The sequence below is a fragment of the Tenrec ecaudatus genome, chromosome 1 (assembly GCF_050624435.1).
Source record: "Tenrec ecaudatus isolate mTenEca1 chromosome 1, mTenEca1.hap1, whole genome shotgun sequence".
NCBI classification, from domain to species: Eukaryota; Metazoa; Chordata; class Mammalia; order Afrosoricida; family Tenrecidae; genus Tenrec; species Tenrec ecaudatus.
In genome coordinates, this window is record NC_134530.1 from 59,108,558 (window position 1) to 59,351,369 (window position 242,812).

The following is a 242,812-nucleotide window of genomic DNA, read 5'->3' on the forward strand; positions in this document are numbered from 1 at the left end:
CCGCTCCCCCCTCCCTCATGTGCCCTTGGTAATTTATACATCGTTATTTTGTCATATCTTGCCCTATCCGGAGTCTCCTCCCCCCCCCCCTTCTCTGCAGTCCATCTCCCAGGGAGGAGGTCACATGTGGATCCTCGTAATCAGTTCCCCCTTTCCAACCCACTCACCCTCCACTCTCCCAGCATCGCCCCTCACACCCTTGGTCCTGAAGGTATCATCCACCCTGGAATCCCTGTGCCTCCAGCCCTCATATGTACCAGTGTACAACCTCTGCCCTATCTAGCCCTGCAAGGTAGAATTCGGATCATGGTAGTTGGGGGAGGAAGCATCCAGGATCTGGGGGAAAGCTGTGTTCTTCATCGGTACTACCTCGCACCCTAATTAACCCATCTCCTCTCCTAAACCCCTCTATGAGGGGATCTCCATTGGCCGACACTTGGGCCTTGGGTCTCCACTCTGCACTTCCCCCTTCATTCAATATGGTGTGTGTGTATATATATATATATATATATATACATACACACATATATACATATATATACACACATACATATATATACACATACACACATATATCTCTTCTTTTTTTTTTTTTTGCATGATGCCTTATACCTGGTCCCTTGGGCACCTCGTGATCGCACTGGCCGGTGTGCTTCTTCCATGTGGGCTTTTTTGCTTCTGAGCTAGATGGCCATTTGTTTACCTTCAAGGCTTTAAGACCCCAGACACTATCTCTTTTGATAGCCGGGCACCATCAGCTTTCTTCACCACATTTGCTTATGCACCCATTTGTCTTCAGCGATCCTATCATGGAGGTGTGCAGCCAATGATATGCTTTTTTGTTCTTTGATGCCTGATAACTGATCCCTTCGGGGCCACGTGATCACACAGGCTGGTGTGTTCTTCCATGTGGACTTTGTTGCTTCTCAGCTAGATGGCCGCTTGTTTATCTTCAAGACTTTAAGACCCCAGTCACTATCTCTTTTGATAGCCGGACACCATCAGTTTTCTTCACCACCACATTTACTTGTTCACCCACTTTGGGTCCAGCAGTTGTGTCGGGAGAGTGAGCATCATAGAGTTCCAATTTAATAAAAGAAAGTATTCATGCATTGAGGGAGTGTTTGAGTAGAGGCCCAAGGTCCTTCCGCCACCTTAATACTTAACCTATAATTATAGACACATAGATCTATTTCCCCATCCTCCTATATATATTTGCATGTACATGTCTTTGTCTAGACCTCCATAAATGCCCTTTGACTCCTAGCTCTTTCCTCCATCTCCCTTGACCTTCCTCCTGCCCAACTACCATGCTTCGTCGCCACCTGGGCTAGAGTATACCTCTTCTCTAAGCAACCTTACCCTTGATCATTTCCCACCAGGCCTGCCACTCCCCCCTCTCTACCATTTGGGGTCCCATGTTGTTCCCTTGTCCCTGGGTTTGTTAACACCACTTCCTTACCCCCCTAACCCCCACCCCAAGTCCCCCCGGAACTGTCGGTCCCGTTGTTTTTCCACCAGATAGTTCATCCAGCCTGTCCTATTCAGACAGACCTACATTTCACCTTTTTTGAAATGAGAAAAATCACTCATACACTTGAGTTTTCCCTATAGTGCTGTCCTTGTAAGCTATGTTCAACACCACAGCAGTTTCTGTGGCATTTTCCCCAAGCAAACAAAATTTCACAAAAGCTGAGGTTTGAGTAAAACTGCTTTTACAAAAAGATTCACTATGACCAGAGAGAACCTTCCCAGGTATGACCAAGGTACTCTAACTCAGAGGAAATTACTTGATGCTTGCCTAGTAGGGAAAAATGTATACTACTCCACCCAGCACAATTCTGTTTTTTGGGGGTATCCTTTGGAATACTGTACTTTGTCTTTGAAAATTAGCTTATGGCAACCCTAGGGATCACAACAGTCTGATCGACAACTGATCGTGGGGGAACCTGGGGCAGGGCTGGATTTCCTTCTGTTGTACACTGGGGCATCATGGGAAGGGGACTGATTTTTAATAAACAGCTTCCCAAACCATTTCCTACCCCTGCCCACTCCCTTCCTCTCCAACCTCCCATCTCACTGACTTATCTTTTAGGGTTTACAATTCAACATTCTCTCAAGTGACTTAATCTGTTCCAGAACCCCCCTCTCCCCTACCCCTCCTCTTTTTTTTTTTTTGGCCAGCTCATATGCATCTTTCAGGACTTAGCTCAGGCATGCTTTATTCGGAAGGTTTTCTGTAACTCCAGACCAAATTGCTTCCCTTTACTAGCATCCTAGGATTTCAGGCTCACAATTCACTTCCCACTTTACTGGGATTGGTGTTGCTAGTGACCATGCAATCCGTTCCGGCTCTTGGTGAGCCTGTGTGTGCAGAGTAGAACTTTTCTATCGGGTTTTCATGGCCGTGGCCTGTCTTCTGAGGTGCCTCTGGAGGGGTTCAGACTGTCAGTATTTTGGCTCGTAATCCAGCACTTAGCAATTTCATCCATCATAGACTTCTTTTTTAGAGACTTGTTAAATTGTCCCCTCTAGACTCTACTATCGTGGAACCAATACCTGAGATTCTTTTTAAACATTGAATCCCTAGAGCCCAGTGCTCTAAAGAGACAGATGAATGAATCCATGAATTTTATCTTTTCTGAACCACTGAAGAATAGCTTGGTCACAAAATAACTAATTTCAGATATAAATACAATGCCATAGTTTGCGTGTGCATGAAATTAACATGCTGGATGGCATGTAGAACAATCATCACCTGCTAATACTCTGAATGTAGATGTCTATACAATGCAAACACTATAATTACAATCAATGAAAAGCATAATTATCCTCAGGTTGAGTTTTTACAAGGCCTAGAAGGGTACAAGATGGAAAGGATGTGGTTGATGAAATATATTGCTGATCCCTAATGAATGTTAATTGAACTGACTAAATTTACATCTTCAACTCTACCCCAGGGCTTGAAAATCTGTGTTGGTCAGCATGTGTAAATTTAGCTTCATAGTTCTTTCTTCCAACTTTCCAGAGGCTATTCAGCTTATTGCTCTATCAACTCTTATTTCTGTGGCTTCATATGCAAAATACAGACCTCAAATTGATCTGGGGGAGTGAAAAAAGGGGGTGTAGAAAGGAGGGCAGCTAAGCTCCCCAAATGCACACGCCTCTCAGTAAGGTTCTTACGTGGGCAGTAAAGATGCTGACCACTAGGTGTCTCAATGGCCAAGCCACTTCCTTAATCTCCTAAAAGCAGCTCCCTGGCAAGAACTCCACGCTCCATTCCTCTATTGTTACTGTGCCTTTAAACCTAACACTCTTGGAAGCGTTGGTTTCAATTCCTCAGCAACATTTCCAGAAAATCCTATCAGTATCTCCATCGCCTCTTTCAATAACAAAAACATCGGATTAATTGAAATGCCCCACCTCATGATTGCTTTCCTTTGTTTAACATGCTGACTCCTACATTTATTTAATTATTTCTCTATTTTACTGAGCGTCTTAGCCTAGAGTGATCAGGCTCTCCTACCCAATCTTGACCCTACTTCAATGTACAGAGCACTTCAACCCTTTCAGACTTCCTCTACAAAGGTACTTTAGTCTTTAAGCCACTCAACACTATTTAATTGAAGCTAAATTGAGCACTTGAACTGATTTTAAAGATTAAATAAGTTAGAACTTCAAAAAAAAATCAAGTGGAAGACGATTGCTCAGAGAAAGATACTTTTACACATGTCAGTTTTTACCATAAGGCAACATCAGAAATAAATAGGAAAACAAAAACCCCAAATGGCATTAGAATAACTGGCTTTTAAAAGAATATTATTAAATAAATTCCAGAGCAATTGATGAGATAACTATATTTTTACACTTGATCTTAACCAAAAGGCTGAGGAACAGTATATTTGTTTTAAGATCAAATCATACAAGAACAAGAAGAAGATAGAAGTGGAGATCACTTTTATCGGGAAGAGGAATCTTAGAATGGTAAAATGAATTACAAAATAAAATATAAGTACATTTCTCTGCATTCAGTTTAGAAATCACCATGTAAAAAATAATAACAAAAATTAAAATCAAAATGAAAATATAATTTTAAGGTAAAAAATGTTTTAATCATTTTATTGGGGACTTGTGCAACTCTTATCACAATCCATACATTCATCCATTGTGTCGAGCATATTTGTACATTTGTTGCCACCATCATTTTCAAAACATTTTCTTTCTATCAAGGTAAAATTTCTAAGTGGTTAGTATCTTTAAGAAATAGCTTTGGGAGAGCAAAAGCTTTGAAAATGATTAGGGCAAAGGATGTACAGATGTGCTCTACACAATTGATGTATGTATATGTATGGATTGTGATAAGAGTTGTATGAGTCACTAATAAAATGATTAAAAATTTAAATAAATAAAAATTAAAAAAAGAAAAGAAATAGCTTTGTTCCTTTTGCCTTGGAGCGAGCCTGGAAACAAGATGGGTCCCCAGCAGCTCTACTCGGCCGGGGTTCCCCTTCTTGTTGCATGTGCTCAAACCAGTGTCTGATCCAGAAATACGGCCTCAATGTGTGCTGTCAGTGTTACCGTCAGTACCCCAAGGACGTCGGCTTCATCAAGCTGGACTACGTGATCTCTTGATGGACAATCCAAGACTACAATCCCAAACAGTGCCAACTATTTGTACATAAAATTTTAAAAATTCAAGTCTGAAAAAAAGTAATAAAATACTGTATATATTATAAGAAAAATCACCAGGATCCCATTTAATAAGCAGTTAAGTTATGAACAAATATATAGCAAATACTAATCATCACTGATAATTACAGAGATGTAGATTGAAAAGAGGTGCCATTTTCCATTGCTAACAGAGATGGCAATGACCACTATTGAATTAAGCCATTTGGAAAATACGTTAATATGCTCTTTAGCAAACCCATTCTTTTTCTTTTTTTTAATAAAAAAATTTGTATTTACTTAGACGCATTCAGAATGTCAACAAAACAGTTGCAACTTTTTTTGTTTTTGCAATTATAGAGTGGTATTCAGTTAACAGAACAACAATTATTTCGTATAAGCTGCATCATAGACAACTGAAGACGGAAAAAAATGAAACAAAAAAGAACTACCATCCCCATATATAACTAATTTGTGCTGTGCACCACCAAGAACCAGTTTTAAATTTCCATGCCAATTTACAACCCCCGTACTGTACTAGGAGGCCAGGTTAGTGGCTATTGAAAAGGCCACCAGGACAGGGCTATCTAGAGACACATTCCGTAGTGTGTTAACTATACAAAAAAAAGACACTCTACAGTTTAAAAACAAATCTTCCACAGCCTTACATTTCAATTGTTTTTCTTTAAAAGGAGTCGTGTACAGGGGGGTTAAATGCTTTATAGACAAGAAAACAAAACTGCGCTAGAGCCAACTTATCATCATCTTCGTCTTTTTCCTCCCCCTCCTCCTTTGTCTTGCTTTTCTCGGCCTCGACGACCCCCCCTTTGGCAGCGTGGGGCTTCCCTTTAGGCCGGCACGCAGCGCTAAGCTTTTCATGTTTCTCCTTCAGCTCCGCGGCCCCAGTGTGACTCCACATCTCTCCCAACTCCTTCGCAACGTCCCGATGGACAGGCCGGGTGCTCGCCTTTGATTTGGGGGCGACACTCAGAGCAAAACAAGAAACAGGCCGAAGGAGGCCTCTTGGATGCACTGGGATCTCTGAATTTCTTTTTTGTGTCCCCTTTCGGAGGGGATGGACATAAGCTGTCATTTCGCTCTCGTCGCGGGCCTGGTCCGCTTGGCCGTGTCTTCAGATGCCCTGCTCTCTAGCAGACGTGCTCTGCCACCTCTCTGAGCACTCCTGAGAAACGCCGAGAAGCTGACACCGGGTGCAGCTTCGATGCTCCTCCCGGCAGGTCTGCACAACAAATGCACAGGATGACATTTGCCTCTCGGCTTCTCAGGACCGCCTTTGCCCATGTTGTTATGTTTTTATTTCGTCTGCGAGGCAGAGTCGCCCAGTGCCATCCAGCTCTGCCTGGCCCGGTGCTGTCTTTATGGAGCTCAAGGTACTGCAATGGCTGTCAAACCCATTCTTTTTCCATTTTACTCATTTATTCAATGAACAACTCTCCTTGTGCCTGCTAGGTACTGGAATCTAGTCAAAGTTCCCAGGAAAATACAAGGAAGACTTTATGTACAAATTGGCTCATCTTAACACGATCACTAACAGCTTCAAATTGAAAACTTCCTATACTGTCATCCACAGACATGATCAAACATCCAGCTTTTTTTCAGTATGATCTCAATTTATACCTGATATCTCTGTGTAATTATTAAATGGTGTCACTTATAAAAAATTATAAAACATTTCTTATACACAACCAAACACCTTGAAAGAATGAGGGCTCAGGGAACCACAAGATGGCCTGCCATCACATAGTCCCTGAAGAAAAGATTCTACTTTCTACGTCAGTGAGAAGCGACTAGCTACTGAAAAGCTCACGAACTGCCATCTACAGTGACACTATTGGTCTTTCCCGGCCAGAAAAAGAGAGAAAGATGAAAATCAGAAGACATGGAAACAACTGCTCAGTGGAGCAATGGACCACACAAACATCAGCCTCCACGACCCTGAGACTGGAAGAACTAACCGATGCTGGGCTACTTCTTCCAATTGCCATGTGGAACAGAAGGCGCCATCATTAGAGACCAGCCTTATTGGCCAGATAGTGACTGGTGGGACCCCCAAGACTCTGGGCCTGAGTCATCCCTTAGGTCTGGAACTGAACTCATCTGTTCAAATCTTCAACCATTTAAGATCAAAAGGGTGCCATTAACCAAGGACAGAGGGTTAGGAAAGGAGAAGAGAGAGAGACAGGAAACACAGGGGGCAGTGGGATAAGCAATGTTACTTTAAGGGACTGATATGGATGAGTTGAAATAAAATGTATATAAACGGTTGAACATTAAACTGATGATTTGCTCTGTAAGCCTTCGCCTAATTCACAATAAAAAGTTTAAAATAAACAAATGACACCTCCTTTTAGGCCAACTTTCTGGCTGATGGCAGGCAAGTAACTGAAGATGGGCCAGCTTTTTCTAATTTGAACAAAATTGCCATTTTATTAGCTGCTGTCCTTGGAGTTCCTGGGGTTGGCTGATTTCTGGTTTTCTTTTTTTTCTGTGATTTCCAGACTTTTCAAATGGACTGTGTTAGGGTTCTCTAGAGAAACAAAATCAGAACGCTAATTTTTAAATTCATTTTATTAGGGGCTCATACGACTCATCACAATCCACACATACATCCATTGTGTAAAGCACATTTGTACATTCGTTGCCCTCATCATTCTCAAAACATTTGCTCTCCACTTAAGCGCCTGGCATCTGCTCCTCATTTCCCCCCGCCCTTCCTGCTCCCCACTCTGTCATGAACCCTTGATAATTTATAAATTATTATTTTGTCATAGCATCTCTGTTTTAAGGGCTAAACAGGACCTGGTGGGGAAAGAGCTAGCCCAGGACCTGGCCAAGGTTAGGTGCTCAGCAAATGAGGATTCTTTCCCCTTTAGGAGCTTACACTAATATACTGAAGAAATGTAAACCCAAATCTGGAATCAGAATTTCTGCTCTCATGTGTAAAATTCCTTTAGAGTAAGAATACATGAGGTAAAAGCAAAACACTATCAAGTCTTTAGTCAAGCAGTGGTTCTGTTAGCTGAAGGAGCCCTTTTGGGGTGGTGGATTATGCGTTGGACTGCTAACGGCAAGGTCAGCAGTTCAAAATTAGTTGTTCCTCTACAGAGAGCTAGAGGTTCTTTGCTCCTGTAAAGAGCTACAGTCTGGGAAAACCACAGCATAGTTCTACTCGGTCCAAGAAGGTCGCTGTGAGTTGGCATGGCCTCTACAGCAAGTGAGTATGCTAGCTGAAGAATAATGTTAGGGGGCTTCAAATGAAGCCCTCTCTGTATCCTACCATAATGGAGGACAAAACGTCGTCCTGGGGGTTAAGCCGCGTTACTCACAAGAGGGAGCCTCTAGGGAAGTTGTGCTCAAGGTGGAGGGCTACCCTCCACCCCTCACTTCAAGCAGGAGACTCTTCTTCCCAGCTCTCTGCACAGGCATTCATAGGCATGGCTAAGTAAATCCTCCCCTGCCCCTGGGGCTTCTTTGTGCATCGCCCCCCCCCCCCCCCCCAGACCAAGCCTGGAAACAGGACTCTGGATTATCAGGCTTGGTGGATGGCTGACAGCAGGGGCTGAGTCTGGCAGAAGGGGTTGGATTTTAAATAAAGACAACTCTGATTGGACAGAGGGTAAAAGAAAATGAGAAAGGGGGGTGAGCCAGAGGGCTGCGTGGAGAGATTTTCCTGTGAATACTATGATAAGAAGAGCCAGGCTCTGAGGTGTCGCTGTGCCTCCCCCTCCCCAGGCCTGCGCCCCTCTCCCCTCTGCCTCGTATACTGCGGCCTGAATCTAGAGGGAGCCACTGTCCCGCCGACCCTCAGAACCCTCCTGCTTCCGAAGCAACCCAGTGATCCAGGATGCACAATCAGCCTCCACCTCCTGCGGCTCTCCACTGTCGGCCCAATTGTTTGAAAGAAGAAAGATGTAAGCCCCCACATAAAGGGTGACTCCAGTAGCCAATATTCTAAATCTCTGAAAAGCACATATTCAAGACATCCATCGCCTGCCACCACCACTCCTGCCATGTCAGCACTCACCCACCACCACTGCCCCCTTCCCTGTAAAATGGCTTCTGACATTTCTACTTTCTATTCTCCATGCCCCACCCCCAAGTTGAAATATTCAGGAAATTACCTCATGCTTATGAACCTGAAACCATTAATTCCGAAAAAGCTCAAAATTCTAAACAAGGCTCCAAACCGGTTCATACCTGAGCATGAGTCTTTCCACCCCAGCCACCGGGAAGCAATCGATATTTTAACAAGGTCTCCAGGGAATTTTTAAGCATCACCTGGAGATCTATAGGAATCACCTGGGAGTCTTGTTAAAATATGATTCTGATTCAGTGTATCTGGGGCGGAAAGGGCAAATTCTTAGCAAAGGTTTGAACTTAGAGGTCTTAGTTGTAAAACATGAGCACCTCTAACCTCTTTGGAGCACCTCTAACCACCTCGAGCAGAAAGTCACCTGCATTTCTCATCCTCTCCAGAAGGTCAAGAAATGGTCTACCCCTTCAAAAACTCAACTGCCGCCGAGTCCATTTGACTCCCAGTGACCCTAGAAGACAGAGAAGAACTGCCGCGTTGGATTTCCCAAGCTGGCAAGATTTCAGGGGTTCCACCCGCTGACCCAGCAATTAGCAGCAGCATCCAATACAGCGCCCCGACTCCTGGAAGCCTCTTATTAGTTATATGGCTTCAGTTTCCTCATCGCTTATATTAAATCAAGTATAGATTGCCACCAAGTTGATTCCAACTCATAACAAGGCAATAGAATAGAGCTGCCCCATCGGATTTTCAAGGCTATAAATCTTTACAGAAACAGATTGCCACATCTTTCCACTGAGGAATAGCCAGTGGACTCAAACTGCTGATTTTTTTTTTTTTAATCAAAAACAGAGACCTTACACCATGGGACCACGAGGGCTTCTTGTGACAATAATAGTTCTTAGCTTTTAGCATTAGGAGAATTGAATAAATGTTGAAAGTATGTAGGATAACATCTTGCTCATGAGATGTTCTCATGTTGTATAGTATTGTTTATGTATTATAGTATTATTCTGGAGTAGATTTATACTCCAATATATGGAATTTATATACCAGATTGTGGTTGTTACATAATCTAGTGTCAACTTTAGACCATTAAGAGGGAAGTGGTGGAGGTTAGCCTGTCAATCAGGTCGCAGTTTGATGGTCTCATTTGGAGGTGCGATAGAGATCATAGCTCACTGGAAGCAGCACACTCCCTCCCTCCCTACGAGATGTGACATTCCTGTTGACAAGGCACATGGATGGAGCTACCCTGATGGAGCCCGAATCCTAGAGCTGGAGGAGACATGCGGAGATCCATGCCAGCACTTAGATGAGATGCTGCCACCACCACTGGACCCACAAGACTTACCACCCACTGGCCTGTGAGCTTGTACTCAGAGTCATTGCATGTTTTGCGTGAGTCTGAAGAGGAATTTATAGACTGGTATCTGACACATGGACTAATAATATTAGACTTATGGACTTGATCTGAACTGGGCTGGGATGTTTTCTTAATACACAATTGCTCTTTGATATAAAGTTCTCTATTACACACATATGAGTGTCTATGAATTTGTTTCTCTAGTCAAACACAGACTAACACACAGGTGGTTAACCAACTGCTCAACTGTTCTAATATATAATGGACAACTCACCATTCCCAGTCCATCCAAACCCCGCTTTACCCTTGTACCTTTCTTCTATTTAGCCATCTTAATGCTTGCTCTTACAGAATGAGGTTTATGTGTTGGGTTCTTAACTTCTAACCAAGTGGTTCAAACCCCCCGGCCGCTCTGTGGGAGAAAGACACGACTGTCCACTGTCTGCCCCTAAGAAGCTTTAGGGTCTTGGAAATCCTAGGTAGGGCCACTATGGCTCCAGGGCAGTGGTTGGTTAGTTCTTTAATCATTTTATTGGGGGCTCTTACAGATCTTACAACGTTCCATACATCAATTGTATCAAGCATATTTGTACAGATGTTGCCGTCATCATTTCCAAAACATTTTCTACTTCAACTCTTGTTATAAGCTTCTCTTTTTTCCCCGCCCTCCTACCCTTGTGGACCCTTGCTCATTTATATATTATTATTGTTATTATTTCATATCTTACACTGTCTGTTGTCTCCCTTCACCCACAGGGTTGGGTTTTTGTTTTTTTAAGATTTAGCAGAGAAGAAATGAAACCAACTGGTCAAAACCTCCTTTGGTGGCTCAATTTCTATGTTTGAAGAGATTTCAACTCATGGAAAGGAGATTTTTGTTTGTTTGTTTGCAGATTGGAATAGAGGAAGGAAAAATTGTGGTCCTCCATTTCTTTAATTCCATCACTGGCCAGAACCTAGGGACACTGCCACAACTAGACACAAGGGAGGGTGGGAAATGGGACCTTTAATAGGATGCAGTTCGTGCCTTCAGCTATTACCTGAAAGGTTGGTGGTTCAAGTCCACCCAGTTGACTCCTTTAAGGAACCCTGGTGGCACTCCTTGAACTGGGTAACAGTTCAAGCCTGCCCACTACTGCTTGGAGGAGAAAGTGTATCTGCTTCTGTAAAGATTCGCAGCCTCAGAAATCAAAAGGGTAGTTACAGCTTGTTCCACAGGGTCACTGTGAGACACTCGGTGGCGGTGAGTAGCTTATCCACCCTTTAGGGTTTCGTCTTTTACTTCCAGATAACCTCCCAAAGTGAGACATTTCTTCCCTTAGAAAACCTGTTGTGAAGAACTTCAGATCCCGTATATTAAGATCTTTCCCGCCTGCAGACGAGATAACCCTTTTGTTAATATGTCAAAAAGCATGAGCACAGGCTGAAAATCTTTGTTCACAGTAGGCCCCCTCATCCTATGTAAAACTGTAACATTGGGACATTTACCCTCAACTGCCCTCATTTTTTCCCTTAGCCCCTTACTTCCCCCTTCAGTCTCTCCCCTTCTCCCTTCCTCATTACGGCGGATGTAACAAGTTGAGCCCAGATGGGACTGATTTCCCAAATCTTCACCGTGATAATTTGCCTACAGAAAAGAAATAAGAGATTGTTACAATCTCCAGGAATCCAACTTTTTCTGGAACTAAACTCCAGACAGAACGACGTGAATTAGCAGCTTGGGTTGGGGCTCTGAGAGCAACTTCTATACCCAGCCAAAAGCCTTTCCTTTTGTCATGGTTCTCAAAACCTTGCCTACATCAAAATCACCTGGGGATCTGAATATTATGTATTCCCAAGTCCCTCTCCAGACTACTGAATCCGACGTCTGGGGACCTGGCCCCGGAATCTGCACCGTAAGCACGATGCTAAAGCATACTGCGTTAGTTTTCTAGGACGGTAGTGAATGAGCATACATTTGGAATGCTGAGAACAAAAGCCATTTATTCTCTCACAGTTATATAGGTTAGAAATCCAAAATAAAGGTGTCAGTTCTGAAGCCTCTCGTTAGTAGGGAGGATTCTTCCTTCCTCCGGCTTCGTAACCTCTGATGTTCCAAGGCTTTGGTAGCATTCCTCCAGCCGCTGCCCTGGAGCAAAAGAAGCTGTCTGCACCTGGAAAGATATGCAGCCTCAGAAAGCCTGGATAGGGCACTGTGCTTCAAACGGACTCAGTGGCAATGGGCTTTGGTTTTAGTTTGGACTTCAGCAATAGATTTGGGCTTTTTTATTTGGGTTCTACTCCGATAGAAGTCCTTGATGGTGTATTAGAGCTTAAATTCTGAGCGCCCTGTTTTGCAGAAGGCTGTTGTTGGCAGTGACAGCCTAAAATCTATGTGCAGAGTCCCCATATAGAGCAATTCCTTCTGATTGAATTACTTCTCATCAATAACCACGGATGTATATAATCTTGCCCTCAGGAGTGAGTGCTTTGCTAAGTAGAATACCTCCACTGTGGGATGCAAAAGGGGTTTTCCTCAGGTGTCTCCCCCAAATAGAGGCCAAACCTAGGACGCTGCTTGCAACACATAGTAAATGACTGTACACTTGGAGGTCAACGCAAGCTGCTTAGAGGTTACTACCCATATAATGGCCTTCTAGAGCAGGGGTGCTCAATACGTCGATTGTGAACTACTAGTCAATTGCAAATGTAGTGTGGGTAGATTGCAAGGCATTAAAAAAATAGACCTAAGCCTATCATCAGTCCTGTCACTTAATTGATATACAGCGCAGCCAATCAGATGCAATTTTAGGTGTCAAACGTATGAACCAACTTCTGTGATAAATGCAGCAAAACTGACGAGCTAAATTAGCTCCAATTTTTAGACCTTGTTTGTTTGTTTTTTCTCTTAAACGTAAGAAAGGGTATTAAAGTGAGTGGGGGAGCTGGACCAAGTAAGAAGACAAAAACGTATCACTTTCATGTGGAATGCGAGATTCTGACACTACAAGCCGACATTCAGCTGAAGTCCAGCACGTGTGAACAGTTCTGGAACTTCCTCGCAGAGGGAAAGCCCCCGAGCATGAGAAAACGTGCTACCTCCGTGACGGGGTGGGTCAGCTCTACTTACTTATGGGAGTCAGCCTTTTACCACGGAAAGATCAGTAAGTTCAAGGACGGTGCCACCAGGCCTGATGACTATTTGTGCTTGAGGCTGGCTGTCAGCAGCTACTGTCCGGACTGCGCGTCTCTGGCTCATTCCATTCAGTGCAAGTCATCAGAGTCAACTCAGGTCATGACAGAAAATGTACATGGTTAATTGTGTTATGTTGTGCAATATGGACTCATGAGGTTATGCAAGGTACATAAATATACATTGTACAAATAAGAATTCTCAATACATTTATGAATAAATGTAATAAATAAAAAATATGTTTTGCATTTTTGTAGTTGGTAGATCATTTTGACTTGATCATTTTATAAGAAAGTGTGAGCACACATGATCTAGAGCAATCAGACTCTATAGTCTGTCTTACCCTAAGTAGGGCCCACTCCTTGCTGATAAGGATAGTGGATTGCATCCCTGAAGAAGAGCCCAGAGACAAGGTCAAGCCGACTCAAGGATGACCAAGGTTAGGCCACCATCTTGGATCTCGGATCCACCTATCTTGTCACAAGTGTACCCCTAGCCCCTCCCCTTTCTATTACGTGTACCCCCTAGCTCATCCCCTTCCTGTATGCATATTGTATAGCCCTAAATGTATTTATTTAGTTTTATTTATTTATATTTAGTTTTATTGGCACTTAATCCACACATCTCTGAGTGTCTCCTTGATGGACAGTGCTAGGAGGTCACATCATCATGAGTGATGCCCTGTTAGTCATGCCCTGTCAGTCATGCCCTGACTGCCTTGGTCAGAAGGCTTCAACCAATTTTATAAGCTCTTGATCCCTGGTGGGGGTAGCAGTTACCCGCTGATCTGAGATCCGAATAATTGGCAGTTCAAAACCACCAGCAACTTCGAGGGAGAATGACTGGGCTTTCTATTCCCATAAATAGTTGCAGTCTCAGAAACCCACAGGGATTGGCTATGAGTTAGCATTGACTGGATGGCAGTGAGTTTGAGTTTCTTGATCTCTAACCATGTAGTGTCCCAAGTATGGCCCCATTCCTGCTTCTGTAGTCCCACCTGTAACTCTGATGTATTGATCTGCCACCAATCATGAATTTGTAACAATTCCCTTTGCTCCATGTCTTATTTAACTAGCATCCTTCTAGTGAAACCTCCGATGTGGATATGATCATGTCCTTGTGCTAATGGCCTCCCTCACCCAGAAGATGTGTCTGGGCCTTTGTGTTGTCTTTATATCCCTTTAAAGACTTAATATGTATTCTTCTCAAGTTATATTTCAGATTGGGGCTTCTTTTGTATCCTAAAACAGTGGCACAAATGGTTACATGCTCTAATACTAGCAAAAGGGTTGACTGAATTGTCCTAGAGAAAAAGACTCTCCGACTATGTTATAATAAAGTTAAAAGGTTTATTGAAAGTGGATGAACATTCTAATGGCGAATCATTCCTTATGGAAACCATAATCTAAGGGACATTATGTGAGGTCTCATTATGGAAGAGGCCTTATGACCAAATTACTGGCCCAGCTAGGATGCTGGCTGAGCCAAATTGACACAAAACCTAATTATCACAGGCATCTCACAACAACAACTTTTAATTTCATGCTTCCTGAGGGCAAGTCACCTTTGTTTACCTACCAACAGTCCTGGGTCACTATTCTATTGCCAGAAGTAGAAGCACAGCCTGGGACAAAATGGAGTCTGAATCAGACCTCATGTAAATAAACCATTGTAGCTATGGCAAGCAGGCCCAAATTTGGAATGCCCTTACACATTCCCTAAGAGCATCTTATACAATGAACGGTGATAGCAATCTCCATTTAAAAAGCTCTAATGGAACATGGTGTCCATCTACTGGCACCTTCTCTCCGAACTAAGCATAGGGCAAATATTCTTCAGTTATAAGCTAGAAACTGTAAGATGAAGAGGTTAAGAAGGATCAGACTGGGCCCTGGAACAGCTTTTTCTTTGGTCAAATGTTCTCTAATTTGGACTCCATTACTGAACCTACCCAAAGTGCTTCAGAAGACAGGCCAGGGGAATCTGCCTTTGGAAGGTTGCAGTCTTGAAAACACTACAGAAGTCTTACTCTGCACACTGCACACATGAAGTTGCCATTGAGTGGAATCAACTCCAGAGTAAGAAACACCTAGAATTTCAGCATGAGCTTCTCTTATTTGATAACATTTACAAAGAACTTCATTTTAAGTTCTTATTTTTAAATAAAGGCACATTTAAACTTGTTTTTAAATAAGGTCACATTCAGATGTGTGTGGATGGGGTGTAGTGGGGGTGGGGGTTAGGACATGAATGTGTCTTTTGGGTGACACAATACAACTCAAAATTCGCATCAAGTTTGAGAATCATAAACTCAGTGAATCAACAGAAAAGAACTGACATCTTCATTCCTACAATTGCCCATATTTTTATAATTTTATAGCTTGTTAGCACTCTGTCAGAGCCTGGGCACCAGGAAGCCTAAGATTCCTGCTTGTAAATTACTCATTGAACAAGTATTTACTGCATGTCTTCAAATGTGCCAGCTTCCTGGAAGCAAATACATTGCCTTGAAAATATTTTGGAAGGGAAGGGCAATGTGGTAATTACATAATCTGGTGTCAATTTGGGACTTGAGAGGATTCAGAATGAAGGGGTGGAGTCTAATCTGTCAATCAGATCATAGCCAATGAGGCCTCTGTGTGGGCATGGCTTTCTCCTGAGAATTCTGGGAAATCTGATTTTTCCTCCTTGGTGGTGGAAAACAGTTTCTCTCTGCTCGCTCCCTGAGAGATGCTCTACTGACAAAACACATGGCACTATGCCCTGGGAGCTGGAAACACCACATGGACCCACACTGATGCAAGCAGACCTCTGAAGCCAGAGAAGACACCTAGAGACCCCTATCAGCGCTGAAATGCTGACAATGCCACCGGATCTACAAGACTTCCAACCCACTGGCCTGTGATCCTCCTGCATTCGGCATCAATGCATGTATTTCGTGAGTCTGAAAAGGACTTTATAGATTGAGATCAGATATATGGGCTAATATTGGACATATGGTCTTGATAAGGACTGGGTTGGGACGTTTTCTCAATATTCAGTTGCTCTTGTATATAAACCTCTTTTTACATACATATGAGTGTCTATGAATTTGTTTCTCTAATTCACCTGGACTAATACAGGCAAAGGAAAGGGGAGAAGCCAATTTCAACTTGAAGGCAATGGTCAAGAAGCCGGGGAGTTGTCTATCACGCATATGGATGCAATCAGCTCTGAGAATGCAGGCGTGGCTGTTACATGTGTGCTATTGTAGTACAAGGCCAGAGCATGCCTGTTTGGGCATGCAGGGCAAAGATGGAGAAGCTGGCAAGAGTGAAGCTACCAGCAGAGAAGCCAGACCTCTAGCTTTTGTCTCCCTGGGAAGAGCTGTATTTTGCAAGCTCTGAAGGGGAGAGGACGTAGATCCAGGTTCTGTTGGGCCTAAATGGACATAATTCTGGAGGTCCTCTAGAAGGAAAACTACCAACATTATGAAGAATAAAATGAATTAGTTTTCTTTTTTAAATCATTTTACTGGGGGCTCATACAGCTCTTATCACAATCCATCTATCCATCGTGTCACGCACATTTTTGTACATACATATGTTCCCATCATCATTTTGAAAACATTTTCTTTCTATATGAGCCCTTGAGATCAGCTCCTCATTCCCTCCCCCCGTCCCCAAGAATATTTCTTCAGAATGAGAAAATAAATTGAAATGAATTATTGAGGATCCAGATGCTTTTTCCAGAGGTCTCGAGGAATTTCCAAGAAATGTTCTTAATGCCTCTCCTCATCTAGAGCAAGCCAAGAGGATGCCACTCCCAGCGGCTCTCAGTTCTCAAAGTAATCTTGCAAGTGAAGGGCCCTGAAGCTTAAGCTTTATTAACATTACAGTAAGTGCTCCTTCCTCTCTCTGCTTACAGAGCACCAATCTAATCTTTGCTCCAGGGTGCTTCCAATTGGCTGGCTCCAGTAGATAGGCATAAAGCCAGTTGTTAAACTTATTTAGCTGGGGAACAATCTGGACTGCATAAACTTTGATAGTGGGGGCAGGGACAAGTAATGGAGAGATAGAACAGATGATTGGATCTGAAAGAGTTATTCTACCCTCCTTGCTGTGGGGAAACTGAAAGCAGCAAAGAAGCCTGTTTATTCACATACTTGCCGACAGCCAGGTTGTGCAAACTGGGTGAGAGCTTTTTTTCTAACTTATTAATTCAGTTAAATTACAAGGAGTATCTCTCCTCTCCTCTTTAGAAGTTCTCCCTGGCAGTCACACACCAGAAGAGCGAAGAAATCATTTCTTTCTTTTTTCAGTTTAAAAACAAAATTAATTTTATTTATTTATTTTTATTAGTGACAAGATACACAGCAAAAGCATCCCCAATTCAGGTTTTTACCTGCACATTTCAGTGACCTGGAGTGCGCTCTTTAAATTGTACAACCATCCTGACCCTCTGTTTCCTCTACTGAACATAAACTCATCGCCTCCTAAGATTCTTGTTTAATCTTCTGAGTTGTTATTGTTAATTAAGACGAAGTTAGGAGATGTTTTTGATTAAAGGTGTAAAGTGTATCTCAGGGCACTGGTTTGAAGGGTTCATCCAAATCCCATGGATCCAGGAATACTGGATTCTAGGAGAATTTGAAATTCTGTTCTGCATCCCTCCTCCCAACCCCACCCTGGCCCCGCCCCCTTTTCATAGGGGTTGTTCTATAGAATCTTTGATCAAAATGTTCAGTAATTGTAGCCAGCAACTCTTTAGTTCTGGTCTCATGGCAAAGGAGGCAGTTGTTCATGGAGGTAATTAACTACATATTCCATTTTTACCTCCTATTTATGACTTTCCTTCCACTGTTGCTCTTGATGAATAGAGACTGATTGCGCCTTGGACGGCTGCTTATAAGATTTTAAGCCCTTAGGTACAAAGCAATGAACTAGGAGGGAGAACAGGAGGGCTAAACACATCATTATCCCTATTATTTGGGATGTCCCATGAAACCATAACTCTATACCTCCAAGCCTGGGAACCAAGCTAGATCTTTTTTTTTTTACTCATTTTATTAGGGGCTCATACAACTCTTATCACAATCAATACATACATCAATTGTGTAAAGCACATTTGTACATTCATTGTCCTCATCATTCTCGAAACATTTGCTCTCCACTTAAGCCCCTGGCATCAGTTCCTCATTTTTTCCCCTCTCTCCCCACTCCCTCTTCCCTCATGAACCCTTGATAATTTATAAATTATTATTTTGTCATATCTTGCCCTGTCTGACATCTCACCTCACCTACTCTTCTGTTGCCCATCCCCCAGGGAGGAGGTCACATGTTCCATATTTCGCCCATAGAATTTTTCAATAGTTCAAATCGCGGCTTGAATATTTTCTTGAGTTTTTTCACTTTAAGATATGCTGAGCGTGTTCTTCCTTTTTGGTTTTCTAACTTTAGATTTTTGCACATTTCATTATTATACTTTACTTGGTCTTCTTAAGCTGCCCTTTGAATGTTTCTGTTTAGCTTAGTGTCAGTCCGGGTGGACTAGAGAAACAAATCCATAGACACTCAGATGTGTATAAGAAAGAGCTTTATCTACAAGAGCAATTGAATATTGAGGAAACATCCCAGCCCAGTCCAGATCAAGTCCATAAGCCCAGTATTAGCCCATATGTCCAATACTAGTCCATAAATTCCTCTTTAGACTCACGCAGCACATGCAATAATGCTGAATGCAGGAAGATCACAGGCCAGTGGGTGGAAAGTCTTGTGGATCCAGTGGCAGTAGAAGCATCTCAGCACTGGCAGGGTCTCCACGTGGCTCCTGCAGCTCCCAGGGCTCTAGCTGCATCAGCGTAGCTCCATCAGACTTGTGGTCAGCAATGTCTCACAGGGAGGGAGTGTGTGTCCTGCCTCCAGGGAGCTGTTTATCTCCTTAGCACCTCCAAATAAGGTCATCAAGCTTCGACTTGATTGACAGGCTAGACTCCTCCTCTTCACTCTTCAGTTTCAAATTGACAGCAGATTATATAACTTCCATAAGCTCTTTGACTTCATCATTTCTTCCATCTGCTGTAGCCACTCTACGACTAAGAGCAAGTTTTAAGTATCTTCTGACATTTACCTTGATTTTTTCTTTCTTTCCTGTAGTTTAAGTGACCTTTGCTTTCCTCATGAATGATGTTATGGTGTCATTCCACATGTCACGAGTCTTCTGTCATTACTGTTGAATGTAGCAAGTCAGTTTCTGAGATGTTTCCAAAAGTTCAGGTAGGATCTACTCCAAGTAATATTTTGGCTCCTGTGGACTTGCTTTCATTTTCTTCAACTTTACTTGAACTTACATATGAGCAATTGATGGTCTGCTGCACAGTGGACCCTGGGGCTGATTTGAGCGGCTGATATTGAGCTTGTCCATCGTGTCTTCCAACAGATGTAGTCAATTATACTTCTACATACTCGTATCCATCTGGAGATCTACACCTGTACAGTCACCTTTTGTGTTATTGAAAAAGGTATTTGCTATGAACAAGTCGTTGGTCTTAAAAATTCTATCATACAGTCTCCAGCTTAGTTTCTATTACCAAGACCATATTTCCCAGCTACTGTGCATTTCTCTCTGCTTCCAACTTTTGCACTTCAATCCCCATTATCAATGCATCTTGATTGTCTGATCAACTTCCAACTGAAGACATTGGCAAAATTCTTCAATTCCTGTATCATTAGCTTCGGTGCTTGGTGTTTACAGTATAGACTCCAGTATAAGCTGACCTGAATATCAGCCAAGGCACCTAATTTTACCACAAAAACTGCACAAAAATGTGCTGAACAACTTGGCTTATACTCAAGTATATATGGTAATCTTGATTTATGATTGTAGTGACTGGGGTTTCTTTAAACGGGGATAGGCATTTTCCTATCCAAACAGCATGGTACTTTGACAATGAATGCAAAGCCATTTCTCTTGATTGTGCCATTTGGTAGAGATGAAAAAATCTATAAATATTGTATTATAATTTACTGTAGTATTTGTTTTCTGATAATGACAATTTCTTTATCACATCTTTTCATTTGTCCACTTATAATTATAGCATTTATTATAAAACCAGAATTAACATTGAAACTTGAACCAATTAAAGCAAAATGAGTGAAAACTAGTTTTTTATTGTGGGAGATCAACAGAATTATATATTGATGGCTGAAACAACTAGGTCCATTGACTCATATTCATTGCTGTACAATATGTGGAATATTCTTTTTATAGGAATTGTGGCCTGTAGTAAAAATCTTAGTACCCCACATCCACTAACAATTTAATAACCCAGTTCATCTCATCCTGATTAAATGACATATGTCAGTTTTGTGTTCAATTGCTAATATTATAGTCACATTTAAAAAGAAGTCACATTAAAAAGAGGACCTGATGCAAAGGGCTTAAGTGGAGAGCAAATGCTTTGAAAATGATTAGGGCAGAGAATGTACAGATGTGCTTTATGCAATTGATGTATATATATGTATGGATTGTGATAAGAGTTGTATGAGCCCCTAATAAAATGTTAAAATAAAAAAAAGAAGTCACATTAAGGATAGATAAAAAGCACACACAGACATATATGCACTCTCATATCCCATTCAAATGTGAGGAATCAGATGGGGAACCATGGGTTTTCATATTCCTTAATCTGACCCTATTTTTTGTGTTGACTTAATTCACTCAACATGTCTTTAATTAAACAATAAATATTATAATATGTATAGGAGAATACATTATCTTAGTGAATGTAATTTGTTTAGTAGACAAAAACATAGGAGGGTGACCATGGTGGTAAAAAATGTTGAAAAATATTGTTCTTATCTAAGGCCTTTGCTATAAAGTTACTAAACTAATGCTAGAGAAAGAAGGATATATGCAAAAACAAAATTAGGCTGCAACAGAGCCAGAATAATTGGTTCAGACTTCTTGTTTTACCCTATAGCCATCCCAGTTTACAATAAAACACAGAGGATTGACCAAGGAAGCAAAAAAAAAAAAAAAAAGACGCAACTTTTTGTCAAAATGTGTTTGGATTTGTAAAAACTCTTCCTGAAGAGGTGATAGGCGAGACTAGTCCTTAGCTTAGAGGAGAATGAATTAGTCTACCACTGCCAAAAAAGTATTGGGCAGCAGTATCAAAAGGCTTGAACATACACATTCCCTCACCCTGAAAATTCGATGTCTCAGAATTTATAGTGAGGACATATTTGTAAATTAATACATAGATAAACAAGGGGACAAACAAAAAAAGGCTCCGCTGGGCAGAGCTTTCATAGTACACATTGTCCCACTAGGTGCGCACCGAGGCACTCACTCTGAGTTACTGCACTCAGAGGTGTCACCTGGGCAGATTCTCTGTGATCACAGGGAACTTTTTCGTTAAAAGAGCAGTTTTGCTCAAACCTTGTTTTTTGTGGTGGCCAATTTAAGAGAACAGCTTGCAGCTGTGAAATTTTGTTTCCCGCTCAGCAAAAGTGCCACAGAAACTGCTGTGATGTTGAACATAGCTTACGAGGACAGTGCTATGGGAAAACCTCACATGGTTTTCTTTTCTTTCTTTCTTTAAAAAAAATCATTTTATTGGGGCTCGTAAAACGCTTCTCACAATCCATCCATTGTGTCAAGCACATTTGTTGCCATCATCATTCTCACAACTGGTTTTCTTGTTTCAAAAGATGAAATGTTGACTGATGACAAACCTCGTTCTGTATGTCCGTCAACTTCCCAAACAGATGAAAATGTCAACTCGTAGTGCATTTGGAGGTCATTCCACCAGGTCAGATTGTTAATTAAGCTTTCTATTTAGAGATTATGGAAAGATTATGTAACAGTGTGAGACAAAAAGGACTGATTTGTGGCAAACAGGACAGGTTTTGCCACCACGACAATGCACCTGCTCAAGCAGCCATCTCAGTGCACCATTTTTTGGCAGAAAACAGCATGCCTCTTTTGCCCCGCACACCTGACTCACCTGATCTCACTTTGTGTGACTTCTTTTTGTTTCCATGAATGCAGAGGGACATGAAAGAACAGCAAATTGGCCATGTAGAAGAGGTGAAGAAAAAAATGAGGGAGGTACTGTCAGCCATCCAAACAGTTGAGTTTGAAAACTGTTTTCCAAGAATGGAATTGCAGATTTGACAAACGTACCCGTGCACATGCTCTGGTCTAGTCAGATTGTAAGGTGGAATTTAACTCATGATAGTGGAGGGGAGGAAGCATTAAAGAACTAGAGGAAAGTTGTATGTTTCATTGTTGCTACCCTGCAACTTGACTGGCTGGTCTACTTCCCAGGACCCTTCCGTAAGAGGGTGTTCAGTTGCCTAAAGATGGACTTTGGGTCTCCACTCCGCACTCACCCTCATTTACAATGATATGATTTTTTTGTTCTTTGATGTCTGATACCTCATCCCTTAGACACCTCGTGATCACACAGGCTGGTGTGCTTCGTCCATGTGGGCTTTGTTGCTTCTGAGCTAGATGGCATGATTTTGGATTCTTGTACTTACAAAGTAAAATATCTTTCTACTTACTTCTGAATGTCCTGGATCTCTGGCAGAGCCTCAAGAGCATCATGAAACCAAACTGAATGAGAGAGCCAAATGACCAGAGAAGAACAGTTCTGCTTTCAAGCAAAGACTTTGTACCAGATCTTCTAACAACACTAACAAGGGAGGAGATGAGCGAGTCAGGGTACAATGTAGCAACAATGAAACATACAACTTTCCTCTAGTTCTTTAATGCTTCCTCACCCCCACAACCATGATCCCAAGTCTACTTTACAAATCTGGCTAGCCCAGAGGATGTACACTGGTACAGATAGTAACTGGAAATATGGGGAACCCAGGACAGATGATCCCCTCGGTACCAGTGGTGAGAATGGCAATATGGGGAGGGTGGAGGAAAGGTGGGACATAAAGGGGGAACCAATCACAGGAATCTACATATAACCACCTCCCTGGGGGGTGGACAACAGAAAAGTGGGTGAAGGGACATGTTGGACAGTGTAAGACATGACAAAATAATAGTAATCTGTAAATTATCAAGGGTTCATGAGAGAAGGAGGGCAGGGAGGGAAGGGAAAAAATAAATAGCTGATATTAAGTGCTCAAGTAGAAAGCAAATGTTTTGAGAATGATGAGGGCAACAGATGTACAAATGTGCTTGACACAATGGATGGATGTGTGGATTATGATAAGAGTGATACGAGCCCCCCAATTAAATGATTAAAAAAATAAAAGCTATAAGAGCCCCCAATAAAGTGATCTTTAAAAAAATTCCAATGCTATTTATTAATAAACAATTCAGAGAACTTCAACTCACTGCCATTGATTTGATTCTGACTCAGAGTGACCCTGTAACCAACAATGCTCTCCAACAGCAAGAGACAAATAAAGCCCACATGGAAGAAGCACACCAGCCTGTGCGATCACGAGGTGCAAAAGGGACCAAGTATAAGGCATCATGAAACAAAAAAAAGAATATGTGTGTGTGTGTGTGTGTGTGTGTGTGTAGTGAATGAAGGGGGAACTGCAGAATGGAGACCCAAGGCCCATTTGTCGGCCACTGGAGATCCCCTCATAGAGGGGTTTAGGAGAGGAGATGGGTCAGTCAGGGTGCGATGTAGTACCGATGAAGAACACAGCTTTCCCCCAGATCCTGGATGCTTCCTCCCCACAACTACCACGATCCGAATTCTACCTTGCAGGGCTGGATAGGGCAGAGGTTGTACACTGGTGCATATGGGAGCTGGAGGCACAGGGAATCCAAGGGTGGACGATACCTTCAGGACCAGGGGTGTGAGGGGCGATGCTGGGAGAGTAGAGGGTGAATGGGTTGGAAAGGGGAACTGATTACAAGGACCCACATGTGACCTCCTCCCTGGGAGATGGAGGGCAGAGAAGGGGGGGAAGGGAGACTCCGGATAGGGCAAGATATGACAAAATAACAATCTATAAATTATCAAGGGCTCATGAGGGAGGGGGGAGCTGGGAGGGAGGGGAAAAAAAAGAGGACCTGATGCAAAGGGCTTAAGTGAAGAGCAAATGCTTTGAAAATGATTAAGGCAAAGAATGTACGGATGTGCTTTATACAATTGATGTATGTATATGTATGGATTGTGATGAGAGTTGTATGAGCCCCTAATAAAATGTTAAAAAAAAAAAGAATGGAGAGACTGTGGCTCCCTTACTCTGCATATGTCATGAGGAAATACCAATAGCTAGAAAAAGAGATCATACTTGATGATAAAGATGATCAGTAAAAATGAGAAAAACCTTCAATTAGATGGATTGACACAATAGTTATGATGTAGCCCAGTGATGATGAAGATGGCACAGGACCAGGAGCAGTTTGGTCTGTTAGCTATACAGTCACTGTAACTTGGAGCCAACTCGGTGACAACTAACAATGGATTAGAATCTGAAAGAATAAACGAATCCTCCAGTGAACTTTATAATGCCTCCTTATTCATTATGAGTTCGAATCGATGCAATGGCAGCAAACAACAATAATTTTAAAAATCTGTTGATTCATCTATTTATCCAACTCACACTACCATGTGCATAAGGAGCCCTGGTGGCTGCAGTGTTTATGAATTGGGCTGCGATCCACAAGGTCTTTCAAACCCAGTGGTCTTTCTGCAGGAGAAAGACAAATCTTTTTACTCCCGTAAACAGTTACAGTCTCAGAAACTCACAGGGGGTGGCTATGAGTCAGCATTGACTCGATAGCATTGAGTTTTGAGAATCTCCCCAGGAATCTTGGAAGATTATCCATTTTTTATCTTTTGAATGAAGGAGCTTAAATTCAGAGGATCATTTATATGTCAATGTTCACTCAAGAAAGCACTCTTCTAAGTATGCTCTTTGAGCAGTTGGTTTGTATCTCGAAGTTTTGTTATTCAATGACATGACAGGCACATGCATGACTTTAAAATAAAACAAAAGGGAGTAAGTGTGAAGGTAACAGGGGATGTATTAAATCCAGGGACCTTACGGTAATGGGAATTTTGTCCTGACTGCTACATGTGGATAGGTGTTGGGCTGAGTTCTGAAGAATGCACAGGATTTGAAGTAGTTTAGCAAGGGAATTCCTACAATGTTGCTTGAGAAACAGCCCCAGAAGCATAAAAGTGCATCTTGTGTTTGGAGAACAACAAATTTTTACACAGCTGCAACACAGAGAAGATAGAGCCAGAGAATAGAAATGAAGCCAGATTAGGAATAATCTTCAAGGATCACATCTGGATTCAATTCTGAAGGAAGTGAGGAGCCAAGGTATAGCTCATGGTTTCTAGGGAGGTACTGAGGATCTGCATTCAAAACTATTTTTTATAATGACAAACAGAATGATATTAATAATGTTACTTGCTTTTCAGTATGTTGAGACCTGCATTGATGAATCTATAGTCATTGCACACACCCAGTAAAATAATTGGCTGGGATGATTGGAATTATGGCAACTAGACACTCCTGGGTAAAAGTAGGGGCAAAGCCAAACCTATCAATTGGGTCACAGCTTGATGACACCTTCTTTGTGTCATAAGGCTTTTATGTAAGGGGGAGACTGAGCAGAATTGAATTCTTTTCCACCCTTTGCCATCTGCTGGAGCTGGTTATGCATCTGGTTCCTTGGTCTCCTGTTGCACTGCCTGCCATCCTAGGAGCCATCTGCCGAAGACCAATGGTGGATTCTTTCCACCAACTTCCGACCTGCATCCACCAGCCTGTACCACCTGCTGACTCTGCGTCCCCGGACTGCTTCGTGTTCAGGAACTTCCATGAATCAGAAGTCTGACTTGAACCAGACTGGACTTACCTATTTCTCCAACTGTGTCAGTCATGTCTTCATATAAGTCTCTTTCTCTAGACAACACATATGAGACTCACTGATTTTGCTTCTCTAAAGAATCTAGCCCAGCAAAATCTCCAACTGAAGCAGGAAAAATTGGTAGTTTTATTAAATCTAGACCTTGGAGTTTAAATCCTTTAATATTCTGTGTGATGAAATGGAAGGTATCCATGAAGCACTTCAGCTATTATCAAAGTATGGTGGTTACTTCAAGAGAACGTGCTCGTGTGGGATTGCTTGCGTTGGGAACAGAACTAGCTGCTTTTTCATGGAATACTCTCTACTTGTAAGAATACCTGACAAACTATACTTGTGTAAGTTTTGTGTTTGTATACCTTTTTTTTCCCAAAATTGAATGAAATGAGATTGTCACTTTTAGAAAAGCAAGTGACAGTATTTGTTGCCTGTAATTACATTCAAATTTTCAAATAAAATTCAAATGCATCAATTCTTTTTAATTTTCCTTATTCAATGACCAACTTTCACAAGCAAATGAGGCGATTGAAAGTACCATCGCTTGGGTAAGGTGCACCTTAGTCCTCAAAGTATTTCAACACTTTAACGAGGTCTGTGCAGCAGATTTATTCGATGCAAAGTGTCATTTGATCTCTTGACTGCAGCTTCCATGAGTATTGACTGTGGACCCAAGAAAGTTAAAATCCTTGACAACGTTAATATTTTCTCCATTTCTCATGATGTTACTTACTGGTCCAGTTGTAAGGATGAGAAATGGTAATGTACGAGACCACCATTTGTCTGCCAGTTTGTCATACTGTGGTGGCTTGTGTGTTGCTGTGAAGCTGGAGGCTATGTCACTGGGATTTCAAATGCCAGCAGGGTCACTCAAAGTGAACAGGTTTCAGCACTAAGACTAGATAACAAAGAAGTACCAGTTGCACTCTGCAAAGGAATCAGCCACTGGCAAGTTTAAACATTGCTTTGAAACACTGTCAGATATTGAAGGCCTAATGAATGGAAGCGGAGCCCTGATAGACATGGTGCTGGAGGATGACCCCTGCCCGATAGGGCACTCTAAGCGTGACACAATCGCATTTAGAAAAGAAGCTGCTTTCTAGGTGTGGAATGACACATTCAAGAGGAATGGTGTAGCATTCATCACCAAAAAAGGACGCCTCAGGATCCATCTTTTTCATTTTTTTGGTGGTGATGATTGTACAGCTCTCTTTATTTTAATTAAAAGATCATTTTATTGGGGACCCTTACAACTCTTGTCACAGTCCATACATCGCTTGCATCAGGTGAATTTATATATATGTTGCCTTCATTCTTTTCTAGACATTTACTTTCTATTGAGTCCTTGATATCAGCGACTCTTTTCCCCCCTCTCCCTCCCCCACCCCAAAACCCCTTGATAGATTGTACAATGTTATTATTTTTGTATCTCACACCAACAACTGTCTCCCTTCCCCCATGTTTTCTGTTGCTCTTCCCCCTGGATAGGGGTGTATGGTTATTTGTTGATCATTGGGATCAGTTCCCTCTTTCTGCCTTCCACTCTCCCTTCCCCCTACCCTTCTGGTATCAGTATTCCCACTCCTGTTCCTGGATTCTGTGTGTCCTGAGCTCCCATCTCTTATCTATACCTGTGTATAGGTTCTGGTTTGGTCTGATTGAGAAGCAGCACTGGGGTCGTGGTAGTGGGGGGTGGGGTGAGAAAGCCTCAAGGAACCAGAAGAACATTGTGTGTTTTATTGATGCTTTCCTGCACCCTGCTTGACTCATCCCTTCCCTGTGGCCACTCTGTGGGGGGATTGTTCCATTGCCTACAGATGGATTTTGGATCTCTGCTCCAATCCCCCTCGTTCAACATGTTTTTGTTTGTTTGTTATGTGTCTGTTGATGCCTATTACCCGGTCCCCATGCCTCCTCATGATCGCACCAGCAGTGTGCTTCTTCCATGTGGGCTTGTTGCTTCTCTGCTGAATGGCAGCTTGTGTAACTTCAAGCCTTTAAGACCCCAGACACTGTATCTTTTAATAGCCGGGCAACATCCACCTTCTTCACCACATTTGCTTATGCACCCATTTTGTCTTCAGCAATTGTGTTGGGAGGGTGAGCATCTCAGAGTGCCAATTTGTTAGAACAAAGTGTCTTGTATTGAGGAAGGGTATGAGCAGAAGCCCAAAATCCCTCTACTACCTCAGTGTATTGCCGTATAAATATATGTACATAGGCTAATGACTCTATTTTTGTGGATTAATGTATTTACAAATGTACACCTCTATGTTTATACCTCTATCCATTGCTTTGCTTCCTAGGTCCTTCCTCTGTTTCCTTTTACCTTCTGCCTGCCCCACTGTCACTTTCTCTTTATTTCCGCCTCTTGGTACCTCCTCTTAGCTCGTTTGCTGTTGCTCTGACGCCCTCTCCCCCCTCCCGATCCCTAGCTCCTTCCTGTTACTGACGCTAATACACTAGTTGTTCCCCTGTCTATGGCCCTGCCTGCTCACCACCCCCTTCTCCCACTGCCCTTCCCCCCCAAGTCTCCCTGGGACTGTTGGTCCCATTGCCTTCTCCTAAGGTATGCTTCCCATGCCTATCTTATATAGGTAGGCACACGGACTATGACATAGGTCAAACTGATATATAGACACACATACACACATGCATATATATTATATTGAAAAGAGAAAAGGAGAAGAAAAAGGGAGAAAAGGAAAAAACAAAAAGAAAAGAAATATACAAAACCCCAGGTCTGTTTGCTGGCCTTCATGACTGTCCAGAGCTGCCCCTCCCGACCTGGAGTCCCTTATTAGGGGTTCCTCAGGGACTTCAGAGCTTTGCTTTTCTCCATCTGCTGGTCTGGTGTGTTGCTTTCAAGATCTGTCTTAAAGTATAGGATATATCTGTGATAGGATATATCTATATCCAATGCTGTCTGTGATAGGATATATCTATATCCCGGCAATGAACTCCAATCACTACAATTATTATTCAAATTTATTCACCAACCACTAAAGCTAGTGATAAAGATATTGAAGAATTCTACCAATGTCTTCAGTCTGAACTTGATCAAACATGCACTCAAGATGCACTGATAATTATTGTCTATTGGAAGGCAAAAATAAGAAACAGAGGAACAGTCATTGGAAAATATGGTCTTAGTGATAGAAACTAAGCTGAAGATCTCTTGATAGAATTTTGCAAGATTAACGACTTGTTCAAAGCAAATACTTTTTTCAACAACACAAAACATGACTATACACATGGACTTCTCCAGATGAAATACACAGAAATCAATTTCACCGCATCTGTGGGAAGCGGCAGTGGAGAAGCTCAATTACCAGCAAATAAAACCAGGCCAAGGGCTGACTGGGGAACAGACCCTCAGGTGCTCATAGGTTAGTTCAGGTTGAAGCTGAAGAAAATCAAATTAAGTCAATGGAAGTCAAAATACAACCTTGAGTTTATCCCACCTGAATTTTGACAACATCTCAAGAAGAGATTTGCTGCATTGAAAACATAACAGTAACCAGGCGAGATGTGGGAGGACATAAAGAACATCATTAAGAAGCAATAAGTCCATTAAAAGATGGGAAAAAATCAAATCAAAGTGGATGTCAGAAGAATCTCTGAAACTTGTTCTGAATCTAGCAGCTAAGACGTATGGAAGAAATAATGTAGTCAAAGAGTTGAATAGAAAACTTCAAAGGGCAGCTCGAGAAGATGAAGCCAAATATAACAAAATGTGCAAGACCTAGATGTAGAAAGCCAAAAGGGAAGAACATGCTGAACATATCTTAAACTGTAAGATCTCAAGAAAAAAACTCAAACCTGGAGTTGAAATATTGAAAGATTTTATAGGCAAAATGTTGAATGATGCAGGAAGCATCCAAAGAAGATGGAAGGAATACACAGAGTCACTGCGCCAAGAAGAACTCGTAGCCATCATTTCAGGGTTAGGGTATTAGGAAGAACCAATGATACCGAAGGAAGAAGTCCAAGTTACAGTGCAAGTATTAGCCAAAAGCAAGGCTTCAGGAATTGATGGAATACCCACAGAAATATTTTAGCAAGTTGAAAATATTCAACAAATATTTCATGAAGCTTCATCCTTTAATGCTTATGTCAGAAGATTTTTTATGATAACTACTTGACCAACTGGAACGGGGAGATCCATATTTGTACCCATTCCAAAGAAAGGAAACCCAAGAGAATTCTCAAATTATAGAACAATATTGTTGATATCAAATGTAAATAAACTTTTGCTTAAGATTATGCAATAATGGCTGCAGCAGTACATTGACAGCTGCTAGAGGTTCAGGCTGGATTCAGAAGAGGACACGGACCAGGGAATATCATTGTTGATGTCAATTGGATCAAAGAAGAGAATACCAGTAAGATGTTCACACGTGTTTTATTGAATATGCCTGGACTGTGTGTATCATAACAAACTAGAAAACGTCGGGAAGAATGGGAATTCCAGAGCACTTCCTTGTGCTCATGAGGAACTTGCACATGGATTAAGAGGCAGTTGTGTCTATAGAATAAGGGAATATTGTATGGTTTAAAACTCTCAAAGGTGTGCTTTGGGGTTGGGTCCTCATACCATATTTATTCGGTCTGTATGCCGAGCAAATCATCATAGAAGATGGAATATGTGAAGAATTCAGCATCAGGATTGGAGGAAAGCTTATTAACAATCTGCGATATGCAGATGACACAAACTTATTTGCTGAAACCAAGGAGGACTTGAAGTACTTGCTGATGAAGACCAAGGATTGAAGGTTTTAGTATGAATTATGACTGTGGTAGTTAATTTGGGATTTGAGAGAATTAAGAGTGAAGCGGTGGAGTCTAGTCTGTCAATCGGGTCATAGCCAATGAGACCTCTGTGTGGGCATGACCTTCTCCTGAGAATTCTGGGAACTCTGGTATTATTCCCTGGGAGACGTTGCCACTGACAAGACACATGGAACTATGCTAGTGCCCTGACCTGAAGGAACCACGTGGAGACCCTGACCAATGCTGAGATGCCTCTACTGCCACTGGATCCACAAGACTTTGCACCCACTGGCCTGTGATCTTCCTGCATTTGGCGTCATTGCATGTGTTTCATGAATAATCTGAAGAGGAATTTATACATTAGTATGAGACATATGGACTAATATTGGGCTTGATCTGGACTGGGCTGGGATGTTTTCTCAATATTCAATTGCTCTTGTATATAAACCTCTTTCTTATACACATATGAGTTTCTATGGATTTGTTTCTCTAGTCTACCCGGAATAACACAATGACTCAATGTCATGAGGATCAAAATTCTCACAACTAGACCAAGAGGTGACATCATAATAAATGGAGAAGAATTTCACCTTGTCAAGAATTCTGTTTTATTTGGATCCACAATCAGTGTTCATTCATGGAAGCAGCAGTCAAGAGATCAAAAGTAGCATTGCCTTGGGTAAATCTGCTGCAAAAGACTTCTTCAGAGTAAACAAGGAAAACAAGGATACTACTTTGCCGACAGGACTAAGGTATACCTGACCCAAGCCATGATACTTTCAATTGCCTTGTATGCATGTGAAATTTGGGCATTGACTAAGGAAGACTGAAAAAAATTGATGCATTTTAAATGTGCTGAAGAAGAATATTCAAAGTACCATGGACTGTTAAATGGACAAACTGATCTGTCTTGGAAGAAGTATTATCAGAGTGTGTGTGCTTTAGAGCCAAGCATTGGAAGACTTTGTCTTAAATACTTTGGACATATTATCAAAGGAGACTTGTCCCTGGGGAAGGACATCAGGATGAGTAAAGCAGAGGGGCAGCAAAGGATGTGCATGCCCTCAATGAGATGCATTGTCACAGTGGCAGCAACAATGGGCTCAACTATACAAACAACTGTGAGGACAGTGCAGGACTAGACAGTGGTTTGTTCTGTTGCACATAGGGTAGCTATGGGTTGGAACAGACTCAAACACCACCCAACAACCACAACAAAACAACAGCAATGGGAGAGAGAGGCTCAGCTGGGGTGCTAAATACATGGTTGAAACCATCTTGTACATTGAGTCCCCTTTCAAGCTTCCAACTGAATTCAGCCATATGAGTCATACTATCTGACCCCATCAGGAAAAACTGCCCAGCTATATTATGTTAACCCATAGAATATGAGGGGAAATTGTTATTTTAAATCATTAAGTTTTGAGGTATTTGGTTCCATAGCAATGTCTCACTAAATCAATATCTTATATTGCAAGAATCCCAATAATAGAGCGGGTTTTGACATTAGTTGGTTCATCTGCTCAACCAGTCCATATTCACCTTAGCTTTCTTTGGCTTTACCATAGGCTGGTCAAGATGTGTGTATTTATAGCAATCAAGGATATACATGCTTCTTTGTTCCCGCTGGGTGGGATCTTCTAACTATAAAATCATTTCCTTCGTCTGATTGGGTAAATCTAGGTCATGTGCTAACCTCTGGGTTATTTGATTTATTTCCACAATACTGACATGCACTCATTGATATAAACCTGAGCCCTCAAACGTCACTTCATTGTAAAAGGCTGCTCTCTGAGCAGTCACAGAACTTGCAGAGGTAGCCCAAGCAGCATACATTAAAGATGCATTCTTAACTTTTGTATTGTTTGAGAAGAGGGTATAAGTTATGAAATATGGCTTTAACTTACAAAGGTGTACAGGGTATTCCTGGAATTATGAATTCTATCTGTGGACTCCTGATAAAGAACCCCCACTGTATAGAGATAACAAGAGACCAAGGACAGAATCCCAGAGAATGCCAGAGGGCAAGCATAGAGCTATTGATGTGGATGAATCACTGAATATAGCCGCAGAAATGCCAGGAGAGGGAAGAAGTTAAAGGAAAAATAGCTAGCAGCATTGAAAGTTACTGAGGGGAAGAAAATTATTGGATTAAGAAATAATTGCATTTGATAATAGAGAAGTGTAATATGGTATGGTTCTAGTGGATAAAAGTACGTGTCCCTAGGCTACTAATATTTGTGTTAAATTTCAAACACTAATTGTATGACCTTGGGCAAGTTGCTTATTGTCTCAGCTTTAGTTTCATCATCTATAAAAACAAAATTACCTATCTCCTAGGGTTGTGGAGATTACATTAAATATCCATTATACACCTGGCATACAATGCAATAATTAAATATTACTTTAATATTATTATATTGAAAGTAGTTTCAATGAAGTGATGAGGGTGAAAATCAAGTGAGAGATTGGAAAAAGAATGCAGAAATTTTCAGTGAATTTTCTTCCCTACAAATAAATTAGACTAGCCTAGGAAGAGTCACCGATAGCTTTCTAAAGGAAGAGGCAGATTAGAGGGATAGGCTCTATTAAGAGAATAACCAACATTACTTGAGTGATTTCTATAATCTAGATCAGGGCTGGCAAACTACAGATTTCAAGCCATATGCAAATCTTACAGTACATATACGTGGCTCTGAAGTAAAATTGAAAATGAGATAAAATCACCATGTTGGAATGAAGGGGGAAGTGCAGAGTGAAGATCCAGGGCCCAAGTGTCGGCCACTGGAGATCCCCTCATAGAGGGGTTTAGGAGAGGAGATGGGTCAGTCAGGGTGCGATGTAGTACCGATGAAGAACACAGCTTTCCCCCAGATCCTGGATGCTTCCTCCCCACAACTAGCATGATCCGAATTCTACCTTGCAGGGCTGGATAGGGCAGAGGTTGTACACTGGTACATATGGGGGCTGGAGGCACAGGGAATCCAGGGTGGATGGTACCTTCAGGACCAAGGGTGTGAGGGACGATGCTGGGAGAGTGGAGGGTGAGTGGGTTGGAAAGAGGGAACTGATTACAAGGATCCACATGTGACCTCCTCCCTGGGAGAGAGACAGCAGAGAAGGGGGGGAGGGAGACTCCGGATAGGGCAAGATATGACAAAATAACAATCTATAAGTTATCAAGGGCTCATGAGGGAGGGGGGAGCAGGGAGGGAGGGGAAAAAAAAGAGGACCTGATGCAAAGGGCTTAAGTGAAGAGTAAATGCTTTGAAAATGGTTAGGGCAAAGAATGTACGGATGTGCTTTATACAATTGATGTATGTATATGTATGAACTGTGATAAGAGTTGTATGAGCCCCAATAAATTGTTAAAAAAAAAAAAAAGAAATACCTTGTTAAATCACTGAAAAAAAAAAGAAGAAGTTTGGAAATCCCTGTTAACATCTGATGCAACCTGATGTCCTGAGTTACGTTTATAAAGAAATTGAACTGGAAAAAAAAAAAAAGAAAATACCATCTTCGGGGTCAGGTGCATCTTCGTACTCCGAGTGGTAGCTTTGCTTTTTAACATTTTAAAGTTTTACAGCAGATTTATCAATAAATCCTTTGATTTCATGAAAAAAAAAGCACCGTGTTGTTAGGTGCCATCCAGTCAGTTCTGATCCACATCTACACTATGTTCAACAGAACGAAATGCAGCACGGTCCTGGGCCATCCTCACAACTGTTCCTATTCCCGAGCACATTGATGCAACGACTGCGCCACGCTACCTCTTTGAGGACCTCCCCTTCCTTCGCTGCCTTTGCCAAACATGATAACCTAGCCCAAGGTCCGGTCTCTGCTGACAACATGTCCAAAGTACAAAGACAAAGTTTGTCATCCCTGTCTCTAAGGAGCACTCTGGCCTTACTTCTCCCAACACAGATGGGTTCGTTTGCCCTTTGAACAGTCCGCGGTACTTTGAATGTTCTTCTCCAGCGCCACAATTCAAATGCATTGATTCTTCTCCAGGCTTCTTTTCAATGTCTAGCTTTCATATGCTCATGACGCAGTGGAGAACACCAAGGCTTGGTTCAGGTGCTCCTTAGTGCTCCACTTGCTTTTCAATTCTCTGAAGAGGTCCCGAGCAGCAGATTTACCCAATACAATATGTCTTTTGATCTCTTGACTCCTGCTCCCAGGAGCATTGATTGTGGATCTAAGAAAGACAAAATCCTTGAAAACAACCTTTTCTCCATCTATCATGATGTTATCTATTGATCCAGTTGTGAGGACTTTTGTCTTTCTTGTAATCCATACTGCAGGCTGCGATCCTTGATCTTCATCAGCATGTGCTTCAATCCCTCCTCACTTTCAGCAAGCAGGGTGTGTCATGTGCATAAAGCAGGTTGTTAATCTCCCTCCAATCCTGATGTGTCTTTCTTTTTTATATAATTCAGCTTCTCTGGTGATTTGCTCAGCATACTCACCTGAGTAAGTATGGTGAGAAGCTACAACCCTGATGCATGCCTTTTCTGATTTTTAAACCATGCAGTAAAAGTATTCCCTCGTTTTGTTCAGACAACTATCTCTTGATCCATGTTTAAGTTCCAAATGAGTACAATGAAGTGATCCCAAATTCCTACACTCCTCAAGGTTTTCCAAAGTTTATTATAGTCCACCTAGTCAAATACCCTTGTGCAGCCAATAAAACACAAGTAAACATCTTTCTGGTATTCTCTGCTTTGAGCCAAGATCCATGTGGTATCAGCAATGAGATCCCTTGTTCCACATCCTCTTTTACATCCAGCCCGAACTCTGGCAGTTCCCTGTCAAGGTACGCTGCAATCGTTGGATGGTCTTCAGTCAAATTTTACTTGCATGCAATTTCAATCATACTGTTCTATAATTTGAGCATTCTGTTAGGTCACTTTTCTTTGGAATGAGCACAAATATAGATCTCTTCCAGTTAGTTGGCCAAGTAGCTGTCTTCCGAATTTCCTGGCAGAGCAGAGTGAGTACTTTCAGTGCTTCTTCGACTTGCTGAAATATTTCAGTGGGTGTTCCATCCATTCCTGGAGCCTTGTTTTGGGCTAATGTACTCAGTGCAGTTTGAACTTCTTCCTTCAACACCGTTAATTCTTGCTCATATGCTACCTCTTTTTGTTAGTTCTTTTGGTTACAGTAACTGCGTATTCTTTCCATCTTCTCTTGATGTGTCCTATAGTATTCAATATTTTGATAATGAATGTCCTATAGTATTCAATATTTTGATAATGAAATCTTTCAAGATTGCAACTGGAGGGTTGATTTTTTTTTCTTGAGTTCTTTCAGTTTCAGATCTACTGAGCATGTTCTCCCATTTTTTCTAAGTCTTTGCACATTTCGTGATAACACTTTACTCTGTCTTGACAAGCTTCGCTCTGAAATTCCTACTGAGCTCTTTGACTTCATCCTTTCTTCCATTTGCTTTACTCTGTGATTAAGAGCAAGTTTCAGAGTCTCTTCTGACATCACTTTGATCTTTTCTCTATTTCCTGTCTTCTTAATGACCTTGTTCATTCATCATAAATGATGGTGTTGATGTCCTCCTACAGCTCACTGTGTCTTCTGTCATTCGTGTTCAATGTGTAAATCTGTTCTTGAGATGTTCTTAAATTCAGGTGGGATAGATTAAAGGTCATATTTTGGTTAATATTGACTTGTTTTCATCTTCTTCAGCTTTATCCTGAACCACAGTCAGTCCCTGATCTGGTTTCAGCTGCTTATATCGAGCTTTTCCATCGTGTCTATCATAAGCATACCATCATAATTTCATTTAAAAAGTATTATTCAGATAATGGTGATTTCATTTATTTGTAAAAGTATATTTATGGCTTTTGAATAATTTTAAAATTGTTGGGAGGACAGGATTGGGCCTTCTGTCTCTAAAGATTGTTGACCCTTCATCTATGATTTTAAAGTAGTAAGTCATTTAGTTTAGGGCTGTCCTCTCTAAAATGGTAGCCAACAGTCACAAGGTTATTTGACCACTTGAAATGTGACTGATCTCAATTGAGATTTGCTGTAAACATAAAATAACACCCAATTTTCAAAGACTTGGTATAAATAAAAGAATGTCAAATATGAGTTAATAATTTTATATTAATTACACATCAAAATGTGATATATCAAATTACTCCAAAACATAGTGCCTTGAAGCAATAACCAATTCATTATGGTTCATGATTTCTTAGTCAAGAATCTGGGCAGAGCTCAGCAATTCTGTTTGATGTGGATTTGACTGTGGTCACTTAGTGGTATTCAGCAGGTAGAGGGGCCATTCTGGATAAACTAAGGTGGCTTCTTTCACAATGGGGCATGACTAGGAGGTTAGACTCAGAAGGGATCATAGACTTAAGGTCCTATATGTGATCTCTTCAGCATGGTGGCTTCAGGTTTCATGATAATATGAGGCTCCCAGAGAGACTATTTCAAGAAACAAGAAGTGCGTAGAAACTGACTGTGATAGCAATTGCACAATACTGCTTAATGTGATTGAAGTGTAGAATGATATGATATATGTATTAACTAATAAAATAAAGGAGAATAAAAAGAACCAAGAAGGGAAAGCTTTACATCTTTAAGACCTGGGTTTGTACACTGGGACCGTGTTAGTTCTCCCACATCCAGTTGGTAAGAGCAATCACAGAAGAAATCCAAATTAACAAGGTAAAACTAAGTAGGAGGTCTTCTAAGTCTTGATTTCAAAAGTATATTACACAGCTACTGTAATCAAAACAGTCTGGTATTAGTTTAAAGATAAACACAGAGACCAATGGAATAGAATTAGAAATCCAGAAATAATCTATAGTCAATTAGTTTTCAACAAAGGAACAAAATCCACTTAATGGAGAAAGAATTGTTTCTTCAACAATGGAAACGACAAAATTATTTTCAAATGCATAAAATTAAAAAGGAACCACACCTTACACCACACACAAACACTAGTTAAAAATGGATCGAGGACCAAAATGTAAAATCTTGAAGTATAAAGTTATTGCAAGAAAATATAGGAACAATTGTCCTGCTGCCTGGCCCTGGTCAGGGTTTAATCCTAGGGGGTGGGGGGTGGGGGGGCTGAGGAGGAACAGCAGGAGGTGGGGGGAAGAAAGTGGGACCAAAGGATAGACATTTTGTCACCTTTTTCCCTTTGAATAAATGTCACTTTTTCAGACAAAAGAAGGAAAAAAAGAAAATATAGGAACAAAACTTTGGGATTAAATTTTTTTAAATAATAGGCTACCCAAAACAACATGGAATGCATGAGCAACAGAAAACAAAATAAAGGTGTCTTCATTAAACTTTCATCAGAAGACATATCAAGAGATTAAAGAGACAACCTTTGGGAATGATATCATTGTTATGGGTCAAACATAAAAATATATTAGTTTCTACAACAAAAAGATAAAGAATCCAATGGACTTGCTGTCATGCACAGTGCGTTGAAAAGGGAATTATAACAGATGTACTTGAGGTTAAAATTTAACACTTTATCACTTGATATCCCTTTTGACCAGTTTTTAATTTGTTCTAGTTTTTAATTTTCTGCCTTCTTTTTAATTGAGGTTTCTTTCTGTTTTAATTTGTAATTGCTATTGTTTTGGGGGTTTGTTTCTCTGCATATGAAATCCTGGAGAGGTAAATCTATAGAGAAAGTAACTGGTATAATGGTTTCTTGGGGATACGGCAAGGGAGGTTGGGGCAGATGGGGAGATAATAACAAGTACAAGAAGGAAGAAATTGTTTTAAATAGATTTTAATATGATGTAAGTATTGAATTGTGTGACATGTGAATTATATGCCAATAAAACTTTTAAAAATAAATAAATAAGGACTTTCCTATTAAAAACAAAAATAAAGGACATGAGTAGATACGTTCTCAAAAAGAATATTCAAGTAGCCAACAGAAACATAGGAAGATGCTTAATGTCATTAACCACCAGAGAAATTTAAATCAAAACCGTAATGAGATGCTATTTCCCTCCCATCAGATTGGTCAAAAAAGGAGGTCATGCTCAGCATTTCTCAAACTTTAAAAAGAAGTGGAGAAAAATTCAAGCCGGGCAAATATTGAACACAGCAGGAGGCATCAAAGGAAGATGTATGCCAAGATATTGGAAGTTGGCTGCCTGATCAACTGACCGGAAGAGTCCATATTTGCACCAATCCCAAAGAAAGGTGACCCCAAAGCATGCAGAAATTATAGAACTATGTAATTAATATCACATGTAAGTAATTTTTTAATTGGAGCGTTTTTAATCTATTATTCATTTATTCACTTCTTGTTAAACCTTCCATTTTAGTCTGCGCCCCTGTCCCTCCTTGACCTTCTGGTAGCCATCAAAGCTTCTCTACATTTCTTCTTCTTTGTTTTCCCTTATAACAATTATGATATCAAATATTTATATTTGTAAGATTGACACATTGCTAAGCATAATGTTCTCTAAATCTATCTATGTCCTTTGGTGTTGAAGAGAGTTATTGGTTTTTATCAATGCATAAAACTTCCTAGTATGAATTGACCAGAACTTATTTATCCATTCCTCTATAGTTAGGGTTTTTGGTTGTTTTGATGATTTTGCTATTGTGGAAATGACTGCACTAACTTTAGTGTACATATGTCTGTGTGTGTTATACTCAATTTCTTTAGGGCATACACCCAGATGAGAGACAGCTGAATCATAAGGTACTTGCATTTGCATTTAAGGAAGTGCCATACTAATTTCTATAACGGTTGTACAAGTTTGCAGTCTTGCCAGCAATGTAAAAATGTTCCGATCTCTCCACATCCTCTCCAGTATTGTTATTTTTTGCTTTATTGAATTTTGCCCAAAGTGTCAGTGTGAAGTGATATATCATTGTTGTTTTATTTTGTATTTCTCTTCTTGTTAATATTGCAAATATTTCTTCATATGGTTGTTGGTCACCTTTATGTCATCTTTTGTAAGTTATCTATTCATGTCTTGTGCCCTTTAAAAAAAGTTGGATCATTTGAATTTTTCTTATTAACATGTTATAGTTTTCTACAGATTTTGAAGGTCATCCACTTATATGATGTATTATTACTGAATATTTTTTCCAAATCTGTGAGTTCTCTGTCGACTCTTTGATAAAGTCTTCTGTTGTGCATAAATGTTATATTTTTATTAGGTCCCAGTTCTTTATTTTATTTCTATAGTGTGGATATTTTTTGTTGTTTGATAGTGTGTTTATGTCTTATATTAGGGTTCTTAAGTTTATGCTTACTTTTCATTGATGATCTTAATAATTGTGTGATTTATATTTAGGTCTTTGCTCCATCTTGTGTTTGTTTTTGTATGTGGTGTGAGGTATGGGTCTTGTTTCAGTCTTTTGCAGAAGACCTAGTTTTCTAGCATCATATGTTGAAGAGGCTATCTCGTGTCCATTTAATGTGTCTTAGTTCTTTATTAAGAATTAGGTGTAGCCCAGCGGTTGTCAGCTGTCCAGGCCAGCACAATGCCTGGACAGTGTTGCACTGTTGGAAGAGCAAGTGCTGCCCAGTGAGGTCTGGCTCCATGCACTGTTTTAGTGTTGTGGTCGCATTACCTCTGGGCAGCATTTTGCACCTTTGAGAGTGGAGCGACTCCTCCTGTGGAGTTGGTCCTAGTCTGGATGCAAACTTTATAAAAAAAAAAAGAATTAGGTGTATACATGCTGACGATAATTTTAAAATGTTAGCAGTAACACATCAATAAAGAACTTCCAGTAATTCAAGCTGCACTTAGAAGAGGATGTGAAATGAAGAAGATCATTGCTGACCACAGATGAATATTGGCTGAAAGCAGAGAATATATAAAAAATATTGAATTTTATTGACTATGCAAAGTCTTTGTACTGTGTGGATTATACCCAACTACGGATAACATTGCAAAGAACAGAGATTCCATAACCCTTGACTGTGCTCATGGGAACCTGTATGCAGGCAACCATTCAAACAGAACAAGGGAATATTGCACGGTTTAACATCAGGAAAGACGTGCATCAGGATTGTATCCTTTGACTGACTTTATTTAATCTCTAAAGTGAGGAAATAACCTGAGCAGCTGGACTATTTGAAGAATGTGGCATCAGGATTTAATGAAGGCACATTAATCACCTGCGACATACAGGTGAGCCATCCTTGCCCGCTGAAAGGGCAAAGGACTGTAGGTGCTGGTGAAGAATATCAGAGTGTAGCCTTCAGAATGGATTGCAGTCTAACGAGCACAAAACTCACTAACAGACCATGAGCCAACATCACGCTAACTGGAGAAATTATTGAAGCTGTCAAGAATTTTCTTTTATTTGGATCCATAATCAGTCTCATTGAAGCAGCAGTCAAGAAATCACATGCTACATTGCACAAAGCTGCGGCGCAGATCCCTTTAAAGTGCTAAAGAGAACTGAGGGCACTGAGTACTGAAGTGCAGCTGACTGAAGCCACGGTGTTTCCATAGCCTCAAAGTCCCTATGAAAACCAGAGAGTGAAAGGGAGACAGAGACTGATGCATTTGAATTATGATGTTAGCCAAGAATATTGAAAGTACCATAGATCTCCAGAAGAACAAACCAATCGGTCTTGGAAGAATTATAGCCAGAATGCTCCTCAGAAGTGAAGATGGCAATGTTATAGAGGGTCTCAAAAACACACAAACAAAACAACAAGGCAACTCACTGCTGTCAAGTCTATACAGACTCCTAACGAATCTGTAGGGCAGAATAGACCTAGCCTGTGGGTTTCCTAGACTGTAACTCTTTACGGGAGTAGAAAGCCTCATCTTTCTCCCTCAGACTGGCTGGTGGCTTGGAACTGCCAACCACTAACCTCTCTGTTAGCAGTCCGAGGCTAACCCACTACGCCACCAGGGGAGACTAGTCCCTGGAAAAACACGTGTTGTTTGATAAAGTGTAGGATCATCAAAAGAGAAAAGACTCTCGAGGAGATGAATAGACACCGTGGTCCTCGAGGACAGCGTTTTCTTCTGTTTTCATAGGGTGCAATGAGGCAGAGCAAACTCAATGGCACCTGACAATCAAGCGAAAAATAACAAATGTTGGCGGGGATGTGGAGAAATGGGAGCCCTCATCCACTGCTGATGAAAACAAAGACAAGAGACAGTCATTATGAAAAACAATCTGACAGTTCCTTGGAAACTAGAGGTACAGTTGTTACATGACCTAGTAATTGCTAAGTATACAATAACAAAGTGGATGGAGCATAAGCCCACCCCTACCTTCTGGTGGGAGTGACGTCAAAAATTTCAAGTTGCTGTAAAATAATTTAAGTGGTCTTCTTTAATTGGCAACATCCTACAACACAGCAATATAAACACAAATTTATATGTATATGTACATATATAATAATACATTTTTACAAAATAATACTTACCCTTCCTATATAAGATGCATTTTGATATTTTCCTATTCTCTTAAATTGTACTATAATTATAACTTGCAATTTGAAAAACATTGTTTTTAAGAAAATGAAAATAAAAGAAAATGAAAAGGTAGACATAAATTGGAAACAAAATTTTTGCAATTCATAAGTTTGATATTGAATTTGTATGTAGAGTGCTCGCTTCGGCAGCACATATATTAAAATTGGAATGAATTTGTATGTAGAATATATATGTGTACACACATACACATACATAGGGGGTTTAAAATTCATGGAAAATGGAATTAGAGATAGTGGATTTTCCACAAGTTTTTTGAAGTGCATTCATATATATATATCACACATATGTTAAATTACATATATTATTTAAACTAGTATATTAGTCTTTGCATTATTGATTTCAGGGGAGATATACATAACAATATACATAAATCAATAACACAAAGACTAACAAACTAGTTTAAATAATGAGCAAAGGAAAAATTAAACATAATTAAAAACAAACAAAAATAATGGACAAAGGAGGCGAACACTAAAAAAGGTAAACGAAATATTTAAAAATTCTCAAAAATGTTAGTCATCATAAAAATGAAGTGAGAAAGCACAATAAGAAAACCCTATGCCCCCCCACTATCATGATCCAAATTCTCCCTTGCAAGTCTGAATAGAGCAGAGGATGTACACTGGTACAGATAGGAACTGGAAACACAGGGAATCCAGGGCAGATGATCCCTTCAGGACCAGTGTTGTGAGTGGCAATACTAGGAGTGTAGAGGGAGAGTGGGTTGGAAAGGGGAAACTGATTACAAGGATCTGCGTGTGATTTCCTCCCTGGGGGATGGACAACAGAGTAGTGGGTGAAGGGAGACGTCGGACAGGGCAAGATATGACAAAATAATAATTTATAAATTATCAAGGGTTCATGAGGGAGGTGGGAACAGGTAGGGAGGGGCAAAAATGAGGACCTGATGCCAGGGGCTTAAGTGGAGAGCAAATGTTTTGAGAATGATGAGGGCAATGAATGTACAACTGTGCTTTACACAATTGACGTATGTATGGATTGTGATAAGGGTTGGATGAGCCCCTAATCAAATTATTTTTAAAAAGAACGTAAAAATAAGATAGCAAATATACAATTTTAAAAATCTATAAATAAATAAATGCATTATTAAAAGCAGATCTTATCAGAAAAAAACAAAAAAGAAAGAAAACCTTTTCCTGTCCATTAAAGCTAAAATTAAGCGGGAAAGACGTTCAGTGAGACAACATCAAACATTGACATGAGTAAAGAGAGTCTGGACCTCTCAGACATAGCTGCTGTTTATGTAAAAGGTACAACCACAACTGAGTCAAAGGGCTACAGATTGCATGATTCCAGTTACACCAAATGTCCACAAAAGGCATGTCTCCCAAGTAGATTGTAGATTGGTAGTTGCCTGAGACTGGGGCTTAGGAAGGGGATTAGCTGTAAACACGCACTAGTGATCTGATTGGAATGTTGGAAATGTTCTACGGCTTTATGGTAATGATTATATACTTAGTAAATTTATTGGCTATCATTTGATTTTATGAATCATTTACATACTGTATATATTCGTGTATAAACCGAGTTTTTCAGCCCATTTTTTATGCAGTTTTTGTGGTAAAATTAGGTGCCTCGGCTGATAGTCAGGTCAGCTTATACTCGAGTATATATTGGAAATGATACCTCAATAAAGTGAAAAAAAAAGTTACATGGAAAAATAGCACACCAAAATTGTAACAGTGGTTCTTTCTCATCAGTAATACTATATGTGAACTTTATTCTTATATTGTTTAGTGAGATAATTAGAATAAAAACCATTATTAGACTGCCAAAAAATTGATCAGCACGTCTTGCTATTGTTTTCGTTAGGTGCCAGTGAGTGGGCCTCAAGTCCTAGGCACCCTCCGTACGACAAAGCAAAGTAAAGCACTGATGCTGCACCCGCCCCACCCTCTTCGCTATGGTCGAGTCCATTGTTGCAGTTCTGTGTCAACCCACCTCCTTGAGGATCTTCCTCTTTGGCGGACCCTCTACTTCATCAGGCATGCTGTCCCCCTCCAGGGACTGGTTCCTCTGATCATATTTCCAAAGTACAGGAGAGGACATAAAGTCTAGCTATCCTCATTCCCAGCAGCATGCTGCCTACACTTCTTTGAAGACATATTTGGTCATTCTTGTGTCAATCCATGGTGTTTAACATTTTTCACCAACATCATAATTCAAATGGATTGCTTCTTATTGGTCTTCTTTATTCACTGTCCCGCTTTTGCATGCATAGGAGGCGATTGAAAACAGCATGGCTGGGTTCGCTGCACCTTAGTCCTCAAAGGGACCTCTTCCCTCTTTCACACTTCAAAGAGGTCGTGTGGAGATCTGCCCCGTGCAATACAGTGTATGATTTCTTGACCGGTGTTTCCAAGAATGTTGATTGTGGATCCAAGTAAACACAATTTCAACCATTCCTCTGTTTATCCCAAAGTTCCAAGTCTTGTCCTATTTCCTTACCCAGAAGAAATGAAAATATACCCATACACAAGAACATGTGTAGAAAATGTTCATAGTTATTCTACTCTTAACAACTGGACCAACACTAACAACAACTGGAAACATGCTAAATGTCTGACGAGAGAAGGAACCAACAAACGGTAGCATATTCAAAATGGAATATTATTCAATAACAAAAAAGAATGGATGTATCTAAAATATTATGATGAATAAAAGAAATCAGACACAAGGAGTACATATAACAAAGCTAGCCTATGGCCCTAGACATGAGGCTGATGGCTGCTTATAGGGAACAGAGATGGTGTGGAAGGGGTTCTGGGAAGACTTTCTGGGCTCATGATGATGTGCTTAATTTTGAATAGGTGGTTTCATGAATATGTAAATTTGTCAAAACTTAATAAATTTTTCTTTTACTATAATATTTTGAAGAGTTAATTTAAAAAATTTTTTTCAAAGAAGTCTATCTAGATAAGACAGGTGGGATAAACAATCTGGAGGAGAAAGCAATGGAACCGAGGGTTCTGGGGGGACATAGGAGAAGGGGAGGTGAGGGAAAGGAAGTGGGTGTTAACAAAACCAGGGATAAGGGAACAACAAATGATCCAAAATCGATGATGAAGAGGGTGTAGGAGGCCTGGTAGGGCTTGATCAAGGGCAATGTAACCAAGAGGAATTACTGAAGCCCAAATGAAGGCTGAGCATGATAGTGGGACAAGAGGAAAGTAAAAGGAAATAGAGGAAAGAACTAGGAGGCAAAGGGCACACATAGAGGCCCAAATATAGGCATGTACATATATAAATATATTTTTATATGATGATGGGGAAATAGATCTATGTGCATATATTTATGGGTTTATTATTAAGGTAGCAGGTGGACATTGGGTCTCTCTCTACTGAAGCACTCCCTCAATGCAAGAACACTTGATTCTATGAAACTGGCATTCCATGATGCTCACTTTCCAGACACGATCGCGGAAGACCAATATGTGCATAAGCAAATGTGGTGAAGAAAGCTGATGGTGCCTGGCAATCAAAAGATATAGCATTTGGGGTCTTAAAGGCTTGAAAATAAGCAAATGGCCATCTAGCTGAGAAGAAACAAAGCCCACATGGAAGAAGCACACCAGCCTGTGTGATCACAAGGTGTTGATAGGATTAGGTATCAAGCATCAAAGAACAAAATATCATATCTTTGTGAATGAGGGGGAGTGCAGAGTGGGGACCCAAAGCACATCTGCAGGCAATTGGACATCCCCTTATAGAAGGGTCTCGGGGAGGATACGAACCAGTCAGGGTGCAGTATAGCACCAATGAAACATACAACTTTCCTTTAGTTCTTTAATGCTTCCTCGCCCTCACTATCATGAACCCAATTCTACCTTACAAATCTAGCTCGACCAGAGGATGTACACTGGCACAAGCAAGGGCTGAAAACACAGGGAATCCAAGACAGACAAACCCCTTAGGACCAATAATAGGAGTAGCGATATGGAGGGTAAGGGTAAGTTGGAGTAGAAAGGGGGAACTGATCACAAGGATCTACATATAACCACCTCCCTGGGAGACGGACAACAGAAAAGTGGGTGAAGGGAGATGTTGGACAGTATAATATATGGCAAAATAATAATTTATAAATTATCCAGTGTTCATGAAGGAGGCGGGTGGGGAGGGAGGGAAAAAATAAGGAGCTGATACCAAGTGCTCAAGTAGAAACAAAATGTTTTGATAATGATGATGGCAACAAACGTACAAATGTGTTTGACACGATGGGTGTATGTCTGGATTGTGATAAAAGTTGTATGAGCCCCCAATAAAATGATTTACAACTTTTTTCAAAGAAATTAAATCAACAGTAGTATGTCATTGTTTCATCATTTGGCAGTGTTATAAATAGAACCAAGTTAGAAATTCTAAGAGTGGTTATCCTTGTGTGACGAGATAGTTGTGGGAATGGAATACTTAGGACTTCTGGAAAGTTGGTCATAGTTTATTTCTTGATCTGAGAGTTTCATATTTTCAAATCCATTGACTTGTGCAATTTGCTGTACTTATTTATATTTTAATTTTGGAACCCAGTGATGGCAGGCCTGCAGTAAGCAGACAAATCAGGTGAAAGTGTATATTAAGCTATAAAAGTCTGTAGGTTAATAACATGAAAATATGTTCATGCTACACTTATTGAAAAGAGCAAGATATAAATATTAGAGATTCAAAAACCCAAAAAAAAAAAAATTGCCAGCAGCCATCTATGTTGAGCTGTGAGAATGTACTGACTCTTTTTAATTTTTTTCCTGGTGAAAATATACATAGCAAAATATGAGGAATACCCCCAAACTGGAATTGTGTTGCGTGTAGCAGAGCCTTCTTAGTATGAATTTTTCCCACCAGGCAAACATTGGACAACACGCTCTAACTTAGTCCACCCAGGGCTGTGCTCTGGAAAGGTTCTCTCTGGTCATGGTGAAATTTTTTGTAAAAGCTGTTTTCCTCAAACTTTGCTTTCTGTGATGGCTGAATTAAGAGAACAACGTTCAGCTGGGAAATTCTGTTTCCTGCTCAGGAAAAATGCCACAGAAACTGTTTAGATGTTGAACACAGCTTACAAGGACAGCACTATGGGAAAAACTCAAGTTTACAAATGGTTTTCTCATTTCAAAAAAGGTGAAATGTTGACTGATGACAAATCTCATTTTGGATGTCCATCAACTTCCTAAATGGACGAGAATATTGACTCGTAGTGCATTTGGAGTTCATTCCACCAGGTCAGACTGTTAATCAAACTTTCTATTTAGAGGTTCTGAAAAGATTGCATAACAGTGTGTGACAAAAAAGGCCTGACTTGTGGCAAACAGGGAACTGGTTTTATCACCACAACAATGTACCTGCTTACGCAGTCATCTCAGTGCACCAGTTTTTGGTAAAAAACAACATACCTTTCTTGCCTCACACACCTGACTCACCTGACCTCACTCTGTGCAACTTCTTTTTGTTTCCGAGAATGCAGAGGGACATGGAAGGACGGTGATGACATAGAAGACGTGAAGGAAAAAATGAAGGCGGTGCTGTCAGCCATCCAAACAGATGAGCTTGAAAAATGTTTCCAAGAATGGAACTGCAGATTTGACAAATGTATTAAGTGTAATGGAGAGTGCTTTGGAGGTGATAAACTTGTTTTGTAACAATATTTAAACACAGAGCTTTGAAAAAAAATTTTGTTTGGGGGAGGTACCCCTTTATATATTATAATAATTTCTACATGTATAATTCAGTGACATTGGTTACGGTCTTAAACTTATGCCTACATTCTTGCTGTTCTGCATGAGTTGTACATCTAGACATTGTTGAAATGATGTTTTGCTGTGTATATTTTTTGCAAAAAAAAAAGCACCAACATATGAACCCAAATTCACTGTCTCCTTGGCAGCTTATCTGGGAGAGAGATGAGGCTTTCTGCTCCCATAAAGAGTTACAAAACACACACACACACACACACACACAAAGAGTTACAGCCTCTGAAACCTACACTGTCACTAAGAATCATAATCAACTCGATGGTAGTGAGTTTGTTGTTGCTAGTTTCAGGCAACAAGTTGAGGTGGGGATGGGTGGTGGGCTAAACATCCAACCTGAATGACTTCTGAAAATCTAGAGTCTATAAACTTTTGAAAATATATTCCACGTTTACCCCCTTTTGTTCAATCTTCTCCTACAGAATCTTTGATCAAGACATCTATTAATGGAGTGAAAATGGTGTGTTGGCTACATTTGATCTCCCTTGGCTACGCAAGGGAGGAGACTCCAACTCCACACCAATTAAGGCCAATTGCTACAAGTCAGAGGTCAAACACGTTTCCATCCGCCATCCTTCTTGTACCCAATTGTGACAGTTTCCACTACACTCTCCTGGGTTTGCTAATTCACTGCAATGACCACACAGAACTCATAGACAATCCTCACAATTAGAGGGGTTTACTAGGGACATTGCCAGGTTACCTCAAGTCAGGATCAGAAAACATGGATATCGCCAACAATAGCGCCTCTTCTCAGCCAGCTGCCAAGTGTCCTTAGCCTCTCACCTGTATGGTCCCTTGGTATCTGCCTTGTTCTGTGGCCTGGGATGCTCCTCTGCTGTTCTGCCCCTCATGATCTGTGCTCTTAGTGCTCCGGCTCCTATGCTTTGGTGCTTCCAGTCTTGGGGTGACATGGTCTCTGAAACATCTGCCACTATAGGGAGGGACCTCAAATGTCCTCTGCTGATGACTTTTCTTCCTTGATAGTCCTGGGAATTCTCTCACTGTCCTGAGAGGACTCCTTACAGCCAGGGGAATAGCAAAACTGACCAATATCCAGGTTAGCGTCTGCAACACTTTATTTGTGCGGTCCCACCTGATCGTTTGGTGTGAGTTACAGCGAAATGGATAGAAAAGTCGTAAGTAGTTCATTTCACTTCCCCACAGATGGTCTTGTTGCGGGCTGTCCAGGAGTCTGGGAGAGGCTGTCACTGTTTTACCCAAAGACTGAGACCAAGTTGATTCAAGAAATCAGAAGTTTTATTCCTGCAAGTGGTGACAGAAAGAAAGAGTGGGCTTTCTGCTTCCAAACTGCTTTGAGATTCTGTCCAGATCAAGCAAGCTATCTACCTTAAACTGCGTGACAAGGAATTGGCTTTGCAAGAGTCCCAGGAGGGGATGGACAGGTTTACAATGGTCAGGAGATTTTCTAACAATGAGACAAAAGGCGGCAAGATTCACAAGAAAAAAGTTTACCTTTCTTCAAGTGACTACCAAACCATCAATTGATTATCACTCCAGGGGATGGTAGATCAGATCCCCCGTAGGGTTTCAGCCTCCACACTTATCTAAATGGCTTTACTTCCACTTTCCTAAACTAGAGCATCCTTGAATAATTTAACAGGCTTAAAAGGAATTGTTTAATATAGGGAATTTTTTATTTTAGAAAAGGAGGCTGTTACTTCCTGGATCCTTTTTAACAAACTAAATCTCAACAGATAAATCCCAAATTATGTTATATTTTTAGTGTTTGATTAACAGCAGGATATCTCTTCCACCCCCTCTATCAGTCTCATAGTGGAAGAAAGATGAGGCTTTCTACTCCCTTAAAAATGTGCGGTCTCAGAAACCCACAGTAGCAGTCTCCTCTGTCCTCTGGGGCCACTGCGAGGCACATGGAACGCAGTGGCAGTGAGTTCGGTGTTTAAGTATTCTTTTTTTTTTCTTTCTGATATATGGTCTCATAGAAAAGTCGCACTTGTTCATGGAGGCAGTTAGACACACTTTCAGCTCTACCTTGAGTGTTGACTTTCCTTCTATTGCTCGAAGCTGACAGAGACCAATCGTACCTTGGATGGCCACACACAAGCCTTTAAGAGCCAGGCACTACACAGTGCAGGAAGAAGTAGACTAGAAACATTGAAACCGTCTACGGCCATACACCCTGAAATGCGCCCGATCTCGTCTGATCCCAGAAGCTAAGCAGCATCGGGCCTGGTTAGTACTTGGATGGGAAACATTGAAACCAATATTAGGTCAATAGACTGGAATGTCTCACAAAACCATGACCCTAAATCTCCAAATCAAGAAAATAGATTAAAAAAACAAAGAAAAGAAATCCCATGAAGTGTTTGTACATGACAGTATCAACAACTGCTCTCTGTCTCGCTTGCAGTTGTAAATACATATATAACACATCATTTGACAATTCAACCACTCTTAAGTGTACAGTTCAGTGACACGTGCAAGCTCGCTCTTAACCTGTGTAAACGTCCCCATCTCTGCCACCAGAAACACACTGCCTCCCAAACGGTGACTCCCTCTCACCTCTGACCTTCTGCCCCTGGTAACCAGCACATTTTGTTAGTTGCTATGCACTTGCCTATTCTTGTCCGTTTGTGAACATGAGCTCACACAACATTTGTCCTTCGTGAATTATATGCTTTACTCAGTGTAATGTTCTTAAGGTTCCTGATGTTGTTTTGTGTGTCAGAACTTTATTTCTCCTGATGACTGAGAAAAGGAACTTGTTCACTCCAATTTCCCCCATTGTAATGCAAATGGCCACCAGGACGCTTTTGACACTGATACAATGTGTGTGAGATATCATGGTTGACCGATGAGGAGGGATTTTACCCAGGATGAAATTTACACTTGGGGTTGATTGCAAACTTTTGGGTTGATACCACAGAGGGAAAGTGTTTTTGCAGGGAACTGATATCAGGAGCTCAAGTGGGAAGAGAATGCTTTGAAAATGATGATGGAGGCATATGTGCAAATGTGCTTGACACACGGGATGAATGTACGGATTGTGATAAGAGATGTAAGAGCCCCCAATAAAAGTATTTAATAAATAAAAAGAAAGTGTATATGCATAAAGCAAGGACATGACTTTTGGGAGACTAAAGGGTAGGTGAACGTGTCCCCTACAAAGATGTGTTTGTTACATTGGCTCAGCTGTGATTATCAATTATTTCTTAGTTATGCAAGGATGGAATTCTCCCTCATTAGCTGTAAAGCTATTTGCGTAGACTGCAACACCATGACAGCCCTAATCTGCTGGAGGGAGTTCCTCAGGCGACCGCATCACTTTTTATCTGATGGGAGCTAGAGGACGGAGGAGCAGTGGAACGGGAGAAACCTGACTGCACTAAGAACAACCACTTGGGAGTGGAGCACTAATTCTTGCTGCTGGGGTCTCTCTGCTGAGAATCTCCTAGACCAGGGGTGTCACACTGGCGGCCCATGGGCCACCTATGGCCACAAGGTCCGTGATGCTCTGAAATAAAATGAAAATAGAAAAATTGTTATGAAGAAAATAGCGCTTAGAGGAGATCAAGGCAATACGGTAAGCACAATTCCCTTGTTAACCCTTTAACTACTGAAGACGAGTACACACGTGTTCCAGGGCCTCTCCCGGGGGCCTGTGGACGTGTCTAAACGCGCTCACTCAGTTTCAGTGACGTTTGGAAGCGATAGGTCCCCGGCTCTCAGTGTCACATAATGTAACCGGATCCCAATAGCGAAAAGGTTAGAAAGAGCCCGTTGGGCGGTGCTGTTATGAATCATCCCTAGCGGCAGCCTAGTTCACATTTTAGAGGGAAGCCATTACCATTGTGCATCATGTTTGTCAGCTGTCCAACATTTTGTTTTTTATTAGTTACTTTGTTATGTCTTCCGGTCACAACACAAGAGGGAAGTGAAAACTAGGAGGAGGAAAGCGCTGGTAAGTTTCGGGTGAAAAAAAGAATAATTTTAGTTTTATAAATACATTAATAAAATCAATGTTTAAATAAAAGCAATTATATAGCGTTTTAATTGTCTTATTCCATATTCCTGAATCCTCACTTCAAAATAGAAATTTAACAAAATTTGTAAATGTGATGTGGCCCACGCGAATCTAGCCTGTTGCACCAAATGGCCCGCGTTTTAATTGAGTCTGACCCCCCTGCACTAGACTTATTGATGCCAACACACATGTAGATCTCTATGGAATGGCAGAATCTAAGGAATGGCAGACCTCCAGAAAGGAGTCGAAATGGGACAAGGACATTTCCCAGGCTGGACAGAGAAAGAAAGCCTTCCCCTCGAATTAAAGCCTGCATTTGGAAATCTAGCCTCAAACTATGAGAGAATAAAATTCCATTTGTAAAGCTACTCAGCAGAATCCGAGAGTATTTCTGTGGTAGCAGCCCTAGATAACTACGGCAGAATTTTGGCAAAGCTGCTGCTAGAAACTTCTTTAAAGTATTCAAAGGCAGAGATGTCACCTTGAGGTCTAAGATTCACCAGACCCAAGCCATGGTGCTTTTAATCACCTCATATCATGAAAAAGTTGGACAATGAATAAAATCGATATTTTAATATCATAGTGCCAGCAAAGAATATTGACTATACCATGGACTGCCAGAAGAATAAACAAATCTGTCTTGGAATAAGAACAGGAAGAACACTCCTTAGAAGAGAGGATGGCAAGACCCCCAATAAAAGCATTTAAGAAGAAACAAACCACCTTTGCCGGGATCCACAGCTTAGTGGAAATAGGGATATGCAAACTCCAAATGCCCTGTCTTGGTGGGGTTAGGCGAGAAAGTAAAGTGATTTCATTTTTTAAAAAAAGAGAGAAGAGAGGATGGTAAGATGTTTGTTTCATTTTGTGCATTTTGGAGTCACCAAAAGGAAGAAGGACATTATGCTGGGAAGAGGGTCAGGTGAAAAGAGAAAGATCCTTCACAAGCTGACATCGTGATTGCAACAGTCTACAGAAGTAGAAAGACTCGGTTTTCTCTTGTGGAGCCACTGGTGGTTTTGAACTGCTGATCTTGCAGTTTAATAGCCCAACAAGTAATCCCCGATGCCACCAGAGCTCTTTTTCTGGCACACAATAGATTTGCAAAAATTTTAGTGTCTGTTCCTTCCTTTAGAATAAAAAAAGGACTGTCCTTGAGAGGATTTGGCTGTGGACATCTTGTGAGAGGTAGGAGAAGAAAGAGAACCTGGCTCTCTAGGCCAAAGGAATATTTCCAGAAGACAGGTGAAGTAGGTACATATTTTGGCGTCAACTTGAAGATATGAAAGTGTAGGGGTGGAGCCTTGCCTGTCAATCAGGTCACAGTCTGATGTTGTCTCCTTGTGGGCATGACCTTCTCATGAGGAGGGTCCTGGGAACCTCCCCCTGTCTCTGTGCCTTCACCTTTCTACTGTGAGCCACATGGAGATTTGCCAGAACCTTGTGAAGCGTCCACCACCATTGGATCCACAAGGCATTCACTGGCCTGTGACTTACCTGCATTTTGGATCATTGCATGTGGCTGCAGGAGTCTGAAGAGCAATTGATGGACTAGTATTGGACTTATGGGCTTGATCTGGACTGGGCTGGGATGTTTGCCTGACATAGAATTACTTCTTGATATAAAGCTCTTTCTTATCCACATGTGAGTGTCTCTGGATTTCTTTCTGTAGTCAACCTGGCCTAATACAAAAGGGCTTCTGAGAGAGGCCAGCATGCCCACAAACTCAATGCACACTAGTTAAGGTTTTTGCCAACTATATATAATCTGACTGCTTCCCTCACTCTAGGAAATGGTCTCTATAGGTTTGGTCACACATACAGGTGCCAAGTTTAAAGTAATTGAAATGGAAGGAGACAGACATCTAGTGTCTAAGACACAATAAATGTTCTTTTCCTTGTGATTTCCTTGTTTCAGCCCAGAAGTTGAAGGTTGCTGTGTTTACAGTGTTCTGTTGTTCCTACGCAGTTACAAAGGGAGGGGAACATGATTATCTGTCTAGGTCTATGTCTTCCCGCCCCGCCCCCATCCCATTGGCCTAAATGTTTTCTCTTATTGCTGTCTGTTATTATTTTTTTCATTAAAAATTATTATGGAGTTTCGGTGAAAGTTTATGAAGTAAATTAGTTTCTCATTCAGCAATACATAGATGCTTTGATATTCTTTGATATTGATTGTCATCCACAAATCTCCCCACGGGCACCTTGGGTTCTCTGTTTCTGTTTTGGCAGTTTTCCTGCCCCTCTCTGCTTCTTTAGCATTGTTTCTGGGATAATACTGGCCAAAGCCATGGTTTTGAAAGGTCTAAATGGAACAGTGCAGAATTCTTCAGGGAAGAATAGACCTAGATGAAGGATAAGTCAAGAAACAAAAGCTTCACAGTTTGATATTTTTGTTTATTAAAGGTTTCTATGATTCTGTAGTAGCATTTTAAATTTATTCTCATGTCTATACAATGGAATATTCATCCCTCCAAATTATTGATACATGAGTAAACATAGAGCACATGCTAAGTGAAAAAAAATTACAAAAGGCAGCAAAAGGCCACAAACTATGTATATGATTTAATTTAATTCATATGTAAGTTACAGAAAAGGGAAATTTACAAAGATAGGTTAGTGGGCATTTAGGGGTGAGGGAGCAGTGACGGGTTTATTCTGGGGTTGTCAATAGAGTCCCTATGAGTTGGAATCAACTTGATGGCAAGGAGTTTGCATTTTTGAGTTTTGGGAAGGTGTTTTAAAATAGGCTGTGGTTAAAAGAGACGAGGTTTGGTTGGATAGGGACAGGTTGGACCCTCAGAATTTCCAGGTCTGGAAATGGTAGAATAATCAACCACCACCAGCAGCAGGCTTTTTACACAGTTACAGTCTCATCTACACTCACAATGGCAGTTATACTCTGGGCTATTGGGTCACTATGAGTCAATATTGACTCGATAGTTGTGAGGGTTTTTTAGAGAAGTTCAAAAGGACAGAATTTCCTCAGAGACAAAGTTCAGAGGGTTAGGAAAAAAGGGAGAATGGAAGTGGGAAACACAGGGAGGAAGTGGGATAAGTGATGGTACACATTGAAGGGATTGCAATGAATGAATGGAAACAAAGTGTGTCTGAATTGTTGAATGTAAAACCATGACCTTTTCTTTAAATCGTCACCAATTTCATACTAGAAAGATTAGAAAATGACAAAAGAAATAAATGTGACTTTGGTGATGGTTGCAAATATTTGGAATAGTCAACAGTCCATTGAATTGTACATTTTAAATGGATGAATTATATATTAGATCAAGTATCCCTCAATATAATCCCCCTCTTTAAACAAGCAAACTTATCATGAATTTTCAAAGAAAATTCCAAGACCTAAGCTAACTATTTCAATGTTCAGCAACTCCCAGCTGGCATCCCCTCTGTGAAAACATCTGAGTTGACCAGTGGTTGACCCCCTTGTCATGGATTGACATGACATGACTTGTGTACTCATTTATGCTACCTACTAACTTTCGCAAGTGTCTTCATTCTGAACCCAGGTCCAGGAGTTATGTCTTCTCTGTGTTCTCTACCACACCACAACATGAACTTGTTGAACCTTGGAGTCAGTCAGTTCAGATGGTCTGACTTTCTTTTATTAGCTATGTGGGCTTTGAGCGAGCCACTGAACCACTACAAGCACTTCCTCCTCTATAAAATCCAAAACCAAATTTACTGCCAGTAAGTTGATTTTGACTCATAGGTACCCTATAGAACAGAGTAAAACTGCTCCTGTGGGTTTCCAAGACTGTACCTCTATGGGAGAAGAAAGCTTCATCTTTTTCCCTTGTAGCAGCTGATGGTTTCGTGCTGCCAACCTTGCGGTTAGCAGCCCAGCACCTAACCACGGCTCCACCAGGGCTCTTCCTCTGTGCAATCATGCAGACAGATGGTCTCTCTCAGGCCAGAGGAGTACGTATGACAGTCTTGGTAAGCAACGAGTTGCTGTTCATATGCAAAGTATGTCAGACGATATTTGCTTCAAACCTCTTGTTTGAGGTATGCTTCATTTTTGATTTATTGAAACATATCTCATTTATTTTATTATTTTAATTGAGAGCCTGAGGAAATTCATTTTTTAAAGGATTTAATTTTTTAAAAAGTGCAATGCCCTTGCATAGTTCAGAAGTTAAAAAGGTACAGAGTGGAGTATCTCCCCTTGTCTTCTTTCATCTAGCCCCAAATATGTTCATTTCCTGTGTAGTTTTACAGACTTTTCAAATGCATACATAGCCAACTATATCGTTGCTGCTGTTGTTTTTAGGGGGATTATTTTGTCAACTTTAAAAGTTCATTTTGTAATATAATTTCTGTATTACTGAAAGAAATATTATTATTATTGTAATTATAGGAAATTTCAAGAGTCTCTTGACCAGCTGCCCTACAACAATTACTATTACTTGCCATCCTTGGCCTTTTCACCAGCATATTCCAAACTACCTAATTCATTAGTATCCAACATACTCATCTTTACTGCATTTTCATTAGTCCCGGGTCTTTATCCATTAGAATCTTAAGAACAAAGTTCATGGGAAGAATGACGTTTTCCTTCCTCAGTGGAAAGCAATCTAGAAGGATGACGATTCTACAGATTGCATTTTCCAAGGATGAAACCTGAATGGAACACTGGCTTCAAAAACTGGCTTGACTCATGATATATGATTTCTTCTTTTTGACTCATCTTGCCATTCACATCTTGGTTTTCTCCACTGTCTCATGGTTTGTGCGAGCTTGGAGGGAGGCCTTTGATGTCGTACCATTCATTCTACCTTCCTAATGTATTTGGTAACGATTTACTATTTTTAATATACTTTAATGGTTCCATCTTTAAAAGATAAATTCTGTTTTGACAAACATCCCCCTCCAACCACCACTCTGTTTCTCTAATATTCGTCACAAAACTTCTTTTTAAATTTATTATTATTTTTTTAATTTTCAAAAACTTCTTGAAGAAAATTTTCTTCCTCATTGTCTCTTCTTCTTCACTTCTCATTCTCTCTTCAGCCCACTTCATGCTCTTGTGGATATCAATCCACTCTATTCCGGATCAACAAATACTTTCTAACCTTATAAGCATCTCTTGGGCCTCATCTTTCTTGCCCTTTCAGTGGCATTTGACAAACTGGCAATTGATCCCCTTTATTAAAATCCTATTTACTTGCCTTCTGAGATGGCACATTTTCTTGATTTTCCTTCTACTTTATTGATCATCTTTCTGTTTCTGAGTTATCATGTTGGACTGTCTCAGAGCTAGTACAATTTATACTCTTTGGGTAATGTTATCTAATCTATGTCTTATACAGACAATTCCTATATTTTTTCCTGTATCTGTAATCTCTTTCTCTTGAACGCCAGACTTAAATGACGAACTGCCCATTTGGCATTCTACCTGGACATTTAAAAGGAATCTCAAATGAACATTGAAGACATTACCATGGTTCCTTATCTGGCCCATTCCCCCAAATCATCTCTAGTCTTCTTTTCAATAAGGAAGTGCACCAGTCACCTACATACTCAGGCAAAAATTCTGAGTTATCTTTGACTCATCTTTTTTCTCACTCTCAGGATCCAATTTATGAGCAATTCTAAAATAAGAGGCAAGCGCCTAAAATCAGATTTACTTTTGCTTGTAGGCTATGTTAAGAGAGTTTCACATCACTCCCTTAATTGGTTGTTGTTCTTCGTAGGTGCCACTGAGTCTGTTCCGACTTGTAGTGACCCTATAGACAACAGAATGAAACACTGCCCAGGCTGTGGCATCCTCCCAACTGTTCTTATGTCTGAGCCCATCGATGTCGCCACAGTGTCAATCCATCTTGATGAATGTCTTCTTCTACGTTCCCAAGCATGAGGCCCCTTCCCAGGGATTACTCTCTCCTGATAGCATGTCCAAAGTACATGAGATGTGGTCGCACCATCCTTGCCTTGAAGGAGCATTCTGGATGTACTCTTCCAAGGGAAGATATGTTTGTATATCAAAAGACTTCATCAAAAGGCTAAAAGGAGAACCCACATATTGGAATTTCTTTTTACCAATGACCCAATGGACCAGAGTCTAATTACCAAAACTACAGAACTCTTGCCATCCTAAGGAACACTCTGGCCTTACTTCTTCCAATACAGATCAGTTTGTCCTTTTAGCAGTCCATAGTACTTTGCACATTCTTCTCCAGCAACACAAGTCAAATGCATCGATTATTCTACAGTCTTCCTTATCAATGTCCAACTTTTACATGCACATGATGCGATGGAGAATACTATGGCTCAGGTCAGGCACACCTTAGTCTTCAAAGTACCAACTCTGCTCTTTTATACTCTAAAGAGGTCTTGTGCAGCAGATTGACCTAACGCAAGGTCTTTTGATCTCTCTTTTTCGCTCTCTTTTTTTGATCTTTTGACTACGCATCCATGAGTATTGATTGTGGATCCAAATAAGCTAAAATCCTTAACAACTTCAAGCTTTTCTTCACTTATCATTATCCTGAAGCTACCGATTGGTCCAGTTGTGAGGAATTTGGTCTTCCTTACGTTGAGTCAACTCCTCCTCACTTTCAGCAAGCAAGGTTGGGTCATCTGCATACCGTGGGTTGTTAATAAGCCTTTCCCTAATCCTGATGCCCCACTGTTCATCATGTGATCTAGCATCTCGGATGATTTGCTCAACATATAGATTGAACAAATATAGTGAGAGAATAAAACCCTGTCACGCACCTTTTCTGATTGCAAACCATGCCGTATTCCCTTGTTCTGTTCATACAACTGCCTCTTGATCCATTTACAAGTTCCTTATGAGCACGATGAAGTGTTCTGGAATCCCCGTTCTTCTCAACGTTATCCACAGTTTATTATGGTCCACAGTTGAATGTCTTTGTATAGTCAGTGAAACACAAGTAAACATATTTTTGGTATTCTATGCTTTAAGCCTAAATCCATCTTACATCAACAATAGTAGCCATTGTTCTATGTCCTCTTCTGAATCAAGCGTGGACTTCTGGCAGTTCCTTGTCAATGTACTGCTGCAATCACTGTTGAATGATTTTAAGCAGAATTTTACTTGTGTGCATTATCAATGATATTATTCTATATTTGAGCATTTTGTTGGGTCACCTTACTTTGGAATGGGCACAAATATGGATTTCTTCCAGTCAGTTGACCAGGTAGCTGTTTTCCGAATTTCCTGGTGTAGTGAGTGAATGCTTCCAATGATTCTTCAGCTATCTGAAACATTTCATTTGGTATTCTGACAATTCCTGAAACCTTGTTTTTGGTTAATGCATTCAGTGCACTTTGAACTTCTTCCTTCAGCACCCCGGTTCTTCCTCAGATACTACCTCTTGAAATGATGGACTGTCAACTAGGTCTTTTTGGAACAACGACTCTGTGTATTCTTTCTATCTTTTCTTGACACTTCCTGAATCAGTCAATATTTTGCCTATAGGATCTTTCAAAATTGCAATCCAAGGCTTAAGGTTTTCTTCACGTTTTCACTTTTGATATGCTAAGTTTGTTCTTCCCTTTTAGTTTTCTACTTCCAGGTCCATTTACATGTAGTTATAATATTTGGCATTGTCTTCTCGATCTGCCCTCTGAAAATTTCTGCTCAGCTATTTGGCTTCATGTTTTCTTCTACATGCTTTAGCTGTTCTACGACTTAGAGCAAGTTTCAGAGTCTTTTCTGACATTCACTTTGATCTTTTCTCTCTTTCAAGTGACCTTTTGCTTTCCTCTTGAATGATGATCTTGGTGTCTTCCCACAGCTCATTAAGTGTTTTGTCATGAGTGTTCAGTGCATCAAATCTGTTCTTGAGATGGTCTCAAAATGCAGATGGGGGAGACTTAAGGTCATATTTGACTCTAGTGGGATACTATGCATCCCTAAAAAACAGCGACAAAAGCACAAAACACCTCATGACATGGAAGGACCTGAGTGAAGTTAGTCCATCACAAAACAAGCCACTATTGTATGAGCCCACTACGATAAGGAAAAACACCAAGATGCTCTCAAGTTGCATAAACTTCTAATCCAGCCTCCCAAACAAAGAAGTGGAGATCCTACCTAGAGTCCATAAACTATACATCACTCCTCTGATACAAGGGGATACCCCCCAAAAAACAGGGATTTCCCCCCCAATCTATGTATTTAAGGTTTTTTTTTTTTTAACAAAACAACCTCATCACTCATAAGTGCTCTCCGTTACACTTAATACATTTGTCAAATTTGCAATTCCATTCTTGAAAACATTTTTAAAACTCATCTGATTGGGTGGCTGTGTTAGTCTGGGTTGACTAGAGAAACAAATCCAGGGCACTCATATATATGTAAGAGAAAGCTTTATATCAAACAGTAATTGCATATTAAGAAACATCCCAGACCAGTTCAGATCAAGTCCATAAGTCTGATATTAGCCCATATGTCTATAAATTCCTCTTCATATTCACGAAACACATGCAATGACACTGAGTGCAGGAAGTTCACAGGCCAGTGGGTGAAAAATCTTGTGGATCTAGTGGCAGTGGAAGTATCTCAGCACTGGCATGGGTTTCCATGTGGCTTCTCCAGATCCAAGGCTCTGGCTGCCGTCAGCATAGCTCCATGTGACTTGTCAACAGGGATGTATAGGAGAGAGAGAATGTGTCTGGCCTCCAGTGACCTATTTATTTCTTTTATGCCTCCAAATGAGGTCATCAAGCTGCTGACAGCACCTCCTTCGTTTTTTTCCTTCACCTTTTCTGTCATATCACTGTTCTTTCATGTCCCTCTTCATTCACAGAAACAAAAAGAAGTTGCATGGAGCAAGGTTAGGTGAGTCAGATGTGGGGAGCAAGACAGGCATGTAGTTTTTTGTTTGCCAAAAACTGGTGTACTGAAATGGCTGCATGAGCAGGTGCATTGTCGTGGTATAAAACCAGTCCCCCATCTGCCACACATCAGGCCTTTTTTGTTGTACACCATTACATATTCTGTTCAGAACCTCTAACTAGAATGCTCGATTAACAGTCTGACCTGATCAAACAAACTCCAAACATACTATCCCCTCTCATGAAAAAAACAATATGCGTCAGATTTGTTTGTTTGTTTTTTGGTGGTGGTGGTGGGGTACCCCTAGTATAAGTTAAAGTGACACACAGAAGTTTTCTCTTATTGTCTTGTGACCTAAGAAGGGAATGACCTTCAGGTTGTTGCTTTTTGTGTTTCTCACTTATAACAGGGAAAGTCAAAAAGTATTGCTACAAAATTATAGACACTTCATTAAACAAAAATATCAAAATGTGATGTAGTTATCTTTTCTGGACATATTCCCCATCTAGGCATATACACTCTTTGAAGGCATTGTTTCCATTTTTCTAACCCTTCTTAGATGAATTCTGTGTTGTTCAACTTACTCTCCAGTAAGACGACCTTTTGGCTGAACTTGTGTTCCTTTTCAATGTTCCTTGAGTTTGGGGAACAAAAATAAATCTACAGAGGCAAGATTAGGGTTGTAGCATGGATAAGGTAAGTTTTCCCTCCACAATTCTTATAGGACAGCCCTTGCTACCCTGGAAGAGCAGGTATACTGCCATGATGGAGCAAATTTCCTCAGTGCAATATTCCTCATCTTTTCTTACTAATGTGTTTTAAATCTGCTTCCTAATAAGCCTGCATGATCCTCACGTGTCCTAAGAGAATATTAAGATGACTTCTTTGGAATCACCAAAAATAGTCATCTAAAGTTCTGAGCTGGTCTCTCTACTTTGACTGTAACAGGTACAGCAGATCTCCTTGGGGTCACTCTTTTGTTGGGCCTTCATTTTCAATCACCCTAACAAGACCAATATATTACTGAGACAATTTGTTGGCTGCCATCCAATGATCACAGAAACACATTTTTCTGCAGGTGTGACATGGAGGAGCCCCGGTACACAGTCACATAAGCATTGAACTATTAACATTAACTGTAAAGTTGGCAGTGCAACCCACTATCTGCTCTTTGGGAGAAAGATAGGCTGATTGCTCCCTTCAAGATATGTAGTCTTGGAAGCCCTATGCAGAGTTGCTATGAGTCAGAATTCAATTGATGACAGTGGCTTTTTTTTCCTTTTCCTGCACTGGAACTCTAAAAGCAACACTCTTTCGACTTACCCCCTATGTCTTCCTATTGCCCCATAGCTATTATTTTGTATTCCATATGGCAATTTTTTCCAGCTCAGGCTTCAGGGATGAAAATGAATGGAAGAGGAATGAATCATGCCTTCACAAGTTTTTCAACCATCTTCAGTTGAGTTTTTAGGGAAAGGTAGACCCAAATCTACTTTGAGGTTTCCTGTTTGGAAATATTGCTCGTGCTTTATCTTGAAATTTCAAGCTCCTTCAATTGAGAGCATGTAACATCAGCAAATATCTGTACCTATCTTCAAAGAAGAATTACAATATTCTTGAAATAGCACGAAACTTTCATTTTTAAATCTTCTACAGTTAGTAGATAAAAATTAATTGATCTAAGTCAGCTTTGGTGCGTTGAAAATCCAAGAGAAGTGTGGTTAAATCCGCAGTCTAATTCCAAGCCAACTAGCTGCCATGTGGGCACATGACTTTTGTGACTAGGTTGTTGCTACTGGAAGCAATGAAATAGATGGCTTCTAAGATGCTTCCCTGTTTTGAGATTCTAAGGACAAATTATTGTTGAGGAAATGATGTCTAGTTCTTGGTCAGTCTTCAAGACCATCAAAGGAGACTGGTCTTTAATAAGTCAATAGTGCTTCAAATCAAGTTGTCTGAAGCCGGAAAAGTCGGGTCTTCTTGAGATTACTAATTGGGTCCTACATTGATTTCTCCATGCTCAAGCGTCCATTGGGAAATTTAGCTCATCATTGTATTTCCTTTACAGTAGCATCTTCAGTAGTCAGGTGTAAGACAGCGATGTGTACCCCTCATTGAAATTTTACCCAATTATCCAGATTGTCCTATCACGAATTTCTTTCAACCCTCTTTCATTACGAAGTCATGGCCCCTTTAAAGCAGCGGCCATAGTAGAGTGGTGGGAGCAGCTGCTGGCAGAAAAGAAACTTGCAGGATTTGGCCTACCCTGGGCCACTCACCGCGCACGCTCAGGACTGGAGGGTTGGTGGGAAAGGAAGGCGGGGCTTAAGGTGCGCCTGCGCACCCGGGGCGCGCGCAAGGGGCTGGTTTAGTGATCTCTTTAAGAACCCGCAGGCGGAGGAATTTCTCTCAGAGAAAATAATCCTACTCACCGGGCCCCTTGGAGGCCATTAACCCCCCGAGTCCCGGCCCCCCTTCCCAGGGCAGGCCCTCCACCCGCGCGCGCACCCTGGGGAGCCCAGGATCTCCGGCCGGGCGCGCGGTATCCGCCCCCTCCCCACTCTCAGCGCCAGGCCCGGCCAGGTCTGGGGGAGCTGCTTCGCGGCGGCAGTGCCTGCAGTGTGGGCGGGGGCCGGGGGCCTGAGAGGTGCCGCCGCCACCGCGCCGGGAGCCGCAGAGGTTCAGAGCGGGGCCCAACATGGCGGAGAGAGAGGTGGAGTCTGCCCCCCGAAAGAGGGTAGGTGAGGTGAGGCAGCCCTCCGGCGGCGGGCGCGGGGGGCGGGGCGGGGGCCGCGGGCAGCGGCCGGGCCGGGCATGGCCGTGCGCTAGCTCTTGGAGGGCTTGCCGAGGCCCGGTTGGCACAGGTTGCTGGCAGGTCCGAATCCACAGTGGGTCTGGAACGCGCAGGCGAATGGTCCTTGGGCAGGTGGGACAAAGATTTGCTCCTGGTTCAGGGGGAGGGGCGGGGGCTGTTGTTTGCTTTTTTTTTTTCCTGCCCCCTTCCCGCCCCCTAGTACTCTGGTGGGTTTTGAGGATCAGGAACGGAAAAGGTCTCAGATTCCTAAGTGCATCTTTAGTAGATTAAGAGTCTGGAAGTTTAACTGGGGGAGAAGATAAGTGCAGGGGGTGGGGCGGGAGTAAGTCCAGGAGGGGGGGGGGGCTCATGAGAAATAGCCAGAAGGGTTCTCCAGTAAGACTAATGCAAATTCATATTCCTCCCCTTGCCCCCTCCCCCTATAACCTTTATCAAGACCAATGTACAGGTGGTGCTTTTGCCTGTGAAGTGGGGTCCTTGGCTTGCTCTGAGTTAGGGGGAAGAGTTGTGCAGCCATAAAATACAGTGTCCTAGGCTAGCCTCTAGCTGCAGTTAGGAACGTGGAAGAGTATGACAGAACTTGTACCCAACCAACCTGCTGAGGTGAAATTCTGCCTATGAGTTATTGAGTGCCTTTAAACTTTGTCTTGAAAGTTTCATGTTTAATTCCGAATGGTTTTCCCAGCTAGAGAACAATACTACCAATTACAAACAATAATGTTTTTATTCTTTTATTCTTTTCTTTAATTCCCCTCACTCTTGCTCTCAAATAGCAGTAAGTTTCTTATCAGGAATCTATCTTATTTTAGGATAAGCCCCAAAATGATCAAACTGCCCCAAAATGATCACCCTTTAAGTTAAGCATAGAATTAGCAAGTTCATACTGGCATTAATCTTAACATTTTGAGCACTTACTATATACCAGTCATTGCAAAACTCATTTAGGCTTAGAAGAGGTTGACTAACATACTCGAGGTCTGACAGTTAGAGACAGAACTTGGATTTTAATACAGACTTGTTTCAACTACAGTGCCTGTGTTAGATGCCACATAGGAGTTAAATTGTATTTCCCTTCTAAAAGTTTAAATTACACATAGCCGAAGAAGTATCAAGTGGTATTCAATCCCAGCCCCTTTCCTCTACCAAGTCATTTGAAAAAAATGGTCATTTGCACAGTAAAGTTAAAAAAAATCACAGGAAACATTATAAACCCACTAGCTAGATTCTGTCATTATTTTACTATTTTTTTTACTATTTTATCATACAGTTCTTCCACCTGTCCACCTCTTGATTTCTTCATCAATTAACATATTTTTTTCTTTTATTGGGGCTCTTAAATCTCTTACCACAATCCATATATTCATCCAGTGTGTCAAACACATTTGCACATATGCCACCATCATAATGTTCAAAGCATTCTCTTCCCACTTGAGCCCCTGATATCAGCTTCCCATTTCTTCCCCCTCCCTTCCCCACCCGCCCTCTCTCATAAACCCTTATAGATTATTATTTTCATATCTTACATCATCCTCTGTCACTCCTCACCTACTTTTCTGTTATTCATCCCCCTGGGAGGGGGTTCTAGATTGATCCTGTGATTGATTCTCCCTTTTCTCCCCACACCGTCCCCTAATCCTCTTGGTATCTCTACTCTCATTGGCCCTGAGTGGTTTATCTATCCTGGATTCCCAGTGTTACGCGCTCTTTTCTGTAGCAGTATGCATGTTCTGGTCTAATTCGATTTGTAAGGTAGAAGAATTGAGGTCATGATAGTGCAGTGAAGAAAACACCAAAGAACCAGAGGAAAGTTGTGTGTTTCATCAGTGATATACTGCACCCTAACTGGCTCATCTCTTCCCTGTGACCCCTCTGTGAGGGGATGTCCAATTGTCTACAGATGTGCATTGGGTCTCCACACCATCCCCTGCCCCCCAATTCACATTGGGTATGATTTTGTTCAGGGTCTTTTTTTTTTAACATTTTATTAGGGGCTCATACAACTCTTATCACAATCCATACATATACATACATCAATTGTATAAAGCACATCTGTACATTCTTTGCCCTAATCATTTTCTTTTTTTTTCCTTTTCTTTTTTTACATTTTATTAGGAGCTCATACAACTCTTATCACAATCCATACATATACATACATCAATTGTATAAAGCACATCCGCACATTCTGTTCAGGGTCTTAGATGCCTGATACCTGATCCCATCCACACCTCATGATCACACAGTCTGGTGTAATTAGCTAATCTTAATGTGATAGTTTTAATGATTAAAATTCAATGATGATAATTTTAGTTACACAAAATTGTGATATAATTAGTTACTGATAGAGCAAGCTAAGTTGTATGATAGTATGTCCAAGTTGTTCGTTTAGTATAACTCTAGGATATGGGATGCACGTATTTTGAAATTTTAGATTATTCTTCAAGGTGGGCGGGTCAGTTTTAAACTGGAAGCACATTTGTTTTGCGTGAAGGTTCACCAACTTAAGATGTAAATGATCTTAAATCGTGTAATCTTTCAAAGTGATCCTAGCATTCAGTGGACACTAATGCTATTATCTTTCATCTTACAACTGTTCTAGAAACCATTTAAGTACTTTGTCAACAAATTTGGTTATTTGAAATATATTCTCCCTTCTCTGTAATACATTAAATGGTTCCATGCTGGTAGCAATAGAAGCTATTTTGTAACAACATGTAATGCACACTAAACTTATGTAGGCTTTCCCCATTTTGTATGATGTATGCGCCATAGTCCTTTTTCTGTCTAATACTTGGTTAGTGGTGGCATAGTGGGTTACATTGTTGGGCGGCCAGTCACAAGGTCAGCAGTCCGCAGGAGAAAGATGAGTTACAGTCTTGGAAACCTGCAAGGACACTTAGACCCTGCCCTATGGAGTTGCTTTGAGTCAGAATTGACTTGATCTCAGTGAGTTTTATGGTTTTTGCAGTTGTTCTAAATGATACCAAGTGCTTTTATTCATGTTTTTGTGTCATCCTCCATGTGAATTGCATATGCATACTTTAAGCAGATTAGTGGGGACTATACAGATCAATTAAAAAATAGTTTGCTTCCCTTGAGGCTGTTCAAAGGAACTGCATAGATATAAATAATAGCTTTAGGTTATTTACTCTAAAACTGCAGTGGTGTAAAGCTATTAAGTGTATTATGGTTGCTGTCTGCACTGTATAACCATAAGCCACAGAAGAGGCGTTGAGCACCTGTGTGTTAGGCGCTATGCTGTGGGAGTTCTGGACTTCGAGGATGATATATTCTGCCTCTCCTGCTAAATGGTGAACTCTTAGGGCAGGACCTATTTTAATGCTTTTTCCATCCTTCTCTGAAAAATCAAACTCTGCCATCAAGTCAGTGCTGACTCAGCACCCCTTTGTGGGATTCTGTGACTGCAGCAGTTTACTGGAGTTGGAAGCCCAGTCTTTCTCCTTGGAGCTGCTGGTCATTTCCAACTGCCGACCATGTGGATTGCAGCCCACCTTCACAATAGGAACGCAAAAGACTTGTTGATTTTTTGTTCAGTGTTAAGAAAAGTTTCCTTATTACAGACAATGACTTGGGTATCGAATTATCTGCTTTATTTTGGAGGAGCTTCTGTGAATCTTTTATGCCATGTTTTATACTCCCACATTCTCTCCTGATGCAAAATTTTCAAACTTCAGATGGTCCTGGATTATAATTAGGTGCCTGTGTTTTGAGGCGAGTGGGGTAACAATCCTACATTACAGATGTGCTTGCCTGGTGTTCTATATTTTTGCTTGTAGGCATTGAGAATAAAAACCCCAAACCAAACCCATTGCCATTAAGTTTATACTGACACTTGTGATCCTATAAGACAAGAGTAGATGTAGCAACGATGAAACATACAACTTTCCTCTAGTTCCTAAATGCTTCCTCCTCCCCAACTATCATGATCCCAATTCTACCTTACAAATATGGCTAGACCAGAGATGTACACTGGTACAGATAGGAACTGGAAACACAGGGAATCCAGGACAGGTGATCCCTTCAGGACTAGTGGTGTGAGTGGCGATACTAGGAAGGTGGAGGGAGGATGGGTTAGAAAGGGGAAACCAATTACAAGGATCTACATGTGAGCTCCTCCCTGGGGGACAACAGAAAATTGGGTGAAGGGAGATGTCGGACAGTGCAAGACATGACAAAATAATAATTTCGGACAGTGCAGGACATGACAAAATAATAATTTATAAATTATCAAGGGTATATAAGGGAAGGGAAAGCGGGGAGGGAGGGGAAAAATGAGTGGATACCAGGGGCTTAAGAGGAGAGCAAATGTTTTGAGAATGATGAGGGCAATGAAAATACAAATGTGCTTTACACAATTGATGTATATATGGATTGTGATAAGAGTTGTATGAGTCCCTAATAAAATGATTAAAAAAAAAAAGACAGACTAGAACTGCCCTTTTGGGTTTCTGAGGATGCAAATCTTTTACCAGAGCAGAAAGCCTTATTTCTTTTCGCTAGCAGAGCAGTTGGTGTGCTTGAACTGCTGACCTTGTGTTTAGTAACCCAACTTGTAACCTAGTGTACCACCAGGTTCCCAGGCAACTAGACAAAGTTGGTTTGATTGTATTCAGTAAACATGGATTTTGCAATCATGCCAGTTTCTTAATTTGTTAACATAGGGTAACAGTATATGAGTGAATCAGCACCATGTCCAGTAATCATCTCTCAAGTAGAAAAGAACTGAGTTTAGGAGCGGGGTGTGGGGAGGGAGGGGAAAACAAGGAGCTAATGTCAGGGGCTAAAGTGGAGAGCAAATGTTTTGAGAATGATGAGGGCAATGAATGTACAAATGTGCTTGACACAATGGATGTATGTGTGGATTGTGATAAGAGTTGTACGAGCCCCCAATAAAATGATTTAAAAAAACACAAAAACTGAAGTCATTACTTATACAGACACATAAGCTATAGTTAGGTAATTTGGGGGCTATTACTGTGAATTTTTTTATTTAAAAGATCATTTTGTTGGGGGCTCTTACAACAATTGATGTTTGGATCAAGCATATCTGTACATGTGTCGCATCATTATTTCTCAAACATTTACTTTCTATTGAGCCCTTATTACCAGCTCCTTTCCCTCCCACCCTCGTGACCCTTGATAAATTATAAATTATTATTATTTTCATATCTTACCCTGACCACTGTCGCATTTCTCCCATGGTTTCTGTTGTTTGTCCTCCTAGGGTGGGGGATGGAATGGTGGTTATGTGTCGATCATTGCAATTGGTACCCACTGTGAGTTCTTAAAGGGTAAAATTTTTATTAGATAGGTTTATTTCATTAGATAGGCTTATTGATAAGAGTGGAATTATCCATACATAGCTGTAGCATGGCTAAGGAACCTAAAAACATCAACATTAGAGTGTGTTATAAAGCATATGATCTTAATTCCTGTATCTTTCAAAAGCTCATAATTAAAAAATTTTTGTAAATTTATGTACTAGTCTAGTAAGTTATTTTCTTATTTATTTTATCTATTTTCATAAATTTCTGTGTATATTGTTGGAGGCATATTTCATATGTTTAAAAGAGAAAAAGCATATGTATAAGTAGTTTGTTTTTATTTTTGTAAAAGCATAAAGACTTTCTCCCTTCTTTTATGTCTGTGTATTATTTGTATGTGGTATAAACTTGAAAAGTGGTTAGGTACCTGTCAGTTTGCAACCTTTAAAGGGGCCTGGGAAAGGAAAGATAAGGCGAAAATCCAGCAGAATGGAATAATGAAGTGAATATGTAGAACATAAAGTGTTATCTTAATATAGCTCTGTAAAGATTGAATATGTATTTTGACTTTGATTTTACTTTGGTATTGTGGAGAATTTTTGTTTTGGATTTTTGTTATTTTAATATTCCAAAAGGTTGCTCAATTCTTTACTGTATTCTTTTCTTTGTTAAATGTTACTTAAAATATGGAGTTACACATATCATTAAAAATATATGCTGTTCATAGCTTGCTTTAAGGATTGTGCTCATTTACAAACTACCTATATGGGATCAAATTGACAACAGCCACTTCAAAGATAGGAAACTTAGGGCCCGTGAGTTCATAATAATGGGGATGTAGGGTGATAGTGGTTAGCAACAATTCAGAAAAGGAGAGTCAGAATGGTTGCACAACTTGAATGTAATCACTGTCACTGAAGTGCAAATTTTACATGTAAAATTGTTGAACTATGTTTTGCTATGTGTGTATATATTTTCAACAACATAAGAAAGACAAAAATGCAATTCAAAAACATGCAACTGATATGTACACAGTATAAATAATCAACTTTAAGAATGGATTGGCTCACTGTATAGAGATCATTTAAAGAGATCATTTGCGTATTGACATTGATTCTGAATTCTTTTCATATAACACCTGTAAATAGTGGTGATAATACTTGATATTAAAAAAAATTTTTTATTCAAAAACTTAAAAAATCATTTTATTGGGGGCTCTTTCAGCTGATACAAACTTTTAAGTGCCTGTCATTAAAAACATTTTTTTTGTGCCTGTCATTTAAAAATATTTGATATGTTAATATCTCTTTAAATCCTTTCATTTCATTTGTATCCCATTTTTCCAGGGAAAGGAGGCACAGAGATTTCTCAAGATCATGTTAAGTGGCTTAAACCAAGGGTTACTTTCAAGTGTTCCTGTTTAATGTCTATTCTAGGTTAGAACTTGAGTTGTCCAGAAATTTTTATCGTTAGTCTTTATATTTATATATATTTATATTCTCATTGGTTAAAAGCATAGAATTCTTTATTAGAAATTTATGAACCTTAAAATAATTTGAGCTATATTTAAATTATAATGGTGCAAATTCTCGGGAAAAAGCAAATTTGCTCCTTTGCCCCAAAGATGTATTCTTGTTTGCATATTGTTTAATCATCTTAAAACATCTTCACAATGAACTATTGTTTAGAAAATATAAACTAAATGTTTTAAAGCCATGTTTTTATTTTAAAGATTGTACCTTTGAAAGCGGAATGATTTTCTTATTTTCTAAAGACAGTGGGAGTAGATAAATGTAAAATTGTAATGTCTCTGAGCCCTGGTGGCATAGTCCTGGGAGCTGGAAACCGCCAACTGCTCTGTGGGAGAAAGATGGGGCTTTTCTCCTCCAAGAAAGAGTTACTTACAGTCTCAGAAATTGGGCAGTTTCACCCTATCCTGTAGGATTTCTATGTGGTATCATTACTCTGGCAGTGAGTTTGGGCTTTGTTGTTGTTGGCACTTCCTTGGTAGGGGGCAAGCACTGGCCATGCAGTGCCCTGAGAGCATTTGGCTGTGGACATGGTGTGAGGATAATAAAAGACAAAATGGACCTGACCAAATGACTATTTGCAGAAGATAGGGCTTCTGGGAGAAGCCGATGTGCCCACAAGTTTCTTTGAAACTGCATTAATTAAGGGTTTGATGTTTGTAGTTACTCAGAAGATGTTTTTTGAATTCTATATTAGGAGATCAGCCATCATTCAAATAACACATTTCTTTAAAAATTCTGATTAGTTTACTTTAGGTAAATATATGTTTTAGTAATACTAATAAGGTGAACTATTTATGTGACCATAAAATGCATTTTCTTATGGTTCAACCTGATACTGAAAACAGGAACTTCTTAAAGTCAGATATTAGGTACAATTAATTTTGGGATGCTAACAGTTTTTTTTGACCCTCCACTTTCCCTCCCCCATCTTTGTCACACTGAATATTGTTAATTTCATCGTTACTCTTTCATGCTTTGTGGAAGCTGTAGCTTAGTTAACTTCTGCCTTAGACCAAAGATTGTACCTGACAAACCATTTCTTTTCTTTTTTAACAGTTTTATTAACACTTCACCCATGTCATACAATTCAATAATTCAGTCATATCAAGAAGAGTTGTACAGTTATCACCACATTTCAGTTCTAGGACAGTTTCTTCCTGTACTCATTGATACATGTAATTATTTTTTTTCTACTTGTGGCAAAAACATACCCAACAAAATATTCTCCAGTTCTACAACTTCTGCATGTATAATTCAGTGCCATTGATTATACTCTTTGTGTTGTATAACCACTATTGAGAGCCTTTTCCAAATTACTCTGCCACCATTAATATAAACGCAGTGCCCTTTAAGCAACAACTTTTGCTCCTTCACCCACGGTAACCATTGGTCACGTTTGATTCCTTTTTTTAGTAGTTTTCTTGATATAATATTCAATTGCTTTTAATCAGTTCTTGTGCTCCATTCCCCCTGCTGCATTTATTGTTTGCTTCCCAAATCCCCTCACTCTCCCCACCCTCCAGAAACCTTCCACTACCCATAGCCTTCTACAAATTGGGTGTTTAATATAAACTTTTACCCACAAACTGAGATACAGGGCTGTGTTTCTCCATTGTTGTTGAAACTTTAGAATTACCTGGGGAGCTTTTAAAACATCCCAGTTCTGAGGATACATTAAATGGGATTCAGAATGGAGTAGTGTTTAGGTATCAGCATTTTGAAAACTATCCTAAATGATTGCACTGTGCAGCCACAGTTGAGAACTTGGAATGGTGTGACCTGATTTAGATGCTGATTCTTTGACAAGAAACATTCATAGATAGAATAATCCTTTAATTCTAGAAAGCGATGATTTTAAGAATAAAAGGGATACTATTCATACTTAAATTAAAACAATAGCAATAGGAAGAAGCAGCTTCAAAGAGTTTGTGGAAAAAACTCTTATCTTTTTATTTCATTTTCCAAGAACTTTTTTAGCTCCCTTATAATGAGTTTGTTCTGGGCAAACTAGGATATATAAGTATAGTTGCCCTATTTGGTGTTTCTGTGAGTTTGTTCCAGAAGGACGTGAAAGGTTGGCTTGCTTGCAGTGCTGATAAAACGGATCGTTTGGCTTAGGTGGCCCTGACAGTCGTGTCAGCATTGTAAAGCTGCTTTGTAGCTTTTCATCTAATTGCCAGTTTATTGGTGCCTTGGAGCCATATTTCCCTACGAGACAGATTTTTCTCTTTTCTCCAATATATGTTCACTGGAATTCTTTCATAAAAATGTATTAATTATTTGGCTCCTCTGCAATATCACTTATATAAGAAAAGCAGAGCAAGTGCTTTAATTTTTGACCAGTTTTCAGAAGACTGACTCGATGTCGCGCAACTCCCAAAGCTACGGTTCAGGAGCTATCACACTAAGGCATACATTTTTGTATTTGGTACATTTAAATGGTAGTTCTTTTAAAAAAATTTATTATAATAAAGAATTTCACACAAACGAGAACAGTACAGCGAATCTCCTATGTAGATCTCCCACATCAACATTTTGTTGTGTTTTATCTAGTCTAGATTATTGTTACTGTTTTATAAATCATTATTTTGGGGCAGCTCTTGTAACTGTCCATACATTAATTGTATTAAGCACATTTATACATAAGTTGCCATCATCATTTTCAAAACATTTTCTTTCTACTTGAGCCCTTGGTATCAGTTCCTCTTTTTTCCCTCCCTCCCCCACCCTCCCAACCTCGTGAATCCTTGGTAATGTATAAATTATTTTTATTTTCATATCTTAACACCATTCACTATCTCCCTTCACCCACCTTTCTGTTGTTCATCTCCCTGGGGAGGGGATTATATGTCAGTCACTGCAATTGGTTCCCCCTTTCTCCCTCCTCTTCCCCCGCCTTCCTCCTACCCTCATGCTATTGCTACTCCCATAATTGTTGCTTAGGGGTTTGTTTATCTCTCCTGGATTCTGCGTGTCAAGAGTTCTTATCTATACCAGTGTACATGCTCCGGTCTAGCTGTATATGTAAGGTAGAACTGGGGTCATGAAAGTGGGAGGTGGGGGAGGAAGCATTAAAGAACTGGAATGTTGTGTATTTAGCCTGTGCTATTCTGGATCCTGGCTGTCTTTTCCCTTTCTTGTGACCCTTCTGTGACTGTGATGGGATGTCCCTTTATCTACAGATGGGCTTTGGGTCTCTATTCCTACCCGCCACATCAAAATAGTTGTTTGTTTTGGGTCTTCGGATGCCTGATACCTGATCCTGTCAACACCTTTTGGCCACACAGGTTGGTGTACTTCTTCTATGTGGGCTTTGTTGCTTCCCTGCTAGATGGCCACTTGTTTAACTTAAAGCCTTTAAGACCCCAGATGCTATATATATATTTTTTCACGATTCAGCTATATTTTTTAATAGCTGGGCACTATCAGCTTTCTTCACCACAGTTTATGCCCATTTTATTGTCAGTGATATTTTGGGAATGTGAGCCTCACAGAATGCCAGGTTATTAGAACAAAGTGATTTTGTGTTGAAGGAGGACTTGAATAGAGGCCCAATGTTCTTCTGTTACCTTAATACTTAACTTATAAATATATGCATATAGACATATCCTTATCATTATATATTAATATATTTACATATGTACATGCCATGTTTATACCTCTATAAATGTCTTTTGCTTCCTAGTTCTTTTCTTTATTTCATTTTACTTTCCTCCTGTCCCACTTTCATGTTCAGCCTTCATTCTGCTCTCTCTACTTTTTCTCAGCTACATTGCTCTTGATCGAACCCTACCAGGCATTCTATTACCTTCTCACTATTGATTTTAGGTCTCTTGTTCCCTTGTCCCTGGGTTTGTTGGCTCCTCCTTCCCTTTCCCCCACCTCCTTCTCTCCCATGCCCCTCCCCCCCAAGTTGGTTCCATTGTTGTTTTGTTTTCTCTTCAGGAGGATTGTTTATCTTGCCTATCTTATGTAGATAGACATGAAAAATCAAAACAAGAGAAAAGACAAAACAAAAAATAGCCTATGAATAGGTCTGTCTGCTGACCCTTTGAATGTTTTCCCATCGGGTCTGATGCAGTGGCAAGCTCTGCCCCCTGAGTCCAAAGTCTATTTTCAGAGTAAGTGGACAGGGCAGAGCTGCTACTTTCCTGGGTTGTATCTTCAGTGCCCTCCTCTGGAGTGCATTCTTGTGGGGAGTGGGGTCAGCGTAGCTGGGATAGAGGCTGGATTCACTTAGTTTTTGTCGAGTTCAGGATTTCCTTTTTATTTTTAGAGAATTAAACAACACAGTACCGTAGAGTGGATGTCTTTGAGTTTATCTTGTTGGTATTCATCGGACTTCTTCGATGTTTAAATTGGTGTCTTTTGTCAAATTTGGGGAGTTCTTTTTGTCATTTCTTCAGATATACTTTTTATACCCTTCTCTCCTTCTTTTGGACCTCTTGTTAATATACATGTTGGGTTGCTTGAGGGTGCCATGTAATTTTATAGGTCTGTTTAATTTTCTTCATTCTTTTTTGTGTTTTTCCTCTTCAGACTCATTACTTTTAGTTGTTTTCTGATCACATTTTTTTTCTATTATCTTAAATCTGCTCTTGTGTTTCTGGTGATAGTTTTCTTTTAGTTAGTGTAATTTTCCAAGTAGTAAAAAGGATTTCTTTTTATACTAATAGTGATATTTTTCCTATTTATTGCTTTTCTGATATTTAAAAAAATCTTTGAGCATATTTATCTAATTGTTTTACTTTCTTTTTAAAGTCATTTTTATTGGGAGCTCTTACAACTCGTGTAACATTCCATACATCAATTGTGTCAAACATATTTATACATATGTTGCCATCATCATTTTCAAAACATTTTCTACTTGAGCCTTTGCAATAACTCTTTTTTCCCCCCTCCCTCCTGTACCCTCCTGCCTTCGTGAATACTTGGTCAATTATATGTTGTTATTATTTCTTATCTTACGCTGTCCATTGTCTCGAGGAACCAGAGGATTATTGTGTGTTTCATCAGTGCTTTAGTGTACCCTGGTTGACTCACCCCTTCCCTGTGGCCTCTCTGTGGGGAGCTTCTTCCATTATCTACAGATAGGCTTTGGGTCTCTGCCCTTGATTATTCTCAACAATATGTTTTTATTGTTTGTTTGTTTTGTGTCTTCTGATGCCATTACCGGTCCAATGACTCCTGGTGATCGCACTGACTGTGTGCTTCTTCCTTGTGGGTTTGTTGCTTCTCTGCTGAATGGCTGCTTGTTTAACTTTAAGCCTTTAAGACCCCAGACGCTATATCTTTTAATGGCTGGACACCATCCATATTCTTCACCACATTTGCTTATGCACTCGTTTTGTCTTCAGTGATTGTGTCAGGAAGATGAGCATATCAGAATGCTGATTTTTTAGAACAAAGTGTACTTGTATTGAGGGAGGATATGAACAGAGGTCCGAAGTCCATCCACTACCACAGTGTATTGCCGTATAAATCTGTGTACATAGGCTAATGCCTCATTTTTTGTGGATTAATGTATTTACATATGTGTACACCTATGCTTATACCTCTATCCATTGCTTTGCTTCCTAGATCCTTCCTCTGTTTCTTTTACTTTCTTCCTGCCCCACCATCACTTTCCCCCTATTTCCGCAGCTTAGAACTTCCTCTTAGCTAGTTTGCTGTTGCTCTGACACCCTCAGGATCTCTATCTCCTCCTTGTTGTTGACTCTTAATTCCCTAGTGGTTCCCTTGTTTATGGTGCTGCCTGTTCCCTGCATGCTTCCCCTGCTGCCCTTACCCTCCAAATCCCCAGGACCGTTGGTCCCGCTGTGTTCTTTTCGGGCTTGCTTCCCATGCCTATCTTACACAAGTAGGCAAACCAACTATGACATAGACCAAACAAAAAGAAAATAAAAGATTTAAAGAAGAAAAGGAGAGAAAAAAGGAAGAAAGAAGATTTTTTTTAAAAAAAGGAGAAAAAATATACATCAATTCCAGGACTGTTCGCTGACCTTCATGACTATCTCCCCACTGATTATGGGGAATCTCTCCCTCCTAGCCTGAAGTCCATTTTGGGGCCTCTTCAGGGGCTTCATAGCTTTGCTTTGCTCCGGTTGCTGATCTGTTCTGTTCTCTTCTTGGTTCGCCCCGCTGCAGGGAGTTCAGACATTACTACCTCCCTGCAGTGTGACCCCAGATATGTTCTCTGTCGCAATCTGCTCCAGTAAGGGGATAACATTGCAAAAGCTGTTGTCAGCCCCACAGTCCCCTGTGTAGCAGCTGCTCCCCACAGGGGAGCCTGGTGTGCCAGCATGGGGTCCAGACTGTCTGCCCCTTTCTTTTGTTCCTTCCTGGTCTCCTGTGTGGTCATGACATGCTGGCCCTTCTCCCCATCCTGTTGGGTTAGTGATGTTCTCTGTCACCAGTATTTCTAGGGATGGGGTCAGATTGACTCTGTTTGGGGCCAGTCCTGTGTTTCCTCCACGCGGCCAAGTTTCCCTCATGGTTTGGTGCACTGTGGTATGGTCTGCATCTTTGAGTATATTTAACACTATTATTTTAAAGTCTTCTGTATAGTCATAGGAACCCTTACAATGTTTTAGGTTATGTGTTGGCTTCCAGGTTGGCAGTTTGGAACCACGAACTGCTCCTTGAGAGAAAGTTGAGGCTTTCTACTCACATAGAGTTAGAACCTTGGAAACCAACTGAAGTAGTTCTATGGGAATTGACTTGATGGCAATGAGTTTGTTTTCTAAAAAATAGTTATCCGGAGTCCCATAAAGGTGATTTGTATCGTTTCATTTTGTGTTCTCTCATTTCCTTGTTTGCCTTTTGATTTTTAAAATTTTGAAACCAGAACTTAAAAAATAATTTTAAAATATTGATTTGTGTTAGCTTTAGACCATCTGCCTTTTAGTTGCCAAATAGTCATTTTCTTTTTTAAAATTATTTTATTGGGGGCTCATACAACTCTTATCACAATCCATACACACATCCATTGTGTCAAGCACATTTGTACATTTGTTGCCATCATTGTTCACAAAACATTTGCTTTCTACTTGAACCCTTGGTATCTAGCTGGATTTGTAAGTAGAATTGGTATCATGATAGTGGGAGGGGGGAGGAAGCATTTAAAAAGTAGAGGAAAGTTATATGTTTCATTGTTGCTACACTGCAGCATGACTGGCTCCTCTCCTCCCCACATTCCCTTCTCTAAGGGGATGTCCAGTTGCTTAAAGATGGGCTTTGGGTCCCCACTCCCTCTCATTTACAGTGATATGATTTTTTTTGTTCTTTGATGCCTGATGCCTGATCCTATTGACAACTCGTGATCACACAGGCTGGTGTGTTTCTTCCATATGGGCTTTTTTGCTTCTGGGCTAGATGGCCACTTGTTTACCTTCAAGCATTTAAGACCCCAGATGCTATATCTTGATAGCCGGGCATCAACAATTACTTTCTTCACCACATTTGCTAATGCACCTGCTTTGTCTTCAGTGATCATGCTGGGAAGGTGGGCATCATGGAATGCCAGTTTAATAGAACAAAGTGTTCTTGCATTGTGGGAGTACTTGAGTAGAGGCCCAATGTCCATCTGCTACATTAATACTAAACTTATAGATATATGCACATAGATCTATTTCTCCATCATCTTATATAAATATATTTACATATGTACATGCCTTTATTTAGACCTCTTTAAATGCCCTTTGACTCCTAGTTCTTCTATTTCCTCTTACGTTCATCTTGTCCCATTATCATGCTCAGCCTTCATTTGAGTTTCAGTGATTCCTGTGTTACATTGTTCTACCAGGCCTTCTGCACCCTCCTCGCCACTGATTTTGAATCACTTGTTGTTCCCTTGTCCCTGGGTTGGTTAATACCCCTTCCTTTCCCTCACCTCCCTGTCTCCCATATCCCCGCGGAACTGTTGCCCTGTTGTTTTCTCCTCCAGATTGTTTATCCAGCCTCTTTTCTAGATAGATCTGCTGAGATAATAATATGCACACACAAAAAGACAAGACAGAGCAAAACAAAGCAACAAAAGAAAACAACAACAAAAAACCAATGGCAAAAATGCCTGTAAATAGTTCAAGGTCTGTTTGTTGGCCTTTAGGAGTGTTTTCCGGTCGTGTCTGAGGGGTGCCATACCCTGGCCCCAAAGTCTATTTTTGGTACTCTCTTGGGACTTCATTGGCTCTGCTCCACTTGCTGTTCTGCTGCACACCCTTAGTATTTTGATTCAGTGTGGGTGGGGTCAGATCGGGTGCCATTCCCACACCATGTCTCCAGTGTTGTCCCTTGTAAGGCTATGGGTCAGTGAGGGATGTCGTGTCTCATAGTGGGGCCAGCCAGAATGGACGTCTCTGTGCATTGGCTGCTATGAGCGGGGATATTGTCCTCAAGGCTAGGTGGGCCAGGATGTGCTCCACTCTATCTTCCTCCCCCGTCATTTGCTCCCTTGTGCTCTGGTCAGACTTTTCCCTCTCCCTGAGCTGTAGCTTCAGTGCTGTCCTCTGAGTAAATTCTTCTGGGGGAGGGGCAGCTGTCCATGTATTTGGCAGCCAAATAGTCATTTTCTAAAAGCAGAAGGATACAAAAAGGGGTTTCAAAAAGTTATGGAAAAACTCCATTTCTTTAATTTCACAAACTTTTGGAAGCTATTTTTGTATTTAATATATCAAAGAAAAATCTACAGCTGACACGATTATATTCTTTAAAACGTTCCAGTTTTTTATTTAGAGATGTTAAAAAAGGTGAATTATTAACGTACCGATAGCATGCTTCTTATAGAAAAAGGGTGAAAGCTCACTGACCTCTAGATTCTTCAACTCAACCACATTTTACATACACATTTCTCCTGAAGCCAGGGTAAAGAATAGAAGTCTTTGGAGATTTTGGATTTCCCTCAGGATTAAATAGAACAATATTTAGAAGCTGAAATGGTCCTTTTCCCCCTGAATATTGCTCATTTGCCTAGTCCTTGGTTGACCCTCAAAAGCTATAAGAACCTTGGGAAGTCAGAAGTAAATGTGAGGAAAAACAAACAAAGTTAAAATGGGAAACTGATACCTGGAATAAAGTATCAGCATCTCCCAGAACAGGAATTAACCTTAGGGAGACAGGAGCTAGGATCCCTGGCTAAGTTATTGATTGAAATCATTTGGGTAAAGACATGGGTAAGATAATGAGAACTGACTACGTTGGCCTACTTTAACTTTTTAAAGTACCTTTTGGAGCAGCTATAGGTGTAAACTCCCAACACCAAAATTACTATCATTGAGTTGATTCTGACTCTTAGCTTTTCAAAAGAACAGGTTAGAAACTGCCCTTTACCTGCTGAGACTGTAAATCTGTAGGGGAGTAGAAAGCCATATCTTTTCCCCATGGAGTGACTGGTGTTTTTGAACAGCTGGTCTAGTGGGTTAGCACCCCAATCCTCATAAAACCAACAAAAAGGATTTCTTTCCACTCCAATTTAAAGAGAGAACATTTTCCTCATCCTAATTAATTAATGTTGATTACCTGGTTAACAGAAAGGGACTCAATCGAGGTAACAGTTCACTGGTTATGGGACCATTCCAAAGTTGGTCTCTCAGCTTTAAAAGTATGCTGAGTTGGAATCAAGAAGACGGAAGGAAGATAGAAGATGTAAAAGAAATAGTATCAGCAGGGCAAAGCCTAGGCATCAGAAGCTGTGTTAAGTGAAACTGGAATATTTGAAGATTATTGTGAAATTCTGATTTTTTTCTTCTTTCTCCAAGGTTTGGAAATTTCTTTCATTGTTGAAGGCTAAGTAATCTATCTGCTTAGCCACATCCTCTGCCTATTTTTGCAATGATAGCCTTCCTGGCTGTGTGTGAATACCCAGGATACTGTATTAGTCTGGGTACTTTAGAGAAACAAATCCACAGAAACTCATGTATAAGAGAGAGTTTTATATAAAGGTTAAGTGCATCCAGAAAACATCCCAACCCAGTGCTGCCCAAACCCACAAGTCCAACATTAACCCATATGTCCAACACCAGTCCACAGAGTCCTCCTCCATCTCAAAGCAGACATGATGATGATGACTGCAGGAGGAAAGCTGAGTCAGTGAACATGTAAGCATCTAAGCACTGGCAGGGGTCTCCACACGGGTGCTCTAGCACCCAGGGCTACATCAGGGTAGGTCCATGTGGCTTCTTCTTGGGGATATCTTGTAGGAAGTCAGCCTTGCCAGCTAAAGCAGGGAACTGCTAAGGCAGCTGCACTTTGGTGCAAACATTACAAAGCAAGAGACCCATGGCTCACCAAGCTATTTATCCCTCCGGCTTTCAATTAATCCCACATGTGTTTATCAACCAGGTTGGCCCAATAAACTGCCTCAGACACTATTCTCCAAACTGTGCTCCATTCATATTTCAAGATTTCCTATACACTGGGTAAAAATGCCATCAACATTTCTAGTCCTTGCTACTGGCTTCCTTGTCAGGACTCTCTTCAGAACTTTGAATGTCAGCAGTACATGTAGGACTTTGTGAAAGTATAGGTTCTCAGAGACATAGATAAATGAATGGATTTGTAGTCCCAATCTAAGAATAATTAGTTCTCATGACATGGCTGTACTTCATACTTGGCCCATGAAGCGATCACTGAAGATATGAGTGCTATCTATAGCAAAGTGTGGTGAAGAAAGTAGGTGGTCCCCAGCTGTCAGAAAGACAAAGTGTATGAGGCCTTAAAGCAGCAGTTCTCAACCTGCTGGTTGTGACCCCTTTGGTGGTCAAATGGCCCTTTCACAGGGTCGCCTAAGACCATCAAGAAACACACATTTCGATGGTATTAGGAATGGAGACATGGCTCCTGTATCAATTTCCAGACTGGTCCACCCACATGCAGATCAGCCCACATACGAGTACCCGGCGTGATGACATCATCACGCCAACCCCATCACATACACCCCTTGCTGACAAGGATACCAACAATTTTAGAAGCAAAGCCGATGGACTCAAGAAAGCCAGACTTGACACTGGTGGCAAGTACCACAAACAAAACATAGCGGCCACTGAAGCTTCATATTTGGTGATACTCAAAAACACCAGAGCTATGAAACCTCACACCATTGCTGATAATTTACTGTTGCCAGTGGCCAAAGATATTGTTCAAGTTATGATTGGAGACAAATTTGTTATGAAATTGAGTGCATTTTCCTTATCTAATGACACTGTCTGCAGAAGAATAGATGACATGTCTGCTGATATTCTTGATCAGGTAATGTAGGCAGTTATTTTTTTTTAATGTTTTATTAGGAGGATCATACAACTCTTATCACAATCCATACATACATCAATTGTGTAAAGCACATTTGTACATTCATTGCCCTCATCATTCTCAAAACATTTGCTTTCCATAATGCAGGAAATTAAATCTGCTCCACTTCCAATATTTAGCATCCAGCTTGATGAATCTACAGATGTTGCAAACTGTTCAGTTGCAGGTTTACGTGAGGCATATTAATGATGACGACTTTTAAAGATGAGTTGTGTTTTTTTTTCAAACCTCTTGAAATGACAACAACTGCATGTGATGTATTTGACACAGTTGGTTCATTTCTGAAAGCGCGTAAGATCTCTTGGGAAAAGGTTTGTGGTGTTTGCACAGATGATTCTCCAGCTATGCTTGGATGTCGAACTAGATTTCAACGTTTGGTACTGAATGAGTCACCATAAGCCATCTGAACTCACTGTCTGATTCTTGGCAAATGTTAGCAATGAAGATGCTGACACAAGTTATAAGAAGTAATGAAAACCATCGTAAGTTCTGTCAATTTTGTCAAGGTGAGCACTTTAAAAAGTTGACTGTTTTTGCAACTGTGCAATGAGTTGGATGTGCCAAATAATGCTCTGCTATTTCACACTGAAGTGAGATGGTTGTCAAGAGGAAAAGTTTTGTTGTTTTTTTTTTTTGTAAAATTGCTTTTACTTCCGTACTATTGTAATTCAAACAGTTTCACATATCTCACCTCCTGAGGAAAAGTTTTAAAACATGTTTTTGAGCTTCATGATGAACTCGAAACATTTTTTAATCAGAAAGCAAAATCACAGTTTGAAGCACTTTCCAGCAATAAAAGTGAACTTCAAAAAATAACTTATTCTTTGCCATCTTGAATTAGTTACTGTTAATATATCACTGCAAGGACCAAAGGCAACATGCCTCAATGTGTCTGAAAAGATTCGATCATTCCAAATGTGAAACCAGCTTGGGCAAAAAAAAAAAAATTGGATGAAAATAAAATTTACATGTTACCTCCCTTATCTGCTTTCTTTGAGGAACATGACATTGAACCACACAAAAAGATTACGAGGATAATTTCTGTGAAAGAACACTTGCACATGCTTGCAGATGAAATTTCATCGTATTTTCCAAATCTACCTGACACCCTATTTGCACTTGCTAGAAACCCATTCAGTCAGAGTTGAAGATGCTCCTGAGCCAGCACAAGAGGAGTTCATTGAGCTTATTAACAGCGATGCAACGAGAACAGATTTCTCTACAATGCCAGTTAGAAAATTCTGTATCAAGCGTTTGCAGTCACATCCTGTTCTGAGACTGTGTTGCGTCGCCTTCTTCCATTTCCAACTACATATCTTTGTGAAACAGGGTTTTCCAGCTTGTTGGTTATCAAGTCTAAATACAGAAGTAGACGTGTGGAAGATGATCTTTGTTGTGCTATTACAAAGACTGCCCAGAGAATTTCTGATCTGGTGAGCAAGAAGCTATCTCAACCTTTGCTCTGATGTTGGCTTTTTACGCATACTGTCCCAAATGTAGCAATGTAGTTTACTGTTGTTATATTAAGACTGTTACCCATGCTACACCATGCTTCAAGACAAATTTCATTTATTTGTAATTAGAAATAACTTTCACAATATATAATTACAGATTTTTGTGATTAACTACTATGCTTTAATTATGTTCAGTTTGTACCAATGAAAATATATCCTGCTTATCAGATATTTACATTATGATTCATAACAGCAAAATTAAAGTTATGAAGTAGCAATGAAAATAATGTTATGGTTGGGGGTCACAACCACATGAGGAACTGTTTGAAAGGGTCGTGGCCTGAGTGAGGTTGAGAAGCACTGTCTTTGAGACTTGTCTTCATATGAGCAGCCTTCCAAAGGAGAAGCCAACTAAGTCTCTGTGGAAGAAATAAACCACCTTGTTGTTCTGAGGATTGTAATTATTAAATTCCAAAGCTAAATGGGTGCATGGTATCAGAGCTAAATTGTGAACACGTGGCTCGCACAAGGCTTGCACATTAGAAACCCAAAATCCATTTGCAGGGTCCACACACACCTTCTGTACAAAGTTTATGGGTGTGCATAGCGGTTATCAGACAAAGAGCACTATAAAGTCAATTATGGCAAATTGTGGACACTAAAAAGTGGAGAAATACTTGTATATTAAGACTTTGATGAACCCCTTTGACCATAGACCAGGGATGTGGACTAACCTTGCTATCATGCAGAGTACATTGGAAAGTAGGTTTCCTACCTATCATTCTGCAGTTGGGTTAAAATTTTACACCTTATCATTTGATCTCCCCCGTGACTTGTTTTAAATGTGTTGTAGTTTTTAATATTTTCTGCTCTTTTTGATTGGGATTTTCTGCTCTACTTTGTTATATTTGGGGGTGTGTTTTTCTGTATATTAAATTTGGGATAGGCAAATAATAGAAACAATAACTGGAGTAATCATTTCTTGGGGATATGGCAGGTTCCCCAGGGGGAAATGGAGAGCTAATAATGAGTACTTTTTAAAAAAGAAGAAAATGTTCTAAAACTGATGATGATTTTACCACTCTTCATAATATGGTTGAAATATTGAATTATATGATATGTGAGTTATATGCCAATAAAACTGCTAAAAGAAAGTATAGATTTTTTGGGGGTTTGTTTTTTTAAAGTTTTGTATTAGGTGGGCATTTACATTACAGACCATCAACTCTGCAATCAACAGTTTAATCATTTCTCAACCCCAGTCCCTGCTGTGTATACCACCTCCCTCCCTGATTTCTCTTCTCCGCCTTATTGATCGCTATCTTCTTTTTTACCCAAGTCAGTACCTGTCAATATTCTAGCTCACTGGTTTATCTTCTCATGCTTGCCCTCTCTCCCTTGGGAACGTTTAAAGTTGTTTTTCAAGTCTTTCTTAGTTTCTATTACAGAAGTGGTCTGTCTCTACCACATTTGCCCTTAACTTCACTCAGCATTATGTTCTCCCAAGTCCCCATGTCATGAGGTACTTCATTTTTTTCAAGTGATGGATGATAATCCATGTGTGTATGTACCAAAGTTTCGTTGTCCATTCTTCTGCTGGACATTTGGGCTATTTTCAACATCTTGGCTATTATGAACAGTGCTATGGTGAACACGGGAATGTATATGTTTGTTCGTTTTAGGCTCTTACTTAGGGAATATATGCAGCATAGGTATTGCTGGCTTATATAAAAATTCTATTCCAAGTTGTTATAGGTAGTACCATATCACTTTCTACAGTTGTTGTATATATTTACAAATCCATTTGCATTGTATGAATTTTAGTTTCTCTGCACTTTCTCCAGCATTTGTGGTTTTCTGTTTTTGGAACTGGGCTATCATTGTTGGTGTAAGTTGATAGATATCTTATCCTTGTTCTGATTTGTATTTCCTGGATGACTTATGTTCATAAGCATTTTTTTCATATTCTGAGCCATTGGGGTATCAGCTTTTTTGTTAATGTTCTTATTTGCTTTTATTTTTTATTATCAGTTTATTAGGGCCTCATACAACTCTTATCACAATCCATTCATACATCAGTTGCGTCAAGCACACCTGTACACATGTGGCCATCATCATTCTCAAAACACCTGCTTTCTACTTGAGCCCTTGGTATCAGCTCCTCATTTTACCCCTTCCCTCCCCCCTCCCTCCGAACCCTTGATAATTTATGAATTACTATTTTGTCATCTCTTACACCATCTGATGTCTCCCATCACCCTCTTCTCCGCTGTCCGTTCCCCAGGGAGGAGGTTATATGTAGACCTTATAATCTGTTCCCCCTTTCTCCCTCACCTTCCCACCATCCTCCTGGTATTGCCAGTATCACCACTGGTCCTGAGGGGCTTATCTGTCCTGGATGCCCTGTATTTCCAGTTCCTATCAGTGCCAGTGTACATCCTCTGGTCCAGCTGGATTTGTAAGGTAGAATTGGGATCATGATAGTGGAGGGAAGGAAGCATTCAAGAACTAGAGGAAAATTGTATATTTCATCGTTGCTACACTGCACCCTGACTGGCTTGTCTCCTCCCCGCAACCCTTCTGCAGGGGGATGTCCAATTTCCCAGATGGACCCTGGGTCCCCACTCTGCACTCCCCCTCATTCACAATACTATGACTTTTTTGGGTCAATATATAGGAGAAATAAATATTTTCCTTACTATAATTTCTGTATATAGAAAATTGTACTTTAAAGCAAAGCAGCAGTTTACCATAATAAAGAGAAAAAAATACCCTATCTATACACCAAAAGAAGGTTTGCTATATATTTAAATTGGTATTTGTTGGAAGAAAAGAACGCAGAAAGACTCAAAAGAAACAAATTGGTTGCTTTTAGGGTTGTATAACGTTTTTTGCCCTATATAGTTGCTAATTAACTGTGAAGAATTCAACTCTGCATCAAAGTAGTCTTGCAGCTGATTATTACTTCTTTATTTTTAACCCTTGTTATTGAAATTTTTAAATAAAAAAGTAGTTTAACAAATCAAACCAAACCAAATCAAACCCACTGCATTGATTCAATTCCAATTCCTGGTGACCCCGTTCCTAACTAACCCACATGTACCCATTGCTCATTTTCAACAATCATTAGCTTTTTGTCTTTTGTTTCATGCATTTTTTTCACAAGCTTTTTGTAATATTTTAAACTAAGAAGGGTTATTAACCTTTGATATACAGAGGACACAACCTTGTTTCCTGAGAGTGAGGAGGACTTGAAGCACTTGCTGATGAAGACCAGGATTATACCCTTCAGTATGGGTTACAACTCAATGTCAACAAGACCAAAATCCTCCCAACTCGATCAATAAATAACATCAAGATAAATGGAGAATAGGTTGAAGTTGTCAGGATTTCATCTTGCTTGGATCCACAGTCAGTGCTCATGAAAGCAGTAGTTAACAAATGACAAATTGCATTGGGTAAATCTGCTGCACAAGACCTCAGTAAAGTGTTGAAAAGCAAGGATGTTACTTTGAGGACTAAGGTGCACCTGACCCAAGCCGTGGTACTTTCAAGGGCCTCATATGCATGTGAAAGTTGGACATTGAATAAGGAAGACTGAAGGAGAATTGATGCTTTTGAATTGTGGTGCTGGGGAAGACTATTGAAAGTAGCATCCATGGACTGCTAAAAGGAAAAACCAATCTATGTTGGAAGAAGTAAAGCCAGAGTACTCCTTAGAGGCTAGGATGGTGAGACTTTGTTTTATGTGCTTTGCACATGTTGTCAGGAGTGACCAGTCCAAAGAGAAGTGCATCATGTTTCCTGTAGTAGAGGGGCAGTGACAAAGAGGAAGACCCTCAGCAAGGTGAATTGTTATGGTGGCTGCAACATTGGGCTCCAGCATAGGGGCAATTGTGAGTAGAGTGTCGGAATACAGTGTTTCAGTTGTGCATAATAAAAGGGTGCAGTGGGTAGGAACTGACAGGATTGCACCTTAGAACAACAACATTCTTTTACCACATTAAAGAAAAACAGCAATTCATTAATATTTAATAAATATGTTCAATTTTCTTATGTGCCAAAACAAGGTTTGTGTGTTAGCTTAAGCCTCATTTATTAAAAAGTTTTATTGGCACACAGCATCATACAAATTAGTTAAGCTTGTTTTATTTTTTTAAGCTTGTTTTAATATATCTTTCAGCTTTAAAAATGCCATTTATTTTTAGAAGACACTAGATAATTTTTCCTACAGAATCTTGCATATTCTTGGATTTTGCTGATTATAACTTAGTGTCATTTCACATGTTCTTCTGTTTCCTAAAAAAAAAAAAACGCGGTTGGAAGTTTGATTAAATTTGTGCTCAATTTCTTTCTTTCTTAAAAGATTAAGATACAGGTGGTGGTATATTTTTCTTTGGTTACAACTGGGAAAAGACAAAGGTCTCATTTCACTTTCAGTGGTGTTTATTCTGGTTCAGGTTATGTTAGGCTAATCTATGTATTAAAACAAGTCCAATAGCCTTTGTCATAAAGGTTTTTGTATTTCTTGATAATTATTGCTTAGCACTTACAAAATGATGATATCATTTGTTCAGCATCTATTAGCTACCATATTATAGAAAATAATGCTAATATCAAATATGGTTGTTGGTAGGTGTGACCAATTGTCTCAACTCATACTGACCATATGTGCATACAATAGAAACAAAACACTGTCTTATCCTGTGCCATACACACAACTGTTTCTATGTTTGAGCCCATTGTTGGCGTCCTGTGTCAATCATCACCAAGCATGTTTTCCTTGTCCAGTCTGGAAACATGTTCAAACTATTTAAGATGAAATTTCTCTATCTTTGCTTCTAAGGAATATTTTGGCTGTATATCTAAGGCAGATTTGTTGTTGTTTTGGCCATCCTTGGTATACTTTGTAATTTTAACCAATAGCCTAATTCAGATGCATCAATTCTCTGTCTCTCTAGTTTTCACTAGAAAATTTCAAAGGTGAAAAGCTCAGCAGAAAAATGTCAGCGGGCAAATTTGGAAGACAAAGTGAAATATAATGAAATGTGCAAACACCTGAAGTTTGAAAGCCTAAAATAAAGAACATATTCAACATATCTCAAGCTAAAGAATTGAAGAGTAATTTCAAATCTTGAGGTTACAATATTGAAGGATTCTATGGCCAAATTGTGAATGATTCAGGCAGCATTAAAAGAAGTAAGAAAGGAATACAGCGTCATTGTATAAAAATGAATTAGATGAATAGCCATTTCAAGAGGCACCGTATTATGATCAAGAACCAGTTGTATTGAGGGAAGGAAGGGAGCGTGTAGGTGCAGGGGGCACTATGCTGGACAAGCTTTGATGGACCACTGCAGGGGCTCTTCTGGGCTTCAGGATGCCATGGGCCAACTGCCTCTTTCTACTCCGCTAACCCCTTTTGGGCCTGGGCACTGGTCTGTTGGCACCACGGGGATCCAGCCAAGGTTGTTGAATTGAAGAACCTAGAGCTTGCTGCTGAGGGCAGATCAGATGTCCTTGTGAACATGCTGGCAGTCCCTATCAATCCATCTGACATAAATATGATCCAAGGAAACTGGCCTCCTTCCTAAACTGCTTGCTACTGTAGGAAACAAAGGCACTGGACACGTGGCCACAGTGAGTAGCAATGTGCCGGGGTGAAACCAGGAGACTGGTGATCCAGCAAATGCTGACTTGGTAAGCTGGCAGACGGAGGCTATGTTCAAAGAAGAAGCTCTGACCAGTGTTCCCAGTGACCCTCTCCAGAGTGCTGCCATCCTGCGTGTCAACGCTTGTATGACCTACAACAGTGGTTGTCAACCTGTGGGTCAATTACCCTTTTGGGGGTTTGAAGGACCCTTTCACAGAGGTTGCCCAATTCATAACAGCAAAATTACAGTTAGGAAGTAGCAATGAAAATAATTTTATTGTTGGAGGTAACCACAACATGAGGAACTGTACTAAAGAGTCGTGGCATTAGGAAGGTTGAGAACCACTGGCCTACAGGATGCCAGTGGACTTTGAGCAGCTGTGGTAGTCAGACTATTTACTGGACATTTTCAGCTTTCTCCCTCATGGCAAAGCAAGCTTACAAGTTTAAGATTTTGACTCACGTTTTACATTGGAACTTGGCATATATACAGTCAGTCCTAGATGTCCTTGGGAGGTTGGCCCTAGACATCCTCCATTTATGGATGCTCAAGTTCTTCTGGGAAGTCAGGGTAGTAATTGCGCATAATCCATGCACATCCTCCCGTCTCTTTAAACCCGTCTCTGGATTACTTATAATACCAACTACCATGTAAATACTATAGAAAGCTCTTTAGGCTCTCATAGCCTTGAGGTATTGTTTGATGGAAATTTTACTTGCTAATTCTCCCCACCCCATTCCTGAATATTTTCCATCATCTGAGTTCTTTGATCCATGCAAAGTCCATTAATATTGGGTGCTGACTGTATATGAATGAAATAAAAATTCAAGGAGCAATATAGGCCTTTGGAATATGTAATGCGGGAACTCTGGTGATTTAGTGGATTACACATTGGCTGCTAACCACAAGGTCAGCAGTTCAAAACAATCAGCTGCTCCTTGGGAGAAAGATGAGACTTTCTACTCCCTTAAAGAGTTATAATCTTGGAAACTAACAGGAGCAGTTCTACTCTATCCTTTATGATCACTATGAGTTGGAGTCAACTCGGTGGCAGTGAGATTTTGAGTATGTATAATGCGTTGTTATTTTAACACTTACTGGAACTTCATGTCATTGCAATTTGATAATTCAATCACGTCAAGAAGAGTCTTACTGCCATCACCACAGTTCTAATCCATCTTCCTTTTCCTTGTGCTTGTTGTTCATGTAGTTGTGGCAGAAATACACACAACAGAACATTCTCCAGTTCTGCATCTCCTCATACACAACTCAGTGCCGTTACAGTAATGATATTCTTAATGCTGTCCAAAGTACTCCACCACCATTAATATGAACAATGTCCACTGAGCAAAGATTGTCCTCCTTTGCCAGGGTTCCCACTGGTCAAGTTTGTTTCTTTATTTTTCAATAGTTTATGTAGTATTCACATGTACACTTCCATAATTAAATCGCTTTTTAAAAGAGTTGAATACATCATCACAACCAGTTCTAATGCTCCCTCCCTTCTGCATTCATTATTTGCTCCCCAAACCCCCTCACCCCCGCCACATCCCAAATAAAACATTGTATCCGTTATTGTCTGTATGCCTTCACTCTTTCAGTGCTTCAGGAACTGGGAAAACCAACAGAATTAATAAAAAACAAAAATAAAGTGGCAAGAAGAAAATAATATAAAGATAAAAACAAACAGTAAGAAAAGACCACCATCAATACTTAACACTGATATTTAAAAAATTCTATTTATCTTGGCTTTAGTTTAAATGAAAAAAATTTAAATGCTTAAAAATAAGGACCAGTAGTATTGAAGGAAGTCATCCAAGCTGCACTGAAGTATTAGTGAAAAACAAGTTTCCAGGAATTGACACGACATACTGTATATACTTGTGTATAAGCCAAGTTTTTCAGCACATTTTTAATGCAGTTTTTGTGGTAAAATTAGGTGCCTTGGGTGATACTCAGGTAGGCTTATACTCGAGTATATACAGTACCAATTGAAATGTTTCAACACGCTGATGAAGTAGTGTAGGCACTCATAAAGAAATTTGAAAGACAGCTACCTGGCCAACCAAAAGGAAGAGAACCTTATCTGTTTATTCCAAAGAAAGGTGACATGTAGAAATTACAGAATAATATTAATATTACATTCAAGCATGATTTTTGAAAAATCATTTAACAGTGATAGCGTTTTACAGACAAATGCCAGAAATTCAAATTGGATTCAGAAGAGGACTTGGTATAATGCATATTATTTGCTGAAATGAGATGGATCTTGACTGAGAACAAAAGTACGAGAAAGATGTTTACTTGTGTTTTACAGACTATACAAAGTCATTTGACTCTGTGGAACATAAATTATGGATATCATGGAGAAGAATGGGAGTTTCAGAACATTTTGTTGTGCTCATATAGAATCCGTCAAATGGTGGTTGTTGAAACAGAACAAGGTTAGGTGCCATTGAGTTGTAGCTGACTCAGCAATCCTATGTACAACAAAGCCAAACATTACCCACTCTCGCTTCATGCTCACAATTGTTCTCGTGCATGAGCCCCTTGCTGCAGGCACTGTGTTCATAATCCATCTTGTTGAGGGCCTTCCTCACATTCACTGGTCCTATACTTTGCTATGCATGATGTTCTCAGGTAGGGCCTGATCTCTCCTCATAACATGTAAGTATCAAAGGCACTTCTCACATCCTTACCCCTAAGTAGCGTTCTGGCTGTGCTTCTTCCAAGACAGATTGGCTTTTCCTTTTGCCAGTCCACGGTACTTTCAGCATCTTCCCCCAGCACCATATTTCAAAGCCATTGATTTCTCCTCTCTCCCTTATTCATTGTCCAACTTTCACATGTTTATAAGGTGATTGAAATACTATGTCTTGGTCCTCAAAGTAATCGACTTGCTGTTCAACACTTGAAAGAAGTCTTGTGCAATTGACTGACCCAATACAATTTGTTGTTTGATCAATATACCGCTGCTTCCATGAGCATTGATTGTGGATCCAAGCAAGACAAAATTCTTGACAACCTCAATCTTTTTTACATTTATCCTGCTGTTATCTCTCGGTCCTGTTATGAGGGTTTTGGTCTTTACATTGATTTTTAATCTCTACTGAAGGCCTTGCTGTTCATCAACAAGTGCATTAAGCCCTCTTTGCTTCAAGCAATATCATCTGAATATTGCAAGCTGTTAAAATCCTTCTTCCATTCATGGTGTCACACTCTTCATTCAATTTAGCTTCTCTGATGTTTGCTAAGTATACAGATTGAATAAGTATAGTAGGAGGATACAACCCTGATGCACACCTCTCCTGATTTTTAAACCATGCTGAAATTCCTTGTTTGTTGGCACAACTGCCTACAGATCCATGTACAAGTTATGTATGAGCACAATGAAGTGTTTTGGAATTCCCATTCTTCTCAAGTCTACCCATAGCTAGTTATGATTCACACAAATAGCTTGGCATACTCAATAAAGCACAAGTAAACATTTTTCTGGTATTACCTACTTTCAGCCAAGATCTTTCTGACATCAACAGTGCTGTTGCATGTTGCATGTCCCCTTGTGAATCTGGCCCGAAGCTTTAGCAGCTCCCTGTGAATGTATGGCTGCAATTACTGTTGGATGATCTTCAGCAAAATGTTCCTTATGTGTGATATTAATAATACCATTTCATCACTTGACCATTGTGTGGGCCACCTTTTTTTGGAATAGGTATAAATACTGATTTCTTCTAGTCACTTGGCCAAGTAGTTGTCATAGAAATTTCCTGGCACAGACGTATGAGTGCTTCCAATGTTTCATCAGCCTGTTGAAACATTTCAATTGGTATTCAGTCAATTCTTGTAGCCTTGTTTTAGGTTAATGCTTTCAGTGCAGCTTGAACTTGAACTTCTGTCAGTACCATTGGTTCTTTCTCATATGCTACTTGTAGAAATAGTTATTTTCATCTAATTCTTTTTGTTATAGTGATTGTTGATCTCTGTTGATGATTCCTGCATCATTCGATGTTTTACCTATAGAATATTTCAGTTGATGATTCCATCTCTGTTGATGATTCCTGCATCATTCGATGTTTTACCTATAGAATATTTCAGTATTGCAATTCAGGCTTTAATTTTTCCTATAATTCTTTGAATTTAGATTGCTGGACTTGACTTCCTTTTTGATTTTCTAACGCTAAATCTTTTTTTCTTTAAAAATGATTTTATTTGGGGCCTCTTAGAACTCTTGTTACATTCCATACATCATTTGGATCAGACATTTGTACATAAATTGCCATCATTCTTTTCTAGACATTTACTTTCAATTGAGCCCTTGGGATCAGCTCCTCTTTTTTGTCCTCTCTCACCCCACCCTTGTGACCCCTTGTTAGATTATAGATTATTATTTTCATATCCCACACATATCTCCTTTCCCCTCTGGTTTCTGTTGTTCTTCCCCCTGGAGGGATGTGTGTGGTTATATTATTGGTACCCCCTTCCTTCCCTCCTCCTCTCCTATTTCCCTACCCTTTCGATATTGCTATTCCCATACCTGTTCCTGGTTCCATGCATCATGAGCTTTATATCTTGCCTATACCTATGTACATGTTCTGGTCCAGTCGGGAGTGGGAATCAGCACTGGGGTCATGATACTGGGTGGTGAGGAAGCCTCAAGGAACCAGAGGTATATTCCTGAGCCATCGGTGCTCTACTGTACCCTGATTGACTTATCCCTTCCCTGCAACCCCTCTGTGGGGAAATGTTCCATTGTCTACAGATGGGCTTTAGGTCTCCCCCCCTCCCCCCAACCCCTCTCATTCTCATCAACACATTTTTGTTTGTTGTTTGATATGAATCTTCTGATACCTGTTTTCTGTTCCCAGTGACAACTCATGATTGCACCAGCTAGTGTGCTTCTATGTGGGCTTGTAGCTTCACTGTTAGATGGCCTCTGGTTTTAACTTCAAGCCTTTAAGACCCCAGACATATCTTTTAATAGCCAGGCACCATCCACTGTCTTTATATTTGCTTATACACCCATTTTGTCCTCAGTGGTCCTGTGTGGTGGGGGGGTGGAGGGTAGGGTGAGCATCACAAAATGCTATTTTGTTAGAACAAAGTGTTCTTGTATTGAGGAAGGGTATGAGCTGAGGCCCAAGGACAGGTCCGAAGCCTCAGTGTATTGTTTTATAAATATATATATGTACATAGATCAATAATACCTCTATTTTATGGATTAATGTATTTACATAATAACACGCTTGTGTTAATACCTCTATCTATAGCTTTACTTCCTAGAGCTTTCCTGTTTCCTTTTGCCTCCTGCTGCCCCACCATACGTTCCCCCTTCCACCTCTTAGTACTTCCTCTCAGCTAGATTGGTGTTGGTCTAATACCCACAGGATCTCTACAACTTTCTAGATATTGATTTGTTGATTTTAATTCCCTAGTTGTTCTGCTATTTATAATTCTAGGCCTTTGTATATTTCATTATAGTATTCTACTTTGTCTTCCTGAGGTGCCCTTTAAAATGTTCTGTTCAGCTCATTGCGTTCATCATATCTCCCATGTGCCTTAGCTACTTTGATTAAGAGCAAATTTCAGAGCCTCTTCTGACATTCACTTTGATCTTTTCTTTCTTTCCTTCTTGTCTTTTTGTATTAAAAGATAATTTTATTAGGGACTCTTACAGTTCTTATAACAGTTCATACATATATATATTTTTTCAGTTCATCTTTTAATATCCACTGATAATATATATTAAAGTTTACATAAAGGGGTAGATTCTGTTTGATAGCTTGGATATTTTGTGACTCATACATATATTTTATCAAACGTATTTGCCATCATTATTTTGTAAACCTTTACTTTATATTTGAGCCTTTGGTATTAACTCCTCTTTTTTCCCTCCCTTCCCCTTCCCACCTTTGTGACCCCTTGGTAAATTATAAATTATTATTTTCATATACACTGACTGCTGTGTCCCTTCCCAGTTTCTATTGTTCGTCCCCCTGGGGTGGTGGTGATGGTGTGTGGTTATGTGTCAATCATTGCAATAGGTTCTCCCTTCCTCCTATTGTCTCTCCACCTTCCCCCTACCCTCCTGGTATCACTACTCCCATTCCTGTTCCTGGATTCTGTGTATCATGAACTGTTATCTCATCGATACCTGTGTACATGCTCCCGTCTAACCCTCAGTGAAAGGCAAGACTCACATTTTGCTTATCTACTGTTCATTGATGGGCATTTAGATAATTTTCATCTTTGATTATAGATAAGGTTGCTATGAACTTATGTGTATGATCTTTTATTGGCAGATGTTTCCATTTCTCTTGGATATATACCTACGTGTGGAATTGCTTGCCCATATTATAACTATCTTTAATCATTTGAGGAACTGTCATATTGGTTCAAAGGGATTACGCTATTTTATGTTCCTGCCAGCAGTGTTTGAGAACTTTGGTGTATCTCCATAATTTCTAACACTGTGGTTATCTGACTTTTTGGTTTTAGCCCAGTCAAAGTTACTCATTACTATGAAGTTGATTCTGACTCATAATTAATCTAGAGGACAGAGTAGGATGTAAGTAGGAAGCCTCCACCTTCTCCCGCTGTAATTCAAGAAACTATTAACCTAGTTACTGTAGACCAGGGGTCCTCAACCTTTTAAAACAGGGGGCCAGTTCACTGTCCCTCCGACCCATTGGGTGACTGGACTATAGTTTAAAAAATACTATGAACAAATTCCTCTGCACACTGCACATACCTTATTTTTTTAAAAAACGTTTTATTAGGGGCTCATACAACTCTTATCACAATCCATACATACTTCAATTGTATAAAGCACATCTGTACTTTCATTGCCCTCATCATTTTCAAAGCATTTGCTCTCCACTTAAGCCCTTTGTATCAGGTCCTCTTTTTTCCCCCTCCCTCCCCACTCCCCCTCCCTCATGAGCCCTTTATAATTTATAAATTATTATGTTGTCATATCTTGCCCTGTCCGACGTCTCCCTTCTCCCCCTTTTCTGTTGTCCGTTCCCCAGGGAGGAGGTCACATGTAGATCCTTGTAATTGGTTCCCTCTTTCCAACCCACTTTCGCTCTACCCTCCTAGTATCGCCACTCACACCCCTGGTCCTGAAGGGATCATCTGCCCTGGGAAGCATTTGCTCTCCACTTAAGCCCTTGGCATCAGGTCCTCTTTTTTTCCCCTCTCTCCCTGTTCCCCCCCCCTCCCTCATGAACCCTTCATAATTTGTAAATTATTATTTTGTCATAGCACATACCTTATTTTTGAAGTAAAAAGCCAAAACGGGCAAAAACACCTGGTGGGCTGGATAAATGTCCCCTGCGGGCCACATGCGGCCTGCGGGCCGTAGTTCGAGGACGCCTGTTATAGATGTACCTATCCTGGATTTCATATAAGGAAAGCCAAAACAGCAAAAAAGAAAGCACAACTCCCCAACCCCTGCCAACCCCAAGAGAGTTGTAGTCAATTAATATGGCCCTTCTAGACGTAATTCCTTCTGATATAATTCTGGATTTTATATACCTGTGGCTATAGTCTTTTGGAGGACATTTTCCACTAATGGACAGGAATAGGGTGGGATTTTAGACCTGCTTTAGTGGAGGGTGTGAATCAGGCCACACCCTTTGTTCCCTTGAACTTCTATAAGGCCCCACCTTAGTAGAGGGTGTGAACCAAGCCATGCCCTTAGTTTCCTTAGGTATAACGAGGTGGTGCTACCGTACAGTTCTAACACATCACCACCTCACTTGGAAAACCAGACTTCTATTATTTCCTGACTGAGCTTTGGTGGAAGCAAGACCTGGTGTGACTTTATGACATTTTTGACTTCTGGCTCTGTACCCTACATTTGGCTCACCTCTTGCTGACCTTCAGATTTTGGACTTAAGCACCCACCACGATGTGAGACATTTGCTCAAAATTTCATGAGTTTTTGTGGGACATTTCCGTGAACTGCAGAACCCAGGGCATGAGGGAATATACAAAAGGGAAGAGTTGGCGGAAAGGGAGCAGAATGGCATCTTGGAAGAGTTGGACATTTGAGACATCATTAATCTCCCAACTCCTTGTGATTAGTCTGTTAGCAATTCTGAAAGAAATTATTACCACTCCAACAACAACATAAACAAATTAATACATTGAAATACATCAGTTGAAAGGATAACAGAAAATAATAAAAATTAGAACAAGTTAAAAGTGGGTCCGAAGAGAAACAAACTGTAAGCTGTTAAATTTTAACCTAACTACATCTGTGTTAGTCCACTTTCCAGTGTACTCTGATAGCAAGGCTATCAGTGGTCAGAGGGGACTCTCAGGAGGCTTTATACATGTGGGACCCTGCAAGTGGATTTTGGACTTTTACTTACATCCATACCCTTCTGCAAACTGGGTGCTCCAAATTTAAGCTTTAGTGTATACCCTCCTCAAGTCTTGGATTTTGTTTGCAATCCTTGGATCACACAGGCTGGTATGCTTCTTTGGGTATATATTTAGTTCACACTGCTCTTAGATGGCTGCTTGCTTATGACAAAGTTTTAAGACTACAGATGCAATTCTTTGATAGCTGGGCACAATACTTTACTATTGTACTCATATCTTCAGTGATCTCTTATTGAGGGCAAATATTGAATAGAGCCGTGCCACAAGAACTGATTGTTCTTAGTTAGGGGGTATGATTAAATTTGAGCTCAAAATCCATGCACCTATCATTTATTTATGTCCCTTGTCCACTTTAGAGACATCAATATTATTTTATTGGGGAATATTATAAATTGTCCCCTTGGGGCATATAGTAATTCTTTTCGTAGGATCACTTTAGTCCATGTTATTAGAATTTAAAATACTGCTGAGAAAAGGAAAGCACAAATGTACAGGACAGCTTTCCGGGCTAAAATATGTGGATTGTTGACTTGTACAGATCAAAAGACTCATGTGACTTGACACTAGTTACTCAAACAGTGAGGATTGGAAATAGGGCAAAATTTCCAATAACACTCATTCACAGAGGCAGAATCATAACTGTTAGACTTGTCATAAAAATGTAGAGACTGTAAAAATAGCAAATAAATATTGTGCTGAGCCACCATTCATTGGATAGATACCATTTAAGCAGGAGAATGGAACCAAAATCCAGTGACCTCCAAATTCATAACTTAGAACCACCAACTTTTTGGTTAGTATCCAACTGTTTAACCCCTGCACCAGCAGGGCTCCTCTGCCCTCGTAAGTGTGAAGCTATCCCAGTAGGTGTAAAGCTATCTTAGTGGTTGTGAAGTAATATACCATAATACATGGGCTTAATTTACATTTCTCTGATATCTGCTGATGTTGAGCTCCTTTTTATGTCTTGGGAAATTATTCATGTCCTGAGTCCTTTTTAAAATTGGGTTACTTGTCTTCATTATTTAGTTTTTTTAAAAATGTTTTATTAGGGGCTCATACAACTCTATCACAATCCATACATACATCAATTATGTAAAGCACATCTGTACATTCTTTGCCCTCATCATTTTCAAAGCATTTGCTCTCCATTTAAGCCCTTGGCATCAGGTCCTTTTTTTTTTTTCTCCTCCCTCCCTGCTCCCTCTTCCTTCATGAGCCCTTGATAATTTATAAATTATTATTTTGTCATATCTTGCCCTGTCCGACATCTCCCTTAGTTTTTTTGTATAGTCTATGTGATTTGAAAATATTTTCTCCTGTAAGTTGTATTTTAGTTTTTTTGATGCTATCTTTTGATACAAAAGAGTTAAAAATATTGAGTCTAATTTACCCATTTTTCTTCGGTTACTTTTGTTTTAGGTTTAATATACAAAAAATTACTTAATTCAATCTGGAAGATTTATATCTGTTTACTTTGAAGGGTTTTATAATTCTCTTCTTTAGCTGTATGTGTTTGATCCATTTGATTTAATTATATATATGCTCTGAGGGAGGTAGGGATACAAGAGAATTTGTTGATAAGTCTATTTCTCTTGCCATCTTTGTTAAAGATTATTTGTCCTTAAATGGATATGTATATTTTGGAATTCTCAATTCTGTTTCATTGATCTGTATGTTCATCTGCACGCCACTAGTGCATATGTTTAATTTCCATCATTTTGAAATACATTTGTAGTTGAGTAGTGTAAGTCCCTTAACTTTATTCTTTTTTAAAGGAATTTCTGCTTTTTTGGGTCCCTGGCATTTCCACATGAATTGTAATCCCCCTAGTAAATTTCCCCCTTAATTTTTGAAGGATAATTGCAATGGGTGTAACATTCTCATTTGGTCATGTTTTCCTGTACTACTTTAAATCTTTCGTTCTACTCTCTTCTTGGTTTCATGAGAAAACCACTGTAATTATCTTTCTTCTATTGTAGGAAAAGTATTCCCTTACCCCATGTCTACTTTCAAGATTCTCTATTTTTGGTTTTGTAGTATTTGAATACCACATACCTAGGTTTGGTGCTGTTTAAAAAATTTTTTATCGTGATTTTTGGTTTCTGAGCTCTCCTCGATCTTTAGTTTGATGTTGATCATTAATTTTGGAAATTTTGAGTGCATCGGTACTTCATATTATTCTTTTAAATCCTGTTTTCTCCTTCTAGTATAACCGTACATATAAAACTGTTAAGATCGTCCCAAAGTTAAATACTTTTCATGGCTTTTATTGCCTTTTTCCATTTCTGTTTTGGAAGTTTCTATTGCCCTATCTTCAAGCCCTCTAATTAATTTCTTTGCTATATCCGGTCTACTAATTAGCCAATCAAAAATATTTCAAATTTCTCCACCAGTGTTTTTCATTTCTGGCATTTCTCTTTGAGTATTTCTTTGAACTGGCCAAAGTCTAGGAAAATATGGGATGAAATCAAGGACAACATACATTAAGAAGTAAACAGTCTTTATTAAAAGATGTGAAAGAAGGATAAAGCAAAATGAATGTCAGAAGAAACCCAGAACCTTGCTCCTGGACATGGAGACACTGACATGCATGAAGGAAATGATGGAACGCTTCAAAGAGAAGCCTAAGAAGACACAGTGAAGTATTAAAATGAAATATGTGAAAACCTGGAATTAGAAAACCAATAGAGAAGAACACTGTTGGCATTTTTCAAACTGAAAGAACTGGAAAAAAAAATTCAAGCCTCGATTTGTACTATTGAAGGACTCCATTGGCTGAAAAATGGAATGATACAGATGATGTAAGGAATACATAGTCACTACTATAAAAATAATCTCCCTACAGGCATTTTGAGAGGTGGCATCTCATCAACGACCTCTGGTACTGAAGGAGGAAGTTTAAGCCGCACTGAGTCAGGACCTACTTGATGGCACCTGGCAACACTAAAGTTGTATGCTCATGATAATTCAGAAATGGAGTGCTGCAGTACATACACAGAAAATCACCACGAGTTCAAACAGGATTCAGAACAGGGGGAGTAGACGGATCTTGGCTGAGAGTAGGGTATGCCAGGAAGATGTTTACCTGAAGGTAGTCAGTTGTGTGGATCCTTACAAATTATGGGTAACATTGTGAGATGGGGAAGTCCCGAACACTTAATTTTGATCATACAGAGACTGAAGTACTTGGGTCAGGAGGCATTCATGGAAACAGAAAAAGGGGAACACTATGTGGTTTAAAATTGGAAAAGCGTTGTGTTCTTTCACTTTACTGAATCTACAAGCTGAATAAGTAACCTGAGAAACTGGACTGTGTGAAGAAGATGTAGCATAATTTGCAGCTTGCAGTTGCTGGTGAAACTCTTGCTTGCCAAATGTGAAAATGACTTGACACACATGCTTGTCAATCCAACATGGATTACATAGCATAAAATGAATAGCCTTAGGACTGAACCAATTATAAAAAATCCATCATGATGAATGGCCAATAATTTGAAGTTACCAAGGATTTCATTAATCTTGAATCCACAGTCAGTGTCCATGGAAGCAGCAGTCACTAAATCAAACAATATGTTGCATTGGCTAATCTGAAGTCTAAGACGGCTTTCAAGTGTTAACAAGCAAAGATGCAACTTTGAAGACTTAGTTAGGTATGCCTGATCCAAGCCATAGTATTTTCAGTTACTTCACATGCATGTGAAAGCTGGGCAATGAGAAAGGAAGACCATGGAACAATTGATGCCTTTGAATTAAGATATGTATGAAGAATATTGAAAATGCACACGGCTGCCAGCAGAATGAACTTGGAATTTAGAGTTGCAATGCTTTAGAAGGCAAGGATGGCAAAATTTTGTCTCATGTATTTTGGACACATCATGAGAAATCAGTCACTGTGGAAGGATGCCATACTTGGTAAAATAAAGGCTTAGCAGAAAAGAGTGAGACTTGCTCTGTGGGTGTAACAGTGTGTTCCACTGTAGGAATGACTGCAGATGGAGTAGGAATGGGCAACATTTTTCATTTATATATGAGGTTTTTCTTTTATATATAAAGTTAAGGCTCAGTGATACAATAGGAAACCTGTTGTCTTTTAGTTAATTCTGACAATGTAATGACCCATAGGATAGAGTAGACTTGCCCTATAGAGTTTCCAAGTCTTCCAGTCTTAATGGAAGCAGACTGCCACATCTTTATCCGCTGACTAATGAAACCCAGCTACACAAAAAAACAAAGCAGACCTCACATTTCCCAAGGTCAAAACATAACAACAACGATGTCAAAATAGCTTTGGATAAAGACTTGAAATCTTTAATAAACAGCGATGGCAAAATGGAGTGCCTATTTTTAGTAAAGTGAAACTGGACCCACCTCACACCATATTAAAAAGACCTAAAGCAACTTGAAAAATGAAGAGATTTGAAAAGAAAAAGGACAGATAGAAAACACACAGTTAAGTATTTTAATGAAATTTGGAAAGAGTTGGAGTTGGAAAACCAAAATTGAAGAATGTGCTCAGCATAGCTTAAGCTTGAAATAATTGAACACACACACACACACACACACACACACACACACACACACACACACACACTCCCAAGCCTTGAATGACAATTTTGAAGATTATGTGGGCAAAATACTGAATGATGCATCAAAAGAAGATGGCAGAAATATATAGATTCACTGTACAAAAAATTAGGGAATGAACGTCTTTTCTAGAGGGTAGCATATGATCAAGACCAAGAAATCTAAGCTATACTGAAGTAATTGAAAGAAAACAAGTTTCCAGGAATTGGCGGAATACAAATTAAATTGCTTCAATAAACCGACGCAGCACTGAAGATACTCATCAGTCAATTCCAATAAAATATTAAGACAGCTATCTGGCCAAATTTGTGCACATTCCAAAAAAAAGAATGTAGACGTTATTGAATAATATCATTAATATTACAAGCAAGGAAAATTTTGCTAGAGATCATTAAAAACTGATTACAGCAGTACATTGACAGGAAGCTGCCAGAAATTCAAACCAGATTCAGAAGAGAATACAGAATAAGGGATAACCTTAGTGATATTAGATGCATCTTGACCAAAAGTAAAGAATACCAGGAATATCTTTACTTGTGTTGTATTGAGTAGACAAAGATGTTCATAACTACAAATAAGATTTTGAAGAATAGGAAGAGGAAGAGAGAGAAAGTCATTGGATACTAGACATATATTAACTTTGCTGAAGGACAGGTGTAAAAAATATAATAAGGGGAGAGATTATAAAAAAATTACCAAAGCAAAAGAAAGACACTGGGAAGTGCCTAGAGTTAAAGGCACAATGGTAAATAAAACTGCATATACGATCATACAGTAAGTAATTATAATAAACTAAAGTGGATATGTAACAGACATGCAAGATGAACAGGTATGGGAAGGTAAATGGGATTATGTCAAGGGATGAATGGATGGATAGATGAATAAGGGCCAAACAAATGAATGTTTGACAGGTTATTTATACAGATAAAGGGGGAGATAAAGAATGACTGATGCGGTTGAATATTTTTCACATGCTTATTGGCCACTTAAATATTTTCTTCTGAGAAATGTCTATGTCTTTTGCACATTTAAAAAAGTAAGTGCTTTGTCTTTTTACTAAGATGTTATCAGATAAGTGATTTGCACATAATCTCGTTTGCTTTTCTTTAATTATGTAGATAGTTTCTTTATATATAAAAACTTATAATTTTCATTAAGTATATATATTTTTGTGTTGCCTGTGCTTGATAACAATCAAATCCCATGTTATGTATATTTTTCTCTTTGTTTTTTTGCTAAGAGTTTTATAGTTTTAATGCTTAAATTTTGAACTTTGATGAATTTGGGGTTAATTTTTATATATACATTAAAGATCAGACTTCACTATAGTGCAAGTGACTATCCAGTTTCATCAGAAGCATTTATAAAGCTGATTTCTCCTCCCACTGAATGATCTTGTTCTCCTTGTTGAAAATCATTGGAGTAGATAAGGTTTATCTTTGAGTTCTAATTGGTATTCTATTGTATGTCCTACTTTAGTACTACACTGTCTGGTTATTTTTGTGGTAAATTTTGAGATAAAGTGAATTCTTCAACTTTATTTTTCTTTTGAATTGTTCTGGATTTCTGATCCAGAGTGAGCTTTAAAGACTTTTAATTAATTTATTTCTCCTTTTTGTAAGGTTCTTCAGTGCTTTTCTGTTAACCTTATGATAAAGTCCAAAAATTTTAAAGTTTTTTGAGAATAAAGGCCTTGATTGTATAGTCATGCCCCTCATAACATATGTTCAGGTAATGTTCATGACTATAAGGTGTTTTTTTTTTTTAACATTTTACTAGGGGCTCATAGAACTCTTATCACAGTCCATACATATACATACATCAATTGTATAAAGCACATCTGTACATTCTTTGCCTTAATCATTTTCAAAGCATTTGCTGTCCACTTAAGCCCTTTGTATCAGGTCCTCTTTTTTCCCCCCGAGTTTAGAAATCTCAATTGGAAGAAAAAAAAATCTCAGTTGGAGAATAGGATATGGTGAGTGCAGTCGTTTACACTACGTGCAACACTTGTATCTTACATTTATTGTATGCTAAGTGATTGCACTGCCCAGGAGTATGGTGGTAAAATACTTATGTAATCTATAATATCAACATATGTGTTGACATTGTTAAGTGCTGTCCAGTCAGTTCCAACTCTTAGTGACTCTGTGGAAAACAGAATGAAACATCCCCTGGATCTGTGCCATCCTCACAATTGTTCTCTTGTCTTAGCCCATTGTTGCAGCCATTGTGTCAGTCCATCTTGTCTAAGATCTTCCTCTTTTTCACTGTCTCTCTCATTTCCCAAGTTTGATGTCCAAAGTAGGTGAGATGGTCTTGCCATCGTTGCCTCTAAGGAGCACTCTGGTCGTACTTCTAAGACAGCCTTGTTTGTTCTTTTGGCAATCTTTGGTACTTTCAATATTTTTTGCCAGCATTATCATTCAAGTGCACTGATTCCTTGTTCAAAAATCTTCTTTATTCAGTGTCTAACTTTTTTTTTTCCCCGATATTTATTTATTTATTTTTTATTTTGTTTTATTTTTTTATTTTTTATTTTAACAATTTATTGGGGCTGATACAATTCTTTTCACAGTTCATACATATACATACATCAATTGTATAAAGCACATCTGTACAGTCTTTGCCCTAATCATTTCAGTGTCTAACTTTGACATGTATGTGAGGCTTGGGTCAGGACACCTTAGTCCTCAAAGTAGCAGCCTTAATTTTCAACACCTGATCTTTTGACTGAAGCTTCCTTGAGCATACGATTGTGGATCAAAGCAAGAAGAAATTCTCGACAACTCGAGCCTTTTCTCCATTTATCATGCCCCAGCTACTCTACGATAAAGAACAACTTTCATAGTCTCTTCTGACGTCCTCTTTTGTCTTTTTTTCTTTCCTGTCTTTTGAATGACTTTTTGCTTTCTTCAGGAATGATGTTCTTGATGCCATCCCACAGCTCATCAGGTCTTGTCTTTTGTATGTAGTGTGGCAAGTCTGTTCTCAAAATGCATGTGAGATATACTCCAGGTCATATTTTGGCTCTCATGGACTTGTAACTTTCTTCAGATTCAACCTGAAATTATAGATGAGCAATTATATCTGTTCCACATGTGTTCCATAGCCTGTGGCTTGGTTTTAGCTGCTGATGGTAAGCTTTCCTATTGCCTCTTCCCGCAGATATAGTCAATTTGACTTCTGTATATTTCATCTGGAGAATTCCACCTGTCTAGTCAGACCCATTCTGTGTTACTGAAAAAAGGTGTTTTTAAATTCTATCATTTGATCTCCAGCTTTGTTTCTGTTACCAAGGCCATGTTTTCCAACTATTACTGTACTGTTCTCTTTGTTTACAATGTTAGCATTCCACTCACCAATAATTATCAATGCATTTTGACTGCATATTTGATCAATTTTGGGTAGAAGACTTTGATACTTCACCTCACACAGCCATCGAGTCAATGCTAACTCATAGGGACCCTGTCAGACAGAGCAGAACTTTCCCTGGAGTTTCTGAGACTGACTCTTTACGGGAATAGAAAGTATTCTCTCTCTTCCTGTGGAACAGTTGGTCTTTTCATACTGCACCACTCAGTTAAGCAGCCCAATTGTGACTTTTCCACTCCCAGAGCTTCTTGAAGACACTTGGCAGAATTCTTCTTCTTCTTTTTTTTCATGTATAAGAGAGAGTTTTTTTTCGAAACATTTTATTTTTATTTATTTATTTTTAAAACAATTTATTAGGGGCTCATACAACTCTTATCACAGTCCATACATATACATACATCAATTGTATAAAGCACATCTGCACATTCCCTGCCCCAATCATTCTCAAAGCATTTGCTTTCCACTTAAGCCCTTTGCATCAGGTCCTCTTTTTTTCCCCCTCCCTCCCCTTTCCCCCCTCCCTCATGTGCCCTTGGTAATTTATACATAGTTATTTTGTCATATCTTGCCCTATCCGGAGGAATTCTTCATTTTTTTGCGTCACAAAACCTAGCATACCACCCAGCAATGTGATCCGTTTCCTTTTTGATGTCTTCTAGTTTTCCTACATTCATACTTTGTACATTCCAAGTTTTAATTATTAATAGATGGTTGCAGCTGTTTCTTTACATTTTGAGTAGTGCCTCCTCATCAGCAAATGAGATCTTGAAGGCTTTACTCTATATACTCCATTTTGGCAGACTGCTTTGAGAAGGCAGCTCTTTCTCAGTTATATTTTGAATGCCCTGTGCCCTGAGTTTGTTTGTTTGTTTGTTTGTTAATGACCTGGGGGGTTATCTTATGCAAGGTCTCTGACAGTTTTGTGCTGCTGGTTTTCATTAGGCCTTCAGTAACTGGCAGTGTTTCAGTGCTATCTGTAAAGTTTTCAGTGGCTGAATCCTCTGAAGTGGACAGCCTATTCCTTCTTTGTAGTCTGTTCTTAGTCTGGAAGCTCTGCTGAAACCTGTTCACTTTGGGTGACTCTACTGATACTTGAAATACCAGTGACATAGCTGTATCACATAGCTGTATCACAGCAACACACAAGCCATCACAGTATAACAAACTGACAGACAAGTGATAATATATGTTAATATTTAAAACTGTGTATGTTTTAGGTGTATGTATTTTAATGTGCTTTGGCTTGTGGGTAGGAGTATTCAGTCTTGTGTATCTCTTGAATATTGTATTATTTGTTTAATTTACTTTTGAAAATAACATCTGGAATATAATGTAATTGTATATTGTGTATATCTTGAGTATGTTGTTATTTTAACTTACTTTTGAAAATAATAACAGCATCCATTCCAAATACTGAATCCAGTGAGAGTGATAGGAGCAACTAGAGACAAAAAAGTAGTATATATTTGAGGGAGGGGGTGGGGGAAGGTTATAAAGTAACAAGAAGGTGGTAAATTCGTGATTGTTACTGTTTATGGCTTCGGCATGTCACATTCAGTGATCACCAATCCTAAAAACAAAATATTTTCTTAGCTGTAGGTAACAGTTCCACTAAAAACTATAAGGCTAATGAAAATATGAGTATGACCTTATACATGGGGGCATCATAAAGTTTATGGAAATAGAATGAAAAGATAATGAAAATTTCCCCAGGACTTTTTGAAGCCCTCCGTATCTGATAAACTTACTGCTGCTAAGTTGGTGCAAATTCATAGTGACCCTGTAGGACAGGGTGGAACTGCCCCTATGAATTTCCAAGACTTTTAACTGTTTACAGGAGTAGAAAGCCCTATCTTTCTCCCCAGGAACCTCTGGTGGTTTTGAACGCCTGACCTTTCGTATTGCAGCCCAAATTGTAACCACCAGAGGACCACTGGTGGTGTTTGTTTAAGAGTTGGGTTGCAATCAGAGTGGAAACTCACAGGATCAGTTCTACCCTGTGCTCTATAGGGTCGCTGTGAGTTGGCATCAACTTGATGGCAGTGAGGATGGATCAGATAAGGAGAAATTGCTAATGGCATGGCTTGAGGACCAAACAGAAACCAATTTCTTTCAGCAGGTTGACAGTCACAGCTAAATTGTGAAATTTGTTTGAGATGTGCTTTAAGAAAAAGTAAAATTGGACTAAGATATGGTATTTGTACAACATCCAAATTGTGGATTTCAATTGGCTATTGAGTCTCACTCTTGTTATAGAATAATCATTTGTTTAAAATTGAAGTGCAGTATTTACCCAAGGACAAGGAAAGGAGGAGGAATGGAAATAGGAAACAGGGAAGAAATGAATTATGTGATGGTACATTATCATGGATGAGTTGAATCAGAATGCTTGAGTTGTTGAATGTAAAACTGATGATCTTCTCTGTAAACCTTCACTTAGTCACAATAAAAATATTTTTAAAAGCATTGCTACAAAATCATTGAGACCTGGATTTAACAAAACTATCACAATGTGAAGTGGCTGTTTGTCATCTTAAGCTCCACCTACATGTATATACAGTAATACATCAGTTGTCGAATTCAGTTCATTCCAAATTTGTGTTCTAACACTAAAATGTTCAAAAACTGAATATATTTTTCCAATAAGAAATAATGGGAAACCAAATAATTGGTTCTGAGGCTCCAAAGTTATAAATTTCTTTGTCCAGGACTTTAAATCACTATGGAGGCATTTAGCCTTCTTGCATATCACTGCCTCCAATACTCTATCACCATTGAGTTGTTTCTGATTTATCCAAATTAACAGTAACTTTTCATCATCTTCAGTGGTCTGAGTTCTTTGTTTTAGGGCTAAATGTTTCACACTGTTTGATTCATTACTCGCCTTAATCACATTATTTCCCCCAAAAAATGTTGGTAAAGTCGACATAGCCATGTTGTATTCAGCTGCCAAATCAGACAAGCTGTAATCTGATTCAGATTTCTCATCGACTTACTTTTTCAAATCTATCATGGGACTTGCAGTTTTCTTCTTGACTTTACTGATAATATGAATAACTTTTTTTGGGAGCCATTGTTAACAACGTTTTATGCAAACAGTGCCAAAACACAATGATGAGTGTTTTAACACACTAACACAAGCGGTTTATGTTGTTGGAGAGAGTGGCACCTAGCCCAAAGCATCACCCCATTGTGTCTTTGGCAAGATGTGACATTCCGTATAGATTTTTTCAAGTCATTTTTTTCAGTTTGCCTGTCGAGCAAAGTTCAGAGCACCAAGCAGCCTATTTTTAGCACTTTGCTATTAGTAGGACAGACTTCCAGCTGGGAGCTGTCCGACCCCCACGGATGACTGGACTTGTGCAGACGGTGTTCCTTTTTTCAAGACCACTCTAAGGAATTCTGCATTCTTTTTTTTTCTGCACTCTTTTTTATACTAGTCCAAATGGCAATTTTGCAATCCTTGAGGGACGCATATTGTGTTCTCTCGAAATAGTTCTTGGGTTTTTTTTTTTGTAATAAAAAGAAACCTGAATAGGCAAGATCTAGGCTATAGAGTGAATCGGTTATGGTTTCCTTACAAAATTCTTGTTGGAAAAACCTTGCTCAAACAGTGAGCAGGTAAATTGTGATGGAAAAAATTTCCTTGGCGTGTTTCTCAGTAGGACAGTTTTTCGTTCTCATAAAATTTCATTTGGGGGGATCAGATCATCGTAAATGAGGAGAGCACATGATGGGGACCCAATGCCCATCTGTAGACAACTGAACATCCCTTACAGAGGGGTCATGGGGAGGAGATGAGTCACCCAGGGTAGTGTAGGATTAATGAAACTCACACCTGCCTCTAGTTCTTAAATGCTCCCTCCTCCCCACTAGCATGATCCCAATTCTACCTTACAAACCTGGTTAGACCAGAGGATGCACAGCAGTGTAGGTGGGAACTGAAAACACAGGGAATCCAGGACAGATGAACCCCTCAGGGTCAGTGGAGAGAGCGACGATACCGGGAGGGAAGAGGGAAGGTGGGGTTGGAAAGCTATGACTGATTACAAGGATCTTCATATAACCTTTTCCCTAGGGGATGGGCAACAGAAAAGTGGGTGAAGGGAGACGCTGGTTAGTACAAGATATGATAAAATAATAATTTATAAGTTATCAAGGGTTCATGAGGGAGCGGGGAGGGAGGTGGGCGGTGGGGAAGAAAAATGAGCTGATTCCAGGAGCCCAAGCGGAGAGCGAGAGTTTTGAGAATGATTGGGGCAATGAATGTATAAATGTGCTTTACACAATTGATGTATGTGTAGATTGTGATAAGAGCTGTATGAGCCCCAATAAAATGATTTTTTAAAAATTCATTCTGATTAGCCCTCATGATCATTCTTAGGGAAACTCTAATTAAGATTACCACTTTAGAATCCCAGAAGTGGTCACCATAATCTTCTGAGCTGACCTATCTGCCTTGAATGTACTGAACCAACAGATCTTTTTGGAGATGAGTGGGTCTTGCTTGGATTGTATTGGTAAAATTTATTCCATACCATCATTAAGTTTGATCTTTTTCAAAAGACTGATGGAAAAATCAGCTCTTTGAGCCTGCTGACTTCCCCCCTCCCCTTTTTAAGTAGTTTTATTAGGGGCTTATACAAATCTTATCACAATCCAGACATGCATCAATTGTGTAAAACACATTTGTACATTCATTGCCCTCATCATTCTCAAAACATTTGCTCTCCACTTAAGCCCCTGGCATCAGCTCCTCATTTTTCCCCTCCCTCCCCGCTCCCCTCCTCTCATGAACCCTTGATAATTTATAAATTATTATTTTGTCATATATTGCCTTGTCCGACATCTCTCTTCACCCACTTGTCTGTTGTCTGTCCCACAGAGAGGAGGTCATATGTAGATCTTTGTAATCTGTTTCCCCTTTCCAGCCCACCTTCCTTCTACCCTCCCAGTATCGCCACTGACACCACTGGTCCTGAAGGGATCATGCGCCCTGTATTCCCTGTGTTTCTAGTTTCTATCAGTACCAGTGTACATCCTCTGGTCTAGCCAGACTTGCAAGGTAGAATTGGGATCATGATAGTGGGGGAGGAAGAAGCATTTAGGAACTAGAGGAAAGTTGTATGTTTCATTGTTGTTACTTCGCACCCTGACTGGCTCGTCTCCTCCCCGAAACCCTTCTGTAAGGGGATGTCCAGTGGCCTACAAATGGCTTTGGGTCTCTACCCTGCACTTCCCCTCACCTCATTCACTATGATAAGATTTTTTGTTCTGATGATGCCTGATACCTGATCCCTTCAACACCTTGTGATTGCACAGACTGGTGTGCTTCTTCCATGTGGGCTTTATTACTTCTGAGTTAGATGGCTGCTTGTTTACCTTTAAGGCTCTAGACGCTATATCTTTTGATAGCCGGGCACCATCAGCGGTTGTGTCGGGAAGGTGAGCATCATAGAATGCCAATTTAATAGAAGAAAGTATTCTTGCATTGAGGGAGTACGTGAGTGGAGGCTCAATGTCCTTCTGCTACCTTAATACTAAACCTATAAATATATGCAAATAGATCTATTTCCCATCCTCATCTTTAAATATATTTGCATATGTACATGCCTTTATTTAGACCTCTATAAATTCCTTTACTTCCTAGCTCTTTCTTCTATTTCCTTTCACTTTCCTCTTGTCCACTATCATGCTCAGTCTTCATTTGGGTTTTAGTAATTCCTCTTGGTTATATTACCCTTGATCACACCCTACCAGGCCTCCTACATCCTCCTCTCCACTGATTTGGATCACTTGTTCCCTTGTCCCTGGGTTTGTTAACACCACTACCTTTCCCCCACTGGTTCGGCTCCTCGCGACCCTTCTGTAAGGGGATGTCCAGTAGCCTACAAATGGACGTTGGGTCTCTATTCAGCACTCTCCCTCATTCACAATGATATGTTTTTTTGTTCTGGGGCTTTGATGTCTGGTTCCCGATCCTATGGACATCTCATAATCACACAGGCTGCTGTCCTTCTTCCATGTGGGCTTTGTTGCTTCTCAGCTCGATGGCTGCTTTTTTTATCTTCAAGTCTTTAAGAGCCCAGTTCATGCCAGTATGTTGTCTTCAAGGCTTGGTACACCAGGTTGAAGTCTGAAGACCAAGAAAGTTTGTGCTGAGGTTTTTTGTTTTGTTATTTAACCTCCAAACAATGCACCTGCTCATTCACTCAGAATAGCAGGGGCTTTCCTGGGAGAATTTAGTTGGGGATCTTATAGAACTGTTTATAATCGAATATCTATATTAATTATAAACAATTCTTTAATATTCAAGATTTATATAAAATAACCATAAATTATATATCTATGACAAATAGTTCTATAATACTTAAAAATTAAATTTAAACAGCTTGCATGTATACTTATATAAAAGTTATTGGTTTATGTTTCTAAAAATGACTCAGGCTTCATTGTAATGTTAAAACAGCATTTATAGTCATTTCATAAATGAAGGATTTTAGAGATTTTGTGAAGAAACCCTTGTGTATTGGTTATGTTTTGGGGTGGTGTGCAGGGGTTAACTGCAAGGTCAGCAGTTTGAAACAGCTGAGGGAGAAAGAGGAGGCTTTCTCCTCCATTAAGATTTACAGTCTTGAAATTAACAGGGCAGTACTACTCAGTCCTTTAGGGTTGATATAAGTTTGCATCGGCTTGATGGTAGTTAACGTTTTGTTTTTTTAAATGACTTAAGTACATGATAAAATTTCCGGGAAGGAAATATACTTGATTACTTTCCAGTATGCACCATACTGACAGCTAACTCATAATTATAGATTTACCACATCTTTTAAAGGAATATTATGCGTAACCCACTACCATTCAATCGATTTTGACTCATATGGGATCTCTGTAGTGTTTCCAAGGTTGCAAATCTTTATGGGAGCAGATAGCCGATAGCCCCCTCTTTCTCTTGTGGAGCAGCTTGTGGGTTTCAGTGGCTGACTTTGTGCTTGCCAATGCTTACTGGGCAGTGCCACCAGGGCTCCATTTTATATGCAGACCAAATAAAGTATTTAATCAATAAGACAAGAATTTAGATTTTGATATAATGCTTGCGATATTTAAAAAGTTAATAGTGTATTATTAATTAAAATTGAACCAATCTACTTTTAAGTTACTATTCTTTATTTTTAAAAATATTTATTAGGGGCTCTTACAAATCTTATAATAATCCATCACTTAATGATATTAAGCACATTCATACAAAATATTCATTAAATAGAAGTCTTTGGTGAAGTCTAATTATAGATTTCCCTCTTAAATTTTTGAATTCTATTTTCTCTTTATGGTTACTACTAACATTTAAAAGCAAGGAATTTGGTCATTAACTACTGCGATTTGCTTTGCCTTGTGAGAATATTATGAATTTGTGGAGTTTATGCAGACATTTCCTTATCCTAAATTATATTTTATTTAAGTATGATCGTTTGATTTAAAGTTATTTTGTCTTTCAATTATATGGGAAATGAAAATGGCAGTGTTTTAGTAAAGTCTTCCTGTGGTTCCTTATGTAATAATTATAAATACTTATTCCACAGTAGTCACTTCAGTTGCATTTTGGCAATAAAAAGCAGGATGGTATTTACTATAAAAACTGTTAATGATCACTGGAAGAATGTGACAAGCTTTTATTACGGTCACGATAGCTTTGAGTTGTATAGTTCTAGCTTTCTTTAGTATTCTGGCCTTTTTGATTTCTAGAGTAGTGATTCTCAAAATTTTTTATCACAAAATTATTGATCTTTTATATCTTTAAAATTTATTGAGGCCCTAAGAAACTTGAAGTTGAAAAAGTCTATTAACATTGTTAGAAATTAAAACAGGGTAATTGTATTTAATTGCTTAAAGATGGCAACAGTAACCCCATGATACCAACCCCTGAAAACCCACAGCCATCAAGCCAGTGACCCTTCATAGTATTCTGATGCTGTCAATCTTTCCCAGAGGATTAGCCTCATATTTCTCCCAGAAGCCACTTGTGGGCTTCAACTGTCAGTTTTGTGCTCAGCAGTCTGGTGCTTACCTGACAGTGTCAACAGGACTCTTCAAACCACCATATGCTAGCATAAATGAACATTTTCTAAGAAAATCCTTCCCCTCAAAACAACATTTTATTAAGAATAATGATGTTTTATATTTAAAAGTTTCCTTATTTGGCAATAGCTGGATTCTTTTGTTTTTTAGATAACTGGACTTTTATTATCTTCACTAGTCATCCTTTTAAAAGTGAGTTGCTGTTTTGGTTGAAGTAGATGAAGAAAAATTAAACTCAACAAAGAGAAGTAATTAGAAAAGGGAGGGGGTTATTTTAATAGCATTAAAAAATATTACAGGAGTTCTTAGATTTGCTCAAGTTCTCAACAAATCGTTCCTAAAAGATTGGTTGTATTGTGGAATTTTAAACCTTATAAGTGAACTTTTTGTATCTATTATATTAAACTCTACTGGGTTTATGTTGCAGTTTGAATGTACTCTATCCATAGGCGTTTCCTAACATCATCCACTGGGAAAAGCCCTTCATTTCTTCCTTTGTTCTGTCCTCCTACCCCACCTCCCCTAAAAAAGGATTAATCAGTATCATGATTGAGCTTATCAGAGGTGTTTATTGGAATGTTCAGAGTTCAAAATTTTCACTTGAAAACCCAAATTTTATTGCTTGTGTCAACAATATTATTGACTCTCTTCCTTGAAATTACAGACGCTCATTTAGTTTTGAGAAAATACCTTTAAAATCCAAGTCATTTTTTAAAAAGCAAAAGTGGTGTTTCATTTAAAAGACAATTAGCTTGTCACCCAAATGCTTTCCTTAAGGCAGTCATTGTGCTTAGATGTGCAGCAGAAATCCTTTTGGGGCACTTTTCGTAGAGAATAGAAGCCCTGTTGGCTTAGTGGGTTTTGCTAGCCACAAAACTGCTAACAACCAAGCCAGCAGTTCAAACCCATAGCCACTTTCCAGAAAGAAGTTGAGTCTATCTACTCCCATGGAATATCAAGTCTTGGAAACCCAAAGAGGCAATTCTACCCTGTCTTACAGGGTTGCTATAAGTTGGTATCAACTTGATGGCACTGAGTTTTGGTATTGCTGAAGAATATTAAAAAGACTTGTAGTTAGAGATTTAATACAATTATTTATTGCTTTATCAAAATGTTCTTATAAGAAACAGACTGGTCATTTCCTGCTTTTACTGTTGTGTACGGCAGCTTTGAATACGAGGACTATCTGTCCAGTTTGGTGTTTTGCTGATGACCAGTTTTTGCTCCTATTGCTTTTGCACCACAGTGAAGAATGCGAATAATGTCTTATTATGACTGTGAAAATTGTTTTGACCTTGGGGACTCCTACAAGGGTGTGGGGGAATCCTTGACATCTGAGGACCTTACTAGGCAGGAACTCGCCTTTCTTGTAAAGGCTTATTCTATGGATGCGCATATTTGCAGGTTCAGTCTTCTTGGCCTTTGCTCTTGATTCCCCTGGTGATTTACAACTGGAAATCAGTTGACCCCTCTTTTTTTCTTCTTCAAACTATGATTTAGAAAATTCCTCTGAGTTGATTTTTATTTTTTCCAGTTGTAGCTATTTGCCCCTTGAGAAAAGTCAGATGCCCAAGATCAGGGATTACTACTTGAGGGATAGCAGTCCAGGATTTTTGTTTTTTACCTTAAATAATTACATAAACCTTTAAAAAAGTTTTATAATTTATGTATTTGTAGCGATATTAGGAAGCATTGAAATTATTTTCTTCATGAATAGCATGGATTTTTCAAATTATTTTCTGAACATCTAACCAAATTTGTATATCAGGCTGGAACTACAGTACTTAGTGAAATAATAACTTAAAAAATACTAAAATGTAAACAATCATGAGAACACCTCTTTCTTAGTTTATTTCTGAGGAGGTTAAATTTAGCATTAAACAATGTAAATTGAAATGGAAACATTAACCACTTATTAATAAAAATTTTTCTTGTAAAGCGTGGGTAGCTTAATTCTCTCCTTAGTTATTTTGAAAAGTCATATTAAGGAATGTTTTATAATGATAACTTTTCACACTTTAATCTGGTTTGTGATCAAACTTTTAAAAAACAATTGCTGGGAATGTGAGTAGCATGCTTGAGAGATTAAAGAGAACTTTTAGGATTGTGGAGAGTAATTTCATTGATTTATGAAGTGTGAAGCGTTGGAGACCTAGAGTAGTTAGTTATATGTCTTGCTTCAGGTTTAAAAGGGGATTAGAACAATCACTAGAAAGTATCAAGTATTGACTGTGAACAGCATTTCATAGACCTCATTAAATATTTGACGGTATTTTCAACATCTACCTACTTTTTCTTTATGTAGGCAGACATCTCTTTGCATCTTTCTAGTGTACCTCGATGTCATTTACCATGATTTTGTTAAATTATAGCAATCCTTAAAACAACACAGTTCGGTTTTCAGTTGTTTCGGTATGTTACACCAAACCAAATCCTCTGCCATCAAGTCATTTCCTCGTTGGAGTAGAACTGCCCTATGAGCTTCCAAAACTGCACATCTTAATGGGAGCAGCCAGCCTCATCTTTCTCTGTGAAGCTTCTGGTTAGTTTCAATCAGTGATCTTGAAGTTAGCAGGCTAATGCATAGCTCACTATATCATCAGGGCTTCTTACCGTGGTATGTTAGCTGTTATTATAAAAGTAGGAGGAGACTGATTAGAACATTTCAAAATGGTGATGTGACAGCTAAACAACGATGAGACTAGACCTGTAGGAAGTTGTGGTGCAACCAGGGTGTAAAATCACTTCATTTTATTTAAATTGTATTGGGCATACTTATGATTGTAGTGGAGAATTTACTGTTACTTTGAATTAATGACTATTATGAAAACACATCTTCTCAGTTTGACTACCACACAGGTCAAACCTTTAAAGTCAGTTGCCATATTTAAAAAAGATGGGTAGTTTATAAAGAGATTGAAGAAGAGTTGTTTTTTTATTGCCCTTAAAGGTTGGTTTTATTAATTCAGAAGTCAGCATGACCTCCCTGGTTCAGCTGATAGAGGAGGTAAGGTTGTTGATAAGAAATTTATACCCAAATTAATACCAAGGATTAATTTTAGCCAGGTGATTATGATGATCATTAAATGCTTAATTCTAATAAGACAGGTCTTTTGGGGAAGGCTAGTTCCAGCAGTAACTTATGCTATGATGTGACTGTAAAGGTGAGACTGTAGGTATGCAGCCTGAGTAGTGTACAGAAGGCAAACTCATGGAATTGTCATAAATGATGAAGGTGGTTGTGTCAAAAAGGGAGAAGTCCCAGAAAGAGTGACAATAGTCAAAAAAAGCCTTCACACTAAAGGAAATCATAAGACTGAAAGGCCAAAGTATAAAATACTAGAAGCTGAATCTGATAGTTTGTCAAGACATAGAAAAGATACTTGCTCCTTGTCACTAGGATGAGAAGTTGTGTTCTGCCTATGCTCAATAAATTTTTACACCAAGAAGTAAAACACTTGTGTTCTCAATGTATTGTATGTTTTCAGTTTTAATGTCGTAAATATGTTTGGTTTGACAGCACTTTTTATTTCTCTATGTATTTATAATATGAGATTTTAATGTTTTGACAAAATGTTTAAAGCTCATGGAAAAGCCGACTTATCCCACTGATTATTAAGGTAATTTTCATGGTTTCTTCTTGCTTTTGTGGGCACTTTAGAGTCCCACACTGTGTACAGTAAGTATTGCTTTATAAAAATGAGTTTTTGTTTATGATTAAAGCAAATGTGGAATAGCCTTATGAATTTGATAAAATAGTTATAAAGTTTTCAAGATGATTACATTTGAAAGAATAAGAGATATTTGAATTGGAATAGCAATTGAGAAAGAGTAACAGCATTTTTTGGGTAAAGGATTGGGCTTCTAATTTTTTGTGTACTTTTATTTTTATATTTTGTAAAAATTATTTAAACATTTTAATTGGGAGGTTTTACAGGTATCATAGAATTTACATCAAGCAGTATTGTACAATTGCTACCACAAATCAGTTACAAAACATTTTCTTTCTTCTTGAACTCTTTGATATCAGCTCCACTTTATCCTGCCTCCCTTTCCCTCTCTCCCTCCCTTCTTCCCTCCCTTCCAGGAACCCTATTTTTTTATCTCCCTAGAATAATTGTTTTTCTTTCTGCCATATTTTACACAACCCAATATATCTACTCACATACAATTCTGTTGTTTGATCCCATTGAGTGGAGTTATATAGTCATCAGTGAGTGCTCTGTTGCCAGCAGCAGACACTGGTTTATTACTTTGTTGGACTGTGGTGGATTGCATATTGGTGTGATGCTGGAAGCTGTGTCACTGACAAATCAATGTCATATACTGTTGGAAACCTATTGAGAAACTTTGAAAATGCCAGGTTTGCAATCTATTCAAGTCATAGTTAAAAAAGTATTAGTGAAACATAGATTTTGTTTTCTTTAGTTAATGCAAAAGGTGAACAAACCCCCAAAGGGGCAGATACAGTATTTATCACATGTGCTATATGTTTAAATGTGTTTCTTAGAGCTTCTTAGTTTTTGTTTATACATGTGTCTGAGTTACTTAGAAAACTATAATAAATGTTTTGAGAAAATTCATGTTGTGACCATATAAAAAATGAAAACCACTTTGAAGATTTTAGACACTATTATGTCAAAATCCTAAGAAAACAATTTCTAATATGCATACTAAGAAAGTATCAATTTTGTCAACTTCATAGGTTAAAACCGTCAGGTGAAAGGAAAGCTACATTTCCAAAGGACTGAACAGTTAATGCTATTGGCTTTTTAAAGGGCTGCCTAGAGGTTTGAAACCTCAGTATCTGCCGGTTTCCCTCTCTCCTTTCTAATGAAGCTTGTTATTTGTTGCACACCAGCGTTCGAGATAATAAAATCTTTTGTTCTGTGTAAAAAAAAATGTCAGATACTGAAAACTTCAGGAGTGGCAGGCAGCAGCACATTGTCAGATGCAATGCCAGAAGATGAGCTCAGAAGGTACTCAAAATACAACTGAGGAAGAGCTGTCTTCTCATAATGACGTGGGTAGAGCAAAGCCTTCAGGATCTTTATTTGCTGATGAGGTATGATTCAAAATGAGAAGAAACAGCTGCAAAGAGCTACTAATAATTGGAACTGGAATATGTGAAGTATAAATCAGGAAAATTTGGAAATGATAAAAAATGAAATAGACCTCAGAAAAATCGGTATCTTAGGCATTAGTGAATTGAAATGGACTGGTGCTGGCCATTTTAAATCAGAATCATGTGGTTTACTATGTTGTGAATGACAAATTCAAGAGAAATGGCATTGCATTCACCATCAGAAAAGGCACTTCAAGAACTATGCTGCCTGTGATATAAGCTATAACCTATCTGCATGCAAGGGAATCCAATCAATACATTTATGTACCAATTAAACTGGTGGTGAAGAAATTGAATTTCACCATCTTTCATCTGATATTGATTAACCATGCAATCCAGATGCATTGATCATTATTGGTGATTGGAAGGTAAAAATGGAAACACAGAAAGGAATAATAGCCTTGAGAAAGGAACGCTACAACCTTCGTGATAGAAACTAAGCTGGAGATTGCATGACAGAATTTTTAATGACCAACGACTTCATTGCAAATACCATTTTCAGCAACACAGATGGCAACAATACACATTGACTTCTTCAGATGAAATACAAAGAAATCAATTTGACTACATGTGTGAGAAGAGATGATGGAGAAGCTCAGTAGCAGCTAAAATGAGTCCAGGGATTGACTGAAACAGATCATCAATTGCTTAAGTGCAAGTTCAGGTTGAAATTGAAGAAAATTAAGACAAGTGCATGAGAACCAAAATTCAACCTTGAGTGTACCCCACCTGAAGTTCGAGAACATCACAAGAATGGATTTGATACTGGACACCAGTGACAGAAAAGACCCCCATGAGGTGTGAAATGACACCAAGCAGAGCATACATGCAAGCAAAAGGTCAAAGTGGATGTCAGAAGAGACTGAAATGTGCTTTCAGTTGTCAGATAGCTAAGGCAAGTGGAAGAAATGATGAGGTGAAAAACTGAGCAGAAAGCTTCAGAAGGTCACTTTGAGATGGCAGAGTATTATGAAATGTGTTCAGACCTGGAGTTAGAAAACGAAGAAGGAAGCGAAAGTTCACCAAGAACTGAAGAAAACAATTAAAGCTTCAAGTTGCAACAACAAAAGATTCTTTGGGAAAAATACTGAATGATGCAGGAAACATCAAAAGAATACGCAGTTACTGTACTGAAAAAAATCTAGTTGGCATTCAGCCATTTCAAGAAGGTAGCATATGATCATGAAATTTGGAAGACAGCTACCTGGCCTACTGACTGAAAGATCCATACTTGTACTCATCCCAAGGAATGTGACCCCACAGAATGTGCAAAGTATAAAACAATATCATTAATATCACATTCAAGTAGAGATTTAGTGACGATCACTTAACAATTGCAGCAGTGCATTGACAGGAACTGCCAAAAATTCAGGCTAGATCCTGAAGAGGATGTGGAATAAGGGATATTTTTGCTAATGTCAAATGGACCGTGGTTGAAAGTGGAGAACACCAGAAAGTTGTTTTTCAGGAACCAAGCTCATCATCAAGCCACCATAGTGTTGAACTGTGTCTTTGGACACTACGTGTCAATGTTATTTTAGGTTCCTATGTTCCTTGGTGTCATTTATGCTAGCTTATTTTTTGAGTCTGTGAACACTCAAAAAACATTTCCATATAAATTAATGGTGATTGCTTTGTTTACGGTGTCTCAGGCAGAGTTCCTTTGCAAAGCCAAGCCATTTATGCTTATAGGAGAGTGTACCCCCAGAAAACCCAGACCTTTTTCAAAGATATGTATTTTCATTATTTTAAAAAATCTTTATCACCTTTAAAATACTCTCCATCATACTAATACATTTGTAAAATCTGTGACTCCATTCTTGGAAACATTTTCCAAACTCATCTGTTTAGATAGCTGACAGCACCTCCCTTGTTTTTTTCTCACCTTTTCTACTTTGTCAATTTTCTGTCCTTTCATTTCACTCTGCGTTTGTGGAAATGAAAAGAAGTTTCATAGAGCGAGGTCAGGTGAGTCAGGAGCACGGGGGCGAGAGAAGCATGCTGTTTTGGGCTAAAAACTGGTGCACTGAGATGGCTTCGTGAGCAGGTTCATTGTTGTGACAAAACCAGTCCCAAATCTGCCACAAATCAGACCTTTTTTTGTCACACACTGTTAGTCAGTCTTTCCAGAGCCTCTAAATAAAAAGCTTGATTAACAGTCTGACTTGGTATAAAGAACTCCAATGCATACTATCCCCCTCGCATCAAAAACAAATGAGCATCATCTTGATCTTTGATGAGCTTTTTTGAGGTTAGGTGATGACGTCTTTCACCAGATTGATTGATACTTGCTTTTGGGATCATAAGAATAGCACCATGTCTCATCACCAGTAATGACCTTGGAAAAAGTCTGGGTCACTTCGGAGCACGGCTCTTTTTGCTTGTCAGTACAGGAGGCACAAATCTCACAGCGACCCTTCTCATTCCCCAATCTCCCATTAAAATTAGCTGAACCCAGTGGTTCCCCCATTGGTCTTTGAGCACAGGTACATGGATTTTGTTGACATGTTCATTTTAGAAGTTGACAGACATCCAGAATGAGATTAGTCATCAATCAATATTTCACCTTTTTTGAAATGAGAAAACCACTCATACACTTTAGGTTTTCCCATAGAGCTGTCCTTTTAAGTTGTGTTCAAACTAACAACAGTTTCTGTGGCATTTTCCTGATCAGGAGACAAATTTCACACTCTTTACTTAAATCAGCCATCCCTCCAAAACGATATTTGAGCAAAACTGCTTTTACAAAAACATTTCACTGTGATCAGAGATAACCTTCCCCAGGCGATGCCACTGGGGCACTAACTCAGAGCAAGTTGCTCAGTGTTCTCCTACCAGGAAAACTGTGTACTATGAAAGCGCTGCTCAGAGGACCTTTTTCCACTTTTGGGGTGGTGGTGGTGGTAGCCCCTTATATGTATATTTATAGAGAGAAATTTATATCAAGAAAATGGCTCAGGAGGAAGGGGGAACCGATTGTGATGGTCTACACATAACCCCCCCCCCCACCCTCCACAGGGGGGATGAACAACAGAAACTGGGGGAAGGGAGACAGTAGTCGGTGTAAGATATGATAATAATAATTTATCAAGGAACTATGAGGGTAGGTGTAATGGAGAGGAGTTGATACCAAGGGCTAAATAGAAAATAAATGTCTAAAAAATAATGATGGCAACAGTGTACAAATATGCTTGATACAATTTATGTATCGGTTGTTACAAGAACTGTAAGAGCCTTCAATAATTTTTTTTTTAAGAAAATGATTCAGTGCTAATTCCTCAGAAGTGGACAGCCTATCCTTTTTTGGTAATCTGTTGTTTGACACCTCTTCTGAAACTTGGTTACCTTGGATTCTGCTGGTATTAATCATTATAACAACACAAAAATCTCAGCAAAGTAAGACAAACTGACAGGCAAGGTGTGCTTCGTTTATTCTATATGCTTTGTAACTAGAACTCATTATTAATGCAGTTTTTCTCTTTAGATTGTTTTAAAGTTTCTATATTCAATTTTATTTAATGTGCTTAAATTTACTCACTTTTTAATTAAGATTTCTGTTATTGGTTAAAAGATTCTTTTATGTTCTTTGGCTTTTTTTATACTCCAATTTTAGTTCATCTGAAATTTATGTTGGTATAAGCTGTGAGATCACAACTCATATTTCTCTACCTTAAACGATTATTGGTATAAATACCATTTGTTCCTGATTTGGAATATTACTTAACCATATTCTAATTTTTATTTATACTTTACACTTTATGTTTTCTATCCTGTTTCATTGATCTATTCTTATGGCAATTATTGTGCTTTTAATTGATAGTAAGGAATATTTTCCTCTTATTTAGGAGTCCTTGTGGCATAGTAGATTATAAGGTCAGCAGCTGGAATTCACCTGCTTCTCTGCAAGACAAAGACAAGGCTTTCTGTTCCTGTAATATTTACAGGAAACCCACGGGAGCAGTTCTGCCCTTTCTATAGGATTACTATGGGTCAAAACTGACTCCTAGGGAGTGAGTTTATTTTTTATTACATTTTAAATTTTAAAAATTATTTTGAAATTTATTTTTTCAGATCTCTTTGATAATGATTTTCTCTTTTTTTCTCAAATACTCCCACCATCCTCATTTTACTCCCTACCAACTTTTAGATGTTAGGATTTTGCTGAAAGTTAATTTTTATTTGTAATCTATTTTGTGAGGAATTGAACTTTTCATAGTATTAATCTATGTCTTATTTCTTCATTATTACAGGATTTGGGTTTCTCTTCTGCTTGCTATTTTTATTTCACAATACCTAGCTTAGTGTGTGGGTAGCCAGCCCCCGACAGCTTATCAGAGGTTTGGTAGGCACAGTTGTAGGGTTAAGATATATAAAGATCATAGTAAAGTCATAGAGAATAGGGAGAGATGGGAGAGAGTAAAATAAAGAAGTCAGACATCTCATGGTACCACTCACCTCAGCTCCTCTTGCTGGTCAACACGTGGTGGGAGACAAGAAGGCAGGAGAGAGCTCTCGTGAGGTTTTCTTTCTTTTTTAAAAAAATCATTTTATTGGGGGCTCATACAACTCTTATCACAATCCATACATAACATCAATTGTATAAAATGCTTTTGTACATTTGTTACTCTCATCATTCTCAAAACATTTGCTGTCCACTTAAGCCCCTGGCATCAGCTCATTTCCCCCCTCCCTTCTATTTCCCCCCTCCCTCTTGAAACTTTGATAATTTATAAATTATTGTTTTGTCATGTGAGGTTTTATTTCTCACCAAACATATATCTTTGGGGGCATGCAAGCCCTCTGATTACAGATAACAATGTACGTCATGAGAAGGGGTTGTAACATAGGCAATACAAGCAATAGGAGGTGCTTGTACACACCTACGGTGTACATGTAATAGTAAAGGGAGGGAATGGGGTATATATGTGGCAAGATCGGTAGACCCTAGACTCAATATAGTAGCCTACACTTAGTCATCCTTGAGAACTTGCCTTTGGGCGCTCCTTCAAGGGAACAATATCAGAAGGGAGTGGGCCCTACTGAAGGTGAGTCAGACTATGCAGTCTCGTTGCTCTGGATACCCTTAAGGAGAACAACCTCTGACCTACATTCAAGGACCTAATGTACAGCCATTAAACATGTGTAGTAAGCAGTGGTCTTGGGTTTGGCATATATTTAGGAGAGACTACTTTGGAAAAATCTTTGTTTCCCACACTAGTGTTGTGAATTTGAAATATTTTTTACAATGTAAACTATAGGCAGTGGATAGTAGGGGATTCATTTAAACTACTGAGTTATTTTAGAAATAGAAAGGATTAGCAGAAAGGAATGGGAGAAATCTCCAATTTTGAGGGTTCTCATTTGGTCTCTAGTGTGTTTGCATTACCACTAAAATGTGAAAGAAACTAGTGCTAGGAAAGAGAATAGGAGCCAATGAAGGGGGAGAGAGTGGAGCACATGTCGGCCCACCAAGGCTTGAGGACGGTCTTTGCTTAGAGCATCCAATGCACAGAGTGGACCATATGGCCGGCCCCACTATAAGACATGATATCCCTCACTGACCCACAGTCCTATGGGGGGGCAACACTAGAGACAAAGTGTGGGGAGTGCATCTGATCTGACCCCACTATACCGAGGCAAAACACTATTGGCGTGCAACAGAACAACAAGGGGAGCAGAGCAAAGAAGTCCCCAGGGCGTTCCAAAAATAGACTTTGGGGCCAGGGTGTGGCATCCCATCAGACTCAACAGGAACACTCCTAAAGGTCAACAAACAGACCTTGAACTATTTACAGACTTTTTTTGGTCACCTTTTTTTGTTGTTTTGTTTCCTTTTGTTTTGCTCTGTCTTTTTTTTTAATGCATATTATTTTCATCCCTGCAGATCTAACTACATAAGATAGGTGGGATAAGCAATCTGGAGGAGAATTCAAGGGGACTGATGGTTCTGGGGGCATATGGGAGAGGGGGAGATGGGGGAAAGGAGGTGGGGTTAACAAACCCAGGCACAAGGGAACAACAAGTTATCCAAAATCAGTGGCAAGGAAGGTGTAAGGCCTGATAGGGCTTGATCAAGGGCAATATAACCGAGAGGAATTTACTGAAACCAGAATGAAGGCTGAGCATGATAGTGGGACAAGTTGAAAATAAAAGGAAATAGAGAAACGAACTAGGAGGCAAAGAGCATTTAGAGATTTCTAAATAAAGCATGCACATATGTAAATATATTTATATATAATGATAAGGAAATAGATCAATGTGCATATATTTATAGGTTTAGTATTAAGGTAGCTTATGGACATTGGACCTCCACTCAAGTACTCCTTCAATACAAGAACACTTTGTTCTATTAAACTGGCATTACATGATGCTCACCTTCCTGACACAGTTGCTGAAGACAAAGTGGGTGCATAAGCAAATGTGGTGAAGAAAGCTGATGGTGCCCAGCTATCAAAAGATACAGCATTTTGGGTCTTAAAGACTTGGAAGTAAACAAGGGGCCATCTAGCTGAGAAGCAGCAAAGCCCACATGGAAGAAGCACACCAGCCTATGTTATCACAAGGTGTTGATAGGATCAGGTATCAAAGAACAAAAATATATCATTGTGAATGAGGGGAGTGCAGAGTGGGGACCCAAAGCCCATCTGTAGGCAACTGGAGACAAACCAATCAGGGTGCAGTGTAGCAACGATGGAACATACAACTTTCCTCTAGTTCATAAATGCTCCCCCCTCCCCTCCCCTGTCATGATCCCACTTCTACCTTTCAAATCTGGCTAGATCAGAGCATGGACACTGGTGCAGATAGCAACTGGAAACAGGGAATCCGGGACAGATGATCCGTTCAGGCCAGTGGTGAAGTGGCGATACTGGCATGGTAGAGGGAAGGTGGGGTAGAAAGGGGAACCCACTACAAGGATCTACATATAACCTCTCTGGGGGATGGACAACAGAAAAGTGGGTGAAGGGAAATGTCAGACAGTGTAAGATATGACAAGATAATAATAATTTATGAATTATCAAGGGATCATGAGGGAGTGGTTAGTGGAGAGGGAGGGGAAAATGAGGAACTGAGATCAAGGACTCTAGTAGAAAGCAAATGTTTTGAGAATGATGATGGCAACAAATGTGCAAATGTGCTTGACACAATGGATGTGTGTATGGATTTTGATAAGAATTGTAGGAGCCCCCAATAAAATGATTTAAAAACATAAAAAGGAGAACAGATTTTTGAGAGGAAGACAATGAAGGAAATTTGTCAGTTTCTATTTCTACTTAGCATTGATTCCCTAAATATTTTAGAAATATCAATCAGTTTTTTCTAGTTATTATTGGACAAGTGCATCATATAAACACCCCAATTGTTAAAAATCTTAAATTTAGTTTGTGATTCTAATGTTTTTGCTACTACTTACTTTAGGAATCATTAGAGAACATGTGAAGCATTGTCATGTTAGTGTGGAGTATAACATGCTAACTTAAAAAATTTATGATTAACAAAATAATAACACAAATGATCAAGAGTTCATGAGGAATGGGAGAGAGGGGAAAATGTGGAGCTGATATCAAGGGTTCAAGTAGAAAGCAAATGTTTTGAGATTGATGATGGCAACAAATGTGCAAATGTGCTTGACACAATGGATGTATGTATGGATTGTGATAAGAGTTATACGAGCCCCCAATAAAATGATTAAAAAATGATTAGAATATAATCCAATAACTTTCTGGTTGTGATTTCCCCTAAGAGAGTGGGAGGGATGTTTTATTACTGCTTACTTGTTATGTCAAGTGTTTCCACCCCCACTTTGTCTATTTATGTACCTATACTTAAGGTGTACCCCTTGTTACATAAACATGTCAAATATGTAGTCTAGTTTGCCACTCTTTAGTGGTGCTCCACCTTCCTAAGGCCACGGTCCTTTAATACAGTCCTCACTTTGTGGTGATCCCTCAACCATAACATTATTTTCCTTGCTCCTTTTTTAAAAATAATTTTATTGGAGCTAATACAACTTTTATCACAATCCATACTTACATCAATTACGTAAAGCACATTTGTACATTCTTTGTCATCATCATTCTCAAAACATTTGCTCTCCACTTAGGCCCCTGGCATCAGGTCCTCATTTTCCCTCTCCCTCTGCTACCCACTCCTTCATGAACCCTTAGTTTATAAATTATTATTTTGTCATATCTTACACTGTCTGACATCTCCCTTTACCCACTTTTCTGTTGTCCATTCCCCAGGGAGGAGGTTATATGTAGACCCCTGTAATCGGTTCTCTCATTGCTCCTTTATAATGGTAATTTTGCTGTGGTTATGAATCAGGCAACCCCTGTGAAAGGGTCATTCAGCCCCCAAAGGGGTTGGGACCCACAGGTTGAGACCCACTGGACTGGAATATTTAATCCATTTATATTCACTGCAATTAATTATCAATAGAGAAGAATTTACTTCAAACATTTTGTTAAATGTTCTCCCCATCCCCTCTCCTCGTGAGATTAATGGCTTCTTTGGTCTCTACCTTCAAAGCTGAGTTCTTTTTGAGAATATATGCTTTCCTTTCTTCTATTTGGATAATTTTTATGACCAAATCACTTAGATTACATTTAACATCTGAAAGTTCTCCTAACTATACCAATCAGCTTCATTTTATTTTTATGTTGTCAATTACAATTGTGTGGCCCAGATCCCCCCATCTCATTGTAAATTTATTTTACTATATATATGTATTCTGGTGGTTGTTTAGGGTCAGCACATCGGATTGTTGGGCTGGGATCATGTTTTCTTGCTGGAGAACTCCTTTTGCTATTTCTTGTAGGGCTTGTCTGGTTTACAAATTCCCTTAATTTCTTTTTATCTGGGAAAATTGTAATTTCACAACTTCACCTTTGAATGATAGTTTTGCTGGGGTAAATCATTTGTTTGATAGTTGTTTTCTTTCAAGACTGTCACCCATTGCCATTGCATGTTTGCCCGCATGGTTCCTTTTGAGAAATCAGTACTTACTCTTCTTGATGCTCCTTTGTAAGGCACATTTCCCTCACCTTGTGCTGCTCTCACAAGTCTTTCTTTGTCTTTGTATCTGGTAAGTTCAAGTATGATATAAGTTGGGGTTTTTCCCTTAGGGTTTAAACTTCATTGAGCATCTTGTATGTTAATCTTTTCCTCCAGATTTGGGGATTTTTTATGATTGTTTCTTCAAAACTGTCTTTTGGACTTTGTTTTCTCTCTTCTCTTTCTGGAATTTCTATTATGAATATATTATTTATCCTCATGTCCTACAGAGCTCTTATGCCCTGTTCATTTTTTCCCATTTGTTCTTCAAAACTGCATAATCTCAAAGTCTTTGTCTTCTAGTTCACTGATTCTTCATTCCATTGTTTCCATTGCACTTCTGTATTCTTCTAAAAAGCTTTTTGATTTCTGTTAGATTATTTACTTTGTTATTTTATTTTTAAGCTTCAGAATTTCTAGTTGCCTTTTATTTAAGGTTTCTATCTCCTTATTAAATTCCTTGTTTTCTTCTTCTGCTGTTTTTCTGATTTCTTCTAAAAAAATTTCCCACGTTTTCCATTATCTTATTGAGAAAATGTAATAACTAGTTTTTGGATGTCTTTGTCAAAAATTCCATAGTATTAAGTGCCTGAGATACTAGGTTTATCTTTCACTGTTGACTTAACAAACATCCACTGCTCTGAACTTTCAGAAAGATCCATATCTTTCACAATTTCTTCCAAGTTTCTTTTAGTTTTTTTGCTCATCGGTGCTAAGTGATGCAAATGTTCTTTGAGAGACTGCCTCCCTACTGGTACAGCTGGCTGAGATTCCAAACTGAGAAGAACTTTCTGAAAACTTCCCTTGATCTCTGCTGCTTCCCCGTCCTGCCCCATGACACACATTTAGAGAAACTGGATGGCTGGATGACACTGGAGTGCCTCTGGTTTGAGGTCTTCCATCCATGTCTGTTCCTCCCTGAGGGCGGTTCCTAAGGTTGCTGCTGTTCCCTAGCTGCACGCACCAGCCTTGGAGGAAGAATTGACAAATGGCCCCGGACACAGTTAGCTTCCAGAGCGATCTTCAATAATGCAGAGCCGAGCAACTGAAGGCATGTAGCCCTCCTCTTCACAAGTCTTCTTTTGAGTGTTGTGAAAAGCAAGGATGTTACTTTGAGGACTAAGGTGTACTTAACCGAAGCCATGGTATTTTATTTTATTTTTTTGCCTGGTATTTGCTTTCAATCATTTTACTAGGGCTCATGCTACTCATCACAATCCATACGTACATCCATTGTGTCAAGCACATTTGTACATTTGTTGCCATCATCATTCTCAAAACATTTGCTTTCTACTTGAGTCTTTAGTAACAGCTCTTCATTTTTCCCCTCCCTCCCCGCTCTCTCCTCCCTCATGAACCCTTGATCATTTATAAGTTATTATTATTTTGTCATATCTTACACTGTCCGACATCTCCCTTTACCCACTTTTCTGTTGTCTATCCCTCAGGGAGGAGGTTATATGTAGATCCTTGTGATCAGTTCCCCTTTTCCACCCTACCTTCTCACCAACATCCTGGTATCACCACTCTCACCACTGGTCCTGAAGGGATCATCTGTCCTGGATTCCCTGCGTTTTCAGTTCCTATCTGTACCAGTGTACATCCTCTGGTCTAGCCAGATTTTTAAGGTAGAATTGGGATCCTAATAGGGGGAAGAACGTGGGGGTGAGGGGTGGGGAGGAGAAAGCATTTAGGAACTAGAGGAAAGTTGAATGTTTTCTTGTCGCTACACTGCACCCAGGCTGGCTCGTCTCCTCATATGGCTCTTGAAGTTGGATATTGAATAAAGAAGATTGAATAAGAATCAATGCATTTGAGTTCTATTGCTGGAGAAGAATATTGAAATTTCTACGAACTGTAAAAGGGCAAACTGCTCTGTCTCGGAAGAAATACAGCCCGAGTATTCCATAAAGGCAAGGATGGGCAGACCTAATCTTACTTACTTTGGACATGTTGTCAGGAGATACCCGTTTCTGGGGAAGGCCATTATATTTGTTAAAGTCAGAAGGACAGTGAAAAAGAGGAAGTCCCTCAACGGGATGGATTGACACCATAGCTGCACCAATGGCTGAAGCGTGGGAACTATTGTGAAGATAGCTCAGGACTGATCATTGGTTTGCTCTGTTGTGCATAATGTAGCTGTGGGTTGGAACTGAGTTGATGGCACCTAACAAAACATTTTATATGCCTTAAAAATTTTAATCTGCAGAGTTTGCATTACTATTATCTGTTTATAGACAAGGTAGTTTAAAACTAAATATCACACAATTGGTAAGTGGCCAGATTTAAAGTGCAAGTTGAAGTAATTTGACACTGGATTCCAAATTCCTAAGTAATGACTATGTTGTAACATTTATTTTATAAGTTTAAATATTTGCTATATTTTTCAAAGTCATTGGGCAGAAACCACGAGTCTTTTAATGACTAAATTTTACTTGATATTTGTTATTTTGGTATCCACATTCATTTTTTTTCTTCCATATTATTTAGAAAACCCTCCTCTGTACAGAATAATTATTGCAGATATTATGAAGAAAATTAATTGTAAGTGTGTGAAATCTTCACAATATGTGATTGATGATTAGTGGCACATGAATCTCAAAGCTAAATAAAAAACTATGCTTTTATATCCGATTTCTTATAAATGTACCAATGAAGAAGCACTCAAAATTAGTGAAATTATAATAATATTAAATGTTTTGTGTAATTTTTTTACTGTGAGTTATACAACTTAAGCAACCCTTCAGGATAGAGTGGAACTGTCTGTAGAATGAAATCTCTTCTCTAGTGGAGCCCCTGGTGGTTTGGAGCCACTGACTGGTTAGCAGCTGAGCGCTTAACTACTTGTATCACCATTGCTTATTTCATGTACATTTGCCATCACCCAATTGATAAGTTATAAATCAAACAGATGTTCTCAAATCATTTTTTCCCCATTCATTTTATTGGGGCCTCATACAACTCTCATCACAATCCATACATCGATTGTGTCAGTTACATTTGCATATTTGTTGCTATAATCGTTCTCAAAACATTTTCTTTGTACTTGAGCCCTAGGTATCAGCTCCTCATTTTTCCCCTCCCTCCCCTCCCCTCTCTCCCCTCCCTTCTATCTTCCCCTCCGTTCCTCTCCTCTCTTCTCCCCTCCCTCCCTCCCTCCCTTTCTCCCTCAGGAGCTCTTGATAATTTATACATTATTATTGTTTTTTCATGTCTTACACTGTCCGAATGTCTCCCTTCATCTACTTTTCTGTTGTTTGTCCCCCAGGGAGGGGGTTATATGTAGATCATTGTGATCAGTTCCCCCTTTATTCCCACACCTTTCCTTTCCCTTCCTGGTATCTCTATTCTCATTATTGGTCCTGAGGGGTTTATCTGTCTTGATTTCCCTGTGTTTCTAGTGCTTATCTGTACCATTGTACATCCTTTGTCTATCCCGATTTGTAAGTGAGAACTGGGCTCATGATAGTGGGCAGGGCAGGGAGAGGGGAAGCACAGGAGGGCAGTTGTGTGTTTCATTGTTGCTGTACACCTTGAAGCCCACTGTTCTGGCTTGTGCTCCAGTTCTTGATTTGGCTACCACTCTTCTGACACGCTGCTGCTTCTCTGCTATCAGTTATCTTGCATTGAAGAAGTTCAGCGTTCAGGGTTCTCAAGATCCAAAAAATGTGCTCACCCCTGGTTCTCCTCCGTCGTTGGCCGTGAGATCCTTCCGTTCCTGCTGATGAGATGGCTCATTTTATACACAGTAGGACGGCAACAATGACTAACCCCTACATTAAAGTTTCAAGTTTTTATTAAGTTTATGTAATTAATAAACTTAAGTTTATTTATTAATAAATTTATTTATTAATGAATCATATAATCCTATAGGCAGCTTGTCCCAGTGGCTTTTCCTCAGACCCATAGGTCTGCATTGTCTCACTTAGTCTTATAAAGACTGAGGCTGTGGATATATAACCACCCCCTGGGGGCATGAATAACAGAAATGTGGGTGAAAAGGAGACAGTAGAAGGCATGAGATATGAAATAACAATAATGATATATAACTGATTAAGTGTTTATGAGAGTGGGAAGGTGGGGGAGGAAGGAAGGAAGGTGGGAGAGGAAGGAAAAAGGGAAAAAATGGCTCAAGTAGAAAATGTTTTTAAAATGATAGCAACATATGTACAAGTATGTTTGATACAATTGGTTTATGGATTGTTATAAGATCTGTAAGAGGCCCCAATAAAATAATTAATTATTAAAAAAAGACTGAGGCTAGAAGAACCCTAGACTTAATCATCGTATCATAGGTGTCAGTTATTTGAATATACATTTTAGAATTAATTGTTGTAAAGCTACAGTATATTCGCATTTATTATCTCCCTAGTTAATATTTGGGTAGTATCTTTTTCAGCGTTAATATCCAAACTTCATAGAACACATGTATTTCTTAAGACATCTCAGTAAATCTATTTTTTGTTGTTGTTTTTTGAAACAGCTTTTTTGAGAATAATTAATATACTGTTTAAAGTTTTCAGTTTAGTGAAGTTTGCTATGTTTACATAGCTGGAAAACCATCACCACAGTCAAGATTAGAACATTTTAACTTTTCCCACATGAAGCTCATGATCAGTTAGTCATCCCTTATTCCTCTCCCTCTGTATTTTGTTAGTTGCCGTTAAGTTGGCTCCAACTTATGGTGACCATTTGTGCAACAGAACTAAATGTTGCCCAATCGCATGCACCATCTTAACATTAACAGTCCTTGGTATGGTCAGGTGTATTATCTCAGCCACTGTTTATTTTCAGTGCCTTCCAACCTAGGGACTCTTTTAGCATGATGCTGAATAGTAGGTCCCATAACTAATCGGTCTTTTTGTCCCTAAGGTTTTGGAAAGTATACCCAGTGGCCAAAGAAGAGACCTGCTCATGTTACTGCATCTATTTGCAAACAAGCATAAAATTTATTTGGTAATCAAGAATAAATGTTTTGATTTTTGTGTTTCTGTAATTGTGTTTATTTTGAAAGCAACAGAAAAACAAAAGGAAGAAGCTAGAAAACGTGGGTTTGGTTAATGATTTGCCCTTGTGTTTATTCCAATTCATAGAGGTCTATGTGTGGTCTACACCATGCAGCCCACTGTTCTGACTGAGGAGAACTGTGCACTGTAGAGTTTTAGGTTGGTATCTTGGAAATTAATCTCCAGATTTATTTTTCCTGGTACCTCTGGTTCAACCTCTAACCTTTCAGTTAGCAGCTGCGCACTTCAGCGACCTCTACCACCCAGAGACTCCATAGAGAAAGAAATGTAATCTTAGGGTCTTTATCACCTGAAAGAATGTCTCCCAAAGTATCAACCCCAGATATTCTTTACTTTCTATCTTCCAACCCAAACCAGACTCAGAGTCATCGAGCTGATGCTGACTCATAGTGACCTTATCAGAAAGGGTAGAACTACCCCTGTGCGTTTTCCAGACTGTAACTCTTTACAGGAGTAAAAGCCCTGTCTTGCTCCCTAGAAGCTGCTAGTGGTTTCGAACATGTAATTGCTCCAACATGTAATCGCTGTGCCACCTTCCTATCTCCTCAAACAAACTCCTTGTCTTTGAGGCAGTTCTGTCTCACAATGACTCTCTAGGACAGGGTAGAACTGCATCTGTGGGTTCTTTAGACTATAGCTCTTTACAGGAATAATAAGCTTCATCTTACTCTTGTGGAGCTGTTGATGGTTTGAATTACAGATCTTGTAATTATTTCTGTGATTTTCCAACTATTTGATTTTTGTTTTAAATTTGGATACTGATCAAGAATCTTATTATTAGCCTGTCCATTAAAGTTCCTGTTTTGGCACACATTTTTTTGTTCATGTTGTCTCTCATGTTTCCTTTTTTATCACCATCTGTGTTTAAAAATATCCACAGCATCTCACATATCTCAGATACCACTTAGAATGTTGTATAAAGGCTTCTCTCTCTCTCTTTTTTAAAAATAAATAGCCTGTTTGGTATTGTTTGTGGACTTTCTCTTTAACACAGTTACTTTCTTTCAGAAACTGGAGGCTAACGTAAGATGCTATTTGTTATTACTGCTAGTGCTTGTGCTGTTTTGGCAGTTAATATACCTCGAGTATAAACCGAACTGAGGCACCTAATTTTACCACAAAAACCAAATTAAAAATGTGCCGAAAAATTCAGCTTATACACGAGTGTATTCGTTAAGTTAGGTAGTTTTATATCCTTGAAATGGGCAAGCTAACTGTCATAATAAGCAAAGTTTCTCAATAAACAGCCTTCTTTGTGCTTTTCCTGATTGATAAAGAAGTAGCAGACAAGCAGGAGGGTGAATTACTCTCATTTGCGAAATTAAGGAGACCTTTAAAAACTTTAAAAACTTGTGGCAAAGCAGGCTAGTTTTATTTCATTACCGGGTGGAGTTTCCTTTTTTCTTTTTGTGGTTTAGAAGTGGTACCGACACTTCATCTCATATTTTGGACATGTTAACAAGAGGGGACAATCTCTCAAGATATCGTGCTTGGTAGAGAGTCAGAGAAAAAGAGGAAGATTATCAGCAAGATCAACCAACAAAGTGACTACAGCAATGGCCTCATATCCAATCATGCAGGACTGAGTATTTTGTTCTGTTGTACATAGGATGTTATGACCTGGAAGCAAACTCAGTGACACGAAACACAATTTCTCACAGAGCTCCTCAACCTTATTTGTGCTCTTAGCAAGCTGTCCATTTCCCTTGTTACAAAGTCCATCGATTTTATTGAGGAATTCCCAAAGTGGCTTTATACAATCTAGTTTTGTGGTTATAAAATGAGGCCAACTTTGCTGCTCAACCCTCATCTCCATTGCATGTATCTGAGTTTATCCTCCGAGTTTTGTGAAACATAAAATAAGACACAATTTAGTCACTGAAGGCCCTGTTGCATTCATTGTCTTCATTGGCAATGCCATATTCACTGTGTTCATAGGGCTTCTATGCTGCAACAGTTCGGTTATCTCCTCAGGAGACATATCTAGCAACAGGCTTTTCCCCAAGGACTATATTTCCATTTGTCAAGAGTCAACTGACATAAAAAAAAAAAAAGAGTCAACTGACATTTATTGATGTCTGAGCTGCCATAGAAGACACTGAGTAGTCAGGGTATAAACAGTGTTTTTCTCCTGCATGAGATTGCTTGGATGTGATGAGTGGTGATTTGTTGTTTATTGAATGTACTTGTTTCTCTCTTTTGTGTTTTCTTGTATGTGCATTATAGCTAGAAGCATAACCAAAAGTTTGTGCACATACATTGCAATTGCACAGTGTCTTTTCTGTATGAGACCTTTGATGTATGACAAGCTATGTGTTGAAGGCTTTCCAGCATTCAGTGCACTGAAAGGGCTTCTCTCCTGTGTGAATTTTCCGATGGCTAATGAGAGTTGCCTGCTGGTTATAAGATTTTCCACATTCATTTCATGAAAAGGGGTTCTTTTTAATGTTAAATCTATGATGTGCTAGGAGGCTATGACTATGTGCTATGACTTCTCGCTGAAGGCTTTACCACATTTAATTGCATACATAGGGATTTTCTCCAGTATGTATTTGTTGTCGAATAGAGATTTCCCTTATGGTTGCAGCCTTTCCCACATATATTACACATACAAGGTTTCTCTCCAGTATGAGTTTGCTGGTGAATAATGAGACCTCCTTTATGCTTGAAGCCTTTTCCCAAATTCACCACACATGTAAGGTTTCTCTCCAGTATAAATTTACTGATGAAGAGTGTGATGTGTGTTCTGGATGAAGCCTTTCCCACATCCACTGCATATAGAGGGTTTTTCTGCCTTATGAATTTTCTGATGTTTACTGAGGTGTGATTTATGGAGCTAGGCTTTGACACATTTGGAGTATTTGAATTTTTTTTCCTTCGTAAGTAGTGCAATGATGCTCAATGAGCTTGAACTTTTAAAAAAAGATTTCACCACAAAAAAAAAAAGGTTTCACCACAAAGACTGCTTCATAGAGTGTTTCTCTCTACAGCATGAATCTTCTGACGATCAGTGGGGAAAGATGTACTGATGTTGCCTTTCCCAACTTCGTTACGTACATGGAGCTTGTCTATTTTGTGAGGTATCTGATGGCTAATGTGAGAGCAGTGAGTGTAGTTGGATATTTGACTCTGAGAGAATATCATTTGTGTACAATATTGCTCCTGGTTAGTATGGAGAAAGTGTTCTCATCTCCATAAAGTTCAGCAGAGTTCTCTTATTCCATAACGTCTGTGCTGGTTGACTGCTGGTAAAGTTAAATTGATTTCACAACGTTTTCTTTTAAGTCAAATATATCACCATTTTCCTTGAAAGGAAAATGAGCCTTGTGCCACTGAGCAATTCATTAGTTTCATAGCATTGTTCTCATTTGTCTTCCTTCTTTCCTTTTGTGAGTGCCCAAGCAGATGATTATCACTCTTGGTTTTCTCGCCTTATGAGCTCACCTGAAGAAAATGCCCTGCTGGTTTTCTTCTGACATTATCCATGGTGGTTCTCCTGGGTGGACGTCGGTCCTAGAGGGCATATCTAGTTTATTCAGTTGATACCCAATGGACACCATGTTGCAATAGTTGTCCCAAATCACATCCCGGTTCAGGTCCTTCTGAGCAGGGTCCAGAAGCTGCCACTCCTCCTGGGTGAACCCCGGGACCATGTCATCAAATGTTTTGATCATTTTCTTTGGTTCTTAAGACACTGCCAACAACTGTGATGCTCTGTCTTCATGTGTTCTGGGTCAGCTTGAATTTCCGTTCAGAAATTTCATTCTCTCATGAAGAACATCCAAAAATAATCATGTGTGGACCAGACACCTCCTTCTTCCTCCAAGTGATTCTTTTCTGCTGGAGATTCAAAACCTATATACCAGTAAATCCTATAATTCTGAGTACTAGACATGAGTTCTGTGTGGCCACTGCAGTAAGTGATGGAACCCAGCAGAGAAATGGAGAGTATTTTTTTTTCTTATTCACCTGAAGTTTCTAAGACTTACACTTACTTCTGCTGGGTGGAGTTCCTTAATCTTTAATTGTTTGCCTTCTGTATAAAAGTTCTGGAATTACCTTGGACTTGCCTTTGCTTGTGCTTAGGCCCTTACACACACTATCCTTGCATAGCTCACTTTTATTTAAAGGGTAGTGTATTTCTGACTTTAGCCTCAAAGCAGAAGCTGTCACTAGTTGTTCAATTTTGATTACACATTTTGCATAGTTCTTAGTAGTGTTTTGCAACATCTTTTGTAAAAACTTGGGCAATTATTATTATAAATATATATGATCCTTTCTTCTGTGATGTAAAAGAAATTTCTAAAATCTAACAAATTTTGTATGATGAAAAGGACCCCTCTGGTGAGTTGCACATGGGCTGTTAACTGCAAGGTCAGCAGTTTGCAACCACGAGAAAGCCAAGGTTTGCTACTGCTGTAAAGATTCGTCCTCGAGGACCCTCTGGCTCATGCCTGCTCTGCCGGGTAGGGTTGCTGTAAACCAGAATCGACTCAATGGCAGTGAGTGTGGGTTGGTCTTCTTTGTTTTAATGAGAGAATATGGCTTTTATCACTTGACTTAAAAAAAAAATTTGGCCTGAGAATTTTTCTTTATCCTAAAATATATTTTACTCTGGTATTATTACTATTTTTAAATTGTGTATTTGCATGTCTTTGGTTGCAATCACAGCTTTTGGGGGCCTAAGGAGAGACTCATGAGACACCAAACTGTATGATACAAGGATTTAATAATAATGCTGTTTTCTTTTCTTTTGTCTTTTCAGTTTGAGCAGAAAACTGGTGCAGATTTTGATGAAATTGTAGAAAACTGTAAGTACTATTTTGAGAAAAGAAGTAATCTCTCCAGAGAGATAATTTATGCGATGTACCACTGGGTTTAGTCCGAGCCTGTTTACGTGTGATTCAGTTGGTTTGGTCCGGATAGCGCCATGCCCCGTGTGTTAGCATCTTCAGAGAACTAAACCAGAGGGCTCTGTTTAGATAGAAACTTTATTTGCACAGTTATTGAAATGTTGAATATAGACACACTTCTTTAACATGTGAGTCAAGATTGGTGATAATACTTGATTTCCTATTGGTTAATAAATGTTTCTACTCTGTTTGCAGGGTCTCACAGCTTTTCCTTGAAATATTTCCCACTTTGCACAATTTTTCATGAACATGTTTGTTTCTTATGATTATAAAAGTAATACATTCAGTTTTACAGTACAAAAGTGAATAAAGTAGGAAATGTAAGCCTTTGTCATTACCATTCCCCAAAGATAATCCGTTTTTAAAGTTTAATATATATCTTTCCAGACTTTTTTCTATGAATGTATATATGATGGGGCTTCAAAAAATTTATGGAAGAATTACATTAGCTTGTAACTATTTTCAACAAACTTTTTGAAGTCCCTTCGTATCTATATACAATAGTAGATGGGTATTTATGTTTTTTGTTTTTTTTACTTAACTGCATAAATTTCTATGTCAGTGGATATAGACCTGTTGCACTGATGGTAATAGCTACTCATTATATATTTTATAGTAACCAACTTTTTTTATACACGTTTAAATTATTTTCCATCTTTATTATTATACACAACACTGAGTATGTATTTCTATGTACATCTTTGTATACGTGTTGAAGTGATTCTTTATTGATACATTTTAAGAGATTTGATGAATTATCAAAGGATGTTAGGTAAAATTTTTGAATGATAACAGTTTACTTAACTTTTAAAATTAGTTTTAGGTACAGCCTGTCCTTTTGTAACTTGATTTTGAGAGGTAACTAGTTATCCTTATTTTTAGTAGATTTTGTTATTGAATGTCCTCTTAGTTGCAAGCAACAAAAATACATAGTAGCTTCCTCAAAAGAAAAAAAAAAGATGAACTGTATTGGAGTATTTTGCAGAATTTAGGCGAGAAAATAAAAGTTCCCTCCATGTAACTCAGCAGAACTCGGTAAAAGGAAATACTTGCCTTCTCTCGGATGTAGTGACAGAAAGTAATTTGGTTCCGATAACTTATTTTCTGTATATTCATCTTAAATTACAAGTTCTTAAGAGAAGGAAAACGAGATTGTTACAGCTTGGATGTGACGTTGATTCCTGGTCACCTTTTATGGTCCGGGAAACACGCTTACAGGTAGTAAAGCATAGCTGCAGAAGGTACTTCTCTGCCTCCACTTCTTTTTATCAGGTCCTTCCTGAATATCTGCTCTGGACAACCCTTTGGTCAAATCTGTATACTGACAATAGAAATTGAAGCTAATCAAACAGCTTTCTAATAAAAGGTGTCAATCTGCTGCTGTCTGTTAAAGGTGTTAAAATTGCAACAATCTTAAAGTGACAGCAGGAATCTTAAAGTGGTAACCAAGTTGCCAAGCTTGGGATCTTACACTCAGCACTTGGATTTTATAGTTCTGGTGTACAGTCTGGTGTACTGAAGACTTTTAAGCAGGGCTTTGTACCAAATATTGGCGTCAGTGGTACAATCAGGGATAGACCTTATCTCCTCTTTTCTGGTAACATATGACTAAGGGGTTTGGGAAGCTGGAGAGGTGAAGAAGTGACCAACTCAGAGGAAGAGTAACCTTTCTAAGAAGATAATTTAGAGTACAGAGTCGTAGCTAGGAGAGAATGACAGGCTTCTAAGTAGGCATAAAATGACAACAAAAAGTTAATTTAGACAGTGTTCAGGTCTGATTACAAAAATAGACATTGGAGACCTACCCCTAAAAGATTCATGGTAATCAGGCACCTGTCTTAAAATGTCCTGTATAACACAACTTCCTTAAAATGTCTAGTATAACAAAAATGGAAGAAGTAAGGCCAGAGTGTTCCTTAGAGGCAAGGATGGCAAGACTTTGTGTTACATGCTTTCAACTATTGTCCAGAGACACCAGTCCCTGGAGAAGGACCTCATGTTTGGTAAAGAGGAAGGGCACTGGAAAAGAGGAAGACCCTTAGCAAGATGGACTGGCACAGTGGCCGCATCAATGGGCTCAGGCATAGTAGCAATTGTGAGGATGGCACAGGACAGTGCAGTGTTTCGTTCTGTTGTGCATAGGTTCGTTATGGGTCATAGCTGACTCGATGGCACCTAACAAGAACAACAATGAAAATGGAGAATGACCGAATCGGATCATAAAATGGAGGATGCTACATCATTACTTAGCTAAGTAAGTTATGATGTTACGTAACTGGCCAAAGCACAGAAAATCCTGGCCCAGCCCAGTTGACACATAGCATTAACCTTCACCGAGACTGTTATTCTCACCTCTCACGTTGGCATTAGTTACTGCCAGTTGCACATTATTAATTGGTAAAATAGTTGAATAGTAGATATTTATTATTTTATAAATGTTAAATCACAAATAATGAGATAATCTATATGTGAGGAGATATACTAAATTTACCATGTACTAGTCATTGCCTAGGACCATCAGGACATAGATCTTCAAATATTTATTTTGTGCATAATCTTCAGCCATCGTGGCTTAGCTAGCCCTTCTGAGACTTTCAGTAAAATATCTAATTTGGGAAACATAAACTAGTGGAGACTAATCCCATGAATTCCAATTTTGTCCACAAACTTTTTGAAGACCACTTATACTTGGGAAATTTGATGTAAACAGAAGAAGCCAAGTTGACTTTTCAAAGATACAGCAACTTTACTGAAAGAGATTTTATTTTTGAAAAGGCCTTCAACAATTTATTTAAGTCATTAGAGAAAGTAGAGTTTTGTTATCAGGAGATTTTGTGCTCTGCATTTTTCAAGATACATGGTGATAGAGAAAGTCACTGACATTATTTTAGTTCATGTTCACTTAATCATTACTAGTTTGGGGGGAAATTTATAATGAGTTTAAATAGAATAGGGAAATATTTCATTCAATGCATTCAGATAGCTGCTTCCTTAAATTATGGGTTTGTATTCATTAAGTGGCTCTAAAATAACCAACTGGCAATTCACCAATTCTTACTTTTCTTACTTATAGAATCAAACTATTGAACATAACAGACTTCAAGGGAAAAATTAGAGCAGTGCTGATTTGTTCATGAAGGTAATATTTGGGTTATAGAATTATTCATATTCCTTTACTTACTGTTGTAATTTTATTTACTAAAAATTTTATGTACTAAGTTTTAAAATTTTTAGTAATAACTGTACTAGTTAGGAAATTAGGCTCAACTATGTATAATAGATAGGATCCATGGTGGCGTTGTCAAAGTAAGTATTAGACTTCTAACTGCAAGGTCAGTGCTTTGTACCCACCAGCTGCTCTTCAGAAGAAAACTGAGGCTGTCTACTCCCATAAAGATTTACAAGCCTCATGAACCCTTTGTAGAGTTGCTAGAAGTTGGAATCAAGTCAGTGGCAGTGAGGGATTTTTGTTTGCTTGTTTGTTTTTTATGTTTAATAGAGATGGACCCCTGGTGGCACAGTGGTTGAGCACTTGACTTCTAACCTGCTAACTGAAAGATCAGTGGTTCAAACCCACCAGATGCTTCACAAGAAAAATATATGACAGTCTGCTCCTATAAAGATTACTGCCTTGGAAATACTGTGGGACAATTCTACACAATCCTCTAGGGTTAGTAATAATTGGTATAAGCTCAATGGTAATGGTTTTGTTGTTATTTATAATACAAACAAGGTAGGAATGTCTATCTCTATGAAAGAAGCCCAGACAATGGGATAGGTGACCGTGATCAGCAGGAATTCAGGGTCTCTGACTTTCTGTATTGTATCATTCGTGTTCTGAAGGTAGACTGATGTTCTGATACAGTTACTTTATTATCAGCCTTCAGCTCTAATTTCTAGCCTGAATGGATTTTGTATACAGTAGAGAAGAAGAAGCAACTGCGTATTTCGAACAGAATCAGTTTCCTAAAGAATTTTCCTGGAAATTTTATCTAATATGGTTTGCAGCTCACTGGCTGTGGTAGAAGGAAGCTCGGGTGGAGTAGTAGTAAAATGCCCGGCTGTTAATGAGAAGGCCATAATTTGAACCCACCGACTTCTCCAAAAGAGAGAGATGTCGATTGCAACCTTGGAAGCCCTATGGAGCAGGTATCCCCAAGCCCTACAGGCTCCTGCCGGTTGGAACCAACCCCCAGTGGCAACACATTTATCTTATTACTGTTTTCAGTTGACGCTCTTGTTGCTAGAAATGAAATTGAAAACTCAAAATAAAGAATTGTTGTTAGGTATGCAGTTGAGCATTCCATTTTTTAAAATCCATAATCAACAACTGGAAACAGCAGCCAAGAGATAAAATGGCAAGTTATTTTATTGGCAGATCTACTATAGAAGACCTTTTTTTTTTTTTTAAGAAGACCTTTTAAAAGTGTTAAAAAGCAAGGATGTTGCCTTACCCAAGCCCTATTATTTCTCCTGCCCCCCCACTACAATTCTTTTTTTTACTTTTGCTTAACACTTTATTTTAATCGTTTTATTGGCGTATAATTCACATCATTACCATTCAATAGTTCATTCACATCAAGAAGAATTAATCACCATACTTGATTTAGAACATTTTCTTAGTTCTTATATTATTGTTTTCAGCTCCCCATTTTCTCCCAACCTTCCCTGCCATAGATGTGTCTATCCTAGATTTCATATACAGAAAAACATTAAAAAATAAACAAAAACCCTAACAACAACAATAAATTAAAATATATAAAAACCTCCATGAAAAAGAAAGCAGGAAGTACTAGAAACTAGAAAACATTAAAAATGGATAAAAAGGGAGGTCAAATGTTAACCTAACTGCATCTGCATAATCCACTTTACAATGGACTCTGCAAAATAGCAAGGCTACTCACACCCCTGGTTTCAGCCACAGTATTGTCAGCTGCTTCATATAGATGTGAAATCTGAATAATGAATAAGGAAGCCCAGGAAGAATTGATGCATTTGAATTATGGTGTTGGTGAAGAATATTGAATATATACCTCGACTGTGAGAAGAAAGAACAAATCTATGATGAAAAAATTACAGCCAGAATGCTCTGTAGAAGTGAGCATGAGACTTCATCTGTTGACCTTAGGACGTGCTATTAGGAGGGAGGAGTTCCTGGAGAGGATGTCATGCTTCGTGTACAGAAGAGGGTTAGAAAAAAGGAAGATGAATTGAGATGGATTGGTATAGTGGCTGAGGCATCAGAATGATTTGTGAGGATGGCACAGAACTTGACAGCATTTCTTTGCACATTCAAAGATACCTAACAACCTGTATTCTCCACTGCAGTAGAGCTCTTGGAAAGGATTCTATGATCATTTGGGTTTTACTACAGGGGAATAGCACAGCGGCTGCGACAGTGGGCTCCAGCCTCAGGGCAGTTGTGAGGCCGCCACAGTCGGACCAGTGTTTATTCTGTTGTGCGTAGGCTTGTTGCTCTGGGTGGACCTGACTGAATGGCACCCAATAACGATGTGGAGGTGGAAACTAAAGCTTATTTATCTCTTACGTGGTAGAATCAGGATTTGATTGTACTTTTCTCTAACTCTAGTGTATTTTAAAACCTCTTATTTATTTCTGAACTGCTCCAACTTTACTGGAATCACAGGTTTTAAAGAATAACAATTATTTGATAGAAATGAGCTATTTCTAAAGTAACTCATTTTAATGAGTATTTACCAGGATTGGTTGTATTTGTAGTGTTGATATCAGTTTGAGTGAATGATTAGGTACCTGGCTTGCCAATGTAGCTCAGTTTCAAAAAGAACTGAGGAAATTCTTTAAGAAGTTTTATATATCCTGTTGTTATTAGGGGTTCTGACTCATAGGGGCCCTATATGTATGACAGAATGATGTACATCCTACCACTACTGAAAACTTTTGTTTGTATGGCATATTGCATTGTTTGGCGTGGTTTGCATCTTGCCGATATTGTAAAGGAAGATCTTCTACATGAAAATATAAAATCTTCTTTCGGTATATAAATATGGAGGTAGAATTGAAATATGCATTAGCTGAATATACCTCGGAGTTTTCAAGAGTCGTTTAGTTTGAATAAAGGTATAAACTCATACTGAATTTTAGCTTGTCTTTATATTACTATAATGTTAATAATTTTAAAATAATTTAATGTTATATTTCAGCATTGTTATCATTAAATTGGGTGATGGACATGAAGGAGCACACATGAAGGAGCACACTAGCCTGTGTGATCACAAGGTATTGAAGGGATCAGGTTTCAGACATCAAAGAAGGAAAAATCATATCATTGTGTGCTCGCCTTCCAAATAAGATCGCTGAGGACAAATGGTGGCATAAGAAAATGTGGTGAAGAAAGCTGATGGTGCCCGGCTATCAAAAGATATAGTGTCGGGGGTCTTAAAGGCTTGAGGGTAAACAAGTGCCATCTAGCTCAGAAGCATCAAAGCCCACATAGAAGAAGCACACCAGCCTGTGTGATCACGAGGTGTTGAAGGGATCAGGTATCAAGGAGCAAAAATTACATCATTGTGAATGAGGGGGGAGTGCAGAGTAGGAACCCAAAGGCCATGTGTGATTAATTGGACTTCCCCTTACAGAGGGTCTCGGGGAGGAGATGAGCCAGTTGGGGGCAATGTAGCAATGATGAAACATACAACTTTCCTCTAGTTCTTAAATGCTTCCTCCTCCCAACAATCATGATCCCAATTCTACTATACAAATCCAGCTGGACTGGAGGATGTACACTGGTACAGATGAAAACTGGAAACACAGGGAATACAGGACAGAAGAACCCCTCAGGTCCAGTAGTAAGAGTGGTGATACCGGGAGGGTGGAGGAAAGGTGGGGTAGAAAGGGGGAACCGATTACAAGGGTCTGCTTATCACCTCCTCTGTGGAGTTTGGTCAACAGAAAAGTGGGTAAAGGGAGACGTTGGACAGTGTAAGCTATGACAAAATAATAATCACTTGTAAATTAAATCAATGGTTCAGGAGAGGGTAAAAATGAGCTGATGCCAGGGGCTTGAGTGGAAAGCAGATGTTTTGAGAATGATGATGGCAACAAATGTGCAAATGTCTTTTGACACAACGGATGTATGTATGGATGAGTTGTATGAGCCCCCAATAAAATCATTTTTTAAAAAGTGGGTGATGGCTAGGAAACCTTGTTTGTAAAAAGACTAAGAGGAGACCATGATATACTTCCTCTGGCTTCTGTATTGCCAGGAGCCAGAGGTCGGACATACTTCCACTTTTCATCCTTATTTACCTATTCTGATAACAAACTCCTTTGATACTCTGCTTATATGCTGGGTTTCATAATTTGTTGCATTGGTCACCATACAGTTCAGACAAACCACACAACTTCGGGGGTTTATTAGGAAGTTAACAGTTATCAATAATTAGGATCAATAAACAATAAAGATATAGTCATTGGTCCACAGCAGCCTTCTTTGTCACATGGTCCCTTGGCCTCTGCCTCCTTGGACCAGGAAACCCCATCCTTGGACCAGGAAGCCTCAGCCTCTTGTCTTACCCTGACTCCTTAGTTCTGCCCCATGGTAGCCATGTACCAGCATCTGGTGTCTTTGATATAGGCCTCCACCACTTGAAGCAGAGATCTTGAAATGAAGCGCACTCATGGCCCTTCTCCTGAGGGTCCCTGCTAATAACTCACTCCAGAATATAAAGGTAGCCATAGGTGTAGAGACCAGAATGATAATACAGCACATAAAGGATTGTGGCAAGAAGGGCCACAGTAATTGACTACATCTCTATGACAACATGGAGAGGAAGACATCAGTTGAATGTGAATTCCAGTCTTAGGTTTGTCTAAGACTGGTCAAATGTTAAAGTGTACAATATTATATTGTTTAACTACAAGGTGATACAGACAAGGTTTTCCTTCCTCCCAATGAGAAGATCGAAAAAGAATGGTTGCCATCTATATAATCCAGTACTTATAGACATGTGAGTAAAATATCAAATATCTAGTGATCATTTGTTAATTACATTCATATTTAAATTTTTATCGTGCTAATAATTGATTTTTAAAAATACTTCTCCCAGCCATTTTGTAGAATACTCAATACCTATGCTTTAGAAATTGGAATTTAATCACTAGCGTCACTTCTTAAGTCTGTTAGTAAAGCTTTACAGAGCTTGGTTCTAATTTGTTTAAGACACACTGTATTATAAAGCCGCATATTCACTCTGATTACTGATGCATGCTGCCTAACAAACCAACTCAAGCTTCGTGTTGTGAAAGAACAATTTTGTCATGCTTGTGGATTCTGTGGTTCAGGTATTCAGAAAGGGTATACTGGACATGCCTTGCTTCTGCGCACAATGTCTTAGGTCTTGTCTGGTAAAACTCTAGCTGGAGGGTTGGAATATTGTAGTTCAAAGCCTGGGGCTTCTAACCCTGACCTCTCCATTTCCTCATTTTCCTTCTGACTTGCTAGCCTCAGACTTATTTTATGGTGCTTTTGGGCTATAAGAGAGGAGCCCTGGTGGTTTAGTGGTTGGGTGTTGGTCTGCATTCTGCATGGTCAGCAGTTCAAAATCACCAGCAGTACGGAGGGAGAAAGACTGGGTTTTCTATTCCCACATACAGCTACAGTCTCATAAACTCACTGGGGATACCTATGAGTCAGCATTGACTAGATGGCAGTGAGTTTGTTTTCTTTGGTGCTTACGTAATTGTTAAGTGCAAACTACATTGGCTGTTCAAACCTACCGGTCCTCCCTTTGGACAAAGATAAGGCTGTCTGCTTTGCATAAAGTAATGACCAACAAGGATGTCAGTTTGAGCAGTAAGATGTGCCTGACCCAAGCCATGGCATTTTCAATTTTCTCATAAATTTTTGAAAGTTAGACATGGAATGAAGAAAGCGGTTTCCCTGAAAATAATACCCCGTTTCCCCGAAAATAATAGTGTCTTATATTAATGTTTGCTCTCAAAGATGCGCTAGGTCTTATTTTCAGGGGATGCCTTATTTTTCCATGAAGAAGAATACAGTACATATTTATTGTTAAACAACAACAAAAAAAGGAAATGTATTACCTGTATACGGTACGGTAGTAGTTGTCATCACAAAACAGCATAACCAGACAAAATGTGAATCCTACAGTATCAAGAATTTCTTTTTACTACCATTATTTCCATGTACAACAATCTATGGTACATTTACTTATTTATTCAATGACAGTCATGTCATCATCTTCTGGAACATCATCATAACAGTCCAAACCCTTATTTTTGGGGGGATGCCTTGTATTTCAGCAAGTGGCAAAACTGTAAGTAGGTCTTATTTTGGGGGGATGTCTTACTTTCAGGGAAACGGTATTTAAATTATAGTATTGACGAAGAATATCGAAAGTTCCATGGACTGCCAAAGGAAGAAACAATCTGTTTTAGAAGTAAAGCCAGAATGCTCCTTAGAAGTGAGGATCTTGAGACAGTATCTCATACACTTGGGAAATGTCAGGTGTGAACAGTCCCTGGAAAATGACATTTTTTTAGTAAAGTGGAAAGGCAGCAATAAACAGGAAGATTCACAAGGAGATAAATTGACACAGTGACCCCAATAATGTACTCAAACATAAGAACAATTGTTAGAATGGAGCAGAACCAGCAAGATTTTGTCCTATTGTACATAAGGTTGCTATGAGTGGAACCACGCCTCCAGCACCTAACAGCAATCTGATCAGGGAAGTCTCAGGCTTGGAATCCTTACTGAGCAGAGGAGTTCTAACTTACCTTGTAGGGCCACTCTAAATAGTATTGGACTTGATGGCAGCGATTAGATCCGGATCTTCATAGGATTAACTACTTCCTTAATTTAAACACATACAAACTGCATGAATTTGATCATATGTGACTTTTAAAGAGTAATTGGTCTTTTTTTGGGGGGGGGTTTGCTCATTTTATTCATTAAAAAATCATTTTATTGGGGGCTCATACAATTCTTATCACAGTCCATATATACATCCATTGTATGTCAAGCACATTTGTACATTTGTTGCCCTCATCAATCTCAAAACAGTTGCTTTCTACTTGAGCCCTTGGTATCAGCTCCTCATTTTTTCCCCTCCATCCCAGCTCCCCTCTCCCTCATTGTCTTTATTCTCTCTCATGACTCTTATTAATGGCATTGTAGATAGCCTCCAAGTTTTTCTCTAATGCTCATGAAATAATTTTGACTATAAACTTATATATGTGAAATTTTATTTAGAAAAAGTTTTTCCATCATACTTTTCTTATTCATGAGTATTTTATGAAATGAAATTAAAAGACTCAAACTCACTGCCATCGAGTCAGTTCTAACTCTTAGTGACCCTGTAGAGCAGGGCAGAAACTGCTCTTGGGGTTTCCAACACTCTAAATCTTTACAGGAGTGTAAAGCCATGCCTGTCTCCTGTGGAACAGCTGGTGATTTTGAACTGCTGACCTTGTGGTTAGCAGCCTACCATGTCAGACAAATATTGTATGATCACTCTTTTATGAACTACTCAGAATTGGCAAGTGCAGCGAGATAAAAGTTTATTGTGGTTACCTAGGGGTAGGTAGGAGGAGGAAATAGATGTTGCTGAAGGGTTATGAGAATCTTAGGAGTGTTGAAAAGATTTAGAAACAAGATAGCGGTGATGCTTGCATAGCACGGTGAATGTAGCCAATGTAATGAAACTGTTAAGGAAAACTGGTTGAAATGGCTACTGTTTCATTTTATATGTTTCACAACAAAGAAAAATTTTCCATTTTTTACCTTATGGTCTTTCTTCCCCTCACCTCTAATAGATATAACTTATTAATGTTCCACGATCTTGAGATAAAGTAACCTAAGGACACCACTAAAATTTTGTGCTGTGGTTTTAAGTATTCTCTTTTTAATTTTTTTTTTGGCCATGAAAATAGTGATGCATTTAAAATCTTGTAACACATGTCTTTATTAATTAATCATTTTATATCCATAAATTGATTCATGAGTGGACATTATGGAGTAAAAGGCCTGTGTGTTTTAATGGGTGGAGCCAGATTACTTTTTAAATTTTCCAAAAATCAAACACAGCTTTCCTCTAGCTCTTTGGTACTTCCTTCACCCCACTATCATGACATCAGTTCTACCTTACAAATCGGATTAGACCAGAACATGCACACTGCACAAATAAGAGCCCATAACACAGGGAGTCCAGGATAGATAACCCCTCAGGAACAACAATGCGAGTAGAGATACCAGGAGGATAAGGGGAAGGTGGGAGAAAAAGGGGGAATTGATCACAAGATTCGACATATATAACCCCCTCCCAGGGGGACAAACAATAGAAAAGTGCGTGAAGGACGACAGAGGATGATGTGAGATATGAAAATAATCATCTATAACTTATCAAGGGCTCATGAGGGAGGGTGTATGGGGATGGAGGGGCAAAAATGAGCTGATATCAAGGGCTCAAGTAGAAAGAAAATGCTTTGAAAATGATGGCAGCATGTGTACAAATGTGCTCGACAGAATGGATGAATGTGTATGGATTGTGATAAGAGATGTAAAGAGCCCCCAATAAAAGTATTAAAAAAATTTACAGAAAACTTTAATACCTCACATTACCACCAGTAGTATATAGGAATATTCTCCACATTACCATCAGTATATATTATAGTTTATAATGTTTGTGATGGATGTAAAATACAACTGCAGTGATTTTAATTTATATTTTTGTAAAACCCTACTTCTTCTAAGAATCTTTTAGTACAGTTTAGCATTTGGGCTGATTTTCTGTATTGTCAAGAAATAGTTGTTGAATAAATGAATAAACATCCTTTGCCCATTTTTCTGTTGATTGTTTTTAAATGTCAATTTGTAAGCTTGTTTGATAATAGTTTTAAGATGTCACAGATGATTCAGGGTATGAACATTTTAAAAGAATGAAATCATTGCATTTATTCAGAATTTAATGCTTTCAGAGTGCATAAGTTAAAATTTTGCTAATGAACTGATTTTCCCTCAACGTGGTTTCCATTTATTATGACATTAAACAACTGGTTTTAACATTTAACATTTTTAGTATGTATTTTTGTAACTTCTATGTATCAGTCTTGTTTAAGATTTTCTTTAGGGCGTGACCAAGGGTAATGTAAACGAGAGGAATTACTGAAACCCAACTGAAGCCTGAGCATGATAGTGGACAAGAAGAAAGTAAAAGGAAATAGAGGAAAGAGCTAGGAGGCAAAGGACATTTATAGAGGTCTAAATAAAGGCATGTACATATGAAATATATTTATATATGAGGATGGGGAAATAGATCTATGTTCATATATTTATAGGTTTAGTATTACGGCAGCTGATGGACATTGGGCCTCCATTCAAGTACTCCCTCAATGCAAGAATACTTTGTTCTATTAAGTTGGCATTCTATGATGCCTGGATATCAAAAGATATATAGCATCTAGGGTCGTAAAGGCTTGAAGGTAAACAAGCAGCCATCTAGCCCAGAAACAACAAAGCCCTCTTGGAAGCAGCACACCAGCATGTGTGATCATGAAGAGTCGAGGGGACCAGATATCAAACACCAAAGGGAAAAAAATCATACCATCATGAATGAGGGGAATGCGCGATGGGGACCCAATGCTCATCTGTAGACAACTGAGCATCCCTTGCAGCGGGGTAGTGGGTAGGAGATGAGTCACTCAGGGTGCAGTGTAGCATTGATGAAATTCACAACTTTCCTCTAGTTCGTAAACGCTTCCTCTCCGCACTATCATGATCCCAATTCTACTTTACAAACCTGGTTAGACGAGAGGATGCACAGCGGTGCAGATAGGAACTGGAAACAGGGAATCCAGGACAGATGAACTCCTCAGGACCAGTGGTGAGAGTAGTGATACCGGAAGGGTGGAGAGAAGGTGGGGTAGTAAGGGGGAACCGATTACAAGGATCTACATATAACCCCTTCCCTGGGGGACAGACAACAGAAAAGTGGGTGAAGGGAGACATCGGGCAGTATAAGATATGATAAAATAATAATTTATAAATTATTAAGGATTTATGAGGGGGGGAAGTGGAGAGGGAGGGGGGTTAAAAAAAACCCTTAGAGCTGATTTTAGGAGTCCAAGCAGAAAGGGAGTGTTTTGAGAATGATGGGGGCAACGAATGTTTAAGTGTGCTTTACACAATTGATTGTGATAAGAGTTGTATGGAAACCCAATAAAATGATTTTTAAAATAGTGACCCAACAGAATATTCAAATTATAAGTCAATATTATTAATATCACATGCGAGTAAAATTTTGCTGAAGATCATCTACAATTAGAGCAGTCCGTTGACAGGCTGCATGAGATGTAGAAGAGGACATGGAATGTGGGACATCACTGCTGATGTCAGACGCATCTTGGCTGAAAGCAGAGAATAACAGAAAGACGTTTACTTGTGTTTTGTTGACAACACAAATACATTTGAGATGGCCTTGAGAAGAACAGGAATTCCAGAACACTTGATTGTGCTCATGTTGAATTTGCACATGGACCAAAAGGCAGTTGTATAAAAGAACAATAGAATACTATTGAGAACTAATATAAGCCTGACCCAAGCCATAATATTTTAATTCACCTCATATGCATGTGAAAGTTGGACATTGAATAAGGAAGACTGAATTAAAATCAATGCATTTGAATTATGGTGTTGGGAAAGAATACTGGAAGTATCAAAAAAGAAAAAAGTAAGTACCATACGTGGCTAAAAGAAACAAGTAAATCTGTCTTGGAAGAAGTACAGCCAGAATGTTCCTTAGAAGCAACAACAGTGAGACTTTGTCATACTTTGGACATATTACCAGGAGAGACCATGTTTCGTAAGTCATGTTTCGTAAGATTCAGGGTCAGTGCAAAAGAAGGCCCCCTGTGGATTGACACGACACTGTGGCTACAATAATGGGCTCAGACGTAGGGGCAATTGTGAGGCTGGCGCATGCAGGACCAGACATTATTTTTGTTGTATAATGTATAAGTATGAGTCGGAACTGCCTTGTTGACATTTAACATTCGTTTAAGAGCCTGTACTTTCTCTCCTCTGTATTAGAAAGGTAGTTTTACCCATTATATAAACCTTGCAAACAAACCAATCCCGTAGGTATTTGTGTACGTCTAAAAAGTACCTTTAACTTTGATCCGTATGTGTTTCATTGTGTACATGACTATCTGAGGCAGCTTCAAAAAGTTCATGGGAAAATGGAATAAGGAAATAGTGGACATTTACCACAAATTTTTAAAGGCCCCTCATATATCCGTGCACTCATGTTACATGTATTGCACAGAGACAAATACATACACACATATAGAGACTTCTTAGACATACTTAAACACCTTGTGGTTTAGAGTAGAAACATCCTGTTGTTAGGTGCCATTGAATTGTTTACAGTTTTTCTTGCTGTTCATTTTAGAAATGTCATTTCTAATGAAACAAAATCAAATAAAATATGGTAGGAATTTGATCTGTAAGTTAACTTATTATTTTAAAGCACTTATTAAAACAATGCTGTATTTTTGGTGAAAGTTTACATTGCAAATTAGATTCTCATGTAACAGTTTGAATACAACTCACTCCGTGGCAGTAGCTGTATATTTTTAACAACATGTCAATCTTTTAACGGTGTTCTGGTTGTGCCATTGGCAGTGTTTAGCTTCTGTGCCCCTTTACTTTCTTATCTTTGCTGTAGAATAAATATTGACCATCTGATTTCATGCAGGTGGTTTTTTATAGCCCTGTAGTCATAGATATTATTAATTTTGTGTATCAGTCTGTTGTTTCTCTAAAATGTGATCTTGGGATAGTTTTAGCTCAAGGTTTAAAGAGGATTTCTTGGTAATAGTCTCGGGGACTATTCTGGTCTTAACTATTCTGGTTAGTCTGGACATTTTAAGTTTGAATTTTGTTTTTCATTTTTTCCCCCCATTTTATCTGGAACCATTTATGAGACCTGAATTTTTTTTAATGTGGCTTTCCTGGAATGGGAAAAATTTTAGATGGATACCCTGAACTTAATTTCCCTCATAGAAACCCAGGACTCTGTGTATGTTACATATTAACCAAATCTCTGGCATAGTTGAAACTAACATGCCTTGCTCAAAGATGACACCTGACCAGGCCACTCTGAATCAGTGTCACCTTCCACAGCACTGGCATAGTCCAGCCTTCCTCATTAGGCTCCTTGCGGGTTCACTATATAGACTCTTACGAGTTTTGCATTCCAATCTCGAACCAGCAGTTTTTCCTGATCTAGTTACAGTTTTACTACACCCAAATTTTAAGACTTGGGTCTACTCTTACTTTGTTTTCTGCGTCATGACTGAACTTTTTTGAGCCAGTTTGAAGCTCTGGTCAAATCCACTTCGAATAGATTACTTAAAATCAGCAACCCATTTTACTGTTAGAAATGGCTGCAGAATATTAGTATTTATATGTTGTTGGATTTAATTTGCTAGTATTTTTGTCAATACTTCGAGGTTTAATTGGGGGAACCTTTAGAAAGTTCATGGGAAATTTCATTATCATTCAGTTTCATCTTATAGGATTAATTGCTTTAATAACTATAGTGATATTCATCTATTATATTTTATAAATGTCGGTAAATTGTATTTTTCAAAGAATTTTCCCATTTCATCTAGGTAGTCTCTTTGTGTTTAAATTGCAGCTATTTTAGTAAGGAGATCATAGTATCTCATTGATTTTAACTTAATTTTCATTTGTCTAGTAACTAGTGATGTTGAATATCTTTTGTATACATAGTAGTCATTCCTATGTGTTCTTTTTGTGAAGCATTTTAATTTGTGCCCATGTTAAAGTTTGATGGCTTTTATTTAATTATTTTAAGATGTGGTGTTTATATAATGAAATAGTTTTATCACTGGATTAAGTGGAGATATCGTTAGCTATAACTACCTTTTGGTATTTTTCTGTTTCCATTTTTATCTTTCCATTTATCAACCAATCCTGTGGTTGTGGGTTTTTATTATTGTCATGATAACCTTTGAAATGTACAAATTTAAATTTTGGTGAAGTCCTATTTTATTATTTTTTCAAGTGTACAGTAATTTGCTTTTTTTTTGTTCTAAAAAATCTTCCTGTACCCAAAACATGAAGATTTATATTTTACTCCCAGAAGCTACATAGTTTTAGTTTTAAAATTTTTCTACAATTCCATTTCAAGGTAATTTTTGTAGATGGTCTAATGTAAGAGTGGGAATAAATATTTTACGTATGCATTCACTGAAATGAGTGTTGTTTCTGTGTTGTTTTACTTTGGAACCCATTTTCAGAATCTAGTAACTTACTATTTGGGTTGATTTTTTAAAAAATTTAATCATTTTATTGGTAGGTCATACAATTCTTATCACAATCCATACATACATCCATTGTGTCAAGAACATATGTAATTTGTTTGATAAGAGTTGTATGAGCCCCTAATAAAATGATTTTTTAAAAAGACAGTAAAATCAAACCATCGTTAGATTTTAAAAAAGGTATTAATACATGATTTTTTCTTTGAAAAATTAGTTTACTGGGGTGCTTGTACAACTCTTATCACAATCCATACATCCATCAAAGAAAAAAATCATGCACTCAATACATCAATTGTGTAAAGCACATTTGTACATTCATTGCCCTCATTTTCAAAGCATTTGCTCTCCACTTAAGCCCTTTGTATCAGCTCCTCTTTTTCCCCCCTCCCTCCCCATCCCCCCTTCCTCATGAATCCTTGATAATTTGCAAATTATTATTTTGTCATCTCTTGCACTGCCCGACATCTGCCTTCACCCACTTTCCTGTTGTCCCCCAGGGATGAGGTTATATCTAGATCCTTGTAAAATCTTCCATATTTTTAAATCTTTAGTTAACTTACTATTAATGTTTGCAAAATCTATAATGCTTTCATTTCTCACATTAGTGATTTATATTTTCTTTCTTTTCTTCTGCTCAAACTCAGTGCCATTGAGTTGACTTTGACTCCATAGCAACCCTGCACGAGGTTTATTAATCATGTTATTTTCAAAGAAACTGCTTTTAGTTTCATTATTTTTTTCACTTTATTTTCTGTCACAAAGGTCTTATGCTTATGTCTTCCTTCTAGCTTGGCTTTAATTTTCTACTTTTTTAGTTTTTTATGGTGAAAGCTTGATTCACTGGTTTGAGACTCTTCTTTTTTTAACTCACTGCCATTGAGTCAGTACTGACTAATAGTGACTCCCTGTGGGTTTCTGAGACTGGAACTGTTTGCCAGAGTAGAAAACCCAGTGGCATAGTAGTTATGTGTCGAGCTGTTATCCACATGGTTAGCAGTTCTAATCCACCAGTAACTCTGTGGGAGAAAGACTGGGCTTTTATAATTTGCTTTACGTCCAAGTATTTGTGGATCTTTGAAATATTCTCTTATTCTGAGTATTTCATTGCACATGACTAGAATATACACATAAATTGTATCCTTGTATTATTTGATAATTAGTTAACTGCAATGGAAGGCAACATGTGGTCTACCATTTTGGGATATAATTTTATAAATGTCATTTAGGTCAAATTGATTGACAACATTTCTTAATCTTATAACCAAGGTTTGGGATCTCATTTTCAACCCCCCTCATTCTCAACAGTATGGTTTTTGTTAGTTTGTTTTGGGTCTTCTGGTGTCTATTACCTGATTTCATTGACACTTCATAATTGCACAGGCTGGTGTGCTTATTCCACGTGGGCTTGTTGCTTCTCTGCTAGATGGCTGCTTATTTAACTTCAAACCTTTAATACCCCAGACACTGTATCATTTGATAGCTTGGCACCATCAACTTTCTTCACATTTGCTTATGCACGCATTTTCAGCGATATTTTTTTGTTTCTTTTTTTAAATCTTTTTAGTAGGGGCTCATACAACTCTTATCATATTCCATACATACATCAGTTGTGTAAAGCACATTTTTACATTCATTGCCCTGCCTCACCATTCTAAAAAATTTTCCGCAATTTTGTCCAGAGGGTAAGCATCACAAAATGCCAGCTTGTTAGAGCAAAGTGTTCCTGGGTTGAGGGAGGGGTTGAGCAGAGGCCAAAAGTCTATCCACTTCCTCAATGTATTTCCATTTAAATGTATGTTCATCGGCCAATACCTCTATTTTTATGAATGAATACATTTACATAAGTGCACACCTATGTTTATGCATCTATCCATAGCTTTGCTTCCCCTATTGTTCCACTGTTTCTTTTTACCTTTCTCCTACCCCACAATCACACTAGTCCTTCTTCTGCCTATTAGTAATTCCTCTCAGCTAGATTGCTGTTGCTCCTACACCACCGGAATCTGTATGTCCTCCTGATCATTGCTTTTAATTCCCTAGTTGTTCCCCTGTCTATGGTGTTATTTGTTCATCACTCCTTTCCCCTACCTCCTCCTCCCCCCAGGTCCCTCAAAAAACTCTCAGTCCCTTGGCTTTCTCCTTGGACTTGCTTCCCATGCCAATAACAGAGGCCAAACAAAAAGAAAACAAAGTATTGAATAAAAAGAGAAAAAACAAACAGGCAAAAAAATCCCCTAAAAATCATACATAATTCCAGGTCTATCTGATGACCTCTATGACTGTCTCCCCACTGATCCTACGGGCTTCCAGAATCTGCCCCTCCTAGCCTGAAGTCTATTTTGGGGGTTCATCCAGAGTTTCCATTAACATTTAACTATCTAAAATTAGCTACAATAATTCTTATACAACATATATTAGATGTGTTACTACCTCTTCAGGATCTTTCCATGGCTTCCTGTTTTATGGCCTATACGATCTTAAAAGACATTTCGGTCTTATTTTCCTTTCACTTTTTAAATTACTCTTCCTTCTGCTCACTGAGTTCCAGCCATACCATTCTTGCTTTCCCCATGTGCCAGGCATGCTCAAATGACTGACAGTCATGAACCTAACATTAGAATATTTGTGCTTCCAGACATTTCACTTTTTACTGATTCTCAATATAATGTAGTGTCTCATTTGTTCTGTAGCTCTGGTTTCTTTAGAAGCAGAAGCTGTTTCTTTTGTTTTACTATATGAACCACAAGGGTGAGTAGAATTCTAAGTTAATTGAAACGACAGGTGCTTAAATGTTAACTTAAAACTTTGTCCAGCTTACAGAGTTACTGTATGGTAAGTGGCAATTTTATGTTAGCTGTTTTTTTAGAAATGGACACACCGAATTTTTCAGTAAAGTTGTGATAAAGCTTAATAACTTCTAGATCCATGTGTTTTAGAAAACCCAAAGGGCATATTTTGAAAAATGTTTCTATTTCACAGCCACCTACTTGTACTTTTCCTAGAAAAACAATAGTTTCTTATGGGTTCTTCTAGAAATTAAAAATAATAAGCAAACACATTAGCCAATCACAGCAGTAGTAGCACAATGTGGATTCTTCCTCTCTTTCCTATTTTAACTTCATAAGTCTTGGGAGCTCATTATATATAAAGCTGCTTCATTGTTTTAAGTAGTATATAATTTTTGTAGGTATATACTATAATTTAGTCTCATCAATGGAATGATAAACTGTTGTCAGACTTTAGGTGATTAAGTAGTTTTCATATATTTTTGCATATAAGATAAGATGTCTATAGGATATATTCATAGAATTTAATTTCTAGGTCAAGAGATACATGTATTCAAAGATAAACATTGCCTAGTATTCCTTAATTATGATTATGCCAGTTCATATTTCTGCTTGTAGTGCTTCTTTATCCGTTGGAGTTTGCAAACTTCTGTTTAGGACAGATTAGTAGATGGAGATAGTTTCGGCAGCGGGGTGTGTGTGTGTGTGTGTGTGTGTGTGTGTGTGTGTCCGTCCCCATGTTTGGCCTTACACCATTGCTACCAGAGTGTCGTCTGAAAGTTTTTCTATTATCAGTTTCCTAGGTGACCATGGCATCTCATTGCATTTATTTAATTGCAATTTTAAAAATTACTAGCAGGATTGAGCCTCTATTTATTTCCTGTGAAATATTTGTTTAAATTGTGTGTGTGTGTACACTTTTAAAACCTACAATTTTTTCCCGTTCGATAGGAGTCAGTTTTTTCAGATGACCATTTGTTTTCCCAGTACCTCGTCCATCAGCCTCTTAAGCCACATGGTTCTTTGCCTTGTACCTCCAAGGACAGGAAGCTAACCCACTCAGTGCTTTGTCTCCTCAGTGGTAGTCTCAGGCCAGACGAGGAGAAGGTACCCCATGGTCTTGGTGCTGCTCCTCTGAATCTCCATGCCACAATCCCTGGTGCCTCGCTTTCTCATGCCAATTCAGGTAGAGAGCAGCCTAGGTTTTCTCCTGCTGCTGCTGCTTCTGCTTTAAATTGGTGCATCGTTACAGCCAGGGGGCTGCTAACGAAAACTGACCATTACCCTCTCTTAGTGTTACACAACCCTGTTTGCATAGATCCACACAATCATTTGGTGGGAGTTAGAGACATGGGGAGTTGGGACATATATTAAGAAATTTCACTCCACCACACCACGATACTGTTGTACAGAATAATCAACTCTCTAGATTTATTTATTTATCTTATTGTTTTCAGTTTGTGTCGCTTGTTCCTCTATTTCCATACTTCCTAAACATTCAGAGTAAGAAGTAGGCAAACTTAGAGTGAAGTTAAATGTGTTTGGCAAAAATTCATAGGTGATGTGTATATGGTATGTTGTGAATACATACGGTATGTTAAGCATTTGTTCATTAGGGAGACTATGCTTGACCCCTTATTTAGGAATATGAAAGTATTATAAGCATATGTTCCCGCATTTCTACTTTAAATCACTGACTTTATTTTAGTACCAAGGAAATATTCTCTCCAACTGTGTTCCTAAAGGCTTCAGCACCTGTTGTCTGAGTGCATTACAGAAGGCACAAAACTGCAGTCTTCGAACTCCAGTTCATCGTTATTTGTCAGCACACACTTTTATTTGGGGGAAGAAAGCTTTCTTCCTCCACTTTTGTAAACACCATAATGGAGTCAACTAATTTTTTTTACTATTATACAATTTTTTAGCATCTTATCTCTAGAACCTAGCACAGTGCTTATCAGGGTAATTTTCTGATACATACTGAATGATGAGTGAATACAGTAGGCAACAGGAAGCTACTGAAGGAGTTCAAGTGAAGGTATAAAATGGGGTGATTTGTGTCTCAGATGATTCTGGTGTCTGTATAGAGGTGAAGAATTTGAAGAGAGCTTTTATTTGGGTCTTGAACTCCTTAATTCCAGGTAACTCAGTTCAAATATATTTAAACAAAACAGAAATTCATTTGATCATGGAAACCAAAAGAGTTGACTAACCAAGCATCATGAACAGATACATATGAGCTATGGGAGCAAGTAGGAATTTGAATGCCAATGTTACTAATATTTTTAGTCATTAAGCCTATCAATTTCAGTTTTCTTATTCCTAGGGACCACTAAATGACTTAGGAGTAGGAGTTTGTGAGAATACAGTGGCATTCTAGATACCCATTGATGGCCTAGCTGTGCAGTTGAGATATTGCAGTAGTCCCAAAGAGATGTAGGCTGTTGGACTTGAAGTTGAGTAGAAGAGATGGATTTAAGAGATATTAAGTAGTACAGCTAGTAGAAATTTGAGTAAGGGTAATAAGAGAGAGTCTATCTGGAACAGTTGCTAGTTTAGTAATGATAATAATCAAGTGAGGGAAATCAGAGTAAGCTTGGGATGGGAAAATAAGTCTTTATTTAGAAATACTAAGTTGGAAGTCCTTAAATTATAGATAAAAGAGAAAACTCTTAGAAAGTCAACCTCAAAAGTCATGGCTGTGAGTATAACTAAACTGTAGTCTGAGTGTATAAGATGAGGCGTATAATGAGGCGTATAAGATGAGACTAGAAGCTGCCTTAAAATGCATGAATAGAAGAAGAATATGAAATAAATTGATAGACAAATTAGGTGGGTAGGAAGAAATGTAGTATCCAGGAAACTAAAGGAACAAAAGTTGTTATTCAGGAGGGGCTACCAAATGCCATGTAAGGATTGAAAAGCCATCTGACTTTGACCTGTAGGAGGAGATCGTTGATGTTTCAGTAGAAGTCATTCCAGTGGGAGGTTGGGATCTAGATTATATTGGGTTCTGAGGACTAAGGATTGTGATATAAAGTAGATAAAAATCAGTGTTCTAAGAGCTATAAAAAGAAAAGCAGGGCTATGAGGTTTCTATTTAAAGACTACGTTAGGATTGGATAGACTTGAACATGTAATAAACAGTAAATTTTTTCTGTTAGATTCTAGTATGTATACATTTTATTTTAATATTGAAATATTTACTATTGTAAACATTTAAGTGTTTTTAGTGTTAATACAGGAAACATGGAGCTTTGAGCCCAGAGACCTGAGATCTAATCTCATGCCCCAGAATAATCACTATTATTCTAGTAATTGTTAATGACCACTTCCATTTGCCATTCTGTCTTTTAATAGAATACTTATTGGCAGTAGTCCTCACCGTAAATTAAAGTATAAGGTGAGTATTACACCATTTTATAAATGAGAAGAATGAGACTTTGCTTCTCAGGATCACATAGATTTGAAGTGATGTAGCTACAACTTCCAGCAGCAATAGCTGCTCTTTTCCCTGTGTCACATTCCTTCCTTTTGAACCTAAACAGCATCTCAAGCTTGGATTTTTATATCTATCACACATACTCAAAGTGCTAAATGAATATTGTAATATCTATATTTTGTTTAAATTTATATTTGGTTCTGTACCAGGCAGACCTTATGATTGTGGCCATCTGTAGCACTATCTTTTGTCTAAACAGTATTTTACTTTTTAAGGTGGTGGTATCATGGATACAGAAATGTCTGAAGATACAGACCACAACTTAACTCCCACCCTTGACAGCATGTCCTATGGAATGCCGAATCAAACAGGATCTGAAAATTCATTGCTGGATGAAGATGATTATTTTTTGAACTCTGGGGATCTTGCAGGAATTCCAGTTGTTTGTAGTGACAATGAGGATGAACAGGATTTTAGTTCAAAGGACAATCTTGCTTCTTCGATTCATACTGATGATAGCTTGGAAATAGAGAGAAGAGTCTCACAGCATGAATCAGACAATGAAAGTGAAATACAAGCTCAAAACAAAGTAAAAAAGGACTTTCCTAAACAGTTTGATCAGGTTTCTGTTTTTAAGTCCATACGGAAAGATTTTAGTCTAGTAAGAGAAAACAGCAAAGAGACAATTTCTGGAAAGGAAAAAAATAGAGACTTAATTTATCATGAACGTGAAAAACTGTTGGATAAACCCCATAAAGATATGGATTCAAGGTTGAAAAGCAGTTTTTTTGATAAAGCAGGTAATAATTACTTAAATAGAACCATAAAACAGAATAAATAACCAAGTACTAATGTTAATATAGCTTGTGTTAATTATCTTCTGATGTTAAGTGAAATATGAACAGTTAAATTCATTGTGAGCTTGTCATTTTTGTTTTATCCTTGTTCTTTGCAGACCGAATTTCCCACAGTAACTTTTGATAATGGTATAAGTGGTTGAAAAATAGCTCATAAGCTTCATTTCTCCTTCCCTTGATTGCAACATTTTGATGAGAAGGCAAAGTACTCGAATTACCTGTTCATTTTCTTTGGTTGACCATTGGAACCTGAAGTTGGATTTAACTTCTTTGTGCTGTAAGCACTAATTCAAGCTGCTGCCCCTCCAGTTAGTCCATATTAAGGAGTGTTTAACTTTTTGTTAACATTTCTGTTTTAGAAATTTCTTGGGGCGCTTCTTGAGCCAAAGTACTCTGTGCTTTAGCTTCAGTTCCATTCTTGACCTCCTCATATATTTTCTTACTTCTTTGACCAACTTTCCTTCTAATATTTCATTTGCTTGCACGTCATTTTCTCTTTTATATATGCCTTAAAAAAGACTATAAAAGTACTTCTCATTTAACAAGGCTGAGCCCAAGCCTCTTTTATTGTGTTAGTCATCTCTAACCTCTCACCACCAAGAATGAATTATTTCCTTGCGTGTATTTACACATTTTCTTCATGTTTCATTATTTATAGCATCTCTCACATAATATTATAGTTCTGTACTTGTTTTTGCCTTACCTAGTACTTAGAGGTTTCTTGAGGGTCAGATTATATCTTACTCAGTTTTATATTCTTAGGGGCTAATCTGGTGTAGTAAAAATTATAATCTTTTTAATAAATGTTCTGTAGATGTGGGGAAAAGCAAAGTGTATTTATTATTACCAACCCTTATATTTACTCTGATAATATTAGGAAATATGTGGTAGAAATAACAAATTAGTATTGTCAGTAGCAATGATTTGGGGTGTCTTCTATATGTTCTATGCAAGACTGTGCAAGGTGCGCTGTAGGGGGATTGTAAATTATGTGAGAGTATTTCTCCTCAAGGAACTTGTGCAGTAGTAGAAAGGAAAGACAGTTAGGAGCACAAGAGCTTCTCGTGAAGCAGTATCAGAGGAATTTCTTTTAAGTGACTGAAACTCCAAGATGGAGTTTTCAACTGTAGAATTCCAAGACAATTTTCATTTCAGTGGGCAGGAAAGGTTTTATAGTAGAGAGGAATTTTGAACTGGGAAGATTCTGGAAGACTGTAAGATTAGGGTAAACAAAAAGGAGTTAGAATGGTCTAAGAAATGGAGAACACCAGTCATTTCTCAGAGCACGATAAATGAAATAACCACGTTATTTGTTTGAGCAAGAAAAAGGTGGTAAGTGAGGCTAAAAAGTTAGGTGGGGTTAGATCATGCAAAACCTCTGAGTGAAACGATCAACCCAGTTCACTCTTAATAAAGCACCTTTGTTGGAAAAAGAGTTGGTTAGCAGATGACAGCTTTTGTAGGTCACGCTTTCTAAAATTTGTTATTCATATACATGTGTTTTTTGTTTTGTTTTGTTTTTTCTTTCAATAGCTAATCAAGTTGAAGAAACATTACATACCCATTTACCACAAACCCCAGAAACAAACTTTAGGGTAAGTTTTCAGTGTGTATGTAGATTGCTGTGACTGTGGCAAGTGTCTAAAGTTTTCTTTGTGTCCCTTTCTGAATTGTCACCATGTGTATTAGGTAGAGTTCTGATTTCTTTTACTTGCTTTATTATTTGGGTAAGGGCATCTTTGGGGGCCCTAAGGGGCCTTGGTTGTAGGTTCTTTATCTCTATTTGTTAGTAGATGTCTAGCACATTTACTTTTAGGTACAGGACGCTAATGAGTGACCAGAGGTCTTCATTTCCAGGGAGCTTTTCTTTGGGTGTTGAACCTGAAGAGGGATACTTTTAAAATATGAGTATTTATTAATCCTTTATATTGTGTTTTAGGATTCCAGCTACCCATTTGCCAATAAAGAATCCATTGGTTCGGAGCTGGGGGATTCCTTTGCATCAGATATTAGAGTTAAAGAAGAACCTTTGGATGATGAGTATGACAAAGCAGTGGCATCACAGCAGGGACTACTAGACAGAATTAAAGATGAACCTGACAATGCTCAAGTAAACATTTCATCTCTTTTGTTTTTGTTTCTCCCTTCTTTTTGTTCCATGCATTGAATTACTCATTTGAGAAAGGAAATTCTTGGCTAAGAAGTGGCTTGTTAAGAGGGTGAGGTAGACTTTTAAGTAAGATTGAGGCAATTTGAGTTATCTTGTAATTAACAGGGAATTAACAGAGTCATAAGAAATTACTTCTGAGTAGTAATTCAGGCTTTTAATTCACTTTGTTTCATAATGTTCTGTGATTTTTATAATGCATTTTAGTGCAAGATTAGGAGAAATGTGAGCGTATTCAAGGATTTGGGAGTGATAGAGTACACATGATTGAAGGTTTTATGGTGGTTTATGATGTATATGGTGTAACTGAGTTCACATGGAATAATAGGCCCTTGCACTTATGGCTAATACAGGAGTTAATGGATTTGATAAGAGTTGATTGCGGCGCCATTTCAGTGGGTTAGTGGGTAGAATATAAAGTTAACTTTGATGATAAAGGATTCCAAGTTTGAAATCTTTGAATAATCAGTAGAGATAGAGCTCTATTGCTCTCAGGGTAAACGTCATGGAGCTGTGAAGTCTTGAAGTTAGTGAAGTCATCCCGGCAGTTAATTGCATTGCAGTGATTGTAGTGGGGAAGAAGTTATAGCAAGTGTTGTAATGATATGGGAATGTAGGAAGGAGTCCAAAGGATGAATACGATCATAGCAATTATTTAAGGGTAGTTGAAGTTTTATTCAGATGGTATCAATTCAAGGATAAAAAGAAAAAAATACTATGAATTAGACATTTGGTGTAGAGAAAGTTTTCTTTTCCCTATCTTGTATGAGTTTGAAAATGTGAGCTTTCTGTGGAAGAGAATTTTTCACGCAGGTTTCTTTGAGCAGGGGCTCTCAACTGTGGCCCTTTCGACATTTTGAGCCAGATAGTTCCTTTGCATGGGGCTGCCCTGTGCATTTTTTACATGTTTGGCAGCATTCTTGTTATCTGCCCAATGACACAATGTAGTGGATATGTTCTATGGTGTATTTGTGGATTTCACGTTGGCCTGCTAACTGTAAGGTCAGCAGTTTGAAACCAGCAGCCACTCCATAGGAGAAAGATGAGGCTTTTTACTGCCTTTCTAAAGAGTTTTAATCTCAAAAACCCACAGAGGCAGTTCTACTTTGCCCTGTAGGGTTACTATAAGTTGCAATCAACTTGATGGTAATGAATTTTGTTTATGTTAATAAAATAAACCAGCTCTACTATCAAATAACTTCTATACATAACCTGTTTATTAATCCCGCCTTTTAAATTGTTAAATCCATTCTTAGCCTATGCTTAATTAGCAACCAAAAATGTTTTCACACATTGTCAAATGTTCCTTGAGGGCTCTGTGGAGACCACTGTTTCAAAGTAAGGAGCTGGAAGAATGGGTGATAGATAGGTGATTGGTATTTGTCATATCAGTGTTTAATTAAGCATACATTTCATGGTGCCACTGGAAGTTAGTGTTACAAAGATAAAGTTGTAGGACTTGGATGAGTGTTGTGGCTACCAAGAAAATAATGAGAGGAAGGAATATGAAAATATTTATTAGAAGGTAGGTTGGAAGCTTGAGGTGTACGGAAACAGACCTTGGATAACCTGAATTAGGGATAAAGCTATGTTCATATAGTCATGTTTGTATGCGGGACAGGCCTTGTGTCTCTTGCCATACAGTGTCCATCCATACAATGTGGGAAATCTGCAATAAATCATAATGTGACAGGGTACCAAAGTTATCTCTTTTTCTATGTACATTCTCCATTGACGCATTCCTTGAGACGAAAGGGAAATTAAGAACAAAGTCTATAAACACTGGAGCCATAGGCATTGAGAAAAGCTAATGAATATATTGCTTTGAAAACCATCAGAGATTTCAAGGACTCGAGAGTATAAATAGGATGCAAAATCAGGACACAGAACTGCCTGCACTTTTAATATTTGTTCTAAATGTTGATTAGGAAGTTTCATCATAATTATAGTGGAACATTTCCCCAAAGACTCTCTACCTGATTGAGTAAACACTTGAGAACGAAGCTAGAATGCGGGTACTTTCTAGGTATAAGGTTTTGAAACCTCTTATACCCTTTACCCCTCTTAAACCCTTACCTGGCATGACGAGGTAAGGCTGGATTTTCTGTAGGCAACCCTGTGTAAGATAGGTCTTTGATATATACATATACATATATATTTTTACAGACCTATATACATACATATTTTAGAAAATATTAAGAAATACAAATACCTGGTTTCATTTTTCTATCTTAACATTTGTTCTCCCCCTCACTCCCAGTAGCCATTGGAAATCTATACTCTGCTGTTAAAATATTATACAATGCTTTATTATTCTTTTTAACCTCTCATAGAATAGAAAAGGAGTCCCAATGCATTCTTTTCTAACTTTCTATAGTAGTATTATTAACCTAATTCTCTTGCAAAATACTGGTAGATTTTAACAGCTCATATGCTAGTTCTCCTTTTGGTCTTCTGTACTTTCTCATATAAGTTACTAAGATGCTAAAATAAATATATGTATATATTTAACTTCCACACATTTGCTCTTGACTACTTTCTTTCTTTTTTTTTTTTTTTTTTTAATTGACTACTTTCTTATAGTGACTTTCTGAGGGTGTCCATCATCTTCCTCTTGCTTTTACTGGTCTAACTTCATGTTGGTCGATCAGTTTGATTTCTTTAGACTAATCCCATTGCATGTAACTATAACTTTTATGTAGTTCTTTTGTAAGAACTGTTTTGTTTTATACTTATAGCAACCCTATATAAGATGGCAAGAGTAACCCCATTTATAGAGAAGTAGATAATGGAGCTGAGTTATATCGAGGTTAATTTAAATCTCTGACTCAAAGCCATATGGCCTACTGGAGCCCAAATGGAGCCACCATCATGCTCTTCTCAATCCTCTTACACTATTAATCTTTCTTTGAAAAGCTACCTCGCCACAGATCTCACTTTTTCTTTACCCCCTTTCTATGGTGTTTAAAAGGTGGACACTCGGTAAATATTACATTAAAATACTCTCCTTTTTTTACTCAGTGGGAAAAGGAACACTTCCTTTGAAATAAGTGGGAAATTGTCACCGTAGCAATTTTAAGTTGAAGAAAGTAGAATATAGTAATTCAAATATTAGTGTTTTAGTTGGCCAAATGAAGTTAATTTGAAAATAGAGGTTCTTCCATTCTAAAATACAGTCCTGGAATACTAACAGAAACAGACTTTCCTTTTTGGTAAATGAAGGAATGTAATGATGCCGTCAAATGTTCTTTGGTTTTGTTTTGACACCTATTTATTTTCCTATTTCTGACAGGTTTTGGATCGTCAATCAGAATTTTCACTTTATCAAAAAATTATTAACAATATGCTAGTTATAGACATTTGTAAAAGTAGGCATTATAAGAGATATTTAAACAAATCAGGCATGGATTCTACTTTGAAAGCATTGTGCAGGATACAATAGAATGTAAGATGTAGACTTTTTGTCATGTAATTAACATATCAGCAGCTTAAGAAAAGTGTCAGAAGTTTGGAATGGCTGTTATAGAGAATGATAAAAGAGAATTGACTGAAGACCAATAAAGATACCACTGAGTACTTACCAGTTTTGGAGTTGACTGAGGGCTTTGTATTTCCTTTTATTTGGAATTTGCTTTAATCCACTCAAAATAGCATAGGAGTGTCCCGATGGTTCAATACTAGAAAGTCTTTTTATAGATATATTTCATCAATAGGCCAAGTAAAAATATGTAATTATTTTATTAGTTACCAGAATATATTTCATAATTCATTATGCATTTACTAAATTAGATTCTGTTAATCACAATAGGGAACTATCAACTGCAGACCAATATCATTGATTTTAAATGCTAGAAATTTTTAAATCATTACTAAAATCACAGATTATTAATATACAATTCTTTTTAACTCATTAAATTTTTGACCCAATACATGTAAAGAAATTACAAAATCAAATAATGAAAAAGGGGTGAGAAAAATCATCATTGTTTTCTGGTAAAGTTCTTTATTAGAGAATTAATAGAATTCATGAAAGTTTAGTGGAGTATCTAGGTAAGAAATATTTCTGTAAACCAGTTGTTACACAGATAATATGGTGAAAAAGATATTATTTCCAATACAAACTAAAAAGTACTTACATCCGATAAAAGGCAAATGAATTGACTTTTTTTAAAATATAAGAAATAGTATGATGATTTCATTTACTCCTAAATTACATGATGCAGGTTCGATGCAGTTCTCGTGAAAATATCAGTAGTTAGGTTCATATGTTTTTTGGGTTTTTTAAATCATTTTATTGGGGTCTCATACAAGTCTTATCCCAATACATACATACATCAATTGTATAAAGCACATTTGTGCATTTGTTACCCTCATCATTCTCAAAACATTTGCTCTCCAAGTTTTGAAGAAATTATAGAAAGGCATACATGTAAACACATACATACATATTCTAAAAAATGCAGTTGGGGTTGTTGAGAATGCCATGCTGTGTTAGACCAGGTCGACTAGAAAAACAAATCCAGTAACACTCATATATGCATAAGAAAGAGTTTTATATCAAAGAGTAATTGTACATTAAGAAAACATCCCAGCCCAGTCCAGATCAAGTTCCTAAGTCCGAAACTAGTCCATAAGTTGCACATCAGACTCACACACCCACATGCAATGATGCAGAGTGCAGGCTGATTGCTGTCAAGTCTTGTAGATCCAGTGGTGGTGGCTGCAGGAAGGTGAAGTTGGAAAGAGTGTGGCCTGCCCCAGAGTGAGAGAAGGTGCTTTGCCTGGGAAAGCCATTTATCTCAGTTGCCCCCCCAATTGAGCTTCAACCTGGTTAATTGACTAAACTCCACCCAGATGTTCCTATGGGAGCCATGTTGGCACAGAAAAATCTATCACAAATGCCCAATTAAATAAACATCCTGTCGTTATTTTCATTAGGCTAGTAGAATATTAGAAGATAAATTATTCTGAAAATAAGGTTGAAAGATAGCACCCAAACAGACATTTTTAAAAGAATTTGCTACATTAATCAATGATGAATATAAGGGATTAATTTATTTAGAGAAAAAAATAAAACAAAACCACCCATCATACATCAAAATGAAAAAGTTCCAGACAGATTAAAGCAGAAGTGGCAAAGTAGGGACTTTCAGACAAATCCAGTCTGCCTTTGCTTTTTTGTTTTGCTTATCACTTCTTACAAATAGAGCTTTATTTGAATGTTACCCTCTCTCGCGATGCTTCTGCTCTTCAAGGACAGCGTTGAGAGAGGCCGTATGACTCGCAAATTTGAAAACAGTACTGTTCGGCCCTTAACATGCCAAGTTTCCTGACCTCTGTATTAAGGAATTTGATGGCTGCTAATGAAATCGTGGTCTCATTATTTTATTATAGAAATAGAAGTTTGTAAGAGTTAAAAGAAATAAAGATAAAGATCGATAAGTTTGGGATACACAAATGGAAATTTTAAGGGGTAATGTGGTTATAACAAAGCTTTTTTGGTAAATGGATATTTCAAGAAAAAAGGAATCACATATTTGAACAACAATGGGAAATGGCTTTTAAATGACTTTTTTTCATTGCTGCATTAAGTCTAATTGAGATTTGTTTCTTTTAATCATTCTTATTATCTATCAAGAACTTTTGCTATGTGCTTTTACTTAGCAATATCACTTTAAGGACCCTTTTCTTTGGAAATAATCCTTAAAAAGAGTGTATGAGTATTCACAAAGGTAGTCATCATGTTGTTACTGATTGTATGAACTATGTGGAAATATTAAGTGGGCCAGTGTTGGGTTGTGGTTTTATAATCTCAAACCTGTGTAGGGTCATATTGGAGCAGTATGTGTCAGTATTTTTCTCACAGATATTCTAACACAAAATATGTTCTGCCTGAGAATCCTGAGAATAGGGATTTTGCTGGGGTTTTTAAGTTTCAGTGTGATGAACAATTAAAAGAAAAGTTTAAATTTACCTCTTAGTTTCACAATGCAAACAACAGCACTGAAAATTACAGTAGAGCTTAGTTATGTGGTGGTTATTTGTGACTCACAATATGTTTACATTCATCATTAAATTGTTGAAATGAAAACTTAAATTCCTTTCATTGAATTCATTTAGACTTTCTGGAATACAGCTCTTAGCCTCAGGTTCTTGGACTTCAATTTAAAAACCACCGATACTTGTTTTGTAACAAAATGGAAAAATTCAAATTATTTTAGTGATCAAAGAGTTAGATTATAAGAATGATTTATTTAGTATACAGTAAGTACAGCTAAGCAAAGAAATAAAACCTCTGAATTAGAGAAGGGGAAAAGACTGGAAAGAAATATATCAAGTGGTTGCTTTCAGTTGATGGAAATATGGATTAGGGTTATTTACATTTCTACTTGTCTGAACAAGTGTGTATTACTTTTATAATAGATAAATTTTAACTTGAAATGCCAGAGTAATATAAGGAGAATTTTCAAGAGTAATTTACAAATAATTTCATTATGCTACAGGCTAATTAATTGAGTGGGACACTTTTATATTTTTACCTCTTGCCTTCCTAGAATACATGCATATGTAAACTTATTTACCCTTATTGCAGTTGCAGTTTGCGTGCTGTTTTATAACCTCTAGTTAATGTTAATATCATAAATACGTTAGACCTTTATATAACCCTCCCAAAATGTCTTGAATATATGGTTATGTTTAAATATGTTGTACTTATGCTTTCTTCTGTGCATTTATTTGTTTGCTTGTTTGTTTTTTAAAGGAGTACAGTCATGGCCAACAGCAGAAGTCTCAAGAGGGGGAACTGAAAATCAGTGCTGTGTTTTCAGTTAGCGGCAGCCCTCTTGGTAAGAAGCAGAAGTAAATGAGCGAATCGTGTTTACTTATTTTGACCAGTCTGAGTGAGAGGCAATAGCTTACTTATATTAGTAAATCAAGTAGTACTCATTGCTGATTTAGATTGCCTTTCGTTGTGTGTTATATAATTGGTGATTTGTTTTTAGGACTAGCACAAGAAAAGTTAGAATAGATATTTAAAATTCATGGTAAAATAGTCGAGCATTTTTCCTTTTTCTTTGAAGCTCCACAGTTGACTACTGGCTTTCAGCATTCACTGGCATCATCTGGCGTGAATAAAATGCTCCCATCAGTTCCAGCCACAGCTGTTCGAGTTTCCTGTTCTGGCTGTAAAAAAATCCTCCAGAAGGGGCAAACTGCTTATCAGAGGAAAGGGTCTACTCAGCTCTTCTGCTCCACACTGTGCCTCACTGGCTATACAGTCCCACCTGCCCGCCCGCCGCCTCCTCCCACCAAGAAAACGTGCTCCAGTTGCTCAAAGTATGGCAGATTTTCATTGGTCTTCCTCCCCTTTCTGTTAGCATATTCTGGTTTTGGTCTGTATTGCGTTTAACTTTTTATGGTCTATGATGGTGGGTTTGGGGTTTTTTGAGAAGCATCCCGTTAGTATCCCATTTAGCATGAGGGGACTTCGAAAAGTTTGTGGGAAAATGGATGTAGAAGATAATGGAATTTTCTCACAAACTCGGAAGCCCTCTCACACTTCTGTGTTGTTCCTTTTCTTGGTGCCCAGCTTTCTTTCACTTTTACATCAAGTGCCTTATAAATTAAGGAGTATTTTTGAGACCAGCTTTCTCTCTATGGTCAAGGTGTTTTATAAAACAGAAACTATGACACTTAGGCATAGTGCACGGCCCCTTTTTTAAATCTTGGACCTGTAGGCAATAGGATTTAAATCTAATATATTTAATATTTTGTAAGGTTTTAAAAATTATTTCTCCTAACAAGAATTTATTTAATAATTTTTCCTAACTAAAACTGATTTATAATGTTTACCCTTAAGTATTAATGAACTACTTCAAGGGTTCCAATGCAGAGATTAGAGAAAAAGGTGTATGACCACACCATGTTAGTAAGGGCATTCTGATATTTTTGAGGAAAACCTAATCCTGGCTAATTTTGAAAGTGACTATTTTAAATCTGTTTAAATAAAGGAGTCAGGAAAAGGCGAATAATGTTCGTGTTCTGAAACATGCCATCTTCTCTATTCTAAACCTATTCATATCATGATATATTACTTTTAAGTCTAGTGTTTATAGTTCTCCAGGTAGATGCGATCCTTTCTCTGTCTAGACAGAGAAAAAGAAGCTCCCTCTTCTGGTTCAATCCGAAAAAGGCATAGTTGAGATGAAAGTGCTTGTAACAAAATGTGCATGGTCTTAGAAGTTTTTCTGGAAGTGATTATGTGTATGTTATACTTCATTTCTTTAAGACAATTGAAAGGCTAAATTTTTATTAAATTTGCGATATCAAGTGGAAATTGGGCTTTAATTTTTTTAAGAAACTATTGTACTGTAACATGACTTATTTAAAATAATAAATATTTCTTGTTTGTTTGGGAAATCTTTGAGCTGATGTCACTTTTCTATAGCTTTAGTGGTAGTAAATTTTCATCTCGAATGCCTATATAATATGTGTAACTAAATGTCATTTACAACCACATATATTGATTAGAAGTTTTTTAGAATATTTCATACCAAATTTTTAAACACTTATTGTGAAAGATTTTCCAGATAAGCATTTTAAAATTTATGCTGGCTATTGCCAGAATAGTTTCCTAAGGCTTTTTTGAATGATATACTTTGGCTTATTTTTCTTTTTTATTCATTAAGACATAAGTTCCATGAGGATAGTTGGAATTTGCCTTTTTTTAAAAAACATTTTAAGGGGCTCATACGACTCTTATCACAATCCATACATATACATGCATCAATTGTATAAAGCACATCTGTACATTCTTTGCCCTTGCCTTTTTTTTAACCCTCGCTGATCCTTGGAATTTACCTTTATGTTCACAACTACATTTATGATGTCTAGGAATTCTGGACATAATAAATATTTGATGAACATGTGAATTGGTGATCCTAGCTTGAAAAAGAGACTATTCTCATTGCTTTATAATGAAAAATTATTTGACTAAAAACTATAGTAGCTGATTTCAGCATTATGCTCTTACCAAGGTTAATTTAGCAAATTAGTCTATTTATACTGTTGGAATTATGAAAAATGCTTTTAAAACTGGTGACTTCGGAAAATAAGATTGCTTCAAACAGTTTGTGAAAAGTCCACTCTTTCACTTCCATCTTTCCATAAACTTTTTGAAGCTCTTTTGTATATCACATGCCTAAGTCTGTTTTTGTGGTTTTTAAAAAAATTTATTGTACATTTGTACATATGTTGCCATCATTTTCTAGACATTTTCAATTAAGCCCTTGGTGTCAGCCCCTCTTCCCACCCCCTCCTTTCCCCGCACCCTCATGGTCTCTTGATAAATTATAAATTATTGTTATTTTCATATCTTACACTAAATGCCATTGCCCTTCCCCCACTGTGAGCATCACAGAATGCCAGGTTGTTAGAACAAAGTGTTCTTGCATTAAGGAAAGGCATGAACAGAGGCCCGAAGTCCATCTATAATCTCAGTGTATTGCCATATAAATATATGTACGTGGGCAAATACCTCTTTTATGAATTAATATATTAACATACATATACACCTATCCTTATACCTCTGTCCATAGTTTTGCTTCCTAGATCTTTCCTCTGTTTCCTTTCACCTTCCTCCTGACCCACCATCACGCTCACCCTCAGTTCCACCTCTTAGTAATTCCTCTTAACTAGATTGCTGTTGCTCGAACACTCCCAGGATCTGTACATCCTTGTTGTTGATTTTGATGTCCGAGTTGTTCTGTGTCTGGCGTTATTTGTTCACCGCTCCCTTCCGCCGCCTCCTCCTCCTCCCCCTATTCCCTCTGGGATGGTCGGTCCTGTTGCCTTCTCCTCCAGCTTGCCTATCTTATATAAGTAATCTAAGTCCGTTTTCAAACTAAGTTTACATGTTTTTTCTGTTTTCTATTTTTCATGATATAATACATGCAATACGTTTTATCTTTTTAGTTTGATTCTTTTTTTTCTTTCATTTATTTATTTTTTTAAAACATTTTATTAGAGACTCATACAACTCTTATCACATTCCATACATATACATACATCAATTGTATAAAGCACATCTGCACATTCCCTGCCCCAATCATTCTCAAAGCATTTGCTCTCCACTTAATAGTTTGATTCTTACTGTAGAGACCAGCGTTTTCTAAAATTTCAGTAGTATTTGTCCTAGCATAATAATCTCAATTTTTTCCAGTTATCAGTTGTTTTCAAAATGACTGGGAAATTTAAGGAGGTTTAAGTGTGTCTGCCCTGCGTACCTGTGCTTTACTTTTAATCCCTTCATGTTACTCCTTCACTACTCTCCTGCTGTCCTCATGGTGTCGCTGCTAAGCTTTTCATGTTGTTTTCGATCTTGGCTATCTGTTCTTGCATTTAACTGTAAGTTAAGAAAATTAAGTTAAAATTTAAGTCATTTTTCCTACTGTCCTCTCGTATCTTGATCTTAATTCAGTTCTTGAAAGTTACATTTTTCTTATGTTGGTTTTAGTCTTACCTACTGTCTACTTTCAATACTGCTTAAATATTCTACTTAAAAAATATTCTACTTTTTAAGCTTGTCACCCCATGATTCTTAACCATGCTCCCTCATATTCACTTTCTTTGTCCCTTTCTGCCTTTTTTTCAGGTACTCTTACCTACCTGTACTCTCAGCCTTTTCTTCTGTACCCTGTGCTGTATCCCCTCTCCTTACTTACTCTATATAGCCACGTATATGCTGAGTTTGCCCAGCACATTTGCCAGTGCAGTTTTTGTGGTAAAATTAGACACCCTGGCTTATATTCGGGTCAGCTTATACTTAAGTATATTCGCTAATCCTTTTCTTCATTGCTCAGTCCTCACCTACTAAACTTATCTTAGTTTTCCTTATATCACATTTTGCTTTTTTATCTGGTCTTCATCTTCTGTCACCACTTTACCTTTCTTTCCCTTTGAATGTATTTTGGCTAGTTATCATTCAGAAATTATGCTCCCTTAATAAGCCAAACCCACTGCCATCAAGTTGATTCTGACTCATGGCTACCCCACACGGGCTTCTGAGGCTATACATCTTTAAGGGAGCAGATAGTGTCATCATCCTGCATTTGTTGTTTTTAAGTTGGGATTTAACATATTTCATATTTCAATCACATCAAGTAGATTTTTACAGTTGCTACCTTAATCAGTTTTCAACCACCCTTTTTCTACAGGCTTTCTTCTTTAGTAATAGGGATCCAATGTTCATTAAAAAAATTATATTTAAAATATTCTGTGTAAAAGATGTATGTACTTTGAGGAATGTTATATAAATTGTACAGAAAGTTAATAGTACTCAAAGAGTAGGCTCTTTCTGGATTGTCTGCACCATTTCTGAATTTTGTCTTTCTGGAATGAGATTCTTCCTCTTTCTTTATTCTGACATACGCTATGTTGTCATTGAACTCTAAGCCTACTGTAGTGAGTCTCTGCTTTCCCTATACTTGAAGCCTCATATCTCCTTAACCTTATAGAAAGTTTTCTTGTCACAAATGGGTCCAAAATTATTGTTACCTCATTTATATTTCTATAATGTATTTTATATACCTTTTCTTAAAATATTTACAATATTTATGTTTTATGAACTCTTCTGTTATAATATCTGTTTGCCTCATTAAACTGAGTAGACATAGACTATATTTTGGGGCTCAATCACCACTGCTATGTCACATCTCAATAAATACCCCTGGAAATGAAATACAGTAAAACCTAATGTAGGGGAAGGGGGAGGGTTGTAAGAATTCAGAAGAAAGAACAGCCTAGCTACTTAGCATAGGAGAAGAGGGGGTGTGGAGCTATGTATCATACATAGCACAGGACTCTACGGGTGTTTCTCTTGACAAATTTCCACTATGTGAACTATTATAATGTATTAAAATGGAGCTCTTAAAGCTGTAAGATTAAACATAACAGTCTGTATTATGAAAGTGTGTGCTCATGGGAGAGAGAATTGGAAAATTTCATCAAGGTCTATTTTTAAATGGTTTACATGTAAGGTATTTGGAAAACTGCTAACCTGGTTTGGATTAGGGGTTGAGTAATGTGAAGCCTTAGTCATTAAGGTGGTAATTTTTATTGCCTTTACCTTAATATAAAATATTTAAACCTTAGTATAGAATATTTTGAAAATACGGAGTCCAAAGAAGAAAATTCAGATCTCATCCATCCTACCAGATATAATGAATGCTAATCATTTGGTGTGTGTTCTTTTAGTCTTTGAAACATAACCTACTGATTCTCACAAATGATCTGTAAAGTAGATTGTATTAGTTCCATTAAAACTTAAGGATTAAAAAAAACAAAACTTAGGGTAAAAACAATGTACCCGTTTATCCTAGATCAAATTGCTGGTAAGTTTCAATGTAGGCTATCAAATTCATCTAATAGAATTCTAAAGCCCATTTAATTTCACTGCCTGTGTTTTATTTTGCTATTTTAATTCACAAAAAGAGGTAAAAAATATACTGTGGCTTATTGTATCTTTGGTTTTTTTTGTTTTCTTATTTTATCTTTGTTATCATTTTTAGGGACATTTTAAATCCAAAGGATGTGATCAATGCCCAGTTTGAAAATGCCACCCCTAGTAAAGTATTTTGTAGTCGATCATGTTTGTCAACATACGAACTGAAAAGAAAACCTGTTGTTTCCCTAAATACAAATAACATTTCAACCAAATGTAGCATGTGCCAGAAAACTGCTGTTGTAAGTTACCTTTGTATTTTATTGGGGAGAGAAATCTAGTTTTTGCTTAGAGAACATTTTGATGGTCTCTGCTTATTGTCTCTATGTTCCTGTTTTTTAATTCCTAGATTCGACATGAAGTTAATTACCAGAATGTGGTACATAAACTCTGCAGTGATGCTTGTTTCTCCAAGTTTCGCTCTGCCAACAACCTGACCATGAACTGTTGTGAGCACTGTGGGGGTTACTGCTACAGTGGCTCTGGTCAGTGCCACATGCTGCAGATAGAAGGACAGGCTAAGAAATTTTGTAGTTCAACATGTGTTACAGCATATAAGCAGGTACGTGAGCAAATTTTCATTCTGATGTATATATTGATTTTGGTTTAGGGGTGTGAAGTTTTCAGTAGACATCATTTACTAATATATTCTGAAAAATAGACCTTATTTTTTAATTAAAATTTTTATACATTAGTAGTTTTTGTCAAATGAATGTTTTAAAGAGTGTTATCAAGTTTTATACGAGGCAGTTTTATTCATACATTTTGAAGTAGATAATTTTAGGACATGACTTCAAAATTTAAATTTTTTAATGTTATTTACATTTTTGAACAATATTTTGAAAATGCCGAAAATCATAAAGATGAAACATAATGCCATCTCCCAGCAATAACCAGTCCTATCCTTTTGGTGTGTACATTGTAGACTTTGAAATAAATTGTATCTAAACATTTTTTCTTGATAAGGCCCCTGTTGAATACCTGTTCTCAAAATCAGAACCGTATGTTGAAATTAGAACCTTGTGGTAGAAATTGCGAAACAAACAATAAAAATAAGGAAAGCATAAGGGAAAAGGAAGAAGATTGCTATAGATAAAAATCTTTTTAATTTCCAGTAGGAAATAGAAAAACACGGATTTGGGCTGTGTATCGATGAGCTTTGTATAATGAACGAGAGCAACTGTATGACACATAGTTTCCCACCCTTTGGGGTTCTTGATAAGTTTGCATTGTTTGTCAGAATCGTGAATTTTTATGTACCCTACCAAAATTGGTAATTTAATCTTAATTTAGAAATGTATTTTAAATTGTTTATTTAAATAAATCATTTTATGGAGGGCTTGTACAATTAATCACCATCTATACATCCATCCATTGTGTCAAGCACATTTGTAAATTTGTTGCCATCATCATTTTCAAAACATTTCCTTTCTACTTTAGCCCTTGTTTTTAAAAGCTCACAATTTGGGAATTTTAAACATTATAATGTTTCAGTTTATTTTTTATTAATGTACAGGAACATTAAAAGGCATTACCTTTTCTGTTTTTTCCTTCCTTTAGAAACACCTTTTGGGGTGAGGGACTATTATCTTCAGGTGTATTGTCCTATTCAAAAGACTAATCTTTTCCTAATATTGTAGCAGATACAAAGTTACTTGGATTCAGTCCATTTAAGGATAGTTCTGATTACACTAGAGGAGGAAAGTTAGGGGGAAATATCTTAGTTTTAAATTTATTATGAATTTTTTGAGGCTATACGCAGTACTTTTCTCACATTAATTATTACATTTTGGTAGAGAAAGAAGAATTTAAAAGTAAAGCAGGCTACGTTTTATTTGTGGACTTCCTATTTAAATCCATTTTACCTTGGAGAAAATAAACGTCTTCAGTTCTATTTTCCTCATCTTAAAAGAGTTGTTAATGTGGTACAAGGGAGGAACCTTGGTGGTCAGCAGGCAAACCACCAACCACTCCACAGAAGAAAGATGAAACTTTCAGCTCCCATGCAGACTTATGGTCGCTGTCAGAAACCTACAGTGTTGTTATCAACTCCTTGGCAGTGAGATGTCACAAGAATGTTTCAGTATTACATGAGTAAGAATGAGCAAGAACCGAGTGTGAAACCTGAGATGTTTTAGAGTCATTTCTGTGACTTTTTCTTTCTCCCTTATAATTAATTTAAAGAACGTTAGATACTATTTCTGTTGTGACGTCCTATGTGTACTAGGAGAGGACTGTAAATGAGCCATTGAGGGAAAGTGTTTATGGAACACGGTGGGACACAACGGACGCATGGCCACTTTTATTTTCTATTTATAGTGCCCTTTTTAGTTGTTGCGCTCCCTCCTTTTAGGGTAGTATAGACCATGAATTTTGTGTTATTATTTAAAATGTTTCAAAGGCTCTGCTCACAGTCAATTAAAAGATCCTGAAATTAACTGTTAGATTGTATTCCATATTATTACTTTTTAAGAATAAAATGGGAAATAGGGCACTAAGTGATTGTCAGCAAATGCTCACAGATACGGCTCTTGACCTTGTAAAAATCAAATTGGGCAGAAAGGGAAAAGGATCGATTTAGAAATAGCAGTGGACATTCCAGAATGCATGAGTTTTCTCACTTTACAGTGCATGTATCTTTTAATAACAAGTCTCATATTATCCATATCCTTGAAGAGGGACCAGATATAATAAATTCCCTTAATGAGTGCTGGACAGGCTTTATGAATTATTATGAATGTGTGACATGATTGATAGCATTTAGAATTATTTGGCTGCTAATCTTTGAGTTTAGGGCTTAAGATAACAGATTCTGGTGATTTATATTTAAATACTTTTAATGTACAATTGTCGATACCACTTTTGATACAGTGTATTTTTATATTAAAATATTTTACAATTAATTTTCTAGTAAGTTTAGGAACTTGTTTCCTTTAATTAATTGCTTTTTATTGCTGTTAATCCTTCCAACTTTTAGGTTAGTATAAAAGCACGAGTTTTCTGTTTTGTTATTATTTAAAATAATTTTAAAGCTGTGCTCACAATTGATTAGAAGGTCATGAAATTAATTTCTGGCTCTTAACCTTATATTTTTAAGAATAAAATGTGCACAAATGAGATATATTATTTTATGATAAAATTTTCCAGTTGTGTTTAAATACAGATATAATATTAAAGCACAAAAAACCTCAGAAGTATATATATCGGGTCACTCTGTAAAGTTTATTTCTTACTCAGAATAATAATCATAAAAGTTTGAAAGCCACTGATTTGAGCTATTTAAAAATAATGAACATTAAAAAGAGTTTATTCAGAATTTTGTATAAATTAATATTGTTTTATTTTCTTAATAGAAATCAGCCAAAATTACACCATGTGCACTTTGCAAATCATTGCGATCCTCAGCAGAAATGATTGAAAATACCAATAGCTTGGGGAAGACAGAGCTTTTCTGTTCTGTTAATTGTTTATCAGCTTACAGAGTTAAAATTGTTACTTCTACAGGTAACACTGGTTTCATGAAATATATAAATGTGATAGTTGAAAAGTATGGTTATTTTTATAGTACAGATTTTTGTCAATGTATGTAGCATCCGTTGCCTTGATTGCTTATTTCTTGTTTATTTACTTGCTTGTTTGTTCATTCCTCTCTTTTTAAAGGGTTTTCATGTAGCTTCTTTTAAGATATCTTCTTTATACATGATTTATTTTAAGATTCTTTATTTATAGTTTCAAGATAAGACTAATGACTTTAAATTAAAAAAATAATAAATCTAATGTTATGTTAGTTTTTGTCTATATATGACCATTGAGTTTAGTTTCAGGTCTTGCAATTTAACCTAGTCTTTGAACTTTTGTATATTGTGTAATTTTATTCTCAGACATGTGTACATCTATATATATCTCTCATTAGTTTTTATTTTGATTTGCTAAGGTGTACAAGTCCAGTGTAACAGTTGTAAAACGTCCGCAGTCCCTCAGTATCACCTAGCTATGTCTGATGGAAGCATACGCAACTTCTGCAGCTACGGTTGTGTGGTAGCTTTCCAGGTATGGCTTCAGGACTCTTCCTCGTCTCTAGTGTATTAGTTAGTCACAATGTAAACTTTCGAAGTGTTTGATAATGCCTGGATTGTCTAAATTCTTGTCTCATCCTATGAAGTTTGGGCTCTTGTGGCTTATCCTGTACTTGGAAGCATGCCATTTAACGGCTTTCTGTAAAATGAAATAGTACCAAATGGGGCCCTGGTTGGGGTAAGTCTTGGACTGTTAACCACATGGTTGACAGTTCAAACCCACCTGCCTCTTCTTTGGAGGAATTTGAGACTATTTGTCTATAAAGATCTGTATCCTCCGATGCAAAGGTAGAGTCTCTGTGAGTCGGAATTGACTCAGTGGTATTTGGTTTTGATTCATACCCAGAGGAGCCCTCATGACACAGTGGTGGATGCTCAGCTGTTAACTGAAATTTCAGTAGTTCTAACACACCTGTCACTCCTTTAGGGAAAGATGTGGTAGAACCCCTGTGGGGCAGGCAGTTTTCTGTCCTATAGTGTCACTCTGAGTCAAAATCAGCTTGATAGCACTTACATGAACATCGTTACTTTTATTATCTGTTTGGAGAACATTATGATGGACGACGATATTGAATTATTTAATTTTAGGGGCCTAAATGAACTCTCCCCGTTCTATTTTAAGCTGTTCATAGGAAGAATGTTGCCTGTTCACAGATGTATCTTAAGTACTTAGAACTGTGCTGGGCATAATTTGATTGATCTTTTTAAATTTGTGTTTATATTTTCAGAACTTGTTCAACAAACCAACAGGAATGAATTCTTCAGTAGTGCCCCTATCTCAAGGCCAAGTAATTGTAAGCATCCCCACAGGTACAACAGTGTCTGCAGGAGGAGGTACCACCTCTGCTGTTTCTCCCACTTCGATCAGTAGCTCTGCTGCAGCTGGTCTCCAGCGTCTTGCTGCTCAATCTCAACATGTTGGGTTTGCACGAAGTGTGGTAAAACTCAAATGTCAGCACTGTAACCGTCTTTTTGCCACAAAACCAGAACTTCTGGATTATAAGGTAAAGTACAGGATCATAATAAGGGTTTGAGTATAAATCACTCTCTTCATAAAGTAGTTTTTAGTCTCTGAAAAATTCATGTATTTGTTTTGAAAATAAAAGAGGCAAGGATTTCCATAAGGCAAACCAAATGTTTAATTAGTACTCAATGGTTATTTCTTTTCAGGGTAAAATGTTTCAGTTCTGTGGCAAGAATTGCTCCGATGAATATAAGAAAATAAATAATGTAACAGCAATGTGTGAATATTGTAAAGTTGAGAAAACTGTAAAGGAGACTGTGCGATTCTCAGGTGCTGACAAGTCATTCTGTAGTGAAGGTAAAGACACAGGATTGTCTTACTTACCGAGCATGCTAGTTTTTATAAAAGTTGTTGATGATTTAAATTTTCATGCTGTAAGCCCACCTGTTTGATCCTTTGTGTGTAATGCCAGAGGCTCTTTGTTTCGCTTGCACTTAGTTTACTCTTTATGACGTATTCCTTCATTTTATATATGAAAGTTAAGGTCAAGGAAAAGATCCTCTATGTGCATATTGAGAAATGTATGCGTAAAAGATGCAGAAAGTGGTGGAGATGTGAAAAATATATTTAACATTATCAGATTATTAGGAACCTGAAGGACCTTTTAATTAATATACTTATTTCTGAAGGGAATTCCTTAAAGTTATGGTTGCATCCTAAGATTTTATTTCAAAACATTTTAAACTGCCATTGTGTTTCTGAATATAAGTGGTGTTAATAGCAATTCAATATGACATAGATGGCGTCTTTATTTAAATGACTTTAATATGTTTATAGTGTTGCAGTTTTGAATGACACAAGATTAATCCTTCAGCAGCATTCAAAACATGACATACTCAAAAGTGTTTGGAAACAGAACTGAACATGTGTGGTGCATTTGAGTTTCCTGTCATATGCTTCCCGCCTTATCAGTTTAGTTTGTAAAATGCTACTTTCAGTCTTTTAAGTCGATCTCTTGATCTACTGACGAGTCTGGTCTCAAGTGTGAAACTTTGTCTTAGATCGTTTAAATAAAAAATACGGATATTTCTCCCTAATTTTACTCTTTCCTGATTTCTAGGTTGCAAATTGCTCTATAAACATGACTTGGCAAAACGTTGGGGAAATCACTGTAAAATGTGCAGTTATTGTTTACAGACATCTCCCAAATTGGTACAGAATAATTTAGGGGGGAAGGTGGAAGAGTTCTGCTGTGAAGAATGCATGTCAAAATACACAGTTCTGTTCTATCAGGTAAAAAGTACTCATGTTGTAGAGTTTTCAACTTAGGGCTTAAACTCTCCCCCTTTCTTGTGTAGGACACTTTACTGACTTAAAACTTTTAAATATTGACGTAAGATTTGAAAAGACTTTAATGTCTTAGAAGTTTTATTCTTTTATCTCGCTTCCTTTTAAAAGATAGATCAGTGTTAAAGAAGTATTCTGAATTCTAATGTTTAAATTTAAAATCTTTGAAAAGAGGCCTTATTTTTGACTTAATTTTGTTTTAAAATTGATATTTGTGGAAATCTTTCAGTGTGATAAGGTTTTTAAATTTTCATTATTTACAATGAAATTCAGAACTGTTTACACACATGTTAATTTCCTTACATGTTATATTGTGCTGTTTTCACTCTGGTAAGCCGTTTGTCTCTCACCCCTTTGCTATCTCTGTTTCTTTCTCAGATGGCAAAATGTGACGGCTGCAAACGACAGGGTAAACTCAGTGAGTCCTTGAAATGGCGAGGAGAAATAAAACATTTTTGTAACCTGCTTTGTATCTTGATGTTCTGTAACCAGCAGAGTATGTGTGAGCCACCTTCACAAAACAGTGCAGGTAAAACTAAACCGAAGTTCTGAGTGAGAGCGTTGATAAATACAAGGAACTCGCCACTGTATTTCTTCAGAGTGTGTTGTTAGGTGCTGTGGAGTTGCTTCCTACTCTGTGACTGTTGTGTGCAGCAGAATGAAACACAGTGTGGCCCTGTCCTGTCTTCACAATTGTTCTTGTGTTTGAACCCTTTATGTCAGTCCATTTTTTGACAGTCTTATACAGATGAGGAACTGTAAACAGTTGCTAATAATTTCATGAAACATATATTTTATTGTGTTCAAATGACTTTAAATTTTAGGTTCCCTTTTGTCTTTTGGTGCTTTAGGTTAAAGCTGAATGGAAATAAGTTCTTTTTACTTTCTCTGAGTATATTGAATTCAAAAAGTTCGTAAGTAATATAGGTACCCACCCCTCAAGAAAAATACTTCCCCAACCCTCAAACTCCTCACTGCTATTGAGTCTATTCCATCTCAAAGCATAGATCTTCATGGAAGCAGACAGCTCCCTCCCCCCCCCCTCTCGGTGTGGCTGATGAGTTTGAACCCACCTAACCCTGAGCTACACCAGTTAGTAATTTGCAGATTTGATATACACACCTTGTCTTTCTTAAAGGGATGTGAGACTACAAATAATACAAGACTCTCAGAAAAAACTCGCTGCCCTCTTGATTCCTACCCATACCGACCCTTTACAACAGAGTAGAGCTGCCCCTTGGGGTTTCAAAGGTTGTAATTTTTTACTTAATATTCCATGGACATAGGTCATTTAATCTCAGAAATATTAAGGCTAAGTAAGTTTATACTTCATGGAACTATTTAAAAGCTAAATGATTTAACTACAGGTTCTTTAAAAATAAAAGGAAATCTGTAAGATCCCATTTCAGACACTTAAAAATACCAAGTCTTAAGGCAAGATGTAAGAAGCACATTAGGTTTAAATGTCTATTAAATCCATTTTGTGATCTTTATTAGTATTTTGCCTTTTAGACTAAAAATAATTTGTTTAACTACTGAGGATATTTTGTCACAAAGATAAAATACATGTAAGAATTAAATTTCTCTGTTTTAAAAATAAGTAACAAGCCAACCCAGTTAATCCCAAAGTGTTTGTTTTAATAGAAATTCACCTAAAAACATTGTTTAACCTTGTTGAAATAATTGTTTCTGTAAATCTATGTTAATTACTTGGATTTTCCTTGTTTTGTTTATTTTGATCAGCAAGTATTTCTATGGTGCAAGCTGCTTCAACAGGACCCCCTTCCCTAAGAAAGGACTCAACTCCAGTCATTGCTAATGTAGTATCACTGGCAAGTGCTCCTGCTGCCCAGCCCACAGTGAACTCTAACAGCGTCTTACAAGGTATTGCTGGATTTGAAAGCATATGTCTAACCACTATGAGGTGAATACAGTGGCTTTGTACTTTCTTTCATCAGTAACCATTTTCATTCGTGTGACGCATTCCTATCAGTGTTCTATGAGCTCTGCTTTGATTTTTGCATATTTAAATTTAGAACCAGTCTCTTCCACTGCATTGTATTAACATAACATATGTTCTTATGGTGATGCTGTTTCACTGATCAAAATGAGCTTTTACTGCTAATATTTACATCATCATATACTATCCTAAACCTGTGTTTTAATTTGTATCAGGTGCAGTTCCTACAGTAACAGCGAAGATCATCGGGGATGTAAGTTTTATTATTCATCCTCTTATTGCCACTGTGTTTACTTTTACCTTTTAAGCAATATGGATATGTTTGGGCTAATTTGCCCCTCTATTGAAAGGAGCCTCTCATGGCATGGTGGTTTTTTGTTTTCTTAGGTTTTTTTCTATTTGTTTCTGGCATTCTCTCTTAATTGTATAAAATAAATATCACTTTGTTCATTTTTGTTCAAGAATGGGGTTTTCTTGTCATTTAATTAGGTATCTTATGTGTTATAATTTTTTTGAATGCTTGCTGTCCTCATGTAGTTACTGAAAGTCCTTACGTTTATCTATTTATTTATTTATTTATTGTACAGAATAGAAGTCAATTATACTTTTAATTTTAGGCATAAGAGAATTTTTGGCAGTTTCATAACATAGTCAGATTGTAAGTAAAATATTTACTAAATGCAGCTAGTTTTCCCCTATTGGAGATTTGCATATAAATAATCATTCTTTTTTATTCATCAGTAATTTTTGCTTTATCTCTGAAAAAAAAAGTAAATTACAAAAAAGAGTAAATATTGAGAAAGAGTATCTGATAGGAACAATGCCGTTTTTAAGTATTCCTGGTCTTTGAGATAGCTTTCATAGCATTTTTATTCAAAATATATAAATGGTCAGAAAGTATTCTGTTATTCCTAGTTATCTTGAAACTAAGTCCTCTAAAACTTAACTCAATCAAGAAGTAGCAATTCTCATTTTAACATCTACCAATAGTTATTAATCAACAGTGCCTTACAATAGAAATTGTATCGCTTTTGGTAAATGAAGCGGATCATCAGAGCCAGTATGTATGTATGATAGTAAGTACCTTTACTGCTGTAATGTAACAGGAATGCAATATTTCTCACAAATATAATTGCTTATATCTTTTTTGTAATTCCAATATGACATTTCCTTTCTTTTGGACATTTCTTATAAAATTATATCCCTTGTTATAAATATTAACATTTTGAAAACCACCTTGGTTTCTGGTTTATTTTTTAACTAGGCAAGTACACAGACAGATGCCCTGAAACTACCACCATCCCAACCTCCAAGGCTTTTGAAGAACAAAGCTTTATTGTGCAAACCTATCACACAAACTAAAGCTACTTCTTGCAAGCCACATACTCAAAACAAAGAATCCCAGACAGGTATGTTCTTTGTGCTTTTAGCATTTTGGTTAGTTTATGGGAAAGGAATGTGGAATCTGCTTGCATTTATCATCTGTTATTTCCTAGGTCGTGTGTTTGATTGTATGTGTGTGTGTGTATATAAATCTTAGTGGTTCTCTCAACATCTTTTTAAGTTTTTTCCCCATCTCAGGTTTAACACATGAATGTCAAGGAGAATGAAATTGGTTAATACCATACTGGGAATACTTTAAAGGAGCCCTTGTGGCATAGGAGTTATACATTGAGTTGCTAACTGCAAGGTCAGCAGTTCTAAACCAACTTCTCCTTAAGATGAAACTTTCTACTCCCTTAAAGAATTACAGTCCCATTAAAAAAAAAAAAAAAAGAATTACAGTCCTAGAAACTTACAGAGGCAGTCCGAATGGGCACTGTGAGTCAGAAGTGGCTCAATAACAGTGAATAAATCCTTCATTTCATTCTTTTTTATTATAACGACAGTGAAGTACTATAGACTACCATAGGCTTTGGAATTATTTAAACCTGGCTCTGCATTCTAGTTCTGCTTCTTTTATTTTTATTTTTTTAAGTCCATACATCAGTTTAATCGGGCATATTTTTACATATGTTGCCATCATCTTCTAAACATTTTAGTTCTACTTCTTGGCTACTGTGTGATTTTTGATAAGTTGTATAAGTTATTTTTGGTCATACCTTAAAAAATATCTACCACCACAATGGCCACAAAATTGTACCACAAAACAATTTTTGTTGAAAATGGCTGAGAATTGTATGATACTCTTTTTTATTGTTAAGTACAATCCACCAATTGAGTCTTTTTTTTCCCAATTGAGTCTCTTATAAGTGACTTATTTGTTGTTCTTGTTTTTTTAATTTACATACCTTAGAATCAGAATTTTTATGTTTCCTACCTTTTTGTTGATATTCTATGATGGGAGAGACATTGTCATCATACTTTATTTTTAAAATATTATTTTCTTTAGTTCTTATAAAAGCTATTTTGAGTTCTTGAACTGCTCTCTCACAGGCAGTTTCTGTTGCATTTTTTTTCTTCTGGTGAATGGGTTATAGTTTCCTATTTCTTTTGTATTACAGTCTTAAAATTTTTTGTTGAAAAGTAGACATTTTAGGTAATATAGCAACTGTGGGTCGTTCCCCTATCCCCCTCCCCCCTACAATGTTTGTTCTTGTGCATTTCTTTTATGATTTGACTAGGCTATTTTAGTGAAATCTTCCTTCTCCATGTCCTGGCCATGTTACGTGATCTCACCGCTAGGGAACAATCTTGGGTGCAGTGGGTTTAGCAGGCCTCTCTGAATGTGCCTTTTCTTGATCTCTCTGCTAAGCAGACTTGTTGGCCTTATGTGACCTTTAAAACAAAAAAACAAGACAGTTTGTGAGTCAATTCCAACTTGTACCATCCCTGTGGGACAGTGTAGAACTGTCCTTTTGGGTTTCCATGGCTGTAATTCTTTATGGGAGCAGAAAATTCATCTTTATTCCATGGAGCAGCTAGTGGAGTCTTCACTGTTGACCTTTTAGTTAGCAGTCCAATTAACACACTGTGCCACCAAGACTCCTTGCAACTAGCCTTTAGGCTCCACTATTAATTAGTACTTGTTTTTGGATAATGTAGGCAGGCTAGTTTTGAGGCTGTTCTCTGAGATTTATTCTGGCCCAGGGATGGCTTTCCATAACTGTTTCTAGTCATAATTCTCTTATTAATTATTTGGCCTATGAATTAGCTTGTTACTATTGGGTACTAGAAATTATTTAAAATTTGCATTATGGCCCCTCTGTACCTGATGGTATCCAAAAACTCATTGTCATCAAATCAATTCCGACTCATATTGAACCTGTAGGACAGAAAAGAGCCACCCTTGTGGGTTTCTAAGATTGTAATTTAAGGGAGTAGAAAACCTCATCTTTATCTTGCAGAGTGGTGGGCAGTTTTGAACTGCTCACCTTGGGGTTAGCAGTCCAACACATAACCTATTATGCCAAGAGAATCCTGGTGGTATAGAGAGGACGTAGTGTTGGTATAGTGTGTTATACATTGGGTTGTTAACTCCCAAGTCCACAGTTTGAAACCACTAGCCGCACTGCAGAAGTAAGAAGAGGCTTTTTACTCCTGTATACATTTGCAGTCTCAGAAACCCAAGGGGTAGCTCTACTTTGTTCTACAGGGTTGCTATGAGTCGGAACTACTCAGTGGCGGTGAGTTTGTAGTTTTATGCCTGGTGATGAAGTGGTTGGTTAAAGTACTTAGTTGCTAACTGAATCCACCACAGAAAGATGGGGTAATTCTGTTCTGTTCTATTAGTATCTATGAGTTGAACCTAACTTAACCATGTTGACAAAGCTAAATTATTTCTCTTGGGTTGATGTGGTCAATATTCCTTTTATTCTCGGCTCATGCTCCAGGTCTTTGGCTGCATCCACACACATCTGTCTAATTAAATCTCCCATTCATTTCTTTCTACATCACTGACATTTATAGTGCTACTCACCGGGAGTCTGTGCTATCTTCAAACCTGCATTTGCTTCTGTAGTAGATATTCCTTTTCCAAGAGTTCATAGTTGCCTCACTTACAGGTATTTTGGACTGTAAATCTCTCTAAACTCATTTTTGAAAGTTGATTAAAATGCACTTTCTAACCCTCTGTGCTTTGTGATTTGCTTTTTAATAGACGACACTCCGAGTCCCCCCCCGGTCATTGTGGTGCCAGTCCCTGTGCCGGTGTTCGTACCTGTACCTCTTCACCTTTATACGCAGTACGCACCGGTCCCCTTTGGGATTCCAGTTCCAGTGAGTAATCATTTAGGCATTAAAGCTTGTTTAGTCATTTCCACAATTACAATTTTGCAACTGCTTGGGGAAAGTTTTCACTTATTGATGAAAGAGATCTGCCTGTGGTTGAGTGTTACCAAATCACTTCATAGGGATTACATATAAAGGACTGAAAGGTGCCTTATTGGTGTAGTGGAACCACAAGGTCTACACTTCGAAACCATCAGCCACTCTGAGGTAGAAAGACGAGGCTTTCTACTCCTGTAAAGAGTTATAGCCTTAGAAACTCAAAGGAGCAATTCTATTCTGCCCTAAAGCGTTGCTAAGAGCTGCCATTGGCTCGATGGCAGGTAGTGACTAAAAGGACTGCTGGTCTTTGTAAACCACTTTCTTGGTGCTTCTAGAAAAGCTGATAAAACTAAACCACTAAATATAAAAAGAACGGAAACAGCATGTGTTACAGTGCTGGGTTCCTGCAAAGGTAGAAAGTGAAACACTGTGATTTGCATGATTCTCACTTTTTCAGAGGACATTTCCAGAAGAAATACAGTATTCCCTGCTAGGGAATTTGTAAGTGAGGTAGTGATACAATAGTGCTAATCAAGAAATACAAGTAAAATCCAGCAGTAGACCATTCTCATTCAATATAATCGCGCTGATTCTAACAGCAAGCCTGTAGGACAGCCTAGCACTGCTCCAGTGGGTTTCTGAGACTAAATTGTGGTTGTTAGGTGTCATGAGGTTGCTTCTGGCTCACAGCAACCCTGTGCGCAACAAAATGAAACACTGCCTGGTCCTTCTGAGCACAACACCCTTATCTATCTCTGCAGATTGGCCACCTTCAGTTAAAGCCCGATGCTTTAGACCACCATGCCACCAGGGTTTCTTAGAAGCGCATTAAAACATGGTCTTAGAGGCTAACGGGACTCACTATATTGAGTATCCAAAAAGGATTTAATTTTCATTAAAATGAAGTTTATGAAAAAGTGCCCCAGTGACACCTTCTGGTAAGTGTTGGGCTGCTAACCATGAAGTGTTGGTGGTCCAAACCCATCCGCTCCTTCAAGAAAGACGAGGCTATCTGTCCGCATAAAGATTTACCGTCCCAGAAACCCTATACAGGATCACTGTGAGTCAGCATCAGCTCAGTGAAAGTGGGTGGGTCTTATAAAAACAAGTTAGCCAAGACACATTTTAATCATCTCAGTGAAGATATCTTGAATTTGTTTATGATTTTAATTCTTTAATCCTCTCACAATTAATGGTTGTAATGGTGTACCTGTTGCCTAAGAAACTCTCCATTCTGTCCATGGTCTTTTAGATGCCTGTCCCCATGCTTATTCCACTGTCAATGGATAATGAGGATAAAGCCACTGAAAGTATTGAAGACATTAAGGAAAAGCTTCCCTCCCATCCATTTGAAGCTGACCTCCTTGAGATGGCAGAAATAATTGCAGAAGACGAAGAGAAAGAAAAGGCTCTATCCCAGGGAGGTTGGTATAATTGCAAAAGAACAAAAAGACACATCTGTAAATTTTCCAACTAACCTAAGTAATATGGGTATCTAGCTGTCAGGATATTTCTAAAGGCTTCTTTGTGCTTAAATTCCAAGACTTTAGGTGTATTAAACTTATTGGTACCTCTGAGAGCTCTTTTTCTATTAAAAAGTATTCAGCATAGCTCTTTGTAGTTCACGACTCTAGAAATTAACATGTAAATCTTGGTTTCATGATCATTTTGTTTTTATCTCTATTTTAAAACCAGGATCCCCAGATAAGAATTCATGTTTTACAGTAAGCAGCATATTAGGAAAGGGTAAATAGAACCTTAGAATGGAAAACCATTTACTTCCAAATGCCTTATAGGCTAATTCTATTCAGTCAGTGTGGAGTGGTGATAATCGCAGATTCTGCCTTGCGTGTGCTTCGGGCGTTGTGATAACTTAATGGAACTTTCACACCAACCCTTGACCGAGGGCCATTATTTATGTATTTCAATGCCCTCATCTGGAAAATAAGATCCTTCCCTGCTTATGCACTTAATAAGGGGTGGAAACAAGATGTGAATTCATATCTGTCTGATTCCAAAGCACATGATAACAACCAGGATTCAATAATAATTTTCATAATGTTTCTAAACTGGAAGTAGTGAAGTTATTTCTTCGAAGATGTGATTTTCTTTTGTAACATACAGGTAGAAAGATTAATAATCTTATCAAGAGCTAAGGAAATGGTGTTCAAAATGCTTGAAATTTGTAATATGTAATATACTATCTCTGAGTCGCCAAGAGATTGTTCCTTTCTTGAGAAGCCGCCATCCGCGCTCCCACCCCATGGTGGATTTAGAAAGCCAGCCACTGAGTATTGGTTTACACAATAAATGCTACCTGGGTTTGTTTTTTAAAAAAAATAAAGTTGTAGTGTTTAAAAAGCACTCAAGTTTTCTATTGTGTTGGCAGTGAGTTTTAAAAGCATATGTATTCTGAGAGGTTGGTAAAAGCTTAAATCTTAATAACATGCCTAAAGTATGTGAGACAATGTCTTGCTACCCTTGCTCCTAAAGAGCTTTCTGGATGTACTTACTTCAAGACAGAATTGTCTGTTCCTCTGGCAGTCCATGACACTGTCAGTCTTCTTCGCCAGCACCATCATTGAAATGCATCAGTTCTTCTTCAGTCTTTCTTATTCACATCCACAGTTTATACTCATGAAACACCAGGGCGTGGGGCAGATCCACCTTGGCTCTCACAGTGACGATTTTGCATTTCAACACTTTTTTAAAAGGGTCTTATGCTGACAATTTGTTCAGTGCAGATTTTCTGATTTCTAAACTACTGCTTCCATGATCACTGATTGTGGATTTATGTGAAATGAAATCTTGACAGCTTTAATCTTTTCTCTGTTTACCATGATGCTGTCTGTTGTTCTTGTGAGGATTTTGGTTTTCTTTCTGTATTTGAACAATTTTATTAGCACTTCATACACATGTCATACAATTCAGTAATTTGATCATGTCAAGAATAGTTGTACAATTATCACCACGTTGAATTCTAGAACATTTTTTTCTTCCTGGTACTCATTGTTACTGATGTAACTATTTTTCCCCTAATTGTGGCAAAAATACACACAACAAAACATTCTCCAATTCCTCAACTTCTACATGTATAGTTCAGTGCCATTGATCATACGCTTTGTGTTATACAGCCATTATTAATATCCTTCCTAAGTTATTAGCATAAATTCAATGCCTACTTAGCAATAACTTTCTCTTTTACCTATGTTGACCATTGGTCAAGTTTGGTTTCCCTCTCTATTTTTACTTAGTTTTTTTTTTAATCCTTTTATTAGGGGCTCATACAACTCTTATTACAATCCATACATACATCAATTGTGTAAAACACATTTGTACATTCATTGTCCTCAGCATTCTCAAAACATTTGCTCTCCACTTAAGCCCCTGGCATCAGCTCGTCATTTTCCCCCTGTCTCCCCGCTCCCCACTCCCTGCTCCCCCATCCCTCATGAACCCTTGATAATTTATAAATTATTATTTTGTCATATCTTACACTGTTGACATCTCCCTTCACCCACTTTTCTGTTGTCCATCCCCCAGGGAGGAGGTTATAGGTAGATACTTGTAATCAGTTCCCCCTTTCCACCTAACCCTTTCTCCACCCTCCCAGTGTCACCACTCTCACCACTGGTCTTGAAGGGATCACCCGCCCTGGATTCCCTGTGTTTCTGGTTCCTATCTGTACTATTGTACATACTCTGGTCTAGCCAGACTTGTAAGGTGAATTGGGATCATTATAGTGGGGCGGGTAGGAAGTATTTAAGAACTAGAGGAAAGTTGTATGTTTCATCGTTGCTACACTGCACCCTGACAGGCTCGTCTCCTCCCCGCGACCCTTCCGTAAGATGTCCAGTTGCCTACAGATGGGCTTTGGGTCTCTACTCCACACTCACCCTCATTCACAATGTTACCATTTTTGTTGTGATGATACTTGATACCTGATCCCTTCTACACCTTGTAATCGCACAGGCTGGTGTGCTTCTTCCATGTGGGCTTTGTTGCTTCTGAGCTAGATGGCCGCTTGTTTACCTTCAAGCCTTTAAGATCCCAGACGCTATATCTTCCGAAAGCCAGGCACCATCAGCTTTCTTCACCACATTTGCTTATGCACCCATTTGTCTTCAGCGATTGTATCGGGGAGGTTAGTTTAGTAGTTTTCTTGATAAATTTATTATTTACATACCATGTCCTTTCATGGTTAAATAGCTTTTAAAAAGAGTTATATAACTAAGCCTGTACAATGATGAGGTGTCAGGACCCGGTAACAGGCATCAGAAGTCCCTTAACAAACCAACAAAACCATATGGTTGAGAACCAGCAGGGTTGGAGCAGAGACCCAAAGCCCATCTGTAGACAATGGACCAGGGGTCACGGGTAGGATGAGTCAATCAGGGTGCAGTAAAGCACCGATGAGTCACACAGTGTTCCTCTGGTTCCTTGAGGCTTCCTCACCCCTCACTACATGACCCCAGTGCTGCCGCTCACTTCGGTCTAGACTGGAGTATGACACATGCAACCCAAGAGTAGTAGTGGCAGTAGCTATAATCTATTAAAGGGTCCTGAGAGTTGGGGGGAGAAGGGGAAAAAAGAGGAGTCTATAACAAGGCTCTATAACAATAGAAAGTAATGGTCTAGAAAAAAATGGTGGCAACATATGTACAAATATGCCTGATACAATTGATATATGGATTGTAGTAAGAATTATAAGAGCCCTCAATAAAATGATAAAAAAAACATGCAAGAGGAAAAGTTGTACATACATCGTCATAATCAGTTCTAGTTTAGTCCCTTGTTTGCTCCTAGCCCCTCATCCTCCCCACCTCCATCCACATCCCTGATAAACCATTGTCTCAATTGTTTTCTGTATACATCTACTCCTTCTGTAATTCACAAACTGGGAAGCCCACCAGAAACAATAAAAAACAAAAGCAAGCAGCAGGAAGAAAATAATAATAATAATACTATAAAGATATAAATACAAATAAAGAGTAAGGAAGAAAAGTCAGAGAAGAAATTCTGTCATGGAACAAGCAAGAAATACTTGAGCCTAAAGCAAATTCAGATTGGGTCAAGAGGGAGGATAACTGACCGAGCAACATATTATACCATGGTTTGATCCATCATCATCAAGTTTACATTAATCTCTGTCTCAGCAAAGCTGCTTGAGTCCCTTGCCTGTGGCAAGTGTTAGTATTCTCAGTGTTACTTATAGTTTGTTATGATCCTTATATTCGAATGCTTTTGCATAATCAATAATAACATCTTCCAAAAGAGGATCTTCCGGAGGTTTAATCTGACTCATCTGCAGATGGCTTTGGGCCCCCGCTGTCCCCCAGAGCCTCCTACAGCCTTCTACAGACTGGGTGTTCACAGTTGAACATCTGATACTTTTCCTTTCGTCTGTTTGGATTTTGTTATTGTCATCTTTGGATCAAGGCTGGTGTGCTTCTTTGTGTGGACTTAATTGATGCCTCACCTTGATGGTTGCTTGTTTGAATACAAGCCTTTAAGATACCAAACACTATTCCAGTTGATAGCTGGGCACCAGCTGTTTTCTTCACTGCCCTGCTGTGGCACCCTTGTCTTCAGTGACCGTTTCATGAAAGCGAGTGTCAAACAGGACCATGTTATAAGAACTAACTCTTCCTGGATTTAGGCCAGAGTTAAGGAGGAGCCCAGAATCCGTCTGTTTGTCCACAGGTTATGAACGACTCCGATTCAATTAGGACAAAAACAAGAACCACAACAAAGAAACAAAAGACAGAAAAACAAAAGCTTAGAAATTAAAAAGAAAAATATTTGCAGCATCCCCTTGGGGTATAAGACAATTGCATTGATGACATCAATAATTTTTCCAATGACGTAGAGTTGAAGATACTGTTGATGTGGGTGTAGTCCAACTGCAAGCTGCAAAGATTATTGGTTTTCTTTACATTGGATTGCAATCCATGTTGAAGGCTGCGTCTTTGATCTTCATCAGCAAGTGCTTCAAGCTCTCCTCATTTTCAACAAACAAGGTTGTGTCATATGTATATTACCCGTTATTAAGCCTTCCTCCAATCCTGATGCCACATTCTTCTTCAAATAGTCCAGTTTCCGCACTATTTGCTCAGCATATGGTTTGAATAAATATGATAAAAGGGTACAACCTGAGACACACCTTTCTGATTAAATCATGAAGTACTCCTTTGTTCTGTTGTAAGAACTGCCCCTCAGTTTATATATAGATTCTGCATAATTAAAATGAAGTAGTCTGCAATTGCATTCTTCCTGGTGTTTAGTTTGTTAGGATCCGTATAGTCTAATACCTTTGCATAATCAGTAACACCATAAGTATAAGTAATGTGTTTAACTGCATGCATTGCGTTTAATGCTGGTGGTATTGAGAAGGATCCTTTATATATAGAAAGCTATATTATATAATTAATGTAATTGACAGAAGGCTTGGTGGTGCAGTGGTTAAGTGCTTGCCTGCTACATCAAAAACTGATGTTTGGTTCCCACCACCTACGCAGTGGGAGGAGGGTTGGCAGCTGTGTAAGGATTACGGCCTTGGGAGCGCTGTTGGTCAGTTCTGCGCTGCCCGACGGGGTTGCCGCGAGTCGCAGTGGACTCGATGAGAACAGGAGTTCTTTCGTGATTCCTGCACGTGGTGCCTACATTTTAAATACCTTTCACTTGATATTGTAAGAGTTACTGTGAATGTGTGTATAAATCCTCTTATTATGTAGTTTTTGTTTTTTAACTCTTTAGGATCTCAAACTTCTGAACAGGAGCTCTTCCTAGACACCAAGATATTTGAAAAAGGTAATAATTTTGATCTTAGAAATAATACTGTCTGGTACTAATAGAAATCCAAACAGAATAGACACAGAATTCTAGTATTTAATATTCGTAGTTTTAGCTATTTGAAGCATCATCAAATATCTGTAATATGTGCTAACCTGTAGTGAGAAAAGTTTCAGCTCCTAAGGTATTTATTTTAAGGATTAAGTGAAATTATGATTTAAAGTGCCTGCTTCTATGAGCCTAGTGGACAAAGTTACTTCTTTTTCATTGTACCTAGGTTATTATGTAGCAAACTTATCTCAGTGTTTGGTGCCCAGAATTTTAGAAAGGTTTTTGAGCATGTGAAGGGTTTGTCTTATTTATGGGCTAAATATTTGTTTTCTGTAAATTTCAGACCAAGGAAGTACATATAGTGGTGATCTCGAGTCAGAGGCAGTGTCGACTCCACATAGCTGGGAGGAAGAACTGAATCATTATGCCTTAAAGTCAAATGCTGTACAAGAGGCTGACTCTGAGTTGAAGCAGTTCTCAAAGGGGGAAACAGAACAGGATCTAGAAGCAGATTTTCCATCAGGTTTGTGCAACATAGTCTGTCAGTCCAAAGTTTTTTATTTTAAAAGATTGGTGTAAATATTAATTGACATGATTAAGAAACCTAATGAGAGATAATGATTGAGGACACAAATGGCACCTGTTTTTGAAGGTCTTAATTTGTACCATATTATTCTTAAAGTAATTTGGGGTTTGGATAGTTTCTTTTGTTTCTAATTTTTTACCTTTCCCACAGTAACCGTATAGCATCATTTCTTGATTGCCAGTGATGTTTTTCACTCAAGTAATACATTCCTTTGTTTCTTTTACATATATGGGAGAAATTCTTATTTCTCCAATTGTTTTTATGAGAAACAGCATAATATGATGATAATTACCTGATATTTCACCCTCCTCGACGTCAGCGTTACTTGCCTCACAGGATGCTTTGTGCTGGTTGTTACAGAGTCCTTTGACCCCCTTAATAAAGGGCAAGGAATTCAGGCGCGGTCTCGAGCAAGACGACGGCACAGAGACGGGTTCCCGCAGCCCAGGCGAAGAGTAAGCAATGCCATCACTTTTCATAAAGTTTCCCTTTTTCTGCAGGAGTTGATTAGTTTTTGCTGTTGCCCAACTGTTGAAAACAATGTGTGTTGCCAAACACATTATTTTACAGCCTTGTGGTTTTGCACTTTTGTTTTTATTTCCACAAGACAAGAACCATGTGTTTTCGTTTACATTTCTTTTAGCAGAAGCTTCTTCTGCTATTTCTATAATCGAGGTTATTTTGGTTGTTGTTTAGAGTTGATTTTTTTAACCGTTTAAAACCTTGTTTTAAAGTTTCTAAGTTTAGCTCCCCCATATTATCTCAGTAAAGTAGTAATTATTTTATATAGCTTAATGTAGTAGTGAAGTTAGTATGGACTGTTTGATGTTGAAAAGTTTTCTCCTACTGAAGCTTAAAAAATATTAGCCTTACTTTATTTAATTAGTTTTATGGCACTCTGATTATATTTAATATTAACTTTTAATATATACGATATACTTACTTGATAAGTCTTGTAACTACTTTTGCAATCATAATTCAGAATACAGTAATTTCTATTCTCAAAATATATCCTTATTGGCATTTACATTCCTTCTCCATCTCTAGTTCCTGTCATCTACTGCATGCTTACCTTTACTAAAATGCTCTATAAGTGGAACCATATAATATGTAGTATTGTGTGTTTCTATCACTTGTCGGTCAGTTTGTTTTACTATGGTGGCTTGGGTGTGGCTGTGATGCTGGAGGCTGTGTCATTGGTGTTTCAAAGGCCATCAGGGTCACCCCAAGTGAACAGGTTTCAGCAGAGCTTCCAGACTAAGAGCAGACGAAGAAGTACTGGGCTCCCACTCTGGAGGAGAGAGCCCTGAAGACCTAATGCAGAGCTTTGACACACTGTTAGTTACTGAAGACGAATGGAAGGTGAATGTGGTCTGAGATAGTGCTGGAGAATGGGCCCATCAGGTCAAGCTGATTTCTCGGAGGAAGTAGACCATGGTGATAAAGTTGGGTAAAGCATGTGGGAGTGGAACCTTCAGGATCTTCATTTGCTGATAGGTACAACTCAAGCAGTAACAGCTGCAAACATCTGGTGATTGGAACTTGGAATGTGCGAAGAATGAATCTAGGAAAATTGGAAGTGGTCAAAAATGAAATGTAATGCAAAATGATCTATATATCCTAGGCATTAGTGACCTGAATGGGACTGGTATTGGACAATTTGAATAAAACAATCATATGATTTTTAAAAAATCATGATGTACTGTGTAGGGAATAACACAATCAAGGATGATGTGGCATTCATTGTCAGAAAGGACATTTAAAAAAAAATCATTTTATTGGGGGCTTGTACAACTCTTATCGCAATCCATGCATACATCCATTGTGTCAAGCACATATGTACATTGTTTGCCATCATCATTCTCAAAACATTTGCTTTCTTCTTGAGCCCTTGGTATCAGCTCATTTTCCCCTCCCTCCCTACCACCCTCTCCCCCATGAACCTTTGATAATTTATAAGTTATTATTATTTTGTCATGTTTTACACTTTCCTACGTCTCCCTTTACCCACTTTATCTGTTGTCCATCCCCCAGGGAGGAGGTTATGTGTAGAACCTTGTAATTGGTTCCCGTTTTCTATCGCGCCTTGCCCTCCACTCTCCCTGTATTGCCACTCTCACCACTGGTCCTGAAGGGATCATCTGCCCTGAATTCCCTGTGTTTCCAGTTCCTATCTGTACCAGTGTACATCCTCTAGTTTAACTGGATTTGTAAGGTAGAATTGGAATCATGATAATGGGGCAGGAGGAAGCATTTAAGAAGTAGAGGAAAGTTATATGTTTCATTGTTGCTACACTGCACCCTGACTGGCTCGTTTCCTTCCCGCAACCCTTCTGTAAGGGAATGTCCAGTTGCCTACAGATGGGCTTTGTGTCTCCAATCTGCACGCCCCCCTCATTCACAATGATATGATCTTTTTTTGTTCAGAAAGGACATTTCAGAATCAGTCATGAAGTACAATGTGGTCTGTGATGAGATTACTGTATCAGTCCACCTTTAAGAAAATCCAGTAAAAAAACAAACAAACAGAAAATCCAGTCAATACAACTACCAGTCAACTTTATGCACCAATCAAAAGGCTAGTTATGAATACATTGAAGCGTTCTACCAATGACTTCAGTTGGAAATTGATTCAACATTTAATCAATTGTATTGGTAATTGAAATGCAAACGTTGGAAACAAAGAAAGGAAAATCATTGGAAAGTGTGGTCTTGGTGATGGGAAGAAGCTGGAGATCGTGTGAGAGAAGTCTGCAAAACCAACAACTTGTTCATAGCAAATACCTTTTTCTCTGTAGAAGTAAAGTTTTACTGGTTGGTGAATTATATCACTACATTTTTGCACTCACTTAAACACTTAAAAATGGAAGGTGTACAAAGATTAGATTAAGAAATGATAAATTGGCTAAATATTTGGATTTTATATAAATAAAGATCATAATCACTCTGTTGATACATGATACTGATAGAATACAGCAGTTAACCGTGTAAGTCTACCAAAGAACTCTGTAATTAAACAGGAAATAAAGTTGGAAAAGATCATGTTAAGAAAATAGGTTAGAAAGGGGGAACTGATCACAAGGATCTACATATAACCCCCTCCTTTGGGGATGGACAAGAGAAAGGTGGGTGAAGGGAGATGTCAGACAGTGTAAGACATGACAAAATAATAATTTATAAATTGTCAAGGGTTCATGAGGGAATGAGTGCAGGGAGGGAGGGGGAAAATGAGCTGATACCAAGGGCTCAAGTAGAAAGGAAATGTTTTGAGAATGATGATGGCAACAAATGTGCAAATGTGCTTGACACAATGGATGTGTGTATGGATTGTGATAAGAGCTGTACAAGCCACCAATAAAATGATTTTTAAAACATAAAATAAATAGTACACATTAAAAATTATTTCTTCCATCAACACTCTAAATTCTAACTGTCAGATGTTTATGCATTTTGCAAGTTACACTGATTGAGTGCTTTTATGAGTGGGAGTCAGAATATCTTCCAATTTGAAGTTTACATCACCCATATGCTAACACAACACAACTTATTCCAACTTGTTCTGTTTCCTTACCCTGGTTCCTTTCCCCCAAAGAAGGCAGGATTTAGTTTTTGTTTCTTTTAGGTTATTGTTTTAGCTTTATGATGATCAATTTTAATGTCTGGAATTCAGTAATATTAAACTCTTAGATAACTAAGGTTAAAGATAGAAAATAATATCTCCTAACACTAAGTTAGAAAATCATATGCATCATGCTGTAAACTAGGAAGCACTATAAGGCAAGAAAACCTGTCCCCAGTACCTAATTAAAAAATCTAAATTTCAGATCAGCAGAGCTGATTTACTTCCATGTTGACTATAAAGAGTTCTATATAAGTTTGAGCTCTTTAACTACATAGCTAATGTAGGTAGTTTTCCACTGTGACAAACGCACAGGTTTCAATTCCAGATTAAGTCATCAGTCCTAAATATAGTGTGGCCTGGCCTATTGCTAGGGCAAGTAGAAGTTGCTTTGGCAGATTATGGGTTTTTAATACTGCACTGTTGAGAATGGAGCTCATGAATTCTCTGTGCCCTGGATCAAGTTGCTTTCGAACTAGACTGTTCCAAGGGTCTGAAGGATGTAAGCAATGCATCCTTCAACTTTTAAAAAACTTGATGTGTTCTTGCCACATTCTCACCTCAGTTGTTCATTCATAGATTGTAGCTCTTTTATAGTGAGCCATTCACTCTGTCACAGCTAGACCTCCTCCTCACAACTAGTGTCTCAAATGACTTGAATCACCTTTCATTTCTTTGTTGCAATCTTCCATTTCATGGTCATGTTTTAGAGCTACCATGCAGGAAACCATTGGGTGAAGTAGCTTCAACTCCATTGGAGTAGTAATCTGTTTCCATGTCTACAATCAATGTTGATGAAGTTGTTAACTTGCTGTGATCTTGACATATTTACTATGTGGTTCTGGTACATTTAAATTGGATGATTGATGTTTACTATAACAATGTGATTATTATTTTATATTTGATATCACAACATTACGACAACTTTCAAAAGCTGAAATAATATTAAGTGCTTCCTTTTCCTGATCCTAACTTAAACTCATTCCATGGTTGTGGCTCGTACTTAGTCGAGGACTGAAGGGATAACTGTTTGGAGATGATGGGCTTTGTTGTCCCAGTCGCTGCACTTCACTGTCTGTACCATTCACTATTTTTTGTTTTGTCATTTTATTAGGGGCTCATACAACTCTTATTATAACCCATATATACATCAATTGTGTAAAGCACATTTGTACATTCATTGCCCTCATCAATCTCAAAACATTTGCTCTCTACTTAAGCCCCTGGCATCAGCTCCTCATTTTTCCCTCTCGCTCACCATTCACTATTTTTAAAAAATTACTTAATTGGGGTCATTCACTATTTTTATAAACTGATGGCAGATACCTTTTCTCAAAAATACAAAAGGCTGAATTCTACCTTGTAGAACTGGATAGGGCAGAGGTTGTACACTGGTGCATATGGGGGCTGGAGGCACAGGGAATCCAGGGTGGATGATACCTTCAGGACCAAGGGTGTGAGGGGCGATGCTGGGAGAGTGGAGTGTGAGTGGGTTGGAAAGGGGGAACTGATTACAGGGATCTACATGTGACCTCCTCCCTGGGACATGGACGGCAGGGAAGGTGGGAAGGGAGACTCCGGATAGGGCAAGATATGACAAAATAACAATCTATAAATTATTCAAGGGCTCGTGAGGGAGAGGGCAGCGGGGAGGGAGGGGAAAAACAAAGAGGACCTGATGCCAAGGGCTTAAGTGGAGAGCAAATGCTTTGAAAGTGATTAGGGCAGGGAATGTATGGATGTGCTTTATACAATTGAGTTGTATGAGCCCCTAATAAAATATTAAAAAAAATACAAAAGGCAACCTCCAGATGGAATACACAAAAATCAAAATTGGCTAAATCTGTGCGGAGAGACAATGGAGAAGTTCAATATCACAGCTAAAACCAGACCAGGGGCTGTTACATTGCTCATATGTAATTTCAGGATATAAGTGATGAAAATTAAAACAAGTCCAATAGAGTGAAAATATAACTGTGAATCTACCCCACCTGAATTTGGAAAACATCTCAAGAACAAATGTGACACACTGGCCACAGAAACAGAAGACCTGATGAGCTGTAGGAGGACATCAAGACCACACAGGGTCATTAAATCGCCGGAAACGAAAGATCGGAGTGGATGTCAGAAGAAACTTGCATTTAATCATAGAGTAGCTAAAGTAATTTGAAAAAAAAAGAATGAAATTGAGTAGCTGAGTAGAAAAATGGGAAGGGCATGACAAAATAATAATGATTTATAAATTATCAAGGGTTCAAGAGGGAGGGAGGAAGCGGGAGGGGGGGGGGATGAGCAATTACCAAGGGTTCAAGTAGAGCGCAAATGTTTTGAGAATGATGATGGCAACAAATGTACACATGCGCTTGACACGGATGGATGGATGGTTTATGGTAAGAGTTGTACGAACCCCCAATAAAATGATTTTTTTTAATGCAAAGAGCAGCTGGAGAAGACAAAGTCAAATATTGAAGCAAAATGTGCACAGACCTAGAGCTAGACAACCAAAAAGGAAGAACATATTCAGCATATTTTAAACTGAAAGAACTCAAGAAAAAAATTCAAACCTCAAGTTGCAATATTGATAGATTATATCGGCAAAATACTGAATGATGCAGGAAACATCCAAAGAAGATGGAAAGAATACATAGCGTCACTGTACCAAAAAGGATTAGTCATTCCACCGTTTGAGGAGGTGGCATATGAGCAAGTACTGTTGATGCTGAAGGAAGCTATCCAACCTGTACTGAAAGCATTAGCCAAAAACAAGGCTTCAGGAATTGATGGACTATCAACTGAAATGTTTCAACAAGCTGGTGAAGCACTGAACGCACTTACTTGTCTGTGCTCGGAAATTTGGAAGGCAGCTATGTGGCCAACTGACTGGACAAGATCCGTATTTGTGCTCATTCCACAGAAAGGTGACCCAACAGAATGCTCAGACTGTAGAACAGTATCATTGATATCACACACTAGTAAAATTTTGCTCAAGATCATCCAACAATGGTTGCAACAATACATTGACAGGAAACTGCCAGGAGTTAGACCAGATTTAGACAAGAACGTGGAACAAAGGACTGTCATTCCTGATGTCAGATGGATTGTGGCTCAAAGCATCGGATACCAGAAAGCTCTGTACTTCTGTTTCATTGACTGTGCAAAGGCATTCGACTGTGTGGGAATCATAAGCCATGGATCACCTTAAGAAGAGTGAGAATTCCAGAATATTTCCTGGTGCTCGTGAGGAACTTGTTTGTGGCTCAAGAGACAGTTATGCAAACAGAACCAGGGAATACTGTATTGTTTAAAATCAGGAAAGGTGTGTGTCATGGTTGTATCCTTGTCTGATTAGCAAATCGTTAGAGAAGCTAGATTATATGAAGAGTAGTGGCCTCAGGATTGGAGGAAGGCTTATTAACAACCTGAGGAATGCAAATGAAACAACCTTGCTTGCTGAACGTGAGGAGGAATTGAAGCACTTGCTGATGAAGATCAAGGACTGCAGCCTGCAGCAGATTCTAATTCAGTGTAAGGAAGACTAAAATCCTCACAGCTGGGCCAATATGTAGCATGATAAATGAGAAAAGGTTGAAGTTGTCAAAGATTTAGTTTTGCTTAGATCAATAAGCATTGCTCATGGAAGCAGGATTCAAGAGATCGAAAGATATGTGATGCATTGGGTAAATCTGCTGCACAAGACCTCTTTAGAATATTGAAAAGTAAGGATGTTACTTTGAGGACCAAGGTTCACCTCACCCAAGCCATAATATTTTCCATTGCATCATATCCATGTGAATGTTGGCTATTGAATAGGGAAGACTATAGAAGAATCGATACATTTGAATTGTGGTGCTGGAAAAGAATATTGAAAGTCTCGTGGACTGATAAAAGGACAAGCTGCTGTGTATTGGAAAAAATCAAGCCAAAGTGCAGCTTAGACACAAGGATGACAAGACTTTGCCTTATGTACTTTGAATATATTGTCAGGAGAAACCAGTCCATGGTGAAGGACTTCATATTTGATAAGTGAAGGGGTGGGGGGAAAAGAGGCAGGCCCTCATTGAGATGGATTGACAGGGTGTCTGCATCAATGGGTTCAGGTACAGGAGCAATTGCAGGAGGGTGGTCCAGTGTGGTTCATTCTGCTGTGCATAGGATTGCTATGGGTTAGATCGGACTCCTTGGAACCTGACAGCTAACAACAATGTTAGCCCTCTTAGTGGGTTCTGCTTTGGGTTGCCAACCGGAAGAGCCACAGTTCGAACCACCAGCTGTTCCACAGGAGAAAGATGCAGCTTTCTTTGCCCTTACAAAATTAGTCTGAGGTCCACAGGGCAGCTCTGTTCTGTTCATAGGGATACTGCGCTTTGAATCCACTTGGTAACAGCGAGCGAGTGAGTGAGTGATGTGTAAGGAGCCCTAGTAGCATAGTAGATTGTGTGTTGGGTTAAGAACCACAAGGCCAGTAGTTCAAACCCACCACCTGCTCCATGGGAACAAGGTGAGACTTTCTACTCCTGTAAAGATTTACAGCTTCAAAACTCTGGAGAGGCATTTCCGGTCATCGGGTTGCTCTGAGTCAGAACTGACTTGTAGCAAGCTCTTTGTTTAAGTGGAGGATAGGAACCTCTGGTGGTACAGTAAGTCTTGAGTTGCTAACTGAAAAGACTGATTGAGCCCTTAGTCACAGTGCAAGAGAAAGAGAAAGCAATCTGCCACCATTAATTTATAGCCTAAGGTGCCCTGGTGGTTTAGTGGTTAGGATTTGGGCAGTTGTCTGCATAGTCGGCAGTTTGAAACCAACAGCAGCTCTGTGGGAGAAAGACTGGGCTTTCTGTTCCCATACATACTTCCAGGCTCACACACTCACAGCATTGACTCCATGGCAGTGAGTATGTTAGAGTTTTGAGAAGAAACCCCAGAAAGCAGCCCTACACTCGCTCGTACTGGGTTATTGTGGTGTGTGTAGTAGTATATGTCATTGTGGTATTAATTTGTAGTTCCCCAATGATTGATGATGTTGAGCATCTTTTCATAAGCATATGTTCTTTTGTGAAATGTCAAGTAAAATATTTTGGACCCTTCCCCCCATTTTTGTGGGGGTTTATTGTAATTTTATTTAGTAAGTGCTCTGTGCCCTGGATACAACTGTTCATCAGCTGTGAGTGTGCAAATAGTTTATTCTTTGTCCATTTTCATTGTCTTAATGGTTTCCTTTGAGCAAAAGATTGTAATTTTTGGAAAATTCCCATTATCAATGTGTATTCTTGAATAGCTTACGTTATTTTTCGTGTTTTAGCTGAAGATTGTCTCTGTACCCGTGGTAATTGACATGGTCTCTGTTTTCTAGCTTGGGTCTGCTTTTAGGCAGAGGTCAAGGCTCTTTGGGGGTTTTGCAAATGGAGATCCAGTTGTTTCAATCCCATAGTTGGAATAGACTTTCCCCCATTAAATTTCATTGGCATCTTTTTGTTAAAAGTCAATTCAGTTGAGGTCTATCCCGGTGGGGCCTCGTCTGTAGACCCAGATCGTTGGAAACGCCTCACAGAGTAACTGTGTGGTTTGCTTTACTCGCAGAACTGCTATTGGTTGGATCTGTGAGGAAGAACCGCAAGACAAACATGAAGAAAAAAAAAAAGTCAATTCATTGCATATGAGGGGGCCTAAAATTTTTATAGAGAAATTCCATTATCTTCTAAATCCACTTTTCCACAAAGTTTTTGTAGTCCCCTTAGTTATGTAAACCTGTTTCTGAACGTTCCCTTGTCTTCATTGATCTATATTATCTATTGTTATGGTGGGGCCCCTGTCTTGATCACTAACTTTAAAATCACTTTTGGTTGCTAGTGTAACTCTTCTTCAATTTCATGGTCCTTTTCTAGGGTCGGAAGAAGTCTCTAGTGTCTGTGGAGCCCAGAAGCCTTATTCAGGGAGCTCTCCAAGGGTGCTCAGTGTCTGGGATGACACTCAAGTACATGTATGGAGTCAACGCCTGGAAGAACTGGGTTCAGTGGAAAAATGCCAAGGAAGAACAGGGGGATCTAAAATGTGGAGGTAAATACACAACAGGAATGTGTTTCTTGACCCAGGTGAAAGGAAATGCAAATAGGGCTGTGGAAATACATCCACAGAAGAGATCAATCCTAAGTAAGAAATACATTCAAGTTTTACTTAATTTCCCATCTTTATTTAAATGTCTTACCTGTCTTCTCTCCTTATCAGGTGCTGAACATGCCTCATCTAGCCCATGTTCTGATCCCTTAGGAAATTCTCAAGACCGAGCCCTCTCTCAAGAATCCTCAGAACTAGGGTGTAGAGGTGAAATGTGTTTCTATCTCTTTGGTTGGAATTATTTGTAACATAACTGTGGATTTAAATTTTTCAAGTTAAATGTTTAAAATTATTTAAAACTTGATGTCTTAAAGCTAAGAAGAGAAATTATCTTACCTCCAACTTTCTCCCTACCTTACTCTAGGTACTGCTTTGCCCATCAATAGATTATTGCCTCATTCAGATGTAGACTTCTGTTTTAGTCTATGTTATCACTTCTAATAAAACAAGCTAGTCCCGTAATATTACTTTGACTTAGTTGTCTTGAATCAGGGCTCTAGGAATGCGCATATCCTGCTTTTGGATGACAGCATCTTTTACTTACGTCTTCTTATCTGTTATTGTACCTTCTTGCACCTCCCTAATTTAAATTTTGTATTTTTATTCTGGTAAAATATATGTAAAAGAATTTGCCATGGTAACTATCTTTATGCATATAATTCACTGCTTTATCCTTCCTTTATTCCCCAAACTATTTTCCAGGGTGGTCTACCATTTCATGTTTCTATAATCAAAGAATTCACTTTTCCTTAATATTTTAATATCTGAAATCAGGATATATTTTGTAACCTGCAGTTATTTTAACTATTTTCAAAAAGCAAACCCTTGTAACTAAGTCAAAAAGAGCATATTATATTAAAAAAAAGTTTCTTACTTTTGACTATGCACTTACTATGAAGCAATACAGAATTTCATTTCATTTTCTAGAACTGTGCAGATATCGGAAATGTATTATTGCTCTCTCTGTCTGTATAGTGACCCAGATAGGACCCAGTGTGAGACTTTTCTTTCCATTTTGAGTAAACTACCTCGAAAAGCCTTGCTGATTGTGTAGTAATTTTTCCCAACAATAAAACCAACCTTGGTCATGAATTTATTTTAGCCCAGAGTGCTTGCAGCCAAATGAGCAGTTCAGATAGGCTTTTCGGGCCTCCACTAGTTCTCTTTGGTCTCAGGCTTGTCGTCGGATGAAGCTGACTTACGGTGGCACCGCATTCCTTATCATGCGCTTCTAAAATCTTTCATTTTTTAATGTTTTCTTATATTTTATACGCTGTTTAAATTCTTTATGGAATGACATAGGCAGAGATAGATGGGTATGTCCACATAACTAGAGTTTTTAGCCCCAGTGGCATAGGGTGTTATGTGTTGGGGCTGCTAACTGCAAGGTCAGCAGTTTGAAACCATCAGCTGCTCCTTGGGAGAAAGATGAGGCTTTCTACTCTGTAAAGGTTTACAGCCTCGGAAACTTCTAGGGACAGTTTTACTAAGTTCTAGAGGGTCACGGTGAGTCAAGTTCAACTCAATGCTAATGCTTTTTCCAACTGAGGGTGATCACACGGCTCTGTCTGTACTCTGGTTTTCATAGCCCTCCCTAGTGGAGAAAGGAGTTCTGGCTCTGTGCTGTAGCTGACTAGTTACCTTCTTCTAAATGCAGTCTCTCTACACCAGGCTTATATAAATAAACTCCTACAGTGGTTTTTCATAGGCACCCTGGTGGGGTAGTGGTTATGAGTTGGGCTGCAGTCCCCATGGTTGACAGTTTGAAACCACCAGCAGCTCCATAGGCTAAAGACTGGGTTCTCTACTCCCAGAAACATTTACAGTCAGGGAAACCCACGGCGGGGTCAGGGCTGAGTGAGCATTGACTCCATAGCATTGAGTTTAGGGTTTTGGGAGTGGTCTGTCAGGCCTCTAGCGTCCACTTCGAGCCACTGCACTGTTGGTTTTCGAGAACATAGGGAAGTGTGGAGAGAATATTGTTTAGACTGTAGGACCTTGAATGGAATAGCTTCAGGAGATGCCTAAGTATTTCTATTGTTCATTAATTCAGAAAATACTTTTGAATTTATTTTGTACCAGGTATATGAATACCTATGCTGTAGTAATACCAAGTATGGTAATTGAGTGAAGAAGTCAAACATGATCTTTGACCTCATGAACTTGCTCTTTGAAGAGCCAGATACTATGAACATGAAGTTCCATCTAAATTCAGAAGAACAATGACTAGAGAAGGTTTTTAATTCTAAGTCTATAATGTAGACCATCCTGTTAAGTAGCATCTCGATAAATCAAACTAGATAACAATCATGCTGAAAATAACTCAGTTCTTCCTTGTCTTCTATTTCTTTACCATAATCCTTACTCACCTGCCATCTTGCTATTCTTCGGGCCTCTTAAATCCTTTGAACTTCTTCACCTTTGTGGCCTAATCCATACTGTATAGCACTTTTAAAGGTTTGTGAGGATACTTTATATTATTTGAAGTGTTCTGTATTTAAATAAGGGCTGGTGGCGCAGTGGTTACGCGTTGAGCTACTAACTGCACAGTCAGCAGTTTGAAACCACCAGCTGCTCCTTGGGAGAAAGACAAGGCTTTCTACTCCAGTAAAGAATTACGTCTTGCAAACTTCAATGGGCAGTTCTATCCTACCCTGTGGGCCTACTGTGAGTCGACATTGATTCAGTAACAGTGTTTTTAATTTAAATAAGGAGCCTTGTGGTATATTAGTTATAGCACTTGGCTTGAACCCACCAACCGCCCTGGAGTAGAAACCCATCAACTGTCCTACTTGTCAGTCTGCTTCCAATTTGCAGGCCCTGCAAAACGTGTGAGGCAATTATACTTGGTTTCAGTAGTGTGTTGGAATAAAACTGAGGTAAAGTTAAACAATACTCTTTATTGTTGGTATTCTCAGAACTTTAAAAAAGAACCAGAGGGCACTGTAAATTATTTAAAGTCAGATGCAGTATGTAGCATACTGCCATTGAGTTAACTCCAAGTGATGGTGACTCTATATAGGTTTTCCAAGGCTGTACATCTTTACTGGAGCAAATCATGTCTTTCTCCGGCAGAGTGGCTAGGTGGATTTGAATCACTAACCTTGCAGTTGCAGTGCATTGCTGCTCCACCTGCACCACCAGTACACTTTATCAGACTTGGAGAACCAGTTTTCTAGAGTTCTCCCATATGACAAGTTTGGGGGGAAAATTTTTTAATCATTTTATTGGGGGCTTGGAAAACTCTTATCACAATCCATACATACATCCATTGTGTCAAGCACATTTGTACATTTGTTGCCCTCATCATTCTCAAAACATTTGCTTTCTACTTGAGCCCTTGGGGGAAATTTTTTAATATTCTCAGACTGGGATATTTCACTAACACTTCAACACCTTTCAGCAGCTAGCTGAAGTATCACATCCCCCCAAATGAACCTGACTTTTGTATTAACAGAATCCTGTAAATACCACCACCATCACTAAAACAAACAAACAAAAACCAACTCAGCAGACATCTGTTCTGTATCAAAGTCTCACACCACATGCACGGCATTATCTTTGGTACCCCGACTAAAAAGCTTTACAATCGGTATGTCTTTAATCCAGGTAGAAGCTACACAATGCCTGGGCCACAGTGTGTTGACTGTTTATGTTATTCTGTGTGTTACAAGCTAATGCTGCAGATGCTTTCTACCTTTCCACAGTCCGCGCTCTCAAACTGAAGGAAGATATTTTGTCCTGCACTTTTGCTGAGTTGAGTTTGGGCTTATGCCAGTTTATACAAGAGGTGCGGAGACCAAATGGTGAAAAATATGATCCAGACAGTATCTTATACTTGTGCCTTGGAATTCAGCAGGTATCAAATTAAATAATTGTTATAAAATTGATTTCAATTTTTAATATTTTGATGGATCTTGTGAATTAAGCTGGAAAACTTTCATGGATACTGGTTGTTTGATATCGCACCAATACTCTCTTCATGAATTACTCATCCTGATTAAGCAGTCTTGATTATGTAGCTTAATTTTATAAGCTAGATCGAGACTTAGAATAACATAAACTGCGGTGGTGCATTTCATTGGAAAATTAACAAAAGGGTTTATAGCAACTCACAAAAAAAGCATCATGGATGCATGTGTGTCTATTGTACCGTATACTCTCGTGAACATTTCAAGGGCAAATTCCAATAGTAAGTATACTATTATATCTATCACATTAAAGATTTTAAAGTTTAAAAATTCAGTGTTGATAAAAGTTCTGTGAGGGAGGATTCTCTTACATACTGTCCTTAGGAGCCGTCGGGTCCATTCCAACTTGAACCCTGTCCAGTCCTTGTCCAGTCCTTCGCCATCCTCTCAGGTGTTCTTGTATTTGAGCCATCGTTGCTGCTACTGTGAGTCCCTCTCCTTGAGGATCTCCCTCTTTTTCACTGCCCTTCTATTTCACCAAGCATGATGCCCTTTTCTCCTGACAACATATCCAAAGTATATGAGATGATGTCCTCCCATGGTCACTTCTTTTTTTAAAAATCATTTTATTAGGGGCTCATACAACTCATCACAATCCATACACACATCAGTTGTGTCAAGCACATTTGTACATTCACTGCTCTCATAATTCTCAAAACATTTGCTTTCTACTTACACCCCTGGCATCAGCTCCTCATTTTCCCCCTCCCTCCCCGCTCCCCTCTCCCTCATGTACCCATGATAATTTATAAATTATTATGTTGTCCTATCTTGCCCCATTATCACTTCTATGGAGTATTCTGATTGTACCTCTTCCAAGATAGAGCTGCTTGTCTTTGGCAGTCCATAGTACTTTCACCAGCACTGTAGTTCAGATGCCCTGGGTTTTTTTGTTTTGTTTTCTGTTTTCTCTATTCAGTGTCCAGCTTTCATATACATATGATGTGATTTGAAAATGTCATGACTTGAGTCACTTTTGCTTCTTCAAAATGACATGCTTGCTCTCCAACCTTAATGCATTCTTGTGTAGCAGATTTATCCAGTGCAATGTATCCTTTGATGTCTTTGTTTCTGCCTCTATGAAAATTGATTATGGATCCAAGCAAGATGAAATCCTTGACGGCTTCAATCTTTTCTCCATTTATCATTGGTCCACTAGTGAGGACTTTGATTTTCTCCTGAAGGCTGCAGTCTTTGATCTTCACCAACAAGGGTTTTAGGTGCTGGCTTTCAGCCAACAAGATTGTGTGATCTCTGTATTGCAGCTTGTTAATAGGCCTTTTTCCAACAGTCCAGGTTCTTGGGTTATTTGCTCAGCATGCAAACTGAATAAATATGGTGAAAGAATACATCTTTGATGCACACTTTTCCTGATTTTAAACCATGTTCTATGTACCCAACTGCCTCTTGATCCGTAAATAAGTTCCTCCTGAGCACAGTGAGGTGTTCTGGAATTCCCAGTCTTTTCAGTGTTATCCATAGTTTGTTATGATCCACACTGTTGAATGCCTTTGCACAGGCATTAAAAACAGGTAAACATCTTACTGGTGTTCTCTGCTTTCGCCCAAGACCGATCTGATGTCAGGAATGGTAATCCCTTGTCCCATGTACTCTTAAGTATCTTCAGCAAAATGTTGTTTGTGTGTGATGATTTCTACGTTCTCTTGGGTCACCTCTCTTTGGAATGGGCATAAGTATGGATTTCTTTTGATCAGTGTGGCCATGTGGTTGGCGTCTGAAAGCCTCTGCCTAGGTGAGTGTGTGCTTCCAGTGCTTTCAGTACCAGTACATCTCAACTGGTATTTTATCCATTCCCGGGGCTTTGTTTTTCGGACTTCTTCCTTCTGTACCATGGTTCTTTGTCATATGCATCCTCTTGAAGTAGTTGAGTGTCGCTTAGGAATACAGTGATTTTTTCCCCCCCAAAGGTATGATTGCCATTTTCTTTTCTTTTTTTAAAATAACTTTATTGGGAGCTCTTACAGCTCTTTTAACATTCAGTACATCAGTTGTGTCAAGCATATTTGTGTATATGTTGCCATCATCATTTTCTAAGCCTTTACTTTCTATTTGAGCCCTTGGTATCCCCCTCAAGCCTCAGGACCCCTTGATAAATTATAAATAATTTTTATTTTCATGACGGATCACTGTCTCCCTTTACCCACATTTCTGTTGTTTGTCCCCCTTGAAGTGGGGAGGGCTTATGTGTTGATTATTGCAATCGGTTCCCCCTTCTTTCTCCTTCTTCCCCTACCTTCTCCCTTCCTTCCTGGTAATGCTCCTCCCATTTCTGTTCCTGAGGGGTTTGTCTGACCTGGATTCTGTGTCTTACCTGTAGTAGTGTACATGCTCCAGTCTAGCCTGAACTGAAAGGCAGGACTGGGATCATGGTAGTGGGGGGTGAGGAAGGCTCAAAGAACCAGAGGACTATTGTGTATTTCATTGGTGCTATACTGCACCCTGGTTGACTCATCCCTGTGACCCTTCTGTGAGGGGATGTCCTGTTGTCTACAGATGGGTTTTGGGTCTCTGCTCCAACCCCCCTTCGTTCTCAACAATATGTTTTTTGTTTGTTTGTTTTTTGATCTTCTGGTGCCTAGTACCTTATTCCTTTGACACCTCATGATCGCACAGGCTGGTGTGCTTCTTCCATGTGGGCTTGTTGCTTCTCTGCTAGATGGCCATTTGCTTACCTTCACGCCTTTAAGACCCCAGACGCTATATCTTGTGAGAGCCGGGCACCATCAGCTTTCTTAACCCCATTTGCTTATGCACTCATTTTGTTCTCAGCAATCGTGTTGGGAAGGCGAGCATCACAGAATGCCAGGCTGTTAAAACCAAGTGTTCTTGCGTTGGGGGAGGGCTTTAGCAGAGGCCCAAAGTCCATCTACGTCCTCAATGTATTGCCATATAAATATATGTACACAGGCCAATATCTCTATTTTTATGAATTAATCCGTTTTATTTTCTTTCAGGTTTCTTTTTCTTCATAGCTCTGCATAAGCTTTGGAGGAAGTTGTGGAGCAGCATTAGCAGGTCTAAATCAGGGTGGGTGTTGGGTCCGTCCAAGCTTTCCGTGACCATTTCCTGATCACCTTTCAGTGAATGAAACAACTCACACAATAATATAGCTTCTCCTACAACTTGGGAACTATATATGCTTCAAAGACACTTGTTTGGGCCTCTATTGTGATTCAAATTGTGAACTTCTTAATGGCCTGTCTGGTCATGCAGTGGGCGCAGTTGACGCAGCAAGCAGGCAACCAATGGCTGAGGCCCTTTGTGGCACGACTGTTGTGTCTCCTATTCTTTTTCATCCAGAGACAAGGACGCGAGAGGCCCTTCCATCTTCTTTCGACGCTTCCTGCATCATTCAGGATTTTGCTCATGGTGTTCTTGTTGTTAGGTGCCTTGGAGTGCACTCTGACCCAGAGCTACCTTACGCACGACAGAAGGAAACACTGCCCTGTCCTGCGCGGCCTCACCAGGGCTTCTGTGCTGGAGCCCACTGCTGCAGCCGTGGTGCCAGCCCATCTCCTGGAGGGCTGGCCTCGTTTGTGCTACCCCCCTACTTTGCCAAACGTCATATCCTTCTCTAGGGACTGGTCTCTTCTGACAACCATGTCTCAAAGTATGTAAGACGAAGTGTGACCACCCTAGCCTCTGAGGAACATCCTGGCCATACTTCTGCCAAGACATCGGTTTGTCCTTTTAACAGTTCATGGTACTTTAAATATTCTTCCTCAACACTACAATTCAAATACGTCTATTCTTCCGTGCTTTTCCTTATTCTATGTACATAATTCAATTAGCTCAAGCATCAATGTACATTTGCTGCCTCTGTCATTTTCAAAACATTTTCTATCTTCTTGAACTCTTTACATCAGCTTCCCTTTTCCCCTCCTCCCCACCCTACCCCACAGGAACCCTTGCTAATATATATTATTATTGTCATTGCCATATATTCTATCCATTCTCCTATAATTCTGTTATTTATCATTAGTATCTGCTTTCCCTCCCACCCACATATCCTCCCCCTCTCTTCCCAGACCCTCAGGGAATCATTACTCTCTGTTTCTGAAGGGTTTATCTACCATATATAATCGTTTATAAGCTGACCCAAATATCAGCCAAGGCACCTAATTTTACGATAAAACTGCATTAAAAATGTGCTGAAAAACTCAGATTGCAAGTATATACAGTATCTTGGATTTCATGCACCCAACAATCTAAAAAGGTGAATGTGGTAGAACTAAGACCATAAAAGTAAGGAGAGGAAATATTAAGGAATTAGAGGATAGTTCTGTGTTTTAGCAGTACTTCACAGCACCCCGGCTATGTCATCCCTTCCATGTGGCCCTTCTGTGAGGAACTGTCCAATTAGCTTACAGATGGGTTCTGGATCTCCACTTTGTCCATGCTCCTTTGCTTTAATTTAATTGCTTGATTTTGAATTTCTAATACCTATTCCTGTCCACACCTCATGATCACAGAAGCTGATGTGCTCCCATGTGGGCTTTATTGCTTGTCTGATAGATGGACTTTCTTGGTTTTAAACCATGCAGTATTCCCTGTTCTGTTTGTACAACTGCCTCTTGATCCGTGTCCAAGTGCAGCACGAGCACAGTGACGGGTTCTGGAGTTCCCACTCTTTCCAAGGTTAGCCAGAGTTTGTTATGATCCACACAGCCAAATGCATCGACAGAGTCAATAGAAGTAAACATCTTTCTGATATTCTCTGCTCTAAGCCAAGATACATCTGACATCAGCAGTGATAGCCCTTGTTCCATGTCCTCTTCAGAATCTGTCAAAGTTACTGCTCCAACTATTGGATGACTTTTACCATAGGATCTTTTCATAGTGTAGCTCGAGGCTTGAATTTTCCCCCCAGTTTTTTTCAGCTTAAAATATGCTGAGCAACACTTCTTGGTTCTCTAACTCCAGGTCTCCACACATGTCAGTATCGTATTCTACTTGGTCTTTTTCAGCAACTGCCCTTTAAGCTCGTTCGCTTCCTCGTTTCTTCCCTTTGTAGCCACTCCGCGACCGAGCGCAAGTGTGAGTCTCTTGACGTCACTTTGACCTTCGGCTCTTTCCTGACCTCATACCAACCGCCTGTCATACGTGCTCAATACACCAAATCTGTTCATGGGCTGGTCTTGGAATTCAGGTGGAATAGACTTCAGAGTTGTATTTTGGCTCTTACGGACTTGGTTTTACTTTTCTTCAGCTTTCACTTGAACTTCTCTATGAGCAGTTGATAGTCTGTGCCACGGCTGCTTTTCCACAGGTGTAGTCAATTTATTTCCGTGTATTCCATCTGGAGAAGTACGTTGTCATGTATGTTATGAAAAAAGGGTATTTGTGATGAAATCATTCTACATAGCTTGTAGGTAATTAATAGATATTTTCAAGAGGCAGTTTGACAATGCATATGAGCATTTTCCTTTTCTCTAAGTTTTATGTACTTTGTTGTTAAAATCTTATGTATCAAAGCATACTAATTCAACAATTTCTAAGTGTACAACAGTGAAATTGATTGCATTCATTGAGTTATGCAGTCATTCTCTCCTTTCCTGTACTTCCCTAATTAACATAAATCCACTGCCCCTTAAATTTCCTACTTAGTCTTTGGAATTTCTATTATCAATTTGATTCTATATAGATAAAACAGCCCAGTACTGAAATCCAAATTGCACTGGCAGCATCAGCCAAAAACAAGGCTCCAGGAATTAACAGACTTCCGATTGAAATATTTCAACTGGTTGATGAAACACTGGAAGCATCCACTTGTCTAGGTCAAGAAGATGGGCTACCTGGCCACCTGACTGACAGAGATCCATATTTATAACCATCCAAAGAATACTCAGGTTATGGAACAATATTATTGATATCACATGCAAGTAAAATTGTTGCTGAAGAGCATCTAATCACAGTTTTAGCAGCACATTGACAGGGAGCTGCCAGATGTCAGGCCAGATTCAGAAGAGGATGTGGGCCACGGGGGGATAGGCTTACTGACTTCAGATGGATCTTAACTGAAAGTAAAGAACACTAGAAAGATGTTCACTTAGGTTTTATTGAGTATGCCAAGGCATTGGATTCTGTGGCCCATAATAAAGCTATGGATAGCCTCGAAGGATGGGAACCCCAGAGTGCGTCATTGTGCTCAAGCAGAGCTTACACCTGGTTCAGGAGGCAGTTGTGTGAACAGACCAAGGGCATACGGCATAGTTTAAAATCAAGAAAGGTGTGCATCAGGGTTGTATTGTCTCACCGTACTTAGTCTGTATGTTAATCAGATCATCAGAAAAACTGGGTAATATGACAAATGTGATAACAGAATTAGAGGAAGACTTATTATTAACAACCTGCAATATGCAGATGATACAAACTTGCTTGCTTGAGGAGGCTTGAAGCACTTGCTGATGAAGCTCAAGGATTGCAGCCTTCACTATGAATTACATCTCAGTATCAAGAAAACCCAAATCCTCGCAACTGCACTGATCGGTAACACTGTGATAAACGGAGAAAAGATTGAAGTTGTCAAGGATTTCCATCTTGTTTCGTCCCACAATTAATACTCAGAAGCAGCAGTCAAGAGATAAAGAGACATACTTCATTGGGTCATTGTGCCACACAGAACTTAGTGTTGAAAGGCAAGATGCTGCTTTGAGGGACCAGGTATCCCATGACGTTTTCAGCCGCCTCATATACCTGTCAAAGTTGGACATGGACCAAGGAAGATGGAAGAAGAATCAATGTAATTGGATGATGGTGCTTGTGAAGAATATTGAAGTATCATGGCCTGCCACAAGAACAAACAAATCTGTCTTGGAAGTACAGCCAGATCTCTGCTTCTTCGAAGCAAGGATGGCAGACTTCACTTCTCATACTGTGGACTTGTTAGCAGGAGAGACTAGTCCCTGGAGAAGGACATCATGCTTGGTGAAGTAAGACAGCCACAAAGAGGCAGAACCTGGACTAGATGACCTGGCATGGCACTTGTAACACAGGCTCAAACATAACCAGTAGGATGAAGTGCCAGATGATGTGTCTTTCTGTTGTATGTAGGGTCTCCATGGGTTGGACCCAGCTTACGGCATCTAACCATTGTTTGGTTTTAAGAAGACTGACAGGTTATTTTGGATGTGGGGTTTAAAGAGTTATCTCAGGACAGTAGTGTCTTTGGGGCTTGCCCTTCTGGGCTCCAGTAAACCTAAAGTTCATCAGAATTTGGAGTTCTGTTATTTAATTTTTCCCTTTAGAGCATAAATGATAATAAGCCTGTCAAGTTTACTTTTTAGTATACTTATCCTGTTTATTCTTTACCTTAGTAAATGCCAAAGTAACAGTACTGTGAGTTAGGAGTTAACAAAGACGGCAGTAAAGAATAGCCTCTGGTTCATATTGAGGAGCTGTGGCGACTCCTCGGTTAACATGTTGACTGCTAACTGAAAAATCGGCAGTTTGAGCCATGCTGTGGGAGAAACGTGGCTGTCTGATTCCGTAAAGATTGACAATCTTGACATTTCTGTAGGGAAGTTCTATGTGTTTTAGGGTCACTGTGAGTCTGAATCAACTGATTCCAAAGGGTTTGGTCCTTGGCTGTGCTATTGTTGTTTAAATCTATTTCAACATAAAATAGGGTTTATGTTTAATGGATTTTTTAAGTGTAAAGGAAAAAATAAACAATGTAATATCAATACTAATTAGCAGGCAGGAGACAATCAGTAAGGTGGTTTAAATAATGATTTCTTATATGTCTTTCTATTTATTCTTAGTAATATAATCAACTTTAATTCTTGATTTATAATATTGTTGACATGTCATCTGCATAATCAATGTCTTAAGTTGTTTCCTGTGACAAGAATCCTTTAATATCCTTGTAAATATATTTTGATAATGTCATTTATACAGCATAAAATATTTTAAACTGTGATGAAGTTCAAATTACCTATTTTTTCATTTGTGTTACTGTAAGTAACTGTATTACTGTTTGTGTATTGTCTTGTGTTTCTTGTTGTATCTAAGAGCCCATAGCGAAATCCATGTCATGAAAATTTACCTGTCTTGTTTTATTCATAAGAATTAGGGTTTACCCTCTTTTTTGTTGATCCATTTTTTAACCAATGTTTTACATGGTGTGATTTAAGGGTTCTATGTCTGGTTTGTCTGTATTTTCCCAGCATAGTAAGTTGAAGAGATTGTTCCTAATCTTTTTCCATTAAATGGTGCCATCCTTATCAAAAGCCATTTCACTGTTTGTTGACTCATAATTCTATTCCATTGACTTCTATATCCATTCTTCCACTAATAACGGCCTGTTTTAATTACTCTACATTTGAATAAAAGCAGGCGCTCTGATGGCATGGTGCTTATGCTTTGGGCTACCAGCCGGAAGGTCGGCAGTTTAAAACCATCACTCGCTCCTTGGGAGGAAGATGAGACTTTCTACTTCTCTAAAGAGTTGCAGTCTCTGAAACCTGTTGTATAGTGTTAGCCTTCCCAGTAGTGTCCCTGTGCGTCAGAATTGACTCGCTTGCAGTGAGTGAGTCTTTAGCTTGTTTGAGTAAGGTTTGAGGTTTGGGGTGTTTGTAGTTCCCGGCCTGTCCTTATGCATCCTGGTTTAGGATTGGCTTTGCCATACCAAAAGGCCGCTGTGTTTTGTCAGTGCTTGTTATTGACTCTGTGCGTTAATTTGGGGAGTGTTGCCATCTCTCAAAAGGAGCCTTGTTGGCGTCATGCATTATATATTGGGCTGCTAACGCGAAGGTAAGTAATTAGTAGTTTGAAGCCAGCAGCTGTTCCACAGGAGAAAGAGGAATCTCTCTGCTCCTGTAAAGATTTATGGCCTCAGAAACCCAGAGACCAATTGTACTCTGTCCTGTAGTTTGCATTGTTATTCAGAATCATCTTGATGGCAGTGAGTTTGAATTTGCCATCTTACAATATTAACACTTTTGATCCATGACCACAAGATATCTTTCCATTTATTTATATATTTGGGAAAGTGGTACGGGGTCCGTATCTGAACAATTCTGGCTTCCCTGTTGGCACAAGGCAGAAGTTAGACATGTCTCCACCTTCCGTCCTTCCACATGTGCAGGCCTCCTCCCTCCTCCCCGCCATGGCTCTCTAATTCTGCAATGGGATCCATACATTGTTTCAGTAGCCACACAGAATCCATAGGTAAAGATATAACCCATAGATATCATACAGTTGTGGGGGGGCGGTTATTAGAGAAGTTGACAAATTCCCACAAATCAGGATCAGCAAATAGTAAGGATACAGTCATTGGTTCACAACAGCCCCTGTCCGCAGTCAGAAGCCAAGTCTCTTCCTCACTGGTATTCAACTTCTCAGCCTGACCTCTGCCTCGATGAGCTAGGAAGCCAGCGTGCTGCTCTGCCTCACAGTCGCAGTGCTGCTTCTGCCCTGCCCCATGCTCTCTCTCACGGCCTTGCCCTCTGCTCTCACGGCCTTGCCCCATGGTCTCTCTCACGGCCTTGCCCTCTGCTCTCACGGCCTTGCCCTCTGCTCTCAAGGCCTTGGTTCTGTCCTGTGATCTCTGTGCGGCTGCCTCTGATGCCTCTGGTCTCAGCCTCTACCGCTCACACAGAAATCTCAAACATGCTCTACTGGTGACTCGACTCTTAAGGATCCTAAGATTTCCCTCTGTTCCTGCTTCTGCGACGGCTCATAGACATAGGAATGGTGTTGGTGAAGATGTTGTTTTTGCCTTTTAACAGACTGTCATACCCATGGTAACACAAGGTGGTGACTTGTTTCACACCGTCTGGTAAGGTGGAGATTTAGAATACATTCCACATTAGTCCTGTCCATTAGCAGAGCAGAAAACTCCCTCCATAATAGGATTATAACCACAGGCATAGAGGCAAGAATAAATTCCACATCACATTGGAGATTAGAGCTATAAGGGCCATATTAGGTAGCTGACTACATTCTCAAGCTTCTTTAAATTTTTTTCAGTAATTATTTGTACTTTGTCTCCCACAATACTCTCTACTTTTCCGCTGGGTTTGAAAATCCATTGCAGTGACACAATTTACACACACAATTTATAGACTATAGATGTTGCGCATGATTATGGGGTTTATTAGGGCAATTAACATGTTAACATTCAGCTAAGAAATGCTCGGGGTACAGTTGCTTAGACAGGACAGTTTCTTTTCTGCTTTGCCTGTAAGCAGGCCCAAATCTGGCCCTTAGTCTCTTGGCCTGCATTCTGCCGAATTGGAGTTTCATAGCTAGCTATTTCAGGTCTGCCAAAAAGTGCCCGAAAGGGCATGCCATTCCACTGTAAACTTCAACCCAGCTTCATAGATCAGCAAACCCAGCTCCCCTATAAGTGTCGAGCCACCGGACTCCACAAGCAGCCTCCTGCCCCAAAGCACTCAACTGTATTTGCCTTGTGGACTGGGAAGTCAGTCCACTGCTCTGGCTCCTCCTCTGGGTTTTGGTTCTGCTGCTGCTGCTACTCTCACTTCTCTGGTGTCAAAGCGATCTCCTGTAGGGGGTGCTGAGGCTATGGCTTGAAGAGCCCTGTGAAATAATTCCCTGCATTGCACTCACGAACCTGTTTTATGTTAATTTACTCATAAGTATTTTACTTTTGCTGCGGTTATAAATGGAGTTGTTAATTTCCTTTCCGGTTGTTCATTGTTAATGTATAGAAGTCGGTTTGGAATTGAGTTAAGACAGTTCAGTACTTACTCTTAAGCAAGGGCTCCATGTACATCATCACATACCAACCACATCTGTTGCCTGTGATAGTTTAAACCATGTAGGAAACAGAGCTGCATCCTGCTCAAAGATGGTGGCTGACCAGACTGCTTTGCATGTATGTTGTTCTCCAGAGTCCTGGGATGCCTATCATGGCCCTTGTTTAGGATGATAGTTACTGGACCAGCTTGAATTACTCTTTCGTTCTCCAAAAAAGTGATTTTTTGTTTTGTTTTAAGTTTTATTGGCATATAATTTATATATGCACTTCAATAGTCTGATCCTGTTAATAAGAGTTGTATAGTAACACAACCAAACTGGAGAACATGTTCTTTTTTGTGCTCACTGCTGTTAGCTCCTCGTTTTCCCCAACCTCCCTGCTGTGCCATTAATCCATCGACTATCTCTCTAGATTCACCTATCCTGGCTTTCATAGACAGAAAGATACACCAAAAGACAATGCAAACAACTAACACCAATAACAGAGTAAAACAGACAACCTCATTCAAAAAGAGAGCAGAAATACTGTGCTATCATGCAGAGTGCATTGGCAAGTGGACTATTGCAGATGCTATTACGTTACAATTTAACATTTTTACATTCGATTTCCCTTTTGACCATTTTTAATTTGTTCTATTTTTTCCACATATGATTTTGTTTTTAACGTTACTGTGAATTCATTGAAGGCTTAGTTTTTCTTTCAATTCATACATAGTTTGTTTCTATGGCATTCATTTTAATCACCTCTCTTACTTCTTCCCCAGGTTTCCTGTTTCCATTCCTTTCTAACCCGTTGTCCGTGGGTAAAAGCTGTCACTTGACTGTAAATGGTTGCTTAGTCTAAGGCGTGTGTACCTCCTCGTGCTAGTAAGCCACTGTTTAGCTTGAGCCACTTCCCTTCAGTTTCAGACATGGAAGGTGACCGAGGGACCTAGTCTCAGGGGGTCCCCCAAGTCTTTTCATCAGTAAGCTTTATGTCTTATTATTTTGAATTTTATTCCATATTTTTCTCCCACTCTACCCAGAACCTTCTACTGATACCCCTTCCAGAGCAATGAATAGTGGTAGTCCAACACCCTCTATTCTTCTGCCCTCATAGTTGTAGAGAGTGATGTTTATCTGATTCATTAGTCTCTTGGACTCATTGTTTCTACATGATTTTCATCACTATTCTTTCTACTGCATGGGGAGAGGCCAATAGTTACCCCTTAGATGGCTGCTCAAGAACTTTTAAGACCCCATTTACTACTCATCAAAGTAGGATGCAGAACATTGGAGTCTTTTAAAAAATATATTATGTCATACAACTGTATCTTTTTGCTTGTTTTGTGCCTTTTTAATTTTTTAAAAACTTCACGTCAGTTAGGCAAAGGCTTGCAGAGCAGATCATCAGTTTTGCAGTCAATAATTAATGCACATTTTGTTTCAACTCAGGTTTTGCAGTGTCCTCAGTGTACCTGTCATCACTTATCTGTAAGCGATGTAAGCCTGGGCTCTGTGATGATTTTGAGTCTTGTTGCACATATTTCTCCCACTCTACCCGAACCTTCTCTTGTGACTCTCTGCAGGGCAGTTGGTAATGGTGGCCAGTTCTTCTGGTCTCGGGTATATGGTAACCTTCCATTTTCAGCGATCTTCTTTCCTCTGGTTGGGTAGAGATAACACACATCAACTGATCTTCATCTGTTCATCTTGTGTCCTGCAACATTGCTTAAATAATTTTCTAGCTCTAATTGTTTTTGTGGATTCTTTAAGATTCTTTCAGATTGTGTCATTTGAAAATAGAGATAGTTTTAAGTCTTTCATATTTGGGTATCTTCTTGCCTTATTGTTTGCACAGTACAGTTTTTTAAAATGTACCAAGAGTGACCTTCCTTTTGTTTCTGATATAAGGGATAGGTGTTATTTGTTCATTTGTATGGCTTATATGTGTTTTATGTGTACTTAATATGTGTATGTACTTAATATATATATAATGTGTGTCACATTGCCATCAAGGAGATTCTAACCCCATAGGACCAAGAATTGCCCTTTGTGGGCTGTAATTTTAAAAAAAATCATTTTATTGGGGGCTCGTACAACTCATCACAATCCATACATGCATGCATTGTGTCAGCACATTTGTACATTAGTTGCCATCATCATTCTCAAAACATTTGCTTTCTACTAGAGCCCTTGATCTCAGTTTGCTTTAGGCTATAAATATTTATGGGAGCAGAAAACTTCTCTTCTTCTTGAGGAGCGGCTGGTGGTTTCAAACTGCTGATCTTACGGCTAGTAGCCCAACTGGTCACCCCCTATGTCACCAGCACTCCTTAGATAAGTGGTTTTGAACCTTGTTACCCTGTGGTTAACAACTCAATTCATAGCCCACTGTGCCACCCTGACTCCTTATAGCATGTGCATACGTGCACAACATTTAATGTTTTATAATTATTTTATTGGGGGCTCTTACAACTCTTGTTACGATCCATACATCAATTATTTCCAACATATTCGTACATATCTTCCATTGTTCTTTTCTAGACATTTACTTTCCATTGAGCCCTTGGGATCAGCTTCCCTTTTTTTCCCATCCCTCCTCCCTGCCCCCACCCCTCCTGGCCCCTTGATAGACTATAGATTAATTATTTTCAGATCTCACACCAACTGCTGCCTCCCTTCCCCTCTGGTTTCTGTAGTTCCCTCTGAATGGGGGGTGGGGGTGGTATGTGCCATTCATTGCAGTCGGTACTCCCCTCCCTCTCCACCTCCCCCCACTTCCCGCTACCATTTTATTATCTCTATTCCTGTTCCTGGGTTCCATGTGTTGTGAGTTTTATCTCTTGCCTGTACCTGTGGGAAGCAGCATTGGGGTCATGATAGCGAGGGGCGAGGAGGCCTCAAGGATCAGAGGTATATTGTAGACTCATTAGTGCTCCACTGCACCCTGATTGACTCACCCCTCCCTGTGACTCTCCTGAGGGGGGATGCTCCACTGGCCATAGATGGGCTTTGGGTCTCTGCTCCAACCCCACCTTCGTTTTCAACAATGCATTTTTGTTTGTTTGTTTACTGTTTGATGTACGTTTTCTGATGCCAGTTGCCCAGTCTTGATGACCCCTCGCGATTGCACCGGCTGGTGTGCTTCTTCCATGTGGGCTTGTTGCTTCACTGTTGGATGGCCGTTTGTTTAACTTCAAGTCTTTAAGACCCTAGACACGATATCTTTTAATAGCTGGGCACCATCCTCTGTCTTCACCACATCTGCTTATGTACCCATTTTGTCTTCAGCGATTGGGTGGCGGGGGGATTTATTTTTAGGTATTTATAAAATCTCCATATCTTTCTTATGTAATTACTCGGGACTTGGTGCTTTTCTATATTGCTATATTTCTATATTGCTCATTTAAACTGCATCTTCAAAAATGTTTTTAACAATACTGTCCCCAAACTGTGTTCCACCCTGTACTGCGGCTCTTTGATACTGTCATTATCAGTGTGTTTATGTGCTGTGCTTACGAGGCTCTGAGTGAAGTTTTTAAATCGGGGCTTCTCTAGTCACCTGGCATCATTGAATTACTGGGAAATGATCTCATAACTAAAAAATCAGTCAGATAGCCTCAGGTATTGATCTGGAAAATGTGTTATAATCAATTTTTAGTATAGTAATTTTATGAACTGAGTAAGGTGTACTTATTTATAATTATAATTATTTTGTATCCTTATTTTTATAAGGAGACTAAAAAAACAGAACTTAATGGCCAAGATAATGAAAAGAATCACTTAATTTGAATCCCGGTGTTTTAAGACAATAAGACACCGCTCTAAAATATCAGAAGATCAGTGTCGCTCACAATGCTGCAGAGAACACAAACTAACCACGAGCTGGAAGACTAACATAGAAAGAAAACACAAGTGAATTTTTCTTATCAATATGTACCTATGTTTTTTCTCTTACAGTACCTGTTTGAAAATGGTAGGATAGATAACATTTTTACTGAACCCTATTCCAGATTTATGATTGAACTTACCAAACTCTTGAAAATATGGGAACCTACAATACTTCCTAATGGTAGGATAATTATTTTTAATTTTGATTGTTTTCACTGACATGCTTTGTTAAATTGCATGAGTCTGATTATCTTTTTATGAATTGTTTATTTTCTATATCTGACCTGGTTATAGCATATCAACTTTTGAGGCGAAAGTTTTGGATTTGTTATTTTACGGTATTGATAGATTCCAAATGCTGAAAATAATAAACGAAAACAAGACTTTAAGTTGCAGTTTTACTTTTTAGAACGTTCATTTTGGTCTTGCAGTCAGTAACGCGCCCGGGGAGAATAGCAGCCACACACTCGACTCTTAGACTCTCTTGCTGACAGTGTGCTGCTTTCAAGCTTCTCGATGCAAATGGAGGAGTTGAATGTGACATTCAGGATTGTATGCCAGTTCGCTTAAGGGGCACACGGCTTTTGAAGTCTTGTGAGTCAAGTGGTGGCTTGATGTTTTTTTGCATTCAAAAACAGGCTCTGGGAACATAGAATTAGGAATAATAGTCAGTTTGTGGCTAGTCTCTTAAAGAATGGAGTAACAAAGCAGGACAGGAGACCATGGAGAGAATTAGGAAAGAACTATATTTAAGGGGCCTCATGAAGAAGGCGCACTTAAAAGTACCTTACTGTAATTCTTATGCAGTTCTTCAGCTTTATAAGAATCCCAGACAAATCATCAGGAAATAATCACTTTTAAACAATATAAATTAAGATGAGGGAGAGAGATCTATTTTTTTTATCATTTTATTGGGGGCTTGTACAATTCTTACCACAATCCATACATACATCCATTGTGTCAGGCACATTTGTACATTTGTTGCCATCATCTTTCTCAAAAGAGAGTGATCTATTTTAAGACCAAACTAGTTAACATAAAATTAATGAAAAAAAATAATGTTCTCAGTCAGGAGCCAACAGATTGGATTTTATATTTTTTAATGGTTGTGGAAAAATGAAGAGGGATAGTATTTCATAATAGGAAAATTAAAAGAAAATCCTATTAACGGTATAAAAATAAAGTTAATTGTACATAGCCACATCTCCTTGTTTACATATAACTTATGGCTCATTTTAATCTACACCAGCACGTTGTACAGAGCCTTATGACCCTCAGAGTCTAAGGAAAAGGCGAAGTCAAAAGTACTGAAACCAGGGTTAGGTTGATGCATACACAGGCTTAGTAAACAAAATATTTAAACATATCTTTGTGATCACTGGACAGCTGCAGACAAAGTACCTTAATAATAAACTTGCCTTCAGATTTGTGTGTATGTGTGTGTGTGTGTGTGGTGGAAAAAGGCTATCTTAAGATCAGAGCAGTCTGTTTGTATTAAGGATTAACAATGTTTTAATAAGGCTAATAATCAGATTAGGAGCCCTGGTGGCGTAGTGGTTAGGCATTGGACAGGTAATCTAAGGTTACCAGTTCAAAACCACCAGTAGCTCTTTGAGAAAAAACCGAGGCTTTCTGTTCTTGTGAAGATTTACAGTCTCAGAATCCCACAAGGGCAGTTCTACCTTCCCCTTTAGGGCACTCTGTGGCCTTGAGAATCGTCAGATGTTGAACAGAACTCAAGTAGACATCTTCCTTTGGGAAGATCATCAACACGTCTGCAACAAGTTGCAGAGGTGAGGCGCGACATGAAACAGCAGATTGTTAATGACTTGGCGTTGTTAGGAAAGTTAGAAAGGCCTCAAGGAAAATGAGCTAAGAGAGGAAGACCGTCAATCTTGACACTAAAGGCGTTGTGGCTAGAGCCTAGAAATTGGTGAGAGAAGACCACAGAGGTAGGTACCATTGATACAGTGTCTGCCGCAGTTGGGATTTCACAGGGTTTGGCATTTTCCATTTAAGCAAGCATCTGGGCCTCAACAGGCTCTTGGCTGGGTAGGTGCCAAAATCAAAGATCAGCTGAGTGACTTAACTGGGGACGAGTCTTGAATTTATGAATACCATCCACAGAGCAGGGTCCATTCAAAACAGTTGCTTCCAAGGGGATTACTCTGCCTGTTAAATTCAAAAAAGAGAAGTCAGCCAGGAGAGTTATGTCGACTGTTTTTGAAGATTCCAATGGGATAATCTCGATAGATTTTCTCTAAGAGCTTAAGAAGAAGTTATAAGAAAATTGGAAACATTTTCGTTGAGGAAAAAAGGCCAGGAAATGTGCACCAAGGGATTTGTTGCGTCACAGTCACCTGTGCGTTCTTTAAGAGTAGAAAGGGCTAGGAGAAGTCCACCGGGAAGCCAGCCCCACTCACTCTAGCCCTGGCCTCGCCCCTTCAGATGATTGTTTCTTGTTCAAAACTCAGAGTAACATCGAGAAGGAGCTCCATCTGAGCCCCTCAAGCATGCCAGAACTGCAGTTTTGATACGGTATAGATTGAAGAGTCCACAATTTGTGTGTGTGTGTGTGGGGGGGGGAAGCTGAAGGTTACGGAGGTAGAAACCCCACCTTCAGAAGTGTGTAGACTTAGATGGAGGATATGTTGAGAAACAGAGCCATCACACTTTGATCTTTTTGTGATAAAAGTTTCTATGATTTTTTTAAGTAGTAGTGTTTTGTTTTTGTTTTGTTTTACTTACCTTCATATTTACTGCCTGGACCTCTACATAAAAATTTTGCCAAAAAAAAGAAAAATTAGAAGTTTGTCAACCCAGATATAAAATAGCAGTAGAAATACAGATTCTTAGGTTTCAGAATCTCGAGTTGATGCCCAGCAATTGGTGGTGTAACAAGCCCTCCAGGTAATTCTGGTGTAAACCATAGTTTAAGGTTCGCAGGGGATGTTGACGGCAACTCAACTAGACAGTCTTCTAAGAGAAGATGATTACTTCATCCAGCACGGTGCTTTGAAATGGGAGAGCATGGGGTTGCTTCTCAAAAGACAATGTGAGTGTTGTCATCAGAAGAAACAGCACTTGCTGGGCAGTAAGCCAACAGAAAACAAGAAAAGCGCCGTCTCGCAGATCTGAAGGCTGGCTGACTGGGATTAGGAAGTTGGTGAGGCAATCAACCTGCAGCCCGTCCTGGCCCTTCCAATAATATCCATCTGTTCCCCATATATCCTCTTCCATTATAGGATCAATAACTATTTTGTATAGATCTCTTTCCATATAAGGTTTCGCTTTTTAATGTAGTATTCAATGTACAATTGTCATGTCACACCTTAAGAGGAAAAAACACACGTACATACCTGCGTAAGCAGCCGTCATTGAGAGTATTTAGGAAATGATCTACTTGTGTGGGTTCAGAGGTGGTTGCTTGTGGTACCTTCCTGTGATCTGCTTAAGACAGGGGGGAAGAGAAGAGTCCTTCTTTCCCTTCCCATCTTGCAGGCCTGGAGCATGGCGAAGGTCCGTGGTCCTGGTCAGCAGGAACTGAGTACTGTTTCCCCTGTTCAGGTTACATGTTCTCCCGAATTGAAGAGGAACACCTGTGGGAGTGCAAACAGCTGGGTGCCTACTCGCCAATTGTTCTCCTGAACACCCTCCTTTTCTTCAATACCAAATACTTCCAGTTGAAGAATGTCAGCGAGCACTTGAGGCTGTCCTTCGCTCATGTGATGCGACGGAGCAGGACACTGAAGTACAGCACCAAGATGACGTACCTGCGCTTCCTCCCACCACTGCAGAAGCACGAGCTGGAGCCAGGTGTGTGTGCGTGTGCGCGTGCGTGTGCGCGTGTGTGTGCGTGTGTGTGTGTGCGGGGTGGGGGGCTTCCAGAGACCCCTGGCGGAAGGCTTATTTAGGACTAAATAGATTATTGTCATGGAGGGCTCAGTCATTATTTTAGCATTTAAGTTTTGGGGTTTTTTCCCCTTGTTATAATAGCTAGGATACATAAGCATTCCTCAAAGCTAAAGTAATTACTTCAAAATAGTTTTGTTGCCTTTTATGTTAGACATTCTAAGTTAATTGATCTAGGGTAGCATCCAAATAACCAACATTTTAAAGCTTTCCAGAGGATGTAAATAAGCAGCTAGGGCTGAGAAACACTGATCTAGAGGCAGTAAGTGTTTCATTTGCCAATTAGAAGTCTGCTTGGGTTTTCCATCTGTTACTTGTAAATCCTGTTTTGATCAGTGTACCCCTTTCTAGTGAACACTGATACTGAAGGAACGAATAGCTGTTGGCTTAGGACAGTGGTTCTCAACCTGTGGGTCACCCCCCCCCCCCCTTTGGAGTTCCAACGTCCCTTTCCCAGGAGTCGCCTAAGACCATTAGGAACCGAGACACCGCTCCTCTATCCGTCTCCAGGCAGGTCCGCCCATGTGCAGATAAGCCCATGTGAAGACTGTTACCCATGCTACACCATGCTTCAAGACAAAATTTCGTCGATTTGTAATTAGAAATACATATTTCACAATATATAAATAGTGTTTTTGTGATTAATCGCTATGCTTTCATTAGGTTCAATTTATAACAGTGAAAATACATCCTGCATATCAGATATTTACATTAGGATTCATAACAGTAGCAAAATGACAGTTAGGAAGTAGCAATGAAAATAATTGTATGGTTGGGGGTCACCACAACATGAGGAACTGTATGAAAGGGTCGCGGCTTTAGGAAAGTTGAGAACCAGTGGCTTAAGGTAACATCGACAAGTGACAGTTTTATTACTAAGTTTATTCTAAATACAGCCTATTGAGTAACAGTTTGTTGTCAGTGTTTGAAGACTTCATTGGTAGGATGTTGTGTGCAGTCAGGTTGATGTGGACAATACAGCTGCCCCAGAGGTCTCCCAACGCTGTAGACTTTAGAGCAGTGAGTCAGTCACCTATGGGAACACGGACCCAACTCAAATACACGTAATTATGATTATGCCTCTAGTCCTTATGTCGGTAGTATAATTAAAAATTAAATTTATTGATTTTGACCAAAAGCCTCTAGAGCAATTGTTACCTGCATGGGGTCTGAATAAAATGTTTCTTTTGAATGAGAGAATTAATTTTTTTTGGAGAATTAAAATTTTTACTGAAACTAAAATCCATAAAAAAATAATTGTGAAAAAAAAAACAACCAATCGTGATGTTCTGCTTTGTGTAAGTTTTTCCCCTTTCTTTTACTGCAGAGAACACAAGGATTATTAACATGCTTTTCCTCGGAATGCCTATGTCCTGTTTCCTTAGTCTTGTTTGATAAAAATTTAAATGTACAGAGAAACGCCAGAAATTGTGTAATCAAAACTATTTATTGCAAATAGATAGAATGAGGCGTCGTCAGCCTGCAGCATCAGCAGGGCCCTCTTAAGAAGGGGCAGTGAAAGCAGGTTCTGTCAGCGGGTCTGTGCAGAGCAGTCTCCCGAAGATCCCTATAAATGCCTCCCATGGTGCTTTCTCAGGGCCAGTCATTAGTCAACTCAGAGTCATGAAAGAAAATCCAAAGATCCTAGAACAGCGCCAGTGACACCCTGAAGTGTCACATTTCAAAACTGGCTGCATGTCGTTAATTCTCCAAGAGTTACATTTCCTAGCTTTCTGATTAATCATTCCTTCACAGGATTGGTAATAAACTCGGCTTGGGGTTTTTTTGGTTTTGTTTAAACATCAGCTTGTTTTCTGAATGAATATTGAGCAAGATCTTTACATGTTGGCAGCTACTAAGTGAAAAGCCAGCATGGACTGTATTAAACTCATACCTGATGGAGGAGCTCTCTGTGTTGCCTGTTTAAAAACAGAAGAAAGCTTTCTTCTTGAGGTTCTAGGTGCAATCACTTTTCTACAGGATTGAAAGGAAAAGTGGAAAAGAAACTTTCACCCCATCCTTGACTCCTTTCTTTTTCTAATTATTTAATTGGGGCCTCATACAACTCATATCACAATCCACCCATACATCTGTGTGTCCAGCACCTTTGTACATATGTTGCCATCATCATTTTCTTTCTAGTTAAGCGTTTGGTATCAGCTTTTCTTTTTTTTGCTCCCTCCCTCATGAACCCTTGATAATTTATAAATTGTTATTGTTTCATATCTTATACTGTCTGACGTCTCCTTTCACCCACTATTCTGTTGTCTGTCCCCCAGGGAGGAGGTCACATGTAAATGCTTGTAATAGGTTCCCTCTTTCCAACCCACCCTCCCTCTACCCTTCCAGTATCGCCACTCACACCCCTGATCCTGAAGGGATCATCCTCCCTGGATTCCCTGTGTTTCCAGTTCCTATCTGTACCAGTGTACATCCTCTGGTCTAGCCAGATTTGTAAGGTAAAATTGGGGTCATGATAGTTAGGGGGGGGGCATTAAAGAAATAGAGCAGTGGTTCTCAACCTTCCTAATGCCGTGACCCTTTTATACAATTCCTCATGTTGTGGTGACCCCAACCATAAAATTATTTTCGTTGCTTTTTCATAACTGCACTTTTGCTACTGTTTTGAATCAGGTGACCCCTGTGAAAGGGTCGTTTAACCCCCAAAGGGGTCACGACCCACAGATTGAAAACCACTAACTGAAGGAAAGTTGTATGTTTCATTGGTACTATACTGCACCCTGACTGGCTTCTCTCTTCCTGTGACCTTTCCGTAAGGGGATGTCTAGTTGTCTACAGATGGGCTTTGGGTCTCCACTCTGTCCTCCCCCTCATTCACATTGATAAGATTTTTTGTTCTGGGTCTTTGATGCCTGATCCCATAGACACCTCAGGCTCACACAGACTGGTGTGCTTCCTCGATGGCCGCTTGTTTGTCTTTAAGCCTTGAAGACCCCAGATGCTGTATCTTTTGATAGCCAGGCACCATCAGCTTTCTTCACTACATTTTCTTATGCACCCATTTGTCTTCAGAGATCGTTGTCAGGAAGCTGAGCATCACAGAATGCCAGGTTATTAGAACAAAGTGTTCTTGCATTGAGGGAGTATTTGAATAGAGGCCCAATGTCCATCTGCTACCTTGATGCTTAACATATAAATATATGTACATAGATCTATTTCAGTATCGTTATATATAATGAATACATTTACATATGTACATACTTGTATTTAGACCTCTATAAATGCGCTTGTAATCAGTTCCCACTGTCCCCCCACTTCATCCTACCCTCAGGGTTGGTTTTTACTGAACATCTTTTCCCAAAGGAGATGACATTTTTCATCACCCTATGACAAGTTAAAGAAGTTTGAATAAACACTCAGAGACACTGGGGCACCACTGTGTAAGCATTTTCAAGTGGAGAATTGACGACTTATTTGTGATCTCTGACTGCAGGAGGAGAAACAGTAGAAGCCTGTTTTCTGCTGTGCCTTATAAAGTGTATTAATAAAGTCAGTGTCAGTGTAGACATAGCCTCCAGTCCCCTGAGTTTTTGCCAGTGGCACCCGTACTTGGCTGGGGCAGCGGGGGGGTCATAAATTTCATAAGACGGGGACTTTGTTTCATTGGCCTCTGTAAGTAAACCCAGCACTGAGTAATGTCCGCCCACACGCAGGTGCTCCGTGAACACTTGTCTGCTTATGGAGAGGGGGGAGGGGGCGACACGGCGGTCAAAGCCCGACCTTGAAGCAAAACTCACTGGGTATGTTGAGACGTGAGGAAAAGCCTTTTGAAGTATAATCTTTTCCTTTTTATTTCAAGATAAACTAACTGTTGGTAAGAGGAAAAGAAATGAAGACGATGAGGTGCCGGTGGGCGTGGAGATGGCAGAGAATACTGACAACCCACTAAGATGCCCAGTCCGGCTTTACGAGTTCTACCTGTCAAAATGGTAGGTGATCTAGCTTGCTCTGAACTAGATAGGGCCCATGGCAAACATTGGTTATCCAATTTCACATTTTGGGTGCTTGACCTCAGAATTCTAGCTGGCTTCTGACGCTAGACAAAGAGTTTATTATTTTGCCTTTCTTGCCTGCTTCGATTAGTGACCAGGAATAAGCTGCCCTATCTTGATTCCCATCCCAAAAATTCTCTTTAGGAGCCAGAATCACTGCTAGTATTTGATCTTTTCACATGTTTAGACTTTACTTGATATCTTTACTATTTAGAAAATAAGTTTAGAGGAGAGATGCTAACTAAGCCTTTAGGTAGAAAAACACTTGTGAGGGGAGGGAGGGACTAATACACTTTTTTAAAGGAACTGAAATTTTTTTATAGCATCCTTTTAATGAAACCAGGTGATATTATTATTGTAAAGTCTACACTGAAGGGTGTTCCCCCCCAAAGGAAATATGAACTGTGGTTTACCCGTAGGCAGGCTGTATGGAGTGCCTTGGCGATACTGGGTATTGAGGGTATGTGGCTCTCAGCCATGGTATCGCGTGTTAGTTAGATTTCCATTATTTCTCATGTGTTTTAACTGCTAACATGTGTAGGACTTTATACTTTCCCTTACTTTAGCGTACTCATTTCAGATCCAGCGTATTCTCTTTAGTGCTGGAGAAAAGAGTACAGAATTACAGATTATTTGTGGAGGGAGGGGGAATGCCTAAGAACCTGTGTATTCGTCCTGTAGATGCATGACTTATTCCTCAGGTGAGTCATCGTGGGGAATAAAGACTTCAGGGTTTTGTGCACTCTCTGACCCTCAGCTTTCATTTCTCTTTCCCCATTGGTAGTTCTGAAAGTGTGAAGCAGAGGAATGATGTGTTCTACCTTCAACCTGAGCGCTCCTGTGTCCCCAACAGCCCCATGTGGTATTCCACATTCCCGATAGACCCGGGGACGCTGGACACCATGTTAACACGTATTCTAATGGTGAGGGAGGTACATGAAGAACTTGCCAAAGCCAAATCTGAAGACTCTGATGTTGAATTATCAGATTAAAATGGAATCTTGGTTCCTATTTTCATATACATTGGTATGCACCAAACTGTGAATGCATCTAGCCATTGGAAAATGATGTATAAGCCCAAGTCCTCTCGGCTTGATCCTTAGATGATGGAAAACAGATGACTCGTGAACACAAGGTGGATGTACAAATGCAAACTGAAGGCCAGAGTAGAAACGGAGGACGGCTGTGCTTTGGCAGTGGTAGAGCACTACAGACATCTCCAGGATGACTAAGCAGTTCCTCTGAGTGGTGCATAATCGTATTTTGTTTGGGAATAACAAATTGTGGAATATTTTTAAGGAAAACTGTTGTATTAAATTCTACCATAGTAACCTTAGACCTTAGAGAGGTAGCTTTGGAGTACAACCTTGACTGCAGTAGACTCCTTGGGTAAAGTCCTCCACCCAAGTCTTGGGAGAATTTAGAGTGACGTCAGGTGAGAACTGTGGGGCCCAGACTTGAAGACCCAATAAAAATAATCAACTTTTTAAAAAGCTAGTGAAGTGGTCTTGCTTTTGATTTTCACTGCCAAGCCAGTCTGTGAAGTAGAGAAGCCTCTGGTGCTTTTGTCACACGCCCCACGTCAGGGACGCGGCCCTCGCTGCTTGGACCACGGCAGTGGGGCCCTCCCACTTGTTGGGTCTAGCCTACTCAGTGTGGGTCTGGATGTGGATCAAGGAACGGGGATGACACTTTGCAAATCAAGTATGCACACAGAAATTCTGTGGAGCCCGTTAGACCCAGGTGTTTTGAGAGGTTTGTAGAAAACCCACTAAAATGCTCATTTCTCTGAGTGCCGTCCTTTATGCCTGATGTGTCAAGGCATGAGCTGTGGTGCCCAGAAACGGGGTTCCCTTTTATTGTCCTTCCGTTTTCCCAAATAATTCCTCTTATTTGTCTTTGGCACCAACTTTTGGAGGCCTGCGCCATTTCAAACTGAATAGTCTCTCCTCACTCTGGTGAACCGGTGGGTTCCCCCAAGACGCAGTATTATTAACTAGCAGAACGATGGGAGGAGCGGTCCCAGTGTGAGCCCCTGGAAAGCTGTGGGAGGATGACCTTGTTGCCCTCAAACACTTGAAAATACCCACAAGCAGGGCTTCTCCGGCAAGCACTTGTCCAAGCCCGGGCCGTCCTCGTGCTGTGTGCGGAGCGCATTCTAGGCGCGTTGGACACATCAGCCCACCTCCCCCATCTCCATTCTGTTTCTCCGCCACAGAATTTGGAATCAAACACTTTTATGATGTTGGCTAATCAAAGAACTTCCTTATAGCTAAGATTAATTTGACCCCATGATAGACGTGAACAAAGTCCAAAATGCCTGTTAGAAATTTTAACCTTGAAAGACTTGTCAATAGAACCCATTTTTCAGGTGGGGTGGCAGGTGTTTTTTGTTTGTTTGTTTGTTTTTAAAGCAAATAAAGTCATTTAACTATAATAAAAATTTTAAAGTAGGCCTTTTGGCATTGTGTACTTGATGATTCTGTCCCTCTGCTTGTAACAAATTTCATGTTTGTTACCACAAACTGTGTAAAAGAAGTAAATCTGCCCCAATTCTATATGATTCCTTTCACCTGTGTTTGTCATTTCTCACTGGGAAACGCCCTCAGTTGCAGACCTGGGATGTGGCGGAGAAGCCAGCTGTTGAGTTATCTGAGGGTCCACCGGGACCCGGCCCAGGAGCGTGCGTCGGGGGTTGTGTCGCCGCACCATGCGAGTGCTGTGGGTGTGCCAACATGGACAGTGCTCCCCTCCTCGTCCCACGAAGAGCACAGACTGTTAGCATGGTCCATAATGCCAGAAGGAAGGAGAAATCTGTGTCTCTGGACCAGAGTAACTAGTCCCCAGAGAAGGACCGGGTCGGGATTTCACTTGCATGCTAGTCCACAGAGTGGCCCAGAATCCTAAGTTAATTCGTGGGGAAAAATTTAATTATTTGTCATTTCTCGTAAGTGTAGCTGTGGACAGTGTGTGTCTGAATATTTGCTACCTTATTAAAAAATTTAATTTTTGCTCTCAGGAAAAAGACAAAACATCCAACAAATAAGAAAAGTATCTAAATCATCCTTTCTACCTTTTTGTTTTTTAACAACTTTTGGAGTTTTCCCCTTGCAAAAATCATAAAAATAATTCCTTAGAATAAAATAGTATATTTGTATTTGATGGCTGTTATTCCTTTATGCTTTGAAAGAGTTTTAGATACTTTTCTGTCCACCCTACTCGTATGACCCAACAGAGTAAATAAATGATAAGGAAATAGTTTTCACAACACATAAATGATTGGGAATTTAGTCTAGAAAATCTAGATTATGTCATTGCTTCAGAGTCTTGCAGTTGTTTCTTTTAATTTCTTCAAATATTTGGCCCATATTTAGTTAATTAAACTATTCTATATTTAATTTATCAACTGTATTCAAAGCCCTAAAAGGAATCCTGTATATTTTTAGTTTTAAGCAAACTTTTTTGAGATTAACAAAGTCTGCATTAGATCAACCTTCATAATTTTGAGATGTTGAGATTTGACTAAAGAATCTATCCATTTTTAAGACTAAGTTCATATTTCAATTGGGATTATAAGACTAAATGATTTTTTTCCTTAGCCTTTCTGGCTGTCTAGGTATTGTGCAAATATATATTCTTCAAATTCTTTATTTTGTGGTATCTTTTTTATAAATCATTTTATAGGGGCTCATCTTCAAATTCTATATAGAGTCTTTCTTACTTCCCTGTGATACTCTCATTTTATTAATTTATTTTTTATTCTCATTTTAAAAGCATTGCTTTATAGTTAGAATTTCATTTTCGTTGTGACTATATTCTCCACGGCACTGAATGGAAATTTCAAGGTTTAACTGAGCTACAATCCTGAGTTCTCTACACTGGCAAAAGCGACCAACAAATGTATTACCTCATTGAAAAATAGTCATGAAATAATGAGTCTTTTGACTTCCTACTGTCTACTATCTTATTCAAGCCATTGTTATTTAAAACTCAGTATTTTCAGGGTTTTTAATTTTATTTAAACCATTTTATTTGGGGCTCGTATAACTCTTAGCACACTCCATACATCAATGGAATCAGGCATGTTTGTACATATGTTGCCCTCATTCTCTTCTAGACATTTCCTCTTTTTTGCATAAATTAACCCATTTATTTCAGGCCAGAGAGGTTTCAGACAGTGGAGCTTCTACTGGTCTTTCGATTCCTGCAGTCTTCTGATGGCAGACTTTCCTGTGACAGCAGAGGTGGTATTGTAGGTCCAGGCTCCACCGGCGACTGTCTTCATTCAGGAACCGCGGTGCCAGATGCCCACGGCGCGTCTCTTCATCTTGGTTTTGCCGCAGAAGGAGCAAGTGTACTTGGCATGTTGGCTGATTTCAATTTTCTTCGCCATTTTCCTGAGGGAGGCGCCGTAACGGGTCCCATATTTGCCCACGATCCCGACCTTCTTGATGCATTTGGCCATCTTGCCGCAAACTAGTGCCGAGCCAGAGAGGCGACATTTACTTTCTATTGAGCTCTTGGTATCAGCTCTTCTTCCTCGAGCCCCCTATCCTCATAAACTCCCGATAGATTGTACATTGTTATTTTCATCTCTCACTCCGATCGCTGTCCCCCTCACCCCGTTTTCTGTTGTTCTTCCCCCTGTAGAGGGGTGTATGATTATGTGTCGATCATTGTGATCGGTTCCCCCTTTCTTCTTTCCTCCCTCCCACTTCCCCCAACCTTCTAGTATTTTCAGATGTTAAGGAACACTTTTCTATAGGAATAATTAGATCATTAAAAGGGAAAGATCCTACTCAAAATAGCAACAAAAGCTATAGTATATATCTAATAAGTAATATACAGAACTCTTATAGTAAGTGATGTTTGAAAACTGGCTGCTTAAGTGGGAAAAATAAAGCAAGATGCTTATTTTAGCATCATGTCTCAAGGTAGACTCGATAGACTGAGGGCCTAAATGTAAAAGGTAAAATTATAAATCAGCAGAAAATGGATAATTGTGCTCAAGGAAAGAGAACAGCTGCTTGAAATCCCCAAAGCACAAACCATATGGAAATGTGTTTTAATACATGAAAATTAAGGATTTTTGTTCAATAAAAAGATTAAAAAATGAGATTCAAAGAAGAGCTTAGCACTAAAGGATTTTTACAATAAAACCTACAAAAGTCAAAACCTGTAGAAAAAAAATATACATTTCCACCAATAGCGATAGAAAACTGGTTCCATCTACACCCTATCATAGGCCGAAACCCTGAGACTCAGGGCAACCCCGTTGAGTTCTAGCTCTGTTTTCATGTGTTTGAAAATAGACCAGCCTGTATGCAAACCAACCCCCATCTTTTTTTCTTTCGATTCCATTCACTTTTATTTCCATTGGCCCGTGAACTTTGGTTTTTTTAAATCGTTTCATACAATTCTTATCACAATTCATACATCCCTCCTTTGTGTCAAGCACATTTGTACATTTGTTGCCATATTCTCAAAACATTTGCTTTCTACTTGAGCCCTTAATATCAGCTCATTTTCTGCCCCCTCCAAGCTCCCCCCATGAACCCTTGATTATTGATAAATTATTATTATGTCATATTTTATACTGTCCAGCGTCTCCCTTCACCCACTTTTCTGTTGTCCATCTCCCAGGGAGGACATTATATGTAGATCCTTGTAAATGGTTCCCCTTTTCTACCCCACCTTCTCTCCACCCTCCAGGTATCGCCACTCTCACCACTGGTCCTGAAGGGATCATCTGTCCTGGATTCCCTATGTTTTCAGTTCCTATCTGTACCAGTGTACACCCTCTGGTCTAGCCAGATTTATAAGGTAGAACTGGGATCCTGATAGTGGGGGAAGGAAGCATTTAAGAAGTAGAGGAAAGTTGTATGTTTCATCATTGCTACGCTGCACCCTGACTGGCTTATCTTCCTGCTATCCGTCAGTAAGGGGGTGTCTAGTTGCCTACAGATGGGCTTTGGGTCTCCACTCTGCACTCACCCTCATTTACAATAATATTTTTTGTTCTTTGTCGCCTGATACTTGATCCCTTCAACACCTCGTGGTCACACAGGCTGGTATGCTTCTTCCATGTGGGCTTTGTTGCTTCTGAGCTAGATAGCTGCTTGTTTAACTTCTTCAAGTCTTTAAGACCCCAGGCATTGTATCTTTTGATAGTCGGGCACCATCAGTTTTCTTCACCACATTTGCTTATGCACACATTTGTCTTCAGTGATTATATCGGGAAGGTGAGCACCACTGTTAGGATTTTTTATTCTTTGATGTCTGATAAGTGGTCCCTTCTACACCTCGTGCTCACACAGGCTGGTGTACGTCTTTCATGTGGGTTTTGATGCTTCTGAGCTAGATGGTTGCTTGCTTATCTGCAAGTCTTTAAGATCCTAGATGCTCTATCTTTTGATAGCCGGGCATCATCAGCTTTTTTCACAATTGCTTATGCACACATTTGTCTTCAGCGATTGTGTTGGGAAAGTGTGCTTCATGGAATGCCAATTGAATATAACAAAGTGTTCTTGAATTGAGTAAGTACTTGAGTGGAGGTCCAATGTCCATCTGCTGCCGTAATACTAAACCTATAAATATATGCATGTAGACCTATTTCTCCCACCATCCTATATAAATATATTTACATATACACATGCCTGTATTTAGCCCTCTATAAATACCCTTTGTCTCCTAGTTCTTTCCTCTATTTCCTTTTACTTTGCTCTTGTCCCACTATTATGCTCAGCCTTCTTGTCCCACTATTATGCTCTTGTCCCACTATTATGCTCAGCCTTCATTTCTCTCAGTTACCTTGCCCTTGCTGAATCCCTACCAGGCCTCTTGCCACTAATTTTGGGTCACTTGTTGCTCCCCTGCCCCTGGGTTGGTCAGCACCACCTCCTTTCCCCCGCCTCTCCCTCTCCCATGTTCCCTGGAGCCATTGGTCCCGTTGTTTTCTCCTCCAGACTGTTCATCCAGCCTATCTTATCTACATAGATCTGCAGAAATAATATGCACCAAAAAACAAAGCATAGCAAGACTAAATGACAAAAGAGAACACAACGATGACAATAGAAAAAACCAATGACCCATAAAAGACTAAATTAAGAAGAAATTTTTTTAATTTTAAAAAGAAAGAAAACCCTGTAAATAGATCAAGGTCTGCTTTTTTTACTTCCAGGCGTGTCCTCCAGTCAAGACCGATGGGGTGCCACGCCTAGCCCCCGAGTCTATCCTTTGCACTCCCTTGGGAGCTCCCTGATCTGCTCCTCCCAACCCCCATCTTAAGGTACAGACAATGATTTATAATAACAAGCAAGTGCAACTTTGCAGTGTGCATAAAAAATTAAAATGGTAAAAATGTTAATCTGGAAGTGTTTAATATTTTTTGGACAGAAAAGCATGCTATATGCTAAGACAAACATCTCATTGATGTTATATACAAACCATACCTAATAGTCCTGACAATCTAGAAATGTCACTTGAAAGCAGACTTCAGAACAGAACTTGTTTGCAGTTTGAGGGCTGAGCCTGTCTACAGGGAAAGCAGAATCAAAACGGAACTCAGGATCATGAAGGCTCTTCACAGGAATCCCAGAGGGCTCAGGGGACCCAACTTAGTAACACCAAGAGGTCTTTTAAAAGAGCACTTTATACCTTGAAAACCAGCCAGAATTAGAAAAATGGGGAAGTATTAGTGGCGATGTGAAAATCAAAAACGTGACAAGTTGCAAGAATGGATGTACTGCAGGGAGCCGTCTAGGAGAGCAAACCTAACCATTGTCAAGTTAGTTACTAAGAGCCTCTCCTCCCTCATTAAAAGAGAAATATTTCCAAATACTTTCTCCTATAAATGGTATTGCTTTATTCATTTAGTGAACTGTATTATTGGGTTTTTCCGGCTTAACCTATCTTTGCATTCCTGTGATTAAACCATAATTGATGGGAAGAAGTTTTTTTAAATACATAAGAATCCCCTGGTGGTATAGTGATTGCACACTGAGCTAACTGCATGGTCAGCAGTTCAAAATCACCAGCCACCCAGTAGAATGAGTAGGCTTTCTATGCCTGTAAAAGAATGTTAAAAAACCCACAGGGACAGTTCTACTCTGCCCTATGGGGTTGCTAGATTGGAATCAGCTCAATGGCAGTGAATTTGGTTTAAGAAATGGTGGATTATATAACTAAAACTTTTATCAAGTTAAGAAATTAAGGACAGGTCCCTTTTATTAATTTGCTATAGAGTTTTTATGCTTATAGAATGAAACATGTTAAAACTAGTTTCCAAAGTGCTGGGCAAGATGTATTCCTTTTCCAATTTGCAAAGCAACTGAGGTCTCTGAAAGTATTGTCAATCTGTAGAAGTTTTAATCTTAGTGTTTTAGAATTTTTAAAAATTCTTTTAAGGCAAACTTTTGCCATTGTATGTCATTTATTTGATGCTCATTAGTCAAGAGATTGATATCTTCCCAATTTGGACATTTTATAATTCCTCAAGTTTTTTATGTCATCTACATTTTAAGTTTATTAATAATGTAGTTGATACTTATTTCTGAGAGAGCAACACTGAGACACAGAATGTGAGTTTAAGAGCGGCTTTATCAGGGCAGGGAAGCTCCCAGAGGGAAGGGAGAGCAGAAAAAGGGACAGGAGCATCTTGAGCTCCAGAGCGGGTTCCGAGACCCAATGAGGTAGGGAAATCACACCAGTCAGTGGGGTAGTGGGATCTTTGTAGGATTTGGGTCAGGGAAATATGAAAAAGGTAGAGAGAGCTGCTGGTGCCGAGGAGGAGGGAGGCTTCCTGCAGAATGTGCGTCCTTCCCAGACCAGCTTCCTGGAATGTGGGGAAGAGGCTGCACAGTCCAGCTCTGGCCTTGAGAGGCGGTGTGCGGGGATAGGGACGGACCGGACTGTGTGGACCCTGCTCAGAGAGCTGAGCTCCTCGGAATGCTAGAGGCGGGGACTGCAAAGTCCAGCACATCACCTGTCTTTCTGAGGGGCTCGGGGAAGGGGCCCAGGTCCGGCCCCGGCCCAAACAATTTCCTTTTTACTGCATTTTGTTTTGATTTTCATCTCAGTTTCCTGGTCATTCTTGTCTATCTTATCTTCAATCTTCTCAAAGAACAGTATTTGGTTTGGTCAGTTTTACCTGTTTTTATTTCTGACTTTATCTTCTTAGATTTTTCCTTTTGTTCATGCTTTATAAAATTTGTTGAATCATGATTTCTGGGAAATGAAGGATTATTCCAAGTCTTTATTAACTTTGAATGTGCTCAGATTATGACACCATGACAGTATCGTCAGTTGGTTCTTGGCATCTTTGTCGTTTTTTTCCACTCACTGGTTATCCACCCTCCCTACCCTGCTCAAAATGTATCAATATTTAGGCCACATGAGACAGTCGAGGATATTGACATTTCCTAGGAACATGGTGCTTTCTGAAATGTATACAATCTTCTCTACCCTTTCTCCTTTCTTGCATTACATTCTGTTCTTTAAAATTAGATAAATCCAGCGTCCACAGCTACTTTCATCACTGTTTTTGCTTTAGATTTTGATCATTTAAAAAATCCATACTGGCTCAGGTGGAGAGCAAATGTTTTGAGAATGATGAGGGCAATGAATGTACAAATGTGCTTTACACAATTGATGCATGTATGGATTGTGATAAGAGTTGTATGAGCCTCTAATAAAACGATTAAAACAAGCAAACAAAAAAAATCCATACTGAACTTTCTAAATTTCTTAGTTTACATCAGCTCGGATTCAAGGATTGCTATTTTATACATATTCTCATGTATTTTGAGACTTAAGTTGTCTTAAATTTGACCCATGGAAGCCTCTCCTGCACTTTAGACATGTTCCCATCATTTTTTTGAGCATTTACTTACAAGTTGTTCCAGGAGTCTGCATTTTCCCGACCCTGTCCTTGAATCAGCCACATCTCTGTGGTGCCCCAGTGCCTTTTTGACTCTTTGTTTGTTCATTCCTAATAATGTAGATTTACTTCTGAGCCCTCTCAGTGAATACAGCCATGAACACACACACACGCACGCACGCACGCACACGTGCACTCACCTATTGGCTTCAAAAATACTGCTACAAAATCATAGAATCCTTTACTAAACATTTACAAATGTGAAGCGATTGTTTCCCGACATGCTCTCGTCTAGACTACACTTCTGAAGGCAGTGTTCCATCTCACCCCAAACGAGCCCGCGCTCTTCCCTTGGCAGTGCACTACAACGGCAGTCCGCGCATCCTCAAGGGGCTCCCATGCTCCTTTCCACGTTCCCCTAACTTGCCTGATGGGTTAAGGTTGGGACGGGGGAGGGCCTGGGGCAAGGTTTCCCAATGAAACTCATAGGACAGCCCTTCTGTTCTTGTGCGCAAACTTTGTGGACTTTTTCTCACCGATGCAATTTTTTGGGCTTCTTTCTGACAAGGTTAGCCTCTGACTATCTTGCATCTTCGAGGGCATCAGGATGACCATCTGTGATCAGAAGTAGATAGAAGTGAGGGATATGTCAAGAAACTAGCTTCATGTCATATATTTTTGGTTAATGTTTCTGATTTTATAGAAAAGTCTGTGTGTTTCACATAAGTTTGTAGCAGTTCTTCAATTTCAACATCTGAGTGGTCTTTCTGGTCTTCCCTCTCTACACTCATAAGATCCGTCTTTAACGAGGACTACAACTCCCCTTAGCCTTCCTATATGTACTTGTCTCTCTACTTGCCTAATAGTTAACCCCCCACTGATCTGTCCTCCACCAGCTCCCTGCTCCCACACAGCCCTGTCTCTACCCTGCTGCCGGGTCGGCTTCCGCGCAATCGGCGGCTTCCATGTTTTGCCTACTCTTGCTACATTGAGTTTTTAGAACT

At 38.9% G+C, this 242,812-nt stretch overlaps 1 protein-coding gene, 2 non-coding genes and 1 pseudogene across 9 annotated transcripts; 3 read left to right on the plus strand and 1 right to left on the minus strand.

The window, feature by feature from the left end:
* Positions 1 to 5,353: 5,353 nt before the first annotated feature.
* Positions 5,354 to 5,970, minus strand: LOC142423663 (high mobility group protein B1 pseudogene; annotated as a pseudogene).
* A 34,372-nt stretch (positions 5,971 to 40,342) lies between these two features.
* Positions 40,343 to 40,541, plus strand: LOC142438352 (small nucleolar RNA SNORA74). Its single transcript, XR_012782740.1, has one exon. It is a non-coding gene; the product is annotated as a small nucleolar RNA SNORA74 (small nucleolar RNA).
* Positions 40,542 to 63,308: 22,767 nt separating this feature from the next.
* ZMYM4 (zinc finger MYM-type containing 4) lies at positions 63,309 to 234,489 on the plus strand. 7 transcript variants are annotated; one of them, XM_075553764.1, is made up of 33 exons: positions 63,309 to 63,688; positions 137,396 to 137,441; positions 139,686 to 139,797; positions 140,617 to 140,682; positions 141,043 to 141,213; positions 160,397 to 160,921; positions 162,512 to 162,573; positions 162,918 to 163,088; positions 169,906 to 169,990; positions 170,225 to 170,480; positions 175,712 to 175,886; positions 175,994 to 176,206; positions 178,998 to 179,148; positions 179,579 to 179,694; positions 180,449 to 180,724; positions 180,891 to 181,041; positions 181,805 to 181,977; positions 182,410 to 182,560; positions 183,775 to 183,915; positions 184,207 to 184,244; positions 185,256 to 185,400; positions 188,091 to 188,209; positions 189,513 to 189,684; positions 195,017 to 195,070; positions 195,447 to 195,626; positions 196,050 to 196,144; positions 205,188 to 205,359; positions 205,528 to 205,623; positions 209,124 to 209,275; positions 224,076 to 224,187; positions 227,574 to 227,822; positions 231,739 to 231,868; positions 232,716 to 234,489. In XM_075553764.1, exons 6-33 carry the CDS (start codon positions 160,408 to 160,410, stop codon positions 232,921 to 232,923), a joined length of 4,557 nt encoding a protein of 1,518 aa, XP_075409879.1. In that variant the 5' UTR covers positions 63,309 to 63,688; positions 137,396 to 137,441; positions 139,686 to 139,797; positions 140,617 to 140,682; positions 141,043 to 141,213; positions 160,397 to 160,407; the 3' UTR covers positions 232,924 to 234,489. The 7 variants fall into 7 exon arrangements, with proteins under 7 accessions (XP_075409879.1, XP_075409883.1, XP_075409881.1 ...); XM_075553768.1 differs by lacking the exon at positions 141,043 to 141,213; XM_075553766.1 differs by lacking the exon at positions 139,686 to 139,797.
* On the plus strand, positions 204,793 to 204,926 carry LOC142437818 (small nucleolar RNA SNORA18). Its single transcript, XR_012782333.1, has one exon. It is a non-coding gene; the product is annotated as a small nucleolar RNA SNORA18 (small nucleolar RNA).
* Positions 234,490 to 242,812: the final 8,323 nt, after the last annotated feature.

What these genes read in the sequence shown, in the direction of transcription:
- ZMYM4 (XM_075553759.1), top strand. Translation starts at nt 63,650, where the DNA reads ATGGCGGAGAGAGAGGTGGAGTCTGCCCCCCGAAAGAGGGTAGGTGAG. An exon ending in ATGAACCTGACAATGCTCAA is followed by an intron (nt 163,089 to 169,905) that starts GTAAACATTTCA and finishes TGTTTTTTAAAG; the next exon opens with GAGTACAGTCATGGCCAACA. An exon ending in CAAGTCATTCTGTAGTGAAG is followed by an intron (nt 181,042 to 181,804) that starts GTAAAGACACAG and finishes CCTGATTTCTAG; the next exon opens with GTTGCAAATTGCTCTATAAA.